Below are 288358 nucleotides of genomic sequence, written 5' to 3'. Positions count from 1 at the left end.
TCAGGGAAAAACAACTATTGGAAGCAAATGTTAACTTGATGAGTTAAAGATAGTTAATCTTAACGAGATTAGTTAATTGAAGGTAGTTAGGGAAAGTTGAAATTGTCATATAGATATTATAGTGGTAGTAGTTCATTTGATCATTTTTGTCACACCACGGTCATTTTCTGCACACGAAGGCTAATTAGACCGTGACCTACAATTTATTGCCGATTCCGAACGGCAGGCTTTGTTTTTTATACTCGTCGAGAGGTTGGTACGCTAACCCCTCGATGGGGGGCCCCCCTGCGGTAGCAATTTTTTGCTGCGGTCAAGTCACCGTTTTTGTTGTACCCCTGTGTCAGGAAAGTTTTCTGACAAGGTCGAACCGGGTATCGAACTCGCGACACCTCTAAACATCCTTTGGTACTTTAGGCGAGTATCTTATCGACCAGGCTACCGCGCCCCATAGTGGTAGTAGTGACAGTATGGAAAAATGCAGCGGAGAAGAAAGAAAAGTAAGAGGCTACAGAAGGTAAAAGAAACCTACGATAGTACAAGAATGTAGGTCAGGAGGCAAATTTTGGGTACTGGTGAATTGCATTCGATGGGAAAGTTTAATCCAATGAGACAGGTTGTTGAATTTATGGAAAAGGCTATATTTTTTGGAATGCAGTTGTTGGAGATAATAAGAAAATGTAATAAAACGCGCGGGACCCTAGTTGAGAACGATAGGTGGGTAAAATATTCGTGTCAAGCTGAAGACCGCGGCACTGGAAATATTTGATTTTCCAGTGCCGCTTGAATCTTTGTCGCTGGTCAAATGCATTGATTTATTAAGGAATGTGCGTCTAAACTATTTCTATGGACGTGAAACGGATCATAATTAAATGGTTGGGTCAAAGGTTATGGGTGCGTGAGATTTTACCAGAGAAGAAGAGCCAATGAGATCATGTTTGATGCTAAAAAGTAGCTCAGGGAGTAAAAGAAAATAACAAGATGAGCAAATGGAAAGTCTTGAAACAGCGCAAAAAGGCGGAGTTAAAATTATGATTAAAGTATAAACTGATTTTAGAGAAAAGAAAAAAGTGTTGTGGGTAGAAGAGCCTAAGGAAAGAGACAGAGAGCAGGATGAGCAAAGGCGAAATGGAGAAAAGGAGGGTCCGCAGCTCTGTTTGGGTAAGTCGTACTCACCTTCTGTCATGTTTTTAGTAGATTTAGTCCCGCACATCGTTAGTAAAAGTTAACAAAAAATATGCAGTACCAGAGTGAACTGTAATGTGATTAAATTTATATTTCTATGAATAAATTGTTTGTTATAGTTAAAAGGCTTACTTATTACTTTCGAGTGTAATAGTAAAAGGTTTAACGGCCCGGGTTATTTTACAGGATTTGTGGGTTGCTCTTCAAATCGAAGGAGATCCCAAGTTCAGTAGTTACGAGCACATCGAAAATGATAGTAAAATGGTGGTAACGGGGTTACAAGTGTCAATGGTCAAAGGACTACCACAATACCACAATGTTACAATTAACAATTTTACACAAATATTTGGAATCACTATTGAGCCAGCCTTGACACAAGTGTGGCCATGGCTTAACGCTAAACCACTCAACATTGTGCTTCTCCCTGAGACGAGAAAAATCCGCTCATTATCAGCACATTAAAAAAATTGATAAAAAAAAAAGATGTAATGATGTATTATTTTCTTTGGCTAATTTTGAACCAATTTCTAATCATATCAAGTGACATTTTTCTCTATTACTCCTACCAAAATGATGCTATTCGAGATGATGAACTCAGACGCGTTGGTTTTGACTTCAATTCCCGTTCGATTCACCCCAACACTGCTTGATTCGGTTCGATCAAAAAAGACAAAACTGAAATAACTTGGTCCGAGGAGGTCAAATCCGCTTTTCTGTCACACAAGCAATCAATTGTCAACGCTATCCTTCTGGCCCATCCTGTTCCGAACGCAAAATTGTTTTTGACTGCTGATTCTTCTGATACTTCACTAGGTGCAGTCCTTTAACAGCAATTAGGAAGCACAACCCAACCGATGTCATTTTTTTCACGTAAGCTCAGTTCGACCGAAAAGAAGTACAGCACATATGACAGAGGGCTCTTGGCAATATATTCAGCTGTTAAACATTTCATATTTTGGAGAAACGCACCTTCATAATTTTCACTGATCATTGTCCTCTCACGTATGCTTTCAAAAAACGTAACGATGCATGCTCTGCCCGGCAACTTAAACATCTCGAATATATCAGTCAGTTTTACGATATTTGTCTGGGAATAGTAACGTCATTGCTAATGCTTTCTCAAGAATTTGTGAAATACACACTCCTTGTGCAATCAATTATGTAGAATTGGCACGGGCACTGGCAGATGATGATGAATTGCATACCTTGCTTCAAAGTGAAACTGGACTTCAGCTAAAACGCCTCGATATCTCCGGTGTTAAAATCTACTGCAATGTGTCCACTGATGATACACGCCCGTATGTTCCCGTTTCACTGCGACGTCTAGCGTTTGACTCTGTGCCTAATCTGTCCCATCCTGGGATAAAAGCTACTCTAGGTATGGTACGCAAACAATTTATTTGGAAATCGATTGCAAAAGACTGCAAAGATTGGTGTCGTACTTACATCGTTTGCCAGAAGTCGAAGGTTGTCAAAAATACCGTCTTCTTTAGGCTCTTTCTAGGTTCCTGATTCTCGCTTTGCACACGTTCACTTGGACATTTTAGGACCCTTGCCTCCATCTAAAGGATACACGTATCTCTTGACATGCATTGATCGATACACACGATGGCCCGAAGCGGTTCAAATGTCTAACCAAACCACCGAAACTGCATCAGAGACATTCTTTTCTACCGAAAAATTGACCACTGATCAAGGTCGAGTTTGAAATCGATCTATATTTCGTCCCCTTGCACGGCTATGCAGCATTGAGAAATCTCGTACCACCGCTTACAACCCAAAATGAAACGGCCAGGTCGAGAGATTCCACCGCGATATCAAAGCATCCCTCATGTGTGTTCTCAAAGGTAACGAGCACTGAACAGAGGTTCTACCGACAGTACTATTGGGATTACGTTCCAGCATCAAAGAAGACCTCCAAGTACCAAGTTGAGTTGGTATACGGCACAGCTCTAATCCTTCCAGGGGAACTATACCGGAACTCGAATGGAAGAGACGTCCTACATCGATACGACTTCCTGCAGAGACTGAGAAACCATTTCTCCCGTGTGAGACCAGTACCAACATACATCACAATTCATCTCACAATTCATCTAAGCCCTTCGTCACGAAAAACTTGCTAACTACTCCATCAATGTTTGTCCGGCAAGACGGTGTGCGCAAACCTCTACAGCAACCATACACCGGACCATTTGAAGTTATTTCAAAAACTGATAAGTATTTTATGTTGAACATCAATGGTAATCATAAAAATATATCCATTGATCGCCTTAAACCTTGTTTCATGTTAAATAATAATTTATATCATACTTTAAAACAATCAGTATGTTTCCAGATCTGGCCGAAGAGTAAAATTTCTGATTGACCCTTCAAAGTTGTGTGATTCATAATTATGTCATATATTGCAGTATTGCTTATTTTTTTTATATATAATTATTATTCAATTATTATTATGTTTCGTCTTCGACTGGAGGGGGAGTACTGTAGTGCGTCATAGTCTGTATAGATGGCGCACCCTCCTCATGCTGCTTCTTATGCGTATAGTTATTTTTGTAGTGCATCTTAATACTTGTAGATGGCGCACCCTGCTTAAGGTGTTGTGCTAACTTTGTTTAAAGTTTAGTTTTTTTACTTGTACTCAGAGTTGCCAGATTGGCAGTTTTCCCGCCAAATTGGGCTGGTTTGAAAACGGTTTGGCAGGAAATTTTTATCTTTGGCGGGTGGCGGTTTTTCCAAAATTGTGTTCATGGCGAATTTCTCCCTATTTTTCTCTATTTTTCTTTGCTTGCGAGCAAAGAAGTTTTTCTTTTTCACTTCAGTCCCCGCCTCAAGTTGTGTTTCTTCCTGACAAGGCAGAGGGGATGGGGGGGGGGCATCTCACCCAACTATGGAAAGCCAGAACTTTCAACCATAATGCCTTTGCGACCCAATAATTGAAGGGACCGTAAAACAAAAACTTGGGAACTGTCCTAGGCTCTTAGATAGTAGTTTTCAACCTTTATGATACCGCGGCGGGTCGGTTATCATATATCCAATGTAGTATAAGGGAAGTAGTATGTTGTATATATCCAATGACTATAAGGGAAATGGGAGACTTCAGTGACGTCACGAGCTTGGCACGGAGGCCTTCTTCTATAGAAGGTGTTGCTCTGACCCGACGGTTGGGAAACACGGTATCTAGACCACAGAAGCCTGTGAAAGAAACCGTAGCCTCCACAAGCGTGGAGCTGGCAGGGCTCAAGCCCAGGAACCAGTTCTGTCTTAATGCATGGGCCCACCAGGCCATGGCCCGGGGGCCTCAAGAGAAGGGGGCCTCAGAAAAACGAGAGGTAGTTGTATTTTTCGGGGATTTTCCATGTAGGGAATCAGAAAAATCACTTGGCTCTCGGAGCCCATGATGCTCTTAAAACAAACCCAGAAGAGTAGCAAGAAGAGAACCCTCTTCTTAAATTTTTTGTTTACTAGACCGTGAAAAATCTGGTCTGGGACCCATACCTAATTTTTAAAATCATTGTACCAAATTTCGTAGGCACCTATGCACAATTTGAGGCAGTGTCGTCTTGACGCATTGGCCAACCCTGGCACGTCACGGAGGCCTTGAATGAAGAGTGGCAGGGGGAAGGGGGGGGGGAATATGAGATATGGTTAAGATTTGCGAGATTAAGCATGTTAATTGGTAAGTAGGCATTTGCAGCCTGGATAGAGGGCTGAGCAAAATCAACTTGCCCGGGGGCCCATGATGCTTTTAAGACGGCCTCCACTCCAGTCCATCTCTGGGCCGTTTTTCCAGGAGAGAGAATGTGTAGCCCTGACTTTCGCAACTTTTCAAAGAAATCAATTTATTCGGTAAAATAAAACCCATATTTTTACGGATAAGGGGGGGGGGAGTTACTGGACTATAACAAGCAAAGCTATAAACCACACCTTTGCAGACTAGAATATCGTCAAACTGTAGCTCACTTGTTGTTTCATAGATGGCAGCACAAGTACAAATATTTTGGGCTACTTTTTGGCTACTTTTGAAGAGGATTTTGGCTGGAAATTTTTTAAGGACCTGGCAACTCTGCTTGTACTGTTCACGTGTAAACATGTCGTTGTACTCCTAGCTAATTATACAGTAATAAATTGTTATTGTTTTTATATATAATATGTTTTATATTCTGACTACATTCAGCGCCAAGATACGTTCTTATTCTCCGTCATAATAGTAAGAACAACAACCAGTAGTCCGAGACCATTACATGCAAAAAATGCTCCAGACCACAACTACCCACGACCCACCTTCACGGAGATGCCGGGAAAATTTCTGGAATACGTGGTGTATACAGAGTATTTCATTTATGCAGACAAAATTTTATTGCTTTAAAACCACAATATTAGCGTTAACTATCATGTGGGATATTTAAAAGCCGTAAGAAGTGATATTAAGGTTCTAGCGCTGTTTCGAAAGAAATTTGTGCATCGTGAAAAGAAAGAAAATTGCTAATGGATGATATAAACTGATTAAAACAATTCCTTTAGACGTTTAATCTAATCTTTTATGCTAAAGAAAATGGAAATAAATAATTGCAAATTAAATTTTCACCTATTATCCTTAATCCTTTCCGTTGAAAACTTGAACTCTTAATTTTTATGGAGAAAAAAAATTGAGGGGAAACGTATTATGTTTTTAGACGCCAAGAACAATTTTCGACATTAAATTTTCTACATGGATTTTGATGTGATTTATAATTTTCGTTCGCGTATTTATCTTTCGTCCAATCACATTACTCTACTTTTCATCTTTAATGCCTGGAATTTCGGGAAATTAAATTATTTCCATGATAACGTCATCTCCGTTATTTTTTTAAGAAAAAAAGAGCGAGAGATTCATTTCCATCGCTTACTTATATTTTTCTACGGATACCAGAGTAAAATTTAAAACATTCGAATGAAGCAATAACCCATGGAGGATGATAGTACAACAACTTCGATATCCAAGCTGCTTATAATTAAGGTGACCACCACAGCGGCCCTTGATTAGCTGCTTATAATTAAGGCGACCACCACAGCAGCCCTTGATTAGCTGCTTGTAATTAAGGACCGCTGTGGTGGCCGAGTGGTCATAGTGACGGACTCGCGATGCGAGGATCCGGGTTCGAACCCCACAGTGGTGGTCGGCTGAAGTTGGTTTTCTGTGGTTCCCAACTTCAAGGTGTGAATGCGAGCCGATCTCCCCGTTAAAAAGTCTCGCCACAGAGAGCAACAGGCTTACAACGTTACAAATATTCAATCATTACACTTCACTCACAATTTGAAGTATAGATGGCAGCACTGAAATATCATACACAACACTAGCTACACGCTCAGACTGTTAGGTGCACTCACTTTGTTCCAGACTCTGCCACGAAGCTGGGCTGGAAGAGATCTCGGCAACGGGATAAGTCAGGTGGCAAAGACCCTGGCGTTCTTCATCATGCTTATAATTAAGGTTTCTCTGTTCAGAGACGTCTAAAGCACTAGACGTCATCAGAAAGTTATGAAACTTTGTTAACGTTTAGGACGATTTCGAAAGTGAACAAATTAGTTTCGAAATTCACCGCTGAAGGACGTTCCGTTATGGGCAAGGTCCGGATGTTGTTCACCTAAAAAATCCTGTGAAATGACCATAAAAAAGAGACCAAAACCTCAAAAAAAATGTCCTAAAAATTTGAAAAAATGCCTTAAAAACAAAAAGAAAAATTCCGCAAAAATGCTATTAAAATAGCAAAACAAATTTCCCCAGAAACCGAAACAGTCATTATGTTGACTGGGGGTCAAAGAAAAAAAATTCTTATAGTATCTGTTGAAAATCACATTCATATTCCAACATTGGATTTCATCAAAAATTTCCAATGGAATTTTTCAAAGAAAAAATTATAATTTATGAGTAGGTTTAGGAAATCTACAAGACCAAGCAGAAACTTCTGAAAAGACAAGATAAACTCTCAAAATCAACGTATGTTCTTGGGTATATTTGGAGGAGGGGGATCTGATCAACTCACAGAGTTAATTTCTCTTGAATTTCAAAACTTTTAGACGCTCCCATAAAGACATCAAAAAATTTTCTGCGGCCAATAAGTCCGCTTTTTTTCCCATTATTTTTTCAAATTTCATGATAGGAAATTGACCTACCTCACTTTTAGCACACTGACTTTATCGATAGCATCAATAAGCTCCATTCTTTTCTGTAAGTACTGAATGATGGAAACTCCAGAATGCTGAAGATCGATCTTATGTGCGTCATTAGTACATCAATAGTCCAAAGTAATACATGCACGAAATTTCAAAAGTGAAAAATATCCTAAAAAATGCCAAAAATGCTCTGAAACCTGAAAATGACTTAAAAGTGAAAAAGTATTGAAAAATGCAAAAAAATTCAAATTTCATCAACATCCGGGCCTTTGTTATGAGAATGGTGCCACGCAGATTAGTTTATACTACCACATTAAAGCGCCTGGAATGTACCAAGCGGTATCATCGCTCTCCATCTTAGAAAAACCTTTTTTTCTGTTCTAAATGTGTGACCTCGAATCGTTGAAAAATAATTGCATAGGGATATAGCCACTAGAATAAGGGCCTTATCTAGTCGTCTTACATAGGGACTAATGGCTGTAGCGATAATATTGACGTCACACTTCACACAAATATGCAGATTAACCGGCATGAAGTTTCTAGGACGTCTATAACACATGACCTGCCTCCTTATACATCATAGAAGGGGGTAATTAAAAACCTTCAACAAAACCATTTTCATTGTTATATATTGCCCCGGTGACTATAAGACGTTAAATTTACAAGAACGTGGTTGCGGATGGAACTATTTTCCCAAAATGAATATTGTAGACCAGAAGCTTAGCGGAGATTTCGATCTTTGAAAAGGTATGTAGAATCACAGTTACAGGGACTACAGAAAATTATCACTAAATTCGAAGACACGGAGTGTCAGACAAAAAAGTCATCTCAGTTGACATTTCTCTAATGTTTGATCCCAAGACCAATCCGTGTGATTTCTTGGCTCTTGGGTCTTGACAATGTAAAATATCTGGATGTCACATGGCATCTTTGGCAGATCTGAAGGATAGCATATCGAGAGAGCCATATGCGTAATATTTCAAGGTACAAATTGCACTCATTTGTTAAACACACTACTTTAAGATTTTAGATAGTAGCCCACAATGTAGTTTTATTCAACCCTTTAACAGCGGCAATTATAAATCACTGACCCCCCCTCCACCTTCAAAATGTCATATATTTTTTAATGAAAGTAGGCTTTCTTTCGATTTTCAGCAGGTGCAAACTAAGGGATATACGTAAAAGTTCTCCCCATTGAGAAATTAATTTTATAAAGCATCTGGGATTGTCAATGTTGAAGAGGTTTTTATGGAGGCGACATACCTCTCGTCATTGCCGCTTAAAGGGTTAACAGGAATTTTTGTTAAATTCTGAAGAACACAATTCACGTATTATTAGTCGTCAGCAATATTCATTGTACTAAATTAATCACTCTAAATTTTGTTTTTGTCTCTTCATAAACTTGTTCCTTAAATTTCGAAAGTTTTTTACGATCAATTATGACTGTAGACAGCTCAAAACATGAGAACTTTAATTATTATCACCTTCAATATTTTATAATGAATTTGATGTCAGAAACAAAATAAACGTTTAACCTCTTCAATATTTTTGTTCCCGCTCCTTCTTTCAATAAAATGTATTTTTTTTCCTCCCTAATGCAAGTCCACTAAAAGTGGAAACCTGGGGTTTTAGTGAAAAGACAGAAAAAGATTATTGTAGTTAGATTATTTTTTTTACATGCTTCCACAAACAGGTTTTAACGATTCGATAAAGACAATGTTGTATATGGAAATTAGAGGCCGTCTATGATTGAATATTAGTCATTACAGTAGGTAGCGATTTTCGTCCGAGAAAGAAGTATTTGATATCTCATTTGTTTCTCGAATTAAAACAAGACTCGTTTTTCTTTGAACGACAGATTTTTTAAAACCTCTTCCATTAGAAACTGTTTATATAACTTCGTTGGTAAAACTGTTGCGTCGGAGCCATGGCTGAACAAGCACCCTAGTATTTTTGCCATACATTGATCACATCAGAATTTATTCAAAAATCTTAATTTTTACATGAAGCTCAAGCCGGGAGCGGTAGCCCAGATCGATAAGATACTCTCCTAAAGTACCAAAGGATGTTTAGAGGTGTCGCGAGTTCGATACTCGGTTCGTTCTTGTCAGAAACTTTCCTGACGTGGGGGTACAACAAAAACGGCGACAAGAAAAAGATTACTACAGCAGGGAGTCCCACATCGAGGGGTTAGCGCAAATACAAAAAACAACGTCACAACAGGCAAAATGCCCAACGAGGTGGCTGATAAAAAGATGCTCATAACAAATATGGATGTCATGTATTCCAAAAATACAGCACCAACCTCTCGGTGAGTATAAAAAAGACTTCCGCTTGGAATCGGCAATAAATTGTAGGTCCCGGTCTAATTAGCCCTCGTGTGCAGAAAATGACCGTGGTGCGACAAAAACGATCAAACGAAGCTCAAGCCAAGCACCACGGGTCTGAACTTCCCCGACACTCCTGAACTTTATCCTCTCCATTTAAACTGAGTATTTAGCATCATGCATGAATATGCGACGTTGAATGAAACATATGAAACAAAAAATACTAAATGAGAAATTGATCCTTAAGTGTATTCATCTAATCGAAAAAGAACTATTGGGTATAATGTAATGAACAGATAACTATATAATGTTCAATAAACTGCTAGAAAAATATATAAGCCTAATAAGCTGCTAGCAAACTATATAATGCCGAATTATCATAGGCGTAAACTTATATCCGGTAAGGGAGCCTAAGCCGACTCAATATTTCCCACCTTCTCGATAAGACATAAAAAATATTGGATTTAAGACCCTTCTCCACACCCCGCAATATATTTTTGAGAAATCCCAATATTTTCAGTAACTTCACGTCTTTGCATATTGCACTTGATATCATTCGAATTTGATATAGCGCACTAGTCAGTTATAAATCTTCCATCTATGAAATTATTCTAATGTACGACCCTTAAGCAAAGACACTCATAGAAAAAAAAGGGTAAAGAAGATTTCGAGTGAAAAACGTGTTTTTATCTGCTGACACAAAAAATTCTCAAGGATACATTCTTATCTCAAATCGGCACAAACACTTGGCAAGCAAAAGATTATGGTGTTTGTATTTCTTCCGTAAAACTTACGACGTTGTATTACGTCAGAAACACTGGACGGGTTAACCCTGATAATGCACAGTCGAATCACATTATTGTGACTCCCTCCTATTTTGACGTCGACTGCCTTCTGATAAAATAAGATAAAAGTCGCGTGCTGACTTGAGGGGTAAATACTGTATAAGCTAAGAGTAAGCACTCTGAAAATGTATCAACAGTTGAGATCGCTGGTTAAAAATGTTATTTATCAATTTTTTTTTAATTGGATCAATGTCGGCTTTCTAGCCAAGCATCGCAGTGTGTCGAAACTCTATACTTTTGTGAAATATTTGGTTTCTGCTGACGTTTAAGTGTACCGTAAATACACATGGCACACACCACCACAATTAACGGAAGTAAAGACAGAGGAGCACTATAATGTCACTGATGCGAAACGTGAAAGTCGGCTGAGAAGGTGCTTGAAGGCCGACCGAAACACTACAGTTGAGCAATTCACTGTCCAAATGAGCTAAAGAGGCACCAGACTTCTACTTAAAGTATCAGCGTATGAACCCTGCTCTTTATCGTACTCCAAAGCAGATAGAGAGTCACTGCACTCATGGTAACGAAGTTTCTTCGGTGCTAACGGCTTCAATTTGCAAGGCTGTATCCAAATGGACCCTTTCTGATTAGCGTAGGGTGGCCTCTTCAGATGAGTCCCATTCTATCTCTCATGGAATGGACGGATGCTGTCGTATCCGGGATGGGGAGAGGGGAGTTCGAGAATAAGACTATGTAACCATTACTGGAAGAATACGTGCAGATCATAGCAGTCTGAGAAATGTTATCGTGGCATTGTCTAGACCGATAAGGCACTTTAAACCACTATGATTATGAATTCATCCTTGCAGATCGTGTATATCCAGTAAATGATTATCGTCTTATTTGGGTAGCATGGGATCTTCCAGCACGGTAATACGACTTATCATGTAGCACTGAAATGTGTGAAATTGTAGAAAGAATACGACCAATATTTTCACGTACTTTTTTTTGTCCCCGATCCTCTTGAACTCAATCGAGCACATTTGGACCAACTCATTATCACTCTCGCTATAGATCTTCCGCCACGCATTTTCCAACAGTTGTTGAATGGACGGTCTGCTTGGTCCTAAATAAATATAACAACCTTCCAGCATCTTTTCATGTCACCTCCATACCATCAGACGCGCTGCGCAAAACAATTTTCTAAATATAAAATCTAGTGATCACATTAACTCAACTGTGTGTGAATATAATGCCAAACTTTCTGGTGGACGAGACTACATTTTCCTTCCTAAAACTATCCTAAAAGTAAAATTAAAACTCAGGACTTAACCAAACGAAATGACTTCAACACCGTTCGAAAAATCAGATAACGAAGTTGTTATACTGTACGTAAGTTATATTAAATGAAATTGTGTGAGCTAACTTGTATAACATTAGAGCTCCGAATAAACTTATGAAGGATTTAACGAACCATCAAACGGTGATAGTTTTATCTTTTATAACTTCGTGCTACATTAATAGTTCTTTTTCTCTGTATTTATGTGTTTTAATGTATGTATAAAAATATTTATACTCAGTTCGCGTCACCATGGCAGCAATTTATATCCTCATTTTATTCATTGAATCATTGGCATTGACGATGTCCTGTGATTAAACATTTTTAGCACGATAGGGAAAAAATTTTTCTTTTAAACGAAAATTTGCTAATTCATCAATTTTGTAATACAAATACAAATACAACGCCACAACAGGCAAAATGCCCAACGAGGTGGCTGATAAAAAGATGCCCATAAAAATATGGTTGTCATATGTTTCAAAAATACAGCAACCCAATTAAAAATGCAATTAACACAAATTACAAACAATATATACACATGATAAAATATTATACAATGCCCATAAAGAATACTTATGGTTGTCTTATTCTAAGAATGGATAGTAATGCACACATTCACTGAATATACGTAGTAAATTTATTACATTCGACGCTCACTTTTACGAATCTTCACTTTACAAACCGACACGTTTTTACGAACCTCTGACAGGTCCCAAACAATGTCATTCCCGTTTTCCCGTTTACTTACTTTCAATTTCCCGAACTAATTGCCCAAGTTCATTCGAGATCGTAAAAATAAGCGTCGATTATATCGACGTGTGTATTTGTACATAATACTTCTATGATCAAATTTACACACACTGGATACTTTCTTTCAAACCGAACACAACTCAGGTCTATCACCATCTGCGATTTACTACTTAGTGAGTTGTGCCGGAAGTGTAACTGTGTGTACCTAACAGTCTGAGTGCGTATGTAGTGTTGTGTTAGATTTTTCAATGCTGCCATAAATTTTAGAAGTGAAACGAGAAAATGTGTTGTGATGGAATTACATTTGTACTGTTTGTATGTCTGTTCCTCTGTGTGGCGAAACTTTTTAAAGGAGAGATCGGCTCGCATTCACGCCTTGAAGTTGGGAACCACAGAAAACCAACTTCAGCCGACCACCACTGTGGCGACGGTGGGGTTCGAACCCGGGACCTCGCGACACGAGTCCGTCACCATGACCACTCCACCACTACAGTGGTTATACTGAAAAATTGCCATAAAAATTGTTACAACAATAATTTCTTGGTGGCTCCCACGAGGGCTCACAGAAATGATGAAATATAAGTACGACGGGGCATAGACTCTACGAGTTTGTGGAAGTATAGTATTTTAGCACTGTAAAAAAATACAGTACAAAGTGATTCTTAAAGAAGTATGCAGTTTTCGGATGCTGTAAAGCAGTAATAGTTAGAGACACGGACTACAACTGTGATCCGTTCGATGGATGTACTCATAAAGTTTGTGCCCAGCTACTAAGGAACGTGATGTAGGCGACAGTGTGTGTCACGTGACCAGTCTGTTCCAGTGCTGTGTCCATAAATAAAGTGTACATTACTTTTTTTTTCACGTGAGGTTCTTTCCGCATATTTTGTCTTCTGTTGATGCAGCAGTTGTAGAAAGACAGTGACAACTTTTATCTCCAATTGGATTGAAAATGTCTTAGTAAAGCAGTTATAGATTTCATTTTGTTCAATTCAAGAATGTTAATCACCTTCACAGTAGATGCTGTTACTTCGACTGACTAGTCACGTGACGTGTGCGTCCCTTGCCTCAGTAGCGACACACAAACTTTATGAGCACATCTACTTAACGCACTGCAGTTGCGGTCTGTGTCTTCAACTTTTTCTGTTTTACAGCATCTGGAAACTATATACTCCTTGACTTTCACCCTGTATTTTGCAGACAATTAGTACTTTGCATCTAAGTATTTTGGGAGCTAGATTGCTCTCATCCACATTGTGTTGCATCGTTTGAAATGGGCTGGGAAGGGCTGACATCTAGTGACTTGATTGAACACAAACCATGACTTAAACACAAATGCGTGTTCCTCTAACTATCACTTACAAGGAGACGGTCCCAAAATGTCGTCTTCGAAAAATTTTAATGCATTCATCTCACCCAGAAACACATAAAAACAAAGAAAATTAGCGATGGAGTCCAATTATTAAAGCAGCAAAAAATTATTAAAAATAAAAATAGTTGGCTACTCATCGCCTCTCGCGCTTCTTGACAATATCTATAAAAAAATTTTGTTTACTCTTTTCTTCGGCTTCTTTCTTCTGGAAAACTTGTTATTTCTCTTTTTTTTTTCTCTCTCTCTCTCTTTCCTTGTGCTGTGCCTGATCATGCGTGTGATGTCACTCTAGAACACTAGGGCTGCGGGATTTTTAAATTCATTCTTGGTCTCTATTGGCTATCAAAATAATAATATTTAAAATTTTTTGAGTGACCCCCATAATAATTCCGCCGGAATTTTTTATATTTCTGTGCATATTTAAATGAGCAGAATCAGTGGGGCAATTTTTTCAAAACTTTTTGAAGACGTCATCTTCGGACCCTTTCCTTGTTAGGCTTATAAAGTACGGTCCTGTTAAGAGACCGAAGGGTTATAGTATAGCAAGTACACTAGGGTTCGGTCCTGTTAAGAGACCGAATCCGTCAGAATGGATACAAGAAAATATATGCGATCCGTCAGAAAGGAGTCCAATAATTCATGTATGGTTCTATTTTATGGTGAGTAGGTAATGAATGCCCCATGAATCCATTAACCTACTCTAAATGTATTGATAGTTTATTTATATTTACATTAAAATATGAATCTGGATCACTTTTTCATTCATTGATGATCTTCAAAAAGAATAATAGACGGCATGCGCAGAAAGTCCTTACCCAGGCATTTTTCTTTGCAACCATTGGTGGTAGGTAGCCTGGTAGAAAAAGATTCCTAGTAGTAAAAATGTTTTAAATCAGGTGAATGTTCATATTATGGCTTTTTTTACTTAAACAAATCAATTTTCTATAAACAAAAAATTACAAAATTAAACTTTTTCATTTTTTTCAGAGGCCCAGTCACATATCTTGGAAAAGTTTGTCCTTGCAGTAATCCAATACAAAAACAAGTTTCAACACCATGCGACAAAATTTAAGTGAGATATTTAATGTCAAAATTTGCGATTTTTTTTTTTTTTTTTTTTTTGCGTGTGGAGGCATCTTTTTAGTTATCGACGGGGGTCGGTACAGAAATAAAACTTGCACTAGAGCTCTGGGGAAAATTTATAACTTTAAATTTTTTTTCAAAAATTGCTGTTTACGTAAAAGTGCCATAATATGAATATTTATCTCATTTAAAACTTTTTTGCAACTGGATTTTTTTTTTCTACGACCCTTTCGCTTACGCGAAAAAGGCGTAGGTCGGGACTTTCTGGGCACGTTGTAGTTTTATAACGAATTTAAAAGATATAAAATGTTTTGTCGAATGTAAAATGCTACTCTTTTGCAGGAAGAATATGCAGTAAATAATAATTTTTTTGGATGTTGTTCAATAATAAATACACTATGTAAGAAAATGCTTGTTCTTTTTCTATGCTCTGCTCTCTAATTAGATTTTTATCTCTGCTATCTAAAACCTTTTAATTACAGAAATGCCCATTTTTTTTCCACCATATTTCGGATTATAAATTTTTGTTTTGTATACATAGCGAATATTACTCTTTTTTTGAACGGAAAATAATAAATAAATAAAAATATCAACTCAGAAAATATTATTGAGAAAATCATCAAGTTTATGAGCAAATAGCAAAAAAGTAATATCAATAGTTTAGCAGCGTTCATGATAATAAATTTTTCAGTCAATTTTTGAGACGATGCCTGTGTTAAAAAATCTTAAATAATAAGTATTTTTCATACGAAGGATTAAGAACGATTAGGTAAATATTTATTTCCTCATTTTTTCCTTTATTTACATTTAATGGGAGTGAGTGGTACTCAAATGTGAAGGTGGCAGATTGATGTCTACATGCGAAAAAAACGTAAGAGGTATTTTCTTAAATCTGTTTTACTATTGCAATTGAATTGAGTTTAATTTTTTTTTTTAATATGGTGATTTTTGCGCGAAACCAGAAAATTTATTTTTCACCTAAAACAGAAATTTTTAATCAGAGGCCCATGAACCCCTTGGGGATCGTTAGAAAGATTTCCGAATGTCAATTTGCTTGGATGAGAAAACAATTAAATTATTGTTGTTATATTATTATATTCTGAATATTATTCAGAAAAGACGTCCGTGAAACATAAAAGGTTAAGAACCCAACCATTAATAGAAAACACCCCGAATGGCGTTGCAGCTTAGTCGATGTCCGATGGACATACATCTCTGTGTTACTGTATATGCTCCAGAATGGGTTGCCCAATATTTTTACCTTCATCCAGAACAAACAGAAGCAATAAAGATATTTATATTGCACAACTTTGGAATGATGAATGTTAACCTCATTTATCTACCACATTATGAAAAGTAGAGAACGAAGAAAATGATAATAAATGTAAATTGAAATATAAAAATATAATGATAATAATTAATATATAATAATTATGTAAATTATTTAGCAGGTCATTTTACTCAGAAAATCAACAACGAATAAGGCAAATACGAGAAAAATATTAGTTTTTTAGTGATAATTAAAGACCAAAAAATAAAAAATATACTGTTTTTCAAGCAAATAGTTGAACAACAAATCTAACCTGGTACTTTAAAGTACCGTCAGTAGATAAAGGGCTGAGAGTCAAAACCAACACTTTCTCTTTGTCTTAGCTCATTGACAAAATAAAAATATTTGTTTTTTCTAGTACATTCCCTACAGAGTTACGCTTCTCTCCAAAACCACTTATATGCAAGGTGTAACTAAACTATGGTCAGAACTGTACGGGGTGACAGACTCGCGCCACAACAAACTTTCACCATACAATGTAATACATACAATACATGGTTGTAAAGCAAGCGGTGAGCCGTGAGAGACTGCTTTTTCTAGAATGGATGAAACATAAGCCCCGTTCATATGTGCAAATATTGCGGTAGCATTAGGAGTTCTAGCACCCGCTTGACGACTTTTTCCTTCGTAAGGAAAGAAATGGAGAGCAATCATTGGTGAAAATTCTGGAAGCGGGTTTCAAACCTACTTTTTCTATTTCCCATGTGAATGGGGCTATAAAACTCTTTTTGACGAACCCGTTATTCAGCTGCTATTCGTCGCCGATGTGACGCCTCTATTGCAGCTGGTGGTCGCTCATTTGTTTTAAAGTTTTCGATAATGAAGATTTTTTATCCTTTGTTATTCATTTTTACTATGTTCTCCATTTCACCACGCAGGCCCCCTCTTGTGGCTCCTTTCCGACCCACAAACCCTGTATGAATATAATATTTACCAAATTAATCAAATTTATTTTCACATTTGTTCGGTATTTCTAGGAGACATTTATTCGGTCGGCCAATTATATTATATCGACTTGACTGTCAAATGAACAAAAAGAAATAAGTTTTCAGGATACTCAGGGGAATATTTGTAATTTCATTGCAGATGCAGTTTTTTTTTGTTTTTTTTTTGGGGTATTCACTATTCGACCTGAAATATAAAAAATTTTCAAAATATATAAATCAAAATATTTTTTTCTTACTCCACTTTTTCCTCGTATTGAATTTGGATGGGATATTTGGAATACTGCAATGGTTTAAAGCCATGAAGGAAAATCAAATCAAATTCAAATTTTGTGAACTAAAGAGGCGACAGACATTAAAAATCCATTGCGAGGAAGACTTTTTTGGCAGTTCCTGGTGTAAATTTAATGAGTTGCGGAAGCAAAATCTTACAGAAAATCCAGGAAAAACTTTTTTTTAACTCTTCCTTTAAATGACTGGGAACTTTCCGAAATGTTTTTCGCTTGCTTTTAAACCCTTTTTGGACTTGAGCCGAAGTTTTATCACTTAAATGGCATTACTTTCGTCCATTCAGATATCCAATGGACGAAACGATGACGTCTTCTCTTATTGAAACTCTGGTACAAAAACATGAATAACTATTTTTTTTACAATGTTAGAAAGTACAGAGCCATTGATCATTCTGCGCATGGCAGAGATGGTGTATTTGTAAAATCATGGGTATTTTTATTTTCTGATAACAAAATATTTACCGCGATTTCCAAGAGTTTACTTATCCTTTTACTCTAATAATCAAATACAAAAGCGCAATACTTAAATCGCTTATGCAAATCTATATACCGGGTGCATAGATAACAGAGCGTATGACATTTTACTGGTGAACTATTGGTCCTAGTATATGCAAAAGAGAAAACCGTTTTACCCGCATTTAATGCTGTTTTCGAAACTTTCCTCCATTTTTCGAATTCGAATATCTCAGTGAATACTGTACTTAGAAACTTTGAATTTTCTTTAGTTGATATCAAGAGAGATAACTTTCTAATTGGGTTTCTGGGCACACGAAGACGGTATAAAAAGTTATTTTTTTGTTTTTTAATACCTATTCAACCCTTTGCAACATGATGACAATGTCTGAGTACTGCACGTTATTTAGATATTTTTCTAATTGGATGTATATCTCTAGAACCAACGGTTAAAATGTCATACGCCCTGTTGCCTATGCACCCTGTATATAACATCATGTCATGACTGATTCATCATCGCCGAGCCAAAACCACTGAAGCTATAAATATGAAATTTAGTCAGTAGTTTTATTTCATGATTTAAAGACTCACTAAGAAGGGGTTTTTCAAAATTCAAAGGTTATATAGAGAAATCATGCTGAGCCGGGGCCGCTGAAACTATAAATATGAAATTTCGCCAGTACTTTCCCTTTATGATGTAAGGACTCACTAAACAAGAGTTTTTCAAAATTCGACCCCTAAGGAGGGAGTCATAAGGGATTTCAAAGGTTATATGAGGCAATCTTGCGTCGATCTATTGTCGTTTTAATTGAGGCATCTACCAGCAAATTCAAAATATGAAAAGAATATGACCGCATCATGGGCAAAAGCAATTCTGAATTTTTATCTTCAAACTGGCTACAGTAATTATGAACGTTTAGAGAACCCTTTGCACGTATGCAAAGCTATGCATTGAAGGGTTAGCAGATTCGATTGATTATTTTGACGGGACAAGCCTTCACAGCACTTTATATGATGACGACTCAATAAAAGCGTGCCTGAAAAACATAGCAATGGTCTTTTAAGACAAAGGTAGACAATGTAAGCATAATTATTCACAGCCAGCATAAACTCGCCTGTTCCAGTCGTATCTCGAGATGGCCAGAGAAATTGTCTGAAATAGCGATAGTTGTTTCGTATAGAACACACATGCTCAACCCATGGCCCTCGGAGTCATTTGATCTGGCTCGCGACCTCAAACCTAATTATTTTATAAAAATGAACTAACTGATACATTGCCAGATCACTTAAGTGACCCGTGGCACATTCTTAGATCATTTAAGTGACCCACGACACATTTACGGATCACATAATTGACTCGCGACACAGTTCTGGAAGTGACCCATGACATATCTTAGATCAAGTGACCTGCGACAGATTTATTGATTACTTGAGTAATCCGCGACACGCTTCTAGAGCACTTAACAGTCCCGTGACACATTTACTGATCACCTAAATAGCCGTGGCACAGTTTCAGATTACTCCGGTGGCAAGTGGCACATTTACAGATCACTTCAGTAGCCCGCGGTGCAGTTCCACATCACATAAGTGGCCGGAAAAACATCCATGTCACTTGAGTGATCCGTGTCACATTTCCATATCACTTAATTGGCCCGCGCAGAGTTTTAGATCACTCGAGTTCCCCGCAGCACATTTACATATCACATAAGTTGCCTGCGGCGCTGTTCCAGATTACTTTATTAAGTGCCCCACTGCACGTTTCAAATGAACGAAGTCGCCCGCACTCTCGTGAAGGTTTAGCACCCTTGGTATACAATAATGCTTTACCTGGTAAATGCTCGTTGAACTCGTCCTACCTACTACCCTGTATGCAAGTTTATTTTGTTTGACTGTGTGTGTGTGTACCTTTACTTAAACAGACTATACAATTCCCTGATATATCTCCAACTTGTCTTAGTGGACTTTTAACATTCATCTTTAAAAGACCATATTCAGTTTAAAAGCCATTATGTTTACGAAAACACGCTCAGTTACAGGAACAATCAAAAATTCCGCTGAAAGAAATCGGTGTGAAATTGAAATTATACACAGTATATCGAGACGGTTATTGTATATTAAGTATTAGCGCACAATTGAGTAAAAATTCTTAATATATCTAATCACCTCGAACTTCTTGTTTTTTCTGGTTATCAAATCGACTGGAACAAGCTGACTTCACTTTTCTATATACTATACTGCAGTACCGACGATAAAAACGAGAAATTTCGCAATTTCAATCCATCGTCATCCATATTCATAGATCATATACAAATAATTCAATAGTTGGTAAAATTAATTTTCAAGGTGTTATACGATCTGCTATCAAAACATCAGAGATATCGAGAACACCATATATTTTATTATGATAATAAATAAAACAACATTTACTTTAAAAATTTGGTAATCGGATAATGAAGTAACTCATGTACTTTACGTAAAAATCATCTGAAGGCTGATGCTTGAACGAGATGAGCTAATTATTGCTTTGTGAAAATTATAGTGAAATCAAATGCAAATGCTTATAAATTATTTAATTCTCAGTGGGGTTTCATTGATAAATTAAAATATGCTCTTGTCATACCTATTCATAAATCAAGTAATATGAACCATTTCAAAAATTATCGTCCGATCGCGATTTTGCCTTTTTTTTGGAAAAAATAATGATTCACAAAATTATAAATTTTTTAAATCAATTTCATTTTTTTTTTCGAAAAATCCATTTGGTTTTCTTGAAAATAAGAATACCGAGATGGCAATTTTGAAATTTTCAGAAAAAGTATATGAAAGTATTGATCACCGCAACAGAACCCTTGCTATATTTTTAGACTTAACAAAAACCTTTGATAGTGTCGATCATTAATTCTTATGCATAAGTTTTATTGTTCAGGTCAATAATCTGGATCTACATGATGATTTGATTAGATATGCTGATGAAACAGATATTGTTTTGTCAGAACAAACATATACTGTTCTGATATCTGATACTGAAGAAGAGATTTAGCAAAAATTAACGCTTGGTTGAGGCATAAGTTAATCTTGAATACCAACAAGACTAAATATATAAATTTTCAATTGTATAATAGAAATATTGAAACAGTTATAATTCAATGCCATGAGTTGGGATGTTCCAGTGACCGAAGTTTTTGCCCGATTGTTTTGTAAACTGATGAGTTTAAATATTTAGGAGTTACTATAAACAAAAATTTGAAATGGAACTCTCATGCAACTGCTCTTAGTCACAAAATAAAATTCATGAAGATTCGTTTATATTGCTTGAAAAATATTATATATATCTCCTGAATTTATTCATTTATACACTTTATTTTGCTTGTATAAAAAAATTCAGAACTGAAAACACGGTAATGTCCCGTAATACGGGGCACAAGTGGTCTGTCGAATTGTTGCACACATTTCACTGATGCTTAGGTTCAGCAAGGTTGAGAAACGCTGCTCTAATACTAACGGTTTGGGAATTAGCTATATTAGACAGCGATAGGAATAGACATCTCGTATATCACAACAATAAAAGTTTCATTTCAAACTGAGAAATTTCGATGAAATGTGTGGGTGCGTGAGCAAAAATTATATACAGGGTGAGCAATAAGTCCGTAGAAACTTTAAAAATTAATAAAAACCGGAAAAAATAACCGAAATAAAAAACGGTTAGCAGGGTTAGCATCGCTAGGTCACGGGAATTTTTTTTAAGACAAGGGGAAAATAATGCAAAAAACGGCCGATAGGTGACGCTGATATGAATGACTTCGGTTGAAATATGCAAATGAGACGGTTATAAGAACTTGCGCTCCTAATCCAACCACTTCACCGTTGTAAACCATGTATGTGAACCTGCTGCACTCTGTCGTTGCTGGATTTGTGACTCGCCTGCAATGTGTTATTCCCTGTGGTGGTGGTGGTCATGTGGAACACCTACTGCTGTAATAAACGATTTGGAGGCATTCTGTTCGTTATTTGCGTATCTTTTCTTTGACTTGTGTACGTCAGCGCCACCTATGTTTTTGAGTTGGTTTTTTTTTTCCTGTCTTAAAAAAATTCCCGTGAGTTAGCGATGCTAACTCTGCAAACCATTTTTTATTTCTGTTATTTTTCCGGTTTTTATGAATTTTTAAAGTTTCTACGGACTTTTTGAACACCCTATATATCATAAAGTTTTAACAGATACCGGATTGAAGTATTTAACTCAATATAATTTCTTTTCATTTAACAAAAACCTAAATCGTTATACATAATCGCTTATGATGTATAATTTTTTTTCTCTACCTGCAGAAAAGTTATCTTCGAAATGACAATCTAATAAGATTGCATAAATTAATCTCGTTGCATTTATGTATTACATTCGCTTCACCAATCACCACCAGAATATTTTCTAATGTTCAAGTATCTTGATCTTTCATTATCTGATTGTACTCAATGGTGTTTGTTGGCCTCTGAATATGCATGAAGTTACAAATTTACATTTCAAGCTTATCGCGATATTAGGTGATCCTTCTTTGCACAGAGCAGTAGTTTTATGTTTGATTAATTTAGACAGATGTGATTATTCCATTAACAACATAGAATATAAAGATTCTAATGTTCAATAACTATTTTTTTCCCAATATTTTTAATAATAATATCGAAATGAAGAATAAATATCTATATTAATAGATATTATACTATATTATATTAATATACTATATTAATATAATTAATATTAATTATACTATACTATATTAATAGTTATTATACCTATATAATGCAATATTCTAAAAAATATTTCAATAGATGATCAAGATCTGGTCAAGATTCTGATCAAAGGATCAGAAACAACGTGAAATATTGGTTATGTTGCGATGTTGCGACCATGAAATCACAAGCTCACACATACATTACAGGTGTGTAAACATTTAGCTCTTTGTTTATTTAACGATGATAGGTCAGAATGCTTCTGGGATATAAGTGCTATAGATCTGCGTGCGTGGACCATAAAATGAAAGCTTACAATTGAAAAAATCGTGATATATCGGGGCCGTAACTATACCGGAGCAACCGCGGCACTGCACTGAGGCTCCGAGCCGAATAGAGGGGGCCTCACAAATAATGTACACTTATTTTTGCATAAATTTTTCTGTTTTTAAGGGCCCCAAAGAAAATGTCTGCCCCGGGGCCCAGAGCAGGCACACTGCGGCCCTGTGATATACAATTGAAATATACATAACTGTGTATATTTAAATTTACTCTACAATTATAAGTCAGAAAATACGTATTAACCACTTCTCTTACAACTCGGCAAATTTAAAAAAAATTCTGTGTTTTTTGGAAATCGCAAGAAAACATCAAATAGTTCGGTAAAAATCCCTTATATGTGCGAAGAAATTAAAGAAAAACGAAAAATTTCACTCTACATCAGAGCAGGGGTGTACGCAGGATCGACCTTTGGAGGGGACACAAAACGCTTGAGGGGGTACAAAAATTTTCTTCCCAAAAAATTTTGAGTTACCACCCTTCAAAAAACGTTTAAATTAACAGAAATTGGTTGATATAGCATATAAAGGGTATTTTCTTTTCATATCTTAATTTTTTCATCGAAACATTAATTTTTTTTCTAATTTTGGTCGGCTAGGGGGCACGGGGCCCTCAGCAGCCCCCTACGTACACCTCTGTATCAGAGGTCTTCAACCTTTTTTTAGTCGTGAGCACTGCCTGTACCCATTATCAAAAGAAGCAAGCGCTCTTACGGCAAGGTTGGCATACGAATGGGTGCCTTGAGTTCAATTTGTATAAGGTGTTTAATTGGAACGTTGAACAAGTGCTCGTGAGTACGAAATCGGACACGAGCATTGAGCACTCTGGGTGTATCAGGGCTCGCGAGCGCCCTCGCGCGGCTGGGCTGAGCAAGCAACGTTCTGAAGATGCCTGCTGGCATGATCTATGAATCAAAAAACAAGGTAAAATTAGAAAGCTACGTGATGATTAGAAACATATGTTTTGAAAATGAGAATGTCCATGTCATGTTAAATTCAAACATGACGTGAAAATGTTGCAAAGAGGGGAAAATGCGATTTTATTATTTTCTGGTGTGGCAAAAACATTTTCCTTAACCCTCAGAGTGCTCCCATCATATACAGATGATGAGCGTTGTAGCCTTGTGTCATCATCCAGTGATGATTTGAAATGATTTTTTAAGAGGAAATTCTTCAATTGACGTATAGATGGCGTATACAGTCAAACTCGGTTATAATGATGCCTTGACTGTAGCGTCAATAATTAGCGGTCTGGACTAGTTCCCATAGAGAGTAGTATTAATGAACTTTGCTTATAACGTCAAAGAAGAAGAGAAACCACCTCGGATATAGCAACGAATTTTTCGTCACAGTTGTTTCCGTTTCAATGACGTTTTCATGCTGATCATATCCAGGGAATGTTCGTCGGCCTAGCGATTAAAAAAAGAAATTATTACATATTTGACGCTCCGACTTACTCATTGATATGAACATTATACAAACCATTTCCCTATTTTGCACTTCCCGACTTTTTCTTATTAAAATGTCCCGTTTTTTTCAACGAAACTTGCTTCAATTCCAAATCTTTAATAGAATCAGAAATGAATGTAATTTGCATAATTTATAAACTGCGTTATACTGAATATGATTAAAGTATTCATCTCGCATATTTGCCGAGTTTATTTTTTTCCGTGAAATACATTTTAGCAGACTTGTTATATCACTGTATTTCTTTTCACGAGTTATTTGCAAGCAATAGCTCGCAATTTTGCCAACATTTGGCAAGAATCAGCTATGTCCCGTATTAATGATCTTATTTCCCCGTATTTCTCTCAATCAAATATAGTCCCATATCATAAATAAATAAAAAGTTCGTGCACAGTGTTTGATTGCCTCCGATTATATTTTTCGTCAAAACGGTCAAAAGACCTTTCATCAAAGTCGACGGAATCGACGAATCTTCCTTGACGGAATCGACGAAGGCTTGTAGGGTCAATCCGTCCCTGATGTCCGGCGGGCAAATCCGGGTAAGCCAACTGTGAGAGCCTTTCAATGTCCATGGCCAGTTCTTGTAATGTCCCTCCCGCTTTCTGCTGCCTGGTCTTCAGTTGCAGCCTGTGGAAGTCCTTCAGGTAATTTTCGCCGAACCTCAGCTCGAGCGCATTCGTCAGGGCTGCATAACTAGATAGGTCCTCGGCTGCAAGCGTCTGTAGAACCTCGGCAGCTTCACCTCGTAGAGCGGCGGCTAGGTGGAAGGCCTTGAATACACAGTCCCATCTGTTCGCAGAGGCGATCATCTCGAACTAGGTTCAACCACGACGTTCTTCCGTCGTATGTTGAGGGCTTGATGTTCGGCCGATTGACGTCAGCTATGGCTGACAGGACCTGTTGAGCGTCCGCGGGAAACGTAGGCTCTTGAAATCTCTTTTCCAGCTCTTCTATCCTCTTTGAGAGCTTCTCATCGTTCATTTCCTGGGAGAGTTCTTCTTTCACTGCCGCTACGGCAGTGTTTATGTCATCCTTCACCCCAGCGATGGCGGTGGCAATGCCATCCTTCACGGCGGTGACATCTTTTACGTCAGTGATGGAGAGATTGACTGCAGCAATGGAATTGGTGACATCGTCTTTGATGACAGCAATGGAGATGGTGGCATCGTCTTTGACGGCAGCAATGGAGATGGTGACATCGTCTTTTATGGCAACAATGGAGGTGGTGACATCGTCTTTCATAGCTGAGCTCGTAGACTGAATCTTCTCTTCGATGCCTGATTTCATCTGGCCCATCACAGACATCAGTTGGTTCAGATGTTCTCGCATTTCATCCATGCCCATTCTTCTCGTCTTCATGCAAGTCTTGAATTACCCCACTCCTGACACCAAATTGTTCCGGATAATTTCTCACAAGACTTCGAGATTGCAAAACAAGAAGCGGTTCGGCGGACAAAGACAGATTTATTTACAGAACAACAATTTGCACGTATTTGCAAGCTAATCAGAGAGCTAACAACTTTCTGGCAAAGTTCAATCACAATTGACTTTTCATCGAAATCCCTCTCTATTCGAGCCTCGTCTTATTTATAGCCCTGGTAGAAATTTCGAGAAAAAGAATATTCCACAAAATTCTATAGTACCAGGTTTGTGACGCCACTGTCTGGATTGGCGTAACCTTCTGGACTGTTCCCACCAATCGCATCTTTTACCGATAAACCGAAACCGGTATTCACTGCTGTTGCCAATAGATTATTGTAATATTTTTCTTGAAACCCATTTGCTCACTCACCAATGAGGTGTTAAGCTAAGTGTGTGTGTGTTATTATTTAATTTAATTATTATTTAATTTAATTATTATTTAATTTAATTATTATTTAATTTAATTATTATTTAATTTAATTATTATTTAATTATTATTTAATTATTATTTAATTTAATTATTATTTAAGTTAATTATTTAATTTAATTATTATTTAATTTAATTATTTAATTGTTTGTATTGTTTATATATATATATTTGGAATGTAATATTACTTCAATACATTTATTTTATGATGATTTATTATACAGTGATTTTTTGAGGCTCTATATGGCCTCTTTAAGGCCCTGTATAAGCAGTACAATTGGAGATTTTCAGGCTTTCTATTGTACGTGTCATCAACTATGAAAAAAAAATTGAGCATTTAATGGTGGAATCAGACTACATGTGGAACAGAATTTTATTCTGTGTGTTCACGTATCATTCACCTGTGGTACATAATGCCATATATGCTATCTCAAATATCAATCCCAATCTTCATGCTGACACAATTTTCAGGTGAGATTTTAATTAAGATGAAATTCGTGCTTATGCATATTGTTACGGGGCATGAACAAAAACTTGGAAAAAAAATGTTTTTATGTGATGCTTATTTTCTTTCTCTTAATATGTAATCATATTGAGCATGACAACAACAACCTTTAACACTAGCCCAACGATCATTTTGACCACAGTTCGAAATTTCGTTTTTTACCTAGATTTTAAATACACTATGAGAGAGAGAATTTTTAGGAAATAAAATTATTTATTTTTCTTCTTTTAAAAATAGAGTATAGAATCGTCCATGCTTCCTTACATTTCAAGCGTAAGCAAACATACAGGGTGTTTCAAAAAAAGATGGTCTGATTTCTAAAAAGTGATGTTCTCTTCACATGCATATAACACTATTTTGACATCATTATACAATTATATGAAAAATGATAAAAGTGTTTGTCTCTTGCAACCACTTGAAAACAAAAGCAGCAGAATTGCGACGACAAAACCTCACGTTATTTCTGCTAGAAAATTGATTATTAGCTTTTAACGTTACTTGATTGTCATGGAGCAGCTTATATTCGGAAATTTTTAAATCAATGAATACGCAATGTAAATTCGAAAAAATATGAACATATATTTTTTTCACGGGATCCAGGTGTCCCGTTTCCCTAAAAACCTGCATACGACAATGTTTCAAAATAGACAACCCTAGTTCTTATGGCACTTGGTTTAATCTAAAAATATATCAAAATTTACGGCAATATCACGAATTTTTGCAACATCGGTCAAAAAGACCGGTTTGTTAAACGAAAGTGCTATGTTAAACGAGAAGTTCCCCCGGCTCTATTCTTGAGATCTAGTTTTGTTATACTAGCTATTATACACACATGCACTTGCTGATTTCTTCAAGTTTATGAATGTAACTTATGTGAGGCTGCAATAGCTATATCATACTGGTGCTTCAAGTTTTCAACCAGGAATCCAGTATTTCTGTTCGACACAAAGTTTGATGGCTCTTTCTTTATAATTGCTCATTTCAAAAAAGTGACAACGCAAAAAATCTCTCAAGGGAATAAAACATTAAAGGCTCACCACGGAATGCGAACAACGCAATGCAATTTGGTGGGGGGGGGCTTAGATGATGTTTTTGTAGTATCTAGTGCCATTGATGTTTAATGCCACTAAAAAACTGAGTCTATTTTTATTTTTTTTTTGCACGGACGATACAGACTGATAAACAGCAGGGCGTGGTAGCCCAGGTCAATAAGTTACGTGCCTAAAGTACCAAAGGATGTTTAGAGGTGTCGCAAGTTCGATACCCAGTTCGTCCTTGTCAGAAACTTTCCTGACACAGGGGTCCAACAGAAACGGCGACATGGCCATAGAAAAAGATTGCTACGGTAGGGAGTCCCACACCGAGGGGCTAGCGCATCAACCTCTCGGTGAGTATAAAAAAAACGGCTGCTTTACGGAATCGGCAATAAATTGTAGGTCCCGGTCTAATTTCTTAGCCCTCGTCTGCAGAAAATGACAGTGGTGCGACAAAAATAATCAACGATAAATAGCGTGGCTTATCTTGCATCGAGAAATCTGATTTTTTTTTTTTTTTTTTTTTTTTTTGCATAATCAATCGAAAAAAATTCGGTTATTGTTTCATTCCAGTACTGATTTTTTTGTATCACCTTGAATACATATTCGAGAGAGTTTCAAATAAATAAAAATTCACAAAAACCCAAAAGGACTTAGTTTTATTTCATCGTACAAAAGAAGCAAAGGAAATGCAAATAATATGTGCATATTTTTCAAACAACACGTGACCATATTTAGTTTTCTATATTGTCTGAGTTTTTTTTTCTTTTATCAGTTATCGTTTATACAGCAGCTGCAGAAGCAAAAATGGCAACTTTTGATCTCGAAAGACGGTTACTGGTAATGAACCCCTCATAACCTACACCCGCCAAATGTTCTGCTAATGCCCTCAGTAGCATTGGCATTCGGCTTTTAACTCTTTGTTTTAAAATTCTAATCGCAAAAAAAGTATATATAAATAAATGGTTATCGGGAGAAAAATTTGAAATTCAAATGATTTTCTCCAACGACAGCCAAATATACATCATCATTTGAACTCTAGGAGTACATGAAAGACGAACACGCTTCCAGTGATTTGGTGAATTGTACTTTTTCTCTTTCAATTTTATATTATCATGCATGTATAGTTAAAAAAAGAAAATTACAAGTTTGGTAATAACGGCTCACAGTTAGTAAGAGCTAATGTTGTCATGAAGTGATCAGCTCAAAGACAGATCTTTATCGTCATTTCAAATCAAGTTAAGTCTTATTAATTTTGGTTCATATTATGATATTAAATTTTGTTTTTCTTTTAAGGAAGACGTTTCCTCGTCAAGTCTTTTTCATAATAACCCATAATTAAGAGGAAAAGTAAGTTTAATTATTCATCAAAGAAACTCTGCCTCTGGTAAGGAAAGTTATCAATTTAAATTCAATCTGAATTTTGAAATAATACATTGACATATTTAATATTAAAAAAAGTTAATTTGCTGGAGTTTAATTGATTCTGAAATTTTTTTCAACGTCCAACGTAATTGAATTAATGAAAAGTTAAGTGTAACTAGCTTTAAATAAGGAGAGGAAAAATTGTTAGATGTTGAGGATGATGATATACCTATCTCAATCATACGCACGTAATAAGGAAAACTGACTACATACGTTATTGTATAATTAGATACAAGTTTTCAAAAATATAATTAAATTATAAATATAATTCCCATAAACAAAAATGTCAATATATTCTCTATCGAAAAATATGAGAAATCCTTAAATGTAAAGAATTTAAAAATATATGTGAATCTCTCAGCTGATTTTCCATAAATAAGCGGACCAAGTGATAGCTAAAGTTAGTAACTAATAAAAAGAGCTACTAAAACACTGTTTTTAAGAATTGTGCAAATTGTACAGGTAATATGGGACATATGAATGTATTTTTGTTTATCCCACCACCTTCGTGGTTCGAAGCTTGCTCACTCGAACTGAATTTTTAAGAAAACTAGACTTTACCTTCGTCATACTTCTTATCCGAGTTACTCGTAGTCCATTTCTTCTTATATAGAGCCTAGCACAAACTTTTCTATTCTCCCTGGTACTATCTAAACCATTTTAATATATTTAGTTTCTCGCAACTTTTTAGTTTTTGTTGCTCGTTTAGACTTTCAAAAAGCATTCGATAGTATCCTCCTTCTCCAAGCCAGATCATGTCCCGCCGCGCCGTCTCTATGAAAAGATATAAGCAGGTGGTCTAAGAAGACCTTCGATAGTGTCCAACATGGATTGAAATTCATTCTTTTAATGAAAAAATCTTATTGAAGATTGCTGTGACGCCACAAGATTTGCGGTTGCCAATCTGGAGGCATTAAATCTAATGTGTTGTTTCGCAATATAAATCCATGTCGTTTTACAATATATCCGGAGAGAGAATTTCTAGATCAGCGATTCTCAACCGTTTTTGACTAGCGGAACCCTTTTAAGTCTATAATTTCTATGGCAGAGCCCTGTAGGCGTCTTTCTTTTATTTATCAAATTTAATTATTTATTTCATAGTCTGGAGCGAACGTCGAACCCCTAGTAAGTATGCACGGAGCACAGGTTAAGAAACTGTTCCAGATCGTGATGTGCAAAAATTTGGATTATTTCCAATGAGATAAGTCACTGCTCTAAGTTATTCTCTTTCAAAGTGAAGAATATTATAATAAAAGTATAGTAACTGGGAGGGGGATAATTATAATAATTATGCTTTGTTGTAATCAGTGTAAATAATTTTATACTGTATCCTACGATATCCTTATACATCGTATTTTCGATATTCGTAAAACGTTCAAACGGCGGGCGACATTGCTATGCTATTGGAGTTATGAACCCGAACACGATGCATCAGATGAACCATGAAAAAATTTCAGTTATACCAAAAATTCCTCATTTCCCATTACTTTTTTCAACCAGCAGTTTTTATCATGATGTGGGAGGCCTATTCTTGTAAGTTGCAGGACATTGAGCGAATAACATGAATGATTCTGTCAACAGCAGTCAGTTCATACCCTCCGTTTCCATATAATATTCTTTCTTTCTTTCATACCAAACACAACTCAGGTCTATCACCATCTATGGGCGATTTACTACTTAGTGAGTTGTGCCGGAAGTGTAACTGTGTGTGTACCTAACAGTCTGAATGCGTATGTAATGTTGTGTTTGATTTTTCAGTGCCGCCATCTATATTTCAGAAGTGAAGTGAGTGATGTGTTATGATTGAATTATATTTGTGCTGTTTGTAGGTCTGTTGCTCTCTGTGGCGAGACTTTGTAAAGGAGAGATCGGCTCGCATCCGCCCATATAATATGCAAAACGGGTTCCAATCAGTGATTTCAAAACGGTGTTCTTCTCAACTAACTAGCTAAACAATTTTGAACTTGCCTATTCAACTGGCCTTGAAAACCCCAGGGCTGAAGTCCTGTCAATCTTGTGGGGGGGGGGGGCCTATGGCTGAATGGAAAGTTTTTACTCTGAATAGAAATCAGAAGCAAAGTTCTGCAAGGAGAAATATTTCCTTTTTTATCCTTTTTAACTTTTTATGGTTGCATTTAATCTGGGTTAGACAGCAAATTTACAGATGACTTAAAATTTGTGCGTTATTCAGAACGTTAACGACAGCACGTCACTCCAAAACAACTTCAACTCGAACACACCAGGAGGGAAGAGCAGTGATTCCCACACTTTTTCGAAAGAAGCTCCCTTCCGGCAAAAATTTTATTTATGATCTCTCCCCCACCCCCTCCCCACCGAATCATTCAAATTAAAACAGTGACTGCACTGCCACTTTTTATCAAACGCAGAAGTTTTATTAACCGGTTTTTTGAGGTTCGTGAATTTTGACACCTTATAACTATAAGAGAGCGATTATTATAGAGCCTTCTGGAAATGTCAGTTTTCGCTTCATATAGTGCGAGACATAATTATAAGACACTCTTAAATTTTAGTGAAATCACAAGAAAAAGCAATGAAAAATATCAAAAATTTCAAGCTCTTTTATGACGGCAAAAAATAACTTTATACCACATATTGGAAATTTAAAAAAATAATTTCACGTTATTTTATGGAAAAACAGAAAATGTACTATGGACGGAATTATAAGACACCTACTAATTTTTGAGGGAAAAGTAAAATAACATTCAAACAAATTACATATAAATTTACCAAAATCGAAATCAATATTTTGTACAACCACCTCTGTTGCTAATCAAAGCAAAAATGCAATTTGGCATGCATTCAACCAAATCAATCAGAGTCACAAGAGACATCATTCCAAGCCTGTGATATGGCGGCTTTTAGATGTTCGATGGAAGAAAATTGCCTCCTTTTATCTGCGTATACTGATCTGCAAAGGATACCCCACAAGTTTGTCGCAGCGTCAATTCGTCGTGATACAAACTCGTCGCGGTACAAATTTGTCGCAGGCTCATTTCGTCGCGGTACAAGTTTGTCGCAAGCTCATTTCGTCGCGATACAAATTTGTCGCAGGCTCATTTCGTCGCGGTACAAGTTTGTCGCAAGCTCATTTCGTCGCGATACAAATTTGTCGCAGGGTCATTTTGTCGTGGTACAAATTTGTCGCAGGCTCATTTCGTCGCGGTACAAATTTGTCGCAGGCTCATTTCGTCGCGGTACAAATTTGTCGCAGGCTCATTTCGTCGTGGTACAAATTTGTCGCAGGCTCATTTCGTCGCGGTACAAATTTGTCGCAGGCTCATTTCGTCGCGGTACAAATTTGTCGCAGGCTCATTTCGTCGTGGTACAAATTTGTCGCAGGCTCATTTTGTCACGGTACAAATTTCTCTCAGGCTCATTTCGTCGCGGTGCAAATTTGTCGCAGGCTCATTTCGTCGCGGTACAAGTTTGTCGATTGTTTGTTTTCCTTCATGTCGACACCTTTGACTGGCCAAGCATGCCGGAAGTGTTTGGAACTTGTGGGTTCTTGTCTTGATCTTGAAGTAGGAAATTTTGATTTCTGAATCATTTCTCTGGGTGTTCATACCCATTCCATAAAGTACCCTGGGCACCCACAGCATCACTGTCTCTGACACCACTGCAAATGTCAATCAGTTTTTGATTTTTTTTTCAACTCTAAAGTAACAACTCTCAAGTAAAAAGAATGAAATCAGACTTTAAATTAGCCCATTGTATGTAACTTCATGTACATGACACTCATACGGCTCTAGTCAACGATTAGTAAAAATTTCTTCTTACAATACAAGTGAATTAACATTAACAGACAATATAAGATTATATTCAGAGGTATATTTCCTGGGTGAGGAGAGGTATGCGGGCTTTATCCCCCAAGATGACAAGTTCAAGTGAAAGGGCGTAACCAAAATTGAGTAATTGGTGATCAAGAACATGAATTAGGAAGAAAGAAGGGAGGCAAGGTTTGAATAGCCCACAGGTGGGAAAACTATAAATCCGCCTCTGATTATAGCCTACATTTATTAGGATAATTTTAATTTTAAAAACAATTCGTATCGTACATATAAACACTCCACAATATCTAAAACTTTATTTTCAGTTTGAGTAACATTTTATTCAAACACTTACCTAACGTGAATATTGCAATAAAAAGCCAGATGATGATTAATAGAATAACACAAGTGATGCTATTTTAAACTATCGTAAATTTTTTCTTTTTTTTAACGATACGTAGGACAAGATTTCTATTTAAATTTGATTCAAACAACTTAATTTAAAAAGTACCATATTATTTTTTGTCATCCATATAATCTGTATCTCTATTTTATGATACAACAAAAAACTCAAATGAAGAAAATTAATAATAGGCTAATTCATTCAATTGCATTAAAAGTTTTTATAATTTCGGAACATGAATTATGGGGGGAAAACTGTTAAACACACACGCAAACCAATATATCCATGTTTTTGCCAACAGCAATATAGACCAGGAAATAAGAATATACCCATAAAATATACCCAGAAATGTAGACCAAGCACACCAACCTTGTACCAAAAGCTTAGACGTTAATGAAAACTATGTGGAAATATTCAAACAAGCCAGCCAAAGATATGCGACTGACCATAGACATAAGACTAATGGTTATACTGTATTATATCTATGCGACTGACCCATAGTCATCTTTCTTATTGGTGATTATATGGTCTTTTTGTGGGTGCTCATCCTATGGGCAATATGAAAGCTTCATCGAATCGTCATTCATAAGCACTGTACATTTCTACCCTTGATCTGCGCCCAACTCCCTTCGCTGTGAGAAAAAGAAATCCTAACAGGAAGCGGGAAGTGCCGCTTATACGGTGAAAATTAAATAATAATTTAATTGAATTAATAATTAATTAAATATTTCAGGTCCTTATGGAGATACTGTTATGGTAAATGTTGGTGACTCTCGGAGGGGGGGGGAGAAACTGTCGAGCCCATGGGGCAGATAGAAATTTACCGTTAAACATAGGCTTACTGTAATTTGGGGGATATCATACAAACGCAAATTTTTCCATATGATATTGAAATTTTTTATCACAGCAAAAATCAATTATTTAACAATTCAAATTTTTATAATTGAATTTTCAAATACAAATACAACGCCACAACAGGCAAATTGCCCAACGAGGTGGCTGACTTAAGAACATCGTGGATCCCCGAGAAATTTTTTTGGAGGCCCTACCTACTGCTGCTACACCACACATGCCGCAGGGAGTCCCCCATCGAGGGGTTAGCGCACCAACCTCTCGATGAGTTTAAAAAACAAGCCTGCCGTTCGGAATCGGCACTAAGTTGTGGGTCCCGGTCCAATTATCCCTCGTGTGCAGAAAATGACCGTGGTGCGACAAAAATGATCAAAAAGATTTTCTTTCATTTGTTACCCAACGGGGTGGCCGACTGTTAAAGATAAAGACTTATTTGAAGCAATTGGTCATTATTTCATTAAAAAAGGAATTCAATGCTCAAAATGCATTGGGCTCACCACAGATGAAGGAAAATCCACAGAAGGTTTCTACTCAGGCCTTCGCGTGGCAGAAGTCGCCCCCAAAATGAAATGGACTCGCTGCCATATTCACAGACAGAGCCCTTTGCCTCCAAATCTGCGAAACGTTCTTGGTGAAGCTGTCAAAGTTGTCAACTTTATCAAGGTGAATCCTACCAAATACAGGTTGTTTGAATTGTTGTGTGAAGACATGGACAACCTTCACAAAGCTTTGCTTTTGCACACCGATGTCAGGTGGTTGTCTCGGAGTTAAGTCCTGACGCGGCTGTTCGGCACGAAGTAGCTCTTTTTTTGGAAGTGTTCGACACTTCACGATTTCTTGTCACAAGCCGAGCTAAATTTAACTGGTCACTTGGAAAGATTAAAATCTTCGTTTGAAAATTATATTTCGGAGTCGGAAATGGGTAATCGGTAGACATCTAATCCTTTCAAAGAAGAGTATTTTGAACCGGCTTCATTGCTGATTCCACAAAATGACAAATTGCTAGAGCTCGCATCAGATACTACTCTGAAGATTCTCTGTGCAATGGTGAACCTAGTCAATTTTCGGGCTCGTCGCGGTCGAATACAGTGAACTTTATAAAAAACAAAATAATGTTTTTATTGCCGTTTGTTATCACGGAGCTTGTTGAACGGGAGTTTTCTTCGTATACTTACATAAAAAATAAATATAGAAGAAAATTGAACGCGCTCCAGATTTGAGTTTGTATTGATCCTCTTTTGAGCCTAATTTTTCAAAACTTTGTAACTCAATGCAGTCCCAAATATCACATTAATTTTTTTTTTCCTATCTTTGTGTTAATTTGTTTGCTTACTTCAAAAATAAAAACTATATAATGAAAAAATTAACCATTTAATTTAATTCAACATATACCTACTTTAGAAAAGTTTTCGGAATCTGCAATGGGTGAAACAGATTGGGGGATCGGATTGGGAGATGCCTGGAGGATTCGGGGTCGGGGGTACGCAGAAAGGAACTGAGACAGCTGGGGGTACACGAGTTGAAAAAGGTTGGGAACCCCTGGGCTACGAAGTTTTCCGTGGGGTTGAGGTCAAGGGAACGAGCCGGTCATGAAAAAACATTGATGTTTTCTTGCTTAACCACTGCTTTGTGTGACCCGACACGTGAATTTGGCGCATTATCTTGTTGGAATATGCAATATTCGCCACAAAGAACTTCTTTACATATACCAAGTTGCTCCTGCAAAAGTTCTACGTAGCTTTTTGAATTCATCCTTGAGTGGGGGAAAAACTACATCAGTCTTTCCTTGGGCAGAAAATGCTCCCCAAACCATCACTGAACCACCACCCATTTGACGGCTCATTAATTGCGGCGTTGCAGACCTCAAAACATGCCAATATGAATGGAAATCATCTGGACCATCAAGATTGATTTTTTTTTCATCGGAGAACAGAGCAGAAAACCATTGATGAGTCCAAGCCATGGTACGTGTTGCGAAAGTCAAATGATCCTACTTGTGTTTTAAAGTTAATGGAGGTTTTTTCTTGATTTTCATGAATTTGATGTTACTTGTAGAACTTAAAACTCTAAAAATTGTTCGCTGTGAGCACTGAATTTGTAAGGCAGATTTCATATTTCTGGATGACATTTTGCTCCTTAATGCTAGAGCACAAACATTGCGCTTTGATGGGGCTGACCAGCATGGAATACGCCCAGATCGTTTTTCTACAAAATCACATATTCCACGGTTTAAACAATTTGTGACGGCACATCGAGAACAACCAATTTTACTCACTATATACGTTTTAGAAACACCGGTGCCACGAAATAGCAAAATTTCACGAATTTCACTTTTTTGCAGCACTGTACCCCGTGGCATATTTTTCTACTGATGAGGCACTTGTAAAGAGGGAATATTTTTATTAATTTGTTATCCAGTGACGTGAAAAACATTATTTGCATAAAGTAACGCAGTGCTACACTACTGTAAAATGGTAGAAATGAAAATGTCTTATATTTCTGTCCCATTAATTTCTTAGTGGAATTCACAAAAATACTAAAATATCAAAAATTATTTCTCGGACGTCCTTGTGATTTCACTCACAATTGTACACAACATGAACGATATATATAATTGAGTTTCATCATTGTCTCTCGTACTGTATAAGAAACGAAGCGTGAGAAAAATTATTGTTTCTAATTACCGGTATATCTCTCTCTCAGTTTTGTGCTTTAATTTTCACTACTGAATGCACTATAGTGGTATGAAGAAACTCGGCTAAGAGTTGAGCCACTGTGCAGTCGTGTAAGTATTGTCATATACTGGCATCACGAGAATCTGGGTTTGAACCCCAGAGACGACACAGTGGTATCGGCTGAAGTTGGTTTTTTGTGGTTCCCTTCCCAGCTTCAAGGCGCAAATGTGCGCCGATCTCCCCCTTAAAAAATGTCTTGCTGCAGAGAGCGGCAGACCTACACCGGCACAAACATTCAATCACCATGCTTCACTCATAATTCGAAATATGCGGATGGAAGCACTAAAACTCTACACTAAACACCCACTCAGATGGTATACATGCACTTAGCAGTAAAGTGTCCGTGGCGCTAGACCGGAGTTGTACTAGATTTGAAAGAAAGCAAGCTAATAGTTGGTGTTTTCCGGGTTTGGAATGTTTTTATTTACGTTGTGAAATGAAAATAAATATCTTATTAAGTCGTTTTTATTTCGGAAAATCCTTCGTTACCCCACCCCCAAACCTTCCCGCCCCAGGTTCAGTCAAATTAAATGGTAAAAGCATTCCGGATATAACTGTGCTCAATGATGTAAAAGTTCTCCTTGATGAGCTTCTCTGATCACTGTTCTACAGTGTAATGATACTTTGGTTCAGACTAGACATCCAACTAGTTGAAAGTTTTAAAAATATTTATGGGGCTCTCCAAAAACACTTTGTTTGCATTTTCGTTTAAAAATTTGATTAACGTCGATGACAACTTATTTTGAGAATATACAATATGGTAGAATTTCTTTTCCCCGGTATAACAGCCGGGATGTACTTTTATATAGTGTAAATTGATAAATTGTGATGACCCTTTGTCCATAACACTACACTGACGGTCACACAAAGTGGCACGATCTAGTTTATCGAATCCCTTTGAAATTTTGAAAACCTTAATCACATACACCTACTGTCTCTTCTTTCCCCTAAATCCCGAACAATACGTGTTCAAAAAGTCTTAAGCCCGTCACAAGTTTTTCATATCAGACAGCGAACGAATAACCTTCTTTCACAATCCTCCCAACAAAATCGATATCTTCCTTTTGATATGGCCTTCATATGTGCTATATAATCAAGATAAGAACAATATTTTCTTCACTCAAGCAAAAAGAAAAAATTCCTCACTTTTTCCATTCAAATTAGATTTTCCATTTTTGCACTAATTTTAATACCAACGAGTAATACCTTTTAAAAATTTTCACGTGAGGTAGCACGTTTCGGGGACGGGGATGTGATAAAATGATTTTTATTCCACAGCATAGTGCAAAAAAATGTTGTTGTAAAACTATACACTTTTCTAGTATTAGTGGGGGGGGAGGCAAAATTGAGTGCGCTGCCCCATACCTAGTTAGTTATGACCCTCCCTCAGTGAATTTATATTCAATTATTAATATTATACTCTCAAATCTAATTACGTACATTTACAATTTTCATTCAAAAGCATTACTAAATAAAAACTTTAAAAACTTTCCTATAAAAACGACCAAAATTTCAAACGCTATATATATGTTTCCATTCTTTATTACTATTTCATGCTTCTTTCATTTGAACAAGGAACAAAAAATAATCACGATCATGATTAATACAATGCCTTGAAATACATATTCCTTTAAAATAAGAAAAATATACAATATGTGATAATTTCTAAAACAAAAATATCCTTTTTTTTTTGTTCAACGTGTTCACTTCGTATAGCAGTGAGGAAAACAAAAAATAGTAATGAGAATTCCAGTAACGTACGCAGGATTTTCTCAAGGGAAAAAAAAAAAAAGAGTTCCGTTTTTTACTTCTTCTCAGGGGGAAGGGGTAATTCCATTTTTTTTAACTCAGGGAGGGGGCCCTTGCGTACGCCAGTGGAGAATTCATATCACTAAATACAATCATGAAATTGGTGTACATGTAAATTTTGGTAGGAGAACAATTCGTATCTTTCGAGATATTGAGCCGACGTAATTGAATTTTTTTTTTCCTTTTTCGTAAAAATTTTCTTTTTAAAATTTCTCTTTCTCGCCGCTCCGATGGGACTGGGCAACTTAGCACGAGTTGTTTGATTGGCTGATGTTGTTACAATGAGCTCTAAACAGAATGGAGTGTTGTTTTCATCTTATTTATTACTGGAGATCAACGCTGCTAATGCTAGTTGTGAGAGCTTCGTCAACATCTATGAGAAACAATTCTTCCCCATTACCAACCAGGAAGAAAGTCAACGGATGATGAACGATTTTCTCTACCGCCAGTCTCTATCTCATCGGCGGCCGACTAACATCGAGGAGCTTAAGCTAATGATTAAACGCTTGAAAACAAAAAAAAGCGATTGGATAGGATCACATTTAAAATTGTCCGATAAAATTTCTTCTCTGTTTAAATATCATCCTAAACTAATCTCTTCTAAGATATGATAAAAGCCTGTCACTTTCCCAAGGCCTGAAAGTACGCTATTGTCGAGGTGCTTCCCGAAAATAAAGACATTTCGCAGCGGATTATACTACCCGATCTCTTTATTATATGGAATTTCTAAATTATTCGAGAGAATTATGTAATCCAAAATCACTGGCTACCCGGAGGAACATAACATCATTCGCCCGGAACAACATAAGTTCCGAACCGGTTACTCTTGCACCTCTCGAATCGCATGACTAGTGAAAACTTCAAGATGCCCCCCCCCCACATTCACACACACACAAGTGGTCGGCTTTTATAGTGGGACCACGAAAAGATGGCCTCTGATCTTGTATGCTCTTCATGACGAAAAGGGAGGGTTCATTCTTCAGTAGGAAGAAATGGAGGGGGAATAAATATCCTCCAGGGTTGCTGCTGGAGTCTTTCTCCCCCCCCCCCAACGCTCCCTACTGAATAATGAGCCCTCTCTTTTCGTGATGATGGTCATACAAGGTCAGAGAACATCTTTCCGTGGTCACACTATGCACAGTCACGTTTTGAAAAGAAAAAATTCAGTCTGATTTTTGCTGACGTCCCCTACAGCAGGGATGCACAACCACTGGTCCGTGTGATTAATACAGCCCGCAAAGTGTGGGTTTCATCTTAACCACAATAGTAATGTCCTTAGAAGATTAACTCAAATTCCATTCAAAAGTTCCCTTGAGATATCCCCTCCCCCCCCCCCCCCCAGTCAGACTATCATCAAGTTGAAATTAATCACAAATATCTTTTTTGGCTCTTCCATGTCGTAAGAACACCGAAACTTCTTATCTCATTTGTCATTTGTTTTCGTTTTACCACCAATTAACTGACTTTCTGGGATCCATTTAGCAAGTACAAAATACGTACTTGCTATGTATAAATCTTGACTTAATGGAATTCTATCTCTCTCGCTACCCTTCCATACACATATAATCTATCTTCACACAAATACAAAGTAAAGAAGAACTAGATACACAGTCTAACCAATGTCATTTTAAGCTTTTTGCCAAGATAGCTCAGATTGTCCATGTACGGTCCCATTCAACCTATATATGCTCTAAGGAAGGAAAGAATCTATGCTTGTGTAGCGTAGTGGTTAGCACACGTCGGATTATGAGAGGACCCAAAGAGTCAATTCAACGCAAACGCCTGTGAATTTTCTTTCCAAAATTCATCTGCATATTGTATCCAATTCATCTATATTTTGAGTGAATACCAGAGAAAGACATAATCTCTCTCCTTCCCTATAATGAAATACTTCCTCAATCAGACGTAAAATTTCTTGCAAATGCTTGTGTTAACTCGTGTTAACAAAACATCTGAAAAAAAAACCTGCTTACCTCTGCCTAATGTCCTAAAAGCTATGAATTGTTCATTAAATGGCTGCAAAAGCCATTTTTTTGTTTCAGAAATGCTGATATGTTTCCTATGAAAAATTTTCGGTTCTAGAAATCAACATTAGGGGGCCGTTCAAGTATTACGTCCGCAAATTTTAAGCCATCTTCTCCCCCTCCTAATTCATACTGGTCGAATCAGAGACGTACGTGGAGGGGAGGCATAGGGGATCGTGCCCCCTCCCCCTGACGATCAAAAATTTCAGAAGAAAATAACTTTGTGTATGTTATTATAATCAATTTCTGTTAATTTCAATGCTATTTGGAGGCTAAGAACTGAAATTTTCTTTTTAAGAAATTCATTGCGACCCACCCTCTACGCCATATATGGTAAACCCTTGGTCCGCAGACCAAATGTGGCCCTGGGGGTTATCTGATGTGACTTGCAACCTCAAACCTAATTTTGTAAAAATGAACTAAGCGGCACATTTACAGATCGCTTAAGTGACCCGTGGCACAATTCCAGAGCATTTAAATGGCCAGTAGCACATTTTCAGATCACTGAGGTAGGCCCGTGACACATTCACGGATCACTCAATTGACCCGTGACACAGTTCCAGAACACTTAAATGGTCCATGGCACATTTACAAATCGCTTGAGTGACATGTGGCACAGATTTAGAGTACTTAAGCGGCCCCCAGTGCAGTTCTACATCACTCATGTTACCCGCGGCACATTCCCAGATTACTTAACACATTGTTGACCGGCATTTTTTCTCAGAGTTTATCTCATGTCACCGGCTATTATTTCGGAATTGGGTGTGGAAGTGAAACAATGTAAATAAACTTTTTTATAATAGTTTTTAATATATAAATGAATTTCATTTTTAATTTTTTTTTTTTTTTGGTATGATAATCGGTGTAGCAATCACCAACGTGTTGGTACACAACATGGTACACAACATGTTTTGCAAATATATCTTATTTCGCTGCGTTTTCCTTTTGAAGAGCATACTCTACACGTTCTAGTTGGATTTTTTTTTCTAACCAGTGACTATTTTTTCTAAAACGTGGTCTCTTAGCTGTCCGGAAAGTCTGTTGGGTGGATCATTGTAAGGAGCCGTTGCAGAAATACTAGAGGTTATGCTGAACAACAATTACACTCTATGCTCTCCAAGAATGCACTGACCGAACGAACCTGACGCGAAACAAAGGCGCACGCACCGATCACGAGTTTACTCGTGGCCGGTCAACAACGTGTTAAGTGATCCGCGGCATAATTACGGATCATTTGAGTGACGCGTGGCACAGCTTCAGAGCACTTAAGCGGCCCGAACATATTTCCAGACAATTTCAAGGATCCGCGTAATATTTAGAGATTACTAAAATGGCTCTATAGAGGACTTATCAATAGGGAGAATGTTAGTTCAAGTGCCCACGAACTATCGAAAGGTTTTTGTCGTTTTTGGCGCACCGAGTAAGGTGTCAAGGAGAATATTTCACATTTTTATAAAGAGTTTGGTTGATGACATGAACATCACCTAAACCCCTTCCCATCAAAAGTCAGCAAATCGGAAACCCCTCCCCCCCCCCCCCACCATTGATGCTGATGTAATACTTGAATGACCCCTTATTTCAAACACACTAACCCTCACAGCTCAGATAAATGATATATTTAGTTGCAGAACACACACTGGTGTTCACAAGTTGAGGGACAGATACAAAATATGAATTTCAGAATGTATCATTTGAGATAGAGTGGTTGGAATTAGGTGATAACATCAACAAATATATGAGGTAGGTAATACCAATTAGTTGATTATTATTAAAAAAATTGTCACCACACCTGAGAGTGAGATTTTTGTAAAGATGATAAAAGTTGTAATAGTCAGACACCATGAAAAAAGTTCTTTTTGCATGCATTCAACAACAAATTTTTTTGTTTTTGTTTTTCATGGCAAGTGAAGAAAGCTCCTGGCAAGCATGCATAAGTTATCATCAAGTTATTTCACTAAACAGTATCTAAGAGATTCAATAATATTGGTTTGTATGAATGCAAACCAGTATGATGTGTTCCTTTGAATAATATGTGCAGAGTTATTTGTGGGGCCATAATCACAGCAACAAGACTGACAAATGCATCATTCACAGATGAAAGTAGACAGAGGCGCCAACATGAAGAAAACATTGGGGGTGCTGAAAGTTGCTGGTCGTTCCATACATATGGGACTCAAGTGCACATATGCAGGAGAGGGAAAGTGCATTGCATTGTTTTTTCGAAATTATTGGCATGGGGGCTGTTTTTTCAGAAATTATTGCATACGTTCAATCACAGAAATTTCTTAAATGTCTGTGCAGTTCCTTAAAATCTCACAATTCGTTTGAGGGGTCGTATACATAAAAAATAAAGAAATTAACTTTTTATACAAACCCTGTGTGCTAAAAGTTAGAATTATGAAATTTAGATCATGGTCTGAAAAGTCATTTCTAAAATTTTCATATTTTTAAATAAAATATTTCTCTCTCTCTCTCACACACACACACACAAGAAATATTAAATAATCAGAGGCGGATTTAACGGCGGGTGCACTGGGCGTGTGCCCAGAGACTCAACTTCTAAAGGGTCCCAAAAACCCAAACTTCACACTTTTTTCTAACTTAAGGGGTCTCGACCGACTTTAATCTGCCACTCTAAAAATCACTACATTTTGGCAACTTATCACCGTGTTGACACTTTCTTGACTCTAAAGTTGTCATTTGAGGACAACACAAATAAAATGAACTCAACCATTTTATTTTTTTGTTCACAATGATTAGCAATTTCATTTTTTTGATAACTTCTTGACAGTATTTTTGAAACTTTAAATTTAATTAATGTTTCATTATTTGTAAAGCAAACTCTAAATCATTTGCAACAAATGCTGAAAACTTCAAAGTTGTGTTAATCTCCATTAATATTGCATTTAAAAATAATGTATTTTTTTATAAATAATGTATTTTTTTTATAAATAATGTAATTTTTTGTAAATGACTTTTCAGAGCCACATTTACATTTCACTAATTGGAAGCTTTAGCACATGGGGTCTGCATAAAAAATTAATTTTTCTATTATTTTCTGTATACAACCCTGTGAAAAAATTGAGACATTTTGAGTAACAGCACACCATTTAAAAACTTTTTGTAATTGAAAGTATGTTTCTAAAGTGCATATCTATCATTGTTTGCATATCTGCTATGTAACTTGGGATAGCCTCTGTACACTGTATTGACCCTTTTTTTTTCTCTTACTCTCTCACACACAACCTTTTTTTAGATACTTTACTGCCCATAAATATATAGTTTTTCTTAATTTATAGAGACATCAGTGTAAATACATCCAGTACTTTAAGAAATGTGTAATATTTAGCATATGAAATGAAATAAAAATAAAAACAAATTATCAAATTATAGCAACAAGCAAAATTATGAAATAAATCAATAACTTTTGCAACTTCAAATATTTTTAAAATGAAGAAACCATTAGTTTCTTACCAAGTTATTACTTGGTTTGTTTTTATTAAAGAACTTATTAAGAAAGCTGTATTTTACTTTGTTCATCTTTATCATTTAATAAAATTATGAATTTGGGAATAAAAGCAAACTGCACAAAAATGTTTACCCCTCAAACCATATATGCAAATACAAATCATATAAATTTAATGACAAAAAATAATAATGTATTTAGCAAGCTAAACTGACTCAATAAAATAAAAAATAAAAAATTTCAGATATACTGACCCCCCCCCCCCAATTCTAGATTCAAGGATGGCCTATGAATATATAACTTTTTCTTGTTGTGTATAAGGCATGTATAAAAAAGTCAATGATTTTCCAACCTATGATAATCAATATATAACTCTTTAGTACATACAGGGTGTCCTATAAGTGCTAACACTGCCTTTATCTCATCAAGCATCCGTTGTAGAGGTATGATTTCAACTTAAAAAATGCTCAGCAGGCATTCAAAATTTACCCTGTACCAGTTTTGAGCGTGAAAATACAGTGTACCAAAATCTAAATTTTTATACGGTTCCCTGTGCTCTAACTTCCAATTAAAAAGTTGATGCCCTGTCTCTCCTGATGTTTCTAAGTGCAATATTCGCATATTCCCAGAGATATTCAAATTCGAATAATGGATGAAATTTGGGAAAAAACAGCTTTAAATGCGGAAAAACCATTTTACCCGCATCCGATTTGCATATCTCTGTGAATATTCTACTTAAAAACATGGAATTTTTTTCCATGGAAAGGTACACAGAGGGCCGTATAAAAATTTAATTTTTTATTTTGTTACTTACTGTATTTTCACTCGCAAAACTGGTACGGGGTAATTTTTGAATGCCTGTTGAGAATTTCTGAAATTGGAATCATATCTCTATGATGGACAGTTGATGAGATAAAGGCTGTGCTAGTACTTACAGGACACCCTGTATATAAGTATATCATAGTAAATACGCTATTATAAATTCGAATCTCACAAAAAAAAAACAGCTGTCCTCATCATATGCAATTATCAACAATTAAAACAATGGCATTCATATAAGAATAAATACTAAATTTACTTATGATTCAATGCATATTTGATGCAGATGTGCTTCTAAGAGCAATGCATTTTAAGTACTATTAGCACACATTGTTACATTCTAAAATTATTTGTTTGAAACAAGTATTTGAAATCTAAAATTTAATGGAAACAATTCAAAGAATGTAAAATAATCAAATAGGAATGTTTATATACTCTTGGAACTTACTAGTTACTTTTATACGATCAAAATTCTACATCCTTATATAAAAGTCTTTTTTTTGTTTTTAAAATAAACTTTACGCTTGATATCAGCACATTATATACAGAGTGTGAAATGGGAAAATATATAGTGAAATTTATAATGTTTGAAAAACTTTAAAATACTGTTGTGCCTCCTTTCAGTCATGAATTCGCTATAATTTTTCCATTTGACTTCCTTTTATTGAGAAGTTTATATACATAATTTATTAATAATGAAAACTAGTATGTATATACATGCCTATAAATAACAAGTTTTCTTTCTAATGGTTCCTCATTTTCAAATGCTTTAGTCAACAGTCAACATCTGACTCCTCCAAGTCAACTTCTACTGATTTCATGCATATACATAGTAAATATGCGCACATGCATGAAAAGTAATTTTCCCATGCATAGTGCATATGATATGACTTCCAACAACTCAAATTTTTTGCAAAAAAACATTTATATTATAAAACTATGCAACAGGATCAGTTAGTGGGTCATCATTATCTTCTTCTTGGCCTAACAAAACATGGTCATAAACTCTTACTCTGAAACGTCGATGTAAATAGTCTAATATTTTGAACCTCCTTCCTGTATAAATCAATGATATCAACAGGAGAACAACAGCCAAAGTAACTAGTAATGGAAGCAGAAAATTGTGACCTGCCAAAAAAAACCATCATAGTTGCATGATATAAGACATCATATTTTATCAATATCATTAGTGAACTTGATGTAGCAGAGCATATAAACATGATGAATTTCATACCTTTCTGGCTGTTATGCCATGTTCCAAGCTTCTTTGAAACAAGTGTTTTGTCTGCTACTGTTGTGGACATCTTTAGTGCTGTTTTTGATGATTGAGGAGATGAAACGACCTCCTTGGATGACCGTTGGCCACTGGCGCTTTCGCTGAAGACGCGGAAGGATCAATTTCATTGTTGTGATGTCGAGCAAGTGACGTGTTGATGTTGATGGGATGTACCGACTTCTGATTGGGTGGGTGGGGATCAGAGTCTTCAAATTTCAATGGGGGTCTGAATTCAGAATAGTTGATTTTCTAACCGTCCTGATTTTGTTATTTTGGATTGTCCTCTGTCATATATTACTCAAGTGCAGCCTTTCTTCCTTCCTGTTGAAATTATCTCTGTGCTTAACGATCTCCATAGCTTTGAAGTTTAGTCTGGAGTAGAAGTTTGTTTCTGGAGAGAGAATATTGGTGTCTTGGAAGTTAATGTCATGACCCTTTAGGAAGGCATGTTCAGTGACAGCAGATTTTTTTGTTTGTGACAGTGACATTGATGTTTGGTGAAGCAAATTTTAATTGAGCGCTGATGTAGACAGATCCACATTTATAGGATTCTCTGTTCATCTGGATCTGTCTACATCAGCGCTCAATAAAAATTTGCCTCAACCAACATCAACGCCACTGTCTCCTGGGGAAAACACAAAAAATCTGCTGCCACTGAACATTCCTTCCTAAAGGGTCATGGCATCAACTTCCAAAGCACTGATATTCTCTCTTCAGAAACACACTTCTACTCCAAACTAGACCACGAAGCTATGGAGATCGTTAAGCACAGACATAGTTTCAACAGGAAAGAAGAAGGGCTGCACTTGAACAAGATATGGCACCTGACAATCCGAGAGAAATACCAAGATCAGGACAGTTAGAAAATTAACTCTTCCAAATTCAGACCCCCCATTCAAATTTGAAAACTCTGATCTCCACGAACCCAATCAGAAGTTGCCACGTCCCATCAACATCAACACATCACTTGCTCGATGCCACAATGACGAAGTTGATCCTTTCGCATGAGTGGACAATGGTCATCCAAGGAGGTCATTTCGTCTCCTCAATCATCAAAAACAGCACTGAAGATGTTCACCGTAGTAGTGGATGAAACATCTGCTTCAAAGAAGCTTGGATCACAGCATAACATCCCGAAAGGTATGAAATTTATTATAAACTCCAGCCTTAAAGGCCTCTCTACCTTCTCTTCTTCCACCTTCATATAAACATGGTTCATACTTTTCAAGACAAAAAAATTTAAGAACTATTCAAGGACTTTTCCAGGAAAAATTTAAAAATTTGTTTTATGTTTTTAAAAAAAGTTTATATTTTGTGAATTGGTGACTTTTTTTTTTAGAGTGGTGACGGAGAGAAAGCGAAAAAGGATGTATAGTTTCTTTTTCATTGTTGTTGGTTAGTTCAAAAAAAAATTACTCGACTGCCTACTGATATATTCCAAATGATTTTTAGCTCTTCATTTTTCATTATACATTCAGCTTACACATTTAACTTTTTTTTACATTACGTATACACACAAGCTCTGTAGATGCATATAGTATATATATATACGTATATATATTTATTTTTTTATTTTTTTTTATTTTTTGCATGTTTCGAAATTTATGGTGGGGGGCTCAAATGGCCAAAGAGAATGACGGTTTGGGTTGGGGATATAACAAAGATGAAAAAAACAATTGTGACTTTACCTGCTCCGTACTTACATTTTCTTGTTTCAAGTATTCTAACAGTGTGTAAATCAAAATTTATGCATGGTAAATATTTTGACATCAGCATTGATATCCATGTTTTTCTGAATAAACAATCAAAATTTGTTAAGTGCATGCGATAAATTTGATACTTTTTGAGAGAAAAAATCCTCATACATAAAGAATCAATATTCATGCATCTTCACAAAGACAGTAAAGGGGGAATGAATGCTGTGGAAAATGAGAAGGAGGAGGAAAAAGCTGAGGAGAACAGAGAGGGGGGAAAACTCACACGCAACTTCATTTTGTAGGGTTGCAACAAGTTTTCGTTGAAGAAAAAAAAGGTTGAAGAAATAGTCAGCTTGAATGAATTCATTCCTCTGGCATTTGGATGCAATATTACGTCCCTGATCGTAAAGAGGTTAAAAAACATAGGCAGAGATAGACTTGAAAATCTAGGGGGCACGATGATTGCTGGGGGTGCATGATGATGTCGATTCATATATACGCAAATACATTAGATAAGTTGGCTTTACCTTTGGCCTAGATGCTGATTTTCTTTGGGGCCCTTCATCATATGGGACAGCCCTGCTTTCCTCTGCACTGGGCAAAGTGTAAATTAGTATAATTTGATTTGGGATTATAAAATACTATGACCTCAAAATTTGTCTTGAATTATAGCTAACATCAAGACTGGTTGATTTATAACACTAGAAGTTAAATAGAATACAACATTTACTGAAAAACTTTAGATCCAAGTTAATGTTTACAATGTTTGTATACATACTCTTTAAGCTGATTGAAAAATCTATCAAACTTACTTTACGTGGGAGAATAACTCTTCAGCTTTCATTTGAGACCAATTTTCGAATGCCATACATTCTTTACAATTAACAATACAGCATTTATTTCAAATTTCAATACAAGTTCAACGTTTGTTGTTATTATCTCTTGACATTTTTTCTGTGGGTGACCCATTGGTGAAAAAACTGGCCACAGAATGAAGGTAGTTTTGTATTCTGTCTAGGGAGTTAGTTTGATTATTTAATTATTTTGGTTGCACCACAATCATTTTAAACACAAGGGCTGATTAGAGCAGAATCTCAGAATTTATAGTTTATTGCCAGATCTGAATGGTAGTGTCAGATTCTTTTTAATGTGTCTTGCTAAAAAGTTTGTGCAATAACCCCTCGGCGGGAGGACTTCCTATGGTAGCAATTTATTCTGCAGTCATCTTTTATCACTGTGTCTGTTGTACCTCAGTGTTCTGAAAGATTTTGGCAAGGATGAATTGGGTATCGAACTCGCAAAACCTCCAAACATCCTTTGATATAGTAAGGGAATATCTTATCGACTTGGGCCACAGCACCCATTAATTCTTTGTTCCAAGAATTTTCTCCAAATCTGGCTGTGAAGGGAAGTTGACTATACAATACAGATGCCATCATATGAAGGTTTCACTGTATTCATTTTTTACACAGAATTATTTCCTCGATCGCCGCTTGGTGAGTATCAGTTATCAAAAGATGCACATTAGCACATTGGTTTCGATGCTTTTGTTAGCATAGAAACAAATGACCCAGCTTTCTTGTACCTTTTTGTTCAGTGGAAAATCAACTCCTGAAGGAGTATAGTTAAAAAATATCTGTTTAATTATCTTCTGAAACCAAGTTATTGCTGGAACAGAAGAATTTTGTAACATAACAATTAAACATTTGATTTAAAAAAAGAATCTGGTGGAAATAAGTGTCAGAATTACCTGGTTTATCAGATGTTCCATTCGAATTTTTATTCACTGAAGAAGCATCTGGGAATAATTAATAAATAAAATTATAAGAGACATGAAATACATCAAGTTCATACAGAATTAGTGAAAGGAAACAAAAAGTACCAAAACTCAAACTGTACTGAAGAAGGTAAAAAACTATGCATGATCAGTCTCAAAATGAGCAAATGCTATGCAGGGAATATACCAAAATAAAAGATGCAATAAAAAAAAATTAAAGGTGTCAGAATTTGATACTCAGGCAATAATTTTCTTTCATACCTTTTATTTATTGCTCATGTTTTATACAACTGTATATCAGAATACTTTTGATGACTGCTTTGGTTTTGTTTATAATATTTCTATTTGAGAAAGTGAGTTTAAAATGTCGACTAGCATGTGGCTTATCATGCACCCCCCCCCCTCCCATGGATGAGGCTGACGGGGCTCAGGATGATTCTTCTCTGATTTTTTTTTACATCAAAACTATAATATTAACTATACGGCTGCCCATGAAAATCCCTAGCCTATATATAAGCACCCATCAACAATTCTAGCCTAAAGGCAAAGCTGCAGAATATATGCACGCACACACATCCCGCTTAAATATCAGTAAGAAATATACGGGGTGATTATAAAAAAACTATCCCGACATATGGGCCCCCCTAACTATCATACCATTCACAGAAACTGAATGAAATTTTGGCATAAGGTATTTTGAGGTATGCGCTCAAGAATGATATGGAAAACAACAGTGTCACTCAAACAGTTACGGTTACAGTGAGAAAATTTCGAAAATATCAAATGGCAACACCAAGTTTTTTGTATTGGAATGCGATCTCCATACTGAAAAACACTAAATAGCGTTGGAATGGCACCTGTAGCACAAAAATCCCCGGAGCTAGGCAAGGAAAAAGTAAAAAGGACTTTGCCGTGCACCAGAGCATTAATGTTTGTTTCATTCGTCACACCGTTTCTTCGGCTGAGATCCCAGCCTGATTAGTCCTCCACAAAACGAGAAGAAACCAAGAAACACAAATTTCGGGTTCTACGTAAGACACAGTCATGACTGACGTTGTCACACTAGGTGAAAGAAAAGGCACTGCGAAATGCGAGCCACGTATGTTCCTTTCTGCCATTCCGAACAAGATGCCGCTTTCAGGGAAAGAACGTGGGGAAATCGTAAAGATTTATTACCTGAATGGACAAAATGCCGCAGAGACATTGCGTGTTTACCGCAGAAACCATGGATTACGGAGAGGCCCGTGCACTGTCAAAGCTGTACGGGACTTGATTCATAAATTTGAAGAAACTGGTTGCACATACGATCGACCTTGGTCTGGATGACCTTCCGTTCCCGTGGAAGCTGTTGCAGAAGTTCATCAGATGATAAGCACAGTTCGTCCCGCAAGTGCACGCGGTGTTTCACGTGTTCTGAATCTGCCGAATTCAACTATCCGCAAGATTCTGCACTCTATTCTAAACATGTTTCCGTATTGATTCCAGCATGTCCAGATGTTGGAAGTGGGAGACTATCAATTACGGCTGGATTTTGCGAATCAATTCCTTATCCGGTACGATGAAGATAGCAGCTGGCCTTTACGCATTCTGTGGACAGATGAGGCGCATTTCTCATTAACTGGTAACGTGAATTCAAAAAATTGTGTGCACTGGGCAGACAATAATCCACATGATGTGCTTGCACGTCCATTACAAGAGGAAAAAGTGACTGTGTGGTGTGGTATAACGAGTACGTTCATCCTCTGCCCTTACTTTTTTGAAGAGGTTACTGCAGGTGATCTGCAAACATGTACAGTAACGAGTGCTCGCTATCTGGACATGTTAACTCGTTACACGATTCCCGCATTGCAACGGCAAAATGCTCTATCTGAAGTTGTGTGGATGCAAGATGCCGCTCCACATGTAGGGTCTTCAGTCAAACGTGTCTTAAGTCAACAGTTTGGTGACAGAGTTATCTCCCGTCATTTCCCGTTTCCGTGGCCACCAAGGTCTCCTGATCTCACACCAATGGATTTCTGACTGTGGGGATATCTGAAATCCAAAGTGTATCAGTTTCGTCCGCAAACTGCATCTGATTTGAAAGATGCCATCAGAACTGCGATTCAAGAGATTCCTATTGCCATGGTACGTGCCGCAGTGCTATCCACCATCTGCCGCATGCAAAGTGTTATCGTGTGTGAAGGAGGTCATGTGGAAAATTTGTGAAACACAATAAAATGCTTTATTTTATGCTGCTTCTCTGTCCTTATTGGTTGTCCTCACTTTTAGCCTATCTACCGCCGGTGATTTTCATGCTACAGTTGCCGTTCGAACGCTATTTAGGGTTTTTCACAATGGAGATCACATTCCAATACAAAAAACTTGGTGTTGCCATTTGATATTTTCGAAATTTTCTCACTGTAACCGTAACTGTTAGAGTGACACTGTTGTTTTCCATATCATTCTTAAGCGCATACATCAAAATACCTTATGCCAAAATTTCATTCAGTTTCTGTGAATGGTATGATAGTTAGGAGCCCATATGTCGGGAGAGTTTTTTTATAATCACCCTGTATATTTAAAAAAATAGGTTAGTCTGTAAGAAGGTTCCCAAAGGTAGACAAAGGGTTAATGCATCAATTGCTTTTCTCGTTTCTTGTTTTTATCTTTAAATTGTCATTTTTGTCCAACCACCTATCAGCAATTCTGATACAAGTTGTTTGAAATAGATCGCATTCAATAATTCATAAAATCATACTTCACATTTATATTGCCTATTATTTCTGTTGTAATATCTAATTTTTGATCACATTCTACCATTGAGTTCTATCTAAAACCTGCTATTAGGTATTGTGTTTTTCTGTTGCTTATTTTGAGATCATTTCTTTGCATGCTTTTCTAATTTTCCTCATTAGGTAACTGATCATTAGGTCATCTTGCACAATTTTGTCCTGTACAGTATTTACTGTAAATTTCAAATTGAAGAGATTCTTAAGATTCTTTCTTCTTTCACTCTTATTTTTTTTCATTCCTTCATTACAACATCCATATCCAGTTATCAAAAACAACATCCTACCTTAAAGGGGGTGTGAAGTGTGCTATACTAGTAAAAATAACATAAAAATCAGACAACAGAGCCTTCGGATGATGCATTTTCTATTTATTACTACAAAAACTAACAAAAAAGTTTACTATTTGACAAATCATTCCACAGTTACTTGATTTGCCCTACCCCCCCCCCCTTCCTGCTATTTTCCTGAACAATGCTTTCTATTTGCACATTTACCGAGAACAACCCGAAACCCTTTGCCATCTGAAAGACAATATTCCTCTCAGTTCTAGGGATTAACGCAGACTTACTGTGTTCAGTTGTGGATAATATGGGTTTGAGAAAGAAAAGGATTGTTAAAAACTGGGAGGGGGCATATTGGAATTACCATTAATGCCTTTATAAACAGGCCTTTGCAACAAATTTGGGCAATGTATAATTGAAGTACTAGCAATAAATCTCAAACTGGTGTCTTTGTTAACATTCAGGAAAATACAAGAACAACACATTCCCCCCTCCTTTTTCTCAAGGTTACTTAACCCTTTAAGCCACATTGATGAGATATCTCGCCTCTTATCTTAGCATTGACAAGCCCAGTTGCCTTCTCAGTGAAACAATTTTCCCTTAAACCCTGCTAAAAATCGAAAAAATTCCACTTTATTGAAAAAAATATATATGACATTTCAAAAAGGGGGTTCTGTGATTTCTGCTGTGTTGCTTGAAGGTTAAAATCAAGAAATTCCCTTTTCACAAATTTTCCCCTTCAACACAAACACTATTTCTTCTTTTAAATCTCTTTCAAAATGTTGGAATTCACTTCTACCTACAGCTGTTGGAATTCTAAATCGCACTGTTCAATTTTTGTATGGCTGGAATTTATGATTGCATTTTAATCGACAACAATTTACCTATGAATTATTCTTAATTGCTCACACAATGAGAAGCATTCTCAATGTACAATTTATTTGAAATAGTTACACTGAGATTCACACACAAATGTTTGAGCTAAAGAAAAGACTTTTTCCCTTAATACTGCCCAAACATGGGCTACAAAGTGGCAATTTACTACTGTTTTGCCCTTGAATATGTAAATATGGGATGTGTTATGTTAAAATATATGGTGCAGCAAGCTTAGCGGTGCATGCATGTGTACATTAAAAGATGAGTATTAACAAAGTGCTCCCATATATTTTTCAAACTAGTAGGTAAACAGCAATGGTGAGCAATGAATAGGGCAAGGAAGTTGCTAGTGCTAGAAGAACCACTGCTGTAGAAAATTTTTGAATTACAAGGAACTAATACCAAGAAACAAACATTAAATATGTCTCACTATACTCCAATTCAGTTGTACTGTAGTGGAGCCCCAGTGATAGATACTTGGGATTATGTGAAATTCAACAGAACAGTATCAATGTACATTGCTTAGCTTTGATACATTGTTCTACATTGTGTTTCAAGTCAGCAAAACCCTTGTGAGAATGTATATGTAGCTTAAATTCGTCTGTAACAATTCATTCCTGACAGGTTATTATTATTATGTACTACCAGAAAACAGGTGGGAACAAAGAACACCATTATGAAATTATCAAATTTCAGAGTTGTGGGGGGCGGCAAAATAATGTTTGCCCTGGGTGGTAAAAATCTTAGTTAAGGCTCTGCTGTTTAGTATGCATGCAAAATTTTGTGAAGATTGGTCAAAAATTGATTTGTATTGAGAACACACACACACAATGAAAATAAATTTTATATACAGTAGAAGTTCATTATAACTGACCCCATTATAATGGACTTCACTCATAGACGGTTTAAAAGTGTAATACATATACAAAGGCGACAATGGGCAAAATGCTCAACAAGGTGGCTGAAAAAAGATGTCTATAAAAATATGGATGTCAAATATATCTAAACCTAAAATTTAGCAACCTAAAGAAGAGCAATAAAAACCAATAATTATGATAAAATACACTTCCCATAAAAAAAAAATTATTATAAAAAATTATCTTATCTAAGTATGTGGATAGCTTCTCGATTTATCTCAATATGTTTATCGTATTTCTTTATAAATATGTCAATTGTTATACAATTCATGACCCACGGGGGTAAACTATTGTAACTTATCCATAAGCCCCTGGCAGAAAAGGTCCTTATCTAGTCATATTTTTATGTATACTTACGGCATGTCTTCCGGGGTTGGCTGGGATGATCGCGTGCCAGCAATTGTGGTCAATACATGTGTTTTTTTTTTATAACATGATCAGCACATATTCCCAAGAGATCGTTACGATCTGTCCAGGGAATTTGTTAGTGTTAGTAGACATCCATATCCATGCCTGAACCAGGATTCAAACCCAGACCTGCACAGTCAGAAGCTAGCTCCCAGTTCAGTGGTTCGGGACATGTTGCCAGATTCCGACCACGAGCTTTCACTATTATTATATTATATGTAAATCAGTCTCTGATCTTGAAGCTGATTGGCTCCCGAGGGAATGTGCGACCAGGAATTTTGTTATAAATACGGTTTTTGGGCTCCATCAACATTCACTATTCCCTTTTCCACTTGTATTCCTTTCTAGTCATGGTTTGAGAGAAACAACGGTGCTTTGTGCACTTTCCAATCCTCTGGACGCAATGATGGATAGTATGCAGTAATCTCGCCTTGGTGATAGCTCTGCTACGAAAGGGAAATAGTTTACTTTAAGTGGAAACTGTTATCTTATTCTTTGTTGCCATTGATCAACAATCTAAAAATTTGAGGAAACAAAAAATTATCTGGGAGTGCAACTAGTTTACATTTCACTATTGCATTAATTCACAACCCTATTAGAGAAAAATTCGCTGCAACACCACAACCTATAATTGTCCTGTACCAATCGATATTGATGTCCGCTTGTCAAAGTAGGCAATTGATGGCGTATTGGTAACTCATAGTCTACCCTATCCATCCCATTGAAAATATTAATCAGTTCAACCATATCCCTACTCTCTGACACCTATGCTCTTCCAATGTAAACATTTAAAAAAAATCGTCTCTCCCCATACCTTAAAGCCTGTGTGCCATCAAGAGCACACGTACCTCTTCTTTGCACCCCTTCAACCAAGTCTGTGTCCCTCTGTAAGTATGGTCTTTAAAATTTACCGCATATTCCAGTCCAAGATGAACTAAGTCTCTGAAAAGCAGAAGAATGACTTTAGGAGATTGTGAAGAGAACTTTTAAGAATAAAATCGAACATTCTATTCGCTTTTTTTGACCACCGTTGAACAATGTTCAGAAAATCTAACCCCCTCAACCAAGTCTATGTCCCTCTGTAGGTATAGCCTCTAAAACATTTTGACATGCTCCAATCCAGGACAAATTAAGTCCCAATCTCTTGATCACTTCAAAAAAAACATGTGAAGATACATTTATTATTTAAGAGACATTCAAGTTCAACATTATTACACATTTAAGAGACATTCAAGTATGCTGTACTCTTTTTTTGACCACTGCTGAACAATGTTCAGAAAACCTAAGCCACTTATCAATAAGAATTCAAAAATTAGCTATCCCAACCAAAATGAGCAGCCATGCACTTGTCAAAATTGCAACATTGAAAGTCATGCTCCAATCATTAGCCCATGCCGCAATCATATTCAAGTTTGTCTGGAAGCTCTCTTTATTGGTTTGATTCCTGACTACGGAAGTCATAAGCTTCACATCATCTGTGAATTTCCCCACAATCCCACAGATAACTTGATCGAGCTTATCAATAAAAAGTGAAAAAAAGAATGGGACCAAGGATACGTCTTTGAGAGACCCCATTCTTCACACCTGCCTAATCAGGAAACTCCCCATTCACCATAACTCGTTGTGACCTATCTCTCAACCACAATTCTATCCAATTCAACTAGTTGCCTCCAATCCCAATCTCGTGTAAACGCTTCAAGACATTATCATGTTGGACCCAATCAAATGTCAGAAATCAATCATCTTTTATTTCAACCAAATAAAATGAAGCTACATCTTAATTGGCCTGTTACAAGAACTATTCATTCAATTAAAAACAATGAACATTTGCAATGTAATGTGATAAAATATAAAAAATACAGGGTTACTACCGGGTTGTTTGGTTTAAACCAATGTGGTTTTTCAAAAAATCAAATAAAAGTGGCCTGAATATATATATTTTCACATATGAAGTATCTTAGTTATTTAAAGTTGTAAGAAAACAAAATTTCTCATTCTTACCACATTTTCTAACCTTTGACTAAATTCTGATGCTCTATCTTTAGCAAATTCGTTAATAAGGATTGCATCACATCTAAATGTAGTGGTGTATTATCTCACAGGGTTATTTTTGTTTTGCTTTTTTCCTTCACAAAGAAGCAGCAACAGTAGTGATACCATCATGCTAGGGACACACACACACACAGGTGGTCTTATAATCCAATAAAGACACCAGCTGTCCCTAAAGGACAAAGACCAGTGTACTAGTAGTTACATTACTTCACAGACATTTTCATTTTCTTTCCCATAAGAAGTAGCACATCTCACACTGTATATCACCCAGTCTTAATATTCAATAATTTTTTTATATAAACTGAAGAGCCAAAAATTTTCGTAGCAATATAAACTGAAGAGCCAAAAAAACTGGTACAGGCATGCGTATGCAAATAAAGAGATATGGAACCAATCAGAGTACGGCGCTGCGGTCGGCAACGCCTATATAACACAACAAGTGTCTGGCATAGTTGTTACATCGGTTACTGCTGCTACAATGGCAGGTTATCGAGATTTAAAAGAGTTTGAACGTGGTGTTATAGTCGGCGCAAGAGAGATGGGACATAGCATCTCCGAGGTAGCGATGAAATTTGGATTTTCACGTACGACCATTTCACGAGTGTACCATGAATATCGGGAATCCGGTAAAAAATTATATCTACGACATCGCTGCGGCCGAAAAAGATCATGCAAGAATAAGACGACTGACGATAATCATTAAACGTGACAGACGTGCAACCCTTCCACAAATTGCTGCAGATTTCAATGCTGGGCCATCAACAAGTGTCAGCGTGCGAACCATTCAACGAAACATCATCGATATGGGCTTTCGGAGCCGAAGGCCCACTCGTGTACCCTTGATGACTGCACGACACAAAGCTTTACGCCTTGCCTGGGCCCGACAACACCGACATTGGACTGTTGAGGACTGGAAACACGTTGCCTGGTCTGACGAGTCTCGGTTCCAATTGCTTCGAGCTGATGGACGTGTACGGGTATGGAGACAACCTCATGAATCCATGGACCCTACATGTCAACAGGGGACTGTTCAAGCTAGTGGAGGCTCTGTGATGGTATGGGGCGTGTGCAGTTGGCGTGATATGGGACCCCTGATACGTCTAGATACGACTCTGACAGGTGACAGGTACGTAAGCATCCTGTCTAATCACCTGCACCTATTCATGTCCATTGTGCATTCCGACGGACTTGGACAATTTCAGCAGGACAATGCGACACCCCCACACGTCCAGAATTGCTACAAAGTGGCTCCAGGAACACTCTTCTGACTTTAGACACTTCCGCTGGCCACCTAAATCCCCAGATATGAACATTATTGAACATATCTGGGATGCCTTGCAACGTGCTGTTCAGAAGAGATCTCCACCCCCTCTTACTCCTACGGATATATGGACAGCCCTGCAGGATTCATGGTGTCAATTACCTCCAGCACTACTTCAGACATTAGTCAAGTCCATGCCACGTCGTGTTGCGGCACTTCTGTGGGCTAGTGGGGGCCCTACACGATATTAGGCAGGTGTACCAGTTTTTTAGCTCTTCAGTGTACTTCCACTGTTAAGCCTAGTTAATCAAGTGCTACTGTATAGCAGGGTCGTCTTAAGAGCATCATGGGCCCCCGGGCCAAGTGATATTTCTGAGGCCCTACCAGGCAAATTCTTGAAAATTTCAACCTAATCTCATTTTTGTGAGGCCCCTTTTCTCTTGAGGCCCCCTGGCCATGCCCGGGTGGGCCCATGCCTTAAGACGGCACTGCTGTATAGTAGTAACAGATTTATGAAAAATAATCATCTATATACAAGGTGATTGTAATTGAAGTTTTGATTCCAAAACTATACAATAAGAACTACTGGTCAGAATGACTTGAAAATTTGCATGGATACTCCTGAAGCCATGAAAATTTCTTTGGCAAAAGAAAAGAAAAAAGTGCAAAATGTGCAACTAGATGACGCTGTACTTGACCAGCAGGATAATACCATTTTGTGTAACCACATCATTTCAGCACTTCAACAACATCAGTGTGTGGGTAGTATAACTTTTATCACGATGCAGATTGCAATACCAGCAAAGAAGCTGCTGAAGAACCATTTTGACAATAACAAGATGACATGACATCTGGCCGGCAGCCAGTTCACCTGACCTTAACCATTGCAACTTCTGGCTGTGGGGGGATACCTCAAAATGTTACGAACAGCAAGTCAGATTGCAAACTCCAGCGTGTCCCCTATACGTTAGAAAAGTTCCTCAGGAATATTAACGTGGGGCGCATTTGGTTTAATAAAGGTGAGTTGCAAGTGCATCCACATCATGACCATGGCACTCTTGATCTTCTGTTAAATAAGCATTTTTGTGCTTTCACTTCATAGCCAGAACATGGTGGACAACATATTTAACATTTCTTGAGTAAGTTGCAGTTATTTGTTCAATTACTTCTTTTTTTTTTTTTATGTTTCCATGAACTATGAAATCGTGCAGTGCTAATTAAGTTATTAGTTAAGTTGCCCTGAATGGCCATCGTTCTCATTATGCAACCAAATTTGAGTTGGATGAATATAGTGTTGTTAATTTTCCATTTTTAAGTATTTTTTCCCCTTTGCCATATAAAATTCCATTGCTTCAGGAATATTCATGTAAATTTTCAAGTCGTTCTGACAATGGCTCTTCTTCTACACACACACACAGTGTTTTAAATTGGAACTTTAGTTATATATAATCACCCTGTATATCATAAATCATTGCTAATCAATCTGCATTATTTATGCTTTATTAAATACATTATATTCACCTAATTTTTAATATAGTTTTTGCAAAATAGCTTCCAAATTAAACATACTGAAGAAAACATCTTTATATTATATGGTTAATAATAACATTAAGAATTTTCAAACACAACGTAAGTCATTGAGTTAAGCAAAAAATAATTTTAATTGCAAAAGTTGGTTTTTGTTAAAATGTAAGAAATATTTATTAATTGATTAATATGGAAATAGTGTTAATTACATTAATAAACATTTTATTTTAATTAATTATTAGGAGTTTTAATGATTTTTCAGAAATTTTATTGTTTTTAATGTTAATACTATTTAAAACAAAAAAACCCGGTTTTTTTACCAACCCTGGTTTACCATGTTGGACTGATTGTTTGTCTTGATTTCCAGATTTCGCCTTTTCCTAAAGCCTTAGCCACATGATCATAGAAGTAAAAGAGGTTAGTTACACACAACTTTCCCTTCCTGAACCCATGCTGATTATCTGACAATACATTATATTCTCATCTATCCACATCACCAATGGTCTTTGGTTGATAATTTCCAAAACTTTCAAAAGGGAGCTCGTCAAACTCACTGGATGACAATTGGACACAGCTTTTCTACTACCCTTTTTAAATATCGGAACAACATAAGCAAGTTTTCAATCTCTTGGGGCAATACCTTCAGCAACAACACTCCTGTAAATCTGTGCAACTGGTTTCAGTAATTCATTAACACATTCCTGTATAGACTCTAAGAAATATATCGCCTGGTCCTGGAGCATTGCTTGGACCTACATTTTTTAGAAGTTATAGAGGACTTCCACATCTTTCACTTGAATTTTGTTAAGGACTTTATCGCCCCATGACACATCCATACCAGGGTTTAAGCTGGATAAAAAAATTCCTTTCGCAAAAAAGCAAAAATGGGAGGAAAAGCTTTAGCAAAATGCTACAATGCTAATGTAATGATTGATGATTGGATGTCTACTCGTTTCGTACCTCCTGTACGCATTTTTGCGAAAGTGGCTACTACTTCTTTCGCATTCTACGATTTTCTTTCGCGTTTTGCGAAAAATGTGACCGTAGCTTAAACCCTGATCCATACTTTTGGTATCTCTTCACTTTGATATTGATGCGCCTGATATTCTTAACCTCTTTAATTTTTATTGCCCACAAATCAACCTTAGATGCCGTAATCTTTTTATGTTCCTCCATATCGTTTTAAAATGTTTTGAAAAATTCTCCATTGTACCGATTTCTAAGATGCAGTAATAATGACAATGTATATTTTTAAATTTTCATCTTATTTTTATTTTATATATACATATGTTTTTATCTTTATCTTGTGTTCATATATGAAAACTAACTGGGCTTTTGCCTGTAGTTTGTATCTTTAAATAAATAAATAAATGACCTTCACACTATTAAAGACTGACGCGAAAAAGTCATTGAAAGCACTACACATGCCTACATTGCTCTCTACAATAAATCTGTCTATTGAAAGGGGGGCCACCGGTCCCCTTGCATCTGTTATTCATGTACTTGAAAAACGAGTTTGAGTCAGAGCCAATATTATCTGCCAACCTAGATTCAACTTCCTTTTATTGCTTTTTTTAATGCCCTTCTTTTTTCAGGAAAGGATGGCAGGTTGCTTTTTCCATTTTTATGCTCTCTGAATGCTCTTCTCTTTTCAAGACAAAGATTGCACATGTTATCAGTGAACCACACACAGAGGGGGTGGGACGAACAAACTCGCTTTTTACAAACAAAGGGTATGACATCATGCAAAACAGGGAAAAGTTTCGTTCTAAGTTCTTCCCACTGATTCCAGCTGGTCTCTGAAAATTACTGCTAACCTTTCCCTCAAAAGTTCGAAGTTGCTTCTTCGGAAACAAGGAACCATTCTTTTGCTTATAGGTTTATCCACAAACAAGAAGCTACAAAAAAAGCTAACAACTGATGATCACTAGAAGAAAAGTTGTCTCCAACTGAAACATGCTCAACAAGATCTTCAAAACTAGTGAGAATCAAATGAAAAAGAGGTATCTCTAGTAGCCTCTGATACCTGCTGATACAAAAATTATCAAGCACCAACTTAAGAAAATCTCTCTCTCACATTGATTTCTAGCCAATATCCAGATAATTAAAATCCCCTAATATTACTAGCCTCTTGTGTTTGCACATGTGAGAAATTTCTTCATGAAGCTTGAAGATGTAGTTTGAATCCAGATTTGGTGGGCTATAGCAAACTCCTACAATAAGCTTGACACTTTTTGTTTTCTCAACCCATGCAGTTTCAATATCACTTCTCTGTATGTTACACTCTCTAGCCTTCAAACACATGATTTCACGTAAATCAAGACTCCACCCATTTTCCTATTGTATCTATTTCTTAAAAAAGTATTGTATCCAGAGATGTGTAAGAAGGATTCATCCCCATCGTTTGCCTAAGATTACGTGATGAGTACATGGTCTAAGCCCTCCACAGCTATCATATATATAGTTTCTAAAAAAATCATTCTTATTACCCAAGATAGAAGCATTTATTAGAACACATTTTCATTTACCCTGTGATTTAGTGTCAATCAGAAGTCATCCAAATCAGAGATAAGTAATTCCCTATCTTTACTGTCTTTATTATCATTAACTTCTGAGGATCTTGTTTAACATGTTTCAGTTGGAGACAACTTTTCTTCTAGTGATCACTGATTAACTCTTTTTGTAACTTCTTAGCGGATAAACTGAAGAATAAAAGAATGGTTCCTTGTTTTTGAAGAACCAACTTCAAACTTTTGAAGGAAAGGTTAGGGTTAGTGTTCAGAGACGGGTTGGTATCCGTAGGTGTTGTTGGTCAATGGGAAGAATTCTGAACAAAACTCTCCTCTGTTTTGCACGATGTCGTACCCTTTGTGTTCAGGCACCTCCACTGGTTCACAGATAATGTGCATAATATTTATCTTGAAAAGAGGAAGACATTCAGATAATACAAAAGTGGAAGAAGTGACCTGTCATCATTTACTGAAAAAAAGGGCATTGAAAAGGGGGATTAGGGAAAGTAAAAAGGAAATTGAATCTAGGCTAGCAGATAACATTGACGCTGACCCAAAATCATTTTTCAGATACATCAACAATGGATGTAAGGGGACAGTTGCCACATCTACAGAAAGATCTAGGGAAGAGAGCAATGTAGGCATGTGTAGTGCTTTCAGTGACTTTCTCTCATCAGTTTTTAATAGAGAAGGTGATATCCAAAATACACGTGTCATGGGATGATAAAGCCTTCAATGATATTCAGGTAGAAGATGTGGAAGTACTAAAGTTTCTAAAATGTATAGTATGTGCAAGCTTACTATATGTTTTAGAATGATTAGAACGAAACATTTAGAACGAACTATTCGATTTGGCACACAAAGCACCAGGACCAGATGATATGTACACTAGGATCCTTAGGGAATGTACAAATGAACTGTTGGGACCAATTGCACAGATTTACAGAAGTAGTGTTGCTACTATTAAACTATGCATGCACCTCATTCATATTCCTCTGCTGAAATTCTAATGAATTGGTACATGTTGGAATGTGTGTGTGCGTGTAGTGAACCTAACATGAAGTTTGTTTTTGTGTAATGCTTGTTAAGTGTAGTGCTGCCACCTGCCATCAATTTTTCTAACTATCAGTAAAATGTAACAATTGTATCATTGTAGGCACGTTGCTCTCTGTGGTGAGACTTTTTAATGGGGAGATCGGCTAGCATTTGCGCGTCAAAGTTGGGAACCACAGAAAACCAACTTCTCCCGACCACCACTGTGCCGACAGTGGGATTCGAACCCTAGTCCTTACAATGGAATTGTGTCACTATGTCCACTTGACCACCACATTGGCAAAGTAGTGTTGCTGAAGGTATCGTCCCAGGGGATTGGAAGCTTGCTAATGTGGTTCTAATATTAAAAAAGGGTATTGTTTATTGTTTTATTTTTTTTTTACATAAATATAAGATGAAATAAAAAAAATCAGCCAAGGGGTCTAGAGACCCATACTGGATGATACATTGCAAATTTAAAATGAATAATAAGGAACACAGTTACTTATTAGTAAACAACATCAACAAACTAAAACGGAAAAACTAAATATTAGAAAAAAAAACACATACACACAGTTTTACAAACATGGGGAGGGGGTTTAAAAAAAATCAAATGTCAAAACAAAACTTTCACACAATTTGTAGTATTTTTGGCAACCGCAAGGAGTGCAATTATATGAAATACACATTGCATGATTTTCAGATAAGTATATGCAAATAAAAAGAAGTAGAGTAGTAGAAGTAGGGTAGTAGAGAAACCAAATTCAAATTATTGTCCAGTGAATTTGACGAGCCCTCTCTTGAAAATTTTGGAAATTATTATCAAAAGGCAATTGGTGAAGTGGATAGACGAGATATATTGTCGGATAATCATCATGGGTTCAGAAAGAGGAAGTCATATGTAACCAACCTCCTTTGCTGAGCAGCTCAGGTTTTCTGAACATTGTTCAGTGGTGGTCAAAAAAGCTAATCAAATGCTCGGTTTCATTTTAAAAAAGATCTATCCACATTCTTTTAAAGTCATTCTTCCACTTTTCCAAGGCTTAGTTCATCTTAAACTGGAGTATGCAATAAGATTTTAGAGACCATAACTATGGAGGGACATAGAGTTGGCTGAGGGGGTGCAAAGAAAAGCTAGCAGGCTCTTGTTGGCACACAAGTCTTCAGCTATGAAGAAAGACTTGACTTCTTGAATATGTTTAGATTGGAAGAAAAAATATGTCAGGGGGATATGATAGAAGTTTTCAAAGTTTTCAATGAGATGGATAGGGTGGACCATGAGTTATTAATACACCGTCAATCAATTGCTTTGACAAGGGGTCACCAGTATAGTTTATTAGTAAGGGACAATTCTAGATTACGGTGTTGCAAGGAGTTTTTCCCTAATAGGGTTGTCAATAAATGGAATGGCTCACCTCTGGGGTTGTGAATTCTAACACAATTGATATGTTTGAAAAGAAGGAAGTATGATAGACATACTTGGATAAATCAAGAAATTATCCATACTTAGTTAACTCTTATAGCAGCAATCCCGAGATATCTTGTCAAATTTGATCTGCTTTATTTCAGTCCGCGGATATATCTCCAGTTCTTAACACACTTTTCATTGACAGTTATAATGCGGATCAGGAAAATATTAAAAACCGCTTAAAGAGTTGAGACAGACATAATCTTTTTTATGGGCAGTGTACTATTAATCTGTTTTTGGCGTTATATGCTTTTATTGTGGTTATATTTGACATCCATATTTTTTTATGGGCAAATTTTTTTTAGTCACTTTGTTGGGCAATTTGCCTGTTGTGGCCAGTGCCATCGTAACGCATGGGCCCAACTGGACACAGCCCAGGGGCCTCAAGAGAAGAGAAGCCTCTGTGATCTGCTTGAAATTTTCAAGAGTGGGATTTGCCACAGATGGTCTCGGAAAAATCACTTGGCCTGGGGTCTACAATGCTCTTAAGATGGCCCTGGTTGTGGTCCTTATATTTATAACTAACCCCCATTCCTGTTCACGTAGTCTCTGGGAGTAAAAAACCTGACTTAAGCCTATTTATTGTATAAAGCTCCCAGACCCCCTCCTATTCAGGTGAATCACATCCCAACAAAGCCACCTATTGGTGAATGCAGAAAACTCCAAGAATGTGAGCTCAAGAGAGGAGCAAATATCCTTCAGGCCTGAGTTAAAGTGGTTGATCTTACTCCTATATCCCTACTACCCTTTGGAAGCACTGGAATCACTGCCATATCTGAACCCCTTCCTGACCATTCACCCATTTCCCCTATGAACTGTCATTGTTTGTGGAGATTACTTCTTCGTCAACAGGTGGTGGTTGAACTTGGCTTCGTCAACAGGCTGTTATCATCAGGTTCTGCAAAACCATAAGTCTCTCCCATAACGCTTTGACATAGCACTCTCTAAACCAGTGGTTCTCAGCCTTTGGTAGCCTGCAGCCTGGTCTCATTTATTTTTGTAAGTGAAAGGCCCAGTCAAACATACGACTAATGGAAAATAAATGTAGCAAAAGTAAACTGCCAATAACAGCCTGGTATGAATGATGTCAGGGCCTAGCGGTTGAGAATCATTACTCTAAACAACCATCACACTTGAAACTATCTGCCACAATCCTACTACATCAGGGAAACCTCTCCTTGCAAAACCTACATATGGCTAATCGAGGTCGAGGCATACTAACTATAATGCTAAAGCTAGAAGCTAGGGAAAAAGCAGAACAAAACAACACTTATAAATATACAAATAACAGAAAGAGAATCATTAACAACAAATTGAAATAACCTAAGCTACATTGCAATACAAATCTATGAAAAAATTAAAAGAAATTATTAATTAAAATATAATACTCAACAACTAGATTATGAGAGAGAGAAATAACAATTTAGAAATATGCCCTGAAAAAATATCAAGATATTAGGCCTATGTTAAAAACTATCTTATCTAGTATTAAGCCTAAAGTAGTAGTAAATATGAATTACCAAGAATACTAAAAAAATAAATTTATTTGGTTTGCTACAACTACACCCAAAACAAAAAAATAATAATAATAAAGGATGCTTATTTTATTATGATGAGCCTATATGAAACTCTTTTTAAGCATTTAAAAAAGTATCAGTTCATTGAAAAAAAGCATCTCCAAGCAAGCAATTAAACAGCAATTATAGTGTTTTTGGGTTTTTTCGAGTAAAAATGGATCCGCTGCATGACTCATATCACCCACCAGTTGGAAAAATTAAGATTCATGCAGTGTATACACACACATCTTTTTCAATTCAACTTATGTTGAAGGATTTGTTTATATTTGATGCACAATAAATGCTTTTTATAGCTAAATATTGTACTTTCATTGATGTACACCCTGTTGCATTACACCCCTATAAAAATTGTTATAAACCAGACTTTCATTAAAACGGACAACCTTCATCCCCTATTAGTTTAATATAATGAGGTTCTACTGTACATGATTTCCCATGTTATTAATGTTGATTCCCCATTATTTTGACAACAGTCTACATCTACTACTTTGTGACAACAATTTTCAACCATTTTGTTGTAGTACCGAATTATATTGCTAATTTTTAAAATTTCACCACCAAAGATATCTGTAAACATAAATTGATTGATAGATTACAAAGGTTTTCAATAAGAAATAACTATAAAATTCCATTGGCTTAATATTTGAGGTATAAGGTAAAATATTATTCGGATTATAAAAGAAATTTACATTAAGGGTGACTCATCATACAGGATGAATAAAAAAAACATTTTCAATATGGAATTATTGGATTCTTATTGATTAAACAATCACATTAATTACTGTGTATTTGTGTGTGCTTCATGCAATCATAATGTTCACAAGTACTCATATATCATGAATAGCAAACATCAAATGGAATTACAGTTCGAAATCTAAGCTTGAATGGATATTCCTACCATCATCAATGTTGAATTCAGGAGAATATATGCATACACCCTCTACATTTTTGGAATACATCGGTTTGCAGATGCAGACACCATCAAGATGCGACCTTTTCAACTGATGACACATTTCATTTTCAGAACAAGTAGCTGTATCTATCGTACAGTTTTTCAATGAAAGCCTCATTTCCAGTCCTGGAAAAAAAAATCAACCCTCATCCTCATATAAATAATACAGTGAAATTCCTACATAACAATACCCTCTATAATGATAATTGTCTATATAATTAATTACTCTCTCATCCTGATCCGCTTTTCATAGTGTTGATATATTTCTTCTGTAACAATAACTCCTTTATGACGATATGTCTCTCCAGTCCCTTGAGTATTGTTATATAGGTGTTTTCTTGTATATTTAGTAAAATTTCCCACATCAAAAACCACCAACTAATTTTTTTTTATTTTTATGCACAAGCAGGCTGAGAGAATGCATGCAAGGTCAATGACCATAGAAATAAATTAAATTGAAACACAGTACAAAAAATATGATTATTACTTTTGAAATTTAATTTTTAAATCCCCCCTTTTTGCAAAAATTATGTTCTTTTGTGTTTTGCTTTTTTAATATTTCTTTTTTTCTCTGTTTCAGTTTGTTGATATTTTATTCTCTCTCACTAATATGTAACTGCATTCATTATAAACTTGCAAAGTATCAACCAGTATGGGTCTCTTGACCCCCTGGCTAATTTTTTTGTCTCAAGTGAATTGAATCGAAAATTAAATTGAAAAAAACAAGACATTTAGATGGTTCATGATTGTTATTTTTTATATTACACAGTAATTTAAAAAAGTGATTTTTGATTTTTTTTTTTTCACTTAATGTGTAACTGGCATTTTGTGGTGGATCATTGTGGTGGATTTTTTTTTATCACTGACTAATATCATTTTGATATCCGGAATATATGAGCCTTTGATGAAATATAAGTATATAAGCTGGAGAATTTACTTTATACAAAACTCTCACTTCATCAAACTTGAATTTATGGCTCTCTTGCCAGCTATGTGAAGCAATAGTTGATTTATCACATTCTTGGTTTAACCCAATATTTTTCAAAAGTGTGCATTGCGGCTACTAGGGGCATCACCAACTTTTGTCAGGGGTGTCACGACAAGCTGAAAATATTGATGTATATGCCTATTTATGCTTTGAAGTGGTTCTTTTATGAATGCACAATATCTAATAAACTATTCTGGGGAGCCACAGATGAACCGCAAATAGGGCAAGGGAGTTGTGAGTGCCAAGAATTTGAGAGAGAGAACCACTGGTTTAACCCATCGAATGTATTTATTCACTTAATCTTATTTTAAAAAATCTTTTTGTGTGTCTTATGCAACCCAAAGGGATCCCAACATTTTGTGGCATCTGAGTCAAGGGTGTTGTGGATGCTCACATTTTCTTGAGCCTCCATCCCTCTCCAGACTAAACTCAGAAATCATAATTTCCTACACAAAGCTCAAGATGACCACCCACAGGACTAAAATGCTTCCAATGCCTCCAAAAACATCTAATGTAATCATTTAAAACCCCATTATCCCACCTTATAGAAATTTCTTATAGCACTATGAAAAACCTGTGTGAAAAAATTGAAATCCTTTGCCTGATACTAACACAATAAAGAAGATGAACCAATGATAAAGACAAACAGCAAGGAAAAAAACCACTAATTGTAACATATTTTGACATACTATGGGTGCCATTTGAGTAACCAGGAGTTGGTAGAAAACTCAAGTGCGTTTCCTGGTAACCATGTAATAACGATGTATATAGGCCCTATATTATATACTCTGAAGATGGCACTCTCATAGTTGGTTAAAATGCATTAAGATTTTCACGGTTTATTCCTTACTATTTTGTTTTATCTCAATAATGTTCTTTATTTTGTTAAAAATATTTTTCCACATTCTTTTGTGAGTGAAGTTTTATAAGTAGGACATCAGGTAACTCTTTGAACAATAAAATAAACACAACTCAGAAGTGTGGTTTTTTTTTTAATCAAAATTATCTTTATGAAAAGCTGTCTTTTTTCTGTTTTTCATAATTATTTCTCGTTAAAAAAAATTACCACATACATATGTCTATATGAAACTCATTGTTCATTCTGAAGAAAACTATCCCCAAAACACACCAGTGGCTTCTGGCTTCTTATAGAGGTTTCACTACTACTACTAAACCTTACATGTTCCGTCTCCCATATTCTACATGGTGGAATGTACGTGTAGTGAAACCTAGCGTAAACTTTTTCTATGTAATGCTAGTTATGTGTAGTCCTGCCATCTGCCACCAGTTTTTTCTTACTATGAGTGAAGTGTAATGATTGAATAATTGTATCCTTGTAGGCCTGTTGCTCTCTGTGGCGAAACTTTTCAATGGGGAGATCAGCTCACATTTGTGCCTCAAAGTTGGGAACCACAGGAAACCAACTTCAGCCAACCACCACTGCAGCTACGGTGGGATATAGAGGTTTCACTGCATTTATCAGAAATATTATCACCAAAACAGATAAAAAAGAAGGCTGGCTGCTTGCTTACTTTCAGGCCTATGTTGATGCAATGTGGATTTGGATAAACTTGGTGATATTACTTCCAACGTGATGTTTTCATTTACATGACTTCCATTATTACATGAAGGCACTGGAATTATAGCATCTTTCAGAATATTTTTTTCCAAATATGTGCTTATATTAAGAGGTAAATGCTGTTGTTTATTGCTAAACAGTTTCAATTTCAGGCTAACAATGAGACTGTTAACTCCTTTTTGTATAGCTATTTCTCCACCAACATCATCTGAAACAATATTAACAACAAAGTTAACAACTGTAAAATATTACAACTAAAGAACAAATATTGGCACAATTTGCTCAGTGAATCTGGCTCATTACTAATTTGTAAATTTTTTTCAATTTTAAAATCTTATAAATATCAATTTCTAGTCTTAAATATCAAAACTGATTCATTAAATTTAAAAAAACAAAAGTAAATATATTTGCTCAATTATATAAATCCATACAACAACAAGTTATAATTTTAAATTAATGCATCCACTCTGATTATAATAAAAGTTTTTCCCTCAAATATTTGTCTTCGAAATGGGGGAAATGTAAATCTTATATGAGAAAAAAATTGTCTGTGTAACAATATTTACCACATGTCTTGCTATTTGGGTGATATATTCTAAGGAGGCTGAGCATGTCCTTCGATCATTACAAAGAATGGACACTGATTTCAAAGTACCATAGTTCCTGGAGGAACGACAACCAAACTCCAGGTGCAGCATGTAGTCAGAAACAAGCCTTTCAAGAATCACTTGGGAAGGCAGCAAAATGAGTGCCTCTAAGTGGGAGATAACCTCTTTCCATGAACACGCAAAATGTTTTTTTTTTAAAACATCACGCCTGATTTTATCGTTAATTAAAGCAACAACACAATTCAAACTGATAAGTTAAAAAATATTACTGGCATGAGAACAAAAAGGGAAGAAGATAGAAAACAGAGAAAATTTTGAGATGTCTCCACTTCATATCTTGGCATCCCCTAATCATTATGCATTATTTACACAATCTGGTATACATCATTTGTCATTCATTCATCTGAGCCATATAAGTGTGTGTAAGCTATTTATATGTTATGAGGCTTTCTAACATGAATATTTTATGCTCACTTTCACCATTATATTATATTTAAGCATTCAAATAATTTTATTTATATGTCTTATTCATTTTATCCAATTTTTTTTTCAATAAAGTCATTTTGTTCAGCAAAAAAAAAGATACTGTTGGCCCAGCTTTTATGAATATCCACAATTACAGCACATATCTGATTAAGTAGGATATTTGATTATGCACGGAACACATAATTTGCTAAGTTGTATCATTAATATATTTATTATTAGCACAGGATTGATAGTAATTACAAAAATTAATATTTATTGTACAAAAAGATAAGCTTCTTAAATTCAACATTAAAATGAAATGAAAATAAAAATATATATATAATTTTATTTGACATTGCCAATGAAAAGAATAATTTTCTTATTTTGTTTCTTTACATCAAGGTCCAATTTTTCCAGCAGCAAAATTTTTGAAGGTGCTTCTTGTCAGACAAGAACATAACGGATGTATGAAAAAAATGGAATAGTTTTATAACATTTATCAAATATGTAGGTACAGTAGAACCTTGATTATCTGGGCAAATGGTGGAGAAGAGGAACACAGAAAACTGAAAAACATGGTTAAACTGCCAGGAGTGAAAAAAGTATTTTAAGATAACAAAATTGCAAAAAAAATAAAGTATTTATGTATTTTACCTGTTCAAAATGACTATCCAGCATATATAAATTTTATTATCCATCAAAAAAGTCTAATGAATAAAATTACATTAATATCTGCTGTTATGTAGCCACAATATCATTATACTGGGCTTCACTGATGGCAGAATCCTTGTGCCTTGCCTTTCAGTTGTTGAAAAAGCAATACATTTCGAACAACTCCTCCTATGCATGAGGAGCTTTTTTCCAGCACCACCTGTAATTGGCTGTAAATCTTCACATATGGATCGCCTCCATAAAATAAGGGAAATGTCTGGTTCTCATGTCTCATGTGAATAGGTGCTTTATGTGAACATATGGAGGCTGTTATTTTAAAGCGTTGACATGGGATCTCTGAGAATGGTGAGGATAGTTCTATGAAAGAATGAAGAAATCCAGTTCTACGAAGTGAAAATGTTTTTTTTTCATTACCACCTTCACAAAATCTTACGTTACCATGAAATAAAATACACCTATAACAACAACACAAATAGGGAAGAGCTTAGTATAAAATTAAAATTTTCATGCATAGTTAATCCACTGCCCGGTTAATACCCACCAAATAATCTAGGTTCTACTGTATTTTGCTTTTGCCAATTAGATGGGCTGAAGCTTTCATTTACTTTTTTTATTCATACAAATTTTGTATGAATAAATTACGGAGGCAGTGACCTTTAAAGTCTGACATTATAGGTAGGGTGGCATTAACCACTCTTCACGTACAAGCTTTCGGCAAGAAATTTGGATTATCTCTATTTGATGAATCAGCGATAAATCTGGTAACCTTGTTTTAACCTAATCGCACGTTAGTAAAAGGAAGAAAGGGGAGAGAAAAAATACAGTAGACTCTCGCTAATCCGGCACATGTCAGACCAAAATGTGATGGATTATCAAAATCGAAGGATTACTGGAAATCAATTGAAAAAGCCCATTTAAATAATGTAAACTTCTGCACACAGACATACAGTGAGATGTTTTCCTCTTCTATGATCGAAGAAAACCTACCTAAAAACGTTGGATTACTGGATGGGCCAGATTATCGAGAGTCTACTGTATAAAAGGAAAAGTATAATAGATAAGGTAGATAAGAGAGGTTTTTTAGAGTTCTCTTTTTACCCTTACCATACATGTTCTCTTTTGCTCTCACATGTATATACACTGCTCAAAACAAATAGGGGAGCAAGCAAAAAAGTGAAGAAAACCGTGCGAGACAGCCACGTATTGGCATACAATGGATAGCATACAATGCGCAATACAGAAAAAAGATGTAAAAAAATTTGGAATTAAGCTTTAATTCTTTGAAAATATGGAAAAAACATGAAAAGATGATTTAGGGCAACAATTTGGTTACATGTAAACGATAAAAAAAAGTACTGTTTAGACATGATGCATGAGTTTTAATAGGGCGTGTGGTCTCCTCGAACAGCTAAGACTGCTGCACACCTGTTTGCCATGGATGCGATGAGGTTATCGATCAGACTTTGGGGAATACTGTTCCACTCCTCAAGAAGTGCAATCTGCAAGTCTCGGACAGTAACAGGCGGCCTTGGTCGCGCAGCAATGCGTCGTCCGAGCATGTCCCAAACATGCTCGATTGGATTCAGGTCAGGAGAGCACGCTGGCCATTCCATACGCTGTATTGTTTCAGCTTCAAGCATGTTCTCCACCAGACGAGCTCTATGCGGTCGGGCATTATCATCCTGAAAAACAAAGGAATCTCCAATGGCTCCAGCGTAAGGGATGACATGTGGTCGCAGTATCTCGTCTGCATACCTTCGGGCCGTCAAAGTGCCATTCCGAATGATATGCAGGTCTGTATGTCCGCCTATGCTGATTCCACTCCATACCATCCAACCAGCTCGTCTGTATTGTGACCTTTCACGAACGAATGCGGGGTTATTTCGAGTGCCCCTGTCCCTCCATACCAGAACACGTCGGGTTTCACACTCCAGACTGAATCGGGACTCGTCTGTAAACAGCACTTGGCTCCAATCATGTTGCTCCCAATCTTGATGTTCAGCAGCCCATCTTCTTCGGGCCGCACGGTGGCGTGGGGTCAACGGAATGCAGACCATTGGCCTACGTGCATAGAGCCCTCTCTCATGAAGCAGATTACGTACTGTTTGGCTGGACACCCTTCCTCCTGTTGCCAAGAGCAACCGTCTTTGCAGCTGTGTAGCATTCTCTGTTCTGTTTCGACGGGCTGTTAACCGTACATACCGGTCATCAGTTGCTGTAGTGGCGCATGACAAGTCACCTTGTCTCAAAAAAAAATACTGCGCAATCAAATTTCACAGTTACGGCAGTAAAACAGACGTTTCTGCAACATCCCGATTTCTGCCCTTATCTCGTTTTTCTGGTTTTTGACGTCATGAACTTTGATTTGCATATGAAGTTTTCTTCTTCCGTTTCCTGCTAGGCTTTAAATTATGGATGATTCATTTTATGTTACTTATCGGTATACATCTTTGCGTAATTTTGTTAAAACCATGTGCTCCCCTAATTGTTTTGAGCAGTATAGTAGAAAGACACATTATATGTGTGAAAAATCATTAACATTAGTATAGGAAGAAAGGAGGGAAAGAAAAACTTCCATAGATAGGGTTCCTGTAGAACTTTGCGATGGTAAAAAGAGAGGAAAGAAAACACAGAGAACTTGTTGGAACTTATTTCACTGGTGTTTGGATGCAATATTACGCCTGTGATTGTAAAGAGATTAAAGTGATAGACTTTGAACCAAGTTCTGATGTATAAATAAAATTATGCATTTTTGCAGCTGAGAAATAAAGTGTGTGTTAGATTCAAGGGCATATTAGATGCAATTAAATGCAGAATTTAATTTTTTATGCAAGTAAATTTCATGGTATGGTAGATAAAGATTTTAAATAAAACTTTTGAAGTACCACTGAAAAACTATAAGTGTTTTATTCATGATTGCAATAGACTTGTAAGGTATAAAACAATGAATATTTACAGGTGGAAAAATGAAAATTTTTGGTATTAAAATTTGATAGGCATACTATATAATACATGGTCATCTATTATCATTACATCTTTCTTCACACTGTCAAGCTTTTGTGAAATAAAATTAAATTTTTTTTTCGCTTTTCAAAGTTGATTGCAATAAGCATATGATTTTTATTATGAATTACACAACATAGTATTCAAAGATCAATTTAGAAGGAAAAACAACCTGTTATTTTGAATCTTTCGCCATGAATAAAGGAATGTTCCCAGTGATGTATGCCCAACTGGGGAACATCAGCAGAAAGTTTGATGCTTGCAGGTATTTTACAATGTTCAATCTGAATACCACCATGGAAATTTTCACCCTACAAAAAAAAAATGATCTGTGATTTACCTTTCCTTGACCTGGATTGATAGGATGCATATATTTTCATGAAAAATTTCATATTAACTACCCCCCTCCCAAAGCAGAATATGCCTAAATCTGCAACATAAGTCTCAGAACAATCTGGAAAAAATGTCAATAAAAATTTAGAATATATATATGTGTGTGTGTGTATATATATATATATATATATCCCCCCCCCCCCATTAAAATGTGTTTTTATTTTTATTTTTATTTTTTTTTGTGAAAAAAGTCTTTCTCCAATAACTTTGTTAAAATATGATTTTACGTGAATAGATATTGCTTGAGTATAAATTTACAGTACATAATAAGTTTCCAGTGGGTAAATTTCATTTTATGTAAATGTTTTCTTGTTTTGATAATTTGACAAGATTTCATATGCCAGAGTTATTTGGTAACCCGATGACCATCATATCAAATTCATTCCTATATGCACCAACCAGTTTGCGAGCTAACTGGGAAAAAAAATTCCCTTCATATGCATAGTTCAATGTGACTTTCTTTCACAGTAGCCACACATTTAGAGACCCTTTTCAATGCTACACTCAAATATACTGTATGATTGCAAATACTGAGTTGAAATGAAGATAAGCTTATATACAATGTTGCCAAGAATGTAGCCTTATTATGCCATGAATGATCTTGCCAAAAATTTTGAAATCATGTAAATGATATTTTTTATGTCTCCAAAATTTATCTTTCAATTTTTTTTAAATACCTTGCTAGTTTTTTTGCTTTTTTCCGAAGGGCATCTAGTGACATCAGTATTTGGCAGCACCTGACCCTCTAAAGTGTTAATGAAGGTGCCATTGTTGCCACTTTTGTAGGGCAGTGAACTCATTTAAAGAGGTGTAGAATACAGAATGAAGTAAGTAGGTCTATGTACGAAATATTTTCTTTTATATATTTCTAATCTTTAAAAAATATATAAACAGTACTAAAATCTGTTTTATCTTTCTATATATGCATAGTAATATTTGTCGGTTGATTTCTTAAAAATGCTCGGTAATGATTGTAACATGTGTCTTTCTTTCTCATTGGATTTATATATAATTTACGTGCAACAGATTTTCCCTGCACTAAATTTGATAGGCTATGGTTTTGTTTTATTTTTTTATTTTAATAATATGACTCTAAAAAATAATCACAACTACTAGAGTCATTAAATGAAAACTTTTAGTTTTTTTAAATTTTATTTTAAGATGAAGGAACTTGTAGTTTAGAAAAAATACAAAAAGTAGCTTGGAAATATTTGACAACTCTCTTAAACTGTCCAATGTTTTTGTTCTCTCTCCTTCTTTCGCTGAAATTTATTTTTTCCTCCCTAATGCAAGTATCCGCCAAAAGTGGAAGCTTGGGGTTTTTGAGAAAACAGGAAAGAATACCTTATATTCTACTTAGATTACTTGCAGAAACAGGTTTTAGCAGTTCAATAACAAAAAAAGGTGTTGTGATACTATATATAGAGACTAGGAGATGTCAATAATTGAATATTCATCATTACAATAGGTATAAAGGTATAGGTACAATATAGCGATTTTTGTTTTTTGAACGGCAGATTGTAAAACTCCCTGTGTTAGGGAGTGTTTGCTTATGTTTTTGCCATGCATCCGAGCATACAAAAATTCATTCAAAATTAGAATTTTTACATGAAGCTCAAGCACCACAGGTCTAAAACACTCCACACACCCCCGAATTTAATTCCCTTGACTTAAACTGAGCATTAGATTCTAGCATCATGCACAAATCAGGGATGTGGAATGGAACACATATCAAATAAAAAATAAGAAAATGATCTTCAAGTGTAACATTTTGTTGAAAAAGAACTTTTAGATGCAATATAATGGACAGGTAACTATATAATGCTTAGCAACCTGCTAAAGAGCTATCATCATCAATAGTACATTAGTCCTAAGACTGGTTCGCCCCCATGTTGAGCAGTCGCCACTACAATCCCTAATGAACTGCAGAGAACTATATAATGCTGAATTATATCATAGGTGTAAACTTGTATCCGGTTCGTGAGCCCAACCCATTCAATATTTGCCACTCTATCTTGATAATACCTATAAAAATATTGGGTTTATTTCCCTCCCCCCCCCCAACCCACAATATTTTTGAGCCCTCTCAATATTCTCTATAACTTCACTTTTCATATTGTACTACATGTCATTTTGAATTTGATAACACCCTAGTCAGTTTTAAATCCTCTCACTTCGAGATATTATGCTAATGTACGACCCCCACCAGTGAAGACAAGCATGGGAAAGAAAAGGAAAAGAAGATTTTGAGTGAAAAACTTTTTATCTTCTCAAGCAAAAACTTCTCAAGGTTATATTCATATCTCAAATCGGTGTAACACATTGGAAAGCGAAAGAATAATGTTTGTATTTCTTCCATAGAACTGCTGACGTAATATTATGTCAGAAACATTGGAAGGGTTAAAAATCACAGCCTTGTGATTTTTAAGAGAAGTCATTGAAATTTTTAAAAACCATAATTATTAAAGTAAGAAAGAGGGGGCTATGAAATAGATTAGTTTATGTTAATTTGTTTATCGATGCTTTAAAAAATGTGTTAGACTTCCTATATTCAATTATCTCCCAGAAGCTGCCAAATGATGGTATTGGAGTATTGTTAGCTTTGTGAAAAATTTAAATATTTAACCTTATGAGAAGAGAAAGGTTAAATATTTTAAATAATTCTTTTATATAACTTCTTTAAACAACATTTTTAAATAACTTCAAATTTGTTGAACAACACTAGTAAAGTACAAAATGAACAAGGATCAATTTTCTTGTCCCCCCACACTTTTCAGCAGACTGTTTGATAAGAAATTTTTCATGAAACTTTTTATTATGCATAAGCATTATAAATAACAAATTAATAAAATCATTTTTAAAATTTGGAAAATCTTTACCATGATAACTCCATCGCAATTTAATCCAGTACAATGATGATCAGGCTCACAAACATTAATAGCCATATGCTCCTTCAAATAATTTTCAACATAATGCCACAGTTCACAATCAGTATTTCTACTAACAACTGACATTTTCATAAATACTGCAAAGAGAGAAATTAAAAACAATGAAATTATAGTAAACACTATGAGTTTTAGGATATTTAAATACATAAAATTTTGAAGGAATGAATGTATATGTAAACAAAAATCCATTCTTATACATAAGAAAAAAAATTTTTTTTTTTTGGAATGTAGAAATAGATTTATTTCTTAAAATATACGGTTGTTAAACTCATTGTGACATTTCAAGTCGGATACACACCAAGTGTGCTATGCATTGTTCTTGAGTAATTTGCTGAGCTCCCGCATAATGTGGATGGGATGACAGGTTACAAGCGCTACAACAAAACAGCTGTGTGAGAGGATCCTTTTTTTTTTAACATCAAAAAACTTGTGCCACATCTCCCAGATCCAGTATAGTGGGAAGCTTGCTGCAATGCAGTTGCAACTGGTTTATGTGTGGGTGGAAAATAAAAACAAGTAAAGCCACAGGTGAATTTTTCATTACTCTACAAGGAACCTGAGCATGTGTAGGTTGGCTCAGCAGTCAGAACCATGAGAACAAAGACAAACATTGATTTAGTGACACTGAATAAGTGGATTGGGAAACAAAAACTGAACTAATAAATTTGAATAAGTTAAACAATGTTAAAATAGTTTGGAGTTGTCACTCTACTTGCTACTAGATGAATCAATAAGGAAAATACTGAATGAGCACTTCATAGTGTTTAGATCTGAAATCTAAAATAATATTGTCTAATTTCTGAAAAGTGAAAATTACTGAATTTTAGAGACTATATTTCAATGTCAAAAAAATTTATGACAATTATGGTTCACCTGTAATGATGATACTCTTTAAAATATAATTTCTTTGATTCCCTTCATATATGATATCATTCATTTTCACAATCATATTTTGAAATGAACGAATTAAATCTCCGTTGATTTGAAATTTTCTTAACACGAGATGACAAGTCAAAATATTTATTGATTACGTAAAAGAAATCAAATGACATCACAATACCTGAGATTATACAAAACCACAATAATATCATCTTTCCAAGTGATACGTATACCATTATCGAATGATAATAAATAACTAAATATAGACTTTAAAAAATCATTAAAATATTTGGAAAATCAGTTAACCAATTCCCGAAAAATATGGAATTGTATGATCGGAAGGAAACCCATGGAACCACAGCTTCTGCAGTCAATTTCGATATTCCTCCTCTGGACCGTTTGTTTGTTTACTTTGTGAAATCGGCTGGAGTTTCTATGGTGCCGAAAGATTTCGGCTTTTAAACTTCTAAATCAAAATTTGTAGAATTACTTGACCATACATTCAGATTAGAACGGGACATTTTTTTTATATACATCTCTAATCATTACATAATTACAAATTACAATCATAGGCGTAAACTTGTATCTTGCCCAAGGGCCCAACCTTCCCCCCGCCCCCTAACATTTTTGAAGACCCGGCTCAGCCCTTCCCCCAAAAATTCGTATGAATATGGTTTCCTCATTTTGCAATGATGAAACAAAAAATTTTAACCAAAAGTTGTCCTAATTATGAATTAGTAAATGGAAACTATCTGCTCAAAATTTTAGTTCTTTTAAAACTCTGGATGGTCTTCGGCTTTCATGTTCCATGACAATACGTTTATCTCATTTCTTCCCTGCCGTTCAATCCCTAATTGCGCCTTCCCTCGGTGCCAATCCTTACTGCCAGAATTCACGACTGACGAAGTTTCTTTCAGTAGGGAGGGGTCTTTCTTGTTAGCCTGGCAAAGACTGAGTGTCTCTTCTTTTGTTCACTGCGACCGGGGGGGAAGCATGGCGCCGACACGAAAAGAAGCCCAAAGATGCATGGGGGGGGGGTTGAAAATTGGAAAGCAATGATATTGAAACCGAAAATAAAAAATACACTCTATGAAGAATGGGTGCCAGAACCTCGAGGTTGAGGCCATTTGAGCTCCCCCCCCCCCCGCAATAGATTTTGTAAGGGAACTGAGCCCTCCCCCTAGTAATTACTGAAAAAACCATTGCAATGCATCCTCCCTCTCCTTCGTACACGCTTGAATCCCGTATATACGGGAGAACCAATAACTTTCAGCCCCCTCCCAATGTTTTCTTGAAAAATATTGGAAAAAAACAGTACATTCTAAATGTCTATTCATAACAGATCTTGAGGGCCGATGCCGAAACATTTTTCGAGCCTCTTTACAACAAAATTTAACTGGGGGTGGGAGTAGAACATAGAATCAAATAAACAACAAATGAACTATAATATTGATTTTAAAAAAAGGAAATAAGAAATAAATTATGTAATTTTTCAAAGGTTCAGGAGCCTTTCGACCAGAACCAAGAACCTCGACTCCTCGAAAACTTCAGAAGATTATGTTGATTTTATAGTTCATTTTTTATTATGATCCGCCGTTATCGAGTGTTGATTATATGAAGAAAAAAAATTCCACCACACACCCGTCCTCCAGGTACGCTTCGATATCTTCGATAAGTTGTGAAGCGGGGTGTATCCGGTCTTCAAAGGTCCAAGGAGCCATAGGCGTAAACTTGTATCCGGCCCATGGGCCCAAGTCTCTCCAATAATTTTGAAGGACCGCCTCAGCCCCCGAAAAATTCGCATGGATACGTTTCCCATATTTGGCTCGGAAAAAAACAATTTTTTTATTTAAAAAATTGCCCAAAAAAGAGTTTAGTAAAAAAAATCTGCTCGAAATTTTATTTTAATATTTTTTTAAAATCGCAATCGACTTGTCCTTGGCTTTCTTTTTTTGTAATAATTTGTAGTATTTTTCTCACGGTCAACGACGACACTCGATCTCCAATTATCATTCTCCCTCGGTGCCAATCGTAGCTGCCCGAAGGCATGCATCGCTGGATGGCATCTGGAGACGATATGGGGTGGAGGTGCTTTCGTCCTTTCTTGTTCCCGCTGTTGGAAAACTCAGAGAAGCATCTGTTCTGTTACGAACTTTCGACGATAGATAGCGCGATTCGTTCGATGGCTCTCAAAATGTCGAAATCAGTCGATACCGGTTTCGGTCTACGCGCAGCGACATGTGATTGGCGGAGAACTGGCGGGGCGTGTAGAGAAAAATCTAGAATGTCCCGCCCCTCCACTCCGGTAGCGCCGCCGACTAGGAAACTGTGAAATAGAATTTTGTGGAATGTTCTTTTTCTCGAAGTTTCTATCCTGGTTATAACTACCGTGGCGCTCACAAGATGGCAGACTGAGAGAGGCTAGACAGGCTAAAAGAGACTCTATTGCTGAAGTCAGTTGCGTTTAAACTTTGCGAGAAAGTTGTTAGCTCTCTGATTAGCTTGTAAATACGTGTAAATTACTGTTCTGTAAATAAATCTGTGTTTGTCCGTGGAACCGCTTCTTGTTTTGCAACATCGAAGTCTTGTGAAAAATTATCCGGAACACTTCTTTTATTTGAACGTGACCCTTCGGGAAGGAGGCTTCCAGACGATGCAGGAGGAAAAGAAAGGTTAAAAAATTGGCCAATAATGATCGAAACCGAAACAAGTACACTCCGAGAGCCATATTTTACTTATCGAGTTCGGGAGCCCGGGCCGAAACTTTTTTGACAAAATACTGTATGACTAATAACACCGAGACAAATAAACAATAGCTAAATGAAATGCAGTGAAACCTCGATATAACGATTGCGGAACAAGAAAAAATATCGTTGTAGAGGGATTATTGTGTGTGTTATATCGAGAGGCAACATTACCATCACATGCCGTGAAATTTCTATTCCTATTGGCATCTTTTCTGAATCGCGTTGTTAGTAAAACCAAAAAAATGCGCTTTTGAGTATTTATTCACCGCAAAAATAATTTAATTGATTAATAAAATTAATTTGGATGTATTGCCCCCGTAAAGAGCTTAATCGCAATACGTCGTGGCATGGCACTCACATACTGTAGCAGGGTGCCAAGGCTGGGATCTTTGGCGAGCCCCTACATAGTAAATTTACAGCGTGAAAAGTAAAAAAAAAATGACAATCATCCCGGGCTCACGGGATGGGGCCCTGTCAGCCCCATTAATGTGGGGGATCACCCACATGAAGAAAACATAGAAAGGGGTTGAAAGTTGCTGGTCGTCCCGAATATACGGGACTGAAGCGCGTACGCAGGAGAGAGAGGGTGCCATGGCCCCCACATCTTGACATCTTGGTGCAGGGCCCCCAGGCTGGAATATTTGTCGGTCCCTCCGAACCAAATTTTTCACGATCCCTTCTATAGTGAATTTATATCATGAAAAATCAAAAATAATAATTGTTCCGGGCTCCAGCCCTGGGGCCCTATGTGGGACCATGTCAACACATGTGGGAGCCATGTAGGTTGCATTGCATTGTTTTTCAGAATTATTGGGGGGGGGGGGCTCAGTTCCCTCACAAAATTTATTGGGAGGGGCCTCAAATGGCTCGGCCCAGGGAACAGGAAAATAAATTTCAAAGAAATTAAGTTTTATTTGAATATCAGTATTTCATCAGTCATTGCAGAAAAATAACGTGCGGCGTGTAAAACGCTGTGATGTTTTCACAAAAACTTTTGGCCTTGGGCAGCAATTTTGAGAGGATGGCAAATATTAGGGGATACAAAACTGTCTTCCAAAGTCATCGACTTTTACACTGTGGATGTGATGTAAAACTGCATTTGTTTTAGCCCTCTCCCCCAACTGGACAGCAATAATCTGCACTATTGGTTACGGCCCTGTCCACAGCACCCAGAAAGTGCTGCAACAAACAGATTGGAAATCACAGCCCTATAAGAATGCAGTACAATATACTGTACATTCAATATAATTTATCTGCAAAGTATCTCTCAGCAATGGGCCCCCACGTCATCGAACAAGGCTTCTGGATTGAGATGTTTTGTGAGTATCAGGGCAGGATTTCCCAATCCCCTATCTGTTGTGAATTTATATGGTAAAAAACTGGAAAAAAAGTCCTCCCGAGACTTCAGCCAGGAGCTCTGTGGGACCTTCCTTCATGGGAGAGCCATGTGGCTCACCCTCTGGGAATCATTCATATACAGGATTGATTTATATATTTATATACAACCACTATTTATTACACCACTATTTACTACTACATTATATTCAACCACTCTTAACGTCAACACGCCTATAATGTCAGTTTCTTAAAGTCCTGCTAGCTTAACTGGCAAAACGTTTACTCGTTAGTAAATCACCCTGTTAATGAAGTCATATTTATTCGGTCCTCAGGTGTGACGTTATACCGAGGTCTGACTGATGATGAAATGGTGTCAGACTCGGAAAAGCGGGTTGTTGCAAGGAGCAGAGCACACCCAGATTCAGAAATAAAAATTTGTTATAAGCATAAATTTGTAATTGTTTCCGCAATAATTGAACATCTGTGGTCGTCACATCCTAAAGCAGGGCCCCTAGACTGGGATCTTTTGCTACTTCACCAAACCTGGCCATATTGCAATTTACTGCCATTATTGAGATGGGTTGGAAATGAAGGCACTGTCTACCAGTGGTCGCCTCAAGTTCGTTAGGGAAAATATCTTATCCACATCCTCCCTCGGATTCGAACCCAGGACCGTGACATTGAGTACACATTCCATTTTTTATTAATTTTTTCGGAATGTGTAGATGATGAGAGAGATATACTTGTATATTGTACCATCGTTCAGTTTTCCAAAAATTAAAAAAATTCAGTCAACGTAAATCATCTCATCCATTACTTGCTCAGGACGAGAAATTGGATGGAATGTGAGAACCGAGCGATTCTATAGCAAATTTTTTTCCATATTCTTCTCACCTGCTATACATACCAATTTTTCAGAAGTGGATTCTGCTCAAAATCTTTGAAAAACGGATGTATACACAAATTCTTATTTAATCCTAAACAAAAAATTTTCAGTTGAACATCCAAAAAAAGGTAAGTCGTTTCTCTTTGGTTGTTTTTTCTTCTTCTCTTTTCACGATCTCATTCATCTAGTACCGATGTCTGTAATGTTTTGTAACATTAAAAGAAATTCATGCATAAAAACATTTAGAATACAAAATTTAAAGGCTCGAAAATTTTAGATTGTTGCCCCAGTGGTTGGTTTTCTGATAAGGCCATGTGTTTGCCTATCATTAAATGAATTGAAGGATCCAGGGCAAAAACGACTTTACAGCAAAAATTAGATTTTGAGTTTGAATGTTTGGAGTATAATAGTTTTCCCTATGTATTAAATCGAAACTTTATGGCTATTTTTCACGACTTTAAAAAGTTGTTCTACCCCGAAAATTAATGCACGTGAGGACAGTATTCCTTGAAAGCTACAAGAAGACACTGCTATCTTACTTTCGAAAAAATTACTGTAAAGTTGTTTTTCCCTGGATCCTTCAATTATATCTGTATGCCCAGTACACCTAGTGTTATTAATATTCGACCACTTAGGGGCCATTCAAGTATTACGTGAGCACATTTTTAGCCATTTTGACCCCCCACTCCTTGTCAGCAAAACACTGACCCCCCCCCCCCCTTGTCAGCAAAATTTCGTCAGCAGCTTAGAATATTTTATATCTTCATAAAGGGTGGTTGATGACGTATGCAACCTTCACCCCTCCCCTCCCCCTTGTCATCAAAAGTCAGCAAATCCGAAACCTCCTCCCCCTTCCCTCGGTGCTGACGTAATACTTGAATGGCCCCTCACACCAGGGCGAACTAAATTGACACTGGTGTTCCTAATGATAAAAACAGGAAAACTAGGAAAAGGTTGAAGGGAGTGATGCACCGGGCGATAGATTAACAAGGGCGTCATGTTTACTATTTATTCATTCAAAATTACGTTTGGGCACGCCACAATGGATACTTGACTCGAACGACCTACTCAGTTTTTTATTTCTGGTTGATGTCCTGGATAAAAATATATCTTTCATATTTCTGATAAAAGCAGTAACATCATAACGTATCGATTTGAATAATCAAATATCGAAATTAAAATCTGTGGTTTCATTATTCAGGTGGGGCTGGTGCCCGTTTGCTGGACCATATTTGTTAAATTAATCAAAATATAATTCACTTTCACGCTCGACAACCTGCTCAAAGATCCTATTTTTGTCTGACTTGTTTACAGTCATCACTTCACTTTCCAGATTATAATTTTCGTACGCTGTTCCGAGAAAGTGCAGAGAATAATTATTTAAAACATTTTGTATGAATTTTAAGATTCATATTTTTTAAATATTTTATATATTTGGCTTGTAACGAAAAAAGCAACCGACCAGGACCGAAACTAGAATCTTTGTCAGCACGCATTTCGGCGCCCCCTTGTAATGTAGGAGCAGTTTGAGGCTGAATTCGGAGTCCTTTCTGGCCCAGCGCCTGGGGGACCAGAATCACCTGCTCCCTCCTAATTGCGGCCCTGAGTCCGGCAATGAATTATTAGAAATTATTATTTGAAAATATAATTTATGATCATTACGCATCGTGTTTGATTCAACCTATCAACGTGTTCCTGAAATGACGAAAAAATGAGTGTATATATATATATATAATAATGTGAGTTCTTTCTAAACATTTTTTTTCCTCTTCAACATTAAAATTTTTTTGCTCCACATCACACACTGCATAAACAATTTTCACCAAATATTGCTAAGGCCAGGGCCAGATCTAGAATCCTGCGGCCGTATCAACTAAAGGAGGTAGATTTTTAGGGAGGCCAACTGAAGGGGGCGATTTTTTATCCCCAAAATATTATTCGCTTACGCTTGAAAAATGTTCAGAACCGGTCCTGGGGCGATCACTACGACTGCCAAAGTATTTTTGTTCAGAACTCGAAAAGTTCGTAAGTCGCGAGTATATCAATTTTTTGGAGGGGTCACAAAATTTTTTATGCAGGGCTGCAAAAATCCCAAGCTCGGCCCTGACTGTACAGTATTTTTTTTTAGACCAGAATAGGATATTTCCGCTGGTTCCTTGCCCCGTCGGGGCAAACCACCAGCTTAAGAGCTGCCCTTCTGGGCATGTGAAGATGGGAAAGATAAGACTGTGCATGTATGTCGATCGTGTAGTGTGTGTCCGTGAAGGGAAAAGTAGATTTTGACATGGCCAGGAAAAACTCAAACATACTGGACGCGACACGTAATCTATGGGAGGTATCGCGAACACTCAGGTAATCCGCATAGGCATTTATGACCATTTCTAGCACCTTGTTGGGTGCTTTCATCATCAAAATCACGTCCTAACCACATCAACCGTCGGTACCAGAGCAAAAACAATGAGCAGAATCTTAAAAACACTACTAGTTAAAAATAAATAAAGATCAATGTACGAACTAGAAATAAAACCACCAGCTTCTCGCTCCCTATCAAGCACCCCCAGGGTCAATAAAATATAAAAACTACAAAAAATATAATTTAAGAGACAAAAATTTTAAGATCCAATTATTAAAATTACAATAAAAACCACTCAGCCTTTAACTCTATAAAAAATTTCTTGGGCCGTCGTCAAAAAGGACTCGACGAAAATTTTTTCCTTCTCAACCCTCGTCCTAGCCCTCTGCATCTCCATAAGGGTTACCACCATCAACTGGAAGACCTCCCTTATTGGGACCAGTATATCATCATCTACCTTAGCAAGTTCCTCTGTTACTTCCCTACTGAGTTCACGCATCTACAGTTTACCACTGGGTCCATCCCTCGTCTGTTCAGGGGTCCCCGCTCTCCATCTACATCTATTCTATTTACACCACCAACCACTTCTGCATATCTAACCCTCCTCGGCTTTTTCTTTACTCCTTTTTTAAATTTGCTATTCTCAAAGACCAAATGGTCTAGACCAGTGGTTCTCAACCTTTTTTGACTCGCGGAGCCCTTTCTGGTCTATAATTTCTATGGTGGAGCACTCTGTGGGCCTATTTTTTTAATTTATTCATCAAAGAGTTACTGCTTTATTTATAAAATTTAAAATATTTATAATTACTTTTTTTTTCAAACTTACTGTTTTTTTTAAATTTTCCTTGAGCTTCCACGGAGCCCCTGGGGAGTGCACAAGGAGCCCCAAGGGCTCCGCGGAGCACCGGTTGAGAACCGCTGGTCTAGACCATTATCTAAATCTAACTCCTCATCAAGATCCACCTCCCTGGCCTTAGGACCTGTACGGGGCATTTTCACTGTATTCTCGTTTCTCTCACGAATCCCCATTTTCGGAAAAATCCGAGTTCTCATCTGTCCAGGGGCCCTTGGGCACCCTCCAAAATTGGCAGTGTGCGGACCACCACAGTTCGCACATTTTGCTGGGTCTACCCCCTTACGGGTATTACATTCGGATGACGATGCGGCCCCGCACACTTGACGCACCGGGGGGTCCCGAAAACAAAAATTTGCCGTATGCAACCACGATTAGCAACGAAAGCACTGAGGGATTTTCCCTCTACCCCTGTACGGTTCAATCCTTACACTAAGAAAATTTAGCCATTTAACTTCGAAAGTCTCCCTACTTTTAAGGGTTCTCGGGAGTTCAACCAACCATGTAGGCAGGGGGGTCCTTTCCCTATTCCCCCCCCCATTTGTCATCATTGAGAGCAACTGAGACAACTTCACCACCTCAAAACCAAGGTCACCCAGGGCCTCCTCCAGTTCCTCCTTTCTTATATTCCTCTCCAATTTTTTGATGACAACCTTCAAATTTCTCTCATCTTTAGCTGGGTATGTGCTAAATTTATAACCCTCTTTTACTAAAAAATCCTTAACTGTCACAAAATCCCTCATATTTTGACATATTACGTTTACTCCCTGTGCCACAGCTCTTGCCCTGAATTTTCCCTCACAGATATCACTCAACCTCCTCGCCAGCATGCCCCAAGCACCGTAGTCAGTTATCATCAATGGGGGGACCCAGCCCCCCTTCACAGTGATATTATTGGCTGGTTCCATCACTGAGGCCCCCCTCACTGGCATCATCTTTTGCCCCCTGATCCTCACTCTCACTTATACTAGGACTTCCCGTCTCTGCGGTCATCACCTTCACTGTATCTACCTCTACTATTTTATTTTCTTCAGGTTTCGGTTCATTTTTCCGAATACACCCCGCCTCGTTCGGGGAACCGTCCTCCCTGAGGCAACACTTCCATCTATCAAACTTCATCTGGAAAAACTTTTTCAAACTTATGTGCAATGAATTTCTAAAACGTAATCTCTGACCTGTATCTCCCTCCATCCTGTACTCCTGCAGGTCTCGCCACACATCCAGGCCCCTTTGGTCCCAGATGCAGACCTTTTTTAACTTCATCATCCTCTTCTCACACTCTTTCAAATCAATATCCTTATATATCTCATTAAAAATATCAATCCCCAGTGCTTCACACTTCTTTGAAATGGTTAGTGCAAAATATTCCGGGGCATCCCTTGTATGTGACTTGGGAAGCGCCCTCAAAAATTCCCCAGTACCACTAATGAGTCTCTCTTTCCTTTGCCTACATATAAAATCATGAAATAAACATTTACTCAATACATCCTGACTAGAATTACCACTCTCATTCTTATTACCCATCAATTCCATTATCAGCTTATCATCACTTTCCACATCGGGTCTCGCTTCCCTAATTTTATCACTCGCTTTCCCAGTCCCCTCCAAGGTCTTTACCCTCACATTAACATCACTAAAATCATCTTCACTTGAGGATTCACTATTAGAATCCCCACTAGAATTGTATTAACCTTAAAACTAAGCATTACATCACTGCTCATCGTTTAATCACTCCAGAAAAACAGCGGTCAACACAAAAGGGACTTACCCCTATACTGAGTGCTCGCAGTCAGTTCCTCGACGTCTGGCACAGCAGAAGAACGCCACCACCGCCCTCGTGCAGCAACCACGTGGAGTAGGCCTAGCAAGAAAACAATGCGATAATATGCGATCAAGGTAAACCATATCGGCCACAGCATTCGTTGATAAATCATACGGCAGAGCCACAGCATCTATCTTCGATCATCCGCATCTCTATTTCAAGTCAGCTTTCCATGAATAACAGCAATTCGTGAACCATAGCCCAGTTACGGAGCACCTTCGCAGCATGCGTTCTCTCCGGGAGCGAGCGCCCGGATGAATTCCGGGCCTGACTGTACAGTATGTTCAAACACCACTGAGCTATAAGTAAAGTTACTTATTTATTAGTTACTACTTTATAAGTAGTTTACTTATAGCTCAGTGGTTTGTGGTGAGATTCGATTTGTATTTTATCTGACAGAGGCTGCACATGTAAAGCCGACGCCATCGCAAGTTCACCATATCTACAGACAAAATGTTAGAGTCCAGATTCTGCGCCCTGATTGGGCGAAACGAAGGTTGCCGGAGCGCTGTCTGTTTGGCTACTTTCCCTTTGCTTGGCTAGTTTCTATTTCCATGTCGTGTCATTCTTATCAGTAATGGTTACTCGTGGGAAATTTCCCATATTCGTGGGAAAAATTGGCCAAAATTTGGCCAAGTGGGAAATTTCTTAGCATTCGTGGGAAATTTTGAGAGTTCATCAAGCAAAATAATTTTTTGAAAAAAAATTAAAAATATTAATGCAGTGCAATATTTTCTATTGTAAAATACTTGACTAATTTTCACCGGTAGATGGCAGCACATTTTTTGGAATGCGTGGGGGAAAAATTTAGTCAAAAGGGAAATTTTGCTGTGGGAGAGGTTACCATCACGTTCTTTATACATTTTTTCTAACATAAACAAATATTCTATTCTTCTTTCTAACATAAACATATTGTTTCTACATAAACATATTGTTTCTGCATAAACAAATTTTCTCGCTTTATTTTTCTCCTTTTCGATTTTTATCTTTTAAATTTTTAATCTTACGCTTAATTTTATTAATATAACAAAAGGCGCTTCTCAGGACCAAATCACATTGATCGCAATGGAGGATCTTCCTAGTAATTACTGTTATAAAGTAATCCGAAATGACGAGGAGAGAAAAACCGTTGTTTTTAGAATAAAAGATGTGACAAACAAAGAAACCGCTATGGTAAGTACTGTATAGCCTTTCCGTTATACCAGGGGTCTTAAACGTGTGGCCTGCTGATCATTTTCTGAAAATAGTTGAAAAACGATTTATTCCAGAGAATTAATTGAAGAAATAATTTCAAAATCAATGAAAAAAGTAATTTCAGAATTTATGCAAGAAAAAATAAATACTGTAATTTCGGAATTTATAAAAGAAATAATTCCAGAATAAATTAAGGAAATAATTCTAGGAAAGAATGAAAGAAATCTAAAATTTAGTTATGAGAAATTATTCCAAAACTAATCGAAAATTCAGAATTAATGATAGAGATAATTTCAAAATTGATGAGAATCCTGAATTATTAGAATAAATAATTCCAGAATCGATGTCCATAATCACCGGATTTATTACATTTACGATAACTTACACAAAAAATTTATAGTTACCCCACATTTTTGTCGTCCCATCCCCCACAGTAAATTTGTTCTGTGAAAAATATAAAAAAGTTAAAAGAATCATCCTGAGCTCTGTCAGACCCGTAATTGTGGGTGGATATGGGTCACCAGCATAGGCGGAGATAGATTTGAACATCTGGGGAAACACGATGACGTCAATTCATATATTATATATATATGCCTACGGATTGGATCTCATGGACGCAACCACGGCTCCTACATGGGCGGGGCTGACAGGGCTCTAGCTCTGGGGCCCCGAGACAATTCTCATAATTTTTTGCTTTTTCACGCTATATATTAACTTTTTTTTCAAGCCGAGCACAACTCGGGTCTATCGCCATGGGCAATTTACTACCTAGTGAGTTGTGCCGGAAGTGTAAGTATGTGTACCTAACAGTCTGAGTGCGTATCTAGTGTGTTGGCAGCACTAAAAAATCATGCACATCGATATCTCAGAAGTGAAGTGTAATGAGTGAATATTTGTACTGTTTGTTGCTCTCTGTGGCGAGACTTTTCAACGGGCAGATCGGCTCACATTTGCGCCTTGAAGTTGGGAACCACAGAAAACCAAGCTATGTATTAACTATAAAAGGACCCGTGGAAAGTCTGACCGGGCGGGGGGCCCGTAAAAGATCCCAGCCTAGGGGCCCTGCTCCAGGATGTGGAGGCCATGGCCACAACTGGGGGGGCAGGTGCCCCGGGCGCTGAACCAGAAGGGGGGGCCTAATTCACCTTTTAACTGTTTCTTCTACATCAAGAGGCGCCAAAACGCCGGCTTGCCCCGGATGACAAAGTATCTAGTTGCGGCCCTGCGCGGGGTATACACCTCAGGAACCAAGTTTTGCAAGGGCCCTGGGCATAGCCCCCACGAGGGTGGGGCTGACAGATCTCCAGCCCTGGGGCCCAGGAATATGGACGAGATGGCCTGGGACGCTTCTCAGTATTTTTTACGTTATAAATTCATCATATAGGGGCCCGTGAAAGATCCCAGCCTAGGGAGCCCTGCTCCAGGATGTGAGGGCCTTAGGCAAAGTAGACATTAAATAACCCCCACCCCTCAACTTGAGAGAGGGAATTTTTTTCATTATATAATCTGCATCAATAAATCCGCGTTAGCCGAATAAGACCATTTCCGGTCGGCAGAAACGTAAAAAAACTTAATTATGCTAGGTGTTTGTATTTTCCTAGCGTGGCGCATCTGTTCCATCGTTTGCATATTCACATATTTTTGCCTTTTTACACAATAAAGAAGGAAAAGAAAAAGCGATGAAATGAAAAAAAAAATCATTATTTCTTGAAATTAATATTCATATCACAAGAAATCCAATGAAAAGGGGGGGGGGGCTTTTCTTTTCAATATTTGCTATTCTGCTTCAAGTATTTTTTTCCCGTGGTATTTATGTTAGGATGCTTGCTAACGTTATTATTTTGTCGCCAACGATAAATGGCCAGGCCTGACCACCCTCTACTAAATTAACCAATCAGGGAACAGAATACGGGATTCCGAACATTTTGTCTGTAGATATCGTGAACATGCGACGCCATCCTATTGTCACGCGTGAAATCGAGAGATTGGCACCATCGAGCGAGCAACATGTCGCTCCTGTAGATTTTTATTTTGTCTTATCATGTTTCGTGTTGTAAATAAATTATTATGTTAAGGAATTAATTAATTATCCTGAATCTTCATTTTATACAAAATCACGCAACCTGTCAACGAAAGAATGGTGACCGCGGACTTCAAACAAGTTCCAGTTTCTTCATTGCGGCACGAGGCAATCCACGGGCGCTTCTCTTGAGTGAACTTTCGATTTCCGGGATTCGACTTTTCAGCACGTCACTTTTCTTGGATTCTCAGCATGGCGGACGTAAGTGCAGTTCAGATACCGCTTTTCAATCACCATAATCCAGCGCTGTGGTTCATAACGTGTGAAAGTACTTTCGCGCTCACTGTTCCGAAACCGATAACCGAATCTGGCACCAAGTACAACTATGTTGTCGCGAATCTGCCTCCGGAAAGTGCGGCTCTTGTCCGGGACATTCTCGTTAACCCGCCGGCCACGGATTCGTACGAAAAGCTGAAATCGGAACTTATTAAACAGTCGAGCGAGTCGTCGTCCGCTCAACTTCGAAAGCTCTTAACATGCGGGTCATTGGGAGATCGGAAACCATCCGACATTCTCCACGAATTGTGACGACGAGCGGAAACACATGCCGTCTCTGACGAATTGCTGATGGAGCTTTTTCTCCAGCACCTACCGGCATCAACTCAGTCCATTCTCGCTGCTGTCACTCCACTCGTTCTCGAGAAAGCTGCTCAACTCGCCGACAAAATTCACGAAGTGAACCCTCAACATGTAGACGCAGTTGAGAAACCGAAACAGCCAGATTCCGTCGCGCAACTTCGGGACGAAGTGGCTCAATTACGCCGCGAGTTGAAAAACGTCCTGCGTTCGTGTAACAACTCTCGTCAACGTTCCTCACGGGCGCGCAGTTCGCATCCACGATTGGAAAACTTCTGTTGGTATCACAACAAATTCGGCAACAACGCCAAAAAGTGCATGTCGCTGTGCAAGTTTCAAAAAAACGAGTCGGGCGAGGAGTAATCGCGACATGTTCCTTGCCACAGGCATCTCGTCGCCTTTTTGCCATAGACAGAAATTACAAAATTCGATTGCTGATTGACACTGGATCCGATGTTTCTATCCTTCCAGCATCACCATCACAACGACACTGCGACGCCACTATGAAGCTCTCTGCTGCTAATGCTTCATCCATTAGTGTTTATGGTCAAAAGAGGGTGACATTAGACTTCAATCTCCGTCGTAATTTCACTTGGACTTTCCTACTGGCAAATGTTTCCACATCCATCATTGGGGCAGACTTTCTGTTCAACTTTGATCTTGTTCCGGATCTCAGACGATGATGTTTAATGGACAGAACGACAAAACTCAATGCTGACTGTGATCTTCACATTGCTGAAGTTCACTCAATCAAACTCATCGAAGATGACACCATCTACCACAGCCTTCTCAGCAAGTTTCCCGACATCATCAAGCTACCACAACCAGGACAACCTGTGAAACACTCTGTCGTGCATCATATCGAGACTGTTGGTCCACCTGTACATGCCAAACCAAGACGTCTAGCTCCTGATCTTGAAAATCGTGAAGCAAGAATTTCAGCAGATGCTTGACCTCAGCCATTTACGACCATCTAACAACTGCTACGCATTACTTCTGCACTTGGTCCCAAAAAAGGACAGTGATGAATGGCGTCCAGTTGGTGATTACCGAGCTTTAAATGCACAGACTGTGAAGGACCGGTACAGTGTTCCAAATGTTCTGGACTTTACATCTGAATTTCATGGTAGTAAAATCTTTTCTCACATAGATCTCATCAGGCCCTATCATCAGATCCCTATACATCCGGAAGATGTCCATAAAAGTGCTATTATCACACCATTTGGGTTATTCGAGAGCATTCGAATGCAATTTGGCCTTTGCAACGCTGCAGCCACATTCCAAAGGTTTATTGACGAGGTCACTCGTGGACTTCCATTTGTATGTCCCTTTGTTGATGACATACTGGTAGCCTCGAAATCACCAGAAGAGCACATCGAACATCTCAGGTTGTTATTCGAACGTCTGCAAATATATGGCCTCAGCATCAAGCCCTCTAAATGTGTATTTGGTGTAACATCAATTGAATTTTTGGGTTACAAAGTTTCTGGATCTGGCATCGAGCCTTTGACAGATCGTGTTTATTGCATCCTGAACTTTCCTAAGCCAAACACCATCACTCAACTACGACGTTTTCTTGGTCTCTTCAACTTTTATCGTCGTTTTGTGCCAAGAGCTGCACACATCTTAACACCTCTACACAAGTTTATGGAGGGAATAAAAAACAAGAAGAAATCCCAAAGAGCTACTCTAACCAAGCCAGCTGATATTTTTCAGTGGACTGATCCAGCCGAACAAGCATTCATCGATGCGAAGCAAGCTTTAGCTGGTGCAACATTGCTTCACCATCCGATTCCTGGTGCCAAGCTAAGTCTTTGGGTCGACGCCAGTGATTTAGCAGTCGGTGGTTCGCTAATGCAATCAAATGAAAAAGGATGGGAACCCGTTGCATTCCTGTCCATGAAACTGACAGAGTCAACAGAAGTTCTCAACTTACGACCGAGAACTGCTAGCAATGTAAACTTCTGTCAAAAGATTCCGACACATGCTAGACGGCCGTGAGTTCACAATTTTCACGGATCAGAAACCTCTCGTCTTCGCCTTCAAGCAAAATCCTGATAAATGCAGCCCACGTCAATGGCGACACCTTGACTTCATCTCGCAATTCAGCACGGATGTTCGTCATGCAAAAGGTGCAGATAATGTGGTAGCTGATGCTCTTTCGAGAATAGAAATCAACTCGATTTCTAAATCACCATTCCTGGATTTTGACCTTTTTGCAACTGCTCAACGAGAGGATCCTGAATTACAACAGTTGCAGCAGGACAACTCTAGTTCATTGACTTTCAAGTCAATGCCAAGTCCATTTACCGCAACAGAATTGGTATGTGATGTGTCTACAGGCTCACCAAGACATTTGTTCCAGCGAGCTTCCGCAAGACTATTTCCACAATCTTGCTCATGCAGGTGTAACATCATCTACTCAGCTAATATCTGTAAGATACGTTTGGCCTAACATGAGAAGGAACATCAAAGATTGGGTAAAGTGTTGCAATGAGTGCCAACGCTCAAAGGTTCATAAGCATACCAAAACACCTTTAGACACCTTCGCAACACCCGATGCAAGATTTTCTCATATTCATATCAATCTGGTTAGACCTCTGCCTCCTTCAGAAGGAAAGAAATACTGCTTAACAGTAATTGATCGCTACACCAGATGGCCGAACGTCATACCTGTAGCAGACATCACAGCAGACACAGTTTGTCGTGCCTTGTTCGATGTTTGGATTTGCCGTTATGGATGTCCATCCGATAAATAACAATACATACAATAACAACCGATCAAGGACGGCAGTTCGAATCATCACTCTTCAGAGAACCGATCAACCTGTTTGGCACTAGCAGGATTCGTACCACTGCTTACCATCCACAGGCCAACGGCATGGTCGAACGGTTCCACCGTGTCTTAAAAAGCTCATTGAAGGCACATGAGAATCCAAAGTGGACCGTCACATTGCCAGCCATCTTACTTGGTCTCAGGGCAGCCGTCAAGCCGGATATCAAAGCCTCTAGTGCCGAGTTAGTTTTTGGTACATCTTTGAGATTACCTGCAGATCTCTGCACGGATACACCCCCCCCCCTGGTCAGCTCTCATCAACATACACATACATACAACATCTCAGAGAGCGTATGAATAGTATCAAACCATGCAAAACATAATCTCACGGACAATCCAAAATTTATGTGCATCCTGAACTGCAAACATGCTCACATGTGTTTCTTCGAATTGACAATATCACACCACCTTTGACACAACCATATACTGGACCCCATGAAGTGATTTCTCGTAATGAGAAAAAAATCACTTTAAATGTAAATGGGAGAAAGACCCGTGTGTTTCACTTGACAGAGTGAAACCTGCATTTATATATATCTTTAACGATGTCTGTGTGGAACTTCACAAAAACAAGCTCGAAGAAAAGAAAAATGACACTGGGCCAGTGCAACCATATGTCACTAGGTATGGCAGAAAAGTCAAATTCAATCCTAGGCTGATAACCGAAATTTATTTAATTTCAAATTGGGCATCATAATTATTTTTTTTGTATCACATATATCTACATCTCATTGATTTTTTATTTTTTTTTTGCATCTAGGTATTTCATGCATCTCATTTATACTTTACGCTTCTCATTTACATTGTGCATCCGTTATATAGCTTTTACGCCTTATTGAATTTTCTGCATTTAATTGTACATTTTGCATCGTATATTTTTAATGTATACTTATTGCACATGATTTCCTGCATCATTTCATTCTGCATCTTATGCATCATTGCATATTATGTCTTGCACATCTATTATTCTGCATCTTATGATTAATTTTTTGTATCACATTTATCTTTCTCTCACCATGTTCCTTCACTGCGGGGGGGGGGACTTATGTGGTTAGATTCGATTTGTACTTTATCTGACAGATGGCAGCACATGTAAAGCCGACGCCATCCTATTGTCACGCGTGAAATCGAGAGATTGGCAACCGGATCATCGAGCGAACAACATGTCGCTCCTGTCGATTTTAATTTTGTCTTAGCATGTTTCGTGTTGTGAATAAATTATTATGTTAAGGTATTAATTAATTATCCTGAATCTTAATTTTATACAAAATCACGCAACCTGCCAACGAAAGGTTCAAACATCGTAATCTGGCCCGGACCATAGAGTAGGTATTTTGGTGTTAAGGCGCGTATACATCAGCGCGCGGATCGTGCAATGCAAGCATTCCCAAGCGTTCGCAATGCATTCAGTGGTTACGATTTCCGAAACGAATCATCATCATCAACGATGGCAACATCCGAGAGCTGTTTCAACGCCATCTGTAGGTTTTGAGCGGCATTAACAACTATTGAGGAACCTGATATGATAAACGAATTTAAATGGCTGTTAATGACGAATTTAAATGACTCAAAAATGACGAATTTAAATGACTCAAAAATGAAGAATTTCAATTATTATGACTATTAAATTAAATAACTTTCGCGAAATAAGACGAGGGAAAAAAATGAAGGCTCTAGATAGGCTCAGAAGCACGTACAAACACGCAAACCGATAACGACGCCGTCCAAACTAGAAGGAAAAATTCCTTTATCAACTAGAAGGAAGAATTCTTTTGTGTTCGTCGAAAAAACCGCTCCTACTGAATCGGTTCAAACAGATCAAGAATGATTCGTTAATCGTTCGCAACACCGTACAAATTACTGAAAAACCGATTGCGAACGTTTGCATTGCACGATCCGCGCGCTAGTGTATACGAGCCTTTGTTGTTCAGTAATTTGTACGGTGTTGCGAACTATTAACGAATCATTCGTTTCGCGCGCTAGTGTAAGGCGCGTATACATTAGCGCGCGGATCGTGCAATGCATTCAGTGGGTACGATTTCCGAAACGAATCATCATCATGTTGGGGTAAATCGAGAAGCTATCCATTCTTAGAATAAGACAACCATAAGTATTCTTTATGGGCATTGTATAATATTTTATCATGTGTATATATTGTTTATAATTTGTGTCAATTGCATTTTTAATTGGGTTGCTGTTTTTTTTTTAAATATATGATGAGGCGGACCCTGTTTACCGCAAAACAAAGAACATCTTTGGTTTGACTTTGAGACTGGAACTAAAACTAAACTCTCCTCCCCCCCCCCCCCAACTCCTGACGAAGATCTTTCATATATAATGTATCACTCGCTGACTCACACAGAGAAGCATGTTCACGTTCAGTTTGTCCGATTCTAACGGCCGTATTCACCAACACAGTTTCAACTGCAATCGCAGGTGAAAGGATTGAAGATCGAAACGGATTGGTTAAATTAAGGATTTTAACCAATCCGTGTCGATAGCTGATCGTTTAAACTGCGCTTGCAGTTGAAACTGTGTTGGTGAATACAGCCGTTAGTTGTCTTATATTTGTGTCTTGGTAATTTGTGCTAAAATGTTTAATAAAATTTTGTTATGTGTACGCCTCGGCTTCATATGACATTCATATTTTTATGGGCATCTTTTTATCAGCCACCTCGTTGGGCATTTTGCCTGTTGTGGCGTTGTATTTGTATCAACGATGGCTCCATCCGAGAGCTGTTTCAACGCCATCTGTAGGTTTTGAGCGGCAGTAACAACTATTGAGGAACATGATATGATAAACGAATTTAAATGGCTATTAAAAATGACGAATTTAAATGACTAATTTCAATTATTATGACTGTTAAATTAAATGACTTTCACGAAATAAGACGAGGGGAAAAAAATGAAGGCTCTAGATAGGCTCAGAAGCACGTACAAACACGCAAACCGATAACGACGCCGCCCAAACTAGAAGGAAGAATTCCTTTGTGTTCGTCGAAAAAACCGACTCTTATTATTGAATCGGTTCAAACAGATCAAATACAACACCACAACAGGCAAAATGCCCAGCGAGGTGGCTGAGAAAAAGATGCCCATAACAAATATGAATGTGATATATTTCAAAAATAAAGCAACCCAATTAAAAATGTAATTAGAAACATTATAAACAATATATACACATGATAAAATATTATACAATGCCCATAAAGAATACTTATGGTTGCCTTATTCTAAGTATCTCGATTTACTCCATGTTTATCATACTTCTTTTTAAACGTGTCAATTGTGTTACAATTTACTACCTCCGGGGGTAAGCTATTCCATTTATTAACAACCCTATTAGAGAAAAATTCCCTGCGACACCATAACCTTGCATTGTCCCTTACCAATCGATACTGGTGTGGTGTCCCCCCTGTAGAAGCAGTCGATTGGCGGTGTACTAAAAGTTCATGGTCCATTCTATCTATCTCATTGAAAATCCCGAACACTTCGATCATATCTCCTCGACATCTGCGTTCATCCAATGTGGACATATTCAAAAAATGAAGTCTCTCTTCATAACTCAAGCCCCGTGTTCCAATAAGGACACGTGTAGCTCTTCTCTGCATCCCTCCAACCAAGTCTATGTCCCTCTGTAGGTATGGTCTCCAAAACCTTACAGCATACTCCAGTCCAGGACGAACTAAACCTCGAAAAAGCGGAAGAATGACTGTAGGAGAACGCGAAGAGACCTTCTTGAAAATGAGACCAAGCATTCTATTCGTTTTTTTGACCACCGCTGAACAATGTTCAGCAAACCAAAGCCGCTCGTCAATGAGAATTCTCCAATCGGTGACCCTAGTTGCATCCGGGATAGTGACACCATTCAACTGGTAAGAGAACGGTGGATTGGTCGAACCAAAATGACCGACCATGCACTTATCAACGCTAAACGTCATGCTCCATTCATTTGCCCATGCTGCAATCCTGTTTAAGTTGGTCTGGAGCAACTCCCTATCGCTTTGATTCCCGATTACCCCCATTAGCTTCACATCATCTGCGAATTTGCTAGTTATCCCATAGACACCCTGATCGAGTTTATCGATAAAAAGTGAAAAAAGTATGGGGCCAAGGACACTTCCTTTAGGAACTCCACTTGTGACGCCTGTCCAACCAGAGAATTCCCCGTTCACCATAACTCGTTGCGAACTATCTCTTAACCACGATTTTATCCAATTCAGCAAGTTGCCCCCAGTTCCAATCTCGTGTAAACACTTCAAGAGTTTACCATGTTGGACCCGATCGAATGCCCTCTGGAGATCAAGGTAAACAACATCTACATTTTTGCTCTTACCCAAAGCCTTAGTCACGTTATCATAGAAACAAAGGAGGTTAGTTACACATGACTTTCACTTCCTGAACCCATGCTGATTATCGGACAATACATTATTCTCGTCTATCCACTTCACAAACTGCCTTTTGATAATAATTTCCAAAATTTTCGAGAGGGAGCTCGTCAAACTCACTGGACGATAATTGCAGGGGCGTAGCCAGAAATTTCGTTCGGGGGGGGGGGACCAAAGTGACAGAACAATAGATTTGGCCATCTTTTTCCCTTTTTTCGGTCATTTTCTCACATTTCGGGGGGGGACCAGACCCCCAAGTCCCCCCCCCCTGGCTACGCCCTTGGATAATTGGACACAGCTTCTCTACTACCCTTCTTAAATATCGGAACAACATTAGCAAGTTTCCAATCCCTTGGGACGATACACTCAGCAACACTACTCCTGTATATCTGTGCGACTGGCCCTAACAATTCATTAGCACATTCCCTGAGGACCATGGGATATATATCATCTGGTCCTGGTGCTTTGCTTGCATATAACGAATGATTCGTTAGCACATCAAGAATGATTCGTTAATAGTTCGCAACACCGTACAAATTACTGAACAACGAAGGCTCGTATACACTAGCGCGCGGATCGTGCAATGCAAGCGTTCGCAATCGGTTGTTCAGTAATTTGTACGGTGTTGCGCACGATTAACGAATCATTCTTGATCTGTTTGAACCGATTCAGTAGGAGTCGGTTTTTTCGACGAACACAAAGGAATTCTTCCTTCTAGTTTGGACGGCGTCGTTATCGGTGTGCGTGTTTGTATGTGCTTCTGAGCCTATCTAGAGCCTTCATTTCTTTCCCTCGTCTTATTTCGTGAAAGTCGTTTAATTTAATAGTCATAATAATTGAAATTCGTCATTTTTGAGTCATTCAAATTCGTCATTAACAGTCATTCAAATTCGTCATTAACAGTCATTCAAATTCGTTTATCATATCATGTTCCTCAATAATTGTTACTGCCGCTCAAAACCTACAGATGGCGTTGAAACAACTCTTGGATGGAGTCATCGTTGATGACGATGATTCGTTTCGGAAATCGTACCCACTGAATGCATTGCGAACGATTGGGAATCGACTTCTGAAATATGTTTTCTTCAGGATTTATATATATAGGCCGGGATTCATGCTCTGGCTTCTCTTCAAACATCGAGCTAACCGGGATTACATTACAAAAGTTTGATAAAAGTCCTACATGAAAAATGCTACCAATAAAATCATTGGTTGCATTTTCTAGAATGTAACCAATAATCTTATTGGTGGCATTTTTCAAGTTTTATAAAAGTACTTTTATCAAACTTTTAGTAATTATAGTGTAATTCCGACATTAGGCCGTTTTCTTGTTCGTAAACCAAGATTAGTTCGCAACCGAATAATTTTTTTGCTGTTCGTAAACCAAGATTAGTTCGTAACCGAATAATTTTTTTGCTGTTCGTAAACCGAGAATCGACTGCATTTATGTAAAGTAAACAGGACGTATGGTCTGAATTGTAGAACTATGTAGCGAATGCATCACAAGGACAGAAACATGCTCCTTATTCTGTAACTAACTGGTACTGGGTTAGTAGTCAACTGTAGGCGGTTTTTTGTTCATGTTTTCTACAATATATCTGTAGCCGGTTTTTTATAAGTAGTTTCCATGGCGGACAGATTACCAGCAATTGTCATCGACAATGGAACTGGGTTTGTTAAAATATAGCTATTATATGATGACAAATTTTTCCTTATCCTACTGAACGGAAATGTTTAAGAGCTTATCTAAAGTTCCGTCCGTAAAAATTCGGGTCTTTCTAGATTCACAAGTTACTGCTCACAATTTAAATGCTGGTTTTTTTTAAAAATAAATAAATTTCAGTCATTCAATACTATTGTCAAGTCTAGTGTTTTTTTGAAATAAACTATATCCACACTTTGATATAAAATTGTTAGATGCCACTCCCTTAAATTGTAACCGGATTTGAAGTAAATAATAATCAAAAACAGTCATTGCTTTTCAATTGTGATTGGCTTTTATGTAGGTACTGTCAGGTAATTATTATGGTCAATTCAATCATATTTGAGAGCAACTAGTTATTTCCTGTGTATAGTCCGCCGACCGCGAGATGAATTTTCGCTGCGTCACGTCACGTCGGACGATTTTATTCAATTTTTTTTTTGGTAAAACGATTGCACATCGAGAAAAGTTCATCAGTGACTGAGCTTTCATGATTGGCCTGTCATTCTAAGATAAAATAGAATCGTTTGACATGACGTGCCATAGCCAAATCTCATCTCGTGGTAGGAGGACTATACATCTAATTTACAGTGTTACCTATTTGAAGCTGGATTTATATTTCATTCACCCGCCAGGTGTTTTATAAACAACCTCAAGTCTAAATTTGAATCTCAACTTGATGGGTACAAAGTGAAGATTGTAGTGTAACAAGTTGATATATGCAGGGGGTGTGTGTTTCAAAACTCGTGGCACATATGTTAGAGGGGTGGTGGAACACAATTAGACAAGCACAAATCACTTTCCAACCCATGCGCAGAACTCAAGTATTAAATTGCAAGAGGTTGATTCTCAACAAACACAATAAATACACTGTTCACAGCAGCCGCCATTTGTACTGCTGTGGATAACCAACAAGATGGATGCCTAGACGAATCAGGAGAAAGTGATGCATTATATGCACGAGCGTAACATGACACAAATTGACGAGGAATCACTTTATACACAATCACAATGTAAAGACTAACCATAACATTAATGAAAATACAGCATTGACACAAAAACATGATATTCACGTTAATAGAAAAAATATGAATGTAAGCACGTGCTCTTCTGGATGAAAGTCTGCTCGAAGCACCATCTATAGGTCTTTACCCTTGACTGGCCTTGTGAAAATCCTCTGCATAACTGCTGTCGTAGGTTCATTTTGACCCTAGCAAGTATTAATGCATTTTAAAAATCTACAAAAAGAATCTTCATAAAAGCAATGGGTTTTTTACATGACTTCATTCACTAAATTTTTCAAATTTCTTTAATTTTTTTACTAAAAATTTTCTTTTATTAAAGAAAAAATGGAGGGGTGCATGACTTTTTTTTTGAAAACTCTTAAATTACATATTTAATTTTTGAATGCAATTTTAATGATTAAAAACTGAATAGATATGATTACAATATACTCAGAAAATAAAATTTACAAATTAAAATAATATATTTTCACTAGCATCAAAATTGCTCTTATTCCAAGTCGAAAACAATACTTGCAAACAACAGCATGAAATAATGATCACATATAGAACTTGCGTATGGTTCACTAACAACACTATCCTCATGCTCACCACGAATATACGATGTTTCACCTTTAATTTGAATCCATGATCGAGAAAACTTCCCCTTTTCCAAAACATGATTTCTATCTCAACACTATGGCTGTCAGACAAAAAAATGTCTTATGCGATTGGTGAGGTAGGGGCATTATGACCCCATGGAAACTCACAAATGAAATAACAAAGACAAAAATAGAACCTCATAAATTTGTCAAACACGTGTAAACAGCTAGCTTGAAAGGTACTGATAACGATGCGCTGGATGCATTTCTTTCTCAAGGGAGTGGCATGTTGAGCAATGCGTGGGGTCAAAATTATCCCATCACGCCAGTTGAGAGTTACAACATTACAGCGAGGCTGCGGATGACAATGCTAGGGAAAGCCAAAGAATGTTTTCTGACAAGACATGTGCCAGAAGCCTGTTACTGTTGGTGGCTGTAATTTTGAGCAGTTGCTGTGATGTCTCTGTGATTGGAAGTTGAATAAAACATTTTTCTTGAATTCATCAGTTTCTTATTCTGTCTTGTTTCTCATCATTTTATGACACAGCACATACCGCCTCAAACCACTTAACTGCTAGATTTCCAGTTATGGTTGTATGGTGATTTGAGCTTGTCTAGTTGTTTTCTATCCACAGGGCCGGACAATCCCAGGTTTCTTTGTGTAGTTACTAAATTAGAATCTTAGAACTTGAAATGTTTAGAATTTATATTAGCCAGTCTGCCTTCATGCCAGAGGAAAAGGTTGAAAGAAACATTATTTTGGACCTGTTTTTCTTGGGTCAAAAATCTTTTGGCTCCTGAAAAATTGTTCTGACACCTAGATTTTTTTTGCAATTTGTCAAGCTCTATCATTCCCACCCCAACGTATGCACCATAAGTTTTTGAAACACCCTGTATAAAGAAACGGAAGCCATATGATTTATTATTTGTCCAATTAAAAGAATGAATTTTGATAATGGTTTTAGTTTTTTTTCTTCAACCATAAATCTGTTATGTGTTTGTTAGAAATGACTGACTATTTTTCATTTAAAGGTATACGAAGTTGGGTTTTGCTGCAAACAGAGAGCCTCAGTTCATCATTCCTTCTGGTGAGCTTTACATATAATTTTGTATGACCTTAATGAAAAGTTTTCCAAAACCCTGTGCATACATATACAGAGCCGGATGTTTCAGTGTACAGCGGAACAGAAACTTAAGTCACTTTTGCGTGTCCATTCTAAGAGCACTTATGCATTAGTGATAAATGGATGTTCAAGAATAGATAAATTAAATCAGGACTAAAGCTAGCATCCAGCCCAGTTGGTAGAGTGTAGAGCTAGCAATACAAAGGTTGATGGTTTGAATCCCACTTATAATTCTTGATTTCTTTTTCTCTTACTTATATCTCATTTTTTGGATGATTACCGATTTGTTTTTATCTGTTTTTCACTTGTATTCAAAGCTGATATTTTGCATCCAGTCATTCCCCTGGAAGGTTGTCTTGACATGAGCTGTCATGACAATTGATTCATTTCAAGTTACTTATATTTGGGGTGAGGGATGTGTGTCGCGATGCGCTTGCTGCGTGGGGTGGCAGATGAGCGAACAAAGCACACCCAGCAGTCCTGCACAAGCTGTCAGGACAAAATAAAAACGAAATTTTATCACACTAACTATAATATACACTGCTCAAAACAAATAGGGAAGCAAGCAAAAAAGTGAAGAAAACCATGCGAGACAGCCACGTATTGGCATACAATGGATAGTACACGCGTATCAACGTGCAATACAGAAAAAAGACATTAAAAAATTTGGAATTAAGCTTTAATTCTTTGAAAATATGGAAAAAACATGAAAAGATGATTTAGGGCAACAATTTGGTTACATGTAAACGATAAAAAAAAGTACTGTTTAGACATGATGCATGAGTTTTAATAGGGCGTGTGGTCTCCTCGAACAGCTAAGACTGCTGCACACCTGTTTGCCATGGATGCGATGAGGTTATCGATCAGACTTTGGGGGAATACTGTTCCACTCCTCAAGAAGTGCAATCTGCAAGTCTCAGACAGTAACAGGCGGCCTTGGTCGCGCAGCAATGCGTCGTCCGAGCATGTCCCAAACATGCTCGATTGGATTCAGGTCAGGAGAGCACGCTGGCCATTCCATACGCTGTATAGTTTCAGCTTCAAGCATGTTCTCCACCAGACGAGCTCTATGCGGTCAGGCATTATCATCCTGGAAAACAAAGGAATCTCCAATGGCTCCAGCGTAAGGGATGACATGAGGTCGCAGTATCTCGTCTGCATACCTTCGGGCCGTCAAAGTGCCATTCCGAATGATATGCAGGTCTGTATGTCCGCCTATGCTGATTCCACCCCATACCATCCAACCAGCTCGTGTGTATTGTGAACTTTCACGAACGAATGCGGGGTTATTTCGAGTGCCCCTGTCCCTCCATACCAGAACACGTCGGATGTCGCACTCCAGACTGAATCGGGGCTCGTCTATAAACAGCACTTGTCTCCAGTCATGTTGCTCCCAATCTTGATGTTCAGCAGCCCATCTTCTTCGGGCTGCACAGTGGCGTGGGGTCAACGGAATGCAGACCATTGGCCTACGTGCATAGAGCCCTCTCTCATGAAGCCGATTACGTACTGTTTGGCTGGACACCCTTCGTCCTGTTGCCAAGAGCAACCGTCTTTGCAGCTGTGTAGCATTCTCTGTTCTGTTTCGACGGGCTGTTAACCGTACATACCGGTCATCAGTTGCCGTAGTGGCACGTGGCCGACCTTGCCCTGGTCGACGTCTAACATTTCCTGTTTCTTGGAATCGATTCCGCAGCCTTGCAACAACACTTCTGGCAACTCTAACAGCGTCCGCGACACTACGTTGTGTTTGCCCGGATTCCAGTCTGCCTATAACACGCCATGCCATGGATTCCGGTAAATCACGTTGTTGAGACATCCTCAAGTCACCTTGTCTCAAAAAAAAATACTGCGCAATCGAATTTCACAGTTACAGCAGTAAAACAGACGTTTCTGCAACATCCCAATTTCTGCCCTTATCTCCTTTTTCTGGTTTTTGACGTCATGAACTTTGATTTGCATATGAAGTTTTCTTCTTCCGTTTCCTGCTAGGCTTTAAATTATGGATGATTCATTTTATGTTACTTATCTGTATACATCTTTGCGTAATTTTGTTAAAACCATGTGCTCCCCTAATTGTTTTGAGCAGTGTAGATACGATAATTATTTGTTTTATTATTTTCAAAGTATACTGCAAGCAGGTGACTTAATCAAATCTTCCGTACATCGAATAAGTGTCTGTTGTCACCTGTCCCTAAATAAGAGAGAGTGTAATGCCACTACTAGTCTTCTGCCATACACTGAATAAACTGGCTCTGTATACATACCCTCTGCCTTTTCAAAAATACCATCACTGTTCTCGTAGAGCCATTTCACTTGGGGGAACTGCTTGGCTATGATTTTATTATATGGATGATTCTCACAAGATAAGACATTTATCCTGACCAACTTTTTTACATAAAATGCTTTAAGTTTAATTAATGCTTAATTTTTTCCCCTACTTATATTTACACCTCCAAAAAATACTCATCTTTGTTTTCATCAGTAAAATTTTATAATTTAAACGAATTAACAAGTCATTTTTCTTAATTTTCCTTTTTCTGTTGCATTCAGACTTCCTTAAATATCTCTCACTACTATAATCTCTCACTTATGTTTTTCTCAGTTATAAGATGATTTTCTGCACTCCCTGTCAAAGATACAGCATGATAATGCTATTCACTTATACATCTCTCCCGTGCATCTTTTTTCCTTGTTCCATTGCACCGATGCATAAGGGCAATGCTTTCAGTGATATGCACCAACGCATATCACTGTATTTTATGTTTGTGTTAATATAACTTAGACTGAGAGAAAAATATTCAAGAATTATAAAATGTAGGTTTTTTCTGTAGCTTGTAACCTGCCCCTGCATGGCCTGTGCAAGACAGTAGACAGCACTTTAAAAAATGTCCACCTAACTAAATGAAATGCTCACAGAAACCTCGAAATTAGTTTTGTGTTGTAAACATTTGTTAGTAACTCATTTATTCTCATCTGTTGGCAGAAACTAATTTTAGGCACAGGTGAAAAATAAACTTAAAAAACTTAAAATTAAAAGTTTTTTCAGGACTGAGGAAGTTATAGGCCTACATAACAAACTAAAATTACTAATTTTGACTTTGTGATGTCTTGCTGGAAAATATATCACCACAATGATAGACGCCTTTAAGAGGAAATATGATAAGCTTGGTGGGAATAATCAAGAAGCTATCCATACGTAAAGACAATTATATTTTGTAGCTGCCACGTCTCCCGGATTTCTGTTCCATTTCCCGGACTTCTGAAAAATTCTTATATCTCCTTAATTTTGATCATGATTGTGAAAAATCCCTACATTTAGGGCAAAAAATTATTTTCAAAGAATTGAAAAAAAGGCTGTTGCTTTCATTTTCCATTCCCGAAATGACTTCACAAGTGTAATTAATGTAAATTGTAACCAGTGCCTCAAATCACAAAATAAGTATTTAATTTTCTTAGGGAAGACAAAATTTGCCAAACATTAAGCATCAATTCAGCCTTTGAATATCCAAAATTAGTGAGATGACTTGTGTTTGCTTTAGCATATGTCCCGTTGCATCTGTATGTCCTATTTTGGACTTGATGGTAATTTTTTGTTGGCAAGATTTGATTTGAGAGTAAAGTAATGGCGGGTAATTTAACCCGTCAAATGTTACAAATCCTCTCAATTTAAAAAAAAAAAATGTATTTCAGGTTTCTCTGAGCAGAAATTAGCTAAAAAAAGATACGATTACATTAATGCTCAGTAATAAGGAGGGAAAATAGATGTCTAGTTAGATTTTTTCCCCAGGTGTAGATTTTAAACTGGTTTTCATGATGCTTTTTTTTTGTGTGTGTAAAGATAAATATATAACAATGGAAGGTATATAAGATAACACAACAGTAGATAATGCATAGATACAGTACACAGAGACTAAGGGATGTTGAGGAGTAACTATTTAGTGAATTTATAGTTTTCTGCCGAGCTTTGAAAGTGTCATGAAACATCAGTTTTTTGTAAGCACGCATAAATCAATGACAAGAATAATATGCTACAAAGCCTTAATCTTGGTAGGGACTTGTAATCAAGACCTGATGTTGGTATTTACCTTCAAAGGCTGAATATTTGTGTACCATTATGAGATTTTTTTTACTGGAAGTGTAAGTTTAGTTTAGTCAATTAGTTTTGATACGAGCTTTCAAATTCTTGCGCTATGCATAGCAGCATAGATCAGGCGAGGGACTCCTTTCACTTGTACAAATAGTTTTCTCTAGTTTCTTGTGTGGAAAAACATATAATGCTCATTCCCGTTTTCTGAAATTTTTCTTCTTTGGGCCCGTGGAATAGAGCTTTAATGCATAATATTTCACTCCATAATGGAATGAAAGTTCTCAGTGCCAGGGTCGGGGGAGGGGGTATTTTAGCGAGAGATCTCATAGTATAACGTAGGCTTCTATTGATTTGAATTGTCATAAATTAATCATTGCCATAGATGAAGAGCAGTACCAAATTGTTTCATTGTTAGTAAAAAACAAAAAAAATTATTTTCTGCAAGTTCGGGGCCATGTGTTGCTGCAGTTTTAACCCATCTCTGTGGGGAGTGGGGGGAGAAGCTCTGAATGCCAGATGAAATATTAGATAATAAGGTGAATTCAAGCATGGTGAAACTTTACATGATTTTTTTTGCAGTGCCGGAAATTCTAATCAACTGAGTTGAACTAAATGAGAAAAGGGAAGTCACACAAGGAACCGTAGCATCACGTCAAAAATGAACAACAGTTATTGTCATCGTACATAATATTATTTAAGAAACTAACGAATTTGATCGTATATAGGGCTTCATATGATTTCTGAGAACAGAAAATGTATACAGGAAAAGTGCATTGGCATATATTTGCATCGTTTCTCTACGACAGCGGTTCTCAACCTTTTTTGACTTGCAGAGCCGTTTTTGGTAAAAAAATTTCTTTGGCAAAACCCAGTTGGCTTATTTTTTATTTATTCATCAAAGTTACTGATTTATTTTCATCATTTAAAAATATTTATAATTTTTTCAAATTTGCTGTTGTTTTTTTATTTTTCTTTAGGCTGCAGAGCCCCTGGAGAGTGCACACGGACACCCAAGGGCTCCATTTTAAGGGAAAGAAAACTAATGAAACTAACTTTTCATGTGAGAGATTAAAAACACTTTCTTTTTTCACTCAAACTCATCTTTTTCCCCCACTCGTCTTTGTCTGAAGGGATGTACTTTGAAATGAATTTGTAGAGCAGTAATTCTCCAAGGGCTCCGCGGAGCACTGGTTGAGAATCGCTGTTCTACAAATTTATTTTAAAGTACATCCCCTCAGACAAAGACGAGTGGGAAAAAAAGATGAGTTTGAGTGAAAAAAAAGAGCGTTTTTAATCTCTCTCACACAAGAAGTTTAGGGTTGCTTTGGTTTGGGTGAACACACGTAGCATAAAAATAGTGAAGGAATGGTGTTTCGGCTTCCATTCAATTCTCAATGTAATATGTTAGAAACACTGCACAGGTTAACTTACTAGTTGGCGCTAATCAGCGATGTCTTACATGATGTCACTTTTTTGAAAAGTGGTAAAATCTCTCTTGTATTCATTTTTTTGAATCCATGCAAAAGCCTCTCCAATTCACATCTTCAAAAGTTGGCGGCTATGATATTGTTATAGGTATTTTTTTTTACTTTTTCTTTATTGTTTTTCCAGCCACCTTGTTGGGCAATTTGCCTGTTGTGGTTTCTGATTTTATATTTCTATTTTACAAAGTGCACTTGGGAAAGAAAAGTTTGTCTTGACAGCAATCACACCCAGTACCCCCTTTCAGTATAGTGCACTGACATTATGCTAAGGAGACATTAGTTGTTTTCTTCCCTTAAAACACACACAGCAGTGTGATTTGCTGAGTAGTCTTAGAGACATGTCTCTAAAAAAACAAAGAAAATTATTATTTTTTAATGAACCTATCAATAGGCATGTGAAAAGACCCAGAACACAAAATTTCAGAACAATAAGTAACTCTTGTGTTTTGGTTTTTAAACAATCAAATTCTATTTTGTTTAGTATACATGAAAATTTTGTGAAGATTGTTCTCTATGAATTTTCAATTTTTAAACACAATTAATAAATAAAGTTTATTAATGATTAATAATTAAACAATTAATAAATTCAATATTTACACACAGAATGACAATCCATTTTGTTTATACAGTGATAACTCAACTTATGTCCTTAGTCTTGGAACAAATTACAATCAAAAGTCAAGATAAATTTTTCCACTAATAATACCCCTTAGACTACTCAAGAGGAGGGAGATGAATGTTCTGATTTTCTTTATTATGTTGTATTTATTTGTGCTTTTGATGTAACTCTTGATGGGGAAAATTTTCATCTCCAAGAATAATGTCATAAACCTTCAAGATTTGCTCAAAGTGTGTAGAATCGAAAAAAGTCATTTTTTGAACAAGGCAACATAAATGGATGTTACTTAAGTCGAGGGAACGTAAGTCTGCTGGTTTTATTGTGCAGATTAATGGTAAAGACATAGATTATTCACGACTTAACTATCCATTCTAAACACGAACATTTAGTAGCTCCACTATTTATACAATACGAAAACCAGATAAAATACGATTGTACTGATCTGTTATTTATTTTCATAGCTATAGCTATTAAAGAAACAGCTAAAGTTGGTGATCAAGCGACTAGAAGATTGGGTAGAGGAATAGATGATTTGGATTTCTACATTGGTGATGAAGCTTTAGATGCATCTGGCTATGCTGTCAAGGTGATTTAAATTTTTTGCCTAGACAAAAAAAAAAGAGTTAATTTATCTTCTTTTTTTTTTTTTTTTTTTTTTTAATTTGAAGCACTTGAATCTTTTCTTGCACAATATTTTTAGAATCTTTTTTGTTTGAATATTTCACAATTTTTTTAACAACATATCTGCCAGCATAAAATTACATGTTTTTTCATATAAAAGGGTCATTATGTTGGTTTTAAAAATACTTCTCAATTTTTCTTCTCCCGCATTTACAACATAAGATATTGTCTGGAACTTTCTCTTCAAATGGTAGCTGTAAAAGTCTGTTATATATTGGTACCTCCACCTACACGCCCCAAAGCAGAATATGCCGAATTCTGTGGCGTACGTCGCAGAAAAATCAGTGCTATTGCATAACAATCGGGAAGAATTTTAAGAAAAATGTAGAAAACACTATTATGGGAACTGCAGAACATTTCCAGTCAGTCGAGGGCTCATTGCAGAACAATGCAAAACATTCTGCTTTGGGGCCTACACAATTAATTCATTTTGGAAGGTTACTGTATTTTTAATCAAACTTCCCATATAAAATTACAGTGAAACATCCCAACAACGGACACTAATGGAACTGAGAAAATGTGGCTGCTGTTGGAAGTTTACCATTGTTAAAATGTTCAGTAGTACTAAAAAAAAATTAAAATTTTCGATTTCACGTAAAATTAAAACAATCCATACTATAACTGATTAAAATAAGCAGTTTTGTAGTACTTTGCATTGAAGATGCAAGAATTGTGCATGAAAAATCTATAATTTTTGTGATTGAAGACTTTTTCTATTGTTAATTTCATTTAAACAACAATTTGTTAAATTCTAGACATGGAATGCCACTGGTTTTGTCAAAAAAGTGACAATTTCATAATGAAAAATACGGAGCTTTGTGTTGTAATCCTTGTACCAACCGACATGCTTTTCTTTAAAATCAGACTCGTATTTCTATACAATCAGCTATTTTTGTATCCAAGGCAGAATTTTCAATTGGTGCTTACCTGAGCTCCCTTCGTCAAGCAGCATAGAAGTCCATGGGCTATGACATAGCCACTTGTTATATTTTTACCTTAATTTCTCCTTTGTTCTTTTCTGAAACACATCTAGCACATCTGCTAGCCTGAAACTTTGGGTTCCACATATTGCATTTTAAAAACCATTAATGTATCGAACAACTTACACACGTTATTTTATGCTTGCATGGTTCAAACAAAAAAACACACTTCCCTCAGAACAAATCTTAAGAGTTCTCTTATGATATGCATAATTTCAAGTGGCAGTATAATTCAGAAATCTCGAATATTGACCTTACTGTTAATCCAATGAGATGTATTCTGTTCTATGAAAAATGCAGCTGTTGTTCGGAAGTGACTGTTATGGGAGGCTTTACTGCATTATAGATCCTGTTAATTTCTTTTGCAACCCAAAATAATTATTTGTATAAAAATAAATTATCATGAGACACTATATATACTTTATACAGATTAAAAGTTTTGCTCATAAGACAGTATAGTTGGGCAATGCTGTTGGTTTCTGACTTATTTAGTTCTTCTGAGTGTTAATGCAGAGGTGGTCAACCTGCGGCACATGTGCCACCTTTCGACAGCACCCCTGACAAAGGTTGATGGTGCACAGTTTGAGAACCTCTGACGTATACAATGTTGTGTGCCATTTTAGGTCAAAAACCGAATGAGATGACAGCCTGAGCAAGTTTTTTATGTTTATTTTCAACACTGCATTTTAACAGCAGTATAGATGATCAGAGTTTTCATCTATTGAAATGCATACAATGGTTAATTTTGCAGTATCCCATTCGTCATGGAATTGTGGAAGATTGGGATTTGATGGAACGATTTTGGGAACAATGTATTTTCAAATATTTGAGAGCAGAACCTGAAGATCATCATTTTTTACTGGTAAGGTTATATTTGTTTTTCCCTAATTAATTTGCTTTATCTTAATACTACCCAAAGCAGGAAAAAAAAATTGCACACTTTGGCCTAATTAAATTACAAAAATAAAACTGATCTGGATACAATCTGGAAAAAGATTCCTCAGACAGACTTGCTATACATGTTATACTTTCGATGTAATGACCCTCCCAATATAACATCCATTTTTGACGGAACGAAGGAGGTTGTTATATCGAACATGACTGCAATTCCATTAATTCATGTTTTCATTATATTTTATCATGTTAAAAATATCACTCTAAAAATGGCTATGCTGTCAACTAAACTAAAAGTAACAATTAATAGTTTGTGTATCACTGAATTAAATCAATATATTTCAAGTTCTTTCAATAAGCCTTATCCCTCAGAGATACACAAGGTACTTCAAATTTATCGCACATGACCAATATAAGTTACTTGTGTGTCATAATATTGTGTTTCAATTAAGCTAATCAATTGTATAATCAGGAAAAATAATACTACAGATGTCAATGATGTTTTATGTAGACCAATTGATTCTATCATCATATTAAAAAAAATTGCTAAATTTGTTTAACTGCTCACGAAATAAAAAATTGTCATTTTATTTTATATATTTTCAAAGTTATAGCTGTGCATTTTATCAATATGTAAATAGACTTCATTGTGTATTTTATTTAGTATTACTATATTGCTGATTTTTTTTTTTTCTCTGCAGACAGAACCTCCACTGAATACTCCTGAAAATAGGGAATATACAGCAGAAATTATGTTTGAATCTTTTAATGTTCCTGGATTATACATTGCAGTACAGGTATAATATATCATTGTGACACTCTTAAACTTGTATTCTTTTTCCTAGTAATATGAATCTTACTGGTAATGTTTTGAAAGATTTCATATTTTTAGATAGACAAACATCAACCTTTTTTTCACTACAGAAAAGTCTTTAAAATCAGCTTGAATTTTCAATTTTCTAATTAATCAATAGTATTGTAGATTTTCTGCATTTGAATCTTCAAAATTGCCAACGCTTTTGCATTCGATTGGCTAAAATTTGTATCAAAAGGTTTTTTTTTCCATTTTTATGATTCTAATGATAAAATTACCTTTCAAATACTCTTGAAAATTTAAAAAAAAACTATAATTTTGCATGTGTTTTTATTAGAAATAATTTTAAAGTCAGTTTATATACAGTTTATTTGTATTGTTATAAACATTTAGAGCAACTGTGCTATATGATTAATGGTTGATAAATTTTATGATATTATGATCATCTATATTAAAATTTGAGTCAATATTTTCTAGAACTATATAATTGATCTAAACTTTTCTTTGATTATTATCACAGGCAGTTCTTGCATTAGCAGCATCTTGGACTTCTCGACAGGTTGGTGAAAGAACACTAACAGGCCTTGTCATTGATTCAGGAGATGGTGTTACACATTGCATTCCAGTGGTATGTTAACAACATGAAACTATGCATTATAAGTTAATTATTAAAAATTATTCCTGGACTCTTCTGGGGAACAAATGGAATGTTAATTTTGTAAAGTATTGATGCTTTTGTTTTTGGTTTGGCAATAAAAGGTAACATTTGTATGTGTGTGTGTGCACGCTCCTGGATGTATAAGTGCGAGCTGCTTAAGATGAGTAAACAATATGTCAGTGTCCAACATATATAATTCACTTGGATTTGGGACTTCAGCAATAATTTTTCCTAATCAATTTATTTGCTTTCACATGCAGTTTTTGATAATATTCTACTGTTGCGTTAATTAAATATCCATTGCTGTTGACAATAAAAAATTGAATTGGAAGTTGATTCAAGAAGTCATTTTTCCAAATTATACTTTCCAAAACTTTTCCAAATTCAAAACCCACACAGCAATACCCCAAAGTTATATGATGAGTGGGACTGATGATAACCATGTAAGAGTCAGGATACAATTTCACATGCGGATATACAGTATAACTTAAATAATGCTAGAGAGATATGAATCTTCACATTTTACTGCACAATAAACTAGGATTTCAGAGCTCCTAATGCATTTTGACACACAGTGGATGTTGTCTTCAGAGTAAAAATATATAACCACTAATCATGCTGACAGAGGATCCCACTTCGGTTTAATATCAAATCTTAACTCTTGGTCACTCAGTGGAACAAATTGTCTGTCTATTTCAAACATCATGGTCAGAATTAAGCTGAGAGTATGCAACATCCTGATTGGCCCCTTATGAAATAGAGCAACCCTTTTGATCTATCCAAATTTTCTTAAAATTCTAACTCTTAATAAACCTAAGCCATGGCGTTGCGATCAGTTTCATTGATTTGCTATCGTTTAATAATATCTTTTTAAAGATCCAAATACATGTGCCTTTGTAGAAATCTAAATCAGCCATTGACTTTATGAAAAATGCTCACTTCCTGAAATTTTTATCTATGGCCCTCTTGCCAGCAATGAGCAGCAATGATCAATTTTTCGCATTCATGATTCTTAACACAGCAGGCTACTTATTTAATTTGTTTTTATGGGTCCCCTTGTCTGTCCTATATAACCAAGAGGGTAATTAACACATGGCATATAATAAATGGCCATTGCTTATTCTGTGGTATAGCATGTTTGGGGGCTTTGAAACATAAGTTTTTAGTAGGCATATCGATGGTTGTTAGGCTAAACTATTTTTCCTATTGCAGATTAAATTAAATTTATGCAGCAAGAAATTTTATTTTCTCTAATTTTTCCACAGTTAGCAAAGGAAAAGAAAGGAATGCCTTACCTTTTGTATATTTTGAATTACAACTTGCCTATGCAGCACTGAGATGGCTTCATTCCAATTATACCGATCACATGCTTACACATCACTCTTAATCACTGCTGCTATATATAATTCATACAATATAATTCATACCCACTAGCACAGAAAAAAGAAAAAACATTCAAAAATTCTGCATTTAAACTGCGTCTAAACATTTGAGCTTTGTAGCTTAAACTGTATGAAGTGATTTTTCCCACACTTGTGTGTGTACACCAGTCTTTTTTTGGCATTTAAAGCCATTCTGACTGAAAGGTAATCGTGGTCAGTGGTCATCCCACTTGAAAGTAAAACAAAAATCATTCCATCCCCCTCCCCCCCCCTCCCCCCCTTCGCAATCAATCTTTTATTTTTGGTAGGATTGCTTAAAAAATGGGGTCAGTTGTGAATGACAGATTTTCCCAGGGACAGGATTCACACATACAAAATTGTGCATCGTAAAACCATAAAACTTTTTCTTGATCACTTGCAGGTCGTTAGACGAAAAGAACAAAAAGGATAAGTATTAAAGTTGTGGAGAGAGGAAAGGCAAGAAAGTATTTGAGGGTATTACGCAATTATTTTCTATGGAAAAAGAGTCTAAGTATAGCCATAAAGTAAGGGGTACATTCTTTCTTTCAAACCAAGCATAACAGGTCTATCACCATCTATGGGCGATTTACTACCTAGTGAGTTGTGCCAGAAGTGTAACTGTGTTTGTACCTAACAGTCTGAGTGCATATGTAGTGAGTAAGGGAGTACTGATGAATGAAGAAAATATAGTACGTATTATGCATGTTTGACTGAATGGCAGAGAGCTTCCACCTTTTTCAGAAATAGGGACACCCCACACATAGAATAATTGGGATAGCTATTGACGCGCTATAACACATTTAGAAATCACTACAGGCATGGAATTGTAACACCATGCCCTTTTATCAGATCCTATCTCTTTGGTTCATCTCTCGCGTTTCCCGAAAACAATATTATGATTTCATAGTAGGCAGGGTTGCAAGTATGAAGTTTACACGAACTGGAAGTCTCCTCCATGGTTTTTTCCCAATCTATTCTTCCCCCATCTCTTTCCCAAGCAATGCTATAGACGATTAAGTGAATTTTGAACAAATATATTCCCATTAATTTTTATATTTCATTTTCAGTATTAATGTGTCACAACAGTAATTTACAGGAATTTTTCTCTGGGTTTTGGGACTGTGAAATTGCAAAAAATTCCCAAGAACGGGCGGGCGGGAAAACTTTACTTATATGGATGAGTTTGAAGGTAAGCTATTAAATATTGTTCCCTTTTCATTTTTATTGGATATATGTTGGGTGGTATTTTTGTGCTTTGAGGCGGTTCCAAAGATGACTTGAAACAATTGTTTATTATGGGTTATGAATGATACAGACCCTCATGTTCAGTTCACAGCCAAATTTGAAACAAATAATGAACTATCTTTTTTGGATGTATTAGTAACTAAACGGAAATCACATTTCCAAACCTCTATCATAAGCCTTTCTCATTGTCTCACTGCCACCTCATTTTAGATCTTGTTTCATACTTACGTAGCAGGAGCATTTAACGTCTGTTCAGATCAGAACACATTACCATGTATTTGTGACTGTGAACTTGAAACCATCAGAGCAGTTGTTAAAGAGAGGGGAGTTGAACTCCAAGATTGGTGCCGAAAGAAGTAGAAAATACATATAAAACCAGCTCAAGGAGTCTTTTTTTAAAAAATTACGCAGAGGTGCCTACTAAAAACTTAGGTTTCAAACTCCCTAAAGATGCTATGCCACAGAATAAACAATGAGGCATTTATATTACATTCCATGTGGTGATTGCCCTCTTGGTTATATAGGGCAGACAAGGAGACCTATAAGAAGATGATTAAAAGAGTGTCGGTTAGAGTGCATCCATCGATCTCTTCGTGCCAGAGTATAAACGAGACTAAACTGATTCATTTTCACTGGACATTTATTCTTGATTAAATAATATGGAAATTTTTCTTACACACGTATATGTATACATTATATATACAGTAAAACCTCGATAAGTCGTCACCTCAAGTTATCGAAAAATTATGATGGCTTAAGCGGAGTGACGACTTAAGCGGAGTTCCATCAGATTTGATGTGCAATGTTATGAAAATCATATAAATTTAAAGTAATATGACATTTATTAAAGTATGAATCAAAATAACAATATTAATAAAATTTATAGATTGCGAAAAAAAATAATAGCAATTTTCTCATCTTTTTTATCTCTTATTACTTAACTTATTGTGGTAAAATGTACTGGTACACTTCGATATATACTAGTAATTTTTAATTTATAGACTAACAGAGCAACTGTTTGAATAAGTAGCTTTTCTTTATAACAGAACTCTCTATTGCACATTAATTTTACATATATATCCAATTTAATTTTAGTGTTTGAATTCTTCATCAGTAGTTCATGATGCAACTACAAAGCAATCTCGAACACTTTTGACTTGGTGGAGGGGCCCTGGGCAGGGAAAAGTAAACAGAAGACCTCAACTTGGGAAAGAATGTCAAATTTTTTTTTCAACAAAGATATTTTGTTTAAATTTCAAGCCCTAAATTAGTAGTCTCCATGCTTTCTATGATTATTTATTATCCGTGCCCGTTGCACTTTGATTTTAACTTGAATAATTTGATTCTTCGATTTACACAATTTTTGATTTCCTTGCACTATATGTAATCTTTGACATCAATAAATTTTGGTTTTGCCGGAGATGCCCTGCGAAGTGCTTACATTGCTTCTTGCAACAGAGCTTGGGTGTCTCACGGTTTGTCCAGTTTCTCCAATGGAGCCCAGGCAGAAACGTTCCAAAAACCTTATTCGGCAAATGAACTTCCCCAGCGTAATTTTCATTACTTAAACTGTTCTGTTTGGGTATATAGAATTTTATGGTGACTTTTAAGCATATGACAATGCTCTTTTTTTTAATGGGAGCCATAAAAATAGTCTGTTCCTCTTTCTCATACTTTTTCCTAGTGACGACTTAACTGAAATTAGTGACAAGTAAACGAGGGTTTAATAACATTGTGGTCTATGAGAGCTGGAAGGAACTGAAGAAAAATGACGACTTAACCGGAGTGACAACTTAACGAGGTTTTACTGTATATTGCACTGTATATTACGCATATTGTCCACATTGAAGACTGTGAAGATCCGGACCGAGCATTCCGCCCTTCTCTCTTTCTTGGAGTTTCACTGTTCGTCTCCTTTCTCTTCACCAGCCAAAACTCTGACTGTGTCTCTTTCTTTTCCCCTCCTCTCTCTTTTTTTCATCCGGGGATGACCTTCAAGGGTCCCCCCTTGCTTTGGGCAACCCTCACCCCTTGGTGAAGGCTAAATTTCTGACAGTGAGCATGCTTGCTGTGTTAAGAATCAAGAATGCGAAAAATCGACTATCACTGATCATTGCTGGCAGGAACGCCATAGATTCAAATTTCAGGAAGCGAGAGTTTTTCACAAAGTAAAGTTAACGGCTGATTTAGACTTCTATGAAGTCACATATATTCGCGTCTCCAAAAATATAATAAATAAATAATAAAAGTAAATAATTAATATAATAAATCAACACTGATCATTCATTGCAAGCTGGAATTTTAAGAAAATTCAAATAGACTGATTGGGTTGCGCTATTTTGCAAACTGCCAATCAGGACATTGCATTATACTTGCGTGCATGCTCTCCGCTTCATCCTAATCGTGACATTTGAAGTGAATAGACATTTTTTCCGCTAAGCAACCAAGAGTTAAGATTTGTTATCCAACCAGTAGGACCCTTGGTCATTGTAATTAGTGGTTATATATTTTTCCTATGAAGACGACACCCATTATGTGTCAAAATACCTTCAGCATTTTGCATTTTCAGAATATCTGCCTTATTAGTGAGTGATTTCTCTACTCTTCCATAGAATTTCACTACTCCAGATTGTGAACATTCTGTATTACGTGGATGATCACATACACACATAAACTTTCATATTTCCTGAATAGTGTATCTGCCATTGGCAGGTACTAATTAAGCCATCTAAGATCCAGTAAAACTTTAGCTGCCAACAGAAAGACAAAGCTAGTATGTGAAACTGGTATCAGTCATCGTTTCTTAAAGAGAAAACAAACTTCAGATTTCTGTGATTGTAACTTTTTTTAATGTTTTGATGTAGGCTACATGTTATATTCTGGTAAAAATCAGTAAACCACAGAAGAAAGAATAAGATGCCTAAAATTTAGCCAGGAATTCAGAGAAAAAGAGACATTTTGCAAATGATATATCTGAATCAAACTTTGAATTATCCAAAACATTAGAGGGAAATCAAATTAAACAGGTAATTTCAACATTAAATTGCATAGGGAACTCAAGGGGAATTAAAATTCGAATTAGCCAAGTTCGCCTGTATATTAATACTCTCAGAGACCGTTCATTCCTTTGTGAAAGAGCACAAACCATCCCAAGATAGTCCCTCTGGGCAGTCAGCTGTCATGTCTGTCTGTATATAAATACAGTAAAAACTCAACATGATGATACTCAGCGGACACCAAGAAAAAATATTGTAGTGGGGTTATTTTATCAAGTGCTCACATATTACCACCAGGCACAGCCAAATATGTACTGTTGTTGGCATCTCCTCTATTAGAGCTGTTAGTACCAACCTAAGATGCATTTATAAGTATTCACAGCAAAAAGTTTCGGTTGATTGGTAGATGAAGAAAAATGTAGTTGTTTCACCCTGTAAAGTAGTTTACCTCGTAACTTTTTTGTGTACTACACAGAAAGTAGCTTCACAGCAACTTCACCTAATACTTTCAAAGGGTAGATAGTGCATAATGCCAATATACCCTCGAAAGAACAAAAACTTTTGAGGAATTTAAAAATATATTGAAGTTTATTTTTCTCTAATAGGTAATTTATTGTCAATAGCTTACCCTGGGGGGGGGGGGGGAATAGTAAATTCTAACACAATTGATACGTTTAAAACTAAATAGGATGAATATGTTGGGCTAAATCGAGAAGCTATCCATGCTTAGAATAAGACAGTAAGACAGCCATAAATATTTTTTATGGACATTGTACATTTATAATATATCATGCATATATAGTTTGTTTTTATAATTACATTTTTAATTCACATATTAATAATGTGAATTAAAAATATATAATTCACATATTAATGATGATAATAATTGGGTTGCTGTATTTTAGAAATATATAACATCCATGTTTGTTATGGGCATCTTTTTCTCAGCCACCTCGTTGAGCATTTTGCCTGTTGTGGCCTTGTATTTTTATTTGAGCAAAATATGAAAAATGTTATAATCGTTTCGAAATGCCCTAAAAATACCATAGTAGAGGATATTGTTCTATCAAGAAGAGTTTAACAGAAAATTGCAAACAAGATTTGAAAAAATGTTGTGGGTGGGGGGGGGGGAATATCATTATAGTGAGGTTTCATCGCGCGTATTAGTCAAGTAAGATGAAATTTTAAGAAAACACCTGCGTTTTGGCAAAAATTTGTAATTCAGTTGTACATTTATTCCTGCACAGCATGCTAACGGGGAGAAAAGTCAAATTAAAAAGTCATATCTATACTTGCTTTAATGTGGGCTTGCTATAAGAGGGTCGTGGAGTATATTAAGTTTCAAAGGTGATCAGCACTGCTGCTTGTTAGTTAACTTTTGTATCTCAGTTGTTTCAAACTTTTAACCATAAATTCTAGTTAACATTTATCTGTGGGATATCCTACACACATATATAATACTGTTTTTTTTCATACTCTTGTTTTCTTTTCAACTACCACTTCACAAATCTGTCACCAAGAACCACTCATTGGATTCTCATAAGATAACATTAGTTTGCCATTGTTGCTTGCCCCAATTTTTTGTGATTTTCACACTATTGTAGTAGTTGGTCTACTGCTGCATGGTGGGTCACTGCTACGTGACTGGTAACATCACTTTCATAATTTTGTATACATATCTTTGTACTGGTACTAGAAATTTTATGTGCATTGTTTAAGCTTTTAGGTGTGGCTATAATCTGACAAAATACCCCCTCCCCATCTTCAATTTCATAATTTAGTATGTTAATGCTGGAAGTTTGATAAATTTCTAAAACTTTTCATTCCGTTAGTGACTAATACTGTGAGTAATATTGATTAATTTGTAATAATTTTTTTCCTTATCAGGCAGAAGGCTATGTGATTGGAAGTTGCATAAAACACATTCCTATTGCGGGTCGAAATGTAACATATTTCATTCAAAGTCTCTTACGAGAAAGAGAAGTTGGAATACCTCCAGAACAATCTTTAGAAACAGCTAAAGCTATCAAAGTTTGTTTTTTAATTATATCTAATGTTTTGAAGTATATATATCAATGTATTCTGGTCTGATCTTAAGGGTGGGGGAACTTTGGCTTAGTTTGGAATTAGTTCTTAGTTGTGTTATGCACGCAAGGATAAAAAAACACATTTTGAGAAAAACATGTTTAAAGTTTGAGAAACGTAAATTATTATGAAAATGTCTTTTCCCAAATCAAAAACTACTCATGAAATTAAAAAATCACTCAAAAGTTTAAGAATTTTAGCATTTGTTTGCGTTATCGTGTTTTAATACCTTTTTTGTCATTTTGAATGTGTCAGAGGTCAACTTCATGCACTTGACCTGAAGTGAGGTGGAAAAAGACACTTCTTGTGCTTTTAGTTAGTCAGTGATGCATTTGAAGTTGTTTTTATGTTGTGATTTATACATTCAATTTGTTGTGTAAGTATCATACAAAATAATATGGCATGTGAACAGGAAAATAATTATAAATTTGGTGAACATTATACTTGACGAAACCCTGAGACTCATTCATTTCTCATTTTGGTTCTCAGAAACATATCTGAAGGTATTTCCAGTAGATCTTTTGAATAATATTAATCATTTCAATACATTTTGTAGATTGTGGTTCAAAAACATTATTTATTCAAAAACACAATATTATTAAAAGGTGTTCAATATTTCATACCTGGCCTGTTCGTAGACAAAGAAGTCCTCTGGAAAAAAAATCACTTTGCTTCATGGACACATCACTTGGCACAGGAAAATGATGCATAGTAAATTGAAACACTGTTATATGCAGCATCTATATTTCTGATTAATAGACTCTCCCTCACCTTGAATTCTTGTTTGAATGTCACAGCTTAATATAATCACATATGCATACTGAGTTACATAAAATATCCCATGACCACAAAACACTAAAAGCTTGATGAATTTCTTTGCTTGCATGATCTTCAAATTTATATTTTTCTGTCATGAAAACAGTGGCATAATACCTACTACTGCAATAGTTGGGGCACTGTAATTTCTCGATGCTTGTGATGAACAAGTACACAAAATTTTTCATGTTTCAAAAGCACATAAATAAAAGGATTCATGCAGAAGATCTTGGAGCAGTTTGGGATGCACTGTTCACATTTTATAGAAAATTCCAGTGCTTAAAATTAGCTTGCCAGCTTCAGATTTATGTATATCACAAATTATGCATTAATTACAAAAATAATAACTGTGGAAAAATATAAAAAATAACACTGTAAAAAGAATGAGCACAAAGTCGAGCACCGGCATTGATGTAAACAAACAAAATGAGAAAATGTTTGAGTAGTTTTTTTACTTCAAACAAAAAATAAAAGGAAAAAGATGTTATCACAAACATCTGCTATCACAAACGAAAAAAAAAAGTCAACGAAAAGACTTTTGCAAAAGTAACTAAATACACCCTTTAAAAGGTAAACATGGAGGCCTCGTGTTCTCCAAGTCCCTTTAAACTGAGAACTTTTAATATCCACGTAGAACATTTTTCTTCGTATCCCGACTTTTACTGCTCATAGACACAAAATTCAGGTACCAAAAGGTTCACGATGATCTGTCCTATTTTTTAAAGAAATAATATTTAAATTAAATTTTTTGGTCTTTCAACAGTCCTGTGTCTTAAAAAATTTACTTTTTGCTCCAGAATAATGTCTAATGAATCTATGTATGTCTATCTGCAATATTGTAAAATTTTTGAAAGCTGAGGTAGTTGAACATACGTTTTATTTAAATGTTATTGTTTTTTTTAAATTCTACTATGAAAATTATGCTCAGCATGTAAAAAACTGACAGCTCTCTGAAAACTGTTTTGCTCTCTAGTATTCTCTCTGAGTGTGACTATACATCTCAGCAGTTTATATTCTGGAAATTGTCATATAAATTATTTCCCATGTCATGACTAAGTCTGTGTTTTATCTGGCAAATTCCAATAGTTTTTTCTGATGCACAAATTTTTCAACCTTTCAGGAAAGATTTTGTTATATTTGTCCTGATGTTGCTAAAGAATTTGCAAAATATGATCAAGAGCCCAGTAAATGGATTAAAAAATATGACGGAATCAATGCAATTACAAAGCAGCAATTTTCTGTAGATGTTGGTTATGAAAGATTTCTAGGACCAGAAATATTTTTTCATCCAGAAGTAAGTGAAATTTATAACTTACTATTGGCTCGTATTTAGTTTAAAAAAAAAAGTTTTTTAGCAAGCAGTTAATTTTTATTTTTTTTACTCCTATTTTCTGAATAACTGTTATTCAAAAGGGTCACATTACACAGTTATGAATTTCTGTGTAACTAGTAATATATAGTATTTCCCAAAAACTAAGAATTAAATACACAAACTAAAAAATCGAAAAATAATAATTCAGAAATGGATGAACCACAATGCAGAAAATGTAAAGACAGAGTAATAGATGTGAACAAATTTTTCTTGTGGGTTGCTGGGTATTCATGTGGGTTTGCTGTATTTTATAAATATATGACATCCATATTTGTTATGGGCAGCTTTTTCTCAGCCACCTCATTGGGCATTTTGCCTGTTGTGGCCTTGTATTTGTATGTTTTGTGGATGACCCAATATCATGACCCAAAACAGCAACAAGATCTACATACAAAGGAGCAAAACATTGCACAAGAGAATGGGAGCTGATTTCTAGATATTTGAAATTCTCCCAGACCTGTGATCTACAAAGCAGAATATGCCTAAAGAAAATTTAAATTTCAAGAAAAATTTAAAAACACTATCATGGGGATTTTTACTGCAGAACATTTCTAGTCAGCAGAGCGCTCATTACAGAATGAGCAATGTTCCCTTTGCATTTCCCAGTTCAATTGTTATATTGTATCCAGTATAATTGAACAGATGGCAACAATGAAACAAACCAGTTTGTGCATTTAAAAAGAAAATTTATTCTATTTTAAATATTAAAGCTCGCATTCTCAGTACAACATTTTTCAGACACTTGGTTATCTCACAGTAAGTTAATTTTTCTCAAACATAACGATTAACTAAATCAATAATCGGAACAGTCTCACCATTTGTTGAGATGACTCACAGAAAACATTTATCACAATCACATCTGTATCACTAGTCCAACATTGGTGGGGGGGGGGGATGTTCATGACAGTCGATCAGTTAATCCATTGAGTGTCAAACAGCCGGAGAGATGCCAGAACCAGGGTAATGTCGAAACACGCCAAGAGGTATCCGGTCAGGCTACCAGTCAACCATGGAGCGGATGTCGGAACCAAGACGACGTTGAAGCACGGCCACCGATCAAACCATACAGTGGAAGATCAGACCCAAGTGGTGCTGAGGCCCACTTTACGACTTTCATTACATCACTATGAATGAGAGATCACTTGGTGTATGCTTCAGGAGGCGAAACAACTTGATGATTAGATAGCTGTTTCGAACGAGCTGGAATCGAAAAGTATCTCACTGCGTCTCCGGTATTTATCCAAGAGCACTCCCATCATACATAAGGTTTTGGAGACCATAACTACGGAACAAGGGACATAGTCTTGGTTGAAGGGGTGCAGAGAAGAGTTATGCATGTTCTTATTGGCACACAGGGCTTGAGTTATGAAGACTTCTTTTTAATATGTTCACATTTGATGAACGCAGGTGTCTGGGAGACATGATCGAAGTCTTCAAAATTTTTAACGGAATGGATAGGATGGACCATGAATTATTGTTACACTGTCAATCAACTGCTTTTACAAGGGGACACCAATATCGATTGGTAACGAACAATTCTAGGTTATGGTGTCACAGGGAATTTTTCTCTAATAAGGTCGTTAATAAATGGAATAGCTTACCCCCGGAGGTAGTAAACTGTAACACAATTGACAGGTTTAGAAAGAAATACGATAAACATGTTGGGGTAAATCGAGAAGCTATCTATACTTAAAATAAGACAAACATAAGTATTCTTCATAGGCATTGTATAATACTTTATCATGTTTCTAGTTTTTGTAATTGCCTTTTTATTAAGGTTGCTGTAATTTTGAAGTATATGACATCAATATTTGTTATGGGCAACTTTTTCTCAGCCATCTCATTGGGCATTTTGCCTGTTGTGGTATATTTGTATACATCATGACAGGAACAATCACATGGACAAATGTACGATACTGAATTAAACATCTCATTTGCATATTATCACAGGAGAAAAACAATATTGCAAAAAATAATATAACACAGAATCTGGCAACAATACAAATACAAACAATTAGAAACCTGGCCAGGGTTCACAACATTAGGCCTATTGCACAATGAAGAATTTCATGAAGTTATTTTACTGCAAAGTGGTCCATGTCCCAGCAACAGCATGAAGGTAAAATATTGCCCATTTATGTATAAAATTTTTATGACACACTAATATTTTTATATTGCTCTTTTACCACAATTTCACTGAGTTCGATGATGTTCCCCTGTGGAGTTCGCGCTGGCAATCTGTGGGACTTCCCATCATAATATCGGCAACTGGCAGGCCCCCTCATGTTACAAATACACTGCTCAAAACAATTAGGGGAGCACATGGTTTTAACAAAATTACGCAAAGATGTATACCGATAAGTAAGATAAAATGAATCATCCATAATTTAAAGCCTAGCAGGAAATGGAAGAAGAAAACTTTATATGCAAATCAAAGTTCATGACGTCAAAAACCAGAAAAACGAGATAAGGGCAGAAATCGGGATGTTGCAGAAACGTCTGTTTTACTGCCTAAGGTAACTGTGAAATTCGATTGCGCAGTATTTTTTTCTGAGACAAGGTGACTTGAGGATGTCTCAACAACGTGATTTCCGAATCCATGGCATGACATGTTATAGGCAGACTGGAATCCGGGCAAACACAACGTAGCGTCGTGGACGCTGTTGGAGTCGCCAGAAGTGTTGTTGCAAGGCTGTGGAATTGATTCCAAGAAACAGGAAATGTTGTTAGACGTCGACCAGGGCAAGGTCAGCCACGTGCCACTACGGCAACTGATGACCGGTATGTACGGTTAACAGCCCGTCGAAACAGAACAGAGAATGCTACGCAGCTGCAAAGACGATTGCTCTTGGCAACAGGACGAAGGGTGTCCAGCCAAACAGTACGTAATCGGCTTCATGAGAGAGGGCTCTATGCACGTAGGCCAATGGTCTGCATTCCGTTGACCCCACGCCACCGTGCGGCCCGAAGAAGATGGGCTGCTGAACATCGAGATTGGGAGCAACATGATTGGAGCCAAGTGCTGTTTACAGACGAGTCCCGATTCAGTCTGGAGTGTGACACCCGACGTGTTCTGGTATGGAGGGACAGGGGCACTCGAAATAACCCAGCATTCGTTCGTGAAAGGTCACAATACAGACGAGCTGGTTGGATGGTATGGGGTGGAATCAGCATAGGCAGACGTACGGACCTGCATATCATTCGGAATGGCACTTTGACGGCCCGAAGGTATGCAGACGAGATACTGCGACCTCATGTCATCCGTTACGCTGGAGCCATTGGAGATTCCTTTGTTTTCCAGGATGATAATGCCAGACCGCATAGAGCTCGTCTGGTGGAGAACATGCTTGAAGCTGAAACAATACAGCGTATGGAATGGCCAGCGTGCTCTCCTGACCTGAATCCAATCGAGCATGTTTGGGACATGCTCGGACGACGCATTGCCGCCTGTTACAGTCCGAGACTTGCAGATTGCACTTCTTGAGGAGTGGAACAGTATTCTCCAAAGTCTGATTGATAACCTCATCGCATCCATGGCAAACAGGTGTGCAGCTATCTTAGCTGTTCGAGGAGACCACACACCCTATTAAAACTCATGTATCATGTCTAAACAGTACTTTTTTTTATCGTTTACATGTAACCAAATTGTTGCCCTAAATCATCTTTTCATGTTTTTTCCATATTTTCAAAGAATTAAAGCTTAATTCCAAATTTTTTAATGTCTTTTTTCTGTATTGCGCATTGATACGCGTGTACTATCCATTGTATGCCAATACGTGGCTGTCTCGCACGGTTTTCTTCACTTTTTTGCTTGCTCCCCTATTTGTTTTGAGCAGTGTAGTATCAAACATTCTGTTTTGGGGCCTGTGATGAGGAGTTGTACCAAACAGTTGCAGCAAGTCACTGTAACTGCTAATATAAAACAGCCGTGTCATGAGTTAAATTTTCATGCCAATTATCACATCAGAATTACTCTCACTCATGCCTAATTAATTCTTCATCTTAGAATATTTTTGCAGATGTACCTCCACTTCCCTTTCTGATATTTTTCGAACCATTTCATGTAAAATGAAAGATTCAGCTAATAGAAAATGCATTGAAGATAAAAGGTGTCTGTTTTCAGAGCATGCTTTCTTTCAGTGCTGAGCACCAAAGTGAACAGTATCAATATTCTAGGACCTTATCTTTTTTATCGACATGTATCTGACACGAAATGAGCTGACCACATCACAAATGGATGGGGACACCTACGAACTCAACTGGGTTGTGTCAACACTATCTTTAGTAGACTAATACTGGTGTTGTGTACATTGGCATAAAATAAAAATATCTTCAGTATCTCATATTTCTCTGGATTCTCGTTTTCAAATTTTGAAGCTGTTCACACACACACATTTTAACCTTCAATGAGTTTTTGTCTTTTTCATAGTGTTCCTTGATGGTTTAAAACCTTTAAATTTTGGGCAGAACCTAGAACAAATCAAACAATTTTCTATAGAAACATAAATCACATTTCGGCTTATGAAGATTTCGGCTAACGAAAGTGATTTCTGAACGAATCATCTTCATTAACTGAGGTATTACTGAAAGTGTGAGAGTATATATATGTGATCACAGTTACACATTTTTAGTTAAATAGAATATGGGAAGATTGTTGTCTTTAGTGTAAATGCTGTTGCCATTGTTTTCACTTGGTGAGGGAGCTCGTCAGATCATACTACAATCTTTTCTCCCCATCCCATCTACATTCATGTAATTATTATAAAAAAATTTTTTACCTGTGTAATATGTGTAGATGAAATAAATTTGAATTTTTTTTCAATATTCAAATGAAATTTATATGATTTTTACAGTAGTATTAAAACACTGAATTTAATTCTCTTAAGTTGTCACTTAAGCAATTGCATCTCCACTGTCCTTTGAGCGATAACTTATCAGATTTTATACCGTTTAAGTAGTTTTTTCAAGTACTGGTAATTGCACGAGAGGCACTATGCTGTAGGTTAGAAAAGTGACTTAATGAGCATCAAAAAAACCCCCATGACCTATGTGTACCATCAAACAAGAAATATGATTTTATTTCTGATAAGATTGTTTCTTTTTTCTCAGTCTGACATTAGATGACAGTAAGATTTGAGATACTTTTGGTAGTAATGTGTTAACAAAGTCACTTACTGTTTTGAAATTTGGAATTTTAAGTTCTTTTGCATGCCTATACATAGATCAACTTTGAAATTTGAAGAAAAAAATTTTCTCTGTTTTTTTTACGATGTTCCATAAAAATGGAACATTGGCACTTGGGGAGAGGTGAAAGCGGAAACTGGTGTATCGCCTATATTCCCATGATTATTTATTTATGGAGTGCAGCTATCACACAAAATTTTCTATGTTGTACTACAAATTCAAATTTGTAACATACTGGTTTTTTAAACATAAAAATGAGTGCAGAAAATTCAAATTTTTTTCAATTTAATGTCCATGATAAAAGAAGGGAAACATATATTTGATGGACTCGTTTGTCACATTGGTAGCATTTACACAGTGTTTTTTTTTTTGGCAAACAGACACCGTCCTTGCATCACATACACAATATAATGGCCATCAAATGACCTGACATCTTTTTTCAGTTGAAAACAGGGACCTGGATAAATAATCAACTTTTCCTTCGTTCGTAGGCAGTTCATTGTCACTTCTCTTCGGAATTCCCAAATGCGAAATAAAATCCGCTTTTTGCAATTCTGAATTATCCAACGTGCTATAATTGACCTATGGCAAATCTTTTTCAATAGAATCCAGAGCCGATGTTTTGATCGTATTCTAGAAAGAATTTTTTTGTCCCATGCAATAGTTTTTTTTTTCAGATTGCTCAAAACTGTCTTGCTTTTTCTTGAAACTTGAGTGTTGCACTTACGTTTTGCTCCTTTTTTCTGTCCTGCATCTTTTGAAGAACACGTTTCAGGGGTTTTCTAAAACCTCATCTTCGTTGCTGCAAAATTATCTAGCATTTCACACACATCGGTTGGCACTGTTGATTCTAGATAATTTTAAACAATATCTTCATCCGTGATGGTTCCATTTTCATTAGCACGTAGTTCCTATATATTTGCGTCCTCTAATTCGGAATCTGGAAGAGTTTCTAAATATCTTACAGCTTCTTCTAATGTAAGATATCTAAAATGTTCACTAAAAAACATACATTTCTAAGAATGCAAGAATAGAAACGCTCTCACCCAATATAAACAATCCATTCCAGAAAGCACATTCCTCTGTGTCATATTACCCAGAATTAGCCCCCATACACATGTCGAATGATGACAATACCCTGGGGTTTGAACGGGAAAATCGAAGCAGCTCACTGCACATTAGATATCCCTAGAATCCCACTCTCTTGAAAGGCTGATGTTCCATAAATGGAACATGCATTTTTGAATGTGTGTAGCTCTTTAATGTTTAACAGTACAAAGAAGCTAATTGATTTGCTTTGATTGATATATTAAGTGGTAGAAACATGCAAAATAATTTTCAATTTACTTCAAAATTGAAATTATAGCAAATTTTAATAGAAATGAAGAAAAAATTCCCAAAAAATGTCAAATTTCAAAAACCTGTCAAAAATGTTTATATCAACCTGAAATTTCAGAAAATAATTTAAAAAAATACTTTGCACTCGCTCCTATATATATATGTTAAAACCAGAAATGCTTGAATCAATTTAAATCTGATATTTTTGTAAATAAAAACTATGTTCCATTTATGGAACATTGGCCTTTAAACAGTTAACCCTTCAAGCAGCAATTATAAATCACTAAACCTCCCTTCAAAATGTCATATCTTTTGTAATTAAGTAGCTTTTCTTCTGATTTTCAGCAGGTGCAAACTAAGGGGGTATGGGGGAAAGTTTTCAATTGGGAAATGTTTTTCACAAAATATCTGGGCTAGTCAATGCTAAAATAAGAGGTTTTTTATGAAGGCGAGATATCTCATCATTGCTGCTTAAAGGGTTAAAATAATTTAAAATATTATTTTCTTTTGTCTAATTTCAGTTTGCCAACCCTGACTTCATGACACCAATATCTGAAATAGTTGATACATGCATTCAAAGTTGTCCTATTGATGTTAGACGACCATTATATGAGGTGCTTTTATTTATTTAATTCTTCTGACATTCTTTTGCTTTTTATCTGTAATACTGTGATAAAACTCCTATATAATCCAAATGAAGTATGAATTATAAAGCCGCAACAGCAAAATGACCCTACAAGTTAGCTGGGAAAAAAATCAAAGATAAAAAAGGTAAATATATGTAAAGGTAGTTTCTACGGATGGCTGCAATAAACTACTGAGCTACAAGACACACTCTCAATACTACGGGAATCAGTTTAAAAAAATCGGGTCTGTCTTTGAGTTTCTTGCGATGTTTTACTTATTTTTATTATTTTTCTAAATTGCATTAATCTTTACCATAACGATGAATTTGTATATGCACGTGAGAGTTTGAGAGAAGACAAACTCTCGGAGTCGATCTGTTTTGTCTATTATCGGAAGGCAATTTGTAAAGTGGCATCTAAACCCGCCACTCTACTTGATGCCCAAATGCGCAAAAACATGTTTTTTGTCAAAACCACCCCACGCTGTAGGCTAAAACAGGGTTCCTAGCGACCTGGAAAGTCAGGGAATTGGAAAATGTGAAATATTTGTCAAAAGTCAGGGAAAATTCTAAACACTTGGGAAAGGTCAGGGAAAATCTGAAGGGGGAAAAGAAAAAAAAGAGGATAAATCTACATTCAAGTGGTTTACCTTCACTTTTTTTTTTTTTTAATAACGTGATCTTCACGCATTCCCAAGGGATCAGTATGATCCGTCCAGGGAATTTGTTAGTGTTAGTAAACATCCATGCCCGAACCGGGATTCAAACCCAGACCTGCACAGTGAGAAGCTAGTTCCCTAACCACTCGACTGCCAGGCGGCTTTTTTCCATGGAAGATTATTTTCCAGATCTCCAGGGAGAGAAAAAAAAAATCCTCCAGATACCCTACTGAGAAAAATGTCTTATCAGTTGAAGGGAATGGGATTTTACATACTGGAAAACAATGTTTTGCCAGAAAACAATCTGCCCTCTAAGTAAATAGATGAAGGGATCTAAAGTGGAGAGACCTTCCTTTCCATTGTTGAAAACAAAGCCAATACCAGCTCTAAACTTCTTTTCTATCTCTTCTGAAAAAAACATTTTATCCTCTTGCTTTTTTTTTCCTGCCTGTGGGTAGAGAACCTTTAACCTTCATATGTTGAAGAATGCTTTGAATTCAATTATCCCTGAGATTTCCAAGGAAACTGGTATTGTATGCAAGATGAGAAGCTAGATACACAATTTGATACACAATTGATTTGATTACAATAGATATACAATTTAATTTTGGAAAGTGTGGCGGTGGCGGCAAAATTTAACATTCTGTCTGTAATGTGCTTTTCAATGGTATATTACCGCGAAATGATATAGTCTCTTCTCTCTCCCCCCCCCCCCCCGTATTTGCATTTTTTTTCGGTTCATTGGAGTTTTTTTTCAGCAATCGTCATTCACGTTGTGTTTTGTTTACAAAATTTGAGCTATACGTGTTTAGGATGGCTCATTTGTCTAGTGCTACTGATAATGCTCCGAAAAGACAAAAAAAAGTGAATTTCACGAGAAAAATTGGATATATTGGCTATGCTTGGTGAAAGTAAATCAATTGTTGCTGTGGCTCGCCATTACAGAGTCAACGAATCTATGGTGAGATATATCAAGAAAAAGGAATCTAAAATTCAATCAGCCGTGGCTGTAGCTGCACCTGTGACAGCGAAAACTTTGCATCACCTACGGAATCCATGTGTTTCTCATGCCCAAAACTTTTTTTTTTTTTTTTTTTTTGTGGGCACAAGACTGCTACAAAGAAGGTAGTTCAATCAGGGCTGTCTTAAGAGTATCATGGGGCCCCCAGGCCAAGTGGTTTTTCTGAGGCCCTAACAGGTAAATTCTAGGAAATTTCAACCAGATCTCATTTTTGTTAGGCCCCTCTTCTCTTGAGGCCCCCAGGCCATGCCCGGGTGGGCCCATGCGTTAAGACAGCACAGAGTCCAATTGATTGTAATATTATAATGAGAAAAGGCGAAAAGATTAATTTGCTCTTCTATAGAGGGAAGGGCTAGTGAAACGTCTATTTCATCAGAATTTTATGCAAGTAAAAGTTGATTTCATAGGTTTAGGAAACGATTTGGATTACACAATGTAAAAATCACTGGCGATCAAGCCGCTGCTGACCAGGAGGCAGCTAGAAAATTTCCAAAGACTGTCAAAAATTATTGAAGAGAAGGGATATTCACCTCAGCAGATGTTTAACGCTAATGAAACCTATATGGGAGATATAATGAAACCTATTTTGGAAGAAAATGCTGCAGAGAACATTTATCACTCAAAAGAAAAGCGAGCCCCTGATTTTAAGGCAAGTCTTACTATATTGTTTGTGGCAATGCATACGAGTACATGGTAAGGCCCACCATCATTTTCAAATCTGCAAATCCGTGAGCATTGAAGGGAAAGGATAAGTAAAAGCTCCCACACAGTATTTTGGATGAACAATAAATAGAAAAGCTTGGACTACGAAAACACTTTTCCTGGATTGGTTTAAACGATGTTTCGTTCCAAAAGTCAGGAAGTACTTGAGAGTGAAGACATGCCATTCAAAGTTCTTTTGATACTGAAAAAAAATCTTATACACCCAGATGTCAAGGAGTTCAAAGCTGATGGTGTGGAAGTCCATTATATGTCTCCTAATACATCTATCATTCATCCCCCTTGATCACCCCCCTTGGGGGGTAATGCAAGCATTAAAGGCTCACTATACATTTCACTCAATGAAGATGATTGTGCATGCAATAGAAGAAAATGCAAATGCTGAAAATATCTTGAAGATATGGAAGAATTATACTATCGCTAATGCCATTATTATCATCACTAGAACCATGGCAGCTCTTGTAGAGAAACAGTAAACTCGGCTCGAATTGACCTTTGGCCACAATGTGCGCTCCAGAACACAACCATTTTTACAGAGCCAACTAAAGAGATTATAAAAGACATTGTCACGTTAGCAAAACAGGTGGGGGGAGGAGGGTTGAATGATATGGATATAGAAGAGAAGTTAAACAGCTGATTAATAGAAATTCAGAGGCATTGACCAAAGAGGAATTAATGCAGCTGATTAATAGAAATTCAGAGGCATTAACCAAAGAGGAATTAATGCAGCTGATTGCTCATGAAACAAGCGTTACCAGACGAAGATCAAAATAAAAAAGTAGACGAGTTCAACCAACATGAGTAACATGGAAGACCTTCGCAAGTTCAAATCAGCAATAGACTTTTTTCATGATATAGAACCCTCTCTCTCTCTCTCTATATATATATATATATATATATATATTATGTTCTTCACATGTAGAAAAATTGGTAGAGGAAGTCTTGTCAACATACTCCAACATACTTGATGATATGAAGAAGAAACAGCAAATAGAAATCACAATGTTCTTTCAGAAAACATCAATAATCTATCGCTGCACCCTCTTTTACATTCCCTTATACTTTTGTGATACCCTGCTCTTCTCATGATGTTTAATAAACGGGATAACCAAAAACTATGGTTTTGGTTATTTGCAGATTCCCATATTTTCCCCCACCCCCAGAATGTAATCCCACGAATACAGGGGGGGGGGGAACGATAATTTAGAGTGATATTGGTTGGTTTAGAATTATATATGCGTGTGACAATGTATGCGCTTTTGGTCAGGGAGAGTCAGGGAAATGATCAAGCAGATTTTGCTGGGAACTCTGTAAAAACAGGTTTTTTCATCGTTCAAGGTGATGGAGTAGATAGGTTTTACGTGGCGGGTCCAGACTTGGCTTTATTTGCATAGTGCATGGTCTAGCTCACGGAACTTGTCTCGGAAAGAATGTTTCACCGTAGGTACCATAAGAGCTCTGATAAGAAGAAAACAGGGATGGGGGTCCTAGGGTTGCTAGACGTCTGTACATATGGCCCACAAAGGGCGTATGCAGGTTGGAATTTCATCAAATATTCATGAACTATTAAGGGACTCTGCAACCTCGGAGTGTTGTTTCGAGAGGTGGAAGGGGGCTCATGTGGCCTGAACCTTTAGGTTCTACTGCCAATGAGGTGCTATATTTAATGAACTTCCAATTAAAAATTTGAAAAATAAATTTTCTAGTGATTATTTTTATTCTACTATGATTATGTTGTCCTAGGCAACCCCCCCCCCCCCCACCAGTGGAAAATCTGAACATTCATCACTACTGACAAGCTTTAAGCCAATGTTGGCATGTCTGCAGCATCACGTTCCATCATATCCGATATCATGAAACCACCAAAACATCAATGAAGTTTCATGGGCATAACAGAATCCTTGATGGAAACTTATTTCTCCATTTTCAAACAAGATCTTAAGCTTGAATTGGAAAACATACTAATACATCAGAAAACTTTTCTGGATACAGTTGTACATTGCTCTCTACTTGATTCCTGAAGGTGACTTTATCATCATTTTGTATTCTCTCATTTATGTATATATCTGAAATGCTATTTAATTTCCGTACTATTATTATACATCTGATTGAATATTTGTTCATTGTATAGATGCAGAATTTTGATGTATTTGTCTCCATTCACAGTTTTTTTTTTGTTCTGTCCTTGAAATTGTATAGTAATTATTCACTGAATACTTCGTGTTCATCAGTACAGATCAGTATGATCTCTTGATGAATTTGTTTTGTCATTATCATGTAACATTTCATCATGATTAATAAACTTTTTTTCAAAAAAAGTTGAATACTTTAGAAAGATGAACACTTTGTTTCTATCAATATTTTGGACATGCCTACAAAGTTGCATTGACATTGCTGCAATTCACATGGGCAAAATCTTGTTAGAAAATTGCCATCTCCAACCTAGTTTTTAACTTCTGGAATCAAAAGGTAGAGAGCAACGTACACCTGTGTTCGGAGAATTTTTCTGATTTCAGCAGCTGAAGACCTTGTTGGAAAATAGAAAAAGAAGTTTCCATCAAGGGTTGAACCATGTCTATAAAACTCCATTGATTCTTCAGTAGTTTTGTGATTTCTAATAAATGTACCTAATGATCTCATTTTCTTTTACTTACGATAAAAGCTATGGTCGGGGTTCAGACCAAATACATGGCAAAAGTATTAATATCATGGTGTATAAAATACATAATTAAAGTTAAAGATAGCTATAGTAAAATGTAGTCTTAGCATATCAGCATTGGCAGATGCAAAGGCTGCTAATTCTAAACCCCCGAGCCGAAATTATAATGTTACTTTGCAGGAAAAAAAACAAACCCCCTCCAGAAGAAGAAGAAAATTGACCCCCCAGAAAATCCTGCGCATGCCTATGCATATCAGAATGTGTTTCACGATACTGTTAAAGCAAATGCACGCATAATTTTATGTTTGTAGAAATGTTCTGTTTTTGTACCTGTGATGTAAAGATTTTACCCTTTAAGTGACATTGACAAGATATCTCACCTCCTTAAAAAACCTCTTATTTTAGCGTTGGCAAGCCTAGATATTTTGTAAGCTGATTTCTTTATGGAACACTTTCCCCCACGCCCTTCACTTTGTACCTGTCAAAAATTGAAAGAAAACAATCAAAAATATGACATTTTAATCATTTCTGTTGTGATCCTTAAAGAATTAAAGATTTGTGGTTTATATACATAAATAGGAAGAGATGTAGAATACTTATTTGATCAAGTTGATATCTATTTGCATAAAAATATTCAGGTAATCAGTTTTTATTCTCAGTTCCAATTTTTTTAAACAAAAGTATTTTGACATTGTAGGAGACAATCCACTTAATTCAAATTTTATACCACCCATATGCTCAAAAAAATTCTCTTAGAAGAGAGGAAATACAAATTACCACCATACAGTAAATTTAGGCTTTCCAACTTGACCATTTTATGAACTGTGCTCATAAGTTTTAAGGGTATTCTAATTTTTTAAACAAATGTGCATGCACATGTATGCTGTCTCGATATAGTTATATAAATAGTTTTTTTTTCTATTTCATTGGTCTTATTGATGTGTGTAATGGATAATTTTTGTACAGAATATTGTTTTGTCTGGTGGATCTACAATGTTTCGAGATTTCGGGAGACGTCTACAAAGGGATCTTAAAAGAGTTGTTGATGCAAGACTTAAACTTAGTGAGAATCTTAGTGGTGGGAGGATAAAGGTATAAAAATCCAGATTGTGCTGGATTTTTTTTTTTTTTCATTTTACAAAGTATATAATGAAGTATATAATAAAAAAGTATATAATAAACATATCAGCTTACATATGGGGTCATTCTCACGACCCATATGTAAGCTGTTTTCTTCTTTTTGTGTTTCTCACTCCTGTTTTGTCAAGTTTATGGGGACAATTGATTTCTAATTTGTCTTTGTTTTGCTAGAGCAACAAGATGCACTCTCAAAGTCTTCAGGTGAAATGTTATTTTTATTTATTTGTATAATATTGCTTGGCCGAGGCCTATACAAGGGAATGCAGTTGTGAGTTTGACATAAGAGGCAACTGATGTTACAAAAGAAATCAAACTGTTGTACAATCAATAATATTTGACGGGAGGTTGTTCCAATCAGTTATTGTTCGAGGAAAGAAACTGAATTTGAAACAATCTGTGGATGCAAAGATGGGTTTCAATTTTTGTGAATGGTTAATTCTTTTTGAAAAGTATTAAACTGGAGTTAGAAAATTGGAAATATGGATATGAAAATGGGCATGAAGGATTTTGAAAAGGAAAGTTAATCAAAAGATATGTCTACAGGTGAAAAGTGGTTGTATATTCAGTTGGCTTTTGAATTCAGTGATGGAGGTGGAGGATAACCAACAGTTAAGAATGAAGTAGGCAGATTTATTTTGAATAGATTCTAATTTGTCTCTGTTTGAGAGAGTATGGGGGTCCCAGATTTCACAGGCATATGAGAGTACAGGAAGGATGTAGGTTTGGAAGCAGAGATGTCTGAGGTGACGGGTGGAGTTTTTGAGGTTTCGATGAAGAAGAAGGAGTTTTTGGAGACACTTATGAAAGACGTAATCAACATGGAGATTCCAACAGAGGTTAGTAGAAATAATTACACCCAGATTATTATTAATAGTGTGAGAAGAATCGAGGGGAAGTCTTTTGTGAGCAATTTTCATAAAAACTGTTTTTGAAGAATTAAGGGGTAATTGCCAGGACGAACACCATTCAGAGACAATGTTAAGGTTATTTTGGAGAAATTATAGTCAGATTCGTTGTGCACTGTTTGGTAGATGATGCAATCATCTGCAAAGAGTCTGATATGGCAATTGATGGAATTAGGAAGATCATTAATATCGATCAAAAATAATGGCAAGACGACTGAACCCTGGGGAGTGCCAGACTTAAGGGGCCTTTCAAGTATTATGTAAGCAAATTTTTAGCCATTTTTGGCGCCGCCCCCCCCCCCCCCCATTGTCAGCAAAATTTCGTCATCAGCTCTGCCCCTTTGAATCCTAACTCATATTTTCATAAAGGGTGGTTGATGACTAAAGCATTATCAAACCCCCCCCCCCTTGTCAGCAAATCAGAAACCCCTCCCCCATCAATGATGACGTAATACTTGAATGACCCCTAACCTGGAGAAATGTGAAATTCTGGCCCTTGAAGGAGACAAACTCACTGCAGTTGGTGAGGAAGGCTTCCATGCATTTAAGCAGTTGAACACATAGGCCAAGGTTTTGGAGTTTAAGTAAGAGTTTATTGTGGGGCACCCTGTCAAAAGCTGTAAAAAATCCAAGAAAATTGTATCGGTTTTGATGTTTTTGTCGATACTGCTTGATAAATTGTGTATGGAAAGAGCTAATTGGGTAGTTACTGATAAAGATGATTGAAAGCCGTGTTGATTTGAGAAAAAGAAGTTTATTGAATCATGGTGTGAGGGAATTTCCTTGGCAACTATGTACTCAAAAAGCTTGCAATAAGTAGAGGTGATAGCGACTAATCTAGAGGATTTGAAAGAGATGCTGATTTATGAATTGGGATAATCTTATTAATTTTCCAGTCAGGGCAAGTTAGATGTGTTTAAAGAAATGTTGAAGGTAAACAAAATTTGATAATACAATTTGGGATTTCATCGGGGCCAGTGAAGTGAGGTTTGAAGGTTTGGTTTTTTTTTAATGTTCAGAAGGCCTGCTTTAGTGAAGAACACAGGACTAGAGTTTGAATAATAAATCGGAGAATGAGTGGGGTCATAGGAAAAAGCCCGATTAAATTCTGTGGCGATATCAAGGTGAGAATTAAGGTCAATGTTATCAATTTTAAGGGAAGAAGGGCCAGCTAATTTAGAGCAAAGAAAATTCCAAAATTTTGAGGGGTTAGTTTTAAGGTAAAGAGTTAGGTTATTTGTTTTTTGGCGAAGGATGAGACCTTTGGTCACAGATGAGAGGACATGGTCACATGTAGAGACAGATCTTAAATCTGAGAGAAGGGAGTTATTGAATTTAAGTTTAGAGACATTTCAGCAAATTTTCCTTTTTAAATGGATAATATCACAATATAAAGGGTTAAAGATATATTTTGAAGAGGTATTTTTGATGGGAACAGAGCATTTTTTGAACAGCTTTGCATTTACTCCACAGAATATGAACATCATTTGAGGAGGAAGATGAAACAAAATTACTTCAGCTTGATGTTACAACCGAGAAATCTTAATTTTTTTTATATTCCCCCCCCCCCCCAACTTATGATCAAACCTTCCTTCTGGTTATCTAATGCCTGGTGAAAGACATTTTTACATGTTTTGCAACACTGATAAAAAACAAAGCATGTACTTTTCAGAAGTAATAGATGTCTCTGAACTGAAACGTAAAGTGAAAATAATTTTCAATTATATTTCTCACAAAAATAACTAGGAGAAGGACATTGAATAAAAACACTTGCCTCTTTTTTTTCCTGAATAAAATTAACTCGTAAGTAAATTTAAAATTCTAATTGATTTAAAAAGAGGTTCAAGAGTGATGGCTACATTCTTCTTAACCTTCTAAGCACAAAATTTGATAGGTGACAACTGGTGTAGTAGGACTTGAACCAATGTTTTCCAAATGTCATGAATTGAAAAAAAAGGTGTGAAATATTTTCATTTGACTATGAACTATTGATAAGAAAATATTAAAAATTATAAAAAAACATGAAATATGAAAGTATACTGGTCTTAAAAATATATAATACAAAGAAAATTTGTTTTAAAATATAAGGTGACAGAGTTGCCAACTGCTATAGATTGTCTAGTTTCTGCGGATGGCCGCAATGAACTACGGAAATTGGTTTAAAAAAATCGGGTCTTTGAGTTTCTTGTGGTGTTTTACTTACCTTTATAAAATTGCATCTATCTTTACTGTAATGATGAATTCGTAGGCATGCGAGAGATTTTGAGAGAAGACAAACTCGGAGCCCCCTTTGTCTGTGCTTGAAAGGCAGTCTGTAAAACCACGTCTAAACCTGCTGCTCTACCAACACCATCTATAGCAGAAGGCATCCGCGTGAAGCTCGTGGCGTCACTGAAGTCGTCCATTTCACGTATAGTCATTGCATATACTGCAAAAAAAGGTAGATTTCGCATATGTCAGCCTGCTTTATCTGACTTTAATTTGCTTCTGCTACACGTCCCATGATTCTTGCATCCATTATATAAGTCAGAGGCAAACTCAAGGGAACATTGGCGATTTCCAGATTAAGTCATTCATTAATGTATAAATCTGAATTAAGTTACAATTTGTTAATTCAATTTTTATCGTTAAGCAAGAATAGCCATGATCTCAATGTATAAGATATGAACAGATCTCACCCATTTATGTAGTCGACAATCCACACACCGACTAAGAAGATCAAGATGACTTCTCTGGGGAATCAGACAGTGAATGGTAGGCAATTCAATTTGAATGACGGAAGTTCATGATCACAGTTTGTGAATCATCACATCAATGACAAAGCACACTATTAGCGGGAAGATCATGATTCAAGAATCGGCATATCAAAGACGTAGCTCACCAAGATATCAGAAGTTAGTAGATGGGAAGACGACACACAAAAGATGATTTCATCACGCAAGGAAGATTATGCCCATCACCTTTTGTTGTAAGGTCCTTTGAGGATCCTGGAATGCCGTACTGCAGACACTGCCGCAGTACTGCGGATGTAAATCACATTACAGCAATCATCGCTCACACCAAACACTTTGTCGGACGAGAAATATATGAATGCCTTGAACTAGATTAGCAAAATCATCATTAGAAGACATTGACTACCTGGACTAGCCGGAGTATTTTTAAGCACAGAGTAGGATTAGTCACACATATCACAACATCGTAGGATGTTAGTAAATTATCATGAATTGCCTCCCTGCTTAACACTCAAAGCTGCTCCTAACACAGCTGGATGAACGAAGAAGAAATGCGATGATGTGATGTTTTTTGCCAGACTATTTATAATGGAGGTGAACAGGATTATTCTCTGATCAATTGTCGTACGGCAGGCACTCGCCATAGGAAGAAATTGATGGCGTCATTCAGACGATTTGCATACGGACATGTGACATTGAGTTATATTCAACATTATTATGTTTTGGTGGCAACAGTCTCAACAAGATGGAGGAAGTTGATCAGGTTCTCCCCACATTGTTTACATGGCTATTTTATTATGAGATCATGGAACTATTAAGACGAATGGAAGCCTGCTGGTACCTCCGCCCGTGAGATAAGGTATTTAATGATACTACATATTTTTATTATATATATTTATATCAACACAATATGTATGAAATATCATGATATTATGCATAAATAAGAAATATAAGAAAACAAATCTCATGACTTTTTTTTTTTCACCAGATACTCTCCCAGGGGACCACTTAGTGTTAACGAAACATGTGAGGCCCCTAAAGGGATATGGTACAAACGGCTGCAGGTGAAATAGGTGACTTCAGTGATGTCAAAACTTCGCATGAGGGCTTTCTGCTATAGAAGGTGTTGGCTCTACTTGATGCCAAAACGCGCAAAAACCTGTTTTCCGTCAAAACTGCCCCACGCTGTGGACTAAAAACGTGTTTTTCGAATGGTTCAGCGCGGCGGGTGTGGACCCGGCTTCATTTGCATAATGCATGGTCGATTTTGCAGAACTAGTGTCAGAAGAAATGCTTCGTGTAGGCGTCGTAGGAGCTCTGATACGAAGAAAACGAGAATGGGAGGTCTAGAGTTGCTAGACGTCCGTATATACGGGCCACAATGGCGTATGCAGGTTGGGATTGCATTGAATATTTATGAATTATTAAGGGACTCTGCGACCTCGGAACACCATTTCAGGAGGTGGGAATAAGTGATGGGGCTGAATCCCTTCTAGGTTCGAGTGACACTGGGGTGCTGTATTTACTGAACTTAGAATTAAAATTTAAAAAAAATTAAATTTTTGAGTGATTATTTTTTATTGCACTATGATTATGTTCTAGGGGGTACCCCCCACCCATAGCAAAACTGAATATTCACTACTGACGAGCTGTAAGCCAATGTTGGCATGTCTGAAGTGATCATTGTAAAATTTTAAAAAACGACTGGGAGCAGCCAAGAGAAGGACATTTCCTTAAGTAATGACAATTTTTTCAAGCCAATTTTAAAATCTATTGATGACAATTAAAATCATAGTAGTGACTTTTCAGAAACTGAAATATAATAAGAAAGTGATGAAAAACAAAGTTCTGTGTCAAATATATTTAACATAAACTGCTGGGGACACAATTTAGACCAATGTTGTGAGAATCACAAAACTTATGTCATTATTTTGTCATCAATTAAGATGTATTCCAAGCCAAAAGTTCCAAATTTCCGCTTGTACATGCTTACTGAACTTCCAAAATGCAAATGTCCCATTCCCATGCTCTATTTCTATCAAAATACTTGAAGAAAACTTATTGCTGAATAGTTTTAAAACTTCTGAAGTTTTCTCACTTCCTCCCAGGAAACTTGGGCACCTAACGTTTCACAGGCTCTATTACAAATATAAATACAACAGGCAAATTTCTCTACAAGGTGGCTGAAAAAAGATACCCATGAAAAAAATTATGCTTGCTTTATCTAAGCATGGATAGCTTCTCGATTTATCCCACTATGTTTATCATACTACTTTTTTAAATGTGTCAATAGTTTTAGACCCCCAGAGGTAAGGTATTCCATTTATCGACAACCCTATTAGAGAAAAACTCCCTGCGCACCACAACCTGGAGCTATCCCTTACTAAATGATACTGGTGTCCCCTTGTCAAAGCAGTCAATTGGCGGTGTGCTAATAAATCATGTGGTCTATTCTATCCTCGATCATATCCCCCTGATTGCTGTGTTCATCCAATGTAAACATATTCAAAAAATGAAGTCTCTATAACTTCAGCCCTGTGTGCCAACAAGGACATGCATAGCTTTTATTCTTCACCCTCAACCAAATCTATGCCCCTCTGTAAGTATGGTCTCCAAAATCTTATGGCATACCAGTCCGGGACGAACTAAGCCTCAAACAAACAGAAGAAAGACTTTAGGAGAATGTGAAGAGACCTTTTTTTGAAAATGAAACCAAGCATTCTGTTCGCTTTTTTGACCACCGCTGAACAATGTTCAGAAAACCTAAGTCTCTCATCAATGAGAATTCCCAAATTAGTGACCCTAGTTGCATCCGTGATAGCAATTAAACTCATGAAATGTGGGTTGTTCAAACCAAAATGAGCGACCATGCACTTATCAATGCTAAAGGTTAATGTCCATTCATTAGCCCATGCTGAAATTATATTCAAATTTCACATCTGGAGCACCTCCCTATTGCTTGGATTCCAGACTACCTTCACGTAATCTGTGAATTTGCTAACAATCCCATCGATACCCTGATCGAGTTTATCGATAAAAAGTGAAAAAATTAGGAGCTCAAGGACACTTCCTTGAGGTACTCCACTTTTCACTGTCCAGTCAGAAAATTCTCTTTTCACCTTAACCTGCTGTGTCTTATTTATCAACCACTATTCTATCTAATTCAAGAAGTTGCCCCCAATCCCATGTAAACGCTTCAAGAGTTGGACCCAATCGAATGGCTTCTGGAAATCATATTTTATTCTAATCAAGTAAAATGAAAGTAAACCTTTTTGGGCACGGTAGCCCAGGTCAATAAGATACTTGCTTAAAATACCAAAGGATGTTTAGAGGTGTCACGAGTTCGATACCCGGTTTGTCCTTGGCAGAAAACATTTTGGACACTGGGGTACAACAGAAACGGCGAAATGACCACAGAAAAAAATTTTACCACAGTACCCCATCAACGGATTAGTGCGCCAACCTCTCTGAGTATTAAAAAATAACAAGCCTGCCATTTGGAATCAGCAATAAATTGTATCTCCTGGTCTAATTAGCCCTAATGACCGTGGTGCAACAAAAATGATCAAATGAAAGTACAGCTTTATTTGGCCTATTGTAAGAATTATTCATTCAAATAAAAACAATGAACATTTGCAATGGTAAAATCATGTGATTTGGTATTGCAGTACCATAAAAAAAATCATGACCATTACTTGTATTCATAGTTGCGATTCAAATAATAAATTAAAGTTTCATACCACAGTACTGTTAACGGGGGGAAATCAGTACATATAGTCTTCATTTCATAAACGTTTTCATGTGACTGCAAGAACAGCATTTATATGCTTTATGGTCAGAGTTGGGTTTTTACCAGGACATGGTAAAAACAGTAAAAACCTGGTAAATACAATTTAGCTTTTATGTGTTAATGATAATTAATATATAGACTTTTTAATTTACTAATAAAGATTAATATTTATTTAATCAATAATTAATTATATATTAGTGTATTTTATGGCATATTCATAAAGTTGGATCTCTATAGTTGGCTACCAGAGAAGAAGATATACGGTGAACAAATAAAATGTAATGCTCGTAACTTTTTTAAAAATATTTCTGCTCTATTTTCATATATCAGTAGAAGAAAAGAGTGATAAAACTACTAGAATTGTCATTGCTAGTCAGAAATTCTCAATTAAAATGTGAGTAATGCTTCCTAAGTTTTTTTTTTTTTGCTTTAACCTGTTTGTACAAAATCATGTGGTATTTCTTTTATTATAGTTGGATTTTCACAGAAAAGTTTTGACTGGTAAAAAACTGGTAAATAATACCAGACTTTGTTTACCAATAAGGCAATGCTTGATGGATCAAGAAAAACTATATGCCAAACCAAATATTTTAAGGGTCAAATGCGATTTGGGCAAGGTATCCCAGGTACTATCCCAGATACAACTAGGGTTACCGATTTGGGAATTCTCATTGACAAACAGATTAGGTTTTCTGAACATTGTTCAGCTGTAGCCAGAAAAACAAATAGAATGCTTGGTTTCATTTTGAAAAAGGTCTCTTCACATTCTCCTAAAGTAATTCTTCCATTTTTTTTTTACGCTTAGTTCGTCCCGCACTGGTATGTTGTAAGATTTTGGAGACCATACCTACAGAGGGACATAGATTTGGTTGAGGGTGCAGAATAAGAGCTATGCATGTCCTTGTTGGCACACAGGGCTGCAGTTATAGAGACTTCATTTTCTGAATATGTTTACATTGGATGAACGCAGCAGTCGGTGGGGATATGATCGAGGTGTTTGAAATTTTCAATGAGATGGATAGGCTGGACCATGAATTATTTATACTCCGTCAATCAACTGCTTTGACAAGGGAACACTAGTATCGATTGATAAAGGACAATTCTAGATAGTGGTGTCGTAGGGAACTTTTCTCTAGGGTTGTTAATAAATGGAATAGCCTATCCTCTCTCAGGGGGTGATAAATACTAACACAATTTACACATTTAAAAAAGAAATACGATAAACATGTTGGGTTAAATCGAGAAGCTATCCATGCTTAGAATAAGACAACTTAAATGTTTTTATGGGCATTGTATTATATTTTATCACATATATATAATCTTTAGTTTCTGTATTTACATTTTTAATTGGGTTGCTGTATTTTAGAATTATGTGACATCCATATTTGTTATGGGAATCTTTTTCTCAGCCGCTTCATTGGGCATTTTGCCTATTGTGGCCTTGTAGATAAGGTACTCGCCTAAAGTACCTAAGAATGTTTGGATCCTTGAATCCAAGTAATGTAAAACCTATTTTTAGTTAGCTGAATTTTTGTACATATAAATTCATTAAAAAAAACTTGTATTTTTGCAACATACATACACATACTATATTATTTTTGGTAAAGAGAGAGAGAGGCTATACTATATAGAAATTATTGGTTAATATAGTTGATGCTGAATCAAAATCGCAGTTCTTTCCAATTTTTTTGTCTTTTCAATTTCACAATTTCAATTTTATTGTCATTATTGTTACACAGCATAAATCAAACAAAAAAATCCAGCAAGGGATCCTATAGAATCCATACTGGTGGACACACCAATTTCATAAGGGTACAGTCATTTTCAATAGTTGAATCAAGTATATCATTTATTTGTGTAATACATCCATTACTAACGAGAAAAAAATTATAAACACAGAAACAAAATAAGTAAACAATAGGTTGTTATATAAGTCATGATTTGCACAAATATTGATATTTATTGGTGAATCTGGTGTATGCAATAAAATTAATGCGTAATCTCTCATGATTAGCAAAAAAAGGATAAAACAATATTTTAAAAAAATTTCTGGGCAACAACCAGAGGAATATAAACGTATCAATTAATGTAATTATATTTCATTTATAGCTCCAAAAAATTGCTTGTGTATACATCTATATATATCTCACACACACATCTATACACCAAGATTTCCAAAATGATCTTCAATGTTGTTTATGGTAAATAGGTATGTAGTAAATATTCTTGAGCTATTTTTTTTAACAAAGGAAAAGATATATAACTGAGGTCGTTTGGGAGATTGTTATAAAATTTTGGGATGAGAATAAGTCATAGTTTTTCTTTACTGTTTTGTGTATCAGAGAAATTTGCAGGGTATTGTTGAACCTGGCTGATGATCTTGACGTATTTAATGCTAGGCAAATCTGGTTTTTTTTTTTTTAAGTAGAATTATAGATTTATAAAAGAACAAATATCTTGGTGGAAGTATACTTAAATGATGAAAAAGTTCATGTATAGGGGGTGGTGTAATCACTAGTAATAGATAGAATTATTTTCTTTTGTATTTGCACAATAGAGCAAATCTTATTAACGTAATCACTGCCCCATATAGCAAGGCCATACAATAAATGTGAGTGAAAGAACGAGTAGTAAAAGAAAAGTAGGAAAGAAAGACTTACTAACCACTGAGAACTCATAAGATTACTTTTTAAAAGACTATAAGCAGATATTTATAACCAGAATTTATAGCTTATATACTTTTTACTTCTATCTATATCAGCATATGATAACATAATCTTTATGTCAAGAGAATTTCCAATAATATGATAGTATATGATGAGCATATACAGGTACTTTAATAGGCATACCACTACTTCACCAAATACCAACTCTGGCCATATCGCTATATTGCAATTTAGTTAATAGGCATACCGGTAAGAATATAACAATTTTTGTTTTCTATGTTTGCAGTGGCTTAAAAATGTGCAACTGTGCATTTTGTTCAGAAAAAAAAACGAAGAATGAGTAGATACATTTTTTAAATAATGGCAAAACAGTGATTTCATTCTGTGAAAGTGGTAAAAAAAACATGGGGTCTTTCCCCCCCCCCCCCAGCGGGTTGGTTTCCCACAGTTTTCCAAACCGTTGAACAAAGTAAGTTTTTTACCATGACAGTAAAAACCATCAATGGTAAATACTGTGCCAACCATGCTTTCTGGGAAATCCCTTGTCTGGCTGCTTCTAGCCAATTTTATTTATTGGTTCCAACTGCTGGATGGCTACCTTTCAATAGACCACATTTCAGACATTTTCAGGAAACTCCATATGAAACTCCGGTGAAATCTTGATCAGTGAATCTGCTGGGACTAACAAGAAACTAGTGACGATTCCTCACACACTAATTTTAAGCACACATTTATTGAATATAAGAAAAATGTTTTTAACACTTAATTTTGGAAGAGTAACTTCCCTTATCACCATCTAACTGAACACGTTGGAATGTGGCAAATTTTTAACATCCATCCTACTGAGTGTTCGACTGGACCCCTCATTTAGTTAATTTTTTTGCTGTACGATAGCATACAATGTAACTGCATTGCTTCTGGCTACAATCAGTCAAGGCTGATTGTCTTTGGAAGTTTGTCTGATTATTTGTCCTTTCTCTGCATTTTTTCACCATGTTCTTGACAGTTTCAAAATTTGTCTAGTTCTCTAATGGTTTTAGGTATTAAATAGCTTTTGTTTGTGTGCATCAGGCTCCTATTATTTTCTCACTATCAGAGGTGTCCATTTTGGTAGTCTGAAAGAACTGATTAATAACAACTACATTGCATTGACTATTATTAACAAAATTTTCACTCTGCTACCTATCTCTAATTCTGCAGTAGTTCAGTTTGTTATAAAAGTTCAGTTTCTTTAAAAGGTGGCATTGGAAGATATTTGTGTAATTTCACTATTTCTTCATCTATATTCTAAGAACCAGAATTTGTTGGACTCATTGTTTTTAAAGGCAAATGCAAAGATTTTAACAATATTTGAAATTTATAAATAATTACTAAAAGTTTTGTCTCTATTTTTGCAGCCAAAGCCGATTGAAGTTCAAGTGATATCACATCATATGCAAAGATACGCTGTATGGTTTGGTGGAAGTATGTTGGCATCGACTGTAAGTCTATTAATTTACTTTTTTGTTCAGGATTGATTTCTTTCTATCTATTACAAACTTGAAAAATAATTTAAAAATATTTTTCTGAGTGATGAAGCGCACACACCAGATATCTTAATGCACAGCTTAAGCTAAGAAGAGAGACTTGATTTTTGGCATTAATAAGTCTTTTTTTTTTTTTTTTTTAATCATCTAAAAATACTGGGAGCCTTCACAAAAGTTACATAACAAAATTCTTTAAATGCTCATATCTCAGAAAGTACCTAATGCACGTTGAAAGCAATGGTATCATTAGATGCACATTGCAAAGGTGTATTCAATGATATCACTCCAGTTTCAATATCTCTTCCCGTCTGGGCACCAGGCCCGCTGCCCTGATTCATTACAAATTGTTTCCCAATACATGTTGAGCAGGTCACAACAAAAATAGGTGACATTGGTATCATTTGTTAGCTATTCCAGAGACAAAGCGGATGTGATAATGACCTACCATGCGATTCAAGGCACAAAAAACATATTCATGCCAAAACTTGTGACAGTGTTTGACACACAGCTTACCCCAATGTTTTGAATATGTTTACATTGGAAGAGTGTATGTTTCGGGGGGGATATATATGATTAAAGTGTTCAAAATTTTCAATGAGATGGACCCTGAGTACACCGTCAATCAACTGCTTTGACAAGGGGACACCAGTATCGATTATTAAGGGACAATTCTAGGTTGTGGTGTCGCAGGGAATTTTTCTCTAATAGAGTTGTGAATAAATGGAATTGCTTACCCCAGGGGTTGCAAATCCTATCTCAATTGACATGTTTAAAAAGAAGTGCGATAAACATAATGGGATAAATCAAGGAGCTATCCGTACTTAGATAAGACAATCATAAATTTTTTTATTGGCAGTGTATTATATTTTATCATAATTATTGGTTTATTTCTCTTCTCTGGCTGGTTGTATTTTTTTTTTCTTTTTTTGCGCTTATTGGGTTGCAGTACTTTTGATGTAGTTTAGATATACAGTCGGATCCCGTTTTAACGAATACCGATATATAGTGAAAATCTCGTTTTAATAGACACTTTTCTAATCCACCAGATATGTTTACATAGCAACAATGCAAAAGCCTGGAATTTCTTTATAACAAAATTTTGTTTTAACGAAGTGATTTCTCTGGTCTCTTGGAATTCGTTATAACGAGATTCAACTGTATTTGACATCCACATTTGTTATGGGCATCTTTTTTTCAGCCACCTCGCTGGGCATTTTGCCTGTTGTGGTGGTGTATTTGTATTTATTTGTATAAATGATCAAGCAAATTTTGCTGGAAACCTCTTGGGAAAATACATTCATGATTATTACTCAATGAAAATGAGGTTATAATGTAATTCTGATAGCTGGCAACAGATTTTTATGACACTGGGGTACAGAAACTTATACCCAAACCAAATAAATGTTGGGACAATGTTGACAGTTACATAGAAAAATAACGCATAAACTAGTGAATTTGTAGTAGGCATTTTGTCAAACAATGTTTTGAACAAATAGTAGCCATGGTATCTTTGATTTCTGAACCTCCCCTTGTATATTTTTTTGTTATAGCTAATGAATACTCATATATCAATCACTTACTTTCATCCATTTTTAGCCTGAATTTTATGAAGTTTGTCCAACAAAGCAAGCTTATGATGAACATGGTCCCAGTATTTGTCGTCATAATCCAGTATTTGGAGCAATGGCGTAATTAATATATGTCATTGAACCTTCATGACCAAATTGAAGTTAACAATGTACAATTGATGAAAATGCTCCAATCTATTTAGAGTCTGACAAGAAAGGTTCACAATTCTGTATCTGGGGTTTTACTTCAGGAACACTGACTGCATGTATAATTTGTGATATGCAAGGCTGCAGTATGATTGAGCAATACAATGAAGTGCTTATCTTTTTTCTGCTCATTTTTCTTTAGAGTTGTACAAGTTTATTGTTTTGCTTAATTTACAGAAAATATATATTTTGTTTTTATATATTTTACTTCCAGTTACATTTTCTATGCAAGCACCTCACATTTTACATTGTTGTTTGTTTCTTCACATTGAAGTATATTGCTGCCTTTATTGATGTTACAGATATATTGCATAGAATGTATATATATTATACACATAAGAGATGGAATATTTATAAAATTTTAAATACTGTAGTCCCAATTATGGAAGATTATCTCTGAGATAAATTCATCAAACCAAATCAAGCACAGTGCTCAATATAGATTTTAAAATATTAATTTACATCTAGTAGAACCAATATTATGGATCAATACACAAAAATTTCAACAATGACTTTTCTTTTGTGACAAAGCAATCATATCAATGAATTCAATTAAAAGCAAAAAAAAAAAAAAAAAAAAAATACTGGTTCTCTTAAAAACACCTTACATTGAGCTGGTTTTTTTTTTTTATTGGCTTGTACTAAGAGTATTGGGACTTTGTGATTGAGCATATGATTGTTTGTATTATGTATAAACAAGTTTGTTTGCCTTATTTTAGTTTTTTTTTCTAATTTCCTTTTCAAATGATGAAATGAAATTTAAAAATTAAATTGTTAAGTCTGAAATCTTAAGATTTTATACTTATGAACCATATTTCTTGGAAGAAGCATCACACGAGCATATGTGTCACAGTGTGAAAAAAAACCCATTTAAATATATCAGTGAGCTTCAGAGGTTAGTGCTGAATCTTCCACACCATTCAAGGGTGAAATTTAACTTTTATGCAATCACTGTTTTTATGTATTCTATGAACAAATATTTTATTAGAAAATGATTCTTAATTGCTAAGATCTAATTCTTAATAGTGGAAATGCAATCCCATGATTTTTTGTTTTAAAGTTGCATGATAATGCTCAATTTTTTCAAGATAAGGTTTTTCAAAACAAAAATTCAAGGGTTGTGGGGGGGATAAGCCAGTATAGCACTAAGTTAATTGATATTTGCATCATTCTCGTGTTATATTTGTACGAGGGGTATTCAGAAAGTTTTTGACACAAAAATTCTATTATTAGTATAGCATAGGTGCCAATGCTTCCGATTTTTTAGCCTTATTAAAATCTTCCAGTCGGAAATCTAATTCTTCTGATTTTTCGTATCTTCATAGAAAAATTCCTGAAAGTCCTCAAATTGATCTTTGTTTGAATGGAAAATCCCTAAAGAAAATACTCTTGCAGTCCTTGCAATTTCAGGCTGACCTCGTTTTCTCAGGAATTTCAAGTAAGGGGAAATAAATTTCAAGTAAGAAAAATCTGTAATTGTCACCAAATATGATGTTTAAAGCAAGCAAAGTGGGTAATTATTGCTAAAAAATCAGGGCAGGGAAAAATGTGTCCCAGAAAAACAGGATTTATATATGGTCATGCATTGCAATTTCAAAAAAGTCCACAGTTTTTCCCTTTTATTTGTTTGACATGTTTTCTTTGATGCGAAATGTGTCATCACGGGATAAACTACAGATTTTTCATTTGTGAATTGGCACATATGGTATAGACTAAGATTTAAGCATCTTTTGGAAGTTTTCTCAGAAATCCATCTATACATTTTTGTTAAAACTATATTTTGTAGCACAAAGTCCACTGGTGCATCTAAATATCATTCAATACTTTTATTACTCTACTGCCGCACTTGATACTGCAAATTTGATTTTTTTTCCCCCTCCAATATTTTATTCTTAATGCAAGGAATATAATAAAAGTTTCAAGACATTCAAGCAGTGAACTGCAAAAATGTGTAATTGTGAGGCACCATTGTTTACAGAAGTATGTCACATTTTATTTTTTTTCCTTGAAAAAAATGTTAAAACCTTTTTTTTTTCAAATAACTGACATTTTCAAAACAAATCTAAAAGCTAAATTTGTTTTATCACTCCCATGCTTTTATCCCTTTGTCTCTGCTGTTTCAGACATAGTATCGTTTGGTATTTTTATTTATTTTTTAATTGCTAGGGAATAAAATAACTGAATTGATTTTATTTGAATAGTGTAAAAATCTTATTCATTGAAACTCCTATATGATGATACCATCTGTAACAATGATCTTTTATGTAGCTGTTATTAATCTTAGTTCATCAGATCTCCCCACAGCATTAATGTAATTTATATTCAATTTATAGTAATGATTTTCTCTGATTTTGTGAAAGTTTTTATGTAAAGATATCACTTTGTAGCATAAAAATGTATCAAAAAATTCTTTATGTTCATCCTTTTAACTATGTGAAAAAAAAATAATTTGCTCCTTAGTCTCATTGCTTACATTTTATTTTTTATTTAAGACAGCCATCTTCAACCTTTTGTGCTCCCTGAAAAACCGAGAGTACTCGATGCTCATGTCTGATTTCGTGCTTGCGAGCACTTGATCAACGCTTCAATTAAACACCCTTTAAAAATTACACTTATACAGATTTCAGGCAAACATATGTCAACGTTGCGGTAAGAGTGCTCTTTGCATGAGTAGTGCTTGCAACTCAAGAAAGGTTGAAGACCCCCTGATTTAAGGGAAAATAATTTTAAACACATTTATTAAAAAATCTTTATATCTAGGCAATTGGTAGTCTATAATTTTCCATGTGCCCCTGATCTAGTTGATACATGTCACTTTTTTTTTTCATTTTATCCTTTGTTAAGTTTTTCTTGTGATAATACATTTTTGTGCCATTTTTATATTAATCAATGTTGCATTTGTGAAATATTCTCTTAAAAGCCAAAGGATAGATATTTTGGTCATTGATACGCTGCATCATCTTTTGTTACATCAGGGGACTGCGCTGAACAGAAGGTTAAATGTTAAACTTATATACAGCAGTGAAGTTATGCTGACAAGCTAAACTACGTCAAATAGATGAAATTTTGGAAAATAGTGCATAAGAAGTTTTAATTTGGACATTTGTTTGGTTTTCTAACCCTGGGTTTCAGGGGCCTAGGCGAGTTAGTATAGTGACTTCATCATTACAATCAAACCTTGTTATATTCTTAGTGTCAGGAGACATGGTTCACCCCTCCACATTGTGATAAAAATTGTTTTTTAAGTCGTGTATGTAAATTGACTGAACTGTATGTTATATAGTGGAATACTTTGAATTAAGTGCGTTTATAGTTTTATAAAAACCATTGCAGTACCTGCATAATTTTAAGTCTTTATTGAAAAAATTGCTGAATTATTTTGGTAAAATTGTTCTGTATCTCTGAACATTTTTTGAAGGCTCAATTGTGGCAAAATGTGCATGGGAAAAAATCTGCTTTCAATCTGGCTGATGTTCCATCTATTTCATCACTTATTTTTTGTATCTTTTTCTTTACTTTTTTGGCATAGAAGCACGGATTATCAATGTTATCTTCACAATCATAACTGATCAGTCATATATTCATCAAAATATCTAAACCATAGGTTTCCAACTTGGGTTCTGCACTATCGAAAGCTATGAAATTTTTTATTTGCAATACAATAAAAATATCTATTGTAGACATACAGTAGTCTCGATTGGATGGGATTGAGGCCGCCTCAAATTACGAAAAATTTGAATTATTCGAGAAACAATAAAAAATACTTCAAATGTTGGTTTTACTTAATAAAAAAAAAAGACAAGCAAAAGCAGTACTAGCACATTCACTGTATTTTTAAGCTTGAATAAGATGTAGATGCATATGATGCATTTCAAAAAATGAATGTCAACCCTCCCTGCATAGCAGGAATGGCTAAACCCCACATAAAATGTATCTTTTTCAATAAAGGGATATAAGTAAAAGTGTTTCCTTTTGAGAAATCAACTTTTCAAAATATCCAGGCTTGTCAATGCCACACTTAAAGGATTAAAAGGGTGCAAAGATATGAGAGGGATTAAGAAGAGTTCGGAATGGGATTAATAGTGAACAAGGCAGAGAGACACTCATAGCTTTCAACTGCCTTTCTTATGATTTTGTGTAAGCAATAAGGGGACAATGCCATTGTCTACCATTATGAAGAAAACTGTCAAATTCGTTCCTCTTGATCCCCCATAAGTTAAAATTGCTACGTCCATTCAAGGGAGTCAAATATTTTATTACACCAGTTACCCATTATATGGCTGCCTAGTCTCTCAAACTGAAATTACTGTACAGTATGTACACAATACTATGCAGTATTCCTGAAAAGAAAGGTTTGGTTCTTAGAGGAAAAAAGGGGAAAGAAAACAGGCAACAGAAAGAATATTTGAAAATTTTCAGTGCTTCAGATTATCTGGCAACTCAAACTTACAGGGCACAGATTTTCGAAACTTTACTGTATTCATGTTTAGGTTCCATGTTAACTAAAATGCACTAACTAAAAATTAGGAATATCTGATATATTTATACAGAAGGAAAGGTGGTTTGATCAGCAGATAACCCCATCCAACCATAGCAGTAACAAGAGAGTAATGCCTACCAGAGACTACTTTCAAATATATGAGAAATCCCTCAGTATTGACTGACAGTGTCTATATTGTCTGTCGATAAAATAGAAATTTTCTTTTTTCATTGATTTTGAAACAATGGGGGGGATATGATGATGCCCACATTATATCCAATTGTGCGTTTTAATAAGATTTTACTGTATTATAGTTTATATATATAGATGTGTATATTAAGAGTTATATGAAAAATATTTCTATATTTATTAATTTTGACGGAAACATTAATTTCACTCTTTAATTGAAAATGAGTTAACTTGCTTCAAATATGAATCAGTGAATTGCTTGCTATGACAAATTTGTAACATCAAGTACAAGGTTTAATGAATTTAACTGTAGATAATAGGCCTAATTTGCCAGAATCACGGCTCTTTAGCCTTTAATCTTCTAACCTTGACACCAGCCAGGAAAGCCTACATTCTTCTATTAACTGTGAAATATATTCCATTGATTTTGAATTTTTTTCAATAATAAAAGAATAGAATTTGCAGTTCTGTTGTATCTGTGCATTACATAATTTCTATACTAATAAACTTGAAAAATAAGTGAAATGCCAGAAAGGCATTGCTGAATATTAATTTTATTCAAAGGTTATCAGTTGAATAAAAAAATCTCAATTTCTGAAAGTATGAAAAGCACTCTATGCAAAGGTGTGGCACATATTTAAGAGACATATTTTTGAACAGCTTGTTTTTTTAAAAGGGAACATTTCCACTTTTGCTAAATTAGAAAACGAAGTAGAAACATATTCCTCCAGAATGGACTACTTTACAAAAGTAGAAAATAACCGAACTGGTAGCATATGTGTTAGTCGTTGAAGAATATTTAAATACTATGGTCCTTGATCAACATTTAAGTTTTCAAAAAAAATCTTGGAAATGTGTTACCTTTTGATCACACATGAAATTGCAGCTGGTTAAGGCTGGAAAATTTGAAACTTCAAACTAATTCTTCGTAATCTTTGATGTCTTTATTGAAAACTAAATGAAATATAAAAATGAAGTAGCAAATTGCACAAAATACAGTTGAAAGCTTTAAAAATTAAATTTACAAAAAAAATAAAAATTGCAGTCTGTCTGAAATGACAAGTAAACTTACATTCTTAACTAAAGTTATCACAGTTCATAAATAATCGCAGCTCTTATTTCACACATGAATACAATTACTATTCTTCAGAACAGATGCATTCTTCCTCTTTATCAGGATCTTCACCTTTCTCCTGGTCATGAAATGATCAGTACCTTGTAACTCTGGATCACTTCCCATTCTTCACTATAGCTTATGCCATTCTTCTTTTCAGCAATTAAACCACGTTTTCTAACCAAATTGCCCCATCATTATAGAATGGGACTTAGAAAGCACTCCTGAAAATGTGCTGTTTTGAAGGAAAAAATCCCTTAACACAAGTAGGAAAACTGCATTGCTATGCTCCCTTTTGAATGAAAATACCAAAGTGAATGAACAAGGTGGAATTTTGGTAGGAAAGACTAATTTTATATTGTGATTTCCACCAGAAATATTAGCATTTGAATAAACCTGTTTCATAATCCGACAGAATATCCCAAAGATTCAGAAATCGTTGTAAAGTGCATTTTGAAAAAAATGGGAACGTTCCCTTTTGAAAATAAGCTCATTTATGATACAAACCTATTTATAAAACAATAATTTTTAGAAAATAGAAGTTTAAATTTTCAGTCTGTTGACCAAAAGTAATTTCATTACAATTTTTTTTTTTAATTTCTCAAATTATACATCAAATTTTAACATATATTATTGCAATATCCTATTGATAACCATGCGATTATATTCAATCTCCATATAATAAAGTTGCTTTCAATAAATCCAAAAATTTGTTACAGAGAAGTCGTTTTCGATGTAGATTAAAATTAGTGTAGGATTCTTAATTCCCATCTACATGACGACTATAAGTTATAAGGTGGGGAAGTGGTTGATAAATGAATACATCTAGCTTTTATTTTTGATTGTGTAGCAGCCTGTTGCCATACAAAATCCCTGACGTACCAACTGCATTTGGACCCTTGTGAGTAGTCATTTGGTTGCTTCACAAATCATAACTAGTCATCCTGTTCTCATTACACAGTATCTCCCCATGTGCTCAAAAATAGTGCATGGTGTAGATACACTTTTATAAAACTGACCTGAAAAATTCGCTAATAATTCCGCAAGTGACACATGTCACAATTATAGCATAATCTTTTGATATAGAATGATGTATGTCTGAATGTCACCAAGACTTATGCTATAATGTTCAAAGATATTCTATACCTATGATCTCAGAGCAGCGCCCAGGCATCAATCATGGAGTATACTGTTAAACAGTGAGTGTTTCTTGTTTATTATGGTTATTATCATATAATTATATCTCACCATTATGAGCAGTTATATGTATCTGCTACAGAATTATTACCAAGTTTGCCACAATGATCCTAGAAAGATTGCCTGTGATGTGAATGTTTTAGTAAAATCTTGGCTACATGTGCATATAACGACTCTATTATGCAGTCGACTCTCACTAATTCGGCACTTATCAGACCAGGCTGTACCAAACTACTGAAACTGAATTGGGAAAGCCTATTTAAGTAATATAAACTTTTGTGCACTGGCATGCAATGCCATGTTTGTTTGAGGTTTCCCAGTATCGGAAATCATCGCATTATGATTTTGTGTCTAATTGAATCAAAGGCTCCTCTGATGTCCACTGAAACTAGGGCTGTCAGATAACCTTGTCTCTGTCTACATCCAACTTCATTAAGAAGTGCGGCCACAGCCTTCTCTGCAGACCCTCCTGCTCCAAATCGCAACGGACTGAGACATTGCTGCTGCTCGAGATAGTATGTAATAGCATCAGGCTCAAGCCATCTTTGTCTATACGGTATCTAGGGATACATATTGACAACAATCTCAACTTCACACATATAACTAAGCAGGTCAACAAGACGCAAGAGACGTTACAATTGATGCACAGGCTTGCAGGACCCACATGGGGTCTACGTTGTCAATTTCGCAATATACTGTATGGAACAGTCGCACAGAGGCAGCTCTCATATGGATGTGCGGTGTGGTATAGAAATCCAATGCAACGGATGCGAAACACACTGGATATGGCGCAGAGACCCTTCCTCTTATATATAACAAGCATCCTTTCATTTGTTCGAGTGAAAAGATTATTATGGTTACAGAGCATAGTCCGTTACCAGTATATTTAGAACGTTTTAAAAAGTCTTACAATGACAAATGTTTCTGTAAGTCGGGACATTACAGCATTATCTGTGTTCCTGCCCACACACTAAACAGTTCCATTTTGGCCACATTCCGGATAATGAGAAGCTTTGCTGGAGGCAACGCGTACTTCAAAGCCCAATCAACTTCGGCCGACTTCGCCAGCTGATCCAATTCCTGGACAAAAATCTTCATCATATCCATACCAAATGGGTTGGCACGAAGCGTAAATAAGGTACTGATGACTATGTGCCAGCTAGGTGCTTTTGCCTGGACCCTACTAGAATATACGATCTGCGGCCTCGTCACTGATACCCATCTACTGAGAGCCAAGCGACATTGTACCTATCGACTTTTCGACTGATGAATGTCTAATCAACTTGTAAATTGAGATTATAGTCCACAGACAATCTTAATTAGTCTTGGCAATACTACGATTATTCAAATCAACTCTTTACTACAAGATGAACATGATCTAACAATTATACCTTTCAGATCCGAATCAAAGATCAGTACATAAGGACGTATATAAACCACCGACAAATTGAGATCATATATTAGCGATAATTTATCACGTCAAAGTCGTGATTCTATAATTTTATTTACCATCGGTAAATGAACTATATAAGTTATGCGCCTACACTTCAGTTATATGGTTCATCAGTTGCAGATTTTCATTGGATGTCTGTGCTACTTGTCTAAAACTTATTAATACATCTTATTCAGAGAAACATCAGGAGTCGTATCTTCCTGTATAGGACTATTAAGCAACGTATAACAACAAAGACAAGCCGGCGTTGCAGAGACGATTTATACCCGTTTTGTATTCCCCAAGTATTACAGGACTTTCGTTCTGTGTACTCCAGGATCATCTATTATCAGAAATGTACCTCAACAAGGCTATGACTATAATGTCAAGGGACGCTGTTAAGAGCGCATGGATGCTTGAATGTTCATCTTCAGATGGAATCAAGAACTTTCGGAAGATTATGATGTAGATTTTATAGTTGATTTTTTTTCTTCCTCCGCATGTATTGTGATCCATCCATTGACGAATTATGTGTGAATTCATATGTGCAATCTATATGTAATATTTTTATTTATTATCCTGAAGATATTTAATAAAATTTCCAGACACACCCATCCTCTGGGAATGCTTTGATATCTCAATGAGATGAGAAGCGGGGTGTGTTTGGTCTTCAAAGGTACCATTGATTGGTGCTAAGATACTTTCATATGCGAATGTATGCACCATCTTTTGGAATTAAATTTATCAGTGTTTTTCATCTATGTGTAGATGCCTACGGTAGAAGGTTGAGCAGTCCCCCTCCCCTCGTTATATGGCAATCATCATGGATCAGAATAGGATACGAATACAGGACTGAAAAGTGAAATTAAGGAGCAACTATATACAGCAACACTTTTTTGTCTTTTATGATTTATTAGTAATGACATGGGAGGGGTGGAGGGTAAAAAAGTTAGACTGAAATGGGAGGGAGCTGCAAAATTTATATAGCCCAAAGGAGGCAAAAACATAAATACGGCCCTGCTCAGCTCACCTCTTAAAGTTTTTCCCATCTTTTCTGAATCACCCTGTATACTTATTTTTAGCTGCACCTTTATAAAGCAGAAACCTGTCTGAAATGGGAAATAATTGGGGGTCTGTTGAAGTTCCGTCTCATACAGATTTCACTGTATAAAATTCAGTGAATACAATACTTACTTTGCCAGTTTCATTGCTGTTGTAACTGGCATGTTTGTATGAAACATGAACAATCACGAAAACTATTTCATTTGTAAATTTCTAATTTTAATTTGCTTTCTGCTGAATGCTCTTAAACATTCTACAAAATCTCCAAGTTGATTAAAAGAATGAAAAATGTAATTTTAAAGCTTGAACATCCTTATTTTTTTCTAACATGTTCGCAGTTTCTGGAAATTTTGGATTAGGGACCTGTCTATAAAAAACATACTCTTTTGTCCTATTCATCTAAAGATTCAATGTCACTTTATTCTCTATTTCCTTACTAATGCCCTTATCTGTATGTGAACCACAATTTTTTTATTTCTATAGAAAAAGAAATGAACTTCTTTTGGATGAAACCCTAGTGTATGAACCTCTTTTGGACGTGTAAAAAATGTTACTAACAATAAAAGGTTCCCAAGGTGTTGTCCTCAAAAAATTATGAACAAAATTTAAGTACATTGATCCCACCCAGAAACACATTTGAAAAATTAGCAAAGTGCAATTGTTACAGCCACAAAATATTATTAAAAATGACAATAGTTGGCTACTCATCGCCTCTTGTGCTCCTTGGCGATATCTATAAGGAACTTCTTTTCACAGCTTCTTTCTTCTAGAAACTAGTTATTTCTCTATTTTTTCTCTTTCTTTGTCTGTGATGTACCTCATATGTTGTTTGATTGATGTCGTTCTAAGACGTGAGGGTTGCAGGATTTTTAAATTCATTCTTGACCTCTACTGCCATTCAAAATATTAATACAGTAGAACTTTGGTTAATGAGCAAAAAATTGTGAACAAATTTCTATTCAGTTAACGAGCAGTGGTTCACGTTACGAGGAAAATTTTTGCTCATTGTTTATTTAATTTCACGTTATCACAACTGAGTGTCGATGGTTTTATCTTTCGCCCATGTACATACAGAACAACAGTTTAAGGGGAATGGGTGGTTGAGGATGAGGTAAAGGGTGATAGTGGCGTCATTGTCGGGGATTCTATAGTTAGGGAACAGGGTGTGTAGGAATTTTCTGGATTTCGAGCACTGTTGTCTTCCTGGGGAAAAGATTAGCAATATTTGAGACATTTTTCGTAAGCGAAAGCTCCCTGAGTAGGTGATCATGTGGGTGGGAACGAACCAGTAGGAGCGAATATCAGTGAGTCTTTGTCAGAATACCCGGACTTAACTATTATCCACTTGGGGGGGGGGTTCAGATGTAGCAGTGATTCCAGTACTGCCTAGGGGTAGTAGGGCATTTAGAAGTAAAATCCAGTATTTTAACTCGGGCCTGAAGAGCATTTGCTCCTCTTGTGGTTACATTTTTTGAGCTTCCTGGTTTCACTGATAGGTAGGCTTAGGTCAGGTTTTTTACTCCCGGACCAGGTAGATGGGAATGTGGGTTGGTTAATGATAGTAACAGTATTGACAGGGAATTATTTACCTATAACTTGGATGGCTTCTGATTGACACTAAATCACAGGACAAATTAAAATGTGTGTTAATAAATGCCTGGAGCTTGAGTAACAAGAAAACATTTTTAGAAACTAAGATAGCTGTGGAGGACCTAAACCTTGTAGCCATTACAGAATCTTGGGCAAAGATGAGAAGATTTTTCAAGATAAATATTACACACATCTGTGAACCAGTGGGGTTGCCTGAACCCAAAGGATGTGACTTGGTGCAAAACATAGTTTTGTTCCGAATTCTTTCCATTGACCAACCACACCCACTGATACCAACTCGTCTTTGAACACTAACCCTAACCTTTCCTTTAAAAATTCGAAGTTGGTTCTTCAAAAACAAGGAACCATTCTTTTATTCTTCAGTTTATCTGCTAAGAAGCTACAAAAAGAGTTAATAACCCGATGATCACTAGAAGAGAAGTTGTCTCCAACTGAAACATGTTCAACAAGATCCTCGGAACTATGTTAATGATAATAATGACAGTAACGATAGGGAATTACTTACCTCTGACTTGGATGACTTATGATTGACACTAAATCACAGAGCAAATGAAAATGTGTTCTAATAAATTCTTCTATCTTGGGTAATAAGAATGATATTTTTAGAAACTATATATGATAGTTGTGGAGGGCTTAGACCTTGTGTACTCATTACAGAATCTTGGGCAAACGATGGGGATGAATCCTTCATACACTTCTATGGATACAATACTTTTTAAGAAATAGAAATGATAGGAAAGGGGGGTGGAGTCTTGATTTACGTGAAATCCTGTTTGAAGGCTAAAGAGTGTAACATACATAGTAGAGCTATGAAACTATATGGGTTCAGCTTGAAAACAAAGTGTCATAAGCTTATATAAGAGTTTGCTATAACCCAACAATCTGGATCCAAACTACATCTCCAAGCTTCATGTAAGAAATTTATTACATGTGTAAACATAAGAGGATAGTAATATTAGGGGATTTTTTAACGATCCGGGTATCCGTTGGGAGAACCTATTGGCTAGAAATCAATATGAGAAGGGCTTTCTTAAGTTGGTGCTCGATAAATTTTTGTATCAGAAGCCACTAGGGGCACATCTGTTTTGGATTTAAATCTCACTAGTTCTGAGGATCTTATTGAACATGTTTCAGTGGAGGATGAGTTTTCTTCTAGTGATTGTCATTTCATTAGTTTTCTCCAACTTTTCTGTGGGTAAAGCTGATAACAGAAGAATGATTCTTGGGGAGCCCATAAAAAAAAAGTCGAGGTGGTAAGGAGGCTTCAGACTGTCTGAAGCACATTTTGATATATTTTAGGAAACCTACTCGTACAGACGGGTACCTTCACAAAAACTTCAATCACCATCCGAGACAGAAGAAAGGCATGCTAAAGAACCATGCTAACCACATGTATGAGCAGTAACATCTAGACATAGAACTGATCCATTTATGAAAGACCTTTTAAGCTAACAGTTATACAATGAAAGAGATTCAAAGAGCCATACCACTTCACATGAAAAACAACAACATTAATAAAGAAAATTGGGAACCCTGAGCCAAAGCCTATTTACCACACATCTGGAAAGTTACCAATCGAATCGGGAGAGTTTTGGAAAAGTTCAACATCAAACCCATCAGAAACTTATTGCAATCGCTATGCGCTGCAAAAGATCCGAAAGACCCCTACTTTGCATGGCAGGTGTTTACCGGGTTACATGCTCATGTGAAAAAGTATAATTGGGGAAAACCCCATGCTGGGCTCCAAGGAAATTTGGCTGATGTAACCTTGATACAGTTAGACCCTGATATAACAAACTTAGATTCAACAAATTCTTTAATTTAAAGATTTTTTATTTTGAAATTCTAGCAAAAATGAAGGTAAAACTGCTATTTAATGAATACCCTTGATGTGACTGACTTTGAATTAATTCCTTAATTTTTTTTATTTCTTGTCACCCAAAACCACAATCTGAAGATTCAACTTACTGGGATTTGACCTACAGTTCTTCAGAAACAAACAAAAAAAGGAGTAGGAATCTGTTCCGTAAGGAGAATAAAGGCATTTGGAATGTATGCGAAGGTTTCACTGACCAATTGGTGTATACGCGAATACCATAAAATGTGCTGTCCAGATGTTTGATTTCAGTAAAGAAATAAAGTTACTTAACACCTTTATGATCACACACAATATTGCAAACACAAATGCTAGTGGAGTAAATTCAAACAAGTTCTGTGTTTTCTTTCCCCTCTCTTCATTGTTGTAAAACTTTATAGTAACCCTATACTGAAATTGGTTTTTTGCCCCTTCCTATACTCTTGTTAGTGATTTTTTTCCATTCGTATAATGTATCTTTCTACTATATACATTTAAGAGTGAAAGAAAACTCGAGGGAAAAACTGTTATTTGTCTTAACTATTATACTGTTTCCTTCCTAAATAGTTTGTCACTAGACAAAAGCGTTTGGCAAGAAAATGTACGCAAAGTGGTTTAAGTTTGCGCTATGTCTTAACAAGCAAAGAATGACGAGTCTCATCTGAAAACAGCCCGTTTCGGTTAGTGAAAAAATGACAATTTTGACAGAATTTGATAAAAAGGTTTGACATACTAAACAAACTTCTATGAAGCAGTGTTTATTCTTAAGTATGTATATTTTTACAGTTGTTGTCAGAAATAAGTTTAATAGCAACCCCAAAGTATAAGTAGCTCTTAAGATTTCCAGTTTCAAGTGTGTTTATGCTCCTGATCGCATTGACCTAGATTTAACTTATAAAAAATTGTCATTTTCTTTCTATACATTAAATTGAAGTTTGACTGTATACAGTAGAACCTTGATTATCTAACGTAATTGAGACGAACCTACATTGGTAAATCAAAATATCTGGATAATTTAATTTTTCATATCTATTCAGAGATGAAGTATCATTCACAAAAGATAGTTTGGTCTTTACTTTGTAGAAGTGTTGCAGAGTTTTTACCTGCATTATTTCTAATGAGGCACAAGTCTGTTTCAACTGAAATATTATCACTGAGAAAACATACAGTGGTTAGCTGAGGGTTCCAGATAATCAAGTTTCTGCTGTATCATTGGCCCTTTTTATCAATATAGATATCCTATACGAATCTACCAGGGTTGTGTGTGAATGGATGAGTTAGAAATGGTACAAAATATGCGGACAATAGTTGAAGGAAGTGGTTTACAATAAAATCATGACATTTGTGGCATTACAACATAAAGGTGAAAGGGATAAAGATGTACATTAACAAGTTTTCAACTCACAAAATGAGATCCAGCTAGTCATCAAATATTTTGTTATATCACCCATCAAAGCAAAAATTTTGTGGCATGAAAGACAGCTGTTTTAGCACAAAAAGCCAAATAAATATAGCCAATCTCAGTTGTTCCAACATCACAGCTCCTTTTTTGTTTTTATGGCATCAAGTATAATAATTTATTTTACTTTAAGTAAAAAATAAATTTTAATACTTGCTTTTTTTTCTAACTGGTCAGGACGGCTGTCAATCTGTGATGAAAAAACTATCAAGAGAAGCCAGTCATATAGGAGTACTTTTCTTCTTAAAAAAAAGATTTTCGAATTCGCAAAATTAATAGGAATGCCAGGCTACCATCAAAAGCCAATAGTCCAGGGGTTCTCAAACTTGTACCTGTGGTGCCCTTTCCCTAATCAATGCATATCCGCAGCTCCTCAGAGCAGTTCAAAAAAAAATTTATCAGAAGCACAGCGGAGGAAGGTCCTGACAAAGGTTGGCAGTGCACCAGGGCAATGTGCAGTTTGAGAATCCCTCGGCATTAGTCATCATGTTAACTGACCAGTTTTTTTTTAATTTAAAATTTATTACTGTTCACACAAATGAGTTTTTTTTGTTTTTTTAAGTTACATTTTGCTTGTTTAACCCTTCAAGCAGCATTGACGAGACATCTCGCCATCTTAAAAGCCTCTTGTTTTAGCATTGACAAGCCCAGGTAATTTGTAAAGTTGATATTTCAATGGAAACTTTTTCCCTTAACTCTGCAACTGCTGAAAATTTAAAGAAAACTATTTCATTAAAAAAAGATATGGTATTTTATGAGGGGTTTAGTGATTTCTACCATGCTAGGGAAAGGATTAACAAATGTGTACAACAGCCAGAACATTCAAAATAAGAAAAATATATTCCACCACCAAGGCTTAAAATGATCAGTAGCCAGCAGCTGAAAATATTACGTCCATACTAGTCAGTCTCTCTTTTTGTGACCATAGTGTCTGATTTGTAGGTATGTTATTTTTTAGCTGAGTAACCGATAGTCAAGATTTTGTAACCAACCTAAGTAAGATTCTGTGAAATGACAATTCTTTATTTCTATCCTCTGAAGATAACACCCATAGTGTCAAAAAGTGTTGAAAATTCATGAGGTTTTTTTTTTCTTATTTGTCTTTACCATTGTCGTCTTAATGCATGGGCCCACCTGGGCCTCAGAAAATTTAGGTTGGGATCTTTTGTGGGCTCCTCGGTCAGACTTATAACGGGTCCCTTTTGTAGTTAATTTGTAGAGTGAAAAAGCAAAAATGATAATTGTCCCGGGCTGGAGCCCTGTCAGCCCCGCTATGTGGGGGAAATGACCTCCCTCCATTTTTCCTGTGGTAGTGCAAGTGGAACCCCCAATGAGTATATGCTAACCTCATATCTACTTACATGGGCTTTATCAATTGTAGTACGGAACTGTAGAAAGAGAGAGTTTCTGGTTCAGCACTAGCTGCTTTATAAACTTTAAAGATAAGTGTTGAGGAAGAGCGAAATTCCAAAACCATTTCAGAAGCAAAGGTTGGTGACTGGGTTCTCATTGAATTCACATATAAAAAGTTATAAAGATGTTCATTGGGTTACTAATCCGAAGTTAGGACTCGTCTGGACACAAAATTTGGAAGAAGAATCGGTATTACATCTACCTTTAAATTGCCCAACATTCAAAACAAAAGTATGATTGGAAGTGAAGTTTTTTTATTGCCTTCGTCTTGTCTGGGAGAAAATTAACATTAGACCTACCCTTTTCTCATTTGCCCCATACAATGTTGAATAATATTTATGAAAGGGAATTGTGAGTTTTCTACATATTGAAGTTGTTAACTTTGTATTCATGGGAGGATCTAGAGCTCGCTATTGGTGGGGGGGGGGGGAAGAGATTTTACAAATTGCTAAAAATTGGTCATAATGAATAAGGTGACCATACGTCCCATATTTTTTGAAAAAATTTCCCAGTTTTTCCATTGAAGTTTTCTTGAACTTGCTATTCAATCAAAAACGTTGATACGGGTTATTTGAACGGATTGAGTAATGTAATATTATACTATAAAAGTTCTGAAAATTTCATGAATTATTGCATTTTGTTTGGGGGATCCCCCCCCCCCCCCTTCCCTAGATCCATGCCTGTTTGCATACCAGAATAATAAAATGTTTGGACTTGTATGATTGAAATGAATTGTTCATGCATCGAGCAAAGGCAATTTACTCCTTTAAAATGTTTTCATTTAGACAGCAATTGGCTTTAAAAATAAGGTGTATGTTAAAGAATGGATTGGACACCTTTGGTTTTATAATGATAGTCAATTTTCATTTATCAAGTTTTAACAAGGTTTTTTAACGAATATTTACGAATTAAGCCATTGAGAATTTAGATATGCTATCTAATAATTCAATTTTTTTTTCAGCAAAAACAATAGAACATTTCATTTCTCAGAAAAGTTTAAATTTGTTAAAGAAATTGGATGTTGATATTAGTTTTCTGAATCTCAGTACAGATCTTTGGGATAGGAACAATTCTTATTTAAAGTAACAAGAAACATTCTGGAATCTGTGTTGTTAATGACACAGCCAAAAGATCGGTGAAATTTATGCAATATATTAATGGGCTCTTAACTGTGGATGAAGAGCAGAAGCAATTTCTTCTCCAGTGTGTCGAAGACCACAGAAAGCAGTACCCGGACTTCAAGAAGGCTACTTTTAAACGAAAATTTATTTAAATATATTATTAAAAAGTGAATTTGTTTTTCATATGCCTTTTCAAAGATGCCATTTCATAATTTTATAGCAAAATCAGTAATATATGTAACAATCAATACTTGGAAATTGTTATACCCTATGCAAAATAAAGAACACAAAGGAAAATATACTTCCATTATACATACTTTAACTACCAACTCAAAAAAAATAAAACATGAGAAGTAAGCTAATCTCTGTTCCTTCTAACTTGGGTCCTGATGTAAATAAAAGCACGTGTGCGCGATGCCCAAAATGATTGGTTGAAGAACATTTCACCTTTTTTTACTGTGCAACACAGCCAAAAATATAGTCCTTTATCGTTTGCCCCTCATACCATAAAATACCTCATAATTTTTATTTTTTTTAAATATTTATTCCATATTATTTCAAAGTTATCTGGAAGACGGGAAAAAATATTTTTTAAAGATCGGTCACAAAGCGTTTTTGCTGCTGTGTCTTCAGGGTGGTTGTTGACAAGATACGCCTTTCTCACTCGAACATTACCGTCCCCTTTTAATGCAGCTTTGACCACACGCTTATATATTCTATATAGAAACCTTGGCTTTGTCGTACACTGGGATACGGGTGGAGGGGATTAACTTATCGTTCGTGGTGAATATACGCTAGGGTGACCATACGTCCCGTATTTCCCGGACAGTTCCGGTATTTTCTGTTTTTTTTGCTGTCCCGACTTTTTAGCAAAAGTGTCCCGGTTTTTCCCGTATTTTGCACGAAGCCTACTTGAATTTTTATTCTTTATTGAAGTCAAAGATTGAAATTATTTTCAACTTATAAATTATATTATGATAACTGCAACTATAAATGAGTATATGAATCTCCCACATTTGTCTTGGTGAAAATTTTTTTTCGTGGAATTCATTTTAATCCACTGCAATTAGCAGTAATGCTGCATTTCCCGCCATTGTGATTTCTCCGTTATTTCAACAATATTTGGCGACTTTGTTCGGTTTTGGCGTCATTTTTGGCAATAATTGGCGATGTCCTGTATTTTCCCGTATTTGGAATCCCATTGTCCCGTATTTCTCTCGAGGAAATATGGTCAGCCTAATATACGCATTTCAAAAGAATTCGCACTTCTGCTTGAGCAGCTTGTTGGGAGGAAGTAGGCTGACCATATTTCCTCGAGAGAAATACGGGACATCGCCAAAACTGAACAAAGTTGCCAAATATTGTTGAAATTATAGAAAAATCACAATGGTGGGAAATGAAGGGTTACTGCAAATTGCAGTGCATTAAAATGAATTTCACGAAAAAAACGTTCACCAAGACAAATGTCAGAGATTAATATTCTCATTTATAGTTGTAATTATCACAATATAATTTATTAGTTGAAAAATTATTTCAATCTTTGACTTGAAAAAAATAAATCAAAGAATAAAAAATCAAGTAGGCTTCGTGTAAACTACGGGAAAAGTCGGGATGATTGAAAATACGGGACGTATGGTCACCTTAGGAGGAAGTGATATTTGTTTCGTTGAAGGTGGCGAGCCGAAAAAGTCTGAGGATTATCACGAAGACATGAAGGCCATCTTAAGAGCATCATGGGGCCCCCGGGCCAAGTGATATTTCTGAGGCCCTACCTGGGAAATTCTATAAGCGTGCTGAAACGCGGATCAGTTGAAACCAGTTTCAACGCTAAATCGGTACTCTCCAAAGACTACCAAGCGAGTATCAAGTGAAACTCGGTTCAGTTGGCGAGTATTTGCTTGGTGAGAGTAGATCCGATGCTGATTGGATGAAGGGTTTTTGATCTTTTAATGAAGTAGAAAACTCAACGGTAGGATTCTTGTGTTTACGGTTTTCAAAAAAAATGTTTTTCGATAAGCAACATATGGTTTTATCATCCCCTTTTTAATGGAAATTCCAGCTACGTTTTTCTTTCCTACTCCCGATAGTTTTGGACCAACCCACTTTTGGTCGGTCCAGGGGCTCCTGCTGCTGGATGTTGGGGTCATGGCTCGCAACCTACGCACGGATAAAACACCGAAATTGTCTTGACAAAAAACAGGATTTCAACAGGTTGAAGTGAGGAAACGAAATAATGTGGATGACTCTCTCTCGTCAAATTCGAACTGCTACAGCCCGTGGATTATCATTATATATCATTACCACTACAGCCCGTGGATTATCAATATTTAATTATACAGACCCGCAAGAAAAATAAAAAGCGGCAACACAACGGTAAGTTGTTCATGATTTGTTTCACGTTATAAGTGGTAGCATATCCGGCCCAGGAAAATCATACAGCGTAAATTAGCTCAGAAATAAAATTTGAAAATTCTGAAGAAAAAAAAGTAAGAAAAAATGGGGATTTTTTCTCACTATCTGCCGTAAAATAATAAACTCGCACAAGCTTTTGTAACGACCATGGCCCCACATCCTGCCGCAAGACATGTCCAGGCTGTGATCTTTGGCGGGCCCTCAGACCAACCTTTGAACAGCCCTTCTATATAATAAACCTTTAGCGTAAAAATGACAAGAATTGTCGCAGGCAATGTCCGGGCTGAAGCCCTGTCATCCCAACTCTTGAGGAGTCTGCCATGATAACAACAGAATACCTTATCGAATTTTTTTTGGGAGATATATACCTCTTTCTATTTTAATTAGTGTTATCAACAGTTTTTATTTCAACAAAATTTGGAGAACAGTGAGAAAAAATTCTCCAAGAAAATTCTTCATAACGAATTTACAATCTCACGTTTTAGGAAAAAACGCACGTGTTCGGAACACGTCATGAAGGGGCGGGTAAAATTACAACCAACAGAGATAAAGAATGCGGAGTGATATCAAAAATTGGTACAGCGGTTTATTTACACCAGGACACCACAGTTAGAGCGAACAGAATATAGACAATCTCTGTGCGAAATGAGGTGTTCAAAATGAGAAGTTATCTTGGTACTGCAAAAATACAAAGCATTAGGTGAGACAAGATATCTTGTAAGGAGGATAAAAGGAACAGCTTTGGTATAAGGGACACGCCAAGTTGGCGGTTTTTTCCGCCAATGCCGGCGCTCTGGTTTGTAGTTCTGCTGGGTTGTCGTTGTTCCAGAATGTAGCTCTGATGACATGGCTTTGGTATAAGGGACAGGTTGGCGGTTTTTTTCCGACGCCAAATAAGTCCGACGGTCCGAGAAAAAGCCGCCAGACACTACGTGCGCCAGAAAAAAAAGTTGCCAGCATAGAAAACAGTTAAAAACAAATGGTATAAACAAAAATGAGCTCTGGATTGTTTAAAAAATAAAACTGTGGATAAAAATAAATCAATCAGGGTTTAAATAAAACCCGGACCGTTGTAAATAACAAATCAATCAGGGTTTAAATAAAACCCGGACCGTTGTAAATAACAAATCAATCAGGGTTTAAATAAAACCCGGACCGTTGTAAATAACAAATCAATCAGGGTTTAAATAAAACCCGGCCATTGTTTAAAATGAAGCCCGGACCGTTGTTTAAATAATAAATCGATCAGGGTTTAAATAAAACCCGGGCATTGTTTAAATGAAGCCCGGAGCGTTGTTTAAATAATAAGTTGCGATCAGGGTATAAATAAAATACGGGCACTGTTTAAATAAAGGAAAAAAAGGGAACAATACAACCTGACCAGCGACGAAAATGTAATCCAAACACTCGGAACAAGCACAAACGACAAAATGGCTGTACGGCTATTTGAAAAGACGCGCTACAACAACTAACGCCGCCTGGCAGAATTTTTCGGAACAGCGACAACCCAGCAGAACAACACCGAACCAGAGTGCGCCAACGATGGCAACTTATCGCCGGAAAAACGTCGCCAATTTGGCGTGTCCCTTATACCAAAGCTGTTCCCTGAGACACGCCAAGTTGGCGGTTTTTTTCCACCGATAAGTCGCCAATGCCGGCGCTCTGGTTTGTAGTTGTTCTGCTGGGTTGTCGTTGTTCCAGAATGTAGCTCTGATGCCATGGTGGTGCTAGATGTTGTTTGTAGCACGTCTTTTCAAACTTTTGAACAGATATTTTATCTTTTTCGTTCTGATTGTTAGGGTTAAATTTTCGTTGGCCTGTAAGGTTGTATCCTTTGTATTTATTTTATTTAAAAGAATATGGATATCCAGAGAGTCTGGGTTTTAATTTTTTATGCATAGAATATACTAATTTATACAACATGCAGGACCATTGTTTATTTAAAAGAGTGGATAGCTTATGTTATTTTGATGTTCAGTCTTAGTGATATTTTTATAATAATTATGCTTGTTGGCTTTAGCGTTATGTTTCCTTGGGTGTCAATAGCGTCCCACAGCCTCATATCATATTTATTAACCCAGAAACAATATTTATAATCCTGATCTTATTTATGTTTATACTATTATATTTCTCTTGTATTTCATGATATTTTTCATATTTTAATGGGTTTTTATTTTCTATGCTAGAGATTTTTTCGGCGCTCGTTGTGTCTCACGGCCTTGGCGATTTTTGGTTTGGTCGTCGGACATGTTTGGCGTCGAAAATCTCCAAGTTGCCTCTTATACCAAAGCTGTTCCGGCCTTCTCTTGCGATTTCTACAGACGCAAGGTGTAGCAAAGTAGATAACGGAGTTTGCAAAGTAATACGAAGTGGTTCATGGCTAATTATTATTTTAATTAAAGTGAAACAAAAAAACAAATGTAACAGGACGCTTAGCACATACACAATACACAACCCAGTCTCCGCGAGTACAGATCTCGACTAATGACGAACGAACTGACTTGGCGGTACTACATATTTCGGTCGCCAAGTCACCACTAAAGTTGGCGAGATATCGTAATTCAACACCTTCTTTCAACATCAATCCAATAGGTTTCACATCATCACTAGACTGTCGTTGTATCCTATAAATTCGGACACTATCAAAACTGACATCAAAAGAAAGTGGATATAATGGTTTACTTATTCCATAAAAATATTCTGACAGCAGCTTCCCTCCTGTCAAGTGTCTTAATCTTTAGTACCAACAATTTGAGGGAGATACTCTACTTTGACGAATGATGGCAGATCACTCGACAAGTGGTGATAAAATTCTTCATGGCCTACAGCCAACACAACATCAAATGCAAAGGCTGCATGAGTTACAGCTCTATACCCCTCACTTTGAATCCAACCATAAGTACTGATTATTACGCCACTTTTATTTGCACCATACCTCAGTACATTATCTATTACTTTAGCCAACTTTGACACCAAGTAATTGTATAATCCAATGTTGTTTCCAGGACTTCTGTGACCATAAGGGAACACAATGAGCTCCTGAGTGAGGCCATCGACAGGATCTGGAGGTTCATCAATGAGTAGGGCACCAATGGTTGCAGGCATAGATATGATGCTTTGGCCAACATTGAGATCAACAAAATATGGAGTTCTTCCTTGCCTGAATCCATAATTGAGGAGAATCCGACAGAGGGTGCTCTTTCCAACATTCGTGGAACCAGCCACCATTACGACCGGACCCTTTGTTCCGTTAGCATCGGCATTTTGACGTAGCTGTTCGATCGCAGCATGGATGTTTGCATTGATCACCATGGCAGACATTTTGTTGATGTATAAATTCCCACTTTGCCCGTCAATGTGAGCACACAACCTTGCCATGCAGGGCCGGTCTTAGACCTAGTTGTGCCCCCCCCCAGGTGCGGATCCAGAGTGATGCGTCGGAGGAGGCAATTTTTGCTAGTCATTACTGTCCCGACGGGACAGATTCATTCTACCATATTATCAGACTCGGTGTATGGTGATCGTCCCCCCCCCCCCGGTTGGATATTAAGGGACGAAGAAGTCGGAAAAGCTTTCTTCCTAAAATGGGGTTACCACCATTTAACTTGTAAACAAGCATAAAAACCCAACTTGTTTGATTTAATTCAGAGATTTAAAAACATTAAAAAACCGTCACACATTTATGCAGGGTACTCATCACAAAGGATCTATCTTCTTCATACTTATTTTAATTGAATTTTATGGTAAAATAAGTATATATAGTTTCACGTAAGGGTCAAACTGATAATAAAAGTGGTTAAATGAAAGTGATATTTTCGTATGATTACTTTCATATATATAAAACTCATGAACTTCATTTAAAATTATCCCTTTCAGACCCAGTACTAAGAAACGGAAGGGGCAAGCAAACACCAGCTAAAGCACCGGGCTCTGCAACTTGGGCAGGCCCGTAACTATTCCGAGGCAACTTGGACGGCGACCCGAGCGGAATGGGAGGGGGCACTTGTAACTCCTTTTTCTGAGCATAACCATTTCAAGAAAAGTCTGCCCCCGAGAAAGCACGCTACGAACCTGGGGAAGGGGCAGGACCATCTTAAGAGCATCATGGGTCCCCTGGCCAAGTGGTTTTTCTGAGGCCCTACCTAGAAAATTTTAACTAGATCTCATTTTCGTGATGCCCCTCTACTTTTGAGGATCCCGGGCCGCGCCCGGGTGAGCCCATGCGTTAAAACGGCACTGAGAAGGGGTTATTTTTCTCTCTAGATTTTTTTTAAACCTCAGGGACTTCGGCTTTAATCTCAACGATAACGCGCAATTCTTGAAGTTTGGGCTGAACATCCCTGAGGTTAAAAAAATAACTAAAGTGAAAAGTAGCAATCCGCACGTTTGTGCATACAGGGTCTAAAAGGATTATGCCTAATCGCCGGTAAAAGTGATAAATCTTGCGAAATTTATCAAACTTACCGAGACGATTAGTGATTTTTTATGCATTACTGATACTACTTTATTTCTATATTTCCGTGGAAGTCCCAATTAAACTACCCTATTCTGCTGCTTATACCCCGTGGATTATACGTTTAAAAAAAATTACGTTGAAACAAAACGTCGGAAATGAATTTCTTAGTGTGGATCAAAGCTGCATGAAGAGTTTTAACTTTGAAGCGGCTTTAGAGTGTGGATAAACTACTGCACATCTTATTTACAACTTTTTTTCTGAGAGAGGTTTCATTAGTTATAATTACGTTAAAAATTTATTTACAAAAACATATTTTTTAAATATTTATAGATGGGTAGATGCCAGTACCAAAATTGACATTTTCTGTACAAAACAGTGTTACACAACCCCCCTCCTCCTTGAGAGCGATTTTATATTGATAAATGAAATTTTCTCATGTGGGTTATATACCGCTGCAGACTACATGGTGCCTTTTTTTTCCTCACATTAGCGAAGTTTGCATCTGCGGATTATAAACATAACACCAAACATGGCCCCCGCTCTGTCCCTTGCGGGATATAAGCGGATCGGATTATAAACAGCAAAATTTGATAGGTTTTGTTTAATTCTTATTCAAGATTAACTTCGAGGACTGGGGAAAACAAAGAAATGACTTGCCTTCAAAACGACTTTCTTTAAGGTGATTAAAAATCTTACAACTTATATAGAAAACTAAGATAGCAAAAATTAGAACCGAAAATTTTACTAAGATCACCAAGTTTTCATTTCGATCGAATTTATATTGAGCTTTCTGGCCCTTGAAAGTCGGTTGGCATATCTTGTCGAGCAATCTCGGCATTGATTTGTGATTACGACCTTCCTGCATTCTTCATTGGTTGACCAACCACTCCAAAGCAGGGCTGTCACCAAAATATCCCCTTGCAAATGCTATCCCCCCCATCCCTCCACTCGAGATTTTAAAGTGTCAACAGTCTCTCGCGATACGTATACACTATTGTTTTTTTAGATTTGAACAGCAATCAATGGTCCAACCCCGCATGAAAAGTCATAAAAAACGGGGAAATAACAATCGTTTTACATTCCTATCTTCTGACTCGACAGACATAGCTGTGTCCAGCTTCCTATAGTATTGGTTCTAAATCAGTGATTATCAACCTTCTCCACTTTTGAAAGAAAGAAAACTTTTACTGTCGACTTCTCCACTTATGCAGACCAAACTGTTCTGAAAAAGGAGTTTGATCTATGGTTCTATTATTTTGAATTTGCTCAGCTAATCTTAACTTCCAACTGTTCTTTCTACATCTCCTTTTAATGGCTACAACTCAATCTGCTCCTGGAAAATCTCGCATTTCTCTTTTTCAGATTTTATCTTTCCATTTATACAAATACAACGCCACAACAGGCAAAATGCCCAAGGCAAAATTTCCTAAAACATGGTCATGGTCATAAAAATCAGTCTAGTTCCCGAATTTCTTTCTTTTCTTGTTTCGCGGTGCCAATCCAAATGTTTTGTATTCATTATGTTTCCAATCTCGTGTGCCTCAAAATCCCACTGTGCCTCAAATCATATATAAGCTTACCTTACAGTTACAGGCAGCTAGATTGATTAAGTTGACACAATGATTCGTACTCCCAAATAATATATAACATAGTGGAAAAATTGCATGTTTAAATAAACTGGCACACTATTTAATTAATAAATCTATTTGGTGAGACGTATCATTGCTCTTCCACCTAGTATCTTACCAAGGTGTAAAACAATGCCGTGAAGGATATTTTAGGGACAACGATCCCAATGGAATAAAGCAATATACATTTTCCAGCTCACTTTTTTTTAGCCTAAAAAACAGAATTGGGGGGTGGGGGTTATGATTGTGGGGAATCTGGTTTACAAAGCTGTTTACAAAAATCAAATTGAACTTCCAACATACGTTCCTCATTAGTTTCTTGAAAGCAAAAAGATGTCCTTTTAAAGTCACATTGTGGTCACACCTTACCAGAGATACTGTCTAGGAGCCTCATAGGAAGCTTTACCGTTACTCACCGGGTATCTGGAACAAGATCCATGAAATTCCGAAAAGATGTTCAGTTGTGTATGTACGGTTTGTTACAATTTTCAAGTTCACACACACACGTTGCACTTAGGGGTGGCTTGAGACAAAATCTCTACCCGAGCGGGACCTATTTTTATGTCCCTGACTTCCCCTAATTAAAAAAACTTTTGTTTCAATCTTTTCGTTTTGATGCGTTCAAAGGAACAGCGATATTTTGTCATAACATATCATGTCGAATTTTTTTCTGCCGTTTTACCTTGGATTTGGCACTCCTCTTAGAGGGCACAAATAAATTTTCCTAATTTCTTCTTTTTTTGCGTTTCCTCTTCGGATATGACGCCCCTCCTGAAATGAGCAGAAATAATTTTCTGTAATTTCTTTCACTCTTTTACGTCGGATTTGGCACTCCTACTAGAGGGGGCAGAAATCATTTCCTCTAACTCTTCTTTCGCCCTTTCTACCTCAGACTTGGTGCCCCTCCTGCAGCGGCACAAATAATTTTCCTAATTTTTTTTCGCCCTTTCACTTTAGATTTGACGCTTTCTAGAGCACACCCAGTGCCACCGAGCTTCCCCTGGTTGAACTAATAGGAAAGTCTGGCGAGTCGGGAGACTGGCCAGTGATCGGGGTGCCAAAATGCATGGATTTTCTCGTGTGAGCACATTTGTTTCTCCTCGTGTGACAGGTGGGAACGAGGCCGAAGTGCAAAATCTCTATTTAAAATGGTCAGCAAATCATAGGTTTTAATTCATTCATTTTTTAAAAAATATTCAATAATTTTTTTTTGAAATACATCACTGTGTTGGCGATTCGATTCTGCGTTTTTAATACAAGTCGGGAAAAAAGAGGTATGAAAGGTCTCTGGCTCAAAATCTTTCCCACAAGACAACTTCCAGTTTCTGTAATACTCCCCACAACACAGGAAAACACTTTTGCACGCGTTAGTAGCAAAATTGGGTGATCGAGGGCGATTCCTCTATTATTTTTATTTTTACAGCGCAACAAAAGAGAAAGAAAAGAGAAGAGCGAGAGAGACTGGATTTTTATCTGACCAAAATCGCTATGTACTGTACTTATATAGGTGCACTGCCCATCGATTCTTTCCTTTTCAAAAAATAACCGTAATATTATATACACTCAAACCTCCAATTCTTTTTCTCATCTCGATCATTTTTCATTTATATTTTATAGTTATTTTTGTAAATACGTATCTTAAAATATTTTTTCAGTAATGTATATCTAACGTATTTGGCACCCGGTGCAATTGCACCGGTCGCACTGCCCTAAGACCGCCCCTGTTGCCATGTGAATATCGAGACCCTAATTTTTCCGGGAAACAGATCGGCACCGAATGTCTCAGCCATCGAGCTCTAAACTCACCGTGGACATCTCATCGACAGCAAAACGAAGTTCGTTCTCAGCCTTGAGCTGAATTACTTGCTCTTCAAAAGAAGCGATTAAGTAGAATGAATTTGCCATCTTCACAGCACCTCAACCTGAGTTGTATTTTTTCTTGCTCCTGAAACCATTCAAGAAAACCCATAAAAACGGATTTGACTGTAGAAGCAGAATTGAAAAGTTTTGATTTGCCTGACCATAATTACCGCACTTTTCTGGCCATCGCATCGCGACTATTATAAAAACCTTTTTTTTATATATTTATATCGTAAAATAATTTTAAATCCTTGATTTCAAGGACCCTTATTTCAAGAATAAAAATGCAGATTCGGTAGAAAATACGGGAAATCACAGGACATGTTTATAAAATATCAGGATGACCAAAAATACGGGAATATGGTCAAGACCAGTGGCTCTAAAACACTACCGCGGCGCTATCAACATTCGTCGGAGAGCTGGGGATAAGCGTTGATCAGGGAAAAGAGCACCGCTGGTGAAAAAATGTTTGAGAACTAATTAGTCCGTAGGCTAAGGAAATAAGGAAAGGGAGGTCGCCTTCCTTGAGTCGAGATTCTTCCAAAGTAGTCGCCTGACGTCAAATATGACGTGAAAATTTTGTCGGTCAAAAAAAATCGTCATAATGACCGCGAACAATAAAGGTCAGGAAATAACGTGATACTTGATGAAATATCAGGTCATTTCATGACCTTCATTAGCCATGAAATGACGTGATATTAAATGGCGTGAATAATTTTGCGTCAGAAATCCCGAATTTCTTTTGAACTGATAAAAATTCTGTTCTGGATCAAAATTTTTTAAATAACGTGATCTTCACGTATTCCCAAGGGATCAGCATGATCCGTCCAGGGAATTTGTTAGTGTTAGTAGACATCCATGCCCGAACCCAGACCTGCAGAGTGAGAAGCTGGTTCCCTAACCACTCGACTGCCAGGCATATCCAAAGTGTTAATGAGCCTTCAGAGGGTGTTTGAAAATTACCCTAGGCCTATTTGTTACCCCAAGTTGTCGCCTGACGTCAATGAAAACGTTTTTTGGAAGTCAAAATGTCTCGAACATGACGTGATGAAATGGTCATTATGTTCATTTTGGAAACTTCAAAAATGGCCATTTGCAAATAGTTCGAGTTTCCGAAGATAGATGGCGCTGTTCAAAAAGACGGAAGGGAAAATATGTATGTTTTGCCGCAGGTCGGATTCGAACCCAGACCGTTCCAGGATTATGTACCTCACGCCATGCTTCTACCGATCGCATTAACCATTAAGCGTTATTTTATGACGACTCCAAAAGTATTGATTACTTAACGAAAATTGTAATACAGTATTTATGCTCAGTGGCTATAGTACACATACGTGAGGCCAACACCACCTAGAGCAAGACTACCTGTGCTTTACAAGGTATTGGTAAGGGGCACATACGGTGATGTTCGGGGCTAAACTCTTTCTCGTTAGCCCCGGTGATGTTTCTATGACGTAACAGTAGCCTAATTCTGAGCTATAAGTAAACTTAAAGCTCAGTGCGCTGGGGGGGGGGGAACAGCCCTCTTATGCTCCCATATCTCCGCCGTATCGATACCTTCTAAAGCAGAGGTGCTTGCTGTAGAACAGTGGTTCTCAACCTTTTGGGAACCGCGGCCCGGTGAATCTAATTTCTATGAGTCTACGGCCCGGTCTGGAATAGCTTACTCTTTCATAAGTTAATAATTAATAAACAACCAATTACCTTTTAATTGCGAGCTAATTATTTAATTAATTAAGAACTCATTTAATCAATTAATTTATTAAACCCCTCTTTAATTGAATGATAAATTTAAACCCTTTTAATCAGTTGATTAATTAATTAAAGCACGTTTAATGAATTGAATCCATTATTATCTTATGGAGTGATGCAACCTTTTTTTTCGTATATTATTATTCGTAAAGTATTAATAACGTGCAGACAAACATAAACGAAACGTTTTATCAGCAACTGCAGTAAACATCCTCATTGCTTAAGCGCCGGAACCTGGGTACTGGGGCTGTTTGAGCGCTCCAATATATTTTATGACGTGGCTGAGCCACCAATAATCAATATACAATGCAACGATCCACCCCCTCTCCTGCATAAGGGCTTGAAACCGTATATACGGGACAAATGGCAACTTTCAGCCCCCTCAATGTTTTCTTCATTTCGGTGCCTCTACCTCATTAAAAGATTCAATTGGTCATACATAAATCAATCTAAAAATATCTTAATATTCAATTTTATAGAACAATTTCGCATAGTGTGTAAAAATACGAAGTTTTCATTCATAGTGGGCAATGGAATTTTTTGTGCTGACATCGAAGCAGCACTTATTTATTAGCACTATTTTAATAACTTAATTAGTGTAAAATATATTTTACGATCGAACTTTGTATTTAACCTCAGCTAGAAAGAAGGTAATGATATAAAATAAAAATGTATATAATGTAACTCACCATAAAAAAGTCCACTGAAGAGCAGAAAATTGTTCAGTTTTGGGCGAGGCACTCTTTTCGGTATATTCACGATAGATGCTTATGTTAAATTGCGTAACTTGATAAATTACAAAACTTTGATCGCGATTTTTCTACTCTGAAACTTAAACTTTTCTCTATTTTTTAACAAAAATTTAGATTTGTGAACCTATCCACACTGGAAAAGAAATCAAAACAAAAACCCTCGCAACGTAATTCACTGCGTTTTTGAAAGAAAACAGTATTTGAGTTATCACCAGTAGTTATGTACACCTGATGAACAATTCAAAATATACTGTTTTTTTGTGTGCAGCAGGTGTTTCACTGATTAGTCGCTGACATTTGCCACGCATATGTAAAATACTTCGTTCGTTTCTGAGAACACATACTAAATCGTAACAATGACTGCTAGAGGTTTTTACCACTGGCCATAAATAACGGGTCCAATGGTTGAAGTTGGTTTTCTATAATATTGCCCGGAAATTCCTAATCACTCACAATTATTCCCTTTTGAAGTTATGTGGCTTGGTCAATGGCGAGTAGCACAGATGTTTTTCCAGTCTCCAAGGAACGTGGGATACCGAGTGGATAGCATTATTGCCTTCAGGACATTTTCTGTGGTGCCGACAATGGCAAACCGCAAACAACAGGGTGATCTGGTTGTCAACAGAGAGCCCCGAAGCAGTAGTATATTTTCAGGGAAAAGCACGGAGAATATGGAAAAACGCTCCCAACCCCTGCTGTATTGTTTGAGTCTCGTGAAGACAGATACTCAAAAATACGAAAAGAAAAAAAATACTAGTTTCGAGGGGAGGGAGGACCAGAGACATGTTTCCCTTTCTTTGGGTCTAGCAACAAAACGAAGGATTTTCAGTGCGATAAGGGGAAGAGGGATCCTATAATTGCGGCTGGAAGCCTTTGTTCTGGAATTCTAGAGGAGGGTTTTCATCTTTCCCCTTGTATGATTTTTAGACTGAAAAATGAAAATAATATGTACCACAATAGAGTGAAATATACCAATTAGTTATTCATGGAAATGCTTTGAAAAATGAAAGGGTAATGAATATATTCTCACGGCCCGGTACGATTGATGTCACGGCCCGGCGGTTGAGAAACACTGCTCTAGAAGGTGTTGGCCAAAGCGTATTAATAATAAGCGTCTTTAATACGCTTTGGTGTTGGCCGTATCCTCGATATTGCTGCTGTGACGAGCCAACACCACACTAGAAATATAGTATATATTTCTAGTGTGGTGTTGGACGAGCGCACCATCTCGCGCGCTTACGTGTCTGTCCAAGATTCTCACGTACCTGTATAATATTATGAGAGTTTGCTTTTTGTTGTTACCACGATTTCGCTCTCTAAAAGTTAATCTAAGAAAATGTTAGTTATTTGTTAACTTGTGCTTGTTATTATATCAGAAATAGTCGATTAGCTAAAGTAGGAAGAACATTGTGACTCACCTGCTTTAACCAAGGAAAAAGAATTAAACTAGCATTTCCAATGTATAATCACAGATTATAGATAGCTATATCAGACATGTTACCATCATATATTATATTGGATTTTTAAATTTATGTATACGGGTATTTGATTATTTGGAAATTTTTATTTACTTACATAGGCTCATTCCAATTATGTTAGATGAAATAGACAATTGGTATTGGTGTTAAAATGTACTAAATGTGATTGCTGAATTAAAGTCTATAATTACATAAATTTTTATTTTACTACAGTGCGTCTTTTAACAGGGGAAGGAGGTATAAAGCCTCAGAAAAGGAGAAAAAACATTATGTAGGACTGTTGAGCAAAAAATGCTTGGCTCCCATGAAATTTGGCTGGCACCTAAATATTTTTTTCAATTTCTCAGCTCTGCTCTAATTATTTATTCGAACGGTTTTGGAAAATTTTATAAATTTTAAATATAATTTATTGAAATCATTTGGGATTTAGGAAATTAAAGGTTGATTATGATTAAAAAAAACATGGACAAGTTATCTCACGTTTTTCAGTGGCATACATAAAGTTTTGTTCATGATATTTGTGAGTTGTTTACTTACCCAAAAGAAAAACAATTATTTCAGCATTGTCAGTGCTCCCACTCATCTTACTTTTGAGTAAAACGGCCAACTTTAGTCATACTTTTTTGGTTTTGTCTTTCTAGTTTTTACCAAATCCTATCAACAAAATTTGTTAAATTGATTTTAATTGAGGAAGGAATCATTAATATATTGCCAAATATTACAAATTTTGTAGATTGCAAGTAATGATTTTGCCAAAGCAGAAATTGTATTGTTTTTAAGGTTATTTGTGGGCGTGTATGTGGACCATTTCATTTATTAATTTTTTATTTGCTTAGTTTGAGGGGGTTAAACATGCAGACTAGTTGTTATAAACTTTCTAGACTAAACATCAAAACTACCTTAAGGTATCGAGATTAAAAATGGAACATTTTAAACTAAATAAAAAAACCCAGACTCTTTTAAATAATCAATGGCCCTACCTTTTGCATAAATAATAAATATTCTTTGTATATAAAAATAAAACTGACTCTATTTTCAGTAATAAATCAATCAGGGCATAAATATTCTCTGTATAAATAAAATAATTTTTAATTATTAAAATGTTGCCAACTTTCATTCAGAATTATGGTGTACATTTTGTACATAGGTGAAACAACAGTTTGCATAACAAAGCAGTTGGGTACATAGGCCTATTCTAGGTTTTGTGACTCTGATGACACCCAATAGCATTCAATGGTCTATATTTTTGGGGCATGCAGAGGCATAAACAATATTTACAATACTTAGCAAAGAGCTAGAAATTAGTGTCGTTTTTCACAAATGATTACACTGGCGTGGAACATTAAAATACAAATCCCTTTAAAAAAATAATGGACAATGCAGTAAAACCATCTGGTTCACCTTGACTTATTTACATCGGACCTTGTAATTTACACATTTTGCTTATGGAAGTGGTCTCGAAAGAGTGTCATTATTAAATAAATTATTACTGAAACAATAATTCGACAACGTCGACAAAAATGTCGACGTTGGATAGAATTGGATAGAATCGTGGTTAAGAGATAGGTCGCAACGAGTTATGGTGAACGGGGAATTCTCTGGATTACAGCATGGATTGCACAACAGGATTACAGCATGGGCAAATGAATGGAGCATGACGTTTAGCGTTGATAAGTGCATGGTCCCTCATTTTGGTTCGAACAACCCACAGTTCTCTTACGAGTTGAATGGTGTCACTATCCCGGATGCAACTAGGGTCACCGATTTGGGAATTCTCATTGACGAGCGGCTTAGGTTTTCTGAACATTGTTCAGCAGTGGTCAAAAAAGCGAATAGAATGCTTGTTCTCATTTTCAAAAAGGTCTCTTCGCGTTCTCCTAAAGTCATTCTTCCGCTTTTTCGAGGCTTAGTTCGTCCTAGACTGGAGTATGCTGTAAGGTTTTGGAGACCATACCTACAGAGGGACATAGACTTGGTTGAAGGGGTGCAGAGAAGAGCTACCCGTGTCCTTATTGGCACACAGGGCTTGAGTTATGAAGAGAGACTTCATTTTTTGAATATGTTTACATTGGATGAACGCAGGTGTCGAGGAGGTATGATCAAAGTGTTCAACATTTTAAATGGGATGGACTATGAACTTTTAGTACACCGCCAATCAACTGCCTTTACAAGGGGACACCAGTATCGATTGGTGAGGGACAATGCAAGGTTATGGTGTCGCAGGGAATTTTTCTCTAATAGGGTTGTTAATAAATGGAATAGCTTACCCCCGGAGGTAGTAAATTGTAACACAATTGACACGTTTAAAAAGAAATACGATAAACATGTTGGGGTAAATCGAGAAGCTATCCATTCTTAGAATAAGACAACCATAATTATTCTTTATGGGCGTTGTGCGTTGTATAATATTTTATCATGTGTATATATTGTTTATAATTTGTGTTAATTGCATTTTTAATTGGGTTGCTATATTTTTGAAATATATGACATCCATATTTTTATGGGCATCTTTTTATCAGCCACCTCGTTGGGCATTTTGTCTGTTGTGGCGTTGTATTTGTATTTGTATAATGCTATGGAAATAAAATTTTAGCATGTAAAAAAAAAAATTTTTTTTTCATTATGCTGATTATGTTGTCTAGGGAAGTGGTATACTTCCCCTGTCCTACTTTTTCTAATTTTTTTTAGTAGGAGCCCCTGGATTGTACATTTTTTTAAACAATTTTTATTAAAATATTTTAAATGTTTGAGTGTGACTTCTTTTGATAGGCCTGTGAATATTCAAGGTTGAATTATAAGCACTGATGGATTTTCTCTCTAAGTATCTTTTTTTTCTGTATTATTCATAAAATAAATTGTTATGTATAAATCAGAATAATTTTTGTTAAATTTCAGAAAGATAGCAATGCATCATGGCAAAGATGAGGAAATTTACAATTACATGAAAGAAGTACTTTCCACTTACAGTGAAATAAGAGGTTAGGAAATAAATATTGATATAGAATATGAATTATATATAACAGTCTTTTTTTGTGTCTACATTTAACGCAGCAGCCTCAATATAAAATGAAAATAAGATTGGGAAAATTGAAAAGATATTGTAAAAAATTTGGATTGATATTATCAATAAAAAGAATATATTTTACTTTCATGCAATCAAATTAAATAATTTACTGTTAAAAAATTGTTATTCATCACCAGTCAGTTTTTTTTTAAATTTAGAGCTTGGTGGAAGACAGGCTCTTCTTTTTTTTTTTCAAGATATATGCATTTGATAAAATATTAAAAATTATAATTCAAAATAAATAATAATCTACTAACAATAACATCTACTTGATGATACATGCCACCTTGTAAAAATTCTTCTGGGGTATTTCTAACAAAAGAACAGTTGCAGGTAGGGTTACCAGCCGTTCTCATTTCGTATGCCATATCGAGTGTCCTCATTCGTTTTTGAAATTTCCGGTTTTTTTTTCCACATTTTCCGGGTTCCAAAACTTTTTTCCTTTCCAGAGAAAAAAAAAATGTATTGCAAAACATAGGCCTATATCTCTTCTTCTTGTGTGTTTGTTTTATTTCTCACAAGCTTTGACCAATCATTTAAATTTGCTGAAAATGGGAACCCAAGTTTCTTTTAAGCTTGGCAGATGTTATTCTAGCCACAACTTTGTCCAAAAACAGCTTTATAACAAGAAAACTACAGCATCTGTCTAAGAACACCATTGTTTGCTCAACTGTGCAGTGAAGTTGCATGAAATATTGTAGTTCGCTAACAATTTGAATGTATAGTTCTAATTTTTATGACAAATAATATGTCGACGTTCGCATAAACTAAAGATTGATTAGGTTGAAAAGTGATTTGCAATTTATAGTAATAAGAGATAATGCAATTAAAACAAAAAGAATGTAGTAGGTCTCATTAATCAAAGGCCAAAAGAAAACAGAAATAGAAGTTCTGTTTTAATTAGAGAAACTATTGTCTTTTCAGTCAGGTGCAGATCTAGGGTGATGTGTTGGAGGGGTGATTTTTACAGTAAGGGTGTCGAGATTGGTGAGGCCCAACAGAGTGTCCACAGGTGCTAAACGTACTTAAAATATAAAAATTAATACTTAAAAAAAAATCAAGAATTATAAAATTATTTAAAACTTCAAATTAATTCAAAATCAAGATTAAATTTAATTTTTAATTAAAATTTGAAATTAAAATTAATTAAAGATAATTAAAACTTGAATGTAGTTAAAAATTAAAACTAAATTAAAATTTATATTTATTAAAAAAATTTTCAATAAGAGCAACACACTTATTTAAAAATTTGCTTTGCAACTAATGAATTAGCTGTTTTTGACAATAAATTTGAACAAATGTGCCGGCTACCCTCGTAAAAAATACTGCACGCAAAAAAAAAAAGTTTGAGGGGCAGACTGAATAACTTGTTATATTTATAAACATTGTAAGGAATTCTGATGCACACAAATTACCAGATTTAAAAATTATGTTAACACAGTATCAAGTGCAATTGTACAAATAAATGAAAACTTTGCAGATGAAAAGAGCAGAATATCAAAACATATAAAGAATTATTATTTGAAAATGTTCCTAGAGTCTTACTTGCTACTTCTCCTTTGCTTGATAAAAATTAAAGTTCACAGTTAACCGGACAAAACAATGTGCACAAATAAAAATTCATCCTTATATATTCAATAAATGCTTTTTCCACAGCTTTTCTCTCTCAAGTCAAGAAGTAGGTAGATACTTTCTGTATAAATTTAATTTTTTGATCCCTGCGAAAGTATTAAACGTTTCTCTTTGCGACATTTTGATAAAAATTAGGCAAAATAATATGAATAAAATAAGGATCTCTGTCAATAAGAGGAAATGAATTCAGAGCTAACTCTGATACCAGAAACCTCGTTTAATAGAGACGATCCTTGAATATTTGAAGAAAAAAATTTATTGAAAATCCTGACCATGGCCAGCGTCATTTTCAAGCATGGGCCCACCCAGGCACCTCAAGAGAAGAGGGCACTCAGAAAAACGACAAGTAGTTGAATTTTTTGGGTAGGACCTCAGAAAAATCACTTGGCCCGGGGGCCCATGATGCTCTTAAGATGACCCTGCCCATGCCATGGCCCCCACATCCTAGAGCGGGGCCTCTGGTTAGCCCCTAGACCAGACTTTTCATGTTCCCCTTTATAGTTAATTTATAGCATGAAAAAAACAAAATTATGAGAATTGTCACGGACCCCCGGACTAGAGCCCTTTCAGCACTGCCCTTGTGGGGCCTTGACGCACAAAAACAAAGCAGTTATCAAATAAATATGTACTACGCACACCCAATGACAGCCCCTTGCCCATAATGGGTCGCACTGCTCTTGCACAAAAATGTATGTGACCACTCAAACTTTAAATGGCAGCATGCTATCAGAAAAAAAGCTGAACCTATGTGGCACAGCTTTTCCCTACCTCGTATGTAGGGTCCATGATAAGGCAGTTTGGGTTTCAGTACAGCACAGAGTAGATGTGTTCCCTATTCAGACCTTGTGTGTCAGTGCTGTGACAGACCAAATGAGCTTTGTTTACGCCAGTGACCCCAGGTGGGCCCTCTATGGTCTCTGTCTCGCTCGATAGAGAATTCTATCTAGAATAACTTCTATCTCTTTGCCGGCACATCCATGTGGGGCTCTCAATTGGCTCGCACTACTTCATATCAGCTCAGTACTTGCCACCCAGCACTAGACCCGACCAAAGAGACTGTTTCTCCATCCATGGGGGATCCCGAGGTGGACTCTGCTTGTTTCGCTCAATACCTTGTTTAGTATTTACCAATGACCTGCTTGACATATGCACTGATAAGGTTGGGAACCACTGCTGGTAATTCAAGCGTACACGGCCGAGCTACGCTCACCCCAGTAACTTTTCGTGTTCACCTATACACCTCGAGGACTTGGCGATTTGTGTAGGAAACATTAAGTATTCTTCTTTCAATTGCTCACGTTCTAGATAGTTAATTTGTCTTTCTGTGAATGATTTTAGAAATTCAATGAAAATTTTACAACACACCAAACACCTCTTAACCCTTTCAAGGGCAGACATTTTTCCGAAACCAATAGAAAAATTGTAAACAGGTGGTCTCACACACACTATGGGGGACATTACACCAGGAAGGGTTAAAATGAAAAGAAACACTACAGTAAAACACCCATTTATGACATGTCTGTATTTACAAATAATACCTTTAACTTCCTCCTTTACCACTTATAATTTTCCAACAAGACAATAAAATTTAAAAAAATCATTAAAAATTTCCAGCTTTGCACAACCAATTTATGAAAGTTTTTACATTGAAAACCCATATTCTTTGTCTTCAAATAAAGTTTCCCATACTATTACGTATAGAGGCACTCTCAATAATCCCTCCAGTAATCCGGCGTTTTTAGACCAGTTTTCTTCGAGCATAGAAGAGGAAAACATATCAGTGCATGTCTATGAGCAGAAGTTTATATTATTTAAATGGGCTTTTTCACTCAACTTGCAGTAATTTGGCGGTTTTGGTAACCTAGTACTAATAATTCATATCTCTATTAGTTCCAGAAATATTCAACTCAATCTGCTTTTTTTTTGCTGATATTTTTTCAGTTTAAAATTTTTTTTTTTTTGCAACACTAAGATTTTAACCATCCGCATGCTCAGCTACTGAAGACAATGTCCTATTTACAGGAGAACTAAGCGGGCTATAGCCCTGAGCAGCAAGTTCAGAAGGTCGGCAAATTTGAGGATTGAGTGGCAAAGAAAATTAGCAAAATGGGGGAAGAGTGGTGAAAATTTTATAACGCTCAATAAATCCATCTCTGCCCAGACAGCAAGTGATAAGGTCAGTGAATGACCCAGAGAGTTTGCAAGCACATGAGTGAGAAAAAGAGTGACTTAGAGCGTAAGTAAGCATGTGAATGAGACCAAACGAATGAGGGCTCAGTTCAGTGAGTGGCCTAGAGTCGGCCGTCTTAAACGTATCCTGGGCCCTCGGATAAAGAGATTTTTCTGAGGCCCCCCTACCTGGTGAGACATATTTACTTTCAAAAATTTTAACCAGATATAGTTTTTACAAGAGAGAGGGCCCACTCTATGCATCTGAGGGCTCCGCTCATGGGCGGAGATGTGGGGGGGCATTGCCCCCCCCCCCAGAGTCAAAGGTGGAGTCGACTGATCTAATGTATATATGTATATATATATGAATTGACATCATCATCGTGCCCCCCCCCCCCAGACTTCCAAGTCAATCTCTGCCTATGGCTCCGCTCAGAGGGAATGTGTTAAGACGGCATTGCCTAAGGCGCATGTAAGTAACCAAACAGTGACCAAAACCAGTGTCAAACACGTTAGTGACCAAAACTGTGTGCAATCATGTGAATGACACACAGGGTGAACACAGGGTGTACTTGCAGAAGGGAAGGGGGCAAGCAAGCTATAGCATAAGGTGGAGAATTCGTGGAAAGATTAGTCAAGAAAATTAGACTGGAGTGGAAGAAGGGCGGCAAAATCGTAAATGTGCTTCTGACTGAACATCAAAATTACTCTCTCTTCAAACCTAAATTTCTCATTCGGTTTCAAAGAAACAACTCATAAAGGATAAAATAATTTAATAATTTATGAATAATTTGAATGAATAATTAAAATTTTTTAAATAATGAATAATTTAGATAATTTTGATTTCTAATTTGGAACCACACCTTAGCATGAGTTTCGGAGAATTGCTAATCAGGAAATATAAAATCTTAGAAACACAAATACACACACAAAATGCTGAATGGTAAATCTTGCTTCTTCGAGTAGGAAGTCAAGACAAAATATGAAAATGTTTTTTTAAATATTAAAATATAACAGTAAAAAGTTATACTACCCCTGGCAGAAAGTGTTTGTTCACCCACAAAAACACTAGCAATGCTATGTTTGAAATGCAAAAAACAATTAAAAATAATTCTTTTTTTAGAGTGAAAATTTTTGTTAAAATCAATCATTCTGAATTTGGAATAAATGACAAAAATCATAAATTTATTACAATTTGACCATGATAATCAATTTATAAACTTGTAACACCCGAGGAAAAAATGTTTGATCACCTCAGTTTTGAGGAAAAAAGTAATCAATCACTGTTTCAAACAAATGTGTTGACTTGAATTATGCAAATTAAACTGTTTGTGCTAGCACAAAGTAGCCAGACAGTATAAAAAGGGAACACAATGGGTTTTTATTATCAGAGTTGTTTCTGAAGTGTAAGAGATGGCTTCCAGAAGATATGTTACTAATGATTTTGAAAAATGGATAGTGTTCCATGTTCAAAGATGACGTTTCCTCAATGGGAGGTTGCAAGAATCTTCAGCTGTGCTCAAAGTATGGTGTGCTGCCTTTTGGATGAAATATCGGAGGACTGGCGATGTATAAAATTTTGTCTCGATCTGATTACCCTCATAGTACCACAAAGAGAGATGATAGAAAACTGATCGCAATTGCCAGGGAAAATCACTGTGCCACTTCGAAATAGCTGATTGCAGAGTGGGTGAAGTGCAATGTTCATGTCTGCAACCATACCATGCGCAATCGTTTGTGAGGAAATGGATTCAGGTACTGAATGAATGAACACCAGGGCCTCTGTCACCTGACTTATCCCGTTGCCGAGATCTCTTCCAGCCCAGCTTCATGGCAGAGTCTGGAAAAAAGTGAGTACACCTAACAGTCTGAGTGTGTAGCTAGTGTTGTGGCTGATATTTCAGTGCTGTCATCTATACTTCAAATTGTGAGTGAAGTGCAATGATTTAATATTTGTAACGTTGTAGGCCTGTTGCTCTCTGTGGATTCAGGTACTGCAAATCAACACCTAAACCTCATTTAACTTAGCAGCAGAAGAGGTCTCGGTTGCTATGGAGTAGAAACCATGTCCACTGGGGCATGAATGATTGGAATAAAGGCATTTTCAGTGATGGGTCAAGAATCAGCTTGGGACTGAAGATAACTACATTAAATTTGTCTGGAGAAGAACAGGAGAAAAGTTTAAAGATAAGCGTGATTGATAAAAGAACTAAATTTCATCGCTCGTTTATAGTGTGGAGTTGCATGACAGTTGACGGATTAGGGGAATGGCATTGTGAAGCGTACAGGCAACTCAGAAGTCTGCATGGACATTCTTGAAAACTTTGTGATTCCAGTGTTGACATTTGGTTTGGGGATTCAACTGACTTTACATTTCAAGATGACAATGCCTCTTGCTTAAAAAAGTTGAGAGTATCTAAGAAGGGCTAACATTTCAATGACTGACTGACCTGCCAACAGATGTAACCCAATTGAGAATGTTTGGTACCAGTTGAAGAAGAGAGACTGCAAAAGGCCATGGAACTGAAGCAAGCAATTAGAGACTGTTGGGAAGAAATTTTTCTGCCGTACAGCATACAACTTATTGTTTCTATGCCTCAAAGAATGAAAGCCGTCATCCGGGCCAAAGATGGGGTTAAGAAATATTAAATTTCTTATTTTAGATCCCATAATCTATCACTTTTTTCCTCAAAACTGAGGTGATCAAACATTTCAAAAACATGTTTTTCCACCACAGGTACGTTAAATAACAAAGATTATACTTTCATGCAAAATGGAGTAATTTTCAATAATAATTTATGATTATCGAGTGCACAATATTAATTTTCAGATTTTTTTGTCTGAAAAGATTCTTCTCATGGTTAAATTTAATTCCCACAGAACATCCGATACCACATAATCAATTTCATATAGTGGATTCTGCTTATGTTCCTCAGAACCGAAAGTTAAGAGGAGGAGGTTGGTCTTGTGCCCCTGCTGCTGGACCCGGGGAGGCAGCGTGAATTTCCACCTTTACCTGCCCTTAACATTACAAGGGGCACCAAGATGCTGACCAAGCATCTGGTTGCGCCATTACTCTTAGAACCTTTTCCACTTAGTACGAGTCATTTTCATGGTCCCATCTTTCGCTAATACTCATTAATATTTCCCGTTCAAAGCATTTTTCCACTTATGTCTTTTATGACGGTTTTTGGAAAAGTGTTGTAAGCGGGATCAACTTATGTTTAATCCAGGTACTTATTTATTCGCACCTGAAAGATTTCAAATTATAAAGGCTTTAAATTATTAGATGGGACTAAAGCCTATATTTTCATAGATATTATAGCGGGGCTATGTGCAAATGCTCACCACCTGCAGCAGGGCTTTTAAGCTAGGTTTTTTTTGCGGGGGGGGGGGGTCTTTGCTGAGATTTTTCATACTTTCACGCCCCACTATAGTGAATTTGTAGTCAAAAAAAAAAAAATAATGAGAATCATCCTGTTAGCCTCACCCTGAGGGGGGCTCCCTGTTAATGGCATTATCAGTGAGTCCGCAAATGAATGCAACTTCATTCCCTGGGAAAACCCAGATGTGCTACAAAAAGTAATAGAATTTTCTTAATATCCACCTATTTTAAAACTTTAAAATTTTCACTTACCGAAAATAACTTTTTTTTCGAAGATCCAGCCATTTTTTGGTACACCTCATGCTAGCGTGTAGGTCTAGAAAACAATGATTCATCTTATTCGATGGCTTGTGCTTTATTGTGCATTACCAAGAGAACTGAAGGGTGTACATTTTTCTTGCCCCTCTCCCTCGCAAAAAATTAATGCAGAATCGCATGGAATTCCCATGGCAGGAATACAATTGACCCTCCTCTGGCTATGGCTTCTTTATTATTTCGACCTTACCAAAGAAGAAAGCTCAAGGTTGAACTTCTTCGAGTGCACAAATTTTAGCAGAAGTAAATTTGAGGAAAAAGAAATTAATTTTAAAAAAATTAAGGATTAATAAAGAAAAAAGTGAGGTAACTAGAGTTATGTGTGTTTGCTTGAAGGCTCTTGAGAGGGGCGATCGCCCCATCACCTATTGTTTTAAGGCTGTTGGGGAGGGCGATTGCCCCTCCCTGGATCCGGCACTGTTTTTAGTATAGCGGCACCATCTGTTGTCAACAGAGGTGAGTCCTCATTTTGAAGTTTTCAAATCTGGTAACCTTACATACAGAAACATGTATGGGTCGTTCCCAAAATAGTACATTCCACATTTTTGAAATGAAAAATTCAAAGTTGAATTTTCAAAATAAAATTTATCTCAAATTATAGCCAATGACAAAGTTTAATATTTCATAAATATTTTTTACTTTTATAGAAGACTATCCCAGATGCAACTAGGGTGACTGATTTGGGAATTCTCATTGAAGAGAAGCTCAGGTTTTTTCTGAACTTGTTCAGCAGTGATTAAAAAAGCGAATAGAATACTTGGTTTTATTTTCAAAAAAGTTATCTTCGCGTTCTCCTATAAAGTCATTTTTCTGCTTTTCCGAGGTTTAGTTCATCCTGGACTGGAGTATGCTGTAAGGTTTTGGAGACCATACCTACAGAGGGACATAGGCTTGGTTGAAGGGGTGCAGAGAAGAGCTACGCATGTTCTTATTGGTACACTGGGCTTGAGTTATGAAGTGAGACTTCTGTTTTAATATGTTCACATTTGATGAACGGAGGTGTCAGGGGAGACATGATCGAACTGTTCAAAATTTTTAATGGGATGGATAGGATGGACCATGAATTATTGTTACACCATCAATCAACTGCTTTTACAAGGTGACAACAGTAACGATTGGTAAGGGACAATTCTAGGTTATGGTGTTGCAGGGAATTTTTCTCTAATAGGGTTGTTAATAAATGGAATAGCTTACCCCCGGAGGTAGTAAATTCTAACACAATTGACACATTTAAAAAGAAATATGATAAGCAAGTTGGGGTAAATCAAGAAGCTATCCATACTTAGAATAAGACAAAACCGTAAGTATTCTTTATGGGCATTGTATAATATTTTATCATGTATATATACTGTGTCTAGTTTTTGTAATTGCTTTTTTATTAATTAGGGTTGCTGTAATTTTGAAGTATATGAACTCCATATTTGTTATAGGCAACTTTCTCTTGGTCACCTCATTGGGCATTTTGGCTGTTGTGGCCTTGTATTTATTTTGTAATACAGGGTGTACATAAATGAATATCCCAACTTTGCAGGGCTATTGAAAGAAAACTAAACAAAATGCAAACTTGTTGTGCATCTGAAATCAAAAATAACAGTTGAAAGTTCATGAAGATCGGATAGATGGTAGCATGAGGCTGTCAGACTGAATGCTGCGAGTTTAACCTATGTGATTCGTTTCTCGCCACAGTTAGAAGAAGAATCAGGTGATTTCATTCTACAGCAGGATGGTGCACCACCTCATTGGCACTTGGCTGTTTGTGGGTTTTTAAATAACAAATTGCCATACTAGTGGATTGGTTGCTGAGCACCCCAGGACCTTGTTCTTCATCAATGACCTCCTCGCAGCTCTGACTCTCCGTGTGATTTTTTTTTTCTGGCGCTACATCAAACATCATGTATTTGTTCCACCACTACTAGATGACATTGAACTTAAGACACACATATCTGCAGCCTTAAATTGTCACACCAGACATGCTGAAAAGAGTGTGGGATAAGTTATCATACCGTCTCGATATCCTTTGTGTTACTAAAGGGGCTCACATTGAACACTTATAACTGTGTCGAATTTAAACTTTCAACTGTTATTTTTGATTTCTTATGAACAAGTTTGCACTTCATTTAGTTTTCTTTCAATAGCCTTGCAAAGTTGCACCCTGTATTATTTTTTGTGATTTTATGACTGGATGTCATGGATTTTGTCCGCTCTGTTACCAAAACAAATAAAGCTGTAAAAAAAATTATTTCTGCTGCTCAATAAATTTTGGCTTTTTTTTTCTCTCATTTTAATAGTTTTTCATGATTTTTTCAAAATAGCACATACAAAAGTTTATTTTTTACAAATATTTAGGTACTCAAAATCAAAACTTTTTATTTGTGACAGAAAATGGGTGGTAATTTATAATTAACATCTTATTTTCAAGTATTCTTAAATTTTTTGGCCAACTGCTTTTTTTTCAACTGCAAAAATACTTCCTGTAACAGAGTGGACATCATTGCAACAGAGTGCACAGAAATTTTTAACTAAGACAAAGATATCTCAAATATTATAAATAGGCCATGCAAATACACCTTTATTTTCTCAAAAATTATATGCAAAATGTTATAGGTAACTCTATAACCTTTGAAAACTTCCATCCCTTGAAGAAAAATTCAAAAAACACCACCCCAACTTTGAATTTTGGTCTGGTAAAATGTTTAAAATCTGGTCAAAGTGGACACTGGACTTGCCCAGTTGTATATTATATCATCAGGACAATTTTTTTTTTACTTCAGATGTTTTGTTGAAATTAATAGTAATTTGATGTTGGTATAAATCTTGTGTTTATGCCCCTCACATTAGTGATCCAGAGTGAACTTGAAGAGGAAGCAGATCCTGGAAATGAAAATATAAGAAAATAATGGTTCTGAACTAAAAACTTTAAATCGGTTTCTATTCTGTTGCTTTGCTTTAGTTTTTGGAAGATATAACAGAGTAGAAAAATTTGCTTAAATTATTATTTTTTCATTGTAAATTTAAATGATTGATGAAAACTTTTATTATATTTTGAAACATATCTCAGTGTACTAGCACTTGATGTTGATATAGATGAAAAAAAAATCTTAAATACAGTAACATAACAGAGTGGATATCTGACAGAGCAAAATCTGGTGCTAAAGACAATTTAAATATTAAGTCGTTTTGAATAAGTCAAATCCAATAAAGTTGATCAAGCATTAAAAGTGAACCTTTCAATGAGCTCAAAAGTGTTATAAGATTAAATAGGGTACAAAAATATATTTCCCAAATGACCATAACAAAGTGGACATTTTAAAATAGAAGAAATTTAAGAAGAAATTTCAAGGCAAAAAAAAAGTTTTTCATAAAGAAATTTTTTTAAAAATTTCTATTGTCTGTTTTATTCATCTATGGCACATATATAAAACATGACTCCAAGTTTTTTGAAAAAAAGTTCCAGAGATTTGCACCAAATCTTTGTTTAACACTTTTTTGAAGCTAGGACAGCCGGATTCTGGGGTTTTGCTACAAACACTGATTTTTAAAAAAAAAATAGACACCATGTGAAACAGATTAAGAAATGCCATATGACAGAGAATTAAATGAAGAACTAGAAAGACAAGGATGACGTCACTCTCCGCTACCATACGAAGGTTTTAACAACTGGATGTTGCAAAGATATATTTTGAAAAGAGAGAAAATTCAACTGCCCCTGCGGGGAATCGAACCCACGTCCTTTCACTTTCCGGGTGAACGCCCTAACCCACTAGACTACAGAGGCACCGAATCTCTCAATCTTTAATTGGAGCTCGTGTACACTGAAAGGGACCGTACATGGACGGCCGAACCAGACTCAGGCCAAGCTCACAACTGCTGACGCTGCCACCAGATGGCGACTTATACAAGGATGATTGGAAAGATTGAGAGATTCGGTACCTCTGTAGTCTAGTGGTCTAGGGCGTTCACCCAGAAAGTGAAAGGACATGGGTTCGATTCCCCGCAGGGGCAGTTGAATTTTCTCTCTTTCCAAAATATATCTTCACAACATCCAGTTGTTAAAACCTTCGAACTAGAAAGAATTTTAATTACTACCAGAGTGCTCTGAAATTTTGTGAAAAAAAATTATAAAGTTTCAAACAGTTTATGAAATTTTTTTTGGGAATGACACGTGTATATGTGTGGCCCTAATGCATTTATAGTGTTAAAGTTATGCTTGTTTTGTGTTGTACTGATGATACCATTGGTCTTCCGTATTTTGAACTGAAAATGACAAATACCTGAATTTTCATATAATGTAGTCATTGTGTTGATGGTTTGCCTGTTCTCTGCGGAGAAACTTCCATCATGGGAGACCAGCTCACATTCGTTTCAAGTTGAAAAAAACCACAGAAATGTGCATCTGCAAAAAAACCGAGCTTCAATATTATGGTGATGCCTTCCAATGAAACGCTAATTTGTTGCCAAACCAGTATCAAGTATTTAAATTGTTGAATTACAGGGAAATATTCACCATATAAGTCTATCTAGTAATTTCATCATGCTCAATCCCAAATAATTCTAGCATCAAGTTGTGAGAATTTATTGTTTTGTTTTTTTTTACAAAAAAATACACCAAATACTCTACAATGGTGTTCTTATTAACAAATACATAGTCTTTTTCTTTTTGGGCAAACGAGATGCTGTCTGGAAACTTATTCCACCTGTCACCTCTTCTTGTTTCAAAGAGAAACTTGGTTTTACAGATTTGATCATTTAGCCTTTATCAAATACAGTTTCTAATTCACAAATTTATTTTAGTTCTAATTTGCTAAAAAAAAAGCATTCAAAATAGTGTTTCCAATCTTATCTCAATACTAGTGATTGTTCTCATTAACTTGCAAAAGGTGAGCATTGTGGAAATGAAACACACACACATTTACAATAACTTTTTCTATTGACCTCTCCTTGTAGGGTAGTAGAAACATTTTTGTCATTTCTTTTATTTCAGAAAAAGTCAGATCTTTATTCTTTTTTACATATTTTATTACAGGTAAACACAAAAATGAATTTAAAGAAAAATTTTGGGATGCTGTTGTTCTTTCTTCTTCTGACCAAAGCCAGAAAATGGCATTTGAGAAACAGATTATTAGGAAACAGCAATGTTTTGCTTTACCCCTTGGCATTCCTTTTCATGTTTTTTCGGATCCTCCAAATAGCAAAATAGGTAAGATAGTTTTTATCACACGAAATGGAGTGGTAGGTGACAAACTATTTAGCTAATATAGTATTAGTTCATAATCTGCACATGCCTTATACTAGTGAATCCTAACGTGGGACCCACACCCCACAAGGGAACAATTCGATTTTCTAGGGAGACAGTATGAGAATAAGTTTCTTTTTGTTAAGGGACTTTCAGAACTCGTACCAATTTTTATATCGGTTCAAATTTATACTTTTTAAACAATATCTTGATAATTTTCTCTATGTTTTCTTTGGAAGTGGTTTAACCAATGCTTCTTAACGTTTTGTGTTCCACGGACAATTTATGCCAGTGAGATGAAGTTCATGGACTTATGTGCCAATAAAGAGAAATATGTAAGCCACCAACCCCTTTACAAAATAATATTCTGTATATAGCAATGTAAACACAATGAGTGTTAATTATTATCTCATCTAAGCTCATGGACAGGGTACGCCAATTTAAATCTCACTTGACTTTTTTTAAACACATTTAAATCACAAAATTTAAATTTTGTTTTTCCTTTTTATAATGTCAATAATATTGAAGTAAAAGTAACCTGGTATGGTATACATGTCATTGATATGTGGTAAAGTTCTTAATTAAAAGGAGTATAGATCTTTGGTAAATACAGACTTGAACTTAATCCCTAGATACAGTGCAGAAAGAAAACTGTTCTATTTCTAGATTTTGTGCATGGGAAAAATTGCAAAAAACTATTGGGATCTAAACTTAGTGCACACTTAGCCAGACTAAGTTTTTTTTGATGCATTATAAATGAGACACTAGGATTCCCCTGATAAAAAAACAAAAATTATTTTTTGTATAAAGCTTTGAATTCTATGCCATAATTGTTGGTTCAAAATAATAATAGATGTTGTACCAACATAAATGTCTCATTGGACTTTAAAAAGTTTTTTTACTTTTTGTATTAAAATTAAAAACTTTCAAGTTTATACTCGTTTTCCCCCAAAACTCAATAAATATGTGAAAGAATAAAAATGTGCAAATTATTAAGCAGCATCATGCAAGTCGGAAACACATCACAATAAATGCACCCACCAATTGTGCAAGAAACAATCTTGTCAATATAGAATGTTTTTTATTCAGTTAATGCTGAATAGCCCTTTAGTTGTACATTGAGTGAATCGAGAAACCTGCATCATATGTGTGATACTGAGTTGCCACTAGGCATTCACTTTAATGGGGGGGGGGGAGCCCTCATGAATATAAATATTTTCTCTACAAGGAAAATGTTAATTTATGAAGTTAATTCGAGCTCAAGGACCTTTCATGCTACATAAACACAGATTTTTGCTGCACATATTTTTTTGCTTGTAGTTTATTCAATAATGAATGTGTGCTAAATTAAATTTGAGAGATTAGGTGAGAAAAACAGGTAGGTGATATGAAAATATGTGTTCTTAATGATTAAATGATTAACAATATTTGTTTTAATTAATAAGCAGTCAATTAAAGTAAAAGAGAAAATCAATTTTTTGGTTTTTTTTTTTTTAAATTTAAAATGATTTTTTCATACCCTGCTCACAGACCTGTGGTTAAGAACCACTTCTTTTGACTAAGTAAACAACATTTTGGCTTGTTCAAAATGAATAGGACTACTTTTGAATAACAGGAATTGTAAGAAATAGGGAAAGAGAAAACTGGGGCGGGACAAAACCTCCAGGTTGCAAAATTTAAGGATGTAAACCAAAAAAGCTTTTATATAATTGGGAAAAAACTGTCATGGGACCATGAATTTTCATTGGGGCGGGGATAAACATTTCTTTATTTCCATGATTTTAACTTCCCATATTCTCTTAAATGCAACTTGTTAATTAATTCTGAAATTGCTGCTGAAGAGGGGGATGAAGGGCTGCTACAAATCGCAGTAAACAAAAATTTATTTCACAAAAAAAATATTCAAATGATCAGATGACTATATTTCATTGAAAAAAATATGGTAAACTAGGATCTTTTTTTTAATGTAGGGTAAAATAAAAGACATAACATATTGTCATCAAAAACGTTGCCGGACGTAAATACAATCACCAATTTTTATTTAAATTCCTGAAAAATTGTTAAAAAAACATTGAGCCTGACAAAAATGTGACATGAATATTTATATTTTTTGCCATAATTATCATAGTATAATTTATATACTCTATTATGAAAATGCTGTGTATTCACGACTTAAGTAAATATTACAAATTCAAATAAGCATTATTGAAAAAACAGGACAAATGTATAAAAAAAATGGAAAAACTAAAATTACAGGAATATCCCACAATGTGGGACTCAAGTGGTCCATAAAATTGCTTCAGACAAGTTGAGAAACTCTGCTCTCTATGCAATTAAAGACTTAATGGAATTAAGAAAAATGAATGTTTATTTACTCTTTCGCTTATAAAAATCAGGATCTCGGGGGGGGGGGGGTGACCGTTAAGGGAAGTTTTACTATACTACATAAATGCACAAAGAAAAATGAGAAAGCGGCTCTCTTTCAACTCTAGCAGCTTTTACACTCTTTAAAACTACATGTTCATTTCTCAAAGCCCCAGAAAGGTGTGTTTAGATAAAATCACTTTTTTCGTTCAACACATTTGCCTTCATTGTCTTGAGGAAAAACTCTTGATTGGCTGAGAAAGGCACATGATATAAAATCCATTGAAATGATAGGCCAAGTTCTGAGAAAAAATATCATAAAAAAAAAATATCCTAGGGATGTTGGTATATATACGCATCATCCATGGGCATCAAGTTCCCAACTGTGGACGTCGTATGTCTCTTTGATTCTGGAGATATCATATAAAACAAAGTTGTTGTGGTGCAGTGATTTCTGTCTTGTGTATGTGAAAATGTGATTATGAATGAATGGTACTGGCTTGATTGCCTGCATCGTAGTAAAATTTGTGGCAATGAATTTTGTTGTTTCTCTGATTTCTCTGATTAATATATTTAAAGTGACTATGCAGTCGTCAAGTGTTTTACTTTTAGTTTGACTTAATTATTGAATATTTCAAGGTAGGAATTGTGCTCATGACACAAACGTTCTAAGCGGGAATAGCAAAAATTATTAACATTGTATCCGCGAAAAGTTAACATTATCAATATAGGAAAAGAGTTAAAATCACGAAAAAGTGATAAACGATTGTTGTGATCCATAAAAGCAGAAATCTGCACTGATTTAACTGCATGAAATTTCTACCTGTTAAAAGACTATGCAAAAGCAAGTTGATTGATGACAAGTAAAATTCATCAACATTAGTTGCTTCTTTTTCTCAATTTATTGTATAAATGCTGACATCTTTGAATGGAAATCTATCAGCATATAAACTCAAATAATACCAGTTTAATCAATTAAATTAAGAAAAAATGTATGCATTTTTTATATATCCTGTATGTACTGTACTTCAATAAATTTCCAAAATTCCTCAGTCTGGAACAAAAACTTTGTTCATTCTATATTAAATTTAATTATGTGCTACCTAAGCTTATTTTTTCCAGGACTATCTTAATAATGCACTTTATGCATACATACAACTGGTATATGTAATTTAAAGACCTTGCTTTTATATCAACCAACCCATTTCATTGGTTGTCACACAACAGAGAAGATATGATGTTCTTCAGAGCAGGGGTCCACGAGTTTTTCATCGCCTCGTGTTTCTGTTTATAGGAGTTTTGATATTTAGAGTCTATTAAAGACTCTTTGTTCATTCAAGAAGAGTTGTTTTTTACTTTGATACAAAATAAAGTACAGAACATTTGTGGTGCAAAATGAAGTGTAAAAAATTTTCAGTACAAAATGAAGATGGCTCAGCTCCTATAAATATACAGAGAGCCATTAAAGTATTCAAATATTGAAATTCCTTCAATTGGAAAGAAGAGGCGATTAAGTTCAGCAGGACATGGATCACTGCTCTAAAGAACAACAAACCCTCTCTGTTTTGTAGCCACCAATGAGATGTATGATACAGCCGATGGAATAATTTGCAGCCACTTGTCCAATCACATCCTTCTGGACATATGGATGATGCTCGTGAGACATTAGTTCAGATTCATAACAACCAATCAGGACAAAGCAGCAGCACTATTTTAGCTGAAAAAGCATAAGTGCATGCTGCGAGTATTGGTCAGTAAGCTGTTAAAAAGCATTTACTTGGACTTATAGCTAGCAATGAATCTTCTATTTCAGTAGCCAGTAATGCACCTCGAACACCTCCTGATGATGCCAACCACTGGCTTTGGCGAAACACTGATAAGATAATTAACTTGTACTATGGCTCTTATTGCCCCAAGAAACTTTATTGTAATTGCGGATGGCTGTGAAAACCTTATGCATTACATACATACATATTTGATTCTTGCATTTTTCATTTTATTCAGGATGTGGAGGATCAACTATGTTGGTTTTAGAAAATCTATTAGAAATTTATGGTCAAAAACTTTGGAAAATGTGTATTCTTTTCATTCCTGCTGGTGGATACAGTCAGCGGTTACCAAGTCATTCTGTTCTGGGCAAATTGTTTGCTCCAGTTCCTATTGCTAACAAAGAAATGATTGTTTATGAAATGATTGATCTTATTCTTGCTGTATATCTTCCATTCCTGAAGAAAATGTTGCCAGGCATTTTCCTTGCTAGTTCTGATGCGATAATCTCATTTTGCCTATCTTCAAAAGGTAAGGATTTGCTTCTAAATGCTCATATCTCTACATACATTACTACTTAATATACAAGGTGCTGCGTCCACCAACTTCGATTGAAATATAAAGTCAGTGAGGACTTGTATCAAATTTGTAGAATTATGAAATATAAGTACACACAAACACACATAGCCATTTGCATAATACTTATACAATGTATATTATGGAAAATGCAGATATCAATGTATCTTTATTTTAAAGTTTTTGTCATTTTTCTGCTTGGATTAAAAGTGATGTAGTATAGTGTATTTCATGACCAGTAGTAACATGTCCAGTGTGACATACTGTGGATATTGGTTACACGTGACATTCTCATTCTAAAATCATGCTGGTTATTTAATTTGATTACCCTTTATTCATTGCATAGAGGTGGATTTATAGTTTTGTCACTCTCTTCCCGTGCTAGTCTAATTTTCTTGACCACCCATCCCTCATGTAAATATGCCTCTTACCATAACACCAGTTGTCATTCAATGGTTATTTCCAGAATTTTTTAGAGCAATATCATTTAACTGATTGATAGTTTGAGATGACTTTCTACTACTACAGTTAATGTTTGATGTAACGATCGATTATTCCGTCGAAAATAGACATTATATGACGTGATCATTATATTGAAAGGAAACATATAGGATAGTCCTTATATGAAAAAATATGGAATGTATCCTATCGGTCGTTGTAATAAAATGATCGCTATGATGTGTGATTGTTGTAATGAGCATGGACTGTATTTAGAAAATTAAAAGCATGTTGGAGCAAGAGATAGATGAGGAAAAAACAGATATATCCACAATGTGGTGAGAACCATAGCTATATGTGTTTTTGAACTATGTGAAGTTCCTTCTGTAGTAGCAAGGAAACATGAAAAGGCAAAAATATCTCATATAGTGGAAGTTGATTGCTTATCAAGACACAAAGTGAAAATTTTGACTTTAACAGCATTGATTGAACCAAATGGTATGTCTCATTCACCATTCTGAGATAAGAAATTGTGGAAAATTTCACATTAGTACTCAGCATTTACAGTTAATGCATATCTGGCATCATCATCTTCAGAAAAGTAAGGACCAATAATCCTATACGTGCAAACCGTACACAAACTTTTGCCTCATCTGAGACTTTTTATGTAAAATTTAGAGATTTCCACACAATTTGCCGCTGCAACAGCCTATAGTCCATGGTGTATACTAATTACCCAACTTTCAATGATTGTAAGTACGCTGCACGCATTTGCATTCTGACTGAGTTTCCAATTCAAACTGGTAGATATATGTGCCACCCTAAATATTTGTGTACTCATCAATAACTAAAATCCTAATTTAGTTGTATGATGAAGAAAGCTGGGACAGGGAGAAGTGCAGTAGCTTAAAGCAAGTAAAATGCTCTTAATATTAAAGAAGCTGACCTAATGTCACACATTTACATAATTTCTTTTTATACACACACTTTTATAAAATTCATATATATTTTTATAGTAATCACTAGGGCCCAGTTTTTTATGGCCTAAAGCTGAAATGTCATTGCTGATCTGTTAAAAAACTCAAAATTTAGGCTGTTTTTATCAGCAATGACGTTTTGCCTCTAGGCCATAAAAATCCGAACCCTAGTAATCACAAAAGATACTTTATAACCTTTTAATAAAAATTTTTAATATTATCACATTATTTGCAATAAATCAGCAGGGGGGGGGGGATGTTGGCTATTTCTATTTGATCAAACATATTCATTTTACCATCAATATACACTGAAGAGCCAAAAAAAACTGGTACACCAGGCCTAATATCGTGTAGGGCCCCCGCGAGCCCGCAGAAGTGCTGCAACACGACGTGGAATGGACTCGAATAATGTCTGAAGTAGTGCTGGAGGTAATTGACACCACCATGAATCCTGCAGGGCTGTCCATAAATCTGTAGGAGTAAGTGGGGGTGGAGATCTCTTCTGAACAGCACGTTGCAAGGCATCCCAGATATGTTCAATAATGTTCATGTCTGGGGATTTTGGTGGCCAGCGGAAGTGTCTAAAGTCAGAAGAGTGTTCCTGGAGCCACTTTTTAGCAATTATGGACATGTGGGGTGTCGCATTGTCCTGCTGAAATCGTCCAAGTCCGTTGGAAATGCACAATGGACATGAATGGGTGCAGGTGATCAGACAGGATGCTTACGTACCTGTCACCTGTCAGAGTCGTATCTAGACGTATCAGGGGTTCCATATCACGCCAACTGCACACGCCCCATACCATCACAGAGCCTCCACCAGCTTGAACAGTCCCCTGTTGACATGTAGGGTCCATGGATTCATGAGGTTGTCTCCATACCTGTACACGTCCATCGGCTCGAAGCAATTGGAACCGAGACTCGTCAGACCAGGCAACGTATTTCCAGTCCTCAACAGTCCAATGTCGGTGTTGTCAGTGCAGTCATCAAGGGTACACGAGTGGGCCTTCGGCTCTGAAAGCCCATATCGATGATGTTTCGTTGAATGGTTCGCACGCTGACACTTGTTGATGGCCCAGCATTGAAATCTGCAGCAATTTGCGGAAGGGTTGCACGTCTGTCACGTTTAATGATTCTCGTCAGTCGTCGTTGGTCCCGTTCCTGCATGATCTTTTTCCGGCCGCAGCGATGTCGTAGATTTAATTTTTTATCGGATTCCCGATATTCACGGTACACTCGTGAAATGGTCATACGTGAAAATCCAAATTTCATCGCTACCTCGGAGATGCTATGTCCCATCTCTCGTGCGCCGACTATAACACCATGTTCAAACTCACTTAAATCTCGATAACCTGCCATTGTAGCAGCAGTAACCGATCTAACAACTATGCCAGACACTTGTTGTGTTATATAGGCGTTGCCGACCGCAGCGCCGTACTCTGATTGGTTCCATGTCTCTTTATTTGCATACGCATGCCTGTACCAGTTTTTTTGGCTCTTCAGTTTATCATGTGTTTAACCAAAATCTGAAAATTAATACTGTCCTTTTGATAACATTCATTATATTACAGATGTTTGGTCGTTTGAATACCCTGGCTTCATAGCGTTGGCACATCCATCTACTGTAGACATTGCTAAAAACCATGGGGTATATGTACTTTCAAATCTGCATTCAAAAAGTGATACATTTATGAGTTCCTGCATTCAAGTGCTTCAAAAACCATCTAGATCTTTGATGGAGGAGAAGGGTGCTATAATCAAAGGAGATGTTGAAAAAGGTAAAAAAATATTATTTACATGTTTTTACTTATTCATTATAAAAATTATAGTTCTGATATTTCACGAGTACAGCAAGTGTGTGGTGTGTGTAAAGCAAAACATGTTATAATTTAGAAGCAATTACTTCAGTATTTAAAACTGATATGCTTTTTGGATTGGTTAATAAATTTCAGTTGAACATACTATATTGCCAAAAACTTTTCAACATCCTACGTGGCACGATCAAAAGATACCACTTAAGCTATGCTGTGTTATAGTAAATTGCAGCTAAACAAAACTTTCTGGGAATAACCAAAACGTATGCTATGAAGAAAAAAAGAAGTAAACAAAATGGTGCAACTTGGCAGCCAAAAATGATTTAGATAGACATTTAAATTAGACGACAAACTGTTATAGATAACAAGAAAAGATTTATGAAGAATTGTTCATGTAGAAAAAAAATATTTGACTGACTTCTCTGATATTTTTATTGGTACTTACTTGGAAATGTTAGAGATGACTCTAAACCAGTCATCTGGCTAATTAATTTCTCCTTTTCCCTTTTTTTGGAAGTTTGAAGCTAATGAAATATATTTTTGATTGAAATTTTTTTATGAATGCATTGAAACTGAGTTCACACATGCACACATCATATTCTTTGCTACTTTTTCAAAATCATCAACAAAAACAAATTTAATAATTAAAGTAATTAATAATTCATTTTCTAAATTATGCCAAAAACTAGCATGATGTGCTATTCTTTCATAGCCAGATGACTGGTTAACTGTCTGATGTTGGCTGTAATTCTGAGTTATCATGGAAGAATTATGATACACAAATGATTATTAAATCTGCAGATAAGACACACAGTATAAAACAAAGGAAAATATTTATTTATGTAATTTGGGAACCACTGTAGAAGATTATATCTGATTTATTTGATATCTTTGCATATTTGTTTTTTATGCTGATGTAAGGGTTATATCCAATGATAAAATTGTAATGTTCTCATTCCTTGCAAGAAGAATCTACAAGGATAGCACTTGGCTTGTAATGACGATCTCAAAAATTATTCTTGAAAAATTACAACATTGTGGTGATCAAGGAATCTCAAATATGTCACATGATGTGAAAGAGGGTAGAAATAATTTTGCCTTTAATATTTTTTGACTGACCAATCTATTTAAGATCTGCAACAATAATAGAACTATGTAGGTCCATGCATTAAGTGTTTTTTGTGGCAACTAATGTCGTATGTTTTGATTTTTTGGTGGCTCTTCATTTATGTGTGTGTGTTGTGTGCACATAATATTTTTATATTTTATTCCATATTTTTTCTTTTCTATACATAATTTCATAATATGCATATAAGGTAAACTGAAGTAAGTACACTGCTCAAAACAATTAGGGGAGCAAGCAAAAAAGTGAAGAAAACCGTGCGAGACAGCCACGTATTGACATACAATGGATAGTACGCGCATATCAATACGCAATACAGAAAAAAGACGTAAAAAAATTTGGAATTAAGCTTTAATTCTTTGAAAATATGGAAAAAACATGAAAAGATGATTTAGGGCAACAATTTGGTTACATGTAAACGATAAAAAAAAGTACTTTTTAGACATGATGCATGAGTTTTAATAGGGCGTGTGGTCTCCTCGAACAGCTAAGACTGCTGCACACCTGTTTGCCATGGATGCGATGAGGTTATCGATCAGACTTTGGGGAATACTGTTCCACTCCTCAAGAAGTGCAATCTGCAAGTCTCGGACAGTAACAGGCGGCCTTGGTCGCGCAGCAATGCGTCATCCGAGCATGTCCCAAACATGCTCGATTGGATTCAGGTCAGGAGAGCACGCTGTCCATTCCATACGCTGTATTGTTTCAGCTTCAAGCATGTTCTCCACCAGACGAGCTCTATGCGGTTGGGCATTATCATCCTGGAAAACAAAGGAATCTCCAATGGCTCCAGCGTAAGGGATGACATGAGGTCGCAGTATCTCATCTGCATACCTTCGGGCCGTCAAAGTGCCATTCCGAATGATATGCAGGTCCGTACGTCCGCCTATGCTGATTCCACCCCATACCATCCAACCAGCTCGTCTGTATTGTGACCTTTCACGAACGAATGCGGGGTTATTTCGAGTGCCCCTGTCCCTCCATACCAGAACACTTCGGGTGTCACACTCCAGACTAAATCGGGACTCGTCTGTAAACAGCACTTGGCTCCAATCATGTTGCTCCCAATCTCGATGTTCAGCAGCCCATCTTCTTCGGGCCGCACGGTGGCGTGGGGTCAACGGAATGCAGACCATTGGCCTACGTGCATAGAGCCCTCTCTCATGAAGCCGATTACGTACTGTTTGGCTGGACACCCTTCGTCCTGTTGCCAAGAGCAACCGTCTTTGCAGCTGCGTAACATTCTCTGTTCTGTTTCGACGGGCTGTTAACCGTACATACCGGTCATCAGTTGCTGTAGTGGCGCGTGGCCGACCTTGCCCTGGTCGACGTCTAACAACATTTCCTGTTTCTTGGAATCAATTCCACAGCCTTGCAACAACACTTCTGGCGACTCCAACAGCGTCCGCGACGCTACATTGTGTTTGCCCGGATTCCAGTCTGCCTATAACATGCCATGCCATGGATTCCGGTAAATCACGTTGTTGAGACATCCTCAAGTCACCTTGTCTCCGAAAAAAATACTGCGCAATCGAATTTCACAGTTACGGCAGTAAAACAGACGTTTCTGCAACATCCCGATTTCTGCCCTTATCTCCTTTTTCTGGTTTTTGACGTCATGAACTTTGATTTGCATATGAAGTTTTCTTCTTCCGTTTCCTGCTAGGCTTTAAATTATGGATGATTCATTTTATGTTACTTATCTGTATACATCTTTGCGTAATTTTGTTAAAACCATGTGCTCCCCTAATTGTTTTGAGCAGTGTAGAACCACACATGATTTGTAAAATTCTGTTAGCTTCTGGGAATGGTCTCTTGCAGAATTTTTCTTTCGTACTTATTCTAATTTTCAATAAAAATATAATTGGTAGTTGCTCATACAAGGTTACAAGGAGCTTTCATGTGGAGAAGTTAGGTTTGTGGTCATGTCGCTACCTGTTGTGTCCTTTACATTTCACATGTTTCTGAAAGTGAGAAATTGCCTAATATTGATTTTTTTTGGTGTCAATTTCTTCCTTTCTTATTATTTCATCTGCGATTTTGATGTAATTATGATACCTCTTTAGGTAAAGTAGGAATTAAGTGTGTTACACTTTCTTTTTCACATTTTCCCTGTGCTGAGGCAAGTGAAACCCAATGCATTAACATTAACCCTGTACCTATTTCATTGGCTTTATCAACTGTGATACAAAACTGAAGAAAGGGATAAAGCTCCTGAGTCAGCACTAGCTGACATAGACGAGCTGCTTCTACAGACTTAAAAGATGAATGTCTTCAAATAGAGGAAGAATTGAATTATAGACATAATGTCAAAAAACATTTCAGAAGCAAAGTTTGATGACTGGGTTCTCATCAAATTCATAAATAAAAAGTCAGTAAAGATGTTCGTTCAAAGTTGAGACTCATTGGGAAGCAAAATTTGGAAAAGTCATTACCACATCTACCTCTTGATAGCCCAAAATTGAAAGCTAAAGCTATCATTAGAGGTGATGAAGTTCTGTGTTTTCCTTCATCTCTCAAGTTTGATAGGCCGAAAAAAATTCACATTTCCATCATATCTGTGGTCAGATGGCAAAATGTAACAAGTCACTTTTCCCAAAAAATTGAGTTCACATTCTGTAGTCTTGTTCATCAAAATTTTAGAAGGTGACAAAATTTTGACCATTTTTTTCGGTGTATGAGGAACCAACAGAGGCAAATTGCAATGAGTCAAATAGCCACAGTATCGCATTTTTGTAAAATATTGTTTACAAATTTGCCCTCATGAAATTTTTAAAAAGTGACTTGTTACATCATTTTGCCATCTGAACACAGATATAATATCAGTATTTATGGGGGGGGGGTTGTTATTATATTGGGAGTTTCCTACACATATCAAAGTTGTTAATTAACATTTTGAGTTTTCTAAATACAAAAGTTGTTAAATAACATTGTAAAGTTTTTTGCATACTAAGGTTGGTTGTTAATTAGCTTTGTGTACCAAAATAATAAAATCTTTGGGCTTTCTATGGTTTAAATGAATTTTTCCCTTTGTTTAAGCTTATTTTATGAATGATTTTGAGGCATAATCAGCTTCAGGTTCTACATGCTCCCTCAAGAAGGGGGGAGGAGTACACACCCTCAAGAAGGGGAAAGCACTAGCCCTAAAAAGAAAATGATTTAAAAAAACCGGCTGCCATGTTTTCAAGAATTTCCTTTGACTTCTCCAACATAAGTGCTAGGTTAAACTAATGAAAAAAGTGGTTCTTTTTACATGATTCGACCTTAATTGTATGGCACCATGTCAACTAAAAGGCACCATGTCACAAAAGAAATATTTTACAAGAAAGCAGTTTAAAGATTTTTTTTGTTATTTCTATACAGCTTGCTTGTTTTATTGGTATCTCTGTTATTTAGTGAAATAGGACTTATAGCATTATTCCAAGATTGAGAAAAATGGGCATAGTGCCCTTTACCTCTGGCATACAGATACAGTAAAACCTCGTTAAGTCGTCACCCTAATAAGTCGTTTTTCTTCAGGCCCTTCCAGCTTTCATAGACAACAATGTTATTAAACCTTCATTTATTCGTCGCTAATTTCGGTTAACTCGTCACTATTGAAAAGTTAGAGAGAGAGGCACAGATTATTTTTATGGCTCTCATTTAAAAAAAAGCTTGTTGACAGGTTAGCAGCATTATCATATGCTCAAAAGTCATCTTAAAAGCCTATGCACCAAAAAACTTAACAGTTTAAGTAATGAAAGTTAAGCTTGGGAAGTCCATTTGCCGACTAAGGGTTTTGAAACGTTAGAGACTATTCGAGCTATACCTGATTTCTCCATGGGCCCTATTTAAGGCTTAAAATTTAAACCAAATATCTTTGTTGGAAAACAGACATTATTTCCGAAGTTGAGGTCTTCTAATGTTTACTTTCCCTGCCCAGGGCTCCCCTCAAGTCAAAAGTGGGTCTTGTGTTCGAGAATACCTTGTATCATGAACTACTGATGAAGAAATAAAACACTAAAATCCAGTTTCATGTGTATGTAAAATTAATGTACAATAATTGTTTGGAAGAGAATCTAACTATTCTAACAGTTGCTCTGATTATATAGTCTAAATTAAAAATTAATAGTATTAATCAAAGTGTATCAATATATTTTACTATAATAAGTTAAGTAATATGAGATTAAAAAAGTAAAAAAAATATAATTTTTTCTTTTGAAATCTATAAATTTTATTAATATTGTAATTTTTATTCATATTTTGATAAATGTCATAATATTTTAAATTTATACGATTTTTACAATATTGCATATTGAAACTGACGGCACTTCTCTTACGTCGTCACTCTGCTTAAGCCGTCATAATTTTTCGATAACATGAGGTGACGACTTATCGAGGTTTTACTGTATTTCAGTATGTAATATTATTCACTATGATATTTCAGCATGATAATTAAGCTGAATTATACAAAACACACTTTAAAAATCCTAGGGGACCGCTGAATAATCTACATTAGAATTATGTTATGTTTTCTGCCTCCAACTATATTTACGAGAAATGTTGCTCACACATTTTCAGAGCTGGTTCAACATTTTTTTCTTTTTATATAGTTATAAAGAGTGGGATACAGAGTGGATTCTTCATAAGTATAAGAAGCTGATATGCGCTCCCCATCACAAAATTCCTTTTAAATGAGAAAAATGATGGATTTTTTAGTTCTTGCTAAGATGTCCAAGTGATGTAAAAGATCCAAAAGGATCTAACAGTAATTAATTTTAATGCAACTATATTAATTTAAACTCGCGGCTTGCAAGTGCAAACAAAATCAACATCAATGTATTTAGATTGACATACATTCGGCTCTTATATCTGGTCCTATTCCTCACACAGTTTTGATAATGAACTCCACGAACGCTGATTATGTCACAAAAGGACATCACTTCATTTGCATCTTTAGTCATCGCAGTTCCTCCCTTCGTAAATAAAGTGTGGGCCAGTCTGTCTAGAGGTCTTGTTTGTCTAGTACTTCATCTTGGAATCTATTCTGGTTCTGGGTTGGATGCTGTGACAGCCAGTTCAGGAATTTTTGTCAGCTCCGAAGTTTGGCATAGCACTGGAACAATCGGTTGCAAATCTTCGGACAAATTGGTGCCTTTCATAAGAGGATTTTTAGCGCCATAACTATCTTCTATCAACAGATTTGACACTAGAAGTTGACCACCCGAAAAAGATTCTAGAACAGAAGATTTAGTTGGAGAAACATTGTTACCAGTGTTTCGCATTTATGTGTGGCGAGGGTATAACAGCATCATCATCAACAGCTACATGATAATTCAATAATTCTTGTCATTCCACCACCTTCCCAAAAGTCGAATCAGGTTGTTCAGGTCTCCCGCAATTTCCCACTGTGATATTTTGTCAAATTTCAAATTCTCAATTTATCTCTTTCTATTATCCAATTTTTTTCTGTAGGTTCAACAACATAATGAATACTCAAGCACCAGTGTCCAATTGCATTTTAACATTCTTGCTGTCAAGTTCAACTTCTAAAAAAATTTTCTGATCAATTTTAAACATCTCAATCGTATGCAATGTATGAATAGAATTTTCATCGACTTTATGCATTTTCATCTGTTTTGTCCTACAGTGTCTGGCAATATGTCCTTTAACACTCTTGTACAGCTGGTTCCCCCCTCAAACTAGATGCACCCAAGTTTTGACTAATCTTTATTCTCTTTTTTTCTCCTCACCTTTCTATGAGACTTAAGGCCCCTTTATACACGTATGCTTTTGCGCGCCCGATAGCTGTAGACAACTTCAGAACTGCCTTCAAGAGTGTGCGTGTAAAGGCGAAAAAGTGTGCGGTTAGGAGTGCGCGCAGGAACTTGTCATTCCAGCGTTCAATCGTGAACTCAAAATCGTACGTCTAAACGCAACCCACCCTAAAGGCAAAAACGGGGCGAATCCCTTGTCTCCTGCGTCATCTTCCTTCATTATCATTCTAAAAAAAGAGATGTATACAATGTAAATAATTTTTTTCAGCGATAATATTTATGGCAATTTTTTTTTCAGAGTCTATTTGACGATTTTTCTTCCTTTTTCCAACGAATTGTTTTTTTAAAGAAATGATAAATTAGTTTCAAGTGCCGTAATTACATTTATTAGGTTATTGTAATAATTTTTGAACTTTGATTTGGTTTCTTTATCTACTAATATTATTATATCAGATTTATAGATATGTTAAATTACTATTATTATTTTGATAACTTCGCAAGCTTTCATTTATTCTCAGGGTGTGGGAAAATTTTAAATAGTTTAACTAGGGGTTCTTAACCTATACGTTCTTTTTTTCTTTTTAAAGAAAATAAGAAAATAATTGTTTTTTTAATAGAAAAAAGTATTTTTTAAGAAAGATCAGTTTCAAAATTTGAAATCAATGATAGAAGTATGTACGCATAATTAATGCAAAATAATGTGAGAGTTGATGAAAGAAATTATTCCAAAATTAATAAAAATCCAGAATTGAAAAAAGATAATTTCAGAATAGATGAAAGCCTTTCAATAACTTGGAGCCTCTGTTTTGATTTGGCACTGGTTCCATTCCTGTTCACTCACTAGTTAAGACGCCTACCACTGGCTACAGAAATTTCGAAAAAAAAAACCCCCTTTTAATTAGAATTTATTCAATACGCATATTTTTAAAATTGGAAATATATCTGGGGAACACAAAGTTGGTGTTGATGTTTTTAAGTCACTGCTAAAAAGGTTAAGAACATCTGATTTAAATTTGATAGTATAAATTTGACTTCAATTTCAATTAATAATTATTGAAATTATTTTTAAAAACGAATAATCCACGTAGTAATATAATAAGCTTTTGAAATCTATATTTTTTCTGCGCCAACGTCAGCCGATTTCGATCTGCCAACAGGGAAAAAACTTTGGCCAGGAACATGGAGTTTTGTGCTTCCCCAAAAGTCCACGCACCACTAGAAAAAAAAAAATTATAAGGGATTTAGGGTTGTGGAAAAAACTTCCATTATCTGAATGTCTGAAGGTTAACAATGGTGCTGTTTGAAAAGAAGCATCCTATTCATTAGATCCAGCCAACTCTGCATTCATAGCAGGTGTTAAGTGGACAATGTGCTGTACTTTTCCATGATAAGATCACAAAAGATGTCCAAGGTTAAGTGATGTTCAAAATACCAAGTAAAAGGGATGTTTCGTGTTATAAGATTATCACCAATTTCATTTAAAACCAAAAACCATCCAATATCATGAATGATATCCAACTAAAAACGTATTGCTATTCACAATTTTAATTTTATTGTTGTCATAGCATGACACACAACGGAATGTTTTACACGGATAAGAATACATGTATAGAGTTGTTAAAAATTTGAAAAAAAATTATGCTTAAATTTATTTGTTATTTTTTGTATTGTTATGAACTCCTTATGCTCTACAACATTAAACTGAAATGATTTTTTGAGGATATGAATACAACCGAGAGAAATTTATCAAGAATTTCTTAAATATCTGAAATAAAGCCCTACAAAATAACACCATAATTTCAAAAAAGTGCAGTGAAACCTCGATATAACGATACTCAGCGGACCAAGAAAAAAATATTGTTGTAGAGGGATTATTGTTATATCGGGAGGCAGCGGTTTAACATTAGAATATCGACATTTCCAAAAAAGATTTGAAGATATATTGTTGTAGAAGAATTTATCGTTATATCGAGAATTGTTGTAGCGAGGTTTCAATTTAACAATTTTTATCTATTTTTCTGGCTGGTAGTATTAAAAAAAACATCGACTACACACTGAGTCAATAATTGATGGAAGAAAATAAATTTGATTTTTTTTCTTGTTTCGGTAAAATTATAATATTAAGTATATAAACAATTAAATTCAGAAAATGTAGTTAAGAGCTAATTACAGCAATTAAAGTCAAACGAACAAATGAAAGTCGAATCGAAACAATAAAAATTTGAAATTAACGATCACAGAAATTTTATTTCTCAATTTCTTATCGATTGCATAAAAAATTACCATAAATTTGTAACAGTAATTTCAATTAATAATTATTGAAATTATTTTTAAAAACGAATAATCCACGTAGTAATATAATAAGCTTTTGAAATCTATATTTTTTCTGCGCCAACGTCAGCCGATTTCGATCTGCCAACAGGGAAAAAACTTTGGCCAGGAACATGGAATTTTGTGCTTCCCCAAAAGTCCACGCAAAAACGTATGAATTTCGCCACACGCTTCCCTTTACACACACAATTCTGAACGGGGCCTTCTTTCGTGCAGGAAAGAGCGCGCGCAAGAATGTGTCTTTTTACAACGTGCTCTTGAACGCCTCGTTCCTAACCATCCTCCAATTCTTTGCGCAAGAACGTCTCGCTCCGGGCGTGCTGGAAGATTGTGCGTGTAAAGGGGCCTTTAGACTTGTTTTTCAGGTTTGTGCCTCTGACGAGATCTTTGATTTTCTTCCTCACCCTTTACAAATTCAAAACATACCCATACTCACTATCTCGGCCGTCTCTGGAAATTTTGGCTTTTATAGAGTTAAGATCACATTTATGACAAATGAAGTTTTTATCTGGATAGCTATTACCATAATGAAATTTGTTATAACAACGAAACCAACTACCTCTTTGTTGAGCTTTCTTAGGGAAATTTTATTAGGCTTTTTCTTCGAAACAGTTTTAGGTATTGCAATTCTACGCACATTAGAGACAGACTTTCTCTTGTAATTCAGCAGTATCCTTCGCTGCAATTTCCATTGCTATCACAATTTTCACGGCATTGTCATAAGTCAGTTTATCTTCCCTTCATAGTCGCTTTTGGATTGAATCATTATTCGATAGAATTTGATAGAATTCGATAGATTCGCACACACACAAATCGATAACAAAGACTGTCCATTAAAAAATCTCCAAATTGGCAATATTCTGCCAACTTTTTTAACCCTAGATAACTAAACTTAAATCGGTGATACTCAGGAACTAATTCAACTCGTAGACTACGAAATAAAAACAAGTATATATTTTTTATTTCCTTTAGTTATTTCTCAACCAAATTAGTGTAACGTAAAAGAAGCATTATAATATTTCAATTAAAAAATAAACAACTCGTTTTACTAGTCGTAAAGGTTCTATGAGTGAGCGCAACAGGAACATCTCGAATTCACAAAACTGGCAGGGGTCGGTAGTCTATTAAACGAATGTTAGTTATCTAGAGTTAACGATGCACTATATGTCACAATTGTCTGCTGGCACATTGATTCCCCTTGTAAAATCTGAATCTTTCTGCTATGAACAATGGAGGTGGGGAAGACTGCTTGTAAAACTGCAACCAGTTCTTGAAATGACTTGTCGTTTGGTTTTGCAAGAGTCACCAAGTTCTGCAGTAATGTATAAGTTTTACTCTGCAATAAAGTTAGCATCGTGGGAACATATTTATCCACCAGTGTGCCAGTTGCTTTGAAGAACATCTCCAAGCAATCAACATATGTAGACCATTCATCATCAGCATCATTGAATGGTTCTAAATGCAATTTGGTCTTTTGAGGTTCACACTGCTCCATTTTAAATTTACTTCAGGAGATTCAGGCTGTTTCATCATCTTCAAATTAGTTTTCAGAGGTTTAGATTACAACAACTCGTCACCATTAAGATGTCTGAGTTATATAAAAGATTGGAAGGATCTAACAATAATTAATTTTAATCCAACTATATTCATTTTAACTTTCAGCTTGTAAGTACAAACAAAATCAACATCAATGCATTGAACATCAAGGCTTTCAAAGTTTGGGTTGGCTATTCCTTTGAAAAAAAAACTTCTGGTTGCCATGGCGATCACACAGACCTACAACACGAATATGTATATATTAAACTTCAAATGCACAGATTACCAGTTTGGAGGATAGATGCAGGGCTGCAAAACTGGGAGGGGGGGGGGGTGACAGGCGGAACTTGTATCCTGGGCTCTGGACTAGATTTACCCTTTATAACTGCTTCCTCTACATTACATGGGTGTGCCAAAATGTGTGCGTGCCCCGTTTAAGTATCTAGTTGCATCGCTAGATAGATGGCATTACCTACTCAACACAAAACACGTCAAATGCTGGGCACACACATAAAATAAGCGAACTTTCAGTTTGAATTTTCAGTTCAGTTTATGAGCTTTGTTTATAAGGAACTGAGCGGAATAAAGAATATAGTTTTTTTAATTTAAACTTCATTATCACCACATGAGTCACTTTTAAATTTGAGATAAGATGGCAGCACCTACTATAAAGTGGAGTGTGGAAATTCACTTACGATTTTACCTGTCGTCTGCTTGTTTGGAGGTGTCCTTGGGTCTTGAAAAAATAACTGAACTGGAAGTTTGATCTTTCAGGTCCATCCAGCTTATATTACTCAGAACTCCTTAATTAGTATATGAAGTCGTCTTAATATTACTGGAGGGAGCATGACGTCAGCGGTCTCCGCAATCATTTTTATAACGAACTCCATGCATGCTGCTTACGTCACAAAAGAGTATCACTTCATTTGCATCTTTAGTCATCAGACTTGTGATCTTGTTTTTATTATGTGGCTTAAATATTCTGTATGTCACCTTTGTTACAGAGGAAAATGAGATGGTCTTTACTGACAGCGCTTTCTTTTTTGACATGGATGTGGCAAAAACACTATTAGATTTCTACCGCAAAATAAAACCTTTGCAATGCGAGTTAAGTTCATATGGTGATTTTCTTCAACCACTTGGGCTACACGTTGATCAAAATTTCATTCACGATGAGGATTCACAATTATCGAGTCTGAAAATGCAGCTCTATAAACTACTTTATGGAACACCGTTGCACGTGCTAGTTTTAAAGAAATCATCTTTTTATCATTTTGGAACTATGAAAGAATATGCTAACAATTATTGTATCAATAATGCTTTTAGTCGGCATTTTCCTTGTGAGAACTTCATTTATAGCGCAATATTTCCTCGTGCAGATGAATCTGCATGCAATATGGGTACAATAATATGTTCAATGTTACATCCTGCATGTTTCATTGACCATAGTTCAATAGTTGAATATTGTGATTTTAAAATACCCATTCACATTTCAAACAACTGCATTATTAGTAATTGTGTGGTCAGCAAGACTAACACATTTAACGAACCTCTTAAGATTCCTGCAAACCTACTGCTTCATACAATTCCATTAAAGCATGGTTATGTAACTGTTTGTTTTAATTTTAATGATGATCTTAAAAAAAGTTGTGAATTAGATGAAAGCCTCAATCTATGTTTTCTGAATACAAAACTGAAGGATATAATTATTAAGAGTATGTATTTGAATAATATTTTCACTGCAAAAAAAAAAGTGTCTTTGTGGCATGCAAAATTGTTTCCTATTTGTGATAGTATGGAAAAATCATTTTTAACTACTCTTGCTATTGTTTATGATATCTTAGGGATATGTGTAGGGTTGGACTTATCTATTTTGGATAACTGTTCCTTCATTTCAGTGGATGAAATATTAAAGCATAAAAATGAAGATGCAATGTTAATGTACAGGAAACAAAATTGTCAAAAGATAATATTTCATGCTTCTAATTTGTGATAGTTATGGGAATACAATTTTCTTAACCACATTGAAATAGGATATAAAAAAACTGAAGCATTGTATGTATAATTTTTAATGTTTTGCACATTGTATAGACAGGGTTAAGTGTGAAATTTTTGCTGGTTTTTCACTGATATGAATATTTAATTATAATAATGTTATTTTAGAATACATCACTGTAAGCTATTATTGTATGACCATAATTTTTTATATGTGTGTTAATTTCATTCATTTCTATAATTTTAAGTGTATTTACTTTCTCTTTTGGTGGAAATAATTATATGAAGTACAGGTTGTCTGGGCTAAAGGTATTCTAAAGTAATGGCTCATATTGATGGAATCACACATGCCTAGTTATGAAAGTGGAAGCCATCAATAGGGTATTGCTCCAAGTTTTCTACCAAAATCACACGTCAGCTGTTTTCAGATGCTTTTTGTGGCAATCACAAAGTAAGATTTGGGGCATGTTTTGGCTAGCTTAATTCAACACTAGAAGGGTTGTCGTTTTGCTCTATCTAAAAGAACCGATGCCAGTTTATTGACCTGCAAATGAATTTGACAAGTTGTCCTCTTTGATGCAACTAAAATTTATGACTTATGATGGGGTGGTTTTAATAATCACCCATGGAAAAAGTACCGTCTCAGTATAACCAATTACTTTTTGATACATTTAATCCAGACACCCTGTATAATGGAGACATCAAATCAAAAATTAAAACTGCAAGGACTACTGCTGTTATGAACTATAAAAATCAGAAAAAATATCTATTTGCCTTAAATTTACTTGTAATCAGAGTATTTAATTGTTATTAATAATTTTATTTTGTTTCTATGTACAACAGATATTGTTATATTAAGTGATATATTGCTAATGTATATATATATAGAAATTAATTATTTATAGAAATTTATTTATTTATATGTATAGAAATGAAAACCTTTTTTAATATTTTCTAATATTGCTTAATTCTTATTAGTCTGATGTTCAAAAAAATGAGTTTTAAAAAAATATATATATGCTGTATTGGTATATGTATTATTTTTTATACATATGTACACACATTTTCATATCAAGAATATGTATGTATGTAAATATATGTACACATGCAAATGAAGAATAAAAATTTTTAATTAAAATGAAATGAATGTTTCACTTTCACTTAGTAACAAAACTATTCTTATTTTTCTAGAAATGTAATATCTAAACTTAGATCAGACCCCACTTTAATCAATCTAGTAGGCTGTATAAGATGATTGAAGTTGCTGTCACACTTGGGTATTCCAATGATAGCCAACCAGAAAATGACAAGATCACAATCAGATGCTCACCCCTCATTTCGACCTTAGCATCTAGCTTAATCAGACATGCTATCGTTTTGCCTGCTGTAATCGGTGAAATAGTATCAAGGTGTGTGTCCACACACTATGTATACTTGGGTTCCTCAGAGGGTAATATATATATTTATGATAGGTTTTTTTGCTTTTCTTATTCTTTCTTTTCAGTCCACATATGAACCAGTTGCGACCATATCACTGCAGCTTTCCGCCATGCAAGATTCTTGAGGCAGGGTGCGAGTCTCTAATGTACTAACCGCTATCAGCAGTGCCATATTAATGTTAATGCATGGGCCCACCCGAACACACGACCCGGGGCCTCAAGTGCAGAGGAGCCTCATTAAATTTTAGATCGTCAAAATTTTCTAAAGTAAACATATCTCGCCAGGTAGGGACCTCCGAAAAATCACTTTGCCCGTGGAACCCAATAGGCTCTTAATGCAGCTTTGGCCCTGACTATCAGTTCCTCATGAGTAGTCATTTCATTGCTTGTCTCGTAAATCATTGTAACCTGTCATCAGGGATGCCATAGCTCGTCAATACCCGGAATTTCGGAAAAGGACGCATAAAAATTTTGTTCACGCGTCCTCCGGAACGCTTTCTTTCCTAGAAAAAGAAAAAAAACAACGCCTTATATATATATATATCTTTTTCCAGTTTATCATGATCGCGTGACCTTGAAAAGTAGTTTTACTACTTTGTACACTATACTGTATTGATATACTCGCGGGTTGTTGAAGAATAAAGGTACAGTCCCACGAGAGTTTGCTAGGGGACCCTTAGTAAGATAATTAAAGTTAATAAAAGTCTTTGTTGGACATAAACCGCAAAAACCACAACCGGCGTGAAGTACTCCGTACTTGTTCGGTCATTTTCAAAGGAGGACGCTCGTTCCGCTGCCTTTGTATTGAAAGCCATAAAAATTATTGCTTCCCCGAGGTGACCGCGGATCCTGACAAAGACTTTTATTATCTTTAATTATCTTACCAAGGGTCCCCTAGCAAACTCTCGTGGAACTGTACCTTAAGATGAGGGATATCTGTAGTTGCTTCCCTGAATAAGGGCCGTGTAATTGTCAGATTTTGGAGTTCTTATTCCCCTGCGGATTTTCTTCCGGTTATATACCGGAAACTACGATACTTTCGCGGCTATCTGCCGGCATTCAAAGACCGCGCATTTTTAAATCGTAAAGGATCGGAACGCCCGTTCAAATTCTAAAACTTTCCCGAGATCGTGGGGAAAATATCGAATCTGCAAAAACTCGACCTTGAATATCCGTAGTTTTGTCATCTAGCTGCTATGTGGTAGTCACCGTTTTGTATCGCGAAAATCACGGGTGTGTACGCAGAATCGGCTTTTGGAGGGGCACAAAGATCTAATTCTTCACAGAAATTTTGGGCCCGGAACTGACCGCGAGGCGGTTGCCATTGGGGGAGGGGGAAACGACCATCTATAGGTTTATTCTGCACAGACAACCCGCTAGCGGGTGGTAGCGATTTTTGTAACCGCCACGACCAAAGCCTCCTAGAAGTAGTATCTAGGAGGCTTTGCCACTACACGTCCAAAATCCACATTTTTGGTGGCAGTTGCAAATCTTCGGGTATCTATTGAAAAGGTTTGAGCGCCCGGATCAGCGAGGCGGGTGGACGCTGGTTTGCTGTCTCCCATTGTCTAGTAAGTTGTTTGACGAGTAGTTTGATCGATTTTTTTAGTCGATTTTTGTAACCGCCACCATCCGTCGAAAATCCAGTCAGTAGAATCAGTCGCCGATAGTAAAATCCAATCGCCGAACCAGTTAGTTCCCGGCCTAATGACAGCGTTCGGCGGGTACGAATGATCTTATCAGCACCAGCGCAATTTCACGTGAAACACACAGCGTTTAGCACCCACGCGTGTTTTTTCATGTCACGTGACAGTAGTAGGTTTGGAGTGGCATGGTGGTAAGATGCTCGTCTACCATTGTGAAGGTCGTTGTCAGGGTCCCGGGTTCGAACCCAAGGGAGGATATAGATAAGATATTTTCCCTAACGAACTTGAGGCGACCACCGATAGACAGCGCCTTCACTTCCAACCCATCTCACTAATGGCAGTAAATTGGTGTTTGGTGAAGTAGTAGTAGTAGTAGGTTTGGGCTAAAAAACTAATGCGGGATTGGCTAAATTTCACGCCAAGCTGAAGTTTGCTACGGTCAGCGTTCTAATTCGCGTTCATAAATTGATATAATAAAAATTTTCAAGTAATGAAATTATTTAATTTTTTGTTGCAATATTTTGCCGTTTGAAACTCTTTCGGAGTTAAAGACGTTTACCCATTTTTGCTCGCTCTTACAATTAAGGCCCCTTTCACACGAGCACTAAAGATTAGTTTGAAATTTGTGCATAAAAACTATTTTTTCGCAATTTTTTTAATTATTTTTCTCTTTTACCCCTGATTCAGTGCCCATAGGCATGAGTCAGGGGTGCATTTAGTCTAGAGCAGTCATACGCATTTTAGTCTAGTGCCCATAGAATATGGGTATAAAGATGTCTTCATTCCGATCCTCACAAGTAGTCGACGGGAGAAAATGTATTAAAATATTTTCAAAAGATTTTGAAAAGAAATCTGTCCTTTCGGAAAAATATGAAAGAAAAATTCCAAAAACAGCCAATGTTCGAAAAAACCAATCCAAAAACATCCAAAATATTCGATGTTCCAAAAAAAAAAAATTCAGGAGATATCAAAGAATTTGCAAGTAGGAAAAAAGGGAAGGGGTGGAGACTTTCAAAATGTCTGTGCTTAGAAATATTCACATCACAATTCTGTCTTAGGCCGGGATTACACTATAAAAAAGTTTGATAAAAGTTCGTTTATAAAACTTGAAAAATGCAGCCAATAGGCCGACCAGTTAAGTTCGCGCGAATGTAACAGATGTGTTTATTGGTTACATTTTTCAAGTTTTATAAAAGAATTTTTAATCAAAATTTTATAGGGTAATACCAGCCTTAGGCCGGGATTACACTTTAAACGTTTTGTAGAAGCTCTTTGATAAAACGTGAAAAATTCAAACAGTAAATTCAGTAATTAATAATTTTGGGAAGTGCCATGTGCCAAAGAAAATAAGGAAAATATTATTTTCTCCCAGTTTTAAAAAATTCATTTCTGTTCATGGTCAGGAAAAAAATTTCGGATAGTAAATCGGAATAAAATTTCTGAAAATTTAATTTTTCATAAATCATAAAAATCAAATTTCATTGTAAGCAAATTTTAAAAACACCAAGATGCTCAGGCGGTGCGAAAATGCGTGCTTGCCCCGGCTGAAGAAGCATGTAGTTGTGGCCCTGCACCTCACTGTATGTGTGTTGTAAGGCTTAAGGTATGTAGGCCGCAGCTAGATACTTTCTTAGCTGCTGCAAGCACACTCTTGGCGTCCGTGTAGGGAGCGGCTAGAAAGAGTGGTGAAAGGGTGAATTCGGCGGCCCCTCTACTTCAGTGCCGCGGACAACAGACCCGATCTACCTAGTTGCGGATCTTTGTAGGTATATAAATCAAAAACTGCTTAAAAAACAACGGTAGGTGTGAAAACTGGGTGTAGAAAATCTGAGTGCCTGAAACTGTCTTCGATCTTACCCGCATATAGCGTGTTGTCGTGGCGGGTTTTTTTTTCATTGCAAAAGCACACATAAACGGGCACATTCCCACACGATACAAAAATAAATACAAAATAATAAAGTATAATAAGTACAAAAACTTCTTCCTTGAGATGTCTATTTTTCGGCTGATAATTTCTTATGAATTTATTACAAATGATCGGGCCCCTGGTAATTTATACTTTTTGGATGAGACATGTTTTAGTTTTTTTTGCTAAAACGTTATAAGCGGGATCCAATGTATTTTATTCAAGTATTTTCAAATATATATCTTAGTTTTTACGGCGTAATCACATTATTTTATGAATGTCACTATAACCGAGTTTTACTGTATGCTCATGTAGGAAAGCAAAATATATATATATGTATTTGTTAGAAAAATTTAGTTTTTCTTTATCGCGGTTTCTTTTTAATTGGTTATCCGTGCAAGAGCGCCAAACAAAGAATTAGTTTGTTAAATGGAATCACACCATTAAAATTTCCTCGAATTTGTCTCTTCCCCATTTTTCTGGCAACCTAAGAAGAGCAGTTCCTTTGTCCGGTGCATCCCAAATGCGATCAAACTACTCGTCAAACAACTTAATAGACAATGGGAGACAGCGAACCAGCGTCCACCCGCCTCGCTGATCCGGGCGCGAGGCGGGTGGACGCTGGTGGACCCCCAAATTTTGCTTTTGGTAAAAATCCGGGTTTAGAACCCGCGATTGCGCAATGGTAATTGGCTAAAAATGTGATTTTCTAAGGCTTTCAAAGTTTGGGTTGGCTATTCCTTTGAAAAAAAAACTTCTGGTTGCCATGGCGATCACACAGACCTACAACACGAATATGTATATATTAAACTTCAAATGCACAGATTACCAGTTTGGAGGATAGATGCAGGGCTGCAAAACTGGGAGGGGGGGGGGTGACAGGCGGAACTTGTATCCTGGGCTCTGGACTAGATTTACCCTTTATAACTGCTTCCTCTACATTACATGGGTGTGCCAAAATGTGTGCGTGCCCCGTTTAAGTATCTAGTTGCATCGCTAGATAGATGGCATTACCTACTCAACACAAAACACGTCAAATGCTGGGCACACACATAAAATAAGCGAACTTTCAGTTTGAATTTTCAGTTCAGTTTATGAGCTTTGTTTATAAGGAACTGAGCGGAATAAAGAATATAGTTTTTTTAATTTAAACTTCATTATCACCACATGAGTCACTTTTAAATTTGAGATAAGATGGCAGCACCTACTATAAAGTGGAGTGTGGAAATTCACTTACGATTTTACCTGTCGTCTGCTTGTTTGGAGGTGTCCTTGGGTCTTGAAAAAATAACTGAACTGGAAGTTTGATCTTTCAGGTCCATCCAGCTTATATTACTCAGAACTCCTTAATTAGTATATGAAGTCGTCTTAATATTACTGGAGGGAGCATGACGTCAGCGGTCTCCGCAATCATTTTTATAACGAACTCCATGCATGCTGCTTACGTCACAAAAGAGTATCACTTCATTTGCATCTTTAGTCATCAGACTTGTGATCTTGTTTTTATTATGTGGCTTAAATATTCTGTATGTCACCTTTGTTACAGAGGAAAATGAGATGGTCTTTACTGACAGCGCTTTCTTTTTTGACATGGATGTGGCAAAAACACTATTAGATTTCTACCGCAAAATAAAACCTTTGCAATGCGAGTTAAGTTCATATGGTGATTTTCTTCAACCACTTGGGCTACACGTTGATCAAAATTTCATTCACGATGAGGATTCACAATTATCGAGTCTGAAAATGCAGCTCTATAAACTACTTTATGGAACACCGTTGCACGTGCTAGTTTTAAAGAAATCATCTTTTTATCATTTTGGAACTATGAAAGAATATGCTAACAATTATTGTATCAATAATGCTTTTAGTCGGCATTTTCCTTGTGAGAACTTCATTTATAGCGCAATATTTCCTCGTGCAGATGAATCTGCATGCAATATGGGTACAATAATATGTTCAATGTTACATCCTGCATGTTTCATTGACCATAGTTCAATAGTTGAATATTGTGATTTTAAAATACCCATTCACATTTCAAACAACTGCATTATTAGTAATTGTGTGGTCAGCAAGACTAACACATTTAACGAACCTCTTAAGATTCCTGCAAACCTACTGCTTCATACAATTCCATTAAAGCATGGTTATGTAACTGTTTGTTTTAATTTTAATGATGATCTTAAAAAAAGTTGTGAATTAGATGAAAGCCTCAATCTATGTTTTCTGAATACAAAACTGAAGGATATAATTATTAAGAGTATGTATTTGAATAATATTTTCACTGCAAAAAAAAAAGTGTCTTTGTGGCATGCAAAATTGTTTCCTATTTGTGATAGTATGGAAAAATCATTTTTAACTACTCTTGCTATTGTTTATGATATCTTAGGGATATGTGTAGGGTTGGACTTATCTATTTTGGATAACTGTTCCTTCATTTCAGTGGATGAAATATTAAAGCATAAAAATGAAGATGCAATGTTAATGTACAGGAAACAAAATTGTCAAAAGATAATATTTCATGCTTCTAATTTGTGATAGTTATGGGAATACAATTTTCTTAACCACATTGAAATAGGATATAAAAAAACTGAAGCATTGTATGTATAATTTTTAATGTTTTGCACATTGTATAGACAGGGTTAAGTGTGAAATTTTTGCTGGTTTTTCACTGATATGAATATTTAATTATAATAATGTTATTTTAGAATACATCACTGTAAGCTATTATTGTATGACCATAATTTTTTATATGTGTGTTAATTTCATTCATTTCTATAATTTTAAGTGTATTTACTTTCTCTTTTGGTGGAAATAATTATATGAAGTACAGGTTGTCTGGGCTAAAGGTATTCTAAAGTAATGGCTCATATTGATGGAATCACACATGCCTAGTTATGAAAGTGGAAGCCATCAATAGGGTATTGCTCCAAGTTTTCTACCAAAATCACACGTCAGCTGTTTTCAGATGCTTTTTGTGGCAATCACAAAGTAAGATTTGGGGCATGTTTTGGCTAGCTTAATTCAACACTAGAAGGGTTGTCGTTTTGCTCTATCTAAAAGAACCGATGCCAGTTTATTGACCTGCAAATGAATTTGACAAGTTGTCCTCTTTGATGCAACTAAAATTTATGACTTATGATGGGGTGGTTTTAATAATCACCCATGGAAAAAGTACCGTCTCAGTATAACCAATTACTTTTTGATACATTTAATCCAGACACCCTGTATAATGGAGACATCAAATCAAAAATTAAAACTGCAAGGACTACTGCTGTTATGAACTATAAAAATCAGAAAAAATATCTATTTGCCTTAAATTTACTTGTAATCAGAGTATTTAATTGTTATTAATAATTTTATTTTGTTTCTATGTACAACAGATATTGTTATATTAAGTGATATATTGCTAATGTATATATATATAGAAATTAATTATTTATAGAAATTTATTTATTTATATGTATAGAAATGAAAACCTTTTTTAATATTTTCTAATATTGCTTAATTCTTATTAGTCTGATGTTCAAAAAAATGAGTTTTAAAAAAATATATATATGCTGTATTGGTATATGTATTATTTTTTATACATATGTACACACATTTTCATATCAAGAATATGTATGTATGTAAATATATGTACACATGCAAATGAAGAATAAAAATTTTTAATTAAAATGAAATGAATGTTTCACTTTCACTTAGTAACAAAACTATTCTTATTTTTCTAGAAATGTAATATCTAAACTTAGATCAGACCCCACTTTAATCAATCTAGTAGGCTGTATAAGATGATTGAAGTTGCTGTCACACTTGGGTATTCCAATGATAGCCAACCAGAAAATGACAAGATCACAATCAGATGCTCACCCCTCATTTCGACCTTAGCATCTAGCTTAATCAGACATGCTATCGTTTTGCCTGCTGTAATCGGTGAAATAGTATCAAGGTGTGTGTCCACACACTATGTATACTTGGGTTCCTCAGAGGGTAATATATATATTTATGATAGGTTTTTTTGCTTTTCTTATTCTTTCTTTTCAGTCCACATATGAACCAGTTGCGACCATATCACTGCAGCTTTCCGCCATGCAAGATTCTTGAGGCAGGGTGCGAGTCTCTAATGTACTAACCGCTATCAGCAGTGCCATATTAATGTTAATGCATGGGCCCACCCGAACACACGACCCGGGGCCTCAAGTGCAGAGGAGCCTCATTAAATTTTAGATCGTCAAAATTTTCTAAAGTAAACATATCTCGCCAGGTAGGGACCTCCGAAAAATCACTTTGCCCGTGGAACCCAATAGGCTCTTAATGCAGCTTTGGCCCTGACTATCAGTTCCTCATGAGTAGTCATTTCATTGCTTGTCTCGTAAATCATTGTAACCTGTCATCAGGGATGCCATAGCTCGTCAATACCCGGAATTTCGGAAAAGGACGCATAAAAATTTTGTTCACGCGTCCTCCGGAACGCTTTCTTTCCTAGAAAAAGAAAAAAAACAACGCCTTATATATATATATATCTTTTTCCAGTTTATCATGATCGCGTGACCTTGAAAAGTAGTTTTACTACTTTGTACACTATACTGTATTGATATACTCGCGGGTTGTTGAAGAATAAAGGTACAGTCCCACGAGAGTTTGCTAGGGGACCCTTAGTAAGATAATTAAAGTTAATAAAAGTCTTTGTTGGACATAAACCGCAAAAACCACAACCGGCGTGAAGTACTCCGTACTTGTTCGGTCATTTTCAAAGGAGGACGCTCGTTCCGCTGCCTTTGTATTGAAAGCCATAAAAATTATTGCTTCCCCGAGGTGACCGCGGATCCTGACAAAGACTTTTATTATCTTTAATTATCTTACCAAGGGTCCCCTAGCAAACTCTCGTGGAACTGTACCTTAAGATGAGGGATATCTGTAGTTGCTTCCCTGAATAAGGGCCGTGTAATTGTCAGATTTTGGAGTTCTTATTCCCCTGCGGATTTTCTTCCGGTTATATACCGGAAACTACGATACTTTCGCGGCTATCTGCCGGCATTCAAAGACCGCGCATTTTTAAATCGTAAAGGATCGGAACGCCCGTTCAAATTCTAAAACTTTCCCGAGATCGTGGGGAAAATATCGAATCTGCAAAAACTCGACCTTGAATATCCGTAGTTTTGTCATCTAGCTGCTATGTGGTAGTCACCGTTTTGTATCGCGAAAATCACGGGTGTGTACGCAGAATCGGCTTTTGGAGGGGCACAAAGATCTAATTCTTCACAGAAATTTTGGGCCCGGAACTGACCGCGAGGCGGTTGCCATTGGGGGAGGGGGAAACGACCATCTATAGGTTTATTCTGCACAGACAACCCGCTAGCGGGTGGTAGCGATTTTTGTAACCGCCACGACCAAAGCCTCCTAGAAGTAGTATCTAGGAGGCTTTGCCACTACACGTCCAAAATCCACATTTTTGGTGGCAGTTGCAAATCTTCGGGTATCTATTGAAAAGGTTTGAGCGCCCGGATCAGCGAGGCGGGTGGACGCTGGTTTGCTGTCTCCCATTGTCTAGTAAGTTGTTTGACGAGTAGTTTGATCGATTTTTTTAGTCGATTTTTGTAACCGCCACCATCCGTCGAAAATCCAGTCAGTAGAATCAGTCGCCGATAGTAAAATCCAATCGCCGAACCAGTTAGTTCCCGGCCTAATGACAGCGTTCGGCGGGTACGAATGATCTTATCAGCACCAGCGCAATTTCACGTGAAACACACAGCGTTTAGCACCCACGCGTGTTTTTTCATGTCACGTGACAGTAGTAGGTTTGGAGTGGCATGGTGGTAAGATGCTCGTCTACCATTGTGAAGGTCGTTGTCAGGGTCCCGGGTTCGAACCCAAGGGAGGATATAGATAAGATATTTTCCCTAACGAACTTGAGGCGACCACCGATAGACAGCGCCTTCACTTCCAACCCATCTCACTAATGGCAGTAAATTGGTGTTTGGTGAAGTAGTAGTAGTAGTAGGTTTGGGCTAAAAAACTAATGCGGGATTGGCTAAATTTCACGCCAAGCTGAAGTTTGCTACGGTCAGCGTTCTAATTCGCGTTCATAAATTGATATAATAAAAATTTTCAAGTAATGAAATTATTTAATTTTTTGTTGCAATATTTTGCCGTTTGAAACTCTTTCGGAGTTAAAGACGTTTACCCATTTTTGCTCGCTCTTACAATTAAGGCCCCTTTCACACGAGCACTAAAGATTAGTTTGAAATTTGTGCATAAAAACTATTTTTTCGCAATTTTTTTAATTATTTTTCTCTTTTACCCCTGATTCAGTGCCCATAGGCATGAGTCAGGGGTGCATTTAGTCTAGAGCAGTCATACGCATTTTAGTCTAGTGCCCATAGAATATGGGTATAAAGATGTCTTCATTCCGATCCTCACAAGTAGTCGACGGGAGAAAATGTATTAAAATATTTTCAAAAGATTTTGAAAAGAAATCTGTCCTTTCGGAAAAATATGAAAGAAAAATTCCAAAAACAGCCAATGTTCGAAAAAACCAATCCAAAAACATCCAAAATATTCGATGTTCCAAAAAAAAAAAATTCAGGAGATATCAAAGAATTTGCAAGTAGGAAAAAAGGGAAGGGGTGGAGACTTTCAAAATGTCTGTGCTTAGAAATATTCACATCACAATTCTGTCTTAGGCCGGGATTACACTATAAAAAAGTTTGATAAAAGTTCGTTTATAAAACTTGAAAAATGCAGCCAATAGGCCGACCAGTTAAGTTCGCGCGAATGTAACAGATGTGTTTATTGGTTACATTTTTCAAGTTTTATAAAAGAATTTTTAATCAAAATTTTATAGGGTAATACCAGCCTTAGGCCGGGATTACACTTTAAACGTTTTGTAGAAGCTCTTTGATAAAACGTGAAAAATTCAAACAGTAAATTCAGTAATTAATAATTTTGGGAAGTGCCATGTGCCAAAGAAAATAAGGAAAATATTATTTTCTCCCAGTTTTAAAAAATTCATTTCTGTTCATGGTCAGGAAAAAAATTTCGGATAGTAAATCGGAATAAAATTTCTGAAAATTTAATTTTTCATAAATCATAAAAATCAAATTTCATTGTAAGCAAATTTTAAAAACACCAAGATGCTCAGGCGGTGCGAAAATGCGTGCTTGCCCCGGCTGAAGAAGCATGTAGTTGTGGCCCTGCACCTCACTGTATGTGTGTTGTAAGGCTTAAGGTATGTAGGCCGCAGCTAGATACTTTCTTAGCTGCTGCAAGCACACTCTTGGCGTCCGTGTAGGGAGCGGCTAGAAAGAGTGGTGAAAGGGTGAATTCGGCGGCCCCTCTACTTCAGTGCCGCGGACAACAGACCCGATCTACCTAGTTGCGGATCTTTGTAGGTATATAAATCAAAAACTGCTTAAAAAACAACGGTAGGTGTGAAAACTGGGTGTAGAAAATCTGAGTGCCTGAAACTGTCTTCGATCTTACCCGCATATAGCGTGTTGTCGTGGCGGGTTTTTTTTTCATTGCAAAAGCACACATAAACGGGCACATTCCCACACGATACAAAAATAAATACAAAATAATAAAGTATAATAAGTACAAAAACTTCTTCCTTGAGATGTCTATTTTTCGGCTGATAATTTCTTATGAATTTATTACAAATGATCGGGCCCCTGGTAATTTATACTTTTTGGATGAGACATGTTTTAGTTTTTTTTGCTAAAACGTTATAAGCGGGATCCAATGTATTTTATTCAAGTATTTTCAAATATATATCTTAGTTTTTACGGCGTAATCACATTATTTTATGAATGTCACTATAACCGAGTTTTACTGTATGCTCATGTAGGAAAGCAAAATATATATATATGTATTTGTTAGAAAAATTTAGTTTTTCTTTATCGCGGTTTCTTTTTAATTGGTTATCCGTGCAAGAGCGCCAAACAAAGAATTAGTTTGTTAAATGGAATCACACCATTAAAATTTCCTCGAATTTGTCTCTTCCCCATTTTTCTGGCAACCTAAGAAGAGCAGTTCCTTTGTCCGGTGCATCCCAAATGCGATCAAACTACTCGTCAAACAACTTAATAGACAATGGGAGACAGCGAACCAGCGTCCACCCGCCTCGCTGATCCGGGCGCGAGGCGGGTGGACGCTGGTGGACCCCCAAATTTTGCTTTTGGTAAAAATCCGGGTTTAGAACCCGCGATTGCGCAATGGTAATTGGCTAAAAATGTGATTTTCTAAGGCTTTCAAAGTTTGGGTTGGCTATTCCTTTGAAAAAAAAACTTCTGGTTGCCATGGCGATCACACAGACCTACAACACGAATATGTATATATTAAACTTCAAATGCACAGATTACCAGTTTGGAGGATAGATGCAGGGCTGCAAAACTGGGAGGGGGGGGGGGTGACAGGCGGAACTTGTATCCTGGGCTCTGGACTAGATTTACCCTTTATAACTGCTTCCTCTACATTACATGGGTGTGCCAAAATGTGTGCGTGCCCCGTTTAAGTATCTAGTTGCATCGCTAGATAGATGGCATTACCTACTCAACACAAAACACGTCAAATGCTGGGCACACACATAAAATAAGCGAACTTTCAGTTTGAATTTTCAGTTCAGTTTATGAGCTTTGTTTATAAGGAACTGAGCGGAATAAAGAATATAGTTTTTTTAATTTAAACTTCATTATCACCACATGAGTCACTTTTAAATTTGAGATAAGATGGCAGCACCTACTATAAAGTGGAGTGTGGAAATTCACTTACGATTTTACCTGTCGTCTGCTTGTTTGGAGGTGTCCTTGGGTCTTGAAAAAATAACTGAACTGGAAGTTTGATCTTTCAGGTCCATCCAGCTTATATTACTCAGAACTCCTTAATTAGTATATGAAGTCGTCTTAATATTACTGGAGGGAGCATGACGTCAGCGGTCTCCGCAATCATTTTTATAACGAACTCCATGCATGCTGCTTACGTCACAAAAGAGTATCACTTCATTTGCATCTTTAGTCATCAGACTTGTGATCTTGTTTTTATTATGTGGCTTAAATATTCTGTATGTCACCTTTGTTACAGAGGAAAATGAGATGGTCTTTACTGACAGCGCTTTCTTTTTTGACATGGATGTGGCAAAAACACTATTAGATTTCTACCGCAAAATAAAACCTTTGCAATGCGAGTTAAGTTCATATGGTGATTTTCTTCAACCACTTGGGCTACACGTTGATCAAAATTTCATTCACGATGAGGATTCACAATTATCGAGTCTGAAAATGCAGCTCTATAAACTACTTTATGGAACACCGTTGCACGTGCTAGTTTTAAAGAAATCATCTTTTTATCATTTTGGAACTATGAAAGAATATGCTAACAATTATTGTATCAATAATGCTTTTAGTCGGCATTTTCCTTGTGAGAACTTCATTTATAGCGCAATATTTCCTCGTGCAGATGAATCTGCATGCAATATGGGTACAATAATATGTTCAATGTTACATCCTGCATGTTTCATTGACCATAGTTCAATAGTTGAATATTGTGATTTTAAAATACCCATTCACATTTCAAACAACTGCATTATTAGTAATTGTGTGGTCAGCAAGACTAACACATTTAACGAACCTCTTAAGATTCCTGCAAACCTACTGCTTCATACAATTCCATTAAAGCATGGTTATGTAACTGTTTGTTTTAATTTTAATGATGATCTTAAAAAAAGTTGTGAATTAGATGAAAGCCTCAATCTATGTTTTCTGAATACAAAACTGAAGGATATAATTATTAAGAGTATGTATTTGAATAATATTTTCACTGCAAAAAAAAAAGTGTCTTTGTGGCATGCAAAATTGTTTCCTATTTGTGATAGTATGGAAAAATCATTTTTAACTACTCTTGCTATTGTTTATGATATCTTAGGGATATGTGTAGGGTTGGACTTATCTATTTTGGATAACTGTTCCTTCATTTCAGTGGATGAAATATTAAAGCATAAAAATGAAGATGCAATGTTAATGTACAGGAAACAAAATTGTCAAAAGATAATATTTCATGCTTCTAATTTGTGATAGTTATGGGAATACAATTTTCTTAACCACATTGAAATAGGATATAAAAAAACTGAAGCATTGTTTGTATGTTTGTTTGTATGAAAATTTCAGTTCCAAAATAAATGAAAGTGATAATTCCAGCGTTAACGAAAGATAATTTCAGAATTAAAGACAATTCCAGAATTAATGAAAGAGATACTTTCAGCATTGACGGAATTGATAATTTCAAATTTAATGAAAGTGATAATTCCGGAATTAATGAAAGATAATTCCAGCATTAATGAAAACCGATTCCAGAATAAATGAGAGAAAAATTCTATCTTTAATGAAACAGATAATTTCAGCATCAATGAAAGAAATAATTCTAGAATTAAGAAAAAGTGATAATTCCAAATTAATGAGACAAAAGATTATAGAATTAATGGAAGAGATAATTCCAAAATCGATGAAAGAGGCAGTATTAGCAGTATTAGTTTCAGCATTAATAAAGTGATAATTCCAAAATAATTGAAAGTGATAGTTCTAGCATTAATGAAAGATCATTTCAGATTGATGAAAGTGATAATTCCAAAATTAATGAAAGTGGTAATTCCAGAATTAAAGAGATAATTCCAGCATTAATGAAAGATAATTCCAGCATTAATGAAAGATAATTCCAGCATTAATGAAAGATAATTCCAGCATTAATGAAAGATAATTCCAGCATTAATGAAAGATAATTCCAGCATTAATGAAAGATAATTCCAGATTGATGAAAGTAATTCCAAAATTAATGAAAGATAATTCTAAAATTAATGAAAGATAATTCTAAAATTAATGAGATATAATTCCAGAATTAATGAGATATAATTCCAGAATTAATGAGATATAATTTCAGAATCAATGAAAGTAATTCCAGCATGAATAAAAGTAATTTCAGCATTAATGGAAGAAATAATTTCAGCATTAATGAAAGAAATAATTTCAGCATTAATGAAAGAAATAATTTCAGCATTAATGAAAGAAATAATTTCAACATTAATTGCATTAATGAAAGAAATAATTTCAGCATTAATGAAAGAAATAATTTCAGCATTAATGAAAAAAATAATTTCAGCATTAATGAAAGAAATAATTTCAGCATTAATGAAAGAAATAATTTCAGCATTAATGAAAGAAACAAATCCAGAATTGATGAAAGCAATTACTCCAGAAGTAATGAAAGAAATAATAATAAAGAAATAATTCCAGAATTAATGAAGGAAAATTCAAGAATTGATGGAAAAATTTTCTCAGCATTAACGAAAGAAATGATTCCAGCATTAATGAAAGAAATGATTCCAGCATTAATGAAAGAAATGATTCCAGCATTAATGAAAGAAATGATTCCAGCATTAATGAAAGAAATGATTCCAGCATTAATGAAAGAAATGATTCCAGCATTAATGAAAGAAATGATTCCAGCATTAATGAAAGAAATGATTCCAGCATTAATGAAAGAAATGATTCCAGCATTAATGAAAAATAATGATTTAATCTTTTTTCACATCTTTAGATGAGTTCTCTATCCTTTTTTTAATCTTTAAAACAAAATATTTAGAGACCAAACGGTACATTTGTATGGGCAAACGAACTTTGTTTTCACCGAGTCACGTGACTTCCTTGCATTTGATGTCTACGCCGTCGCGGCGGCTGGATGCTCCCTCCAGTAATATAAGCTCGATGGTTACATTGTATATTCATCAATTATTGGGGGGGGGGGGGGAGCTCAGCTCCTCACGAAATTTATTGGGTGGGGGGGGGGGTCAAATAGCCCCAGGTTCCGGCACCTGTCTGAGTTGTCAGAACGGCTTTCAACATTCACAATGAATAAACGCATTGCCAATGAGATGTTCTAACAAGTTGTTCACAAAAGAAAAAAAAAATGATTCACCTCATCCTCTCCAATACATTAGTACTAAGCTGAAAAACGTTATAAACGGGATCCACTGTATTTACGCTGTTTAAGATTTGACACCTGTTTTTTTCTTTTGTGACGGAAAGCGTTGAATGTCTGCAATCACGAACTACACACGCTGTTAAGTACTCAATCTGAATGAAACCGATTTTCTCTCTCTGTCAGAGTCACATGATTCTCTTTGCTTACTCAGTGGGGAATGACGTAGTTCAATCACATTTGGCCACTATTCAAAACGTTCTGGGACTAAAGTGAAGATATTTAAGGGATAAAATATGGACGGTTTTTATATAAAAGGAACCAAGCATTCCTAACATTTTTAACACATACCGACATCTGAATTTTTTTATCTAAACAGAACCAAGTTACATAGGCTGTGATTCCGTCTGTGGGCACTTGAACCAACTACCAAACTGAAGAGATAACTGAATCGAAGATAACTTTAAATAGCTTTTTCCCAGTTTTGATTTAATGGTGCTTGGTTCCTTTTATATAAAAGCCGTCCAGATTATACTAAATTAACGCATATACTAATAGAACTGTGCAGGGATGCCGCGAGACATTTCAAATTTTCCTTAACGTAAAAAAAAGGGGGGAAATCCTTGATCTCTAATATTTGCATACCAAAAACCGAGACAATGCCCAAGCTTTAGAGAGACCCCAGGCCATTACCTCGTATAGATGTACTTATAATGGGAGGAACGACGTATTGGAGTAACCTCTGCGAGATAATTTCCAGTTGAGCTACTAGAAGTCTGGCGCGGATCTATGGGGGAGGGGGGTAATCATCCCTCAAGCGAAATGTATGATATTACATTCAATAAATCCGTTGAAAATTACTTGTATTAACGTTTTTGATTAAATAACAAATTCAAGAAAACTTCCGACTAAAAAACGGAAAAAACCGGGGCATTTTTTCAAAAAAGTCGGGACGGAGAAAAAAACAGAAAACTAAAATTTCCCCAAAAATACGGGACACAGTGCGGGATGTATGGTCATCGCATCTACAGCAATTTTAAAAATCGCCCTTTCCAACAGCTTAGAAATGTTGTTCACTTGCTCCGTGGGCTCATAGCCAATAGTATGGCTTTTCCCATCAATGATACTCGGCCACAACTAGGGAAAGGAGGGGGGCGGGATCCAGTGTACCAGGCTATGGACCACGAAAGGCACTAAGTTTGCTGTTTTCCGTTGCTGGCTCTGAGCAAAGCCGCTTGAAAGATACATTTGAGAAAACCAACCTTGCAAAAAAAACTGTTTGTTTTTTTTTTCTTCATATTTATTTTCAATTAAATCTAGAATCTCGAAAAACTTGTTTTTCAGACGAATGAAAACAAATGCGTGCCGAACGTGTAAAAAATATTGTATTACAGAACTACATGCAATTGGCATTCAACAACTCATTTGAAAGAAAAAAATTTTTTTATATAAAATATACAAATATAAATATACATTTTTATACAAAAAATACAAATGTTCCAAAAGTTTGTAGAATAATCAAATACATTATAATTTCTGACAAACACGTTCTGATTAATAAATGATAATTTTTCCATTATTTTGAACAACATTAAACAAGCGATCTTCCATTGAAACTTTGTAAGTGTTGTGAGTCCAAATTAAGTTTCTGTGGCACGTCTTGAGACGTCTGAGCTGTCACCCATTATGTCGACTTAATGAATATATGGTGCTGAGATCAGGACTCATCGGTGGCCAGTCCAGTAGTCACATTTTTCATTCTGAAACAGATTTTCGCAACGTTGAACATATGAATGAGAACATTATCCTGCTAAATAAAAAAAAAAACAGTTCTGCCCCCACCCCCTAAAATTTAACCAAAAGAATAAAATGATTTTCTAGTGTCTATATGTATATTTTGGTGCGTCTAGTTTCTCATCTAGGATTGCTAAAGATATTCGTGTCCACTGAGTATGGAGGTCGCCCATACTATCATACTGTAGAATCTCCATCCTGATGACTGCTGAAGTATGAGCGTAGCTTTTCCCTCAAATGGTGATAATATCTCGTATATAGATTGGGACTATCGAAGTTACGTTTCTTTTCATCACTGAAAGTAACACTAATTCATTTGTCTTCATAAGCTACGTGATTTTGAGCTCATTTTAACCTCTCGCAGCCCCGTTCACATGTGCAATAAAACATCCCGGTAAGTTCCCGGTAACGGGGATTTTCGGTACAAACCATTCATATGACGTTTAGTTTATGCCGGTAATTCCCCCTCTTCTTTCCTGAAGTCGTCACTGGTTACGTGGGTTGAACGGAAGTGGTTGATTCAAGATGGCTGACAAAGGAGCTTGTAGTTTTCGCGGCGCAAAGGATTATGGGAGAGAAGGTCGGTGTCGACCACCAATCCACCCCAGATGGGCTTCTTTTGATGAGCTTCTCTCCCACCTTTTTTTCCCTACGAGGGGGAAAAAGTTGCCATGCCGGTAATTATCACCAAAGTGACCCCCAATCTTTCACATGCGAACGGGGCTGAAATGTGGTGTGTTTTGTGTTTGAATGTGGTGCTTTGAGAGGGCTAGTTGACGGACAATTTTCATATGAACCACTAGCTGTTATCCGCGGCTTTGCTAGCGTGGATTTGGTAAGCTGAAAGTTTACCTTCTTGTTCGGCGATGATTTCCCCCTTATAAAATCGAACACATAGTCAGGTGACCACGAGGTACGGGAGTGCATAATGTAGACTAGCGCAAAAACAATTTTATTATTTCGTTCTACACCTTACATGCTCGAGAGGAGGAGAAAGAAGCACTCAACGAGATGCGGGATTCGAACAACAGTGTTTGTGTGTGTGTGTTTTCACCTCGATGTGGGGAATTGAGCTATCTGCTGATTGGTCGTTTCACTCCTTTTTTTCTCTCCCTCTTCTGTGGAGACATCATCATCACACTCTCACATTTCAGAACCCCTCCGGTCATTTTCACTCTCCTCCGCCTCGTTTACTATGCGCGAACATCTCTTCCTCCACCCTATGCATTTTCTCCTCACACAGTCGCAATTATTTCAACATGTCTCTCTTCGCTCTACTATAACCGCAGCCTAACGATATGGCTATAGTGCACGCGTTTCTGATTCTGGAAACCCGCGTCGTTTCTGATTGGTTAAAAACCTGAATTTCAACTTTTTTAGTTTTCTGGTTTCGAACGACTAACTGGAAAAATTTCTTGCGGTTTCCGATTCCGGCAATCGGTAGCGATCGAGCAATGGGAATGAGGAAACGCTCCGTTCATTTGCATAGCGTGTCGCCGCTTTGCGCGAACAGGCTGAGAGAAACAGATAACTCCCCAGATTCCGCGCTTGTTGAACTAGAGAGCTTGTGAGCGCTAGAAGATACCGATTTATTGGTTAAAATAAAACGATGTTTGTCAATTTTCTTTTGAAAACTCAAATTTGTCACTCTGATAAATTTGAAAATATTGAGAGAATCGTCCAACACAACAGCTATTAGCTAGGAGAGAAGATGACGATATTCGCCACATGTTTTTTTTGTTTTTTGTTTTTTGGAGAACTTCATCAAAATATTTTTTATAGTTATAAAATTATACTAGGTCATTATTTGGTTTTTCTAAAGTTGGGGGTAAAAAAACCATCAATAGTAAATACCATACCAACCCTACAGTTGACATGCATCCATTTTGAGATATCAAGGGATTTTCAGTCCTTCCCGAATCCATCCAACAGACTGAGTATTAACTATAAATATTATTAATTAACGAATAAGAAAAGAGTGATTATATTGACTTTATTATTATTAATTATTTAACTGAACCTTTTTCCGAGGTGAGTTTACTGGGCCCAGAGTAGATGGGAAAAATAATAAATTCAAGATCTCTCCCTACTTTATACTTTACGGGCGGGACTGGCCAACAGCTGGCCCTCGGGCCCCCGACAAGGTAACATTAATTATCAAATTAAAATTAATAATTCAAGGTGTTAAATCAAATTTGTGATCATTATTCGAGCTATTCTCGTTCAACAGCGGAAAACTACGTGCATTCATTTATTGTTAGTGACGAAAATAATTTACTATGTTATCACCAGGGCTTGGATGTTGTTGCTCTAAAAATCTTGAAAAATGACTTAAAAAAATGTCATGAAAATAATAAAACGATTTTATCTTGAAAAATTGAGTATATTCGAATGTCTAAAGTAAAAGTTTTGACAGCATCAAAATCATATGCAAATTTTTTTTCAAGTTTTTGTTTTCCTCTCGTATAGATTTCATCAAAAATAACAATTTTTCTAATGAACGAGTTATAATTCATGAATCGGTTAGGAAACGGTGGTGTTATTACCCCTACGAGGGTGAAGGCATGCATTGAATACAAATCCTGTGTATGCTATGCATGCCTATGGTTAGTAGCCAAAAAGCATCTTTTTATTTGATTTTCCAAGAAATTTAACCATATTTTTTTGTAATTGCTCAATGTGCAATCAGTATTCATATAATTTTCTGAATCTTTTCCACTGTCAAAAAATTTGAAAAGGGAAAAAATATCGTGTGAAAATGCCAAAAATTGCCCCGAAACTATAAAAAAAATGCTGTAACAGTGAAAAAAAGCAAATGTCATCAACATCCGGGTCTTGGTTATCACCATACTCTTTTTCAAACATACAAATTGCTCATAAAACCTGGCACATGGTAATTTGTTTTCCTATTTTTTCTGCCACCTCATTAGGCAAATTGCCTATTTTGCCAAAATAATAATTTTAAAAAAATTGGAACAAATGCTTCATTTGCGAGAGAAATTCAAACTATGAACAGGATGTAATCAAATAATTTGCAGAAGAAACTAATTTTTGATGCATTACATGTGGCTGGAGAAATAAACAATAAAAAAATAAATAAATATTCCACCAAATAAACAATGAATATGTTTTTGAAGATGGAAGGGAATACAATGCCTACGGTGTAAAAGTTTAGCGACTAAATTGACCGCGTTTTGCCATATTATAAGAACTTATAGCGTGTACAAATGTGTGAGTGTTCTGGGTCTCTATCTCTCTATGACTGGTGCGGCTAATATATGATGCAGCTGGCCGTTATGTTGGACCTTGAAACCTTGAACAGAAAGAAGTTGGCCACCCCTAATTTGTAACATATATATATATATATATATATATATATATATACGGGGTGATTATAAAAAAACTATCCCGACATATGGGCCCCTAACTATCATACCATTCACAGAAACTGAATGAAATTTTGGCATAAGGTATTTTGAGGTATGCGCTCAAGAATGATATGGAAAACAACAGTGTCACTCAAACAGTTACGGTTACAGTGAGAAAATTTCGAAAATATCAAATGGCAACACCAAGTTTTTTGTATTGGAATGCGATCTCCATACTGAAAAACACTAAATAGCGTTGAAATGGCACCTGTAGCACGAAAATCACCTGAGATAGGCAAGGAAAAAGTAAAAAGGACCTCGCCGTGCACCAGAGCATTAATGTTCGTTTCATTCGTCACACCGTTTCTTCGGCTGAGATCCCAGCCTGATTAGTCCTCCACAAAACGAGAAGAAGAAACCAAGAAACACAAATTTCGGATTCTACGTAAGACACAGTCATGACTGACGTCGTCACGCTAGGTGAAAGAAAAGGCACTGCGAAATGCGAGCCACGTATGTTGCTTTCTGATATTCCGAACAAGATGCCGCTTTCAGGGAAAGAACGTGGGGAAATCGTAAAGATTTATTACCTGAATGGACAAAATGCCGCAGAGACATTGCGTGTTTACCGCAGAAACCATGGATTACGGCGAGGCCCGTGCACTGTCAAAGCTGTACGGGACTTGATTCATAAATTTGAAGAAACTGGTTGCACATGCGATCGACCTCGGTCTGGACGACCTTCCGTTCCCGTGGAAGCTGTTGCAGAAGTTCATCAGACAATAAGCACAGTTCGTCCCGCAAGTGCACGCGGTGTTTCACGTGTTCTGAATCTGCCGAATTCAACTGTCCGCAAGATTCTGCGCTCTGTTCTAAACATGTTTCCGTATCGATTCCAGCGTGTCCAGATGTTGGAAGCGGGAGACTATCAATTACGGCTGGATTTTGCGAATCAATTCCTTATCCGGTACGATGAAGATAGCAGCTGGCCTTTACGCATTCTGTGGACAGATGAGGCGCATTTCTCGTTAACTGGTAACGTGAATTCGAAAAATTGTGTGCACTGGGCAGACAATAATCCACATGATGTGCTTGCACGTCCATTACACGAGGAAAAAGTGACTGTGTGGTGTGGTATAACGAGTACGTTCATCCTCGTCCCTTACTTTTTTGAAGAGGTTACTGCCGGTGATCTGCAAACATGTACAGTAACGAGTGCTCGCTATCTGGACATGTTAACTCGTTACGCGATTCCCGCATTACAACGGCAAAATGCTCTATCTGAAGTTGTGTGGATGCAAGATGGCGCTCCTCCACATGTAGGGTCTTCAGTCAAACGTGTCTTAAGTCAACAGTTTGGTGACAGAGTTATCTCCCGTCATTTCCCGTTTCCGTGGCCACCAAGGTCTCCTGATCTCACACCAATGGATTTCTGGCTGTGGGGATATCTGAAATCCAAAGTGTATCAGTTTCGTCCGCAAACTGCATCTGATTTGAAAGATTCCATCAGAACTGCGATTCAAGAGATTCCTATTGCCATGGTACGTGCTGCAGTGCTATCCACCATCTGCCGCATGCAAAGTGTCATCATGTGTGAAGGAGGTCATGTGGAAAATTTGTGAAACACAATAAAATGCTTTATTTTATGCTGCTTCTCTGTCCTTATTGGTTGTCCTCACTTTTAGCCTATCTACCGCCGGTGATTTTCATGCTACAGTTGCCGTTCGAACGCTATTTAGGGTTTTTCAGTATGGAGATCACATTTCAATACAAAAAACTTGTGTTGCCATTTGATATTTTCGAAATTTTCTCACTGTAACCGTAACTGTTAGAGTGACACTGTTGTTTTCCATATCATTCTTGAGCGCATACATCAAAATACCTTATGCCAAAATTTCATTCAGTTTCTGTGAATGGTATGATAGTTAGGGGCCCATATGTCGGGATAGTTTTTTTATAATCACCCCGTATATATATATAATCCTTTTTTTCCAGATACTTTAATGCATACAAAGAGTTTTTTTTAACAACTGTCTGTTGCGAAGATGAATTTCTGGAAAGAGAAAATTCAACTGCCTTTGCGGGAAATCAAACCCACGTCCTTTCACTTTGCGGGTGAACGCCCTAGACCACTAGACTAAATGCATAAATAGAATTTAATATATTAAAAGCTAAAACTACTGACGGAATTTCATATTTATAGTTTCAGTGGTTTCGACCCGGTATGATTTTTCTATATAACCTTTGAATCCCCTCATGACCCCTTTAGTGGTCGAATTTCGAAAAAATCCTTACTGAGTCTTTACATGACAAAATGAAAATAGTGATCAAATTTCATATTTATAGTTTCAGCGGTTTCGGCTCGGCATGATTTCTTTCTAATACCTTTGAAATCACTTATGAAATCCTTAGGGGTCGAATTTTCAAACCCCCTCTTAGTGCGTCCTTGTAACATAAAATGAAACAATGACCAAATTTCATATTTTTAGCTTCAGTGGTTTCGGCTCGGTGATGATGTCAGTCAGTCAGTCAAGACATGTTATCTATACATATAAAATAACATGTCCTGACTGACTCATTGACTGATTCATCATCGCCGAGCCGAAAGCACTGAAGCTATAAATATGAAATTTGGGCAGTAGTTTCATTTTGTGATGTCAAGACTCCCTAAGAAGGGGTTTTTAAAAATTCTACCCCTAAGGGGTTCAAAGGTTGCATAAGAGAAATCACGCCGAACCGAAACCGCTGGAGTTGCAAATATGAAATTTGGTCAGTAGTTTTATCTCATGATGCAAAAACTCACTAACAAGGGTTTTTTTTCCGAAATTCCACCCCTAAAGAGATCATAAGGGGGTCTAGAAGTTATATAAAGAATCACGCCGAACCGAAACCGCTAAAGCTATTCATACGAAATTTGGTGAGTATTTTTATTTTATTTATTTATCACACAACCCAGTATGCAAGATTGCACTTACACTGGTAAGATTCAAAACCAAAAACATAAAAGAACATAAATCAAATAGAAAAACACTTCATATAAGGTGTCAAGTTAAAATCGTCCAAGGAAGAAACGAATCCAGCATAAGGGGCAGAAACGAGGTCACGTGGAAGACTGTTCCACAGTCTAGCTGAACGGCATCTAAAGCCATAAAAATAGCGGTCGCCTCTGGCCACTGGAATTTTCAATTGAAGACTGTGTCTGCGGAGGTTAGGTCGTCTGTCCAAGATTTCGGAAAAAGAGTTATCGGAAGGTAAATATACCATATTGTGTACCAGTTTATAGCACATTATTAGGTCAGCTCCAGCCCTCCTCCACTCCAAGAAGTGGAGGTCAAGTATCTCGAGTCTCTCTTGGTATGATCTTCCACCAACACCTGGAAGTCGTTTAGTAAAAGCCCTTTGGGGACTATCGATGAGTAATATATCTTTAATTTTGTATGGACACCACACCTGCGAGCAGTATTCAAGAATCGGTCGGACATATGTGCAAAAAGCGAAAGTCAGGGTATGCATATTCCACTTACTGTACGCTGTGCGTATCATATGTGCGACTCTATTGGCCCTGCAGACCATATTACGATAATGATCAGTGAAGTCATATCAAAATACCCAGATCGAAGCATATGGTCAAGTGTTGCAAAACTTCAGGACCCATCTGATAGCAGACACGGTCGATGGGTTTGCCTGAACGCATAGAACCACTCTTGACGATAGAAATAGAGACAAACACACATTGAACACATTAATATGTGGTGGCATTTTCTATTAGAAAGCCACAGCTGGTTTAAAACAATAGATTGAGAAACATCGAGGTATACAACGATGCAATTTCATGCGAAAGACTTTTCAGCATTAAACAAAACAAAAAACGAATTGCAACTCGCTAATTTGTTTCACTTATGTAAAATAAAAGTGTAGGAAATGCACGATTAGACTAAAAAATATATATTCAAACTCAATTTCAAACACTTTTGAATGCAAAATACCCAAAAATAACTTTACAACACACAGATTTAAACTCATTCAGAGGAAACACGGACAGTTCATTTAAGAATTTACCGCTTGTCTCTGAATCCTTGCCAAGTAGGTTTGCATTTAGGCATTAAAAATGTTGATTTGTAATCATTTTTTGCCAGCTTTTCTGTTGCAATTCCGCAGCTACTTTTTTCACAGTACACATTTTGAGCCATCTGCTAACGCCTGTAAAATTTTCGTCGAATTCTATGAGTTTAGGTTAGGAGCGTTTCCTTGTTAGTGCATTTATAGATCTCAAGCCTTGCGCCATGATTACGCGTTTCAAATTTGCATACTGCATCATCAATAACAACAACCATTTTCAATCCATTGCTGGATGAAGGTCTCTTAATTTTTCCATTTTGCTCTGTCTGATGCTTTAGCCTTCCAGTTACTTACTGTATAAGATACATTTCAGTCATACATTACAGTCTTATTGTATAAGATACATTTTATATGTAATAGCGATATAAATAAACTTTGTGTTCTGCAGAGGAGATTTTTACACATAATAACACATAATCAACCATTCAACTAACCAATCCCTTTCTCCGTATAATATACTACCAGTCTCGACTCAATATGATTATTTTATTTCCATTCTCATGTTCAAAACAATTAAATTCCATGGCCACACAAGTAATCCTATTTATAACCCCAAGACTCACGTCACGACCCACTAGATCCCATACTCATCTGATTCCAGCCCACACCAGAACTAACATTTTCTACAATAATGTAAATTCTCTTGGATCCAGAACTTGGAATAGTCTACCACAGTCCTTGACACTCATAAATAGTCTGTCCATGTTTAAGAAGAAATTGAAACATCATTAATTATTGACACACTAACCTCTTGCATACAGGGTGCCTATAAGTGCTAGTATGGCCTTTAGGAGGAAATTTGGGAAAGAACAGCATGTGTTAAATGCGGGTAAAATGTTTTTTCCGCATTTATATATAACGCTGTTCTTTCCCAAATTTCCTCCGTTTTTCGAATTCCAATATCTCTGCAAATATTACACTTAGAATCATGAATTTTTTTTGTTGGCATCAGAGGAGACGGGGTAACAACTAACAACTTCAACTTTCTAATTGGAAGTTACGAAGTCCACGGAGGGACCATATAAAAATTTAGATTTTTTTATTTTGTTACACACTGCATTTTCATTCTCGAAACTGGTACAGGGTGATTTTTGAACGCATGTTGAGCATTTTTAAACTGGAATCAAACCTTTACGACGGACGGTTGATGATATAAAGGCCATACTAGCACTTACAGGACACCCTGTATCATGGCCCCCCCCCACAAGGGGTGGGCTGACAAGGCTCCAGCCCTGGGGCCCGGGAGGATTTTCATCATTTTTTTGTTTTTTCACGCTATAAATTCATCATAAAGGGGCCCATAAAAGATCCCAGCCTAGGAGCCCTGCTTCAGGACGTGGGGCCGTGCCCTGTATACAGGGTGATTCAACACTCAACGTACAAACTTTTAGGGGAGGCAGAAAACTCAAAAACAAAACAGAATCACATAGGAATGTGTGACCGGAAACCCCAACCTGATCACCTGGGAGATAAACGAAGATGCAGAACTGACAACCCAATAATGGGTAGAAAAACTCTTTATTTAGCGATACTTTACACGAGGACAGTACGTGTACACTTCAAGTTTCACAACAAGTGCTCAAAGTTCTTACCATCCACAGTTATGCTCGCTTCACAACGGCGACGCATTGATTGTCGAACCCTTTCAAAAGTACCAGGCATTTCGCGGACGTTTGCAGCTGCGACGAGGTCGGTGTTAGAATTAACAGGCGTCTCGTAGACTATGGCTTTCAGGGTCCCTCACAAGAAGAAATCCAGGCTAGATGAATTGGAACTTCAAATGACTAGCACGACATTCCAACTACAGCGCTGGCGAGCAACGCCCTCCAACGGATAGCAGTGCCCTCAAGCGTGCATAACTGTTTTTCCCACCCATTATTCGCTTGTCATTTCTGTATCTTCGTTTATCCTCCAGCTGATCAGATTGGGGTTTCCGGTCATACATTCTTATGTGACTTGTGACTCTATTTTGTTTTTGCGTTTTCTGCCTCCCCTCAAAGTTTGTATGTTGAGTTTGAATCACCCTGTACGTGAGCACATATATATGAGAGTATAACATACGTGATCACAATGCAAATTTTTTAGTTAATGTATTACGCTGTTGCCATTGTTTTTTCACTCGGGGTGAGGGGATTAGTCAGATCATACTACGATCTTTTCTTTCTTATCCCATCTACATCCATATATCTATTAACAATTCCTGTGCTTGTGTAACATGTGTAGGTGAAATAAATTTGAATTCAAATTTAATAATTGAACAATTAATTAACATTGGTTAATTAATAAGCGTATTGATATGTTAGTGGATGAAATATTCATCTTCTTTCAATCATAGGATTCATCTTTTCATCGCAGAGCCGCCCTTAGGGCTGTGCAACATGTACGGTCGCACCGGGCCCCGCGGTTTGGGGAGGGACTCACGGTAAAAGTGAAAAAATATATACACATAAATGTATTCATTGAAATTTTTTTTTTCGCAGTAAGCAAGATGCCTGTGAGATTCAACTCATTGGATTCTGGAATTTTTATCAATATTGGAATTACACTGATGTCCATAAATTAAGGATAATGCCAGCTCCGGCAAATAAAGGTTCAGAAACAAAGCAAACGTTACTTATTCAAAAAGCCCATTTATTAAACAAAAGATAAAGAACAAAAACGATGGTGTATGTATGATACCATTCATAAAAACTACGATTTTTGCTCCCTGGAGCAATTGTAAAAAATATCTCCTTTACAAAAACTTACTATTACATGGTTGGTATGATGGTTAATACATTGTATGTCTCCCATGCGATGAAATACAGTCCGTACAACGCCTAGGCATGCTGAGTACCAAATTATCGATCTGATCTTGGGGAAGATCACTCCACTCAGCAAGCAATGCTCTCCGAAGTTCCGGTACACATGTAGGAGGTGTTTGACGGGCTGCAACTCGTCGGCCAAGCATGGCCCACACATGTTCTATCGGATTCAAGTCAGGTGAGAATGCTGGCCATTCCATACGGGATATATCCTCAGATTCAAGGCATTCGTTTACGATGTTTGCTCGGTGAGGACGGGCGTTGTCATCCATAAACACAAATTCTGCGCCCATGGCACCCCTAAACAAACGCACATGTTGTTCCAGAATGATGTCCCGATAAATTTGGGCTTTCGTGGTTCCGGTTTGAACATGCACATCTGTTCTGGAACCCAGTATAATTCCACCCCAAACGAGCAATGCTGCACCACCGTAACGGTGTCGTTCAATGATGTTGTCTTGGTGGTAACGGGTACCTGGCGTTCTCCATATGAAAGTCCAACGTGAATCAGACTGCAAGCTAAACCTGGACTCGTCGGAAAACATCACACAAGCCCACTGTGACGATGTCCACATTGCATGTTCGATGCAATGTGGCAGCTAATCGCTGCCGACAGTGAGTTGCCGTGAGCGGAACACATCTGACAGGCCTGCGAGCATATAGACCAATATCTCCCAAACGTCTGTACACGGTTTGCCTTGAAACTGTGGTACCCGTGGCTGCAGATAGCTGACGAGACAGGTCGGATGCTGTGCTCCGTCTGCTTCTTTTGGCAGTTACTGCCAAATACCGGTCTTCATTCGGCATTGTAACTCGGGGGCGACCTGTACTGTAACGTCTACTGACATTTCCGTTATCTTGGAATAGTTGGCAAAGCCTAGAGAAGACACTTTGGGCAATTCCAAGTTCCTCGGATACTTCCATCTGAGTACGCCCACATTCCAGGCGGCCGATTATTCTACCATGTAAAAAAATCATCCACATGCGTCCTGTGTGTCATAACTATTCGCTTATGGCACTGAGCACCTTACAGAACTCTTGTGAACAATTTCACTTCTTTGCCACCATTCCTTATATACCCCCTCTTACACTCTCGTCATTGTGACGTACTATCGGCATCATCTGGTGGCTTCCTGAAATTTGCATATCATTCTTGCAGATGTGTGTGATAATTCTACAGGTGAAATTTTTACTTTAGATTTCGATTTCCGTGTGATTCTGAATTATCCTTAATTTATGGACATGAGTGTATATCTCTCATCAATTCTGAATTTTATTGAATTCTGGAATTATTACTCATCGATTCTGGGATTTTTACTCTCATTAATTCTGAATTTCTATCATTCTGGGATTTTTCTTTCATTAATTCTAAATTTTCGATGGTGATAGATATTTTTCAGCGTTCCTGTATAATCTGTGATAATGCATGAATTTTGGCAATTCTCCTTCTCCCACAAAATATACAAAATCGGGGATAAGGAGCTCCGAAATTAATTAGGTTCATCGGGGGGCGGGGGTTACGTGAGGATTTACCCTAGCACGTAAATGCCCAAAAATAATTGTAAGCCTGAAAGTTATACAGGGTGATTCTAAATTCATGACATAAACTTTAAGAGATGATATAAGACACCTAAACGAGCATTTTTGATCGTACAATGTGCTGTCGAATCTCAATAGCAAAGGCGGTAGACGGTGTTTTTAGAGTGAACAGCACTCTGCACCAAAAACAATTATTATATTTTCCCGACAATTTGTTGCGATATGTGCTATCAACCATTCGAGGGTGTTTATGCACCTTCGGATTGGAGTGGCGTTTGTTTTTCATTGGTGCTGGGACCATCAAGGTTATTATGCTGCGCCAAACAGTGATCAAGTGGTATAATTGCTTGTGGTAGAATTTGCGTTACCCAGGTTGTAAATGAGAAGGCCTGCCATTATTACAATACCCTGCACACTTGAATGGTTATTGCACTTATTGCAGCAAATCTTTCAGAAAAATACGATATTTGCTTTTGGTGAAGAGCTGTTTTGTGTGTGCACTCTTTAAAAACTACCTCTACCGCCCGACAACTTGCTATTATGATTCGACCGCACATTCTATTCAACTTTTCGTCATTAATTTGAAATTCTTGTCGAATTATTCCGAAATTTCCAGTTTGTTTAGAGCTTTTCGTTTTCTCGACATTACGAACGGCGGATTTAATACAGCCAGCAAGCAAAGTACCACAACGTATGTATACCGTATATGTCTCTTATCGGCAGACCTGTACCCTCCAAATTTTCTTACCCTCTGGGGATAACGCTGAAAACATTGAGAGAAAAAGAAACTCTGACAGGACATATGGCCATGAAAACAATTGAAACCCGTTTCTTTGGGGCCACGTCTGCGTATTCTCAAGCGAAAGAAGATCAAATCACGTGAGTGTCCACTCTAAATGGCCATAAGGCAAAGGCTACTATCTTCTCAGCCACCTCGTTGGGCATTTTGCCTGTTGTGGCGTTCTATTTGTATTTTCGTATACGTCAGCAATCCCCTAAAATTTATGGCTTTTGCGTAACAATATGCAAGAAGAAATGTTCAGCAACATGTTTTCACTGCGCACAAAAAATTGTGCGCATTTGACGAATATAAATGACGGTTTTTTTTTCAAAAGATTCGAGTCGAAGTGGAAACGTCGAATAAATGAATTATTTTAACATTAAAATGAATAGCAACCAATGGCGTCCGAAGTCAAACGTCGTATAAATGGGGAAGTCGTATAACTGAGCGACGTATAAACGAAGTTCCAATGTGTGTATGTGACCTTTTTATTCTGTTTTCATCAATAGGTTTTTTTCATGTTTGGCGGAATATCACTGCAATTATTGCTATTAGGATCAGTATAGCGTAGGTGTGTGTGTTTTCTTTTTCCCATTATCTTCTCTTTTTTTCTGTCGTGATTTTTGTCGATGTCCTTGGAGTCGAAGTAAGTGACAAATGCTTTGAAATCGCCATTGGCGTTTCTATGGGAACTGTAACTCGACGAAAATCTTGTTTTCGTACAATTCCCTATGACTTTTGACAGTTTGTCGCGAAATTTATAAAATAACACAAAATAGAAAGAGTTAAGCGTTTTAGAAAACCTTTGAAATAAAATTGCATGGAAAAGTATGCTAGCTATACTAAAAAAGAGCAACTTCATTCATTGGCGTGGATATACTTTTACTGAAGTTGGTTCTGACTTGAGAGAATTGAATTGTTTAAATCCAATCAAATCGATTTTAAGCACAGTTATAGATTTTATGGTTTCTGATTCTAAAATATAGGGGCCATGATTAAAATGCAGTCGTGAAAAAAAGTCGGATTGATGATTGTGAGAATTTTCAGCTGAAGAACCGAGAAGCCATTCTATGAGAGACTACGAATCCTAACCACTAGACCAAATGGGAGATAAAAAGTGAAAAGAGCGCAAACCATCCCAAGATGGTCTTGGGCGGTCAGCGGTCATGTCTGTTAGAGACTAGACTGTCCAGCTACTGATGTTATAAATTTAGTTGTTATTTTTTTCAAACTTATAATCTCTTTCATGGCCCCCACATCCTGCAGCCGGGCCCTAGGCTGGGATGTTTCACGGGTTCCTCTAAAGCAGCGGTTCTCAACCATTTCGGACTCGCGGAGCCCTTTTCAGTGTATAATTTCTATAGCAGAGCCCTGTTCAACTCGAGGAGCCCTTTTTAGTATATTATTTATATGGTGGTACCTTAGGCCTCCTTTTTTGTTTGCTTACCAAATTTATTGATTTATTTTATTATTCTCGAGTGGCCGCGGAGCCCCTGGGAAGTGCACACGGAGCTCTAAAGTGAATATACAGGGTGGCAACGATCGACCGTCCAATAATTACACGCGTAATTCCTTGTGAAAAAATAATACAGAAAAGTGTTTTCCGTTTTGGGATCAGACGAATATCATAACGCTTTGAATTTTTGTGACGTGTCATTTTTGTAACGGTCAGTTGTAACGTTATAAGTGGTAACCCAAAATTAAGAATAGCTCACAGGGGCTTACACAATTTATCAGTGGTGGGGGACACGGATAGATTGTAGGTTACGGGAGGAACACAGAATCAGCTCCAGAGAAATTTTGAGTTATTAACCTTTTAAAACATTTTCAACAGAAATCGACTAAAAAAAAACAATTACTTTTTCAATATTTTAGTTTTTTTACAAACGCTTTTTGAATTTTTTCTCGACTTGGGAAATGATGTAAAAAGTGGTAAAAATCAAGAAATTCAATTTTCAATATCACGGCGAATTTTTATCCAAATGTTACGGGGTCAATTTCTTTCGGTATAATAGAGAGAGAAGACGCAAATTTCATCAATCGACAAAATTAAATTCTTTTATACATCTCTCAATTGTTATTTTATACGCTGCTATTTGTTGCATCTGATCGGGCTTAAAGACTTTAAGGAGGTTTGTGCACGATCTTGGCTTCCCATGCTTTCCTATGGGAAAAATCTCCTTCGTTTAAGGAACATTTAAAAAATTTCTATTCACTTCAGGCACTCAATTTTTTTCTCAAATACCATGGATATTTTCATACAATTTAGCATGAGCATTTAGGATTTTACTCTTGTTGGTCATCTTTTTTACGAATTATAACTTTAACAACACGCAAGGTTTTCAAAAATCACCAAAATTTACCCACATTATGTGCCATAAAAATTTTCTAAATATTTTAATACAAAATCCTCGTATTAACGTATGTAGCACCACGGTATTGAGAGACACGCAAAGTTTCATGACATTTGAATGAGTGGTGTTTGAAAAAATGTACCTTATCTAACAAAAAACTTATTTTTGAGAAAAGAGCATTTTAGTGGAAAACATTAGCATATACAGTACATATAATGCCTGCTAGCAATTTATATTAAAATATTTTAAAAATATTTCTAGTGCAGGTAAAACAAAACCTTTAACACAGTTAAACGCAGAAAATTTCATAGTATTTGAAAATCGAAAAATTCGAAAATGTGTTTTTTGGAAAATTTGAATGTACCAACCCCCTTACCGTTATGTATGTTACATGGCTGTAGCTGAGCTATTGCATGTCGAAAGGACTTTATGCACTTTGACAATCTATCACGTTAAACACCAAAAATAAAGTAGTTAAAAAAAACTTTCTGAAAGCTCTATTCGATTAACCCTTTCAGCGGCAATCCCGAGACATCTCGTCAAATTTTATTTCAGCCGCTCCGAAATATTTATTTAGCAAAGATGTACAAGCATGCATATACAAAGAGACAACTTTTCATCCAAGATGAACATGACAGTCACATACTGGATGATGGGTTATTGATTAAAAAAAAGTGCAATGTGTGAAGGGGAGGGGGAATACCTATATATAAACACTTGTACATAAACACGAATATAAATGGGGAGGGAAATTGATAGTTAAATATAAAATAATAGATGGGTGAAGGGGAAAAACAAAATTAATAGTAACATCATCGTGGCAACGCGTGGTGGGTGCATTTTAAATATCAAAATCACAGATAATAAGTATGATTTGAATAATTGAGCTACTGTCGGAAAGGCAAAATATTTAAGATGTTGATAAATATAATGGGTGAAAATCAATTACTTTAATAAGTGTGGGGGGGGGGGAGCAAATTCTTTAAAAAACAAAAGACTAAAAGTGCACGGACATATCAATAGACAATAGATATCTTTTGAGGTACACTGAAGAGCCAAAAAAACTGGTACTCCAGGCCTAATATCGTGTAGGGCCCCCGCGAGCCCGCAGAAGTGCTGCAACACGACGTGGCATGGGCTCGACTAATGTCTGAAGTAGTGCTGGAGGTAATTGACACCATGAATCCTGCAGGGCTGTCCATAAATCCGTAGGAGTAAGAGGGGGTGGAGATCTCTTCTGAACAGCACGTTGCAAGGCATCCCAGATATGTTCAATAATGTTCATGTCTGGGGATTTAGGTGGCCAGCGGAAGTGTCTAAAGTCAGAAGAGTGTTCCTGGAGCCACTTTGCAGCAATTATGGACATGTGGGGTGTCGTATTGTCCTGCTGAAATTGTCCAAGTCCGTCGTAATGCACAATGGACATGAATGGGTGCAGGTGATCAGACAGGATGCTTACGTACCTGTCACCTGTCAGAGTCGTATCTAGACGTATCAGGGGTTCCATATCACGCCAACTGCACACGCCCCATACCATCACAGAGCCTCCACCAGTTTGAACAGTCCCCTGTTGACATGTAGGGTCCGTGGATTCATGAGGTTGTCTCCATACCCGTACACGTCCATCAGCTCGAAGCAATTGGAACCGAGACTCGTCAGACCAGGCAACGTGTTTCCAGTCCTCAACAGTCCAATGTCGGTGTTGTCGGGCCCAGGCGAGGCGTAAAGCTTTGTGTCGTGCAGTCATCAAGGGTACACGAGTGGGCCTTCGGCTCCGAAAGCCCATATCGATGATGTTTCGTTGAATGGTTCGCACGCTGACACTTGTTGATGGCCCAGCATTGAAATCTGCAGCAATTTGCGGAAGGGTTGCACGTCTGTCACGTTTAATGATTCTCGTCAGTCGTCGTTGGTCCCGTTCCTGCATGATCTTTTTCCGGCCGCAGCGATGTCGTAGATTTAATTTTTTACCGGATTCCCGATATTCACGGTACACTCGTGAAATGGTCGTACGTGAAAATCCAAATTTCATCGCTACCTCTGAGATGCTATGTCCCATCTCTCGTGCGCCGACTATAACACCATGTTCAAACTCACTTAAATCTCGATAACCTGCCATTGTAGCAGCAGTAACCGATCTAACAACTATGCCAGACACTTGTTGTGTTATATAGACGTTGCCGACCGCAGCGCCGTACTCTGATTGGTTCCATGTCTCTTTATTTGCATACGCATGCCTGTACCAGTTTTTTTGGCTCTTCAGTTTACTTTTTGTAGGTGTAAAGAGAGGAAGCATTCTTAATTTCAATGGGTAGGGAGTTATAAAACTTAGGTATTAGGTAAGAGAGAAATGAATTTTTATAATGTTTTTGTGAATAATTAGCAAAGAATATGTAGCGCTACGCCTAGCAGAAGATCGAGTGGTAGGGAGTGTTGACGTTTAAAGAGAAGTAACAGAGAGATTTATAAAAATATAAGTATCTAAGTGGTAGAATTTCTACTTTTGAAGAGAGTGATGGAAGGAGTATAATAGTCATTAAAAATTAGCCTTATAATTTCCTTCTGTAGTGCTATAATAGGTTTTAAGTTAGTCAAATAGTCACTACCCCAAATTAGGTAAAGTTAAAAATCTCCCCCTCCCTTTCTGACGAAGGGAGATTATTTTGGTACAAGACAAAAAAATTAGTTCAAATTTTTGTCAATAGAGGGCATTGCACGAAAGTAAACCACAGAATTCTTTACCCCAACAATCTCCTGCAATCCCTTTTGTGTCTAAAATGTTCTCAAAACCCCAGCCGGTGACCGAGGTAAAACGGCTTTACCAATCCACCAATGTCAACATCACAATAAAAACCTTATGTAAGCGCGAGTGACAGGAAAATTCAACAATGAGCTGTTAATCGCACATCCTACATTTTATAGGACTCTGATTTGCATGCTTCCAGTAATTTTCTTTCTTGCAGTTCCCTTCATCGACAGAAATTCGAACTATTTTCTTTGTCTGTGAACTAAAAAAAACATCCCCTTTCACGAAAATAACTTTTTGCGAACCGCATGCAAATATACCAATTCCTTCAATTCTTATGAATTTTTGAACTATTTACGAATTTATGGAACACCTTTGCATATTTTTAAAATCGAGCATAGCAGTGACGCAAGAAATTTCGATTGAGGGTCTATCAATATTCCATCATAAAATATTCATCTCGATGAAAATCTTAAATACGTACTTCGATCATATCTCTCTTGGCAACATCGTTATGAGCAGCCCAGTTTACTAAAGTTTTTAACAGCTGGTTGATGCGAAGATGTATTTAGGGGAGAAAATTCGACTACCCTTGCGGGGAATCGAACCCACGTCCTCTCATTTGCCGGGCGAGCGCACTAGACTACAAAGGTAGTCTATATTCCCTGCAAGATCAGGTGAAATTTCTCTTTCCTGTATACATTTTCGCATCAGCCAACTGTTAAAAACCTTCGTATGACTAGCGGAGAGTGACATTACATTCTCCAACAGCCCAGTTTATTTAACGCTTGTTTGACAGTGCAATTGAGAAAAATCGAACTCTAGTATGAGCATAGTAATCATTCAAACATGCTCTAAAAATGCCGGAAATTCGAATTCGGTACATTTTGTCTCCCAGAAAATGCAGAGAAAAAATGGGAATAGGTAGTAACACCCGTAACTCGTAAAATGTTTATCGGTTCTTCTGTACCGATCACTCAACCGAGGATTCCAGATTCCATCTCGTAATAAACTTGGACTGTCCTCATGAAAGTTGAAGCTGGACTCTACCGTGAAATGTACAAATAGGATTTTTTCTTTTTTTTTGCGAACATTTAGGATTTTATCACGTACCGACCGGGAGGTCCACGTACCGCGTTCTCCCGTTGTAAAAGCTTTCCAGCTAAGCACCGATACCTGTAACTGTATTTTTCATAAGTTTTACATTCGGTCTCGTGAAAAAAAGCTACGTTATACACACATAAAAAACCTGTCTTCCTTTTATGTTCATGGGTGAATAAACGGAATGAGCGACCGATTGAATTTTTATGACTGAATCGCTCAGGTCATTAGCTTTTATCGTCCCATTTGTACATTCCCGATATATTTTTAAACGAAATTAAAAATAACAATTGATCTTCGGTGCAGATGACCGTGCTTTGGAATGAAAGACACATGGCATTTTTCTCATTTTTTATGGAAATAAATCACTTTAATTTCACCTTAATAAGGAGCCACTCACGATAATTCGTATAATTTACAAATGGCGATCACATCAGGGAGCGAATTTTTTTAAATCATGGTGTGTGTGTGTGTGTGTGGCTGAGGGTATTTATTGATGATCATCCTATCACGTAGCAGCAAAACAATATTTTGATAGTGTGTGTGTGTCAGACATATTTAATCAACACTATATATATATATATATATATTATTCTACTCATTCGAAAATCTATGCCCTCCTTGGGGAAATACAGTGCGCCACAAAAGTTTAGGCACACAAATATGATATTTAATAAAAGTAAAAATAACTGATATATTTTGTTAATTTTGTCAACTATCAGAAATCATGTATTCTAGAATATAAAATGAAGGTTTCATAAAAACTAGGGCTGGGAGTCGATTAAAATTTTTATCTGGTTAATCAAAAAATTTAATCGAATTTTAATCGAATGTTTTCAAATACTATCCATTCATTGCAAACGTAGTGTTGGTAGTTATGTAGCATTGATTGATGCTATAAAAACACATTTTATTCATTTCACGCATCTATCTACACTGAATAGATGTAAATAAATATAGAAATAGATTAACAAATAAAGGCCGCAAGCTCTTGAAGCTATTTTGTATCGTCCCCGTTTGCCAGAAACATGAATGAGCAAATTTCTAGAACTTGGAAAACGACTTATGAATGTTTACTCTGCCTATGTTACTACGGAAGTTGTTCTAAAACGTTTTGTAAAATGTGTTTTGATAGGGAATACACATTTGTGCGTTTCTGGCAAAACGTAGCAGAATAACGGCCGTATTCACCAACACAGTTTCAACTGCAATCGCAGGTGGAAGGATTGAAGATCGAAACGGATTGGTTAAATTAAGGATTTTAAGCAATCCGTGTCGATCGCTGATCGTTTAACCTGCGATCGCAGTTGAAACTGTGTTGGTGAATACGGCCGTAAGTGATCCAACCAGACCAGCTGATAAACCCAAAAACGAAAATTTGCACATTTGTGTCTGGCATAAGAGGGACGATGTGCTGAACATGCTCTCATATCCTGGAATTTTTTTCGTAACTTGGATCTTATCATTTTTTAAAAATCGGTAATTTTAGAAATCACTAGTTTTCATTGAATCGACTTGTGTTTTCTCATGTCGAAAAATTTTATCAAAATATTGATTCAAATATTTTTAAATACCGTCACTTATCTGAAAGAATCGTATTAATATGTAAGAATATAATACATAGGAACATAATTTAAGACATTCAATCGGCTTAGTCAAATAAATCAAGTAAAATTATAAACTGTTAATATAAATTTTAATCGAATTTCGATCGGATTTATCAAGTAAATTAACTCAACAAAAATTTTTAACTGCGATTGAAAAATGATCGATTAATCGGACCAGCTCTAATATAAACTAAAACTTCAAAGAAAAAAAATTAAAAATCAAATTTTAAGTGTCTCAAATGTATAAGCATAGAATAAAATTTATGCACATTCCAATGTGGCACGTAGCTTTACATCACAAATGGGTGTTTTTTATTGTCGGTACATGAACTTTGAATTCTTTCGTGTGTCAAGCGGCATGCCAAAAGGTACTCAGTCCTCGGATAAGGAAATAAGGTTATTATTAATACGGGTACTGAGGTCACAAAGAAAATTTGTTTCTCAAATTTATATTGATTGAAATTGATTTAAACGAGGCATCTCTAGAGTGCTGCTATCAAGTATGAACATAATAAACCAAAATCGAGGTGTAGAATACCTCGAGTGACCAGTTAACATGACGAAAGAAAAATACGAAGGCCCTTCGAGAACACACACGCAGAATTGAATATTTCGAAAGAAACTGTTCGCAGACGAATTCACGAAGTCGGAAATATGCAAATGAGTAAAATGATTTGCGTACCTTCTCGAAACGTCACCATACGCAAGCGCAATTAGACTGGGCCAAATGTCGTACTCAGGTGAATGGCTGCGCGTACTCTTCAATGATGAAAAGAAGTGGAATTTATGGGCCACTCGGTTATATATTCTTTTTATTAGCATGATCTAAGAAATAGTCCAAGAACTTTATTCAGTACGCAGCAAGGTGGAAGTTCGGTGATGGTATGGAGAGCGTTTGGTTATGATGGACAAACCCCCCGCGGCGCATTTACAGATCACTTGAATGACCCGTGGCACATTTCCAGATCACTCAAGCGGTGCGTGGCACATTTACATATCACTAGAGTGTCCCGCAGTGAATTTCCTCATCACTTAAGATACTCGCGGCACATTTACAGATTGAACTGAATTTTACATTTGAATTGCAGCGCTGTCCCAGATCACTCAATTAAGTGGCCCGCGACCCGTTTCAGAGCAATGAAGTGGCCCGCGACCCGTTTCAGAGCAATGAAGAGGCTCGCACTCTCCTAAAGGTTGAGCATCCTTGGATGAGGCCAATGGTTCCCAACCAATATTTTTAGGCCATGCCCCACCAAAGCATCTCTGAAATACTGATGCCCCTCCTAGTAGGCCGTGGGCCCCACATTGGGAATCACTGGATTAGGCAAAATGTAGTACACTCTTGTAATAGAAAAATACGTGAAAATCAAAACTTTGATTTTTATCCCAGAAAATTATATGATTAGTCTCACAAGTTGTACCTATTGAAACGGCCTAAATTAATTGAACTACACTATTGGAGTGGGGAGTCACTCAAATCGGAAAACCTAACATTTTCACGGCATAAAGCTCATCAAGCTTTTACTCGCATGGGATTATCTGTGCCAGTTTTTGTCGCCCTTCAATGCATATTACCATTGCTGTTGATAAACATACCGTACATAATTATAATACCTGGGAAAAAAACCACACCAATCTCTTTGAATATGAAAACAAAGCTAATATTGAAAAAAGAAAATGGTAATGAAAAATTTCAATTAATTATAACCTTATGTGAAATATGGGGGGGGGGGGTGTCAAGTTGAGATGATTTTAATTCTTCAAGCGCAAAAAGTATAAATTCTAGTAAATCATACATGTAAAACATTCGAATTGTTAAAATATCACGTGATATTGATTACCGATTATAATGTTTATGTGAAGAAGCAAAAAATGATTGGCTTTCTTTGAGCAAAACAATCGAGTGTTATGAAAATACTAAAATCGATGCAATATGTTTTCAACTTCATTAACAGGGTCGATAAAGAGCGATTCATCACACACACGCATCTTGTTACGCAAACTATTGATCATTTTTGTTGTGAATGGAAACAACAACATTCTATGGAAACATCGATATTTGGACTTATAAATTCGTCAACAGCTGCCAGCATGTTGGATTATCTCGTGGTAATAAAATATTAATCTGGTGAAAATCTTTAAGGACTTCTGAGGTTTGCTTATAATGTACTAGGTACAGGGTGGGCAAAAAGTCCGTAGAACTTTAAAAATTCATAAAAACCGGAAAAATAACCGAAATAAAAAACGGTTTGCAATGTTACCATCGCTAGGTCACAGCGAAAAAAACAGCCGATAGGTGGCGCTGACATACACAAGTCAAAGAAAAGGTACGACTGTTTTTTTAGTTTTTCCCCCTTATTAAAAAATCCCCGTGACCTAGCGATGCTAAGCCTGCAAACCATTTTTTATTTCGGTTATTTTTCAGTTTTTATGAATTTTTAAAGTTTCTACGGACTTTTGCCCACCCTGTATATTAGCCCCCATTTAGATGGGGAATACAAAAAGCGCGTTTAAAACCAACGTCAAGAGAAATCATAGAATCCTATGTTACACCCGTAGCTTCTATCGTCCCCCTGTACAATCCCATTGCCAACCAGCGGGAGATATTACCCACTTTGGGAAAAACACTGCTTTAATCCCACTTTACAGATCGCGTGAGTGGTCACGTGGGTCGGCCGATTGATTTGATTCGGGAACTTCATCAATTCTGGGATTTTTTCTCGCATTAATTCTAGATTTTCATCAACTCAGGAAATTTTTCTCGCATTAAGGCCCCTTTCACACGGATCAGATGCGAGTCCAGATCCGCATGCCCTTTCACACGAGCACTAAAGATGCGTTTACTGATTGCGGAGATACCCAGTGAACGTCATACGTGGATAGCGCGTTGTTTAATAAAAGTATTTAATTTTTTTAAAGTTTTATTTATACGGTTTCTCTGCGAGTCACTCAGTCCAGTGAGCTCTTAATTTGAAATTTTGCATAAAAACTATTTTTTTTGCAATTTTTTAAATTATTTTTCTCCTTCACCCCTGATTCAGTGCTCATAGGCAGCCTAGAGCCATTCTTTGGTGATTTAATCTAGAGCCCCATAGAATATGGATATAAAGATGCCTTCAGTTCGATCCTCACGAGTAGTCGACGGGAGAAAATATCTTAAAATATTTTCAAAAGATTTTGAAAAAAAAAAATCTAAGATCTGTCTCTTTGGAAAATATGAAAGAAAAATTCCAAAAACATCCAATGATGTTCCAAAAAAAAAAAAAAAAATTAGGAGATATCAAAGACTTTGCAAAGTAGAAAAAAGGGAAGGGGTGGAGACTTTCAAAATGTCTGTGCTTAGAAATATTCACATCACAATTCTGTCTTAAGCTAGGACTACACTATAAAAATTTTATAATAATTCTTTTACAAATGCAACCAATAAACTGATCGGTTGCATTCTCACCAATGTAACCGATAAATTTATTGGTTTCTTTTTTCAAGTTTTGTAAAATAACTTTCATAAACCTTTTAGAGTGAAAAATCCCATCCTTAGATTAGTTATTTCTGAAATATAAAATTTCACTTTTTTTTAGTTTATAGACTCAATATCGATTAAAATATATTTGTAGGTATCGGGGGCACCAAAACTATTCAAGTGCTTAGGGCCTTCAAACGTCTTAATCCGGCCCTGAGTGAACGCCGTACTTGGATAACGTTGTTTAATAAAGTATTTAGTTTTAAAAGTTAAAAAAAATTTAAAGATTAAAAATTCATAAAAAATAAAAAAATAAATATTTAAAATAATTTTAAATATTTATAGTTTTTGAATAATTTTAAAAATTTAAAAAGAAAAAAAATTAAAAATTTGTAATTAAATTTAAAAGTTATTAAAGCACTTAGTCAGTTATATTCGTAATGAATTACAGAACGGTTTATAATTTTACGTGATCGCAAATTTTATAGTGGTTTTTTTTTCTTTCAGAAATAAAATTTCATTCCCAATAACGGCCACTTCCCAATAGCGGTTACATTTTCATAGTGGCCGTTGTTGGCAGATTTTATTGTATATAATTGTAAAGTATGGGCAAAAAAGGCAGTTAAAGTTGCTATATCTCTTTTATCTCAGAAATAAACGGAGGGATAGACGTATGTGGGCTCATCCTATTGATGAATAGGCACCTTCATATGCTATTTTTAAGGGTATTTATGGGAAATATAATTAAAAAAATTCCGTGCAAAATCATCTTTAAAAGTAGCCAAAGATTCGGGCGAATTCCACCCGGACCCGCGTCGTGTGAATAGCTCCATATAACCTAATGTACAAAACCTGTATGTGCGGATGCGGAACCCGCACTTAGGTTTTGACATATGCGAACACCATCCGGACCCGCACGAACACTTCGAAGTTGCGGGCGCATTCCGCATCGTCTGAAAGGCTCCGTATGTACCAATAGTTAAAACTTCTTCCGGACCCGCGTCCGCACCCGCTCCGTGTGAAACGGCCCTAGTTCTAGATTTTCATCAACTCTGGGATTTTTCTCTCATTAATTCTGGATTTTCATTCGTGGGTAGATATTTTCCAGCATTCGCGTGTATTCTGTGTGCGATGCCGATTTCCTTCCCCCACGAAATAATTTTTCTCTTCAAATATATCCCCCACAAAAATCAGGGTTAAGGAGCCCCGAAATTATTTTCTCACGGGGCCCCGCGTCTGATAAGGGCAGCCCTGACTACGTAGCCCTATTTACGAAGCTGAGAATACACTAGCATACAAATGTACCACCGAAAAAACACGGTTTTTTATTCTCGTATAAGGTACTGGTGAAAATAAGTAAAATCACTTTTATTTTTAATTACCGTAACTTCTGGGAGAAATGCAGTGCCCCCCCCACCTTTTTTTTTAAAGCTTTGTTCAAAGGGACTTGGCGTGTACGATGAACTTTTTTCCAATATTTTTTCAACATAAATTGATGATATTCTGAAATATTCTCTCTAGCATCCACAATTAAACATACTGCATAAATAACAATGACTTTATTTAAAAATGTACAACACATCCTTATGAACATTTGTGTCAAACGCTTTGAGCAAGAGAAGAAACGTCTACGTTGTCTATCTTGATTTCCAAAAGACATTCGACCAGGTCCAACATGGTAAACTCTTGTAGCGTTTTTACATGAGATTGGGATTAGGGACAATGTTTAATTGGATAGAATCGTAGATGCAGGATCGGTCACAGTGGGTTATGGTGAACGGAGACTAGACCGGTATAACAATCGAAATGCCCCAAGGAAGTATCCTAGGTCCCATACTTATTTTTACTTTTTGTCGATAAACTCGATCAGGGTATTGATGAGATTGTTATCAAATTCACAGATGACGTCAAAGTAATGTGTGTAGTCGGAAATCAAAGCAATAACAATCTGCCCCAGACCAACTTAAATGCTGTCGTAGAATGGGCAAATGAATAAACCATGAATTCAAGCGTTGACAAGTGCGTGGTCGCTCGTTTTGATCCGAACAACCCCCGTTTCACATACGAGTTGAACGCTTAAACTATCCCAGATGCAATTAGGCTTACCAATTCGGGAATTCGAGGTTATGTTTTCCGGGCATTGTTCCGCGGATGTCAGAAAAGCAAATAAAATGCTTAGCGTCATTCTTAAAAAGGTCTTTTTACGTTCTCCTAGAGTCATCCTTCGCTTTTCGAGGCATAGTTCGTCCATAGTGAAAAGCAAATAACAACAAAACTAGCGTTGTCCGTTAGTTTTTGTAATTCTTTCCCAACTTTCCTCCGATTTTGGAACTCAAACATCTCGATGAATATCTCGATCACTTAGAAACGGGGAAATTTTTTGTTGGCATAGGCAATAACTTTCTAATTGAATTTTTGGGCACAGGGTGTTCATATAAAAAGTCAGCCACCTCGTTGGGCATTTTGCATGTTGTGGCCTTGTATTTGTATATATATATACAAGTGAGTTACAAATACAGGTGAGTTATGAAGAGAGACTTCATTTTTTGAATATGTTTACATTGGATGAACGCAGGTGTCGAGGAGATCGAAGATGATCGAAGCGTTCAAAATTTTCAATGGGATGGATAGGATGGATCATGAACTTTTAGTACACCGCCAATCGACTGCTTTTACAAGGGGACACCAGTATCGATTGGTGAGGGACAATGCAAGGCTATGGTGTCGCAGGGAATTTTTCTCTAATAGGGTTGTTAATAAATGGAATAGCTTACCCCCGGAGGTAGTAAATTGTAACACAATTGACACGTTTAAAAAGAAATACGATAAACATGTTGGGGTAAATCGAGAAGCTATCCATTCTTAGAATAAGACAACCATAAGTATTCTTTATGGGCATTGTATAAATTTATCATGTGTATATATTGTTTATAATTTTTGTTAATTGCATTTTTAATTGGGTTGCTGTATTTTTGAAATATATGACAACCATATTTTTATGGGCATCTTTTTATCAGCCACCTCGTTGAGCATTTTGTCTGTTGTGGCGTTGTATTTGTATTTGTATTTTTTATTTTAATAACTATACAACTCCTTGCAACATGAATGACGAATCTAAATTCCTGACTCTGCACATTTACATTTTCAACATTTTGAAAACCGTCAGTCGATTGTGGGACTGTATCTACAATTTACGAAAGCATTTTTACAAGAGAGATGCAAGTATGCCATATTTTTACATTTTCTTACTATTCTAAATTTTTGACTGGCATGGTCCTGCACATACCCATTTACATAAGTTGGTATTACGTACTTAAAATATGTGAATTTATAACAATATCAATATTATAACATAATAGGATTCTAAACCTTGGAAGATTACATTATGCTAAAAGATGGAAAAGTTTAAAATAATTTTTTTTCTCAATCAATTGGCATATTTTACTCGTAAAAAGAGAAATTACAGTAAAAATATCATTATATCAAGGTATTATTGAAAATATTAAATTTTTAGAGTATATCAAATTTTTTTTAAATATAAACATTTTTTTAACATCAAATGATTTTTTAAATATCAACATTTAAATAACATAAATTTTAATTTAAAAAAATGTGTCGAGTTATTTCGCATTCGAATTGGTTGCACATCAAGACAGTCAAAATATTATCATGTAAATTTTCAGGTTTGTGTTGCAGAAATAAAAGTACTCGGATATTTCTACAACAAAACTATAATATAAAGTAACATTTAAATGAAATTCACTGCCATTGAATTTATATGTATATTTCAGAGCAAATATTTTTCATTCATTCATTGGGTAAGGTACACGCTGTCTATAATTGCAGTTGACGTTGAAACAAATTTGAGAATTTCATGAACTGCTCTCGCAAATTTCTGGGACATTACTACTTTTTTTAAGCAAGCGTGTATGATTTACTCGAATAATTCTAGTATAAATAATATAAATTTCCCATATAAAACATACAGGGTTCTATAATTAAATTTAGCGTGTTCTGAGCTGTCTACAGAATCAACTAACATAATTATTGCGTTAATGTTAATTAGCTCCTTATTTAGTTTTAATGGAGGATAATTCCTAGTTGAACTTCTTGTCTTAGTTTGCAAATACTGTAGTTAGAAGGTCCTGTCGTAATCATTCACTGTCAGTGAATTTAGTTGTCGATCCTTAATTGATGGACTATCTATGTATATGATTATTCATTGGTTGTATTCGGTGGATTTTGCAGAATTGTACAAATTCCGCATATATTTAAGGGGTTTCCTACCTTTTAACATGGTAAAAAGCTTTACTATGCAGAAATATTATTAAAAATATTATTTATCCATTGATTTCTTTCAAATTTTCACCACATATGTTTGATTGCATATGCTATCCTACGCCGGTACAAAATTTTATATATCTTTAATACTTAATTTTTACAAATTTTCAAAAAAACGCATTAGAAACAGCTTGCACACATGATGAAATAGCATGACATCAATGAAATTGAACAAAAAAATTGATTCAAAATAAAGGAAACTGTTTAGTTCACTAAATGACGGAAAAAAATTAGATCATTCATAAATATTTGAATTCTAAATTTTTTTTTTTCAAATTTAAAGTTAATTTCGAATAAGATGGAGTCGATAAAATCTCGATCTTTTTCATCATTTTATAAACTGAACAGTTTTATTTATTTTGAATAATTTTATATTCAATTTCATTGATTTCATGTGATTTCATCATGCGCGGAAGCTGTTTATAATGCATGTTTTTGAAAATTTGTAAAAAATTAAGTATTGGAGATAAGTAAAATTTTGTACTGGCATAGGATAGCATACAAATATATGTGGATCAAATATATGTAAAAAACTTTCCTGACGCGGGGGGTTCAAACAAACCGCGACATGGCCACAGAACATAATCACTACCGCAGGTAGTCTCACATCGAGTGGTTAGCGCACTAACCTCTAGGTGAATATAAAAAAGGCTTCTTTTCGGAATCGGCAATAAATTGTAGGCCCCGGTCTAATTAGCCCTCGTGTGCAGAAAATGACCGTGGTGCGACAAAATAATCAAATATACGTGGTAAAAATTTGAAATAAATCAATGGATAAATGATATTTTTAATAATATTTCTACATAAGAAAGTTTTTCACCATGTTAAAAGGCAGGATGATCCCTAAATGTAAAATGAACAGGTCACAAAAAATTTTACATTTCTGATCGATTTCAGATTTTATCAAAAAATTTTCCACAATAAACGGCATTCCTTCTGAAAATCACGGCAATTTACTCAGAGAAGAAACTCAACTCGCGATACAAATTCGATATTAAGTCCATTTTTTATCCTCACGTAATAGTATATCATAAAAAAACAGAAAACGTCATCAAAGCGTTTCGATGGTATCGAGGAAAAAAAAGAAGAGAAGATATGCTCTATCTCTCTCTTTGCTCTTAATCTCTTAGAAAGCATTACCTACTACTGATTAAGAAAAAAAAATTTCTGTATGTACAAAATACATTAAAAAAAATGAAAAATCTGAATGGAAAAAAACCGCCAACGAAATAAAAGTTTTCTATGGAAGTTTGGGAAAGCTGGCAAAATAATTGGCGCGAACTTTTTGTTTCTTGGCAGCGGAAGTTTTAGTTTTGCTCCGCGTTGTCCGGCGGCAAACGTTGGTCACGGTGATAAAGTGACCACTATCACCATGAAATGAACGCCTTGGACCGTTAACGAAACAAATCGAACTTTTATCGGTAAGTCAACTCTTACGTGTCTAAGAAAAATAGCGGGCAAATGAAATCGTACATTTATCGATAAGAGCCGAAGGAACAGGTGAGCTCATTTGCATTTTCTCGCTCCTACCTTTTAACGTGGTAAAACTATGCTCTTGTAGAAATATAATTGAAATAAATCAATGGTTAAAAATATTATTTTTAACCATTGATTTATTTGAAATTTTTACGCATAGACAGTATTTGATTGTATACACTATCCTATGCCAGAGTACAAAGGTTTACGTATCTCCAATACTTTTTGCAAATTAAAAAAAAAAATGGATGACATCAATGAAATTGAATGAAAATTGATTCAAAATAAAGGAAATTCTTTAGTTAGGGCCGTCTTTAGAGCATCATGGGTCCCCGGGCCAAGTGATTTTTCTGAGGCCCTACTAGGCAAATTCTCGAAAATTTCAATCAGATCTCATTTTTGTGAGGCCCCCGGGCCGTGCCCGGGTGGGCCCATACCTTAAGACGGCACTGTCTTTAGTTCACATAAAATGATGAAAACTATTTGAGATGCATTCTTAAATACTTGGGTTATAAATTTTGTTTTTATTTTTTAAAAATTATTTATTAATATAATTTTTTAATAAAAAATGTTTAAACTTTTTTTTAAATTTAAAATTTAACCCATTTGTGTCCGCGAGTATTTTTTTCTGAAAAAATTTGCAAGACATACGTTTTCTTGTTAAGCTGTACTCAAATGAGTATACTGGGTACAAATGGGTTAATTTTAGATAAGATTGATATTAACTCAATTTTTTACATCCTTTTAAGAACTGAACAGTTTTCTATATTTTGAATCAATTTCTACTCAATTTCATTGATGTCATGCTATTCATGCTCGCAAACTGTTAAAAATGCTAAAAGTATTGGAGATATGTAAAACTTTAAACTGGAATAGGATAGTAAATATACGATCAAATATAAGTGGAAAAATTTTTAAATAAATATATAAAGGGTTAAATATAATATTTTTAATAATAATATTTTATTAGAGTATAGTTTTTCACCATGTTAAAAGGTAGGAGACCCCTTAACATAATCACAAACATAAAAATAATTACCTTTATAAGACTCCATAGTTTAGCCGGTCTTATCAAAATTTATTGTAAGTCTCTTGCTGAAGATCATTAAAATTATCGAAACAAACATTCATAAAAAATGGACTATATTTTAAGAAATTTACTTCAAATTATAATCACTGTATTTGATTAAAAATATCCTTTTTGCTTAAATATTGTTTTTGCGATTTAAATGTATTTTATATGAGGGTTTTTTTTTTCAATTTTATTGCCTAATTTTAATTATAAGGATAATTATAGGACCTATGTTTCCATCTTACTCACAGAATGCTGAAGTTATTAATCATCCTGTACTCCACTGATTCTCAACCTGTGGGACGTGACTTCTTGGGGGCTTGAAGTAAAAAATACTGCTAAATGATAAACTAATTACATTGAAACAAAAATAAGGAAAAATATTTTCCAATGATATCACAAAAAAAAGTTCTTATAAATGAGCTTTAAAAAGCCAAAGGAAAAAAAATTCAAGAACAATTACTTAGATCCCTACTTCGGAATTTAAAAACAGAAATAGTGAGTACATAGTCGTAGATTTCTTAATTCACAATGAGAATCAGTTGTGTTTTGGTAGAAGATGCGTGTGTATTTTTGGTTTATATACAGTGTGTCCGGAAAGGGTTACTAATGCGGCCTTTATCTCATCAACCGTCCGTCGTAGAGGTGTAGTTTCAATTTAAAAAATGCTTAAAAGGCGTTCAAAAATTACCCTGCACCAGTATTCAGAGTGAAAATACAGTGTATGGCAAAATAAAAAAATCTAAATTTTTTAAACGGTCCCCTCGTCCTCTAACTTTCAATCAAAAAGTTGTTGCCCTGTCTCTCCTGAGGCAAACAAAAAAAAAATTCCAAGTGTCAAGTTCAATATTCACCGAAATGTAATATTCAAATTCAAAAATCTGAGAAAAGGTGGAAAAGGACAGCGTAAATAATGGAAAGGAACGCTGTCCGTTATTTTTTGCTGTTCTTTCATAACTTTTCTCAGATTTTTCAATTAAAAAATATCTTAGCGAATATTGCACTTAGAAACATGGAACTTTTTCTGTTGGCTTCAGGGGATACAGGGCAACAACTTTTTAATTGGAAGTTAGAGGAATAGGAGACCGTATAAAAATTTAGATTTTTTTTATTTCGTTACACATTGTATTTTCACTCTCAAAACTTTGGAACGCCTGTGCAGGATAATTTTTGAACGCCTTTTGAGCATTTTTTAGATTGAAATCATACCTCTACGACGGACGGTTGATGAGATAAATTCCGCATTAGCACCCCTTTCCGGACACACTGTATATAATTGGATGCATTGTTGTGCGGTTTTCAATAATTATTCCCCGAGACTCAAATCCTGTTGTGTATGCAAATATGAATTTTACGGATGTATTAAAAATACCAGATTATATTGATATCTCAGATTATTGAAATTTCAGATTATTAAAAATGAAGTTTAATTAATAGAGGCAGACCAAATTCTTATAAATAAGCTATAATGTACATATTATAAATACGTAAATAAAGTAAACTAGTGGCTTCCTTCAACCTTTAAAATCTAAAATAAATGTTTTGCAACAAGATGTTCCGCATATTTTATATCCGTAAAATGTCTATTTCTATGTATAACAGGACATCAGTCTCGGGGAATAATTGTTGAAAACCGCATCACAATGCATCCAACTAAACAAAATACACTACACACACATACCGTCTACTAAACTATTGATCTGGGTATTCTTGAATTGTTTGATTTTTTTATTCGTCTTGGTCTTATCAGTAAGACCAGGATTAAACTATAAAAGTTTTAGAAAAGTTCTTTTATACAAATGTAACCAATAATAGGCTTATTTGTATTTTTCAAGTTCTGTAAAAGATATTTTATCAAACTTTTATAGTATGATCCCGTCCTAACAACGATCGTACATTTCATTAAAGACTTTACTTATGATTTTTGGTTTGTGTTATTTCATCAATAGGTTTTTCTATTGGAGCATTTACTTCACCGACCAGTCACAAGTTCTCTGATCTCAGTATGTAAATTACGAGTTTTGTAAATTTCATTTTCATCCTTATTGAAATCTGTTCATATTTTTATTGTATTATCGGGGATACCGTAGTTTATTTTAGATCAATTTTCTATATCATAGTAAATTTTCCAGTGTTTTGCATTGTGCGAGAAATCTAAAAATAAAATACACGTCCTTTTCAAAAACTTAGACTGCCCAGAAATTTACGAGACCCGTTCATGAAATGCTCAATCTGGAAAACATAAATGAAGGGTACGTTTGTATAATTTGTATTTTCATCTTCTAAGAGATTCTTCTTTAGCATATCGGCGGCAAAAAAATTGCATGAAGTAGATTGAATGTTTCTTAAAGTGTCAAATTACTTTTTCCTCTGTTTCATAAAATAGAACCCAAAAATTGTTTCAAAAAATTAGAACATTTGACGTTAAAATGGATTATTACGTGAATACTTTCATGCAAATTTACATCAACTTGATCGAATTAATGTTTTATTTTTCCTTGTTATGCATGTAAATCCAGAATCGTTCAATCTTCTCAATGCGGGTAGAAAAGCGGGACATTTCTGCAAACTCAAAATTACGCGTGCATTTGGTAGGACAGTATGACGAAACGCGTGCTGATATCGTACGAATACATTGTACTGTGGCCATCTTTGGCCTTGACCATGGATTTTATGCATCAAAACATTGAATTGATGTCTCCGGCATAAATCTGGATCGTAACTCAGCCATGAATCCCATCGTCGCTGTTTTAGAGCCGATAGCAGCTGGTTTGCATTTTTTTTTTAGCACGACTCCGCAATCTCTTGATAATATCAGCATCAGGTTTAATCATCAGATATCACCGAAATATCGATGATGTTTGATGGACATTACCAAATTGTTGGTCCAATCTTCGTTTTCCATCTTCAAGTCTTCAACTGCTGGAACCAAAAAATAGAGACTAATGCATCAGAAGAATTCTCTGGATAGAGGTGTACATTAGGCTTTCTACCTTTTGATTCCAGAAGTTGAAGACTTGTATGGAGATGGAAATTTTATTTGCCATCAAGATTTTGACTATGTCTAAGAAGCTATATTGATGCTGCAGCAATTTACATATGCAAAATCATCAATCAGATTGTGGAATCGTGCTTAAAAAAAAAGCTAATCAATTGCAAACCAACTGCTATTGCCTCTAAAATAGCCACGATGGGATTCATGGTTGAGGTCCGATTCATATCTGTGCTGGAGACTTATCAATTCAATGTCTTGATGCATAAAATCCATGGTCAAGGCCAAAGATAGACACAGTACAATGTATTCGTGCCATATCAGCCTGCGTTTCATCATACTGCCCTACAAATGCACGTGTAATTTTGAGTTTGCAGAGATGTCCCGTTTTTCTACCCGCATTGCGAAAATTCAACGATTCTGGGTATACATGCACAACAAGAAAAAACGTAAAACACGAATTTGATCAAGTTGATGTAAATTTACATAAAACGGATAATAAATATTAAAAAAAAAAAATATTTTCAAGTTTTTTGCAGCCGGAGAAGAACCTCTTAGAATATGAAAATACAAATTACAACCGTACCCTTAATTTGGGCTTTCCAGCTCGAGCATTTTCATGAACTGCTCTCGTAAATTTCTTTGGTATTCTAATTTTTTGAAAAAAGGACGTGTACATATAAATTATTTATTGTTAAATACATACAGTATTTAATAAAGTAAAAAAAACTTTAAGTATTGATTGAATACTTATTTATAGCTTGCATGATATTCACCAGAATATATTGATTTTCCCCCCAAAACACTGCAACGCACTTTGTGGAAAATTATTTCGATTAAGTTCTAATAAAAATTGTCGTTATCGGCACATAAATTCTTTTGTTTCGAACGGACATTAATTTATATATTTAAATAAAACTTGCATAAAAAAATTTTCCTAACGGTTAACTTTCTACTCACTTAACATAACATTCATTAACTGAAGTCATTGTAATAGTTATTCATTTACTCGGTTTAATCAAATCCTAGCCAGTAGACCAAAACATGGTTGTATCAACGAAGACAGCTTAGTACGTGACTCGAATGTTGCGATGCTGTTACGGTAATTGCTTTTTACATGTGAACAGCTTTCAATGAAAATGGGTTATTTTGTCGTCTGGGTTTGGTTGATACCTCTTTGCTTTTCGAAATGGATGTCATGACGTTGGTGGAGTCCAAATGGATGAATTACAATTTCACTATTGAATGAAAAAATTACATACTTTTTTGTCATATGGAAAATTTAACGTATATCCAGTAGATGCAAACAGAATAATTAATGGTGAAAAATACAAATAGCAAATGAATAAAAGTTATAACCAATGATAAAATAGCCTACTGTAAATGCACAGATTTTACGGGAAAAACTTAGCTGATAGTATTTTCCCACGGGATTGGAAACAGCTTACGTGATCCTCAACATTTTAACCCTCAAATGCTCTATTTTTTTTTTTGAGCAGATAATTTTTTTATACTTAATGCGGATATTGAAAGCCGGAAAAATCATTTAAAAAAACCTATTTAGAATAAATTATTGAGACTCGGAAAATATACGAATATAACACACTGAATATATCAAGTATTCATTTCGTTAATTGAGACATATCTACCAGCAAATTCAAAATGTAAAATGGAAAGAATGTGAACTCACCTTATGTGTGTAAAGGCGATTCTGAATTTTTATCTTCAAACTAAGCTGTAGTAATGAACGTTCAAAGAACCCTTTGCCCCTTATACGCGTTCAAGGGTTAAACGTCGTCTCAAGACCGAAACACACTACACAGACCTGACGTGATTTCACGTCATGTTAGAGACGTTGTGAGTTCTGATTAGTGAAAATTCTGTGACGTGGGAGAATTCAACGTCACATAATTTAATCCTTTAAACTACTGGCCATAACTTCGGTCTATAAAAAAACGAACATTTTTATAGCCTTTAAACTACGGGCTAGTAAGTTTGATGAGCTTTTTTATCTGGATAATTCTGAAAACTATCATTTAGTAACAACTTATGAATATATAATACACCTTCGAATAATCAGCATTGTTTTATTCCGAGCTCGAACGATCGTGCGGGTGAAATACTTAACAAACATTCATGTTTTCAAAAATTCCCCGGTCTTAAAGGGTCAGGAAGGAAAAAGTCTTGTTTGTCTATTATGCTAATACATATGGCTGAACTTATTAAAGAGGTGCGAAGGTTGCAGCCACACCGGGCTGCAAAATATTATAGATTTTAAAACGTGGTTCTCTCTCAAACACCGTCACAACGAATTTCATTTCAACTTAAACTACTAAAAATTCAATTGTGTTTATAGATTTGAGAAATAAGAGCCTTGCGTTCGATTACCAAATAGACACAAGACCCTCCCACTTCCCCAGTCAGGAATTTTAGCAAACCTCCTAGTTTAGTTTTATTGGAAATTTAAAGAAAAAGTTTACCCCCCCCCCCCAACCTTATTGGTTAGAGCCCCGTAAGCCTTGTGATGGTGAAATGTACAGATATTACAAAGGGTTGTGAGATAATTAACTCACCAAGTGAAATTAAAATCTCGGGAGACAAAAAGTTGAAACTATAATGCCATAATTTTAAAACTAATAAAGTCATGAGAAAAAGTAATGACTCATTTAAAGAGAGCACGAATGAAAGAGTTTAACGAAATGAGGCCAAATGGCATGTGATCCCGACATCATCATGTTGGGTTAGCGCAAATTTCGTTTCGGAGTAACTAAAAGTATTCGCTAAAAAAGCTATGTTATATAACTTCTAAACTAATAAACAAATAGTAAAAGCAATAACTGATTGCAGAAAAAAAAAAACAGTGGCTAGTGTGAGTTACTAAAAATGAAATAAGCTAAAGCAAAGGTTTTCTTGACCTTTCTTAGGCATGAACCAAAATCAACAACACGATCAACTTTGCGACGCATCGGTTTATTTAGGCTTGAAAAATGCTCATTAAATATTCCTAAAGAATATATTTTGTTTTCGAAATTTTTGAAACCAGTCAGTAAGATCTGAACGGGTGGGCCAACGAGGCCTGAGCCAGGGCCTTCGAATCAAACAGGGGCCCAAAATTATCGAAAGCTTGTTTCGAATTCTGAAATTTATTTTTTCTGTGATTTATGAATTTCTATTAATTCTGGAATTAATTCCTTCAGTAATTTCTGGAATTTTATTGATTCTGAAGTTTATTCCTTTCATAATTTCTGAATTTTTATTAATTCTATAATAATTTCTCTTTCACCAATTTTCAATTATTCCTCTCCTTATTTTTCAATTCTTTTTTTAATTAATTCAGGAAATTATTTCATTTCTTATGGAATTATGTGTTTCTTTCATTAATTGCAAAATCTCGTCAAAAAATCATGAAGCTTCATTAATTTTTGTTTAGGGGCATTCATATTTTCTTATAGATATTTTTCAGCATTCTGAAATGATATTATGCATTTTTGAATGCCGACATCTTCCCTCATCCAAAAAATATGTAAAATCAGATATAAAGACAGAGCCCCCGACCCTCCAAAAAAAAAGACGTCTGGGTTACAGCTCAGGCCGAAGAAATCGTTAAGCCGCCCCCGAAACCCGTGGCACAACAAATGGATTCATAACAGCAGCGGTTCTCAAGCTTTTTTGACCCTTTCTGGTATATCATTTCTATAGCGGATCCCCGTAGGTCTATTTTTCATTTATTCATCGGTTACTGACTTATTTTTACAATTCAAGAATATTTATAATTATTTTTTCAAATTTACTGTTTTTATTTTTATTTTTCTCGAGCGGCCGCGGAGCCCCCGGGAGTTCACACGGAGCCCTTAGGGCTTCGCGGAGCACCGGTTGAGAACCGCTGCATAACAGGATTGTACGACCCATCTCAGAAGCCTTCGTGACCCAAGTTTAGGTCTCGATCTCTGATCTAAGGAGATGCAACCATTGCATTAAACATGCATAAACATGCTTATCCTCGGATTATGGTTTGTTACTTGTTAAATGCTTTCATGTCCAGATACCTCACGCTATCATCAGCAGTCGGTTCTACAAAGACGTATTTGTACTACATCAGAAAAAAAAAACGATTGATATTGCAACTTTTTTTATTTTATTAATATTCTAATTTGTATGGGTTTTCTGTTATCTCTATTCACAGGTTACAGATCTACGAAGGCTGTGAAAAAAGTGTCAACAATATCCTGCGATGCAATATTCAAAGCAATATGAGGGATGCCTAAATTTCGCCAGACTCTACTCTTTATCATAACAGCAATGATAGCTTTCACGTTTTTCTGTTACATGATAGGATCAACCAAGCGTATGTTCCCGTACAGGTTGATGACTGTTGACAGAATCAGAGAACTCAATGTTATCGCAACGAATCTATCTAGACTTGCTTTATCGACAGAAATGGAATCCGAAAAGTTAAACAGAGACGTTCAGAGTTTTTTACGATTCATGGAGAAACATGCCGATCAACTAAAGACGCGGTTCTCAACCAGGAATATTTCCAAAATAAAATAGTTTCTTTTTGAAACTTTTTTAGTAGTTGTTTCGTTCTTTATGTATAAATGAACGTATTTATTATAGTAACTATAATACCCGGCGCTGCCCGGGTTTTCTCCATGTAATGGAACCGTAAGAGAAATGACAAACCATTGTGAAGTAATAAGTATGTCTGAAAGCATAGTTTGGGAATCACGGTAACCAATGTAAACATTCCAAAAGTCATTGTTGAGGAATATGAACCATTGTTGTCTGATAGTTTTTCGGATATATCATTCATAGCACTCAGATATGTCATTGATGTTGTATAGTTATTAAGCCGTCAACAAAAAAATTCAACGTTTTCTAAGTGCAATATTCACCGAGATATTTGAAATTCGAAAAATGGAGGAAAGTTGAGAAAAAACACGAAAAACTGACGGAAAACGCTTTTTACCTACATTATAATGCTGTTTTTTCCCAACTTTTCTCCGTTTTTATTTTTTTATTTTTTGTACGAAGTGTCCAACAATCGACTGACAGTTTTCAAAAAGGGATGCCACGAAAACGGTGACAGATATTGAAGTCATCATATCAATTTCAAAATCACTTTTGAAATCGAATACTTTATTGCCTAATTGGCATTCAGAGACATTCATTTATTATGTTTTATAACATAAGCTATTAAACTAAGATTTTTCAACAGAAAGGTTCGCAAGTAAAATACCATACGCCCTGTTACCTATGAACCCTGTATACCCTCAATCAAATAAATTCAAGATTTTAGGCATATTGCATGATAACTCGCCCATGCAAATACACACTTCCTAATATAGTACAACAAAATATGTCCATCTTTAAGTTCTTTTTTTTGTTTTTCTTCTGGGAAGTGAAAACCTGAAGATTTAGTAGAACTGAACAAATCAGGGTGTACTCTATTGAAACATGATTCTAATATAACTTTGGATGAGTGTAAAGTTCATGAAAAAATTGTGTATCAAAGATACAGTAGAATGAAGCTTCAAATAATTTTTTACGTGGTAAATAGTCATGAACTGTACCATTTTTCTGGATCAGTATTGGACGGTTACATTTTTATTAGTGGGATTTCCGAGTGAAACCACAACAGCTGATAGCTCATTCAGAAAAACTGATGGCTTGATGACCGAGAGTTGGAAAGCTGTGACCAATAAATGTTCAACCCCCCTTAAACATTTCCATTCTTAACTAGAGTGTCCGAATTCAAATACAGCATAAGTCAGAAGTAACCGTGAGATGGCTGGTATAAATAACTGAATATATCATGTCCTTCATGGACAAACAATTTCAAAATCACATTTAAAGTTGAATTCTTTAATGCCTAATTTTTTGGCATTCAGAGACATGCATTTATTATGTAATTTGTAAGCTATTTTAAACTAAGATATTTCAACAAAAAAATAACTTTCAAATATTTAAGGTACAATGTATGCAATAGAAGTAACAAACTAGTCAGGTGTGCATTTCGTGAGAATCTTCTGTTAGGAAGAATATAAGGATATATCTTATATTTAATATTAAAATATATTGTAGAGAAATTTCTTAAAATTTCAAAGCTTGTTGGCTAAAATTGGAAATGAATATCCTTCCTACAACGAACTACGTATTTATTTCGTCCAGAGCTGAATTCTGTAAATAAATCTTCATGTTACAGTGTTTCAAAAGGAACTCAGCTGTTTATTAAATTTTCCTCCAGAGTTTTCTTTCTTTCATCATTGGCGTTGTATGAAGTACCTACTCAGTAGGCCTTAGACATGGTTGTTCAACGGCAGGCCATTTACTTTTTGTGTAATATTGACTTCATTTTGCAAAATATCTCCGCAAAGCGACATATTTAAAATGATGAGAACCAATTAAAGAATTGTAAGGTAAAATGTATCGATAAAATGAAAAGGAAACATAGAAAGGAAGACGTACAAAAATGCCATGCATTTTATTGAGCACTGCATGATTAACTGTTTGAATTTCCAGTTTGAATAAAAGATTTACATTTTTTTTTCGCTATTGTACCATTTTCTGGATCAGTATTGGACGGTTACATTTTTATTGGTGGGATTTTCGAGTGAAACCACAGAAGCTGACAGCTCGTCCAGAAAAACTGATGGCTTGACGACCAAGAGTTGGAAAGCTGTGACAAACAAATGTTCAATAATTAAGTTCAGAAGATGTTTAGAAGCACTTGCGGTGGACGATGCTGGGTCCAGCTTCATCGTATTCCTGTTTGGAGATCCACATCTGCTGGAAGGTGGACAGTGAAGCCAAGATGGAACCACCGATCCAGACGGAGTATTTCCTCTCGGGGGGAGCAATGATCTTGATCTTCATGGTGCTGGGTGCTAAGGCTGTGATTTCCTTCTGCATACGGTCAGCAATACCGGGGTACATGGTGGTGCCTCCGGACAAGACGGTGTTGGCGTACAGATCCTTACGGATATCAATGTCGCACCTCATGATGGAATTGTAGCTGGTTTCAGCGATACCGTGAGATTCCATACCAATGAAGGAAGGCTGGAAAAGAGCTTCGGGGCATCGGAAACGCTCGTTACCAATGGTGATGACCTGACCGTCGGGCAATTCGTAGGACTTCTCTACGCTGGAGGATGAAGCAGCGGTTGCCATTTCCTGCTCGAAGTCCAGGGCGACATAGCAAAGCTTTTCCTTGATGTCACGGACGATTTCCCGTTCAGCTGTAACATACAATAAAACGAATTGTTAGAAAAATCACGATGACCAAACACATCTTATCAATAATATAAACGAACGGGCTCTATCAAATACACGTACGGGCTCATCTCCGCAACGAGAAAAACACCGTCCGGAGCGAAACACATTAGGTAAAATAATTAGAAAGCTCTCGAGATTCATTATGGACATGCTCTCGTCGTGATCAAGAAAATAATAGCTTCATCGAATGAGCTGTAATCAGCTAAATATTTTAGGAAATAAAACTTTTAACAAGGAACCTGTAAGGAACGTTGAGGCTCTATTTCGTGATTTAATGACATATAGAAATATCTCGACTATTCATTCTTTTCTGATCAATAAATCTTATTGCTCAAATATTACTTTGATTTTAGTCCATAGTTTCAGTTTTATTGGGAGAAATATAATTTCATTATTAATAATGAAAAAAAAATTGAAAATGTTTTTTTTCGTGAGAAGATTTTGAGTTCGTCTCACCTGTGGTGGTGAAGGAATAACCACGCTCAGTCAAGATTTTTCGCAAGTAGTCAGTAAGATCTCGGCCAGCCAAGTCCAATCGGAGGATGGCATGGGGAAGAGCGTAACCTTCATAGATTGGTACAGTGTGAGAAACACCATCTCCGGAGTCAAGCACAATACCAGTGGTCCTACCGGAAGCGTATAGGGACAGAACGGCTTGGATAGCGACGTACATGGCAGGGCTGTTGAACGTCTCAAACATGATTTGAGTCATCTTTTCCCTATGAAAAAAACAAACATTATGACACAAGCCCTCGCAAAATTATCACGAACAGAAATTAACCCTATAAGCGGCATATCAGAAATTGCTAAACCCTCTATAAAACGACGTATCTTTATTAATTAAGTAGCCTTTCTTCGATTTTCAACAAGTGCAAAGTAAAAGGTACGGGAAGAAATTAAGAAATCAACTTTACAAAATATCTGGGCTTGTCAATGCCAAAATAAGAGGCCTTTAAAGAGGCGAGATATCTCGTCAGTGCCGCTTAAATGGTTAAAATGACGTCCTCTTATAAAAAAATAAAAAAAATACGCCTTTTTAGTCCTCATAAAAATAAATTTAATTTCCACAGTAAAATTTTTTCCAAATTATAAAATTATTTCTCTCTCTCTCTTTGTTAAACTTTTTACTTACTGAAATATTTTTTGTAGCTTATTGATTTTAATTTACGAAGAAACCGCAAGAATGTAAAAAAAATAATTACTCCTATTACGAATGAATTACATTTAACGGGATATAATAGATTAAACTTTTTTTTCTAAATATGAAAGCAATTAGTGATTTCAGGATAAACTTTCATTGATTCAATTTAACGCGGGTGTAAAAAATATTTTATAAGTACCTGTTGGCTTTTGGGTTCAATGGGGCTTCAGTCAGAAGAACTGGGTGTTCCTCTGGAGCAACTCGGAGCTCGTTGTAGAAGGTGTGATGCCAGATCTTTTCCATATCGTCCCAGTTGGTGACAATACCGTGTTCAATGGGGTACTTCAGGGAGAGGATACCTCTCTTGCTCTGGGCCTCATCTCCTACGTATGTGTCTTTTTGACCCATACCGACCATGACACCCTGTATAGAAGATAAAATGAGAAAATACATAAGATAAACGTACGCGCTCCGGGGAAAAAATATACACACAATAAAATCCTATCATTTTTTCTGGATAGATTCTGTTAAATGCGACAAAATTATCGGGGCGTTAACTAAAAATATTAACCTCACACAGCTCTGGTCTTGTAAAAAACACGCTTTTAAACCAAAGCCGTATCGAGATGGGGGACCAGAGGTCCGCCCAACCCCCAAAATGTTAGAAAATGACGGATTTTTATGAAATAACACGGTTAAATCGTTTTATGATTTTGGTTCCCTACCCCGGAATACTAGTCATCCTCTCCGAAATAATTTTTTTGTTACAGCCCTGTTTCAAACAACTGAGTGTAATGAAGTTTAAAATTAAATATTTAGAATAATTGTTAATTTTTATTCTTAAATTTTTCTTTGCTAAATCATGAAATATTTTGTATCAATTTTTTTAGATTTACCAACATTTTTCTGCAAACGTTCAACAAACCAGCCAAAGTATAGAAAAAGCGGGAAAATATCACTGAGTCAGCGAAACTCTAAACTCATAAACCTCAAGGCAATCAGACCATTTACAATTTTTGCCAACATATCGGACATTAGAATAACCAATGTCTGAGACTAAATTATCAACGTTGTATTTATAAACTTTTGTAATATTTGTTACCGGATGGCGTATTTTAAATACTAAATTAGAATTATTTTAACTTGAAACAGATTTTGAAATGAAAAGTGGATTTTTTGTGAGTTTGAACTACAATTAATAATTACCTGATGGCGAGGTCGTCCGACGATGGATGGAAAGACAGCTCTGGGAGCGTCATCTCCAGCGAAACCGGCTTTGCACATGCCGGAGCCATTATCAACAACTAAAGCAGCAACTTCGTCGTCACACATGTTTATTGATTAGCTGTAACGAAATATAAAAAAAAACATTATACAGTCTGTCAATAAAGTTCCGGCACAACTCAATCGGTAGTAAATTGCCGGAGGCAATATCTCCGGCAATAGACCGGAGTTGAGCTTGGTTTGAAAGAAAGAAAACTGTCAATAAAACAGAATATTTATTCAGCAAAACTTAATTCTTTTAATGCCAATTGTTGAATAAATCACCAATTATAATAACGAGAATGTTATTCCGTTTAACCTTTTGCGGTCGTATGTCGAGGAGAAGCCGACATAAGTCCGCATCAGAAAACAACGGTACTTCATTATTACAACGGCCTCTTACGATTACAGGAAGGCCCTTGTGAATTCAGCTTCTCGGCGAAATTCATAAGCCATACAAAAACTGCAAAGGGACAAACATCTAGGGGCCTTCCTCATTACTGGGGAGGCGCTATAAAGTACGAACTGTACCAACCAAGTGCCAAAAAAAAACTTCTGGATCGCAAACGGTTAAGACTATTGCAACAGTTTCTGCAATAAAATTATCAAATTTTATGACAAATAGATTTGACCGGTGACGTTGTCGATCAGCATTGAAAAGAATCAAAATAAACATTTTTCAAGTAAAAAAATATACTAATCATTTCACATTAAATGAAATCCCAATACCAAAGAAAATAGAATACCATTCTTGGTGTTGTGATTTCATCTTCCACTAGGGTATTTAAGGCTTGCTTATCTATATGACAAATATCTTCCATTGTACCCCAAAGTTTTTGTGTAAAACTTCTTTTCCCATTGTCCATCACTCAGCCAAGTTGCCTCGCAACATTCGAGCAACTCAACAAGAGAGAAGTTTTACTCGGTGGATGTCTTAAAATAAAGACCAGTCGACAATTTTATGAAATTAAATACGCAAAATGATATTTTTTAAATATTAAAAGAACATCAAAAATCACTTAACATTTTTGATCACTTGCTTTTTGTTTCGAAAAAACTTCTTGGAACTTGATTCAACTTTCGTTAAATCGCAACCACACAGATGGTGGAAAATTTTTTCGATAAATATCAATTCATTTTGCTTGACATAAAGGTCGACATTTGAGGGCCAGTGGCCAAAATATTTCAACGAATAATACTCTGGTAAAATGAAATAGGAAAAGAAGCCTATAATTTTGGAACTTTCTTATGAAGTTTGAATGAAAAAATTGCCAAAAACTTTGTAACTTACTTTTTTTTTCTCAAGGCAAAAATGAATAATATATTTACCTGATTCTTACACGCAAAGTAAAACTTAGGTATCGTATCATTTAAAATTTAACTTGTAAAACGAAAACTAAAAGTGCAAAGCGAATACAAGTACCACACTACAGAAATTCTTGGTAAGCTCTCGGGTTTGTAACACCGAAAATTCACTAAGACTTTTAATGTGTTTATGGTAGTTATATCCTCTTTCTATCAAGTATAAAAGAAGCACATCATGAATTTTGAAAATTCATACCATACATCCAAATTAAGAAAAAAATTTGCAACATCAATTTAAAATGTATTAATATATTTAAAATTTCGCTCAAATTATAATTACAAATTTTAATAGCTCAAATTATCGTTAAAATTTTAAATAGGATTATGACGAGCAATTCTAGCTTATTCTTAATTACTTGCTCTTAGTTGATATGTATATATATATAAGTTTTGTATTTTATATAATATGTATTGTACTGTATAAACTATCCTGGATTTCATTTTGACATAAATTACGAATATTAATTGAAAATACAAATACAAAATCTGAGGCCACAACAGCAAAGAAAGTAAGTTAAAAAATATTGAGAAGTATTGAAATTACTTAGAATTCAAAGCGTGAAAATATTTTAACTTAAAATATTTTATAAGGGGTACTAAAACTTTTTTTTAACTTAGAACATTTTTCAAAAATATTCCATGAGGTACTTGAAGCTTGAGAGATTATCAACTTGGAATAATTTTTTTAAAATATTTTATATAAAGGTACTAAAATTTTTCAAACTTAAAATATTTTTCAAAGATATTTCACGAGGTACTTGAAGCTTAACGTTATCAACTCACGTTTATGGAAAAATGAATAAAAAGTATACTTAGAGTATGTAGATAAATGAATAATCCTTAGCAGTCCAGCACTTTGCTTCTCAGGACATCGCATAAGTATTCCTCACCAAGTGGTGCACTTATGGTGGGTTCTCCTTAGGATCCCCACTGTGACTGCTGTTGCAGCCAGCCAGAGTAGATTGCTATTCGAAAACTATGTACCATCCTGATGCAGTTCGATATAAATCCAGATCGGTATAATCCAGTTTTTGGAAACACTTGAAAACGAGGAAGCGTTAATATCCTTCGAAGCAATGTGCTGGGCATCCAAAGAAGTCATCCATCCAAACCTACCTTGGAGGACTTAATCCACAGAGGCGTCGGATGCTCCTGAGAGTGCGAGTGGATCACTGCTGGTGCTTTCCGACTCGAGCACGTAAGTTTTTATACGGACTTCACCACGTGACTTCCTCCGCCCTTTTTTTTAGATTCATTGTTCTTTGCTCACGGGCCTCCGCATCCGTATAGGGACTCCAACACTGACAATGCGCCGGCTGCAGCTATTTCGGGATTCACCATGGCCAAAGTAGGATAGTGCACTCGCTCTAAGGGGATTCGCTGGCGAGGAAAAGTCCTACAAGGGTTGGTTTCGTCTGTTAAGGAGGAATTTGGGTCGGGGCTGTTCTTAGTTGGCCTGATGTAGGCTACAGAGGGCGTGCGGTGGAAAGAACAAGATACCAAATGGAAGCACATCTGCTTGCCATCACCGCCTCGTGATGTAAGAATATTTCTTACGCACGCACAAAAGAAAACATTTGACACTTTTTTGTTTTCGTACACAGACGGAAATGTCAACAGGAAGACATCGACCTACAGACCAAAATCGCATAGCAATGAACCACGAGACATTTAGCCAAACTCGTGATGGATAGAAAACGAAACTCTCATACACGAACATATAAAAAATACTACTACAAACTATTGATCGCATTGTTCTTATTCAAAAAAATCTGTTGTTTTTCTTTGGTCAATTGGACCAGGGTTCGGAATTGGCTTGGGATCTTAGATTTTAGAATAGTTAATGAAGGGAATAGGCGTAATGACGACGATGGCGGCAGTACAGTGAATTTCACTTTTCGCACCAATACAGGAATATTTATATTTCTTTAATTAACACTGGATTGCTCTCAATGTCGAGAAAATTCTGGAATTGTCAATTTTCATCAATTCTGGAATCCTGAACTTTCCTAAATTCTGGAATCCTGAACTTCCCTAAATTCTGGAATCCTGAACTTTCCTAAATTCTGGAATCCTGAACTTTCCTAAATTCTGGAATCCTGAACTTCCCTAAATTCTGGAATTCTGAATTTTGATCAATTCTGGAATTCTGAATTCTCATCAGTTTTGTGGAATTCTGAATTCTCATCAATTTTGTGGAATTCTGAATTCTCATCAATTTTGTGGAATTCTGAATTTTCATCCAATCAGAATTCTGAATTTACATCTAAAAAGAAACACACAACAACACTGTTTCGGAAATTATCGTTTTTCTTTAAAAAATTCCGAATTTTCATCAATCTTGAATTATGTCTTTCATTTATTCTGAATTTCCATGGGGATGCTGGAATTATCTCTGTCAATTACTTTTCTTATTTTTGAAATTCATGATTCCGAATTTTCATTAGTTCTTCATTTCTTTCATTAGGTCATAATTTTAATTGGCTTTGAAATTATTTCTTTCAAATACAGATACAAATACAAACACAAAGGCCTTTCGTCAACTTAAAATTTTCTTCAGTTCGAAATTTTAATTAATTTTTTTTTTGCTCATTTTAACGGGTCTATATTTTTCGTATGGATATTTTTCAGAATTCCGTATATTTTGTAATAATGTATGAATTTTTGGATGCCGATTCTCGTTTCCTACAGAATACATAAAATCGGGGCTAAGGGGCCCCGAAATTATTAAGACGCCTCTGACCCAGCTTTTATTTTCGCACCGGTCCCCGCGTCTAGCAAGGACCACTTTCCAATAATATAAGCCTCCCGGGGGTCCGTGGATCAATTTTTATATAAAAACCATACTAACATATTTTTCATAGTGGGATATGGAAATGTTCATGTTTTACATGTTCTCTTAAATGCGTTTCATTGATGTGAGACCATATATTGTGAAATGAGTGTCAGTGTCAAGTGCACAAATGTTCGTGTTGCGTTGATTCTGATAGATTCTGATAAATTGTGAATTTTCACCCCAATTCCGGAATTCTGAGTATTCATTCATTCTGGAATGCTGAATTTTCATTCATTCTTCAAAATTCTGCATTTTCATCCATCTAGGAAGACACGTTTCGGACTTGTTTTTTTAACAACTTCTGAAGTTTCATCAATTCTGGAATTATTTTTTTCATTTATTCTGAATTTCGCGGGCTATCAACTCATACTGAGGTACGTATTTATAATTGTGAGATAAAATCCCCCCCCCCCCCCCGCAGATCTGCAAGTGCTTCTCATGTTCGTCTTATTAGAAGATGTTCAACTCGGGGCCCCATTGGCCCCGAGTTGAACATGGGTAAACATAATTGAAGAATTTATTAATTCTGGCATTATTTATTTTGTAATTGTCAATTTTAATTAATTCTGAAATAATTTTTATCACGAATTCCGAAAAATTTTCTGATTAATTTTGATCCGAAATCACTTGAAATGATTCCGTAATTAGTTATTTTGGTAATTCTGCAATTATTTACTTCTCAATATATCTTGAAATCATTTCTTTCAAGAAATATGAAATTATCCATTTTTTATCGTGATATAATTTCTATCACAAATTAAGAAATTACTTCTGTCATTGATTTTATAAGTTAACTAGTTAGTTTTTAAATTATTTTTTTCACCAATTCTTAAATTATTTGTTTCGATATTCCAAAAGTTATTTGTTTCAGCAATTCTGTAATTTCTTTTCTTTTGAAAATTTAGAAATTATTTCTTTCATTAATTCTAGAATTGATCGTTTTTCAATGTTTTCAACCATTTTCTAAAAATGGTCGGCGGGACACGGCGAAAAGCTCAGAGTGCCAAATGTGGCCCGCGGGTCACGCGTTAAAGAACCCCGGATTACGGTCATAAATTCATCAATCTATTGGTGAAAATTCATTTGATCTCTCTGTACGATAGATTTCCAAAACAAATGCTCTGATTAATTGCTGTAGGTTAAGGATAATCAGTCATTTTTTATTATCCTATTTCGAATAGAACCCTGTGTTCTCAGTTGAGCAATCTTAAACAGTCATGCAATGTCTTGCTCGATAGATTCTATTATCCATTTCATTAGCCTAGGGAACTTAAGTGTGCCTTCAAGGCACTTGAAAAGATTGAGAACCACTGTTTTACAATACAGTCAAACTCGGTTATAACGATAGACGATTCCGCGAATTTTTGTCGCGTTATAACTAAGGTTTTGTTACAACCAAGGTTGACGTTTTCAAGATCTTTTTCGATGTAAAATGTAACCAGATGCAATCAAAATACTGTGCATGAAGTTGTTATTTCGTTATGACTTGGGTGACCATGTTTTATCGAGAAAAATACGGGAAATAGGGTTCATAAATACGAGACATCGTTTCACTGTATAATTCTAGCCAAAAATTTTACCAATTGTCGGTGAAATCGCTGAATATCGCTCATGTAAATAACCCTTAGCGAGAAATACTGTGATACAGCAAGTATGCAGTAATTTAAAATGTATTTCACGGGAAAAAAAATTTAACACAGTAAATATGCAAGATGAATATTTAGTCGTATCAATTATTACACAATTTATAAATTATGAAAATTACCTTCATCCACAAACGGTACATTTTTATAAAGGAAAAAGTAAGAAATGACAAAATAATGGAAAAATGGGAAAATTGATCATTTTTGTCGCACCACGGTCGTTTTCTGCACACGAGGGCTAATTAGACCGAGAACTACAATTTATTGCCGATTCCGAACAGCAGTCTTGTTTTCTATACTCATCCGAGAGGTTGGTGTGCTAACCCCTCGATGGGGTACTCCATGCAGTAGCAATTTTTTAAGCGGTCATGTCACCGTTTTGTGTTGTACCCCTGTGTCAAGAAGTTTTCTGACATGGACGAACCGGGTATCGAACTCGCGACACCTCTAAACATCCTTTGGTACTTTAGGTGCGTATCTTATCGAACTGGGCTACCGCGCCCGGAAAAATGGAAAAATACGGTAATTTCCCGTATATACGGGTCATGTCAATGAGACGCAAGACGGAGTGTCGCGCGAACATGTAATAAATTTATTTTTATTAATGCAAGAACAATAGACAAAATAATGTTTCGTTAATGTGATGAGCTGTGATTGCGGGAATTTCTGGCAAAATCACCATGAAAATAAAGCAAAAGCGACAAAAAATGTGTTGTAACATCCGAGTTCGTAGTGTTTTCATCGAGGTTATGAGCAAGGTTCATTAACATTAATCTCTATGGGAATCAGTCTGGACAACCAATTATTAACGTTATATACGAGGTGTCGTTATATCCGAGTTTAAGTGTATGTATGGCCTCATGAAAAAAAGGCCAACTAGAGATGCCCAATAATGAACCTATTTATTATTCATTTATAATTTTTTCTCTATATATATTCACAAGAAAGTCAATGAAGTGAGAAAGCCAGAAGTCTTTGTTAGGGGGTCTATTAAAACCCTAGGCTGGAAGAGTACCTGCCTGAATGTGTGTTAATGAGGCGAAGAC

General features: G+C 36.2%; 5 protein-coding genes, 2 long non-coding RNA genes, 1 other non-coding gene and 1 pseudogene across 11 annotated transcripts; 4 read left to right on the top strand and 5 right to left on the bottom strand.

Annotated features, from left to right (window-relative positions):
* Positions 1-46044: 46044 nt before the first annotated feature.
* Positions 46045-89257, bottom strand: LOC149067656 (uncharacterized). Its single transcript, XM_089252418.1, has 7 exons — positions 89107-89257; positions 78214-78359; positions 75114-75252; positions 70147-70401; positions 67573-67752; positions 49968-50015; positions 46045-46372 (listed from the first exon to the last, which is right to left on the bottom strand). The coding sequence occupies exons 1-7, from the start codon at positions 89255-89257 to the stop codon at positions 46182-46184; spliced, it is 1110 nt and encodes a 369-aa protein (XP_089108544.1). The 3' UTR covers positions 46045-46181.
* Positions 89258-92626: 3369 nt separating this feature from the next.
* Positions 92627-92962, top strand: LOC149067655 (uncharacterized). The gene has a single exon (XM_089252417.1). It carries the CDS (start codon positions 92627-92629, stop codon positions 92960-92962), a length of 336 nt encoding a protein of 111 aa, XP_089108543.1.
* An 8812-nt stretch (positions 92963-101774) lies between these two features.
* Positions 101775-156673, top strand: LOC149067654 (actin-related protein 3). Its single transcript, XM_089252446.1, has 12 exons — positions 101775-101905; positions 104572-104627; positions 111318-111442; positions 113269-113379; positions 114113-114208; positions 114746-114853; positions 122415-122558; positions 124549-124722; positions 131844-131936; positions 137973-138098; positions 149637-149720; positions 151362-156673. The coding sequence occupies exons 1-12, from the start codon at positions 101862-101864 to the stop codon at positions 151455-151457; spliced, it is 1257 nt and encodes a 418-aa protein (XP_089108572.1). The 5' UTR covers positions 101775-101861; the 3' UTR covers positions 151458-156673.
* On the bottom strand, positions 125464-169058 carry LOC149067653 (uncharacterized). Its single transcript, XR_016195321.1, has 5 exons — positions 168791-169058; positions 157071-157163; positions 141255-141479; positions 137387-137484; positions 125464-130924 (listed from the first exon to the last, which is right to left on the bottom strand). It is a non-coding gene; the product is annotated as an uncharacterized LOC149067653 (long non-coding RNA).
* Positions 169059-173615: 4557 nt separating this feature from the next.
* LOC149067652 (protein CLP1 homolog pseudogene) lies at positions 173616-174206 on the bottom strand (annotated as a pseudogene).
* Positions 174207-182581: 8375 nt separating this feature from the next.
* Positions 182582-219399, top strand: LOC149067650 (fucose-1-phosphate guanylyltransferase-like). 3 transcript variants are annotated; one of them, XM_089252528.1, is made up of 6 exons: positions 182582-182671; positions 185707-185789; positions 198400-198573; positions 202978-203271; positions 206300-206506; positions 218293-219399. In XM_089252528.1, the coding sequence occupies exons 2-6, from the start codon at positions 185717-185719 to the stop codon at positions 219279-219281; spliced, it is 1737 nt and encodes a 578-aa protein (XP_089108654.1). In that variant the 5' UTR covers positions 182582-182671; positions 185707-185716; the 3' UTR covers positions 219282-219399. The 3 variants fall into 3 exon arrangements, with proteins under 3 accessions (XP_089108654.1, XP_089108653.1, XP_089108652.1); XM_089252527.1 differs by having other exon boundaries at positions 182601-182874; XM_089252526.1 differs by having other exon boundaries at positions 182613-182793.
* TRNAS-GGA (transfer RNA serine (anticodon GGA)) lies at positions 197078-197151 on the bottom strand. The gene has a single exon. It is a non-coding gene; the product is annotated as a tRNA-Ser (tRNA).
* Positions 219400-267536: 48137 nt separating the features above from the next.
* On the top strand, positions 267537-276357 carry LOC149067649 (uncharacterized). 2 transcript variants are annotated; one of them, XR_016195323.1, is made up of 3 exons: positions 267537-267670; positions 270747-270800; positions 275973-276357. It is a non-coding gene; the product is annotated as an uncharacterized LOC149067649 (long non-coding RNA). The 2 variants fall into 2 exon arrangements; XR_016195322.1 differs by having other exon boundaries at positions 267547-267749; positions 275973-276350.
* A 1893-nt stretch (positions 276358-278250) lies between these two features.
* On the bottom strand, positions 278251-284001 carry LOC149067648 (actin-4). The gene is made up of 5 exons (XM_089252578.1): positions 283950-284001; positions 281412-281550; positions 280405-280628; positions 279521-279783; positions 278251-279027 (listed from the first exon to the last, which is right to left on the bottom strand). The coding sequence occupies exons 2-5, from the start codon at positions 281535-281537 to the stop codon at positions 278510-278512; spliced, it is 1131 nt and encodes a 376-aa protein (XP_089108704.1). The 5' UTR covers positions 281538-281550; positions 283950-284001; the 3' UTR covers positions 278251-278509.
* Between the last annotated feature and the right edge of the window lie 4357 nt (positions 284002-288358).

This window comes from Pholcus phalangioides, unplaced genomic scaffold, assembly GCF_987345545.1.
Source record: "Pholcus phalangioides strain wild (caught in Gottingen) unplaced genomic scaffold, Ppha-v1.0 ptg000029l_1, whole genome shotgun sequence".
In the NCBI taxonomy this organism is placed as follows: Eukaryota; Metazoa; Arthropoda; class Arachnida; order Araneae; family Pholcidae; genus Pholcus; species Pholcus phalangioides.
The sequence above is the reverse complement of the archived record's forward strand: the minus strand, read 5'-3'. Positions and strand labels throughout refer to the sequence as shown.

Excerpts from the sequence above, each read along its gene's own strand:
- LOC149067654 (XM_089252446.1), top strand. The coding sequence starts at position 101,862 with ATGGCGGACAGATTACCAGCAATTGTCATCGACAATGGAACTGG. Across the intron at positions 101,906-104,571 it reads GTCATCGACAATGGAACTGG|GTATACGAAGTTGGGTTTTG; the intron begins GTTTGTTAAAAT and ends TTTCATTTAAAG. Across the intron at positions 131,937-137,972 it reads TTAGACGACCATTATATGAG|AATATTGTTTTGTCTGGTGG; the intron begins GTGCTTTTATTT and ends ATTTTTGTACAG.
- LOC149067648 (XM_089252578.1), bottom strand. The coding sequence starts at position 281,537 with ATGTGTGACGACGAAGTTGCTGCTTTAGTTGTTGATAATGGCTCCGGC. Across the intron at positions 280,629-281,411 it reads TCGGACGACCTCGCCATCAG|GGTGTCATGGTCGGTATGGG; the intron begins GTAATTATTAAT and ends TCTTCTATACAG. Across the intron at positions 279,028-279,520 it reads TTATTCCTTCACCACCACAG|CTGAACGGGAAATCGTCCGT; the intron begins GTGAGACGAACT and ends TGTATGTTACAG.
- LOC149067655 (XM_089252417.1), top strand. The coding sequence starts at position 92,627 with ATGGCGGACGTAAGTGCAGTTCAGATACCGCTTTTCAATCACCATAAT.
- LOC149067656 (XM_089252418.1), bottom strand. The coding sequence starts at position 89,257 with ATGCTGTGGCCGATATGGTTTACCTTGATCGCATATTATCGCATTGTT. Across the intron at positions 75,253-78,213 it reads ATTGCGATGGAGTTATCATG|GGTGAAAATTTCCATGGTGG; the intron begins GTAAAGATTTTC and ends TTTTTTTTGTAG. Across the intron at positions 46,373-49,967 it reads TGGAACATCTGATAAACCAG|GTCACAATTTTCTGCTTCCA; the intron begins GTAATTCTGACA and ends TTTTTTTGGCAG.
- LOC149067650 (XM_089252528.1), top strand. The coding sequence starts at position 185,717 with ATGCATCATGGCAAAGATGAGGAAATTTACAATTACATGAAAGAAGTA. Across the intron at positions 185,790-198,399 it reads CACTTACAGTGAAATAAGAG|GTAAACACAAAAATGAATTT; the intron begins GTTAGGAAATAA and ends ATTTTATTACAG. Across the intron at positions 206,507-218,292 it reads CAAAGGAGATGTTGAAAAAG|AGGAAAATGAGATGGTCTTT; the intron begins GTAAAAAAATAT and ends CCTTTGTTACAG.